This window comes from Oncorhynchus tshawytscha, linkage group LG13 (assembly GCF_018296145.1).
Source record: "Oncorhynchus tshawytscha isolate Ot180627B linkage group LG13, Otsh_v2.0, whole genome shotgun sequence".
Taxonomy (NCBI): Eukaryota; Metazoa; Chordata; class Actinopteri; order Salmoniformes; family Salmonidae; genus Oncorhynchus; species Oncorhynchus tshawytscha.
The window spans coordinates 78,457,615-78,745,972 of NC_056441.1; the positions used below are offsets into that span (position 1 = coordinate 78,457,615).

At 43.6% G+C, this 288,358-nt stretch overlaps 15 protein-coding genes and 5 pseudogenes across 18 annotated transcripts; 12 read left to right on the plus strand and 8 right to left on the minus strand.

Annotated features, from left to right (window-relative positions):
• Window positions 1-21,496: 21,496 nt before the first annotated feature.
• Window positions 21,497-30,363, minus strand: LOC112265695 (protein sel-1 homolog 3). 2 transcript variants are annotated; one of them, XM_024443243.2, is made up of 23 exons: window positions 30,039-30,363; window positions 29,415-29,889; window positions 29,166-29,292; window positions 28,933-29,054; window positions 28,724-28,857; window positions 28,568-28,629; window positions 28,151-28,283; window positions 27,933-28,068; window positions 27,685-27,825; window positions 27,338-27,549; window positions 27,030-27,209; window positions 26,801-26,920; window positions 26,576-26,716; window positions 26,404-26,466; window positions 26,131-26,304; window positions 25,898-26,025; window positions 25,724-25,807; window positions 25,543-25,633; window positions 24,013-24,100; window positions 23,807-23,916; window positions 23,534-23,661; window positions 21,957-22,062; window positions 21,497-21,864 (listed from the first exon to the last, which is right to left on the minus strand). In XM_024443243.2, the coding sequence occupies exons 1-23, from the start codon at window positions 30,090-30,092 to the stop codon at window positions 21,766-21,768; spliced, it is 3,108 nt and encodes a 1,035-aa protein (XP_024299011.1). In that variant the 5' UTR covers window positions 30,093-30,363; the 3' UTR covers window positions 21,497-21,765. The 2 variants fall into 2 exon arrangements, with proteins under 2 accessions (XP_024299011.1, XP_024299012.1); XM_024443244.2 differs by having other exon boundaries at window positions 28,724-28,839; window positions 30,039-30,362.
• A 390-nt stretch (window positions 30,364-30,753) lies between these two features.
• Window positions 30,754-85,460, minus strand: stim1a (stromal interaction molecule 1a). 2 transcript variants are annotated; one of them, XM_024443245.2, is made up of 13 exons: window positions 84,887-85,460; window positions 84,171-84,294; window positions 78,750-78,880; window positions 77,059-77,173; window positions 74,124-74,232; window positions 73,903-74,018; window positions 67,013-67,190; window positions 40,720-40,897; window positions 39,394-39,561; window positions 37,565-37,665; window positions 37,217-37,449; window positions 34,229-34,292; window positions 30,754-33,205 (listed from the first exon to the last, which is right to left on the minus strand). In XM_024443245.2, exons 2-13 carry the CDS (start codon window positions 84,280-84,282, stop codon window positions 32,671-32,673), a joined length of 2,040 nt encoding a protein of 679 aa, XP_024299013.1. In that variant the 5' UTR covers window positions 84,283-84,294; window positions 84,887-85,460; the 3' UTR covers window positions 30,754-32,670. The 2 variants fall into 2 exon arrangements, with proteins under 2 accessions (XP_024299013.1, XP_042152323.1); XM_042296389.1 differs by lacking the exons at window positions 84,171-84,294; window positions 84,887-85,460 and adding an exon at window positions 80,881-80,901.
• A 2,470-nt stretch (window positions 85,461-87,930) lies between these two features.
• On the plus strand, window positions 87,931-91,011 carry LOC112265697 (rho-related GTP-binding protein RhoG-like). 2 transcript variants are annotated; one of them, XM_042296391.1, is made up of 3 exons: window positions 87,931-88,076; window positions 89,187-89,797; window positions 89,829-91,011. In XM_042296391.1, exon 2 carries the CDS (start codon window positions 89,213-89,215, stop codon window positions 89,786-89,788), a length of 576 nt encoding a protein of 191 aa, XP_042152325.1. In that variant the 5' UTR covers window positions 87,931-88,076; window positions 89,187-89,212; the 3' UTR covers window positions 89,789-89,797; window positions 89,829-91,011. The 2 variants fall into 2 exon arrangements, with proteins under 2 accessions (XP_042152325.1, XP_042152324.1); XM_042296390.1 differs by having other exon boundaries at window positions 89,187-91,011.
• Window positions 91,012-91,486: 475 nt separating this feature from the next.
• On the minus strand, window positions 91,487-105,016 carry LOC112266173 (post-GPI attachment to proteins factor 2-like). Its single transcript, XM_024443633.1, has 4 exons — window positions 104,894-105,016; window positions 100,060-100,189; window positions 95,022-95,170; window positions 91,487-91,525 (listed from the first exon to the last, which is right to left on the minus strand). Exons 1-4 carry the CDS (start codon window positions 105,014-105,016, stop codon window positions 91,487-91,489), a joined length of 441 nt encoding a protein of 146 aa, XP_024299401.1.
• Window positions 105,017-110,368: 5,352 nt separating this feature from the next.
• On the minus strand, window positions 110,369-112,873 carry LOC112266174 (olfactory receptor 10J1-like). Its single transcript, XM_024443635.1, has 2 exons — window positions 112,839-112,873; window positions 110,369-111,321 (listed from the first exon to the last, which is right to left on the minus strand). The coding sequence occupies exons 1-2, from the start codon at window positions 112,855-112,857 to the stop codon at window positions 110,369-110,371; spliced, it is 972 nt and encodes a 323-aa protein (XP_024299403.1). The 5' UTR covers window positions 112,858-112,873.
• Window positions 112,874-119,605: 6,732 nt separating this feature from the next.
• Window positions 119,606-120,670, minus strand: LOC112266175 (olfactory receptor 52N5-like). Its single transcript, XM_042294959.1, has 2 exons — window positions 120,389-120,670; window positions 119,606-120,259 (listed from the first exon to the last, which is right to left on the minus strand). Exons 1-2 carry the CDS (start codon window positions 120,668-120,670, stop codon window positions 119,804-119,806), a joined length of 738 nt encoding a protein of 245 aa, XP_042150893.1. The 3' UTR covers window positions 119,606-119,803.
• Window positions 120,671-136,241: 15,571 nt separating this feature from the next.
• Window positions 136,242-138,460, plus strand: LOC112266176 (annotated as a pseudogene).
• Window positions 138,461-145,229: 6,769 nt separating this feature from the next.
• LOC112265986 (putative gustatory receptor clone PTE03) lies at window positions 145,230-146,437 on the plus strand. The gene has a single exon (XM_024443494.2). It carries the CDS (start codon window positions 145,253-145,255, stop codon window positions 146,183-146,185), a length of 933 nt encoding a protein of 310 aa, XP_024299262.1. The 5' UTR covers window positions 145,230-145,252; the 3' UTR covers window positions 146,186-146,437.
• Window positions 146,438-146,960: 523 nt separating this feature from the next.
• Window positions 146,961-147,957, plus strand: LOC112266177 (annotated as a pseudogene).
• A 3,424-nt stretch (window positions 147,958-151,381) lies between these two features.
• On the minus strand, window positions 151,382-152,583 carry LOC112265987 (olfactory receptor 52D1-like). The gene has a single exon (XM_024443497.2). The coding sequence runs from the start codon at window positions 152,487-152,489 to the stop codon at window positions 151,518-151,520; it is 972 nt and encodes a 323-aa protein (XP_024299265.1). The 5' UTR covers window positions 152,490-152,583; the 3' UTR covers window positions 151,382-151,517.
• A 23,263-nt stretch (window positions 152,584-175,846) lies between these two features.
• LOC112266178 lies at window positions 175,847-176,571 on the plus strand (annotated as a pseudogene).
• Window positions 176,572-182,866: 6,295 nt separating this feature from the next.
• LOC112266179 lies at window positions 182,867-183,841 on the minus strand (annotated as a pseudogene).
• A 13,515-nt stretch (window positions 183,842-197,356) lies between these two features.
• LOC112266180 (olfactory receptor 1M1-like) lies at window positions 197,357-198,325 on the minus strand. The gene has a single exon (XM_024443637.1). It carries the CDS (start codon window positions 198,299-198,301, stop codon window positions 197,357-197,359), a length of 945 nt encoding a protein of 314 aa, XP_024299405.1. The 5' UTR covers window positions 198,302-198,325.
• A 26,346-nt stretch (window positions 198,326-224,671) lies between these two features.
• On the plus strand, window positions 224,672-226,022 carry LOC121838969 (putative olfactory receptor 10D3). The gene has a single exon (XM_042294960.1). The coding sequence runs from the start codon at window positions 224,672-224,674 to the stop codon at window positions 225,623-225,625; it is 954 nt and encodes a 317-aa protein (XP_042150894.1). The 3' UTR covers window positions 225,626-226,022.
• Window positions 226,023-235,624: 9,602 nt separating this feature from the next.
• LOC121838970 (putative olfactory receptor 10D3) lies at window positions 235,625-236,578 on the plus strand. Its single transcript, XM_042294961.1, has one exon. It carries the CDS (start codon window positions 235,625-235,627, stop codon window positions 236,576-236,578), a length of 954 nt encoding a protein of 317 aa, XP_042150895.1.
• Window positions 236,579-243,115: 6,537 nt separating this feature from the next.
• Window positions 243,116-248,578, plus strand: LOC112266183 (olfactory receptor 5P3-like). The gene is made up of 3 exons (XM_042294962.1): window positions 243,116-243,417; window positions 243,649-243,990; window positions 248,512-248,578. Exons 1-3 carry the CDS (start codon window positions 243,116-243,118, stop codon window positions 248,576-248,578), a joined length of 711 nt encoding a protein of 236 aa, XP_042150896.1.
• A 7,035-nt stretch (window positions 248,579-255,613) lies between these two features.
• On the plus strand, window positions 255,614-256,148 carry LOC121838971 (annotated as a pseudogene).
• Window positions 256,149-264,763: 8,615 nt separating this feature from the next.
• Window positions 264,764-266,975, plus strand: LOC121838972 (olfactory receptor 24-like). The gene is made up of 2 exons (XM_042294963.1): window positions 264,764-265,638; window positions 266,831-266,975. Exons 1-2 carry the CDS (start codon window positions 264,764-264,766, stop codon window positions 266,973-266,975), a joined length of 1,020 nt encoding a protein of 339 aa, XP_042150897.1.
• A 7,006-nt stretch (window positions 266,976-273,981) lies between these two features.
• On the plus strand, window positions 273,982-275,995 carry LOC121838973 (putative olfactory receptor 10D3). Its single transcript, XM_042294964.1, has 2 exons — window positions 273,982-274,649; window positions 275,851-275,995. The coding sequence occupies exons 1-2, from the start codon at window positions 273,982-273,984 to the stop codon at window positions 275,993-275,995; spliced, it is 813 nt and encodes a 270-aa protein (XP_042150898.1).
• A 7,811-nt stretch (window positions 275,996-283,806) lies between these two features.
• LOC112265988 (olfactory receptor 2AT4) lies at window positions 283,807-284,751 on the plus strand. Its single transcript, XM_024443498.1, has one exon. It carries the CDS (start codon window positions 283,807-283,809, stop codon window positions 284,749-284,751), a length of 945 nt encoding a protein of 314 aa, XP_024299266.1.
• The last annotated feature ends 3,607 nt before the right edge of the window (window positions 284,752-288,358 follow it).

Below are 288,358 nucleotides of genomic sequence, written 5' to 3' on the forward strand. Positions count from 1 at the left end.
TTGAATTTTAAGTAAATGACTGACAGTGTCACCAGCAGAGCACCCACACACCATCACACCTCCTCCTCCATGCTTCACGGTGAGAACCACAAATGTGCAGATTATGTGTTTACCTACTGTGCGTCTCACAAAGACACGGAGATTGGAAGCAAAAATCTCAAATTTGGACTCATCAGACGAAAGGACATATTTCCACCGGTCTGATGCCCATTGCTCGTGTTTCTCTGCTCAAGCAAGTCTCTTCTTGTTATTGGTGTCCTTAAGTAGTTTTTTCTTTGCAGCAATTCGACCATGAACACCTGATTCAAGCAGTCTCCTCTGAACAGTTGAGATGTGTCTGTTACTTGAACTCTGTGAAGCATTTATTTGGGCTGCAATTTCTGAGGTTGGTAACTCTAATGAATGTATCTTCTGCAGCAGAGGTAACTCTAGGTCTTCATATCCTGTGGCGGTCCTCATGAGCCACAGGAGACATTTTCTGGATTGACTGATCTTGTCTTATGATAATGGACTGTCATTTCTCTTTGCTTATTTGAGCTGTTCTTGCCATAATATGGACTTGGTATTTTACCAATTAGGGCTATCTTCTGTATACCACCCTTACCTTGTCACAACACAACTGATTGGCTCAAACACATTAAGGGAGGAAATTCCACAAATTAACAAGGCACACCTGTTAATGTACATGCAGGTGACTATCTTATGAAGCTGGTTGAGAGAATTCCAAGCGTGTGCAAAGCTGTCATCAAGGCTTAGAAGAATCTCAAATATAAAATATGTTGTCATTTGTTTAACACTTTTTTGGTTACTATATGATTCCATGTGTTATATCATAGCTTTGATAGTTATTTCATAATAATAGTTTCACTATTATTCTACAATGTGGAAATAGTAAAACTAAAGAAAAACCCTTGAATGAGTTGGTGTCCAAACTTTTGACTGGTACTATAAGTTGATGTCCAATATGGCCATTGAAGGTGTGGTAGTCCTAAATCCATTGCCAAGAAGCAGGGGGTTGAACAGAGTCACAGAAACCAAACCAGATGAGGTAAGGAAGATGGCTCTGCAGTAATGTGGTTAGTCCACAAGGCAGCTGCTCCAGCCACTGCAGATGGTGGGATCCATGACGCAGTGGTCTCGTGGGCACAATCAGACTTTCTCAAACATTTAAAGTGTGTCACATTCAGACCTTAGTTCTTTTATTATGTCTTTGTTTTAGTATGGTCAGGGCGTGAGTTGGGTGGGTAGTCTATGTTCTTTTTTCTATTGATTTGGGATTGCTATGTTCGGCCTGATATGGTTCTCAGAGGCAGCTGTCAATCGTCGTCCCTGATTGAGAATCATACTTTGGGAGCCTGGTTTCACTTTTGAGTTGTGGGTGTTTATTTTCCGTGTTAGTATTGGTGCCACACGGGACTGTTTCGGTTTGATTACTTCACGTTTATTGTTTTGTTCAGTGTTCATTACTTTATTCAAAAACATGAACACTTACCACGCTGCGCTTTGGTCCTCACCTTCTTCCACCACAGACGATCGCTACAAAGGGGGATAGATCCTCAGGTTTATGCCCTACTGTGTCTACAGATATGACAAACCATACTATTTCTGATAATTCAGAGACATCCAAAAGGTCAGAGGTTGAATGAGGACATTTTGGCTCATGGAGCATCATATATTACAGGTCAGGATAATACAGGCCTTTCACATTCTGTGGCTTTGTCCCTCCCTCCTGCATGCCTTTTTCTATACAATTTACTGCACTTGTAGAAGACAAACTTTATAGGCACTTGTGGAAAATGTTATGTTCTCTGCCGCCCAGACTTGAGCCTTCACAGCAATCAATCATAGCTTGTTGACGCAACAAGAGCCAAAAGAAAGACAGCATTCCCCTCCGACAAGGTTTTATGTTTGAAGGTTATTGTGGGATCTTAATCTCATCCAGTAGGGGAGAGTGGGGTAAGTTGAGTCAAAGGGTTAGTTGGGCCTCCCCTTGTTTCTAGGTAACCATACACAAAATGAATCATGTGACCAAAGATTTAGGAAGAGGTCCTCATTTAATGGAGTCTGAAGGAAGAAACCACATGGAAAAAGTGATAAGTCAGGTCCAAAAAACAGATTTTCACAAAGTCAAATGAATGCATGGTATTATACGGTTCTTGATGCTTGTATATAAACCAAAGTAGATTGTTCTATACATCAGTTGGGGTCTCTATAAGCTACAATATGAGGTACTACACTTAGCATGAATGTGCATCCTTGTAGCTGTATGGGCTAATAGTCTAAATGTTTTCCTTTGGGTAAGTTGAGCCAATAGCCATGGGGTAAATTGAGCCAATGGCCACTATTCTTCAGAGACATTATTATTACATTTAGTTAGTTGTATGTATATTAGGCATAGTATTTTTGCAATGTGTGATACATATGAACTCAAGATTGTGCATTTGTAGCAGCATAGGAAGTGAGAGAAGGGAAGAAATCCATTCGATCATCAGCTAGGGATGAAAAAAAAGAGACAATGACAATGATGTACACTGACAAAAAAGACAATGAACATGAGCCTGTGATAAAGAGAGGCTGTGACAGAGTAGCAGAGGCACACAAGGTCTTATCTGATGACATGGAGTCTGAGTTCGCTAAACATATCACAAATCTCACAGACATTTTTCGTGGGCTTAGTAGCCTCAAATGCAGAGAACTTGCCTACGAATTGACACATTGAAACAACATCTCTGTCCCAAGCAACTGGGTAAGTGATATTGAACAGAGAGCTACAGTATATCTGAATGTAGGCATACATTTAATACATACAATATACCACACCCTCATTCCATGAATTCAACTTTGAGCTACCAGCACCGTCACCCATTGTCACAGGACACCATCACCCACTTACCTGAAGGCAGCTCAATTTACCCTGTCCCTTTGCTCAATTTACTGCATACCCGAGGTAGGTTGTGCCAATAGACCACGTTTCTGGACAAGCTGTTTTCAAAACTGTAATGTTTTCTAAAGTTCTGATTATTTCTAGTCATACACAACATCCTGAAATATACTGTGTATATAAATAATACATTTTCTTTGATGAAGTGACGCTGAATGTAAAAAATGGCTCAACTTACCCCACTCTCCCTTAAAACTAGTCCTATACTGAAATGTTCCTTCAATGTACAGAAGCTTTCTACATCGGAAATGACTCAGAAATAACATTAGACTGCATTAGGCTTTTTGACATAATACCGGTGTTTCCTTTTAATATCCTTTTCAATGAGACTTAGGTTTGAATTCATGTAAAGGTCTGTGTTTCTCATCCTAGTTCCTCCCTGGTTTTTCCCATCCTCCTCTATGTCTGGTATATTTTACCCTGGAATGTGCCACAGTTGAGTCCCATTAATCAGGTCTCATTGTATGAGGGCTGAATGTTAAAATTCTCACTCTTCTCCACTCCTACACATTAACCTTGTAGCTGCTTCCATCTGCACACCCCTCCCCAAAACTTGGCAATTGTTTGGAGTGAGAGAGAGCGTGGTGTGTGTGTGTTGTGCCCTCACCAGTTAGTGTGGCAGTTCCCACCATGCTATAAATAAGATTCCCACCTCTCCCTGTGGCCAGCCAGTGGAGGGTTCTGACAGCAGAGGGCACAGTGACCTTGTCTCCCTGGGAGATGCACATTCAATCTGGACCCAAAACCAGCCCAGCCCACATGGTACCCAGGTAATAAGCCAAGCACCCAATTACTGTATGCAAAATGTCAGTATTACCCCTGGAAGAGGTCTATGTGATGAATGAAAAACGGTTCAAGGCTGAAAAGCACAAGCTGGTTTCCCAGATTAAACAAGATGTGCATAGGAAAGCAATACCACTGAAGTTGGCAGCACGGACCCCTGGGAATATACACTGTCCAACTGGATGGAACAAAATTAACATTGGATACATGGCTGGAAATTACCCTAGTCAAGCAATGCTGTTCCCAAAGGTGTTGTCCTGTTGAACATCCTAACCCCACAGAGCCATGTGGAAGTAACACTGACAGTAATCAAAGTCTTACCTTGACCCTGGGCATGCAGTGTCTGGCCACAGATGAGGAGGAGGAGTGGGAGGAAGGGAAGAGGCACACCTGCTGGAGGACCTATAAGTCCCACACTGCCCTGTCTTGGGGCCATCAAACCTTTGGATTCTGGGAACACAACAGACCAACTGAATTAAACCATAGAAGGACACATCATATTACATCATCAGAACATAATAGTTGATGACTTGCACTTTCTTTGGCTGTTTAAAATAAATAGCATCCTTTTGTGGGAGGGGCATGCAGGACTAAGACAAACCATAAGGTCACCTGGCTACAAGAAGCAATCAATCCCTCAATAGACATTATGACTAAAGAGTTGAAGATTTTTCCTATTTTGTTGCCTTACAAACTGAAATTAAAAATGTATATTTTGGGGGGTTTATATAATTTGATTTACAGAACATGCCTACCACTTTGAAGATGCAAAATATTTTGTATTGTGAAACAAACAAGAAATAAGACAAAAAAAACAGAAAACTTGAGAATGCATAACTATTCACCCAACCCCCAAAATCAATACTTTGTGGAGCCACCTTCTGCAGCACTTACAGCTGCAAGTCTCTTGGGGTATGTCTCTATAAGCTTGGCACATCTAGCCACTGGGATTTTTGCCCATTCTTCAAGGCAAAACTGCTCCAGCTCCTTCAAGTTCCGCTGGTGTACAGTAATCTTTAAGTCATGCCACAGATTCTCAATTGGATTGAGGTCTGGGCTTTGACTAGGCCATTCTGAGACATTTGAATGTTTCCCCGTAAACCACTCGAGTGTTGCTTTAACAGTATGCTTAGGGTCATTTTCTGGCCACTCTTCTGTGAAGCCCAGTTCTGTGGAGTGTACGGCTTAAAGTGGTCCTATGGACAGATACTCCAATCTTTGCAGCTCCTTCAGGGCTATCTTTGGTCTCTTTGTTGCCTTTCTGATTAATGCCCTCCTTGCCTGGTCTGTGAGTTTTGGTGGGCGGCCCTGTCTTGGCAGGTTTGTTGTGGTGCCATATTCTTTCCATTTTTTAATAATGGATTTAATGGTGCTCCGTGGGATGTTCAAACCTTCAAATATTTTTCTATAACCCAACCCTGATCTGTACTTCTCCACAACTTTGTCCCTGACCTGTTTGGAGAGCTCCTTGGTCTTCATAGTGCCACTTAATTGGTGGTGTCCCTTGCTTAGTGGTGTTGCAGTCTCTGGGGCCTTTCAGAACAGGTGTATATATATACACTGAAATCATGTAAAGGATCATGTGACACTTAAATAAAGTTAACCTGTGTGCAATCTAAGTAATTATGTGAGTTCTGAAGGTAATTGGTTGCACAACATTTTATTTAAGGGCTTCATAGCAAAGGGGGTGAATACATGTGCACGCACCACTTTTCCATTTTTTTATTTTTTGAAGTTATTTTTTAAATTTCACTTCACCAAATGACTATTTTGTGTATGTCCATTACATGAAATCCAAATAAAGATCTATTTAAATTCCAGGTTGTAATGCAAAGGGGGTGAATAATTTCACAAGACACTGTATAGAATATACACTGCTCAAAAAAATAAAGGGAACACTAAAATAACACATCCTAGATCTGAATTAATGAAATATTCTTATTAAATATTTTTTTCTTTACATAGTTGAATGTGCTGACAACAAAATCACACAAAAATTATCAATGGAAATCAAATTGATCAACCCATGGAGGTCTGGATTTGGAGTCACACTCAAAATTAAAGTAGAAAACCACACTACAGGCTGATCCAACTGATGTAATGTCCTTTAAAACAAGTCAAAATGAGGCTCAGTAGTGTGTTTTTTAAATATTTTTAATTGTACCTTTATTTAACCAGGCAAGTCAGTTAAGAACAAATTCTTATTTTCAATGACGGCCTAGGAACAGTGGGTTAACTGCCTGTTCAGGGGCAGAACGACAGAGTTGTAACTTGTCAGCTCGGGGGTTTGAACTTGCAACCTTCCGGTTCCTAGTCCAACTCTCTAACCACTAGTGTGCCCTCCACGTGCCTGTATGACCTACCTACAACGCCTGGGCATGCTCCTGAGGAGGTGGCGGATGTTCTCCTGAGGGATCTCCTCCCAGACCTGGACTAAAGCATCCGCCAACTCCTGGACAGTCTGTGGTGCAACGTGGCGTTGGTGGATGGAGCGAGACATGATGTCCCAGATGTGCTCAATTGGATTCAGGTCTGGGGAACGGGCCGGCCAGTCCATAGCATCAATGCCTTCCTCTTGCAGGAACTGCTGATACACTCCAGCCACATGAGGTCTAGCATGGTCTTGCATTAGGAGGAACCCAGGGCCAACCTCACCAGCATATGGTCTCACAAGGGGTCTGAGGATCTCATCTCGGTACCTAATGGAAGTCAGGCTACCTCTGGCGAGCACATGGAGGGCTGTGCGGCCCCCCAAAGAAATGCCACCCCACACCATGACTGACCCACCGCCAAACCGGTCATGCTGGAGGATGTTGCAGGCAGCAGAACGTTCTCCACGGCGTCTCCAGACTGTCACATTTGCTCAGTGTGAACCTGCTTTCATCTGTGAAGAGCACAGGGTGCCAGTGGCGAATTTGCCAATCTTGGTGTTCTCTGGCAAATGCCAAACGTCCTGCACGGTGTTGGGCTGTAAGCACAACCCCCACCTGTGGATGTCAGGCCCTAATACCACCCTCATGGAGTCTGTTTCTGACCGTTTGAGCAGACACATGCACATTTTTGGCCTGCTTGAGGTCATTTTGCAGGGCTCTGGCAGTGCTCCTCCTTGCACAAAGGCGGAGGTAGCGGTCCTGCTGCTGGGTTGTTGCCCTCCTACAGCCTCCTCCATGTCTCCTGATGTACTGGCCTGTCTCCTGGTAGCGCCTCCATGCTCTGGACACTACGCTGAGAGACACAGCAAACCTTCTTGCCACAGCTCGCATTGATGTGTCATCCTGGATGAGCTGCACTACCTGAGCCACTTGTGTGGGTTGTAGACTCCGTCTCATGCTACCACTAGAGTGAAAGCACCGCCAGCATTCAAAAGTGACCAAAACATCAGGAAGGAAGCATAGGAACTGAGAAGTGGTCTGTGGTCCCCAACTGCAGAACCACTCCTTAAATTGGGGGTGTCTTGCTAATTGCCTATAATTTCCACCTGTTGTCTATTCCATTTGCACAACAGCATGTGAAATGTATTGTCAATCAGTGTTGCTTCCTGAGTGGACAATTTGATTTCACAGAAGTGTGATCGACTTGGAGTTACATTGTGTTGTTTAAGTGTTCCCTTTATTTTTTTGAGCAGTGTATATTACAGATTTGAGTAACATCCTGCTAGCGGTCTGCTAATACTGCTAAGTAGTTCCTGAGCAGACACTGTCATGTGAGAGGATACGTTATAAGAAATATTAATGTGTTGAATATTCCAAATTGTTTGCATAGTTAACTTATACACAGCTCTGACACACACTTACCCCACCAGACATGCCACCATTACCCCACCAGACATGCCACCATTACCCAACCAGACATGCCACCATTACCCCACCAGACATGCCACCATTACCCCACCAGACATGCCACCACCACATTCAAGAAAGTGTACAGTATTATACACATCTCATATTGCTCAAATGAACATCAAACCTGTTTTAAAAAACAGATAAAGCAACACCTCACTGCACAACGCCTCTCCCCTATCTGACCTAGATAGTTTGTGTGTATGTATTGATATGTAGGCTACGTGTGCCATTTTTAAATTGATGTATTTCTGTCCTTGAGCTGTTCTTGTATATAAATGTTGTGTATTATGTCATATTTTGTGTGGACCCCAGGAAGACTAGATGCTGCTTTTACAACAGTTAATGAGGACACTAATAAAACAACAAAAAAAGATACCCAGCCAAGCCTGTTCTAATTTACTGAGTGTAATACTGCTAAATATAAGTCTTTGGCCTGAATGAACCACTCATTAAACAAAGCTTTTATGAACCAACAATTCATCAAATCTTAAGGATACATTTGTAGCCATGCATTTCTGCGGCAAAATGTATGGTGTTACCATTATACTTAATTAAGTATTATTTCTTCATGATCTCAGTGAATAAAATGCAGATAGACGGTGGAACAAGGAAAAAGCTTGGCAGAACGGTCTGGCCAGAATATTTACAGTATACCAGAGATAAGTCAGAAAATAGATGAGGCTGAGCTCGTTAAGCAGATGAGCTTCCCCAGGCCTGTATAACACCTACAATGTACCAGGTCTGGATACAGTCCCCAGTTAATGAGAAATAAGATAGTCAGTCATCTACCATCTGAAGAGAAACTGTCAGAGGACCGTCCCGAAATACACAAAATCCATTCTAATGTCTATCCATGGCATTGTTGGAAGTTGAAGCAGAGAAATTTATCCACCTGACATTTATAAAAAGGGACGGTGCCATTTGTCCCGGAAGTCGCTGAGCTTTTTAAAGTGACTGTGGGAATAAAATGAGTGTGTCTGTGACTGACATCATAATGTACAGGTACTGTGTGTTCTAAAAGTCTACATAGATCTATTGAAAGACTATAGGCTTCCAGCTGATTGTATCCACATCAGAGGCTGGTAGGAGGAGCTATAGGAGGACAGGTTCATTGTAATGGCTGGAATGGAACCAAAGGAATGGTACCAAACACAAAGAAACAATGTGTTTGACTCCATTCCATTGATTTCATTCCAGCCATTACAGTGAGCCCATCCTCCTATAGCTCCTACCACCAGCCTCCTCTGGTCCATATGGATGACTTTGTGCAATGCAGTGTGAAAGAGACGTTACCGTAGCCCGACTACCTCATCTGTTTGTGCTGACAGGCAGAGCTGGGGCAGGTCTCCATCTGGGTGGAGAATAAAGATATCACCATTTAGCCTTAGCAGACAGTGAAGTAGGACGCATTCCCAAAGTAGAGAGTCCAGCCGTGTCCAGTCCTGCCCATAACCAACGTTGGACTACATCACATGACACAGTCCATGAAGTGCTATCAGTCACTCTAACATTTCACAATAAGCTTCCAGAGGGAGGAAAATCAATAGTTGTACACTTACATGTCAGCCATTTATCTTCCCATCCAGACACCCCTGAGAGAGATTCATTATTGATGAAGTGTAATCATTTACATACATCTCCATGATGCCAAACAACCACACAGCTGTTCCAAGGACAGGAAGTAGGAGATGGTAAAGCTGTTCCAAGGACAGGAAGTAGGTGATGGTAAAGCTGTTCCAAGGACAGGAAGTAGGTGATGGTAAAGTTGTTCCAAGGACAGGAAGTAGGTGATGGTAAAGCTGTTCCAAGGACAGGAAGTAGGTGATGGTAAAGCTGTTCCAAGGACAGGAAGTAGGAGATGGTAAAGCTGTTCCAAGTACAGGAAGTAGGTGATGGTAAAGCTGTTCCAAGGACAGGAAGTAGGTGATGGTAAAGCTGTTCCAAGGACAGGAAGTAGGAGATGGTAAAGCTGTTCCAAGTACAGGAAGTAGGAGATGGTAAAGCTGTTCCAAGTACAGGAAGTAGGAGATGGTAAAGCTGTTCCAAGGACAGGAAGTAGGTGATGGAAAAGCTGTTCCAAGGACAGGAAGTAGGTGATGGTAAAGTTGTTCCAAGGACAGGAAGTAGGTGATGGTAAAGCTGTTCCAAGGACAGGAAGTAGGTGATGGTAAAGCTGTTCCAAGGACAGGAAGTAGGAGATGGTAAAGCTGTTCCAAGTACAGGAAGTAGGTGATGGTAAAGCTGTTCCAAGGACAGGAAGTAGGTGATGGTAAAGCTGTTCCAAGGACAGGAAGTAGGAGATGGTAAAGCTGTTCCAAGTACAGGAAGTAGGAGATGGTAAAGCTGTTCCAAGTACAGGAAGTAGGAGATGGTAAAGCTGTTCCAAGTACAGGAAGTAGGACATGGTAAAGCTGTTCCAAGTACAGGAAGTAGGAGATGGTAAAGCTGTTCCAAGGACAGGAAGTAGGTGATGGTAAAGCTGTTCCAAGGACAGGAAGTAGGTGATGGTAAAGCTGTTCCAAGGACAGGAAGTAGGTGATGGTAAAGCTGTTCCAAGGACAGGAAGTAGGAGATGGTAAAGCTGTTCCAAGTACAGGAAGTAGGACATGGTAAAGCTGTTCCAAGTACAGGAAGTAGGACATGGTAAAGCTGTTCCAAGTACAGGAAGTAGGAGATGGTAAAGCTGTTCCATGGAAAGGAAGTAGGTGATGGTAAAGCTTTTCCAAGGAAAGGAAGTAGGTGATGGTAAAGCTGTTCCAAAGACAGGAAGTAGGACATGGTAAAGTATGTCTAAGTAGAACAGATACACTTCACCTCAAATTGAAGTTGTCAAAAGTGATAATTTACAAACTAGTAATTTCCTGTGAGTGACGGTGTAATTGCTGTGTGTTATTAAAAACAATAATTTGTCTCTCATGATAGGACAGAATTGGTTCAATTTCACTTCTGAAAGTGGAAAGACATTGAGAGGCTTCTCCAAGGTCAATCAGCATGACACCAGCTCCAGTACTATGCAAGAGGCAAGTGAAATATTATCATATTAAATAGTGGACCACTAGGATAATAATAGTTTAGTAACTCACTTAGACCTACTCAATATCTAGTAATGGAATTGAACAAACAATAATCACTGAGATCCCTATTTAGCATTCCCACTTCATTGTACAGTGTATTTACCACTATAAAACCTACTGTTATTAAATCTTCCATGAGAAGTTGGAGTCATGTCTAATTCAGAGAAGGGAGTGGGTGGTCAGAGGGCCAGGGCTGGAAAGAGAGGGGAGTGGGTGGTCAGAGGGCCAGGAAGGACAGAGAGGGAAGTGGGTGGTCAGAGGGCCAGGGCTGGAAAGAGAGGGGAGTGGGTGGTCAGAGGGTCAGGGCTGGAAAGAGAAGGTGGTCAGAGGGCCAGGAAGGACAGAGAGGGGAGTGGGTGGTCAGAGGGCCAGGAAGGACAGAGAGGGAAGTGGGTGGTCAGAGGGCCAGGAAGGACAGAGAGGGAAGTGGGTGGTCAGAGGGCCAGGAAGGACAGAGAGGGAAGTGGGTGGTATCTTCCTCAATAGCATGCAATGAATTCTACAACATGAAAAGACAATTCTCACTCAATAGCGTGCAGTGAATTCTACTAGATGAAAAAACAATTCTCTTCCTCAATAGCTTGAAGCGGAATCTACTTGATTAAAGAAAAATTATCTTCCTCAATAGCACACAGTAAATTCTACCAGATGAAAATGTAATTCTCTCCCTCAATAGCTTGCAACAATTTCTACAGCATGAAAAAACAATTACGTGCAGTGAATTCTCATAGATGAAAAAACAATTATCCTCAATAGAGTGCATCGAATTCTACTAGATGAAAAGACAATTCTCTTCCTCAATAGCGTGCAGTGAAATGTACTAGATGAAAAAGACAATTCTCTTCCTCAATAGCATGCAGTGAATTCTACTAGATGAAAAGATAATTCTCTTCCTCAATAGCATGCAGTGAAATCTACTAGATTTAAAAACAATTATCTTCCTCAATAGCATGCAGAGAATTCTGCTAGATTAAAAAAACGATTCTCTACCTCAATGGCATGCAGCAAATTCTACGAGATAAATAGAATGCAGTGAATTCTACTACATGAAAAGACAATTCTCTTCCTCAATAGCATGCTGCGAAATCTATTAGATGGAAAAAAGATATCGCCCTCAATAGCATGCATTGAATTCCACAACATGAAAAGACAATCATCTTCCTCCATTCTACTAGATCTAAAAACTATTATCTCCCTCAATAGCGTGCAGCAAATTCTACTAGATGAAAAAACAATTATCTTCCTCAGAGTGTAGCGAATTCTACTACATGAAAATAATATTCTCTTCCTCAATAGCGTGTAGCAATTTCGACCAGATGAAAAACAATTGTCCTTCAATTGCGTGCAACGAATTCTACTAGATTAGAAAACTATTCTCTTCCTCATTAGCATGCTTCGAATTCTACTAGATGAACAAACAATTATCGTCCTCAATAGCGTGCAGCGAATTCTATTTCATGAAAAAAAAACTCTTCCTCAACAGCACGCAGTATATTCTACTAGATGAAAATGTAATTCTCTTCCTCAATAACATGTAGCAAATTCTCATAGATGAAAAGAACAATTATCTTCCTCAGAGTGCATCAAATTGATGAAAAAACAATTGTCTTCCTCAGTTGCATAGATGAAAAGAACAATTATCTTCCTCAGAGTGCATCAAATTGATGAAAAAACAATTGTCTTCCTCAGTTGCAGGCAGCAAATTCTACTAGATTAAGAACCTATTATCTTTCTCAGTAGCAGGCAGCTAATTATCCTAGATGAAAAAACTATTCTCTTCCTCAATAGCATGCAGCAAATTCTACTCAATGAAAAGACAAATATCTTCCTCAATACAGTGCAGCGAAATCTACAAGATTAAAAAACAATTATCTTTCTCAATAGCATGCAGCAATTTCTACTTGATGAAAAGACAAGTATCTTCCGCAATGGCTTGCAGCAGAATCTATTTGTTTAAAACCAATTATCTTCCTCAATAGCACGCAGTAAATTCTACCAGATGAAAATGTAATTATCTTCCTCAATAGCTTGCAGCGAATTCTACTAAATTAAAAAAATATTATCTTACTCAGTAGCATGCAGCTAATTCTCCTAGATGAAAAGACGAGGCAATGAAAAAAGACATTATGTCCCTCAACAAAGAATTCTACTAGATTAAAAAACAATTCTCTCCCTCAATAGAGTGCAGCAAATCCTGCTAGATGAAAAATATCTTCCTCAATAGCATGCAGCAAATTCTACTAGTGAAAAAAACGATTTTCTTCCTCAATAGCACGCAGTAAATTCTACTAGTGAAAAAAACGATTTTCTTCCTCAATAGCACGCAGTAAATTCTATGAGATGAAAATACAATTCTCTTTCTCAATAGCTTGCAGCGAATTCTAATAGATGAAAAGACAATTATCCTCAATAGCGTGCAGCGATTTCTACTAAATGATTAGACAAATATCTTCATCAATAGCATGCAGCGAATTCTGCTAGATGAAAATACAACTCTTCCTAAATGAAAAAACTAAATGAGTATAGCATCCCAGCATTTATAACATATTCAACTTTCAAAGTGTCACGTACTAAAAAAAAAGTTATATTTCGCAATCCCAAAAAGCCTATTATTTAGAACGCAAGTATTGGTATTCAGACATTGCAGTGTGTTATTCCACTGCCTGCCTGCCTGCCTCCTGGAAGAGCAACATACCACAATGTGGTAATGAAGCAATCGGTTATGTATTACTCTCTCACAACCCACTCTCATGGAACAGCAGTGTTGAAAAAACACACGAAGGGGTTCACCATCATCTGTTCTACTAGAAATGGAGTACTGCTGAAGGGGCACTGTCCAAGGTCCTGAATCCACAGAGCCAATATGAGGGTCTTACTTTTGTCATGGGTAAGACACACCACTACTTTTGTCATTGGTAAGACACACCACTACTCTGGCCACGGTTAAGGTGTAGAATCTACTCTGGCCATGGGTAAGACACACCACTACTCTGGCCACGGGTAAGACACACCACTACTCTGGCCACGGGTAAGACACACCACTACTCTGGCCACGGGTAAGACATACCACTACTCTGGCCACGGGTATGACACACCACTACTCTGGCCACGGGTATGACACACCACTACTCTGGCCACGGGTATGACACACCACTACTCTGGCCACGGGTATGACACACCACTACTCTGGCCACGGGTATGACACACCACTACTCTGGCCACGGGTATGACACACCACTACTCTGGCCACGGGTATGACACACCACTACTCTGGCCACGGGTATGACACACCACTACTCTGGCCACGGGTATGACACACCACTACTCTGGCCACGGGTATGACACACCACTACTCTGGCCATGTGCAAGGTACAGACAGCAGTGCTGTCAGACACTGTCAAAATGCAATTATGCAGGAGCCCTCCTGTGCCACTGAGGACAAAATAAGTCTGTGAAAAGCACACTGCTGTCACTCTATGCAAAATATTCAGCAAGCTGTCTCACACATCCAACATCGCTATCTTGTGCTGAAGCACAGAATGCCATTATCAAACTAAACAGCAGGGGGCCAGAGATTTAAAAAAAGCTTTCACAGGGTAACATTGTCACAAACCAATTATGGCTTTTCTCAGTGGAGGTGAGGTGATTAAAAAGTGTTCCATGCCGTGACTAGAAATGTTCTACCTCCCATTCCCTCAATGGCCTCTCGGTATCGGTATGCCATTAAACATAGTGGGAGGCATTGCTTCAGCACTAAATTCAAGTTAGCTTTCACAAAAACCATACATTGGCATTGATTATGTAATTGACCTAATAAAGGTAAGGTAAAGCCAACTAAATCACTGCTTACTGTAGAGATTAACATGGTGGTGGTGTGGGCATAGCTCTATTGGTAAAGTGCAATAAGAAAATATTCAGACTCCTTGACTTGTTTGACATTTTGTTACATTACAGCCTTATTCGAAAATTCATTTAACGGTATTTTTTCCTCGTCAATCATTTTTGATTATACATCAAATTAACACATTTACAAAAGTATTCAGACCCTTTACTCAGTACTTTGTTGAAGCACCTTTGGCAGCGATTACAGCCTCAATTCTTCTTGGGTATGACACTACAAGCTTGGCACACCTGTATTTGGGGTTTCTTCCATTCTTCTCTGCAGATCCTCTCAAGCTCTATCAGGTTGGATGGGAAGCGTTGCTGCACAGCTATTTTCAGGTCTCTTCAGAAATGTTCAATCGGGTTCAAGTCCGAGTTCTGGCTGGGTCACTCATGGACATTCAGAGACCTGTCCCGAAGCCACTCCTGTGTTGTCTTGGCTGTGTGCTTAGGGTTGTTGTCCTGTTGGAAAGTAAACCTTCGCCCCAGTCTGAGGTCCTGAGCGATCTGGAGCAGGTTTTCATGAAGGATCTCTGAACTTTGCTCCGTTCATCTTTGCCTCGATCCTGACTAGTCTCTCAGTCCCTGCCGCTGAAAAACATCCCCACAGCTTGATGCTGCCATCACCATGCTTCACTGTAGGGATGGTGCCAGGTTTCCTCCAGACTTGACGCTTGGCATTCAGGCCAAAGAGTTCAATCTTAGTTTCATCAGACCAGAGAATCTTGTTTCTCATGGTCTGAGAGTTTTTAGGTGGCTTTTTGCAAACTCCAAGCAGGCTGTCATGTGCCTTTTACTGAGGAGTGGCTTCCAACTGGCCACTCTACCATAACGGCCTGATTGGTGGAGTGCAGCAGCGATGGTTGTCCTTCTCCTATCTCCACAGAGGAACTATAGGTCTCTGTCAGAGTGACCATTGGGCTCTTGGTCACATCCCTAACCAAGGCCCTTCTCCCCTGACTGCTCAGTTTGGCTTGACGGCCAGCTCTAGGAAGAGTCTTGGTGGTTCCAAACTTCTTCCATTTAAGAATGACGTTGGCCACTGTGTTCTTGTGGACCGCCAATGCTGCAGTCTCGGCGCTCTATGGACAATTCCTTCAACCTGATGGCTTGGTTTTTGCTCTGACCTGCACTGTAAACTGTGGGACCTTATATAGACAGGTGTGTGCCTTTCCAAATCATGTCCAATCAATGGAATTTACCACAGGTGGACTCCAATCAAGTTGAAGAAACATCTCAAGGATGATCAATGGAAACAAGATGCACCTGAGCTCAATTTCGAGTCTCATAGCAAAGTAGATTGCTGAGGATTTGTATTTATTAGAATATGACGCAAAAAAAATAGGGAGAAAAGTCAAGTGGTCTGAAGACTTTCCAAAGTCACTGTATCAGGTTGGACAATAAAGGACAGTTAAACTTGACTGAAATAAAGCAGAGATTATGTTTAAATTGTACAAACACAAACATATGGCAGTAACAACGACAGTCCTGACTCAAAACACTGTTGACTGATTTTGATGCCCTAAAGAGGTATTAATCAACCTAAATTTATACATCTAGCAAAATATCACAAACAAAGTACTTATCGCCAACTGAACAGTTCTTCAATAAATCAATATCTAATTTGAAAGAAAAGCAGTGGCATTTGCGGACTGAAAGTGATTCTCGTTCTCTCCAATGCTTCCAACGTTCTTACTAATACAGACATACCCAGAGAGGGTAACCACGAGCCTATCCTACTGTGGTAAACAAGTTATATACAGTACATCCTTACAAACACACACACACATTTGTCTTACCTGGATCTGTGGGCACTGTGGCACCACAGGGCTGTGTCACTGCTGTATATCCCACAAGCCTGAGAGAGAATCAGGACTCTCATTCTACCTGACAGAGCTTGGAGTTCATTCTCTCTGCCTGAGAGAGAATCAAGACTCTTGTTCTACCTAACAGAGCTTGGAGTTCCTTCTCTCTGCCTCTCCTGCACACACACAACTGGAAAAGCGCTCTCCCGTTGCCCAAGTACAGCAAAGAGAGAGGGAGGGAGGTAGGCAAAGAGAGAGGGAGGTAGGCAGAGGGGGAGCGGGAGAAGAAAGAGAACGAGTGGGAGAGAAATTGCCTTGATAATCCACATTGCCATAGGAGGGTTGCATTCCTGGTAATCCAATCCAAGTGGAGTAAAAGCCTCTGTCATCTCACCAGATTTAATTAAACTGATTTGATTCTGGTCTCCCTCCATTAAACTGCATGGCTTTTTTTGCCATTCATTTATTCACATTTTGGCTCCCCAGCTTCTGACCACAAATTAACCTGCCCTGCTGTGAAGTTAATGGGAGTTAAAGTTCAATTGTTGCTCTCCAACATCTTCATGTACAATACTGTCGAAATATAGCATGTGGTCTGGTGCATATACCGTGTACAGCACATATTGAACTTCAGTATGTCCAGTGTGACTGAAGTGTGTCTTGACCACCAATGCTACCTGTCTGGTGGTCATTTGTGTCAGTTATGATAACAGAGACTGTGGGATGTTCCCAGGACAAAGGTTCACTGACTGCCAAATAGAACTGAACACTGTACGTAGTATTGCTGTACTATTGCTGAACCTGTTGCTGTTATCTGTGCAGTAAATCTACTTCCATGACATGGCAAATGTCTCCTGCTTGAGATGTAAAATATAAGCACAGGACAAAAGCATGTTTTGTGTATTATTATATATTATCAGCAGATTTATACAGTGAATGAAATGTATACCTGTCAAAAGGCTGACACAGCGTCTCATTTGAATTGTGAAGGTAGTGCCTCTCAGCCCGGCCAGCGCTCCAGCTTCCTCCGGGCGCTCTGGAAAGTCCACTGGAGTCCATCAGAGTAATTAATACGCCACGCTCCGGAAGACACACGGTGTACTTCTCAAAATTAGGCTGAAAAAAATGTGTCAGAAGGTTAATATGGCAGCTGAAGGGAAGACAGTTGCGCCTCCTGTTTTAACAGCCAGGCTGCCTACTTTTCATTGTGTCCTAAACGGTGGCTCACTGGGCCCAGCCTCCCATGGACACTTTATCTCCAAATCTATAGGGGTTTCATTTGAGTATGCACTTTAAATTCTAACTAATAAATGTTTAAATTGCTTTTGTGACAGAGCAGTAAAAGACAAGGTGCTGTTTCCTCAAATATCAATGAGGCCCGCAACATTCCTCCAATGGAATCATATTAGCAGATCTCACTGAAAAAAAATACTGTCTCATTTTGGGCACTGGCATGTATTTCTCTCAGCACAAACATGTCCTGCTTATTGGATTGTGTTATGGACAGTAAATTGAAGGCACAATAATAGGCTATATAATTTGTTCTCAGCCAAAAGGCAGTCACCCCACTTGTTGGTTTTGACGTGTCTTTGGCATCATTAAAGATGATCTGATTTGGCATCAAATCAATGCTCTGTAATTATTATTCAGTGATTAAACGAATCATGTAAATTGAATTAACTATGAAGTCGGGGCACCATGGAAAATGTTCAGATTGCAAAGTAAAACATTTCTGAATGTAAAGCCTACGATATTTTAATATCTGATCAATTCAACCAAGATCTCAGCAATCAGTGCCTCATTGCCTGCATCCGTAATGGGTCAGCGGTCAAACGACCTCCACTCATCACTGTCAAACGCTCCCTGAAACACTTCAGCGAGCAGGCCTTTCTAATCGATCTGGCCGGGGTATACTGGAAGGATATCGATCTCATCAGTAGAGGATGCCTGTTTTTTTTTAAATGCCTTCCTCACCATCTTAAATAAGCATGCCCCATTCAAGAAATATAGAACCAGGAACATATATAGCCCTTGGTTCTCTACAGACCTGACTGCCCTTAACCAACACAAAAACATCCTGTGGCGCTCTGCATTCGCGTCGAACAGCTCCCATGATATGCAACTTTTCAGGGAAGCTAGAAACCAATATACACAGGCAGTTAGAAAAGCCAAGGCTAGTTTTTCAAGCAGAAATTTGCTTCCTGCAACAAACTCAAAGGTTTTGGGACACTAAAGTCCATGGAGAATAAGAACACCTCCTCCCAGCTGCCCATTGCTCTGAAGATAGGAAACTCTGTCACCACCGATACATCCACGATAATTGAGAATTTCAGTAAGCATTTTTCTACAGCTGGCCATGCTTTCCACCTGGCTACCCCTACCCCGGTCAATAGCACTGCACCCCCCCACAGCAACTCGCTACTCCCCCATTTCTCCTTCTCCCAAATCCAGTCAGCGAAAGAGCTGCAAAATCTGGACCCCTACAAATCAGCCGGGCTAGACAATCTGAACCCTTTCATTCTAAAATTATCTGCAGAAATTGTTGCCACCCCTATTACTAGCCTGTTCAACCTCTCGTGTCGTCTGAGATTCCCAAAGATTGGAAAGCAGCTGCGGTCATCCCCCTCTTCAAAGGGGAGGACACTCTAGACCCAAACTGCTACAGACCTATATCTATCCTACCCTGCCTTTCTAAGGTCTTCGACAGCCAAGTCAACAAACCGATAACCGACCATTTCGAATCCCACCATACCTTCTCCGCTATGCAATCTGGTTTCAGAGCTGGTCATGGGTGCACATAAGCCACGCTCAAGGTCCTAAACGATATCTTAACCGCCATCGATAAGAAACAAGGTGGAGGGGCAGCAAGATGGTCTGGAAACTCACGGTGTCTCTTGGGATCTTCTTCACCATGCTTCTCCTCTGTTTGAACCACTGGGTTGCTCCAATATCCAAGGTGAGCTAAGAGTAGGGCCTCAATCCATATTGCGGGATTGCGGAAGATACACGTTTATAGCTTGATTTAAATGTAAAGGCAATGTTCCCGTGTCCGCGGAGGCTGCATTCACGGTAAACGCTACATATGCTGGCTCAATCGGAAATTGCCTTTACATTTTACATACTTCCCTTGATACAGATTGAATCAGCCCTAGGGGAAAAAATGCATTGCCTGTTTATTTTCAGATGTGTTGTAAGGATTGTGTTTCTATTTTAGATTGGAAATACTTTGAAAATACCTGTGATGAAATTCCTGCTGCAATCTTCCCCCTTACCTGTGGTTCATCATTGCCCTTCTAGTTAAATCTATTTTCATGGAGCTGTATATTGATGAGTTTGCATCCCACCAGCAAACATCCCCTACAACTCTCTCCATATGATCTGGGTGGTCGTTAGGTCTATGTTATGTTGTAATTGTTTATTATCAATTTATAAACCTTTCATACCACAAACCCTTTACAAATCGTTTGTATAGTATAGGCTACCTTTATACACTGTGTATACAAAACATTCCATAACCCAGACGGCTCTTTCCATGACACAGACTGACCAGGTCATCCAGGTGAAAGCTAATGATCCCTTATTGATGTCACTTGTTAAATCCACTTCAATCAGTGTAGATGAAGGGGAGACCAGATGAATCCAGGTGAAAGCTAATGATCCCTTATTGATGTCACTTGTTAAATCCACTACAATCAGTGTAGATGAAGGGGTTAAATCCACTTAAATCAGTGTAGATGAAGGGGAGACCAGATGAATCCAGGTGAAAGCTAATGATCCCTTAGACTTGGAGATGAATCCAGGTGAAAGCTAATGATCCCTTATTGATGTCACTTGTTAAATCCACTACAATCAGTGTAGATGAAGGGGAGACCAGATGAATCCAGGTGAAAGCTAATGATCCCTTATTGATGTCACTTGTTAAATCCACTTCAATCAGTGTAGATGAAGGGGAGACCAGATGAATCCAGGTGAAAGCTAATGATCCCTTATTGATGTCACTTGTTAAATCCACTACAATCAGTGTAGATGAAGGGGAGACCAGGTGAATCCAGGTGAAAGCTAATGATCCCTTATTGATGTCACTTGTTAAATCCACTTCAATCAGTGTAGATGAAGGGGAGGAGACAGGTTAAAGAAGGATTTTTAAGCCTGGAGACATGTATTGTGTATGTGTGCCATTCAGAGGATGAACAGGCAAGACAAAGGATTTAAGTAACTTTGAATGGGGTATGGTAGTAGGTGCCAGGCGCATGGGTTTGAATGTGTCAAGAGCTGCAACGCTGCTGGGTTTTTCACGTTCAACAGTTTCTCGTGTGTATCAAGAACGGCTCACCACCCAAAGGACATCCAACCAACGTGACACAGCTGTGGGAAGCATTGGCGGTACCATGGGCCAGCATCCCTGTGGAATCCTTTCAACACCTTGTAGAGTCTGACACATTTAGGCTGTTCTGATGGCAAAAGGGAGTGCAACACAATATTAGGAATGGGTTCCTAATGTTTTGTCCTCTCAGTGTATAGCCTGCTGTAAATATTTAAAACAGCTATGCTTGCTTATGTAAGTAGCCAAATTCTACCACAGCTGGGATAACTTTTCTTTGTTTTTTGGACTGATTATGCATGTCACAAAAATGTAGCAATTAGCAAAAGCATGTTTATGAGTAAAAAAAAACAATCAAATAATTGCATGAATAAACCTGATCATCAGTATCATGTAGTATTTATATTTACTGTACCTTAACATCTCTATACAGAGAACTCTGGTATGAGAAAACATGTGGTACACAGACCGAGTAATGTACAGCCTGCTTATGAATGTATTGCGAGATCTGACTGTGACATAACCACAGACCACACTCTAATAACAGACAACTGACCCAGCTCATGATTCAGTAATTTCATATTGTTTCAATTAGAAGGGTAACTAACAGTGTTCTTTCCAGTCTCCAGTTTGTCTGTGTACAGGTGACAACTTGCTGTTCACCTGCTGTTTGTGCCAGGCCTGGTGAACCCCTGGGGCATTACCAGCCATTCATTACCAGGAGCCCAGAGGCCCACAGCACGGTTCTCCATGGGCCTGAAAAATGACTCTGTTCAGGGACACCACAGTGCTAATCAATCCCCCTGGTTGATCTGTTCTACACTGGAGCCCCAGTCAGTAGAAAATAATGATTTTCAAATCAGTTTGCTTTATTAATACTGTTCAATCAATAGACAGTTTTGTAAACCATGATCATACAGAACATTGAAATAACTTTATACATTCAATTTAAGAAATTGTGCTATCTTCATTCCAGATAAAACAAAGATAAAAACACAAAAAATATTTACCTTTAGCTATAAAAACAAAATAAAAAAATCTGTGAAAAAAGTTTTTGCTCTAGATACAATCAAGTCTTCTTCCTCATAGTGCTGATAGGCTGATGGGTTTCCTGGTCCTAGTGATAATAAGACATGATGCCACGCCCCCTCAGAACACGAAGGATGATGAAGAGGATTGGTGGAACTGCAACTGCCATGACCACAGTACCAGAGACCTGAGGGAGAGAAGACAGCCCAATAACAATGTTTATGGCATACTGTATCTATGTTGAATAGGACAAGTTCAATGTTCAAACATCATACATACCTTGATAGTAGCACTGTAGTCCTTTTGGAAAGACTGCAGATAAGCATGGAATAGGGCAAGGCTGCAGGGTAAGTAGGACTCTGCTGTACTGTTGGAGTCTCTGCACCTATGGAAAAGTATAGGATTTGTACAGTGAGAACAGCCTAACCAGTTGACAATATTATACCAGACTGGATTTTTATTGTTATTTTACCTTTATTTTACTAGGCAAGTCAGTTAAGAACAAATTCTTATTTTCAATGACTGCCTGTTCAGGGGCAGAACGACAGATTTGTACCTTGTCAGCTCGGGGATTTGAACTTGCAACCTTCCAGTTACTAGTCCAACGCTCTAACCACTAGGCTACCCTGCCACCCCATAAGGGGAGGACCATCCTCCTCAGTGAATTTCATAAAAATTTAAATAGTGAAACATTATAAAAGTTATCCTTTTTAGATAAAACTATACTAAATATATTATTGTCACCAAATAATTGATTAAAACACACTGTTTTGCAATGAATGTCTACAGTAGCATCAACAGTAGGGTAGCACCATGGTGTAGCTGGAGGACAGCTGGTTTCCATCCTCCTCTGGGTACATTGACTTCAATACAAATCCAAGGTGGCTCATGGTTCTCACCCCCTTCCATAGATTTACACATTAATTATGACAACTTCCGGAGGACGTCCTCCAACTTATCAGAGCTCTTGCAGCATGAACTGACATGTTGTCCACTCAATCAAAGGATTAGAGAATGAATCTAGTACTGAAAGCATAAGCTACAGCTAACTAGCACTGCAGTGCATAAAAGGCGGTGAGTAGTTGACTCAAAGAGAGAGAAAGACAATAGTTTAACAGTTTTGAACAAATTTATTTATTCAAAAATGAAGAAGTGCGAGAGAGATATCTATTTTTTTTACTTACTTAGCTAGCAAAGGCATTTAGATAGTTTGTTTAGACAATTCAAACACCCAGCTCAAACAGAGAGGGATGCTATGTTACCTAGCTGGCTATGGCTAACTCCTCCAAATCAAGGTAAGCTTTTAATTTTTATTTTACTTATTGCCAGCAGCGTAACTGCTAAACTGCTTGCTTACTGTACACTGTACTGCATCATAGTAGTGGATTTACTAACGTGTTCTAGTAGCTATGTTGTTGACTTTACGTTAGCTAATATGGTGACAATGATGAAGGCTGTGTGTAGCGGTTAGCAGTTTTGATATAAAGGTTAAAGACTTTTTTTCCTGGTCACAGACAGCTGATGTGTTGTGCACTGATGTCCACAAGCGACTTGTATGCACCTACGCTGTAAACTTTCATTCATAGGCTAGGTTGTAGCAACCTCATGATGGGTATAGGGAAAATTTGAATATCATGTAGTAGTCTAAACCTATCCATGTTACATTGAGCTGGGTACATGGAATATGAATGACAGTCATCCAATATGCTGTAACAGAAATAAGGCCATGATCCTAAAAAAATGATCGTCCTCCCAAATCTTAACGGCACTGACCGCCACTGATATACCATCATATCCTCAGGTAGTGTACATGGCATTCTCCTGTTGTAAATGGTGTACAGTACCACAGTACATACCTGCGGTAAAGTGTAGTCGCCAGCTCAGTGTTATCTGCCATGTAATGCTGTGTCAGACCCAGTTCAGACAGGACGGACAACGGTAACCCCTGTTCCTCTTGAACAAGCACACCAAGACTGTACCAGCCCTGTGAGGAAAAAGCATGCGGAGACACACACACACACACACGCACACACACACACACGCACACGCACACACACACAAATGAGTGGGAAGGCATTTCTTTAATGAGATGGCAATGACATCACACGTATGTAACCTGGCTGGCATACGTGAGGGTCACTCCTTAGTGCTGCCTGTTTGTACATCTCTGCTGCTGCTGCCACGTCTCTCGGTCTCTGCCCATGTCCTTCATACAGCAGGTCACCCATCCTGATCAGGGCTGCAGAGGATGGATTGAGGTAATATTAAAACAATCTCTCTGAGAAAAGTGCAACAACGGAGTCAATGCTGACTGTTTGTGTCAAAGACAATTCACCATAGGGATCAGGATCTTGTGCCTGGCTGGTCAGGTTGTAGAATCTCCTCATACACTGCACTGCAAAAGTGGGATCCAGGAAACCTCCCTATTGGAAAGGTCAGTTATAACTACATGTGTGTCACATATTTATATATACTGAATAAAAATATAAATGCAAAATTAAAAGGGTTGGTCCCATGTTTCATGAGCTAAATAAAAGATCCCCGAAATGTTCTATATGCATGAAATGCTTATTTCTCTCAAATTTTGTGCACAAATTGTGTACATCCCTGTTAGTGAGCATTTTTCCTATCCCAAGATAATCCATCCACCTGACAGGTGTGGCATATCAAGAAGCTGATTAAACAGCATGACCTTTACCTAGGTGCACTTTGTGCTGGGGTCAACAAAAGGACACTCTAAAATGTGCAGTTGTCACACATCACAATGCCAAGAATGTCTCAAGTTTTTTGAAGGAGCGTGAAATTAGCATTCTGACTGCAGCAATTCCCACCAGAGTTGTTGACATAATTTAATGTTAATTTCTCTGCCATAAGCCAAGTCCAACATGTTGCAGAGAATTTAGCAGTAAGTCCAACCAGCCTCACAACCGCAGCCCAGGAACTTCACATCCAGCTTCTTTGGGTTTGCACAACTGAAGAATTTCTGCACAAACTGTCAGAACCTGTCTCAGAGAAGCTCATCCGCCTGCTCATCGTCCTCGCCAGGTTCTTGATCTGACTGCAGTTCAATGTCGTAAACCAAATTCAGTGGGCAAATGCTCACCTTCGAGGGCCACTGGCACGCTGGAGAAGATGAATGCTGGTTTCAACTGTGCCATGCAGATGGCAGACAAGGGTGTATGGCATCCTGTGGGTGAGTGGTTTGCTGATGACAACGTTCCGAACAGAGTGCCCCATGGAGGCGGTGGGATTATGTTATGGGCAGGTATAAGCTACAGACAACAAATACAATTGCATTTTATTGATGGCAATTTGAAAGCACAGAGGTATTGTGACGAGATCCTGAGGCCCATTGTCGTGCCATTCATCTGCCGCCATCACCTCATGTTTCAGCATGATGCACGGCCCCATGTTGCAAGGATCTGTACACAATTCCTGGAACCTGAAAATGTCCCAGTTCTTCCATGGCTTGCATACTCACTAGACATGTCACCCATTGAGCATGTGTGGGATGCTCTGGTTCGACGTGTAAAACAGCGTGTTCCAGTTCCCGCCAATATCCAGCAACTTTGCACAGCCATTGAAAAGGAGTGGGACAACATTCCACAGACCACCATCAACAGCCTGATCAACTCGATGCGAAGGAGATGTGTCACGCTGCATGACATGTCTGTAAACCCAATGCATATCTGTAGTCCCAGTCATGTGAAATCCATAGACTAGGGCCTAATAAATGTATTTCAATTGACTGATTTCCTCATATTAAATATTTTCGCATGGTGCGTTTTATATTTTTGTTCAGTATAGTTATGCATTGATATACTGTATCATCACTGTGGAAACAAGTTTCACCAATCAAACTCACAGGGTTTTGTTCACATAGGTATGCCACATTGAACTGGGCGGCTGCAAATCCTGACTCAGCTGCCATCATGTAATACAACAAGGCCATTAAGCTGTAAAACAGTAGAGACATTAGGTTCATACAATAACAAACATTACAAATTAGTGTTATCGCGTAATGTTCTAACAAGAGAGATGGTCACCTATCCCCTTTAAAATAGGAATCCAAGGCCTTCCTGAGGACCATTCCAAGGTGTCCATTGCGCTCAGCTGCCCACTTAACCCATCTGTGGTAAAAACAGATTGATTGGCAAGCAATGAAAAGTAATGTTTTAATCAAATTCATAAAAAAAAAACTAATGAATTTAGAGACTAACAATACAGCATCTGCTGGACGCCTCTTGACTCGGCCAGGGATCCCTGTGGTCCACACATCAGCCAGCTGAATGGAGCCATCTATGTTTCCTCTTTGGGCAGACTTCAGGTAATAGGTATAGGCCATGAACTGGGAGAGACAAAACACTGTTGGTTCATTATCTCAGTCCAATAGATGCCGGTCAGTGTGTAAGCTAAGTAGGAGACCACAGGGTATACTGACAGTCGACCTGACCTTGTCTGCAGCTTTCCCAGGATACAGGCCTTGGGAGTACATGACACCCAGATTCATTGCAGCATCTGAGCTGCCTTGTTTATCAGCCTGTTCCCACAGCTGCACTGCCCGCTGGTAGTCTTTCTCAAACTGCTCATAGTACCAGCCAAGGGCATTGATCGCTGGCGTGAAACCCTGTGGGATTGAATGTTATGATGAGCTATTTTGAAGGCATCATTGTAGTCCTTACAGCCCATGCATAATGATAAAGTCCTGCACATAATTTTGACCAACCTGCTCTACTGCTTTCTTCAGGAAAGTGACTGCCCTTGGAATGTCTTTCTTGACTCCTTGGCCCTTAAACGTAATGATGGTATTGTCAAAATAGGCTAGACATTACTATCATTGAACTTAGAATGACTATAGAGACTGACTGTGTCATCAAACTGAGTAATTGACCTCTGACCTGGATGAGGACTATGGCATAGTCATACATGGACACTGGGTCCCCCAGATGGACAGCTCCTCTCTCATAGTGTCTCACAGCAGTCTGGATGTCTGGAGACACGCCCTGCTGACCCCAGAACAGCATGCGGGCCACAGCTTGCTATAGAAGAGCAGTTCAACCATTATCACAAAATATTTATTGAGATAGTTAAATACTGAAAACAATCAGACAGATGTATAGTACCTCTGCATCTGCAGCTCCATTGCGGGCCTGGAGTTTTAACCAGTGAAAGATATCATGGTTTTCATTGGTTTGGAAACTAAGCACTTCCTCGTTGTTCAGGTAAATAGATTCTACAAACATCTAGAAAACAGACATACTAGATGAGGAGCAGTTTCATTAAATTACATGTTTTAGGATTGTATAATACTTGCACAGGCTGAGATGATCTTGCTTCAGGCACAAGGCCTACCTGCTGAGGTGAGGGGTTGTGATGGTCGGAGGATGTCTGCTTGGCGATGTTAGAGTAGTAGGCATAGGCCAGGTCAGAGTCTGGGGGGATGCCATGCTCACCTAGCTGGTGCAGGTGCCCCAGGCGCAGCAGGGCCAGTCTCCAGTCCTTCTGGGCTGACAGCAGGGACAGTAACCATGCCTGGAGGATGCGGGGAATAAGAGACATGAAAAGTACAAATAGGGGGTCTGGAGTTTCTCCTGACCATGAAAAACTCCTGACCGTAGTCATGACGACATACACCTGAATACACACACTCATCCACCCACCTTATTGGGCTGCCTCTCCACTCCCATACCACTGCTGTAGAGCACTGATGACAGGTGTAGAGCTCTGTTGTTCCCCAGACAGCCAGCTTGCAGCAGAAGGGCCATTATCTTGTTAACTACTCCAGTGGATCCAGTGCTCTCTTGACGCAGCTTACGCAGAGACAAGGAGTACAGAGCCCTTCCCACTGATGCCAGATCAACCTTTCTGCCCCCTGGGTATACAGTATAAACAATAACATTAGAAAGATTGCAACATCCTCATTAAATGGTGTTGATGGCATTAACTGGTGGAACACCTTTGGAGGTTAAAATAATTGTAGAAGAGTATTATTATGACCAGCTCTTACCATGCTTGGTGGCCAGTATCTTTGCCAGATGAACTGCATAGTGTCTTTGAGGGGCATTGGGTGCCTCCCAGGGTTCACAGTGTGGTGTCACAGCTAAATGACATTTTAATGTCCACTCATGATAAGCATCCATACAGTTCTCTGGAAAACAGAGGTAGTTTCAGTTTGGATGGAGTGACACTAACTTTGTGAGCCACTGAATATTTTATACACCATCATGCCATCTAGTGGATATTACAAGTCATTACCAGACTCTTGTTTCTCTCTGGCTCTCAGTAAATACCCAGTCAATTTGACATGAAGCTCCAACTGAAATTCCTGACAGGACTGTAGCCATCCAGTCAAATTCAGAATCCTAATAGGGTCTGGAACAATGACTTCAGACTGTGGGAGACAAATTAATACAGGTGTAACATGTTTTGTTGAATTACAGATTGATTTGGACGTGTCTGACTGTGATTCTTACCGGCCTGACATTGGGTATTCTGTTTCGATAGTACACCAACGGTCCATAATAACCTTCAATTCCTCTCATAAATTGACCTCCACTGACCACAAAGTAGCCCTCCGTGTCATCCAGGTGTATAGGATCTCTGAACCTGTAAGAAACCAGCTCCATATTCAAAATGATGCTGACATGCTATAGCAGGGGTGGGCAACTCCAGTCCTCCAGGGCCTGATTGGTGTCACACTTTTTCTCCATCCCTAGCAAACACAGCTGATTAATCAAAATGCATTCTAAACTGAATATTATGATTAGGTGATTATTGGATTCAGGTGTGTTAGCTGGGGCAAAACTGTGACACTAATCAGGCCCTCGAGGACTAGAATTGTACACCCCTGTGCTATAGGTTTCTTTCTTTTGTTCTGTGTTCATCCTTACACGTGTTCTGCAGTATGAACCAAACGTTGCTGCCCATCTATGCACACCATGGTAACATCCACCTAAACATAATTCAGAAGAAGAGTGAAGACATTACTGGTTAAACTCCTGAAACAATGATTTCCTGTCTACTGTGGGTATGGGGTTAATACTGACCATTCTGCCACGCAGCTCCATGTTGATGTGGCACCACTGGGCCAGGGGCACCTGGAATGGGCAAAGGAACGCTGAGGACCTCCCAGTCTCCCCATGCATCTGAACATGCAGCTGGCCTGCAGAACAGGTTATAACTAAGGAATAGGCATTATACTGGTATAATAATGCATCTGGCCATTTGAGAAGTGAGGATAGAAGAGCAATGTTACCTGATCTTTTAAGGAACAAATTGGGAGTGGCATAGTTATTTTGATAGTCTATGTGGTGAAAAACGGCACACAACTTTTCCTGGCAGGATTGGGTCAGGAACACCCAGATGGAGAACACACACCTGGCAACAGGAGAGAATAAAAGTATCAAATCTTATCCTATGTTAATATCCCCAACATGAAGCCCACGTATTTTAGCATGCACATACAGACTATGTAGCTTGTGGTCTTACCATGGAAAAGAAATATCTTGGAGTCGCAAGTACTCCAGGACCTCGTTGCTATAGGCATTTAAAGTCTTGGTGATGCCAAAGTTCTCTCCAGTTGAGGCATACATGGACGACAACAAATGGACTGTCTCTGAATGGGAGATTATTTTGTGATAAAATGAGAAATGCTAGGATATAAAATCTTTACTTTGTATTGTCAACTATTGTATCATTGTGGACTGACATTTTTCTAAATAACTCTACAGTAATTACCTTGTTCCACAGGGCATTGTGAGGTGGTGGTCCTGCGGGTTAACCACAGCATCTGTGTAGCCCAGCCAGGGCAGAGTTGGTGCTGCTTCATGGGGCGACTGAGAGGGGACGTGGGCTGCAAGCTGACTACTGCAGTGGCCTGGCCTGACCTGTAACTGTCCTCAGATCCCTGCTCACTGACTGAGGCACGCAGCATGCCACTGAGCACCCACTGAGTGTCAGGCACAACCCAGTCAGGCTGGTACACCAGCCAGTCAGGGAGGCTCAGTAGCAGAGTCCTAATCCGGTCTGGACCCGGCTCACAGCTCCAGTGTCTCTGGAAAACCGTGGAGCTTACTCCAGTGTCATAAGACACCAGACACTCCACCAGCACCACAGCTGGTTTAGAACAGGAGTACAACACTTTCAGAGAGTAGCCAGGCACTGGCTCAGCTGGTGGGTTCAGGAACATCACATGATCTGAACCCCAAACCATCTGTGTGGAGGGAGAAGATGAAAGCCACCAAAATAGTATGTACATCGAAAGTTGATACATTTCTTTAAGATGAAGCACCTAAATTGAAACATTACTGTGTGTGTGTATGACAGGTATTTTGAAAATAGATATAGTACAACATAGCCTACCTGTAAACTGAGGAGAAACAGTAATAAACACTTATCCAAGTAATGCTGGTTCATGGTCCGAGTGTGGGGGTGTATAATTCCTTTAAGATGATGGCTGCTCAATAAAAATTTGGTTTAAATGTTTTCATGCTGAGAAGCACACGAAAGACAAACACTAGAATATGTCAAATTAAAAGGTTAGCAGTAAAAACGTCAATAAAGGACCATATAGTCAAATCTAGTTTAAAAAAGGTGCGTTTGCTGTCCTTTTGACTGGAAGAAACCTGAGAAAGTTTCAATGACGAGAACCCGGACTAATATCCTGCTTTGTCCACAAGTGAAACAAGTGCTTATGTAAATATTGGAATAAATGCACACACAGCTCCACCTGATAGCTGCGCAATCAGACGCGTCACGTGACCAATAGATTGACGGGTTATTTGATATTCGGAGCAAACCATCTCGACTCAATTCCCTCAATGTGTTACGGCATTCGAAAATGTTTACACATTTAATACATATTGCGCTTGTGTTTTACTGTGAACTAGATGGATAATAATGTTTAAAAAATGCACATAAAATAAATAATACCCAAGTCTGTTCATTATTCAGTGCCAATCACTCTAGAAAACCTGTGAAAAGATAAGTTTACGCCTTGCTACTGTTTTTATGTGTTAGTATCCCCACTAAAAGCACACCAAGCAGCTCTTCGTATCTGATAAACAAAGGCCATGTCTTTCATTCAAAATAGTTTATTGCTACCATGCAGGAGTGCCATAAAAGTCTAGAGAACGTCACAGAAGATGCAACATTTTTTTTTCTCTGTACAAATATATGTATTCATAAATAGAAGCTCAAAATGAGAAGTCGGGAGTTAAAGTAGGGGTGGTGAGTCATGATGCTCGAGCTGACCTCTGCCTCAAACCCATTATAGACGTTAATACAGTAGCTGACATGCATCAATACAACTCAGTGCAGTATCCTGGCAACAGACAGACACTCACAGATAGACGGCATAATCTACATTACAGCTTCATCGTGCAGAAGAGGTACAAATTACACTTTAAAAAGTACCAATAGGAAGTTAATGTTTTCAACTGATCAATGAAAGAAAAATAATTACATTTTTCATCCATACCATCAATCGCACTGTGTGAGGCCTCCATTGGGGGGCGATGGTGTCGTTTGGAGAACTGCTGTGGTTATTACGCAGATTCAGGAGCACTCCAGCACGTCAATTATTTAGAAAGTTATGAGTCCCTACAACCAGAATGCATCGTGACATCCTTTTCTAAACCATGTGTGCCCTCAAAACCACTAATGGCAAGTGAGTTTCTAATTGGGACCAGTAGATACCATTACTGTTATTGTGTGCTTGACTTTGGATCTGTATAATGTGAAAATAGATGATCAGGGTAGTCTACAGAACAAGCTAAAGTAGCAAACACCTCTCCAGAATGCTCTAAACAACTTGGGAGTGTTTGAAATACAAACGCTGCTTGAAACGCTCTTCTTAAAATTACGTGGGTGACAATGTCAAATTGATCACCTTATTTTGGTTTGGAGTCCCCAGATTTAAAAAAATGGAAGGCAGTGCTACTCATTCTAAAGCGGCGTCTAATGTACAGTACATATATAGCTGATGAGAAGAATAAAGGCCACTGGACCAGTCTTTGTTTTGGCACCTCCAACAGCACTCCTAATGTTTCACATGATATCTCTTACAACAACTGCGATGTAGATTGATACGATTGGCAATTTGCAAATGTATACATTTACTTCAATAAACATTTGACATTACATTCATATAGTTCAAGTAGTCCTTTTAATAACTTTCCCCTCTATTAGGGAACTTAGATCGTGGACAATGACTTCTTGCACTGAGACACAGGCTACCTAGCTTTGTATGTGCTGGGGGTCTTCAAGCGGTTTAAATCAAGCACTTCTAAGTCACTTCCACGTCACTTCCGAAAGGTGCACCATCCGAGGGAAATGTTTGCCTCGTGTGTTGCTGTGTCTGCAGTTGTACTGGAAGAGTTCTGCCAACATTGATTGCTAGATTTCTTGTTAGCACAATTGATTCGGGAGGGTTTTGCAAGTATTGTTCAGCCCTTTTCAGCCCCCCTCTCACAATTGACCAAAATTACTACCATTAAGTACTTAAAAAAGATCCATCTGACACCATTTTTTGTCAAAACACATAACAAGGTGGCTGGGGATGAACCAAATGAAACAACTGAGTTAAGTGTTGTCTAAGCAGAATAGGAACAAGAACCAAGCAAACACCTAGGAGCATTCAGAGAATATCAGTCAAACAAAGGTGAAGACATGCAAACTGATACAGGTTGAAGTAAACCAAAAGACAGCCAGCCAGGAGACTTGTTTCCCTTTGAGAGACTGGCACCCTTTCCTACTAAATAAATAGTGCTTTACATTCCACTATACAATACCACCCATTCCCAATATAAATCAGGACAAAAATCATATAGGTGGTTGCTCCCACAGTTCCTCAGGGAAAGTACCTACAATTTCATAAATGCAAAGATTTGCGCCATCGAGTGTGACCAGTGAACAACCCAAAACAACTTCTCCAAAACAGAAACAATAATAAGAGAAACACATTGGACAGCTCTTTAATAGTCTTTAGTAGCCCTCATTTCTTCTGTTTTTTGAAGATCTTGAAGGTGTGTTTCTTACGGCTGGCGACGGAGTCTGTGTCTTCTCCCGTGGAGCCGCTGTCTTCCTCCAGAGGGCTCTTCTTGGAAGAGAGCTGTGGGATGCGGCTGCTTCCCTTGGTCCCTGTGGCCCCAGGCTGGCCCCCCGTGGGGGAGGGGGTGTCAGCGTCAGTGGAGTTGGGGCTGAGGGAGCGGGAGGACTCTGACATAGACATACCAACGAGACCAACATTCATCTCTCCCAGGCTGGCTGACTTCTCGATGCTGTACACCTTCTTCATCAGGATGGGGCTCTCTGGGACTGGCTCGGCCAGGGCTCCTCCTTCATGGACACGGTTCCCTCCGTTAGGGGTGTGGGCATGCAGGGAGGGCTCGTCGGAGGTGGAGCGGACGGGTTGGCTATACAGGAAGGAGGTGGGTTTAACCAGGTGGCCCTTGGAGCTGTAGGCGGACAGACGATCACCGATTTGGGAGAGGGACAGGGAGGAGTCTGAGTCTGAGCGGTTCAACTCTCTGTGGAAGAACAGAAGAGAGTCGGTGGAGGAAGAGAGGTACAGTGAGGCCCGGTCCAGAAACATTCTACCGCCTCTACCACCTAGGCACTTCAAGTAGACCTGAAAGAACTGGACAGACATAAGCAATGGTAGTATCTCCATTTTCCCCTCTGGTAGGCTAGGTGGATTTTTACCATCAGATGGAATGCCTACACATTTCTAATCCTTTCAGAACTATGGGATAAAGGCCTATGGGGTAGAAGCTGTTCTGGACTGAGCCTGACTGAAAAGTGGATCCAAGCTAGACCACTGCATGCTTGAAGTAATCTATCCAATGCCTGTAAAGCCAAGGACACAGTGGGCACTACTCGCCAACAGCAACTCCACCTCCTGTTAGTAGTGCAGGCAGAGGGAAGGGTTGTTTGGGCTATCGAGAAAGACAAGAGTTGGGAGTGGATGGCAAAAACTAAAATAGAAAACAATGAATTAGGCAGAAAAACGTATTTAACGAAAAAGTAATAATGCATAAGAATGTACGCAAAATGTCACAGATTGCAAAATGGGTGAGTTATAGTTAGATGAAACAACCGTTTATGAAAATGAGAACACTGCAAACTAAACAAGAAAAAAAAAACATGAAACTATGGGGGGTGAAAACGTAGGCAGAGAGAAAATCCCACGAGCATGCGGTGAGTGTGGTGGAGGGAAGAGAGCAGAGGGGTACCCGAAGCTGCTGCTGCGCTGGAAGTCTGGGATGGTGTCCATGGGCTGGAAATAAGACGAGTGATAGACATGGGAGGAGTGAGGAGTGGTAGAGTGGAAGGAGGAGGAGGAGTGGAAGGAGTGGGGCTGACGGTAGGAAAGAGGTGGGGAGGAGCAGATGATCGCGGGGTGCGAGACAGCCGAGGACAGCGGAGGCAGGGGGAGAGCCTCAAACTGTTGGAAGGACTGGCTGTGTGATTGTTGGAGGGTGGCCCTAGATCTGGTTGGGTTGGAGGTACCGTCTCCCTGCTGCCCCGCCAACAGGCAGGTCTCTACCAACCTCTGAGAGCCCATGGCCAGCTGGGAGTCCATGTGGCGCTGACGCAGGGACATCATACTGGGAGCTATAGAGACAACACAGAACAACACCATTATCAACAACCACTCTCTGATTATATATACACACACAACAACACAGGGTGAGGGACAAGAGTAGGCTGGAATTTGACTGGGAGGGCACTAGCAGAAGACATGGGTGTTTGAGACATTCCAGTATTGACAAGAGAACAGGAGGGATGACACTGTCTGGTGAGGACTTTGTCTGATGCCTGGTGAGGATTCTTGCAGGGGGGGACGAAAGTTAAATGTTTAATCATCACCCCTTCATTGTAGATCATTATTTGTCAAATCAGTCAGTGGCAGTATGTTGTGAGGGTCTAAGAACATTAGTTACTGGTGAGAGGAAGAGCTCTGGGTGATGAGGAAGAATATTGAGGATCAGGCTAAGGAAGAAGAGTCATTGGACAGCTGGAGACAGTACGGCCAGGGGTAGGTGGACGCAGCATGTAGAGTTTGCCTTATACATTTACAAGCCCTGTCCCAGGACAGTTTTACAGCTATATCCATCTACAGGCCCTGTCCCAGGCCAGAATATTACAGCTATATCCATCTACAGGCCCTGTCCCAGGACAGTGTGTTACAGCTATATCCATCTACAGGCCCTGTCCCAGGACAGTTTTACAGCTATATCCATCTACAGGCCCTGTCCCAGGCCAGAATATTACAGCTATATCCATCTACAGGCCCTGTCCCAGGACAGTGTGTTACAGCTATATCCATCTACAGGCCCTGTCCCAGGACAGTGTTACAGCTATATCCATCTACAGGCCGTCTCAGGACAGTGTTACAGCTATATCCATCTACAGGCCCTGTCCCAGGACAGTGTTACAGCTATATCCATCTACAGGCCGTCTCAGGACAGTGTTACAGCTATATCCATCTACAGGCCCTGTCCCAGGACATTGTTACAGCTATATCCATCTACAGGCTCTGTCCCAGGACAGTATTACAGCTATATCCATCTACAGGCCCTGTCCCAGGACAGTAATTACAGCTATATCCATCTACAGGCCCTGTCCCAGGACAGTAATTACAGCTATATCCATCTACAGGCCCTGTCCCAGGACAGTAATTACAGCTATATCCATCTACAGGCCCTGTCCCAGGACATTGTTACAGCTATATCCATCTACAGGCCCTGTCCCAGGACAGTATTACAGCTATATCCATCTACAGGCCCTGTCCCAGGACAGTAATTACAGCTATATCCATCTACAGGCCCTGTCCCAGGACAGTGTTACAGCTATATCCATCTACAGGCTCTGTCCCAGGCCAGAGTATTACAGCTATATCCATCTACAGGCTCTGTCCCAGGACAGAGTATTACAGCTATATCCATCTACAGGCCCTGTCCCAGGACAGAGTATTACAGCTATATCCATCTACAGACCTTGCCCATGGTGTTATAGTATGTGCTCTGCGGTTTTGACAGAGGTGGGTGACTTTAGGAGATAGAGGGAGGGAGGGTTGAGGTCAGGATGAGGGGTAGCCAACAGGCCAACCAGAGTATTTCCTGAGAGACTGGCTGTCCGAACCCACAGACCACTTGCTCGCTGGTCCTTGAGCCAATTGGTGTCTGGGGGTCGACCAGAGACACGAACGGCCGCCGCAGCCAACGAGAAGTGTTGGTGGAGGGAGAGGGGTAGTGAGGGAGGAGGGGACGTTATTAATGTGGATTAGAAGACTTACTAGAGGACTGCAGTGACAGAGGTCTAGAAGGGGACTGCAGAACTAGAGCTCAGCTTACCGCTGCAGTTAGTATCAGCCCTCTCTAGGTCTGCTATAATCAAAACCCAGTTACTGCCCAGTAGAGCTGGTTACCAGGATACCATAGAACACAATGTTGACCTATTAAGTCAATAAACATAATACATTTGGTACCAAGACAAGGCCTAGAAATAAGAACTAAAGTACGTTGTTCGCATCATAACGCCCTTTGAGATCGTAACGGGTTAATAAAAGCTGTAATTCTGCATTTCAAAAGAAGAAACCCTGAGTATGTAATTCCTTAGTGGCTGAAATAAGGTGAGAAATGTGTACCCCCAGGGGAATGACTTGACAACAATAGAAAGCAAGGCTCTATGTAACGAGAGAAAACTACATTACCTTGCAGGCAGCACAACAAGAGAGACATTTAATTGAGTGCATGCAGCACTGCCTTCCTCTTACCCAAATAGGTCTAGATCAAAGCTAAACCTTATGAAGCTTATAGGAGGACAATGGCCTTTCATATTGCTTACTATTACTTCATGTTCAGTCCTTCATTTCAGCCATGTCCAAACAGCACATTCCATTGGTCAGACTAGGAGACAACTGCTAAAAATAGATCAGCACAAAGATTTGGTGTCATGAAGTATGTATTTCTTCAGAGGTTCAATTTCCACAGCAATGGATATCAACATTGGCCACCTTGTTCCCGTCTTACACGCCATCCCAGAAGTGAAATTCCCATAAATCGAGGCACTCATTTCCAAAATGAGAGAATATAAAAACACCCCAACCAACTGAAAATATGTCTAAAAGAATATATTAAAAATTGAAATTACAATTCATACATTACAGATTTGCAAACACAGAACACGTTTTGGGGTATTTTATTAGGATCCCCATTAGCTGTTACGAAAGCAGCAGCTACGCTTCCTGGGGTCCACTGTGGGACTCTCACTGTGGGACACTCAATCACAGACAAAACAACCCAGACAAACACTCCGAATCCCTTCACAAACCGGGCTGCTCATTTTAATGAATTGAGATAATGACAATATTATTTATAATGATAATAACGTTTATAATGATAATATTGTGTCTGTATGCTAATTTTCATATGAGGGTTGACTTTTGGATTTCCCCAGAAGGCCCTTGGTGTATTTAGGAGGTCTTTTGCTACAGAGTCCCACAGTGGGGCCGAAGGACTCGGACCAGCCCTTACATTGCAGAGTACCGGGCGATATGATGTCCTCGTCCATGTCGTCCATGTCATCAGACATAATGAAGTGCTGGGGTGTGGCCCGGCCACCCATGATGCTGGGGTCAAGGTTCAGGGTGGAGGCCAGGGAGGAGAGCCCAGGGTTATTGACGATGGTAAACCCAGTCAGAATCTCAATCTGCTGCCAGCGGTGTAGCCTCTCCCTCAGAGCAGCAGTCACCTCACCCAGGGCTTGTCTGGATCCGGAGGAGAGGGGGCAGAGGAATACAAGCACAGATCACAATGTGAACATAGATATAGGAGATATTGGCTTTAGACCAATCCCAAAATACTCTCTGTAATTAAACTCACTTGGCTGTCAAAATTTGGTGATCCACATTGTCCAGACAGGAGCTGTGTGCCACATGGAAGGTCCCAAAGATGGTGTTTCTCTTCTTCTTGATCTTCTCTGCCTGCAGTCACAAACACGATGAAACATTACTCCCAGGATCTGTCAACTCTGTCACACTAAGGGTGTGACAGAAAAAAATCCCCTCAAGCTACACACAATACCCCATAATGAGTAAGAGAACAGGTTTTTAGAAAATGTTGGAAAATTCAATATAAACAAAAATACCTTATTTTTTACATAAGTATTTAGACCCTTTGCTATGAGACTTGAAATTGAGCTCAGGTGCATCCTGTTTCCATTGATCATCATTGAGATGTTTCTACAACTTGATTGGGGTCCACCTGTGGTAAATTCAAATGATTGGACATGATTTGGAAAAGCACACGCACCCGTCTATAAAAAGGTCCCGCATGTCAGAGCAAAAACCAAGCCATGAGGTTGAACGAAATGTCCGCAGAGCTCAGACACAAGATTGTGTCGAAGCACAGATCTGGGGAAGGGTACCAAAACATTTCTGCAGCATTGAAGGTCCCTAAGATCACAGTGGCCTCGATCATTCTTAAATGGAAGAAGTTTGGAACCACCAAGACTGTTCCTAGAGCTGGCCACCCGGACAAACTGAGCAATCTGGGGAGAAGGGCCTTGGTCAGGGAGGTGACCAAGAACCCGATGGTCACTGACAGAGCTCTAGAGTTCCTCTGTGGAGATGGGAGAAACTTCCAGAAGGACAACAATCTCTGCAGCGCTCCAACAATCAGGCCTTTATGGTAGAGTGGCCAGACAGAAGCCACTCCTCAGTAAAAAAAAGGCACATGACAGCGCGTTTCACAAAAAGCACCTAAAGGACTCAATCTTGTTTCTCATGGGCTCTTTTTCTGATGAACCCCAGGATGGCCTGAATGCCAAGCGTCACATCTGGAGGAAACTTGGCACCATCCCTATGGTGAAGCATTGTGGCAGCATCATGCTGTGGAGATGTTTTTCAGCGGCAGGGACTGGGAGACTCGTTAGGATCAAGGGAAAGATGAACGGAGCAAAGTACAGAGAGATCCTTGATGAAAACCTGCTTCAGAGTGCTCAGGACCTCAGACTGGGGAGAAGGTTCACCTTCCAATAGGACAACGACACTAAGCACACAGCCAAGACAACACAGGAGTGGCTTCGGGACAAGATTCTGAATTGTCCTTGAGTGGCCCAACTAGAGCCCAAACTTGAACATCTCTGGAGATACCTGAAAATAGCTGTGGAGCGACACTCCTCATCCAGCCTGATAGAGCTAGAGAGGATCTGCAGAGAAGAATGGAAGAAACTCCCCAAATACAGGTGTGCCAAGCTTGTAGCGTCCTACCCAAGAAGACTCAAGGCTGTAAATCCCTACCAAAGGTGCTTTAAAGTACTGAGTAAAGGGTCTGAATATTTATGTAAATGTGATATTTAATTTATTTTAATTTAATACATTTGCAAAAATGTATAAAAACCTGTTCCTGCTTTGTCATTATGAGGTATTGTGTTTAGATGAGCCCTCATGCGGGGGGTACACACAGCCCTCAAACACAGCCCTCAACACAGCCCTCATGCGGTACACACAGGTACACACAGCCCTCATGCGTACACACAGCCCTCATACACACAGCCCTCATGCGGTACACACAGCCCTCATGCGGTACACACAGCCCTCATGCGGTACACACAGCCCTCATGCGGTACACACAGCCCTCATGCGGTACACACAGCCCTCATGCGGTACACACAGCCCTCATGCGGTACACACAGCCCTGTGGCATCTCACCCCTTCTTTCGCCACCAGTAGCTGCTTCTCAGCATTCTGCTTCTTGATGTTGTAGTACTGCACCTCCACCTCATGGGTGAGCTGCAGCCACTTCTGGAGGGACTCTGGTGGGGACCAGCTGCAGCGAGACTCCAGCTCCTTCTCTGCCTTCTTGAGGGCCATGCGCACCTGCACACACACAGTCAACATACTGCACATAACTTCTTATTGACTCAATACAGCAGCGTAAGGAACACACCAAAGTCCACACTTTAAGGTCCAACACACAGGTTGAGTATTCAGGACAAATGTGTCATTCCAACACTGTGACAAGTCTCTCTGCTGTGGAGATGGGAGAGGGAAACGTGATCTCATTGGCTCCTGAAAGCTTTGTCTCCTGACAGCCTCATTAAGAGCTGTGCAAATGAGCCCAGAGCCACCCAGCCGCCCTTAGACTCAATCACTGCCAAGCCTTAATGGAGCAGCACTGGGCCAGCCAGGGGAGCAGAGGGCCTGCAAGGCATGATCAGGGCCTGTCTGATCAGACAGGCACAAGGGCTGACCTGGTTTGACCTCCACTGGGACAAGACAACAAGAGAACCAACCTCCAGAGAAACCCTCCAGATGAAATGAGCATTCCAAATCCTCTGAAGAACTAGGCCATGGTTTAGGGTATGGTGCAATGGAACCTGCAAGTCAGGAGCTGTGAAACTAATTGTTATGTCATATGAAAGCATTCAGAGTTGGATTCAAAATATTCTCTGGCTGAGTATGTGTGAAAACAGAATAAGAATATTAACGCATTTTTTGATTTTCCTGAAATTTAGCACAGTGGGGGAAGTAGGCTAAATAAAATAAATCCTTTCCTAGGCATGCACGCTAAAAAAAGACTAAAAAGAGGGAGCTCTCTCTTTCTTAGGCCCTTTCTCTAGTCATATATTGAGAACTGAAATCAGATAAAGGAGTGACTATTGCTTCCTCCAGCAGACTACAGTGTTCTCAGGAGACAATAGTGATAGTAGCGGATTGATGAGAGTACACAACATGAGCCCTCTGCTCACCAGCCTTGTGTGGGCCGACCGCTGCTTCCTTTCCTGAGCTGAGTGGGAGTTATGCCTACTGATCGCATTCGGCATCTAAACATATAGCTGGTTCCCTAGAATATAGACTGGTTAACAGGGTTCAGTCAGTTGGAGTGTCACTCCTCTCGGGCTTTACTCTACAGGTTTCTGTTACTGGCCTCAACCACACCTCGTCTCTCAAAAAGTATCCCACTAGAATAATTCCCCCTCATCCACCTGCATTGGTTCTCCACCTGTCCCTCTCCAAAGTGGCACAGTCCAGTACCTGGTCCAGCTCCTCCTCGGCATATTTCTGCCGACTCAGCTCGTTCTCTGTGCCCTCGCGGAGCTCCTTGAGCCGCTGGGCCTCCTGCTTGGCACAGTTAATCTCATCCCTCAGCTTCTGTTCCAGGTTCACCTTCTCCACCTCCACCGTACGGTGCTCCTCCTGGGCTATCTGCAGCCTGGGGGAGGGAGAGAGAGAGAGAGAGAAAGAGAGAGTGAGTGTGAGTGAGCAAGAGAGAGAAATAATCAGACAAGGAAAAGCATGAGATGTAATCTGTTCTCTTCCTGATCACATTGCCGGAACAGGAAGAATTCTAGGGTCTTGTTACAGGTGCTAGTAATCAGTGACTCAGCAATGACAGGGGCAAACAATAGAAGTGCCTGTATCTTTTTACTACTAGATGCCATGGAGACTGGAATGTCCACATAGCATCCTCCAACCAGCTGTCCTCGGACCTCGATGCTCCTGGCTATAAAGACTGACCACTATAGAGCCCAAGGAAGCCAGGGATCCATCACTGGAGAGCTAGGAGTCTCTGTCGTCCTCTGATTTGTATGCTAAATGTAGTTGAGATTCCCCAGGCAGACAAAGACATGGTTTGTTTTCCAGGCAAGGTCCAGTTTCAAGAGCTAGCTACAGTAGTGGAAGTACACTGTCGCCTCCAGCAGCCTGTTGCTTTGTAACTACATCAAACAGCACTAGTTTGTAGTTCACGGATTGTAAGCCTATCACAGGAATTTCCACGCTTCCTTGACATTTCACACACACACACACACACAACTGAACAGTCATTCATGAAAAACTACAAAATAACTTAAATGCATTATTCAGTGGAACTAAAGCAACGGAGATCACAGATCACGCACCAGCCCAGCAGTTAAGTATGCGGCTGCACCAGCCCAGCAGTTAAGTATGCAGCTGCACCAGCCCAGCAGTTAAGTACGTAAGTGACTGTGTGTAACGATAAAATGAGGGGCTTGCATCTTACAGTATGTGGCTGAAAACAATAGCTAACGTGTAGAGGGCAGAGGGCAGCTGTCAGTGTGCTGAATGACATCAAGGCTTGGTCAGGCCAGGAATGAGAGACCCAGTTGTGACAGAGCCCAGTACTCCATAGCTTTTCTGTGTTGGGATTATGGTGCTCTTCTTCTGCCACAGTAGAATGGGAATGTACTGTATAACCATCATACACGTGGTCCCCAGCGCCTCAAACATTACTATATTAAGACCAACATGGAGTCCATTTGTGGGATGGCTGGCTTTGTCATGCTGGGCTAGTACAGTGTCAAGTCACACTATCTTGTGAGGTCTGTCACAAGACCACAGTTCAAACACACAGAGGTCCCACAGGGAGAGCTAGAACTGTAGATATTCACACGATCCACAGGGAGACTGCTTCAGCTTGTATACAACCTAGCCTGCTGTGTTTTATAGAGATCACATCATATATGAGATGATCAATATCTGATTAGAATTGGTGTATTGAAATTAACAGAATTTCAATTTATATAAACTAACCTGAATCCATGGAGTATCTGCACACGTTACAAAAACAATCAGTAAGAGTGATAACAGGTTTTAAAATCAAATCAAATTTTATGTCACATACACATGGTTAGCAGATGTTAATGCGAGTGTAGTGAAATGCTTGTGCTTCTAGTTCCGACAATGCAGTAATAACCAACAAGTAATCTAACTAACAATTCCAAAACTACTGTCTTATACACAGTGTAAGGGGATAAAGAATATGTACATAAGGATATGAATGAGTGATGGTACAGAGCAGCATAGGCAAGATACAGTAGATGGTATCGAGTACAGTATATACATATGAGATGAGTATGTAAACAAAGTGGCATAGTTAAAGTGGCTAGTGATACATGTATTACATAAGGATGCAGTCGATGATAGAGTACAGTATATACGTATGCATATGAGATGAATAATGTAGGGTAAGTAACATTATATAAGGTAGCATTGTTTAAAGTGGCTAGTGATACATTTACATAATTTCCCATCAATTCCCATTATTAAAGTGGCTGGAGTTGAGTCAGTGTCAGTGTCAGTGTGTTGGCAGCAGCCACTCAATGTTAGTGGTGGCTGTTTAACAGTCTGATGGCCTTGAGATAGAAACTGTTTTTCAGTATCTCGGTCCCAGCTTTGATGCACCTGTACTGACCTCGCAGGGTGAACAGGCAGTGGCTCGGGTGGTTGATGTCCTTGATGATCTTTATGGCCTTCCTGTAACATCGGGTGGTGTAGGTGTCCTGGAGGGCAGGTAGTTTGCCCCCGGTGATGCGTTGTGCAGACCTCACTACCCTCTGGAGAGCCTTACGGTTGTGGGCGGAGCAGTTGCCGTACCAGGCGGTGATATAGCCCGCCAGGATGCTCTCGATTGTGCATCTGTAGAAGTTTGTGAGTGCTTTTGGTGACAAGCCGAATTTCTTCAGCCTCCTGAGGTTGAAGAGGCGCTGCTGCGCCTTCTTCACGATGCTGTCTGTGTGAGTGGACCAATTCAGTTTGTCTGTGATGTGTATGCCGAGGAACTTAAACCTTGCTACCCTCTCCACTACTGTTCCATCGATGTGGATAGGGGGGTGTTCCCTCTGCTGTTTCCTGAAGTCCACAATCATCTCCTTAGTTTTGTTGACGTTGAGTGTGAGGTCATTTTCCTGACACCACACTCCGAGGGCCCTCACCTCCTCCCTGTAGGCCGTCTCGTCGTTGTTGGTAATCAAGCCTACCACTATTGTGTCGTCCGCAAACTTGATGATTGAGTTGGAGGCGTGCGTGGCCACGCAGTCGTGGGTGAACAGGGAGTACAGGAGAGGGCTCAGAACACACCCTTGTGGGGCCCCAGTGTTGAGGATCAGCGGGGTGGAGATGTTGTTGCCTACCCTCACCACCTGGGGGCGGCCCGTCAGGAAGTCCAGTACCCAGTTGCACAGGGCGGGGTCGAGACCCAGGGTCTCGAGCTTGATGACGAGCTTGGAGGGTACTATGGTGTGAATGAACAGCATTCTCACATAGGTATTCCTCTTGTCCAGATGGGTTAGGGCAGTGTGCAGTGTGGTTGAGATTGCATCGTCTGTGGACCTATTTGGGCGGTAAGCAAATTGGAGTGGGTCTAGGGTGTCAGGTAGGGTGGAGGTGATATGGTCCTTGGCTAGTCTCTCAAAGCACTTCATGATGACGGAAGTGAGTGCTACGGTAGTCGTTTAGCTCAGTTACCTTAGCTTTCTTGGGAACAGCAGACTGGTATAGGGATTGATTGAATATGTCCGTAAACACACCGGCCAGCTGGTCTACGCATGCTCTGAGGGCGCGGCTGGGGATGCCGTCTGGGCCTGCAGCCTTGCGAGGGTTAACACGTTTAAATGTCTTACTCACCTCGGCTGCAAGTGAAGGAGAGTCCGCATGTTTTCGTTACAGGCCGTGTCAGTGGCACTGTATTGACCTCAAAGCGTGCAAAAAAGTTATTTAGTCTGCCTGGGAGCAAGACATCCTGGTCCGTGACTGGGCTGGATTTCTTCTTGTAGTCCGTGATTGACTGTAGACCCTGCCACATGCCTCGTGTCTGAGCCGTTGAATTGAGATTCTACTTTGTCTCTGTACTGGCGCTTAGCTTGTTTGATAGCCTTGCGGAGGGAATAGCTGCACTGTTTGTGTTCGGTCATGTTACCAGTCACCTTGCCCTGATTAAAAGCAGTGGTTCGCACTTTCAGTTTCACACGAATGCTGCCATCAATCCACGGTTTCTGGTTAGGGAATGTTTTAATCGTTGCTATGGGAACGACATCTTCAACGCACGTTCTAATGAACTCGCACACCGAATCAGCGTATTTGTCAATATTGTTATCTGACGCAATACAAAACATATCCCAGTCCACGTGATGGAAGCAGTCTTGGAGTGTGGAGTCAGCTTGGTCAGACCAGCGTTGGACAGACCTCAGCGTGGGAGCTTCTTGTTTTAGTTTCTGTCTGTAGGCAGGGATCAACAAAATGGAGTCGTGGTCAGCTTTTCCGAAAGGGGGGCGGGACAGGGCCTTATATGCGTCGTGGAAGTTAGAGTAACAATGATCCAGGGTCTTTCCACCCCTGGTTGCGCAATCGATATGCTGATAAAATTTAGGGAGTCTTGTTTTCAGATTAGCCTTGTTAAAATCCCCAGCTACAATGAATGCAGCCTCCGGATAAATGGATTCCAGTTTGCAAAGAGTCAAATAAAGTTCGTTCAGAGCCATCAATGTGTCTGCTTGGGGGGGGATATATACGGCTGTGATTATAATCGAAGGGAATTCTCTTGGTAGATAATGCGGTCTACATTTGATTGTGAGGAATTCTAAATCAGGTGAACAGAAGGATTTGAGTTCTTACTGGGTGTGGGTTGAGAGAAGGCTGTTTTACACCACCAGAGAGCAGCCTCCTCCCACCAGAGGTAGAGGTGGCAGAGCTGCAGTCAATAGTAGCCTGACGAATCACCCTGAATGTAAATATGCTGCTGTATTTCATACATTGTCTGAATCTGAATCTGCAATCCTATATGTTGTTTGTGTGACTTCATTTCAAAATGAGGGGAGTGTTATGCAAAACATCATCAGCGTAGCCTAACAAATCTAACAAGAGTATCGAAGTTGACAACATGATCATGTAGATTGGCTCTGGCCCAACCCATTCGTTTCTGGGACCAATCAGAATGGTCAGAATGTGTTGCACATTCTTGAAATTGTCAGGGAGGGAGGGAGGCAAATCCAGACTGATCATGGAGAAGAAACATCTGTTGGCCGGAATGATGGGTAGCTAAGCAACAGTGAAAGGTGATCCTGGGGTCTGGGGATGGAAAATGTGGGCAGTGTGCCCTCCCACTAATGTTCTCAACCCTGACCTCTACCATTCACTAGCCACAGCAGCAACAACGGCAGAGCAGGCAGGCACTCCACTGAAAGAAGACCCATGCAGACACTCAGCCCCACAGGGTCCAACAAAGGACTTGTATCTCTGTACAAGAGATCATCATCAAAGCCTATATGCAGGACCGGCTCAGTACCTCCAGGCTGTAACTGGGCTGATATAGATTTGCATGAATAGCATTCCTACGAGTGAGACTAGTTTTAAATCAATGTCATGTATGAGCAACTGGAACATGAGCAGCAGCATGTGGAGAGGTATAAACAGATATATATATATATAACAGGTGGGTCTAATCTTGATTGGTTAAAACCACATTCCATCCAGTGTCTATTCCACAAGTTACCGCAAGCTAAATCTATGATGTTAAAATGCCTATTTACTCTGTTCCATCTGACTGCGGAATCCACCGTCTCATCAGCCCAGCAAGGCAATTTATACACTTGATGTCCACTTTAAAATGCATCTAGACATTATCTCACATTTCTTTTTCAACAGCGGAGATTTGTATAAACCTTTGTCTGTCTCTCCGGCATTTGCAACATTGTTGTAATATTCAAATTTGATCTCCAGCTGTCCCATAGTAATGAACGTTTCGGGAGTGGGGACGAGACAGACTGGCTAGGAAACGCTGCCTGTCTAAATTATGGATCAGCTGGCATCATTATTATGGATACACTGCAGTCGGAGAGTATTCAGACCACATGACAGACTGTATTTGAGGAGTTTCTTCCATTCTTCTCTGCAGATCCTCTCATGCTCTGTCAGGTTGGATGGGGAGCGTCGCTGCACAGCTATTTTCAGGTCTCTCCAGAGATGTTTGATCGGGTTCAAGTCCAGACGCTGGCTGGGCCACTCAAGGACATTGAGACTTGTCCTGAAGTCATTCCTGCGCTGTCCTGTTGGAAGATGAACCTTCACCCCAGTCTGAGGTCCTGAGCAGGTTTTCATCAAGCATCTCTGTACTTTGCTCCATTAAACTTTCTCACGCTCCTGACTAGTCTCCCAGACCCTGAAAAACATCCCCCACAGCATGATGCCGCCACCACGCTTCACCGTAGGGGTGGTATTGGCCAGGTGATGGTTGTGTCTGGTTTCCTCCAGACGTGACACTTGGCATTCAGGCCAAAAAGTTAAATCTTGGTTTCATCAGAACAGAGAATCTTGTTTATCAGTCTGAGAATCTTTTAGGTGCCTTTTAGAAAACTCCAAGCAGGCTGTCTTGTGCCTTTTACCGAGGAGTGGCTTCTGTCTGGAAACTCTACCTTAAAGGCCTGATTGGTGGAGTGCTGCAGGGATGGATGTCCTACTGGAAGGTTCTCCCATCTCCACAGCAAAAATGTATAAAAACCTGTTTCACTTTGGCATTATGGGGTATTGTGTGTAGATTCATGAGGGAATACATTTATTTAATCCATTTTAGAATAAGGCTGTAACATAAAATTTAGAAAAGTTGAAGGAGTCTGAATACTTTCTGAATGCGCACTAGATAAACCGTATGCACTGTATACAACGAAATGTCAATTGAAAACAGGTAAAACGAAACGAAGTGCAGCTAGTTTGCAGTCTTTCCAGCTTCAGTTTGAAGTGATTATGTTAGCTGTGTTGTTGGCTAGCTCCTCTGAACAACAGTGATTGTGTTAGCTGTGTTGTTGGCTAGCTCCTCTGAACAACAGTGATTGTGTTAGCTGTGTTGTTGGCAAGCTCCTCTGAACAACAGTGTCCTGACAAGTGAGCACACACTTCAGCACACACACACACACACTTCAGCACACACACACACACACACACTTCAGCACACACACACACACACACTTCAGCACACACACACACTTCAGCACACACACACACAGCTCCTCTGAACAACTTCAGCACACACACACACACACTTCAGCACACACACACACACACTTCAGCACACACACACACACACACACACACACTGTCAGCACACACACACACACACTTCAACACACACACACACACACTTCAGCACACACACACAGCACACTTCAGCACACACACACACACACTTCAGCACACACACACACACACACTCAGAACACACACACACACACTTCAGCACACACACACACAGCACACTTCAGCACACACACACAGTGATTGTGTTCAGCACACACACACAGCACACTTCAGAACACACAGTGACACACACACACACACTTCAGCACACACACACACACACACTTCAGACACACACACTGTGTCAGCACACACACACACACTTCAGCACACACACACACTTCAGCACACACACACACACACACTTCAGCACACACACACACACACACTTCAGCACACACACACACACACACACACACACTTCAGCACACACACACACTTCAGCACACACACAGTGATTCAGCACACACACACACACTTCAGCACACACACACACTTCAGCACACACACACACACACACACACACACACAGTTCAGCACACACACACACACACACTTCAGCACACACACACACACACACTTCAGCACACACACACACACACTTCAGCACACACACACACACACACTTCAGCACACACACACTTCAGCACACACACACACACACTTCAACACACACACACTTCTCCACACACACACACTTCAGTGATTGTGTTCAGCAGCAGCACACACACACACTTCAGCACACACACACACTTCAGCACACACACACACTTCAGCACACACACACACTTCAGCAGTGATTGTGTTAGCACACACACACTTCAGCGCACACACACACTTCAGCGCACACACACACTTCAGTTGTTGGCACACACACTTCAGCGCACACACAGTGATTGTGCGCACACACACACTTCAGCGCAGACACACACACACACTTCAGCACACACACTTCAGCGCAGACACACACACACACTTCAGCACACACACACACACTTCAGCACACACACACACACACACACACACTTCAGCACACACACACACACACTTCAGCACACACACACACACTCAGCACACACACACACACACTTCAGCACACACACACACACTTCAGCACACACACACACACACTTCAGCACACACACACACACTTCAGCACACACACACACACTTCAGCACACACACACACACTTCAGCACACACACACACACACTTCAGCACACACACACTTCAGCACACACACACACACACACTTCAGCACACACACACACACACTTCAGCACACACACACACACACACACACTTCAGCACACACACACACTTCAGCACACACACTTCAGCACACACACACACACACTTCACACACACACAGCACACACACACTTCAGCACACACACACACACACACTTCAGCACACACACACACACACACTTCAGCACACACACACACACACTTCAGCACACACACACACACACTTCAGCACACACACACTTCAGCACACACACACACACACACTTCAGCACACACACACACACACTTCAGCACACACACACACACACACACTTCAGCACACACACACACTTCAGCACACACACACACACACACACTTCAGCACACACTTCAGCACACACTTCAGCACACACTTCAGCACACACTTCAGCACACACTTCAGCACACACACTTCAGCACACTTCACACACACACTTCAGCACACACACTTCAGCACTTCACACACACGCACACTTCAGCACACGCACGCACACACTTCAGCGCACACGCACACGCACACTTCAGCACACACACACTTCAGCACACACACACACACACTTCAGCACACACACACACACACTTCAGCACACACACACACACACACACTTCAGCACACACACACACTTCAGCACACACACACACACACACTTCAGCACACACACACTTCAGCACACACACACACACACTTCAGCACACACACACACACACTTCAGCACACACACACACACACACACTTCAGCACACACACACACTTCAGCACACACACACACACACACACACTTCAGCACACACTTCAGCACACACTTCAGCACACACTTCAGCACACACTTCAGCACACACTTCAGCACACACACACTTCAGCACACACACTTCAGCACACACACACTTCAGCACACACACACACGCACACTTCAGCACACACACGCACACTTCAGCACACGCGCGCACACACTTCAGCGCACACGCGCGCACACACTTCAGCGCACACTTCAGCACACACTTCAGCGCACACGCGCGCACACACTTCAGCGCACACGCGCGCACACACTTCAGCGCACACGCGCGCACACACTTCAGCGCACACACGCACACACACTTCAGCGCACACGCGCACACACACTTCAGCGCACACACGCGCACACACACAGCGCACACGCGCGCACACACTTCAGCGCACACGCGCGCACACACACTTCAGCGCACACGCGCAGCACACACTTCAGCGCACACGCGCACACACACTTCAGCGCACACGCGCACACACACTTCAGCGCACACACGCGCACACACTTCAGCGCACACGCGCGCACACACTTCAGCGCACACGCGCGCACACACTTCAGCGCACACGCGCACACACACTTCAGCACGCACGCACACACTTCAGCGCACACGCGCACACACTTCAGCGCACACGCGCACACACACTTCACACACACACACGCGCACACACACTTCAGCGCACGCGCGCACACACTTCAGCGCACACGCGCGCACACACTTCAGCACGCACACACACTTCAGCAGCACGCGCACACACTTCAGCGCACACGCGCACACACTTCAGCGCACACGCGCGCACGCGCACACACTTCAGCGCACACGCGCACGCACACTTCAGCACACACTTCAGCGCACACACACACTTCAGCGCACACGCACACACTTCAGCGCACACTTCAGCGCACACGCGCGACACACACTTCAGCGCACACACTTCAGCGCACACGCGCGCACACACTTCAGCGCAGACGCACGCACACACTTCAGCGCAGACGCACGCACACTTTCAGCGCAGACGCGACGCACACACTTCAGCGCAGACACACACACACACTTCAGCGCAGACGCACGCACACACTTCAGCGCAGACGCACGCACACACTTCAGCGCAGACGCACGCACACACTTCAGCGCAGACGCACACACACACTTCAGCGCAGACGCACGCACACACTTCAGCGCAGACGCACACACACACTTCAGCGCAGACGCACACACACACACTTCAGCGCAGACGCACGCACACACTTCAGCGCAGACGCACGCACACACTTCAGCGCAGACGCACGCACACACTTTCAGCGCAGACGCACGCACACACTTCAGCGCAGACGCACGCACACACACCAGCGCAGACGCACGCACACACTTTGCAGCGCAGACGCAGACACACACTTCAGCGCAGACGCACGCACACACTTCAGCGCAGACGCACGCACACACTTCAGCGCAGACGCACACACACACACTTCAGCGCAGACGCACACACACACACTTCAGCGCAGACGCACACACACACACTTCAGCGCAGACGCACACACACACACTTCAGCGCAGACACACACACACTTCAGCGCAGACGCACACACACACTTCAGCGCAGACGCACACACACACTTCAGCGCAGACGCACACACACACTTCAGCGCAGACACACACACACACACTTCAGCGCAGACGCACACACACACTTCAGCGCAGACGCACACACACACTTCAGCGCAGACGCACACACACACTTCAGCGCAGACGCACACACACTTCAGCGCAGACGCACACACACACTTCAGCGCAGACGCACACACACACTTCAGCGCAGACGCACACACACACTTCAGCGCAGACGCACACACACACTTCAGCGCAGACGCACACACACACTTCAGCGCAGACACACACACACTTCAGCGCAGCGCAGACGCACACACACACTTCAGCGCAGACGCACACACACACTTCAGCGCAGACGCACGCACACACACTTCAGCGCAGACGCACGCACACACTTCAGCGCAGACGCACGCACACACTTCAGCGCAGACGCACGCACACACTTCAGCGCAGACGCACGCACACACTTCAGCGCAGACGCACACACACACTTCAGCGCAGACGCACGCACACACTTCAGCGCAGACGCACGCACACACTTCAGCGCAGACGCACGCACACACTTCAGCGCAGACGCACGCACACACTTCAGCGCGCACGCACACACTTCAGCGCAGACGCACGCACACACTTCAGCGCAGACACACACTTCAGCGCAGACGCACACACTTCAGCGCAGACGCACACACTTCAGCGCAGACGCACACACTTCAGCGCAGACACACACTTCAGCGCAGACGCACACACTTCAGCGCAGACGCACACACACACTTCAGCGCAGACACACACACACTTCAGCGCAAACACACACACACACTTCAGCGCAAACACACACACTTCAGCGCACTTCAACACACACACTTCAGCGCAGACGCACACACACACTTCAGCGCAGACGCACACACACACTTCAGCGCAGACGCACACACACACTTCAGCGCAGACACACACACACTTCAGCGCAGACGCACACACACACTTCAGCGCAGACGCACGCACACACTTCAGCGCAGACGCACGCACACACTTCAGCGCAGACACGCACACACACACTTCAGCGCAGACACGCACACACTTCAGCGCAGACGCACGCACACACTTCAGCGCAGACGCACACACACTTCAGCGCAGACGCACACACACACACTTCAGCGCAGACACACGCACACACTTCAGCGCAGACGCACGCACACACTTCAGCGCAGACGCAGCACACACTTCAGCGCAGACACACACACTTCAGCGCAGACGCACACACACACTTTCAGCGCAAACACACACACTTCAGCGCAAACACACACACTTCAGCGCAGACGCACACACTTCAGCGCAACACACACACACACTTCAGCGCAGACACACACACACACACACTTCAGCGCAGACACACACACACACACACTTCAGCGCAGACACACACACACACACTTCAGCGCAGACACACAACACACACACACACACACACACACACTTCAGCGCACACACACACTTCAGCGCAGACACACACACACACTTCAGCGCAGACACACACACACACACACTCAGCGCAGACACACACACACACACACTTCAGCGCACACACACACTTCAGCACACACACACACACTTCAGCGCACACACACACACTTCAGCGCACACACACACACACTTCAGCGCGCACACACTTCACACACACACTTCAGCACACACACTTCAGCGCACACACACACACACACACTTCAGCGCAGACACACACACACACACTTCAGCGCAGACACACACACACACACTTCAGCGCAGACACACACACACTTCAGCGCAGCACACACACACTCCAGCGCAGACACACACACACACACACACTTCAGTGCAGACACACACACTTCAGTGCAGACACACACACACACTTCAGTGCAGACACACACACACACACTTCAGTGCAGACACACACACACACACACACTTCAGTGCAGACACACACACACACACACTTCAGTGCAGACAGACACACACACACACTTCAGTGCAGACACACACACACACACTTCAGTGCAGACACACACACACTTCAGTGCAGACACACACACACACACGCAGCACACACACACACACACACTTCAGCGCAGACACACACACACTTCAGCGCAGACACACACACACACACACTTCAGCGCAGACACACACACACTTCAGCGCAGACACACACACTTCAGCGCAGACACACACACACACACTTCAGCGCAGACACACACACACACACTTCAGGCGCGACACACACACACACACACACACACACACTTCAGCGCAGACACACACACACTTCAGCGCAGACACACACACACACACACACACTTCAGCGCACACACACACACACACACACTTCAGCGCAGACACACACACACACACACTTCAGCGCAGACACACACACTTCAGCGCAGACACACACACTTCAGCGCACACACACACACACACACACACACACACACACACTTCAGCGCAGACACACACACACACACTTCAGCGCAGACACACACACACACACTTCAGCGCAGACACACACACACTTCAGCGCAGACACACACACACACACTTCAGCGCAGACACACACACACACACTTCAGCGCAGACACACACACACACACTTCAGCGCAGACACACACACACACACACTTCAGCGCAGACACACACACACACACACACACTTCAGCGCAGACACACACACACACACTTCACACACACACACACACTTCAGCGCAGACACACACACACACTTCAGCGCAGACACACACACACACACACACACTTCAGCGCAGACACACACACACACACACACACTTCAGCGCAGACACACACACACACACACACTTCAGCGCACACACACACACACACACACTTCAGCGCAGACACACACACACACTTCAGCGCACACACACACACACACACTTCAGCGCAGACACACACACACTTCAGCGCAGACACACACACTTCAGCGCAGACACACACACACACACTTCAGCGCAGACACACACACACTTCAGCGCAGACACACACACACACACTTCAGCGCAGAGACACACACACTTCAGCGCACACACACACTTCAGCGCAGACACACACACTTCAGCGCAGACACACACACACACTTCAGCGCACACACACACACACACACACTTCAGCGCAGACACACACACACACACTTCAGCGCACACACACACACTTCAGCGCAGACACACACACACACACTTCAGCGCAGACACACACACACACTTCAGCGCAGACACACACACTTCAGCACACACACACACTTCAGCGCAGACACACACACACACACACTTCAGCGCAGACACACACACACACACTTCAGCGCAGACACACACACACACACACACACACTTCAGCGCAGACACACACACACACACTTCAGCGCAGACACACACACACACACTTCAGCGCAGACACACACCACACACTTCAGCGCAGACACACACACACACACTTCAGCGCACACACACACACAGCGCAGACACACACTTCAGCGCACACACACTTCAGCGCACACACACACTTCAGCGCACACACACACACACACACACACTTCAGCGCAGACACACACACACACACTTCAGCGCAGACACACACACACACACACTTCAGCGCAGACACACACACACACACACTTCAGCGCAGACACACACACACACTTCAGCGCAGACACACACACACACACACACTTCAGCGCAGACACACACACACACACTTCAGCGCAGACACACACACACACACTTCAGCGCAGACACACACACACACTTCAGCGCAGACACACACACACACTTCAGCGCACACACACACACTTCAGCGCAGACACACACACTTCAGCGCAGACACACACACACACTTCAGCGCACACACACACACACTTCAGCGCAGACACACACACACTTCAGCGCACACACACACACACACTTCAGCGCAGACACACACACACTTCAGCGCAGACACACACTTCAGCGCAGACACACACTTCAGCGCAGACACACACTTCAGCGCACACACACTTCAGCGCACACACACACACACTTCAGCGCGCAGACACACTTCAGCGCACACACACACACACACACTTCAGCGCAGACACACACACACTTCAGCGCAGACACACACACACTTCAGCGCACACACACACACTTCAGCGCGCACACACACACTTCAGCGCACACACACACACACACACACTTCAGCGCAGACACACACACACACACACACTTCAGCGCACACACACACACACACTTCAGCGCAGACACACACACACACACACTTCAGCGCAGACACACACACACACACTTCAGCGCAGCGCAGACACACACACACACACACTTCAGCGCACACACACACACACACACACTTCAGCGCACACACACACTTCAGCGCACACACACACTTCACACACACACACTTCAGCGCAGACACACACACACACACTTCAGCGCAGACACACACACACTTCAGCGCAGACACACACACACACTTCAGCGCACACACTTCAGCACACACACACACACACACACACACTTCAGCGCAGACACACACACACACACACTTCAGCGCAGACACACACACACACTTCAGCGCAGACACACACACACACTTCAGCGCAGACACACACACACACTTCAGCGCAGACACACACACACACTTCAGCGCACACTTCACACACACACTTCAGCGCACACACACTTCAGCGCAGACACACACACTTCAGCGCACACACACACACTTCAGCGCAGACACACACTTCAGCGCAGACACACACACACACTTCAGCGCACACACACACACACTTCAGCGCACACACACACACACTTCAGCGCAGACACACACACACTTCAGCGCAGACACACACACACTTCAGCGCAGACACACACACACTTCAGCGCAGACACACACACACACTTCAGCGCAGACACACACACACTTCAGCGCAGACACACTTCAGCGCAGACACACACTTCAGCGCAGACACACACTTCAGCGCACACACACACACACACACTTCAGCGCAGACACACACTTCAGCGCAGACACACACACACACACTTCAGCGCACACACACTTCAGCGCAGACACACACACACTTCAGCGCGCAGCACAGACACACACTTCAGCGCAGACGCACACACACACACACACTTCAGCGCAGACACACACACACACACACACACACTTCAGCGCAGACTTCACACACACACACACACACACTTCAGCGACACACACACACACTTCAGCGCACACACACACTTCAGCGCAGACACACACACACTTCAGCGCAGACACACACACACTTCAGCGCAGACACACACACACACACACTTCAGCGCAGACACACACACACACACACTTCAGCGCAGACACACACACACACACTTCAGCGCAGACACACACACACACTTCAGCGCAGACACACACACACTTCAGCGCAGACACACACACACACACACTTCAGCGCAGCGCAGACACACACACACACACACTTCAGCGCAGACACACACACACACACACTTCAGCGCACACACACACACACTTCAGCGCAGACACACACACACACACACTTCAGCGCAGACACACACCTTCAGCGCAGACACACACTTCACACACACACACTTCAGCGCAGACACACACACACACACACTTCAGCGCACACACACACACACACACACTTCAGCGCAGACACACACACACTTCAGCGCAGAGACACACACACACTTCAGCGCAGACACACACACACTTCAGCGCAGACACACACACACTTCAGCGCAGACACACACACTTCAGCGCAGACACACACACACACTTCAGCGCAGACACACACACTTCAGCGCAGACACACACACTTCAGCGCAGACACACACACTTCACACACACTTCAGCGCTTCAGCGCACACACACACACACTTCAGCGCAGACACACACACTTCAGCGCAGACACACACACTTCAGCGCAGACACACACACTTCAGCGCAGACACACACACTTCAGCGCACACACACACTTCAGCGCAGACACACACACACACACACACTTCAGCGCAGACACACAGCGCAGCACACACACTTCAGCGCAGACACACACTTCAGCGCAGCACACACACACTTCAGCGCAGACACACACACTTCAGCGCAGACACACACACACCTTCAGCGCAGACACACACACACACTTCAGCGCAGACACACACACACACACTTCAGCGCAGACACACACACACACTTCAGCGCAGACACACACACACACTTCAGCGCACACACACACACACACTTCAGCGCAGACACACACACACACACTTCAGCGCAGACACACACACACACTTCAGCGCAGACACACACACACACACACTTCAGCGCAGACACACACACACACACACTTCAGCGCAGACACACACACACACTTCAGCGCAGACACACACACACTTCAGCGCAGACACACACACACACACACACACACACTTCAGCGCAGACACACACACACACACACTTCAGCGCAGACACACACACACACACACACACACACACACTTCAGCGCAGACACACACACACACTTCAGCGCAGACACACACACACACTTCAGCGCAGACACACACACACACTTCAGCGCAGACACACACACACACACACACTTCAGCACACACACACTTCAGCGCAGACACACACACACACTTCAGCGCAGACACACACACACCACTTCAGCGCAGACACACACTTCAGCGCAGACACACACACACACACACTTCAGCAGACACACACACACACTTCAGCGCACACACACACACACACACACACACTTCAGCGCACACACACACACACACTTCAGCGCAGACACACACACACACTTCAGCGCACACACACACACACACACTTCAGCGCAGACACACACACACACTTCAGCGCAGACACACACACACACTTCAGCGCAGACACACACACACACACACACTTCAGCGCACACACACTTCAGCGCAGACACACACACACACTTCAGCGCACACACACACACACACACACACACACTTCAGCGCAGACACACACACACACACTTCAGCGCAGACACACACACACACTTCAGCGCAGACACACACACACACTTCAGCGCAGACACACACACACACTTCAGCGCAGACACACACACACACACTTCAGCGCACACACACACACACACACTTCAGCGCAGACACACACACACACTTCAGCGCAGACACACACACACACTTCAGCGCAGACACACACACACACACACTTCAGCGCACACACACTTCAGCGCAGACACACACACACACACTTCAGCGCAGACACACACACACACACACTTCAGCGCACACACACACACACACACTTCAGCGCAGACACACACACACACTTCAGCGCAGACACACACACACACACTTCAGCGCAGACACACACACACACTTCAGCGCAGACACACACACACACTTCAGCGCAGACACACACACACACTTCAGCGCAGACACACACACACACTTCAGCGCAGACACACACACACTTCAGCGCAGACACACACACACACACACTTCAGCGCACACACACACTTCAGCGCACACACACACACACTTCAGCGCACACACACACACACACACACTTCAGCGCAGACACACACACACACACACTTCAGCGCAGACACACACACACACACTTCAGCGCACACACACACACACTTCAGCGCGACACACACACACACTTCAGCGCAGACACACACACAGACACTTCAGCGCACACACACACACACACTTCAGCGCAGACACACACACACACTTCACACACACACACACTTCAGCGCAGACACACACACACACACACACACACTTCAGCGCAGACACACACACACACACACACTTCAGCGCAGACACACACACACACACACACACTTCAGCGCACACACACACACACACTTCAGCGCAGACACACACACACACACACTTCAGCGCAGACACACACACACACACTTCAGCGCAGACACACACACACACTTCAGCGCAGACACACACACACACACTTCAGCGCAGACACACACACACACACACTTCAGCGCAGCACACACACACACACACTTCAGCGCGCACACACACTTCAGCGCACACACACACAGCTTCAGCGCAGACACACACACTTCAGCGCACACTTCACACACACACACACTTCAGCGCAGACACACACACACACACACACTTCAGCGCAGCACACACACACACACACTTCAGCGCAGACACACACACACACTTCAGCGACACACACACACTTCAGCGCAGACACACACTTCAGCGCACACACACACACACTTCAGCGCAGACACACACTTCAGCGCAGACACACACTTCAGCGCACACACACTTCAGCGCAGACACACACTTCAGCGCAGACACACACTTCAGCGCAGACACACACTTCAGCGCAGACACACACTTCAGCGCAGACACACACTTCAGCGCAGACACACACTTCAGCGCAGACACACACTTCAGCGCAGACACACACTTCAGCGCAGACACACACTTCAGCGCAGACACACACTTCACACACACTTCAGCGCAGACACACACTTCAGCGCAGACACACACTTCAGCGCAGACACACACACACACACACTTCAGCGCAGACACACACTTCAGCGCAGACACACACTTCAGCGCAGACACACACTTCAGCGCAGACACACACTTCAGCGCAGACACACACTTCAGCGCAGACACACACTTCAGCGCAGACACACACTTCAGGCGCGCACACACTTCAGCGCAGACACACACACTTCAGCGCAGACACACACTTCAGCGCAGACACACACTTCAGCGCAGACACACACTTCAGCGCAGACACACACTTCAGCGCAGACACACACTTCAGCGCAGACACACACTTCAGCGCACACACACACACACTTCAGCGCAGACACACACTTCAGCGCAGACACACACTTCAGCGCAGACACACACTTCAGGCGCGCAGACACACACTTCAGCGCAGACACACACTTCAGCGCAGACACACACTTCAGCGCAGACACACTTCAGCGCAGACACACACTTCAGCGCAGACACACACTTCAGCGCAGACACACACTTCAGCGCAGACACACTTCAGCGCAGACACACACACTTCACACACACTTCAGCGCAGACACACACTTCAGCGCAGACACACACTTCAGCGCAGACACACAGCGCAGACACACACTTCAGCGCAGACACACAGCGCAGACACACACTTCAGCGCAGACACACACTTCAGCGCAGACACACACTTCAGCGCAGACACACACTTCAGCGCAGACACACACTTCAGCGCAGACACACACACACTTCAGCGCGCACACTTCACACACACTTCAGCGCAGACACACACTTCAGCGCAGACACACACTTCAGCGCAGACACACACTTCAGCGCAGACACACACTTCAGCGCGCAGACACACACTTCAGCGCAGACACACACTTCAGCGCGCAGACACACACTTCAGCGCAGACACACACTTCAGCGCGCAGACACACACTTCAGCGCAGACACACACTTCAGCGCAGACACACACTTCAGCGCAGACACACACTTCAGCGCAGACACACACTTCAGCGCAGACACACACTTCAGCGCAGACACACTTCAGCGCAGACACACACTTCAGCGCAGACACACACTTCAGCGCACACACACACTTCAGCGCAGACACACACTTCAGCGCAGACACACACTTCAGCGCAGACACACACTTCAGCGCACACACACACACACTTCAGCGCAGACACACACTTCAGCGCAGACACACACTTCAGCGCAGACACACACTTCAGCGCAGACACACACTTCAGCGCAGACACACACTTCAGCGCGGACACACACACTTCAGCGCAGACACACACTTCAGCGCAGACACACACACTTCAGCGCAGACACACACTTCAGCGCAGACACACACTTCAGCGCAGACACACACTTCAGCGCAGACACACACTTCAGCGCAGACACACACTTCAGCGCAGACACACTTCAGCGCAGACACACACTTCAGCGCAGACACACACTTCAGCGCAGACACACACACACACACTTCAGCGCAGACACACACTTCAGCGCAGACACACACTTCAGCGCAGACACACACACACACACTTCAGCGCAGACACACACACACACACTTCAGCGCAGACACACACACACACACTTCAGCGCAGACACACACACACACACTTCAGCGCAGACACACACTTCAGGCGCGCACACACACACACACACACACACTTCAGCGCAGACACACACACACACACACTTCAGCGCAGACACACACACACACACACTTCAGCGCAGACACACACACACACACTTCAGCGCAGACACACACACACACTTCAGCGCAGACACACACACACACACACACTTCAGCGCAGACACACACTTCAGCGCACACACACACACTTCAGCGCAGACACACACACACACACTTCAGGCAGCGCACACACACACACACACTTCAGCGCAGACACACACACACACACTTCAGCGCAGACACACACACACACTTCAGCGCAGACACACACACACACTTCAGCGCAGACACACACACACACTTCAGCGCAGACACACACACACACTTCAGCGCAGACACACACACACACACTTCAGCGCAGACACACACACACACTTCAGCGCAGACACACACACACACTTCAGCGCAGACACACACACACACACTTCAGCGCGCACACACACTTCACACACACACACTTCAGCGCAGACACACACACACACTTCAGCGCAGACACACACACACTTCAGCGCAGACACACACACACACTTCAGCGCAGACACACACACACACTTCAGCGCAGACACACACACACACTTCAGCGCACACACACACACACTTCAGCGCAGACACACACACACACTTCAGCGCGACACACACACACACACACTTCAGCGCAGACACACACACACACTTCAGCGCAGACCTTCAGCGCAGACACACACACACACACTTCAGCGCAGACACACACACACACACTTCAGCGCAGACACACACACACACTTCAGCGCAGACACACACACACACACTTCAGCGCAGACACACACACACACTTCAGCGCAGACACACACACACACACACACTTCAGCGCGCACACACACACACACTTCAGCGCACACACACACACACACTTCAGCGCAGACACACACACACACACTTCAGCGCACACACACACACACTTCAGCGCAGACACACACACACACTTCAGCGCACACACACACACACACACACACTTCAGCGCAGACACACACACACACACTTCAGCGCAGACACACACACACACACTTCAGCGCAGACACACACACACACACTTCAGCGCAGACACACACACACACACACTTCAGCGCAGACACACACACACTTCAGCGCAGACACACACACACACACTTCAGCGCAGACACACACACACACACTTCAGCGCAGACACACACACACTTCAGCGCGCACACACACACACACTTCAGCGCAGACACACACACACACTTCAGCGCGCAGACACACACACACACACTTCAGCGCAGACACACACACACACACACACACACTTCAGCGCAGACACACACACACACACTTCAGCGCAGACACACACACACACACTTCAGCGCGACACACACACACACTTCAGCGCAGACACACACACACACACTTCAGCGCAGACACACACACACACTTCAGCGCAGACACACACACACACACTTCAGCGCAGACACACACACACACACACTTCAGCGCACACACACACACACACACTTCAGCGCAGACACACACACACACACTTCAGCGCAGACACACACACACACACACTTCAGCGCAGACACACACACACACACACACACACTTCAGCGCAGACACACACACACACACTTCAGCGCAGACACACACACACTTCAGCGCAGACGCAGACACACACACACACACTTCAGCGCAGACATCTGTCCATAGGAGTGAGTACGTGGATGTGACATGGAAAGCATGTGAAGAGGTAACACCTGGCACCAGCTGGTGTTGTTAAAAGGCACCCATCCTGGCAGCAGGAACGGCTAAAGACAGAGGAGATGACCCCTCTCCCCAGCTCCCCGGGAGAGCACAGGAGACATTGCCAGCCTGTCGACCCAGTCACACTGAGTCACCCCGTCTTGCATGTTCTCTTCCTTCCCCTGCTTCCATTACAGGGCTCACATAGGAGACATGTTGGCCTGTCCACCCACTCAGTCAGTCTCTATGCTCCAATTCACTGTTACAGTAACAAGTGTTTAACAGGAGGGTACCAGGCATCTCAATGTCAATGCTTTGGTTTGCTGTGGTATAACTGTAGACGAAAGTCCATAACCCCAAGGTAACAAACTACAAAACAGCAACAATACAAAAACTGCATGCACTAGTACGCATGAGATATTGCAATGCCTCTGACAAAAACAACACACACTAGAGGTCGACTGATTAATCGGAATGGCTGATTAATTAGGGCCGATTTCAAGTTGTTTTCATAACAATCGGGAAATCGGTATTTTTGGACGCGGATTTTTTAATATTTTTTAAATACCTTTATTTAACTAGTCCAACGCAATAACGACCTGCCTCTCTCGTTGCACTCCACAAGGAGACTGCCTGTTACGTGAATGCAGTAAGCCAAGGTAAGTTGCTAGCTAGCATTAAACTTATCTTATAAAAAACAATCAATCATAATCACTAGTGAACTACACATGGTTGATGATATTACTAGATATTATCTAGCGTGTCCTGCGTTGCATATAATCTGATTGAGCATAGGAGCATACAAGTATCTAAGTATCTGACTGAGCGGTGGTAGGCAGAAGCAGGTGCGTAAACATTCATTCAAACAGCACTTTCATGCGTTTTGCCAGCAGCTCTTCATTGTGCTTCAAGCATTGCACGGTTTATGACTTCAAGCCTATCAACTCCGGATGTGTGTAACCGAAGTGAAATGGCTGGCAAGTTAGCACGCGCTAATTGTCTGTGTTGCTGGTTCGAGCCCAGGGAGGAGCGAGGAGAGGGACGGAAGCTATACTGTTACACTGGCAATACTAAAGTGTCTATAAGAACATCCAATAGTCAAAGGTTAATGAAATACAAATGGTATAGAGGGAAATAGTCCGATAATTCCTATAACTACAACCTAAAACTTCTTACCTGGGAATATTGAAGACTCATGTTAAAAGGAACCACCAGCTTTCATATGTTCTCATGTTCTGAGCAAGGAACTTAAACATTAGCTTTCTTACATAGCACATATTGCACTTTTACTTTCTTCTCCAACACTTTGTTTTTGCATTATTTAACCCAAATTGAAAATGTTTCATTATTTACTTGAGGCTAAATTGATTTTATTGATGTATTAAGTTAAAATAAATGTTCATTCAGTATTGTTGTAATTGTCATTATTACAAATACATTAATAAATCGGCATCAGCTTTATTGGTCCTCCAATAATCGGTATCGGTATTGAAAAATCATAATCGGTCGACCTCTAACATACATACATCTAATTGGCACATCAAATTATTGTGCTTTATAAGACAGTCACTAGGTGTTTCAGAGAGTTGCAGCCTCATCTGAATGTCCCACAGCAGGGGGTGAGATAGATTTAAACACAGACGAAATGCCAGAGATGTTTTACTATCACAGTAAATGAACAGGGAGGGCATTACTAACCCCTGTTCCCAACTGGCAGGATGTGATATACAACGTTTCTGTCTAGGGAGAGGGGGACGTGAAGAGGCATAACATGACTCTGTACCAGGGCTGCTCTCAGCTCTCGCTAGCAAGGCTATGGAACACACACAGCACACCCATGCAGAATCAATGACCTGGTAGCAAGTACATCAGATGGCTAGGTTGGTGGATCAGTAGACCTACATCACAGGAGGTTGGTTGGTGGACAGGCTTGTGGCAATGGCTGGAGTGGAATAAGTAGAATGGTATCAAACATAGTTTCCAGGTGTTTGATGCCATTCCATTAGCTCAGTTCTGGACATTATTATGAGCTGTTCTCCAGTCAGCAGCCTCCTGTGGCCTACGTCAAGTACGAGTCAGCATGATTGAGCCATAGATGAACAGGAGGATGTGAAAATAATCCATCTCCATCCTGTCATCAGAAAGCATGTCAGTGCTAATGGCAGAAATTACAAGGCAAGAAACTAGTGTTCTACAAATGTTCATACTGTTTCTGTACCATACCGGGATACGGCGTTACCAGAAGTGCATACAAAAGGCACTATTTCAAATTTATATTGCAAATAAGAAACAGTGACACACAAAATTATTTAGGCAACAGAGATCTTGATCCTGGAGGGGATTGAATCTCTGCTGTAAACAAGAAGCTTGATCTTGACAGCTAGAAAGTTAGCAAACCAAATGCATAGCTGAAGCTGGATATAATTGGACATATCTGAGATTTCTTATAGTTATACTTAACTTCTTGTTATAACCAGTGGAGTAGAACTTTTATTTTTTAAAGGTATTGAAAATCATGCCATCTGGATTTCTAAAATATCGTGGTTTACGGTTTATCACCCAAGCCTAGACTGCAGCATAAAGAAGGGGAGGACAGCCAGGCAGTCTGTCTGCCAGGGGAAAGCGTTTCACCCTCCTGGCAAAGGGGAAAGCGTTTCACCCTCCTGGCAAAGGGGAAAGCGTTTCACCCTCCTGGCAAAGGGGAAAGCGTTTCACCCTCCTGGCAAAGGGGAAAGCGTTTCACCCTCCTGGCAAAGGGGATAGCGTTTCACCCTCCTGGCAAAGGGGAAAGCGTTTCACCCTCCTGGCAAAGGGGAAAGCGTTTCACCTTCCTGGCTTGTCCCCATGCCCTGGAATGGAGAATGAGCCTGTTGGTCTGTATTCAACAGCCACACTACACCATGCTGCAAGACATACTTTCCACTCCCCTGTCACGATACAGAAACACCCCACCAAAGCAGCTGTGCGGGGTACAATAATACTAGTGACCAGGACAGAAGCCAGAGAGAGAGGGCCACGGAAGAGTAAGGGGAGTTTAGGTAAACTTCCACTAGATCCCAAATGTTAGAAACCAAAGACTTCAGTTTCTCTCAAGCATATGCTAGCTCAGATTTCAAAAGCTGTTCGCGGAATAATCATAAAGAAAAATCATTTCCTTGGACAGGTGACAACAAGTTCCCCTCGTTATCAGCTGTGAGGCTTAGTTCAGAGGATGTTCATTGCTGTTCCATAGAGATCACTTCCACTCTGTGCGGACAGGATCTTTTTGTCCTGCACTAAAAGTTGACCCAAGGAAGAGTAGCCGCTAAATTGGGGATCCTAATAAATACTACATCTATAGAATGAGGAACTCAACTGATGGTCTCAGAACAGTTAAACCTACACCTTCTGTTTCCGTTGGATTATGGATTGGCCTTTCAACATGACAAACTTGAAAAAGCTGCTAATTCTTGACTAAATGGACACTGACTGTCCCCAAATTCCCACCACAACGTCAAGCCACCACGACATCAAGTAGGAGACATTTTATTATGAGAACAACAAACCAATGATTAATCTGCTAATGAAGCAGGCCTAATAGAGAGAGCCTAGATTAGTACCAAAAACAACATAGCATGGAACTGGCTGATACTATGAAACACCAGCAGATAAATGAGGCTCCATTAAAATTCTAGAATGACATAATTCAGTCACTACTTCTATGGGCTTACATTGGCCTACTTCCTTCTGCTACAGTGGCTGAAGTGAAAGACAAACTCACTTCTTCTGCAGATCATGCAGGCTCTGCTCAGCCCTCTGTAGTCCATCCAGGTCTGTCATCATCTTCTTCATGTGGTCCTTGGAGTAACGGTTCTGGATGTAGGCGAACCAGCAGCCTCCAATGCCGATCACTATGGACACCACCAGTATGAAGTCCTTCAGGTGGTTATGTCTATTCACTGGGGAGAGAGGAAAGTGTTCGGTTAAATGGATACTTCAGGATTTTGGCAAAGAAGCCCTTTAATTTACTTACCCTAGCATTAGCGCAATGCCTGGAAGTCTAAGGTAACTGTTAGCATTGGCTCGTGAAACTACCTCCATCTTCCTTCATACTGGATGCAGACAAACAGACCATTTGATCTGACTCTGGTTAAGTAGATAAAGGGCTTCATTGCCTAAATTGCATCCCTTTAAAGAATAGCACACATTGTATGGCGGCAACGTTTTCAGATTGTCCCTTCATCCAGAGAACTCAATAGTGGTGAACTGATGATGTGAAAATGTGAAACTGAACGAATTCAAGTCATGATACTGTACTGTAGCGAGGTCTGTCCAATAGTAGTGTGTGTGTGTGTGTGTGTGTGGGGGGGGCACCAGGCCAAAAGAACCAGATAAAAGGCAGATTAACACACTATTTCAGTCTGCTAAAAGATGCTGAGGAACACGTTGAGAACACGTTGAGAACACAAGGACATGGGAGTTTACATTTACATAAGGCAACGAATCAAACCCCCAGTCCTGACAGCCACCGTCTCACCCTTCCTGTCCTCTGAGGGATTGACTCGGTCCGGGAAAGAGAGGTGTGAATGTACTCTGTCATAATGTTGCCATCCTAAGGGATCCAGAACAGTCCCATTCCTCAGTCACCGACAGCACGCCAGCCAGGCAGGCAGCAACTAACCCTCGTGTAAAATTAGCCACAACGCCTTAGACACGATCCATCATCCTTAAAGCACAGAGAGACAAAGGATTACAATGCCCATTCTCTTAAAGCTGTGAGCCACCGTAGGGCCTGGAAAGGGATAAGATCTACACAAACACATAGCATAACCTATTAGCAAACACAGCGCTTATTTCCTGGAGTGAAACAAAAGAGGACGTGGAGTGTCAGCTAAAGTCTGGGCCTGGCATCCCTCTCTATACAGGCTCAGAGGGCGTGCCAACTTACAAACAAGCCTTACACACTAAGCTCTCTCTGCTGGCTGTTACTGACATGGAACAAAGACCTCCCTCCATCTCGTAGAAAAACCACATCCCCCTGACACAAGGCTCCCTTTAATGTCACCGACATAGGGTAATGTGCTCATCATTAGGCAAACAATATTTACTTGCCCTCAGTCATGAATCAAGAGCTCTGTGTGGGCTCTTGTAGCCTTGCCTACACAATTCAGTACAAACACAGTTGGTCATTGACAGTGGAACTTGGCCGGATAGTGGTGAATGACTAGACTGGTGTCGGGCCAAAGATACAGCAACCAGGAAAAGCATACGAGGGGGAACTAGCTGGGCTATACAGTTCTAGGGCAGGCGTCCCCAAATACAGTCAGCTGTGGACATTTCTTTCAGCGGATTATCGGGGGCGGAAGATAGTTATAAATCATTTGTACACTGCAAATGGACCGCAACAAACCCAAACAGATATGGTATTTGACAAAAACAGAATCATTTTAACGTTGACTACATTGGGATATCATCACATAAGCCTCTATTTAGGCGTGGGAATAATTGGGAACAGATTGTAAATTAAAAATCACTTTGAGCTGATTTCCTTTTGATTTTAAAGTTATGTCCAACAAACATTTGTTTATTTTTTGATTTACTGAGAGAAATTGGAGGCAAAATAAAAATCACTTGTGGGAAAAATTTGTCCCGCGGTCTGCCTATATGGGAACAATGTACTAGGGCTTCCTATAGTAGCAGTACAGCAGAGCTGTGTGTCTCTGGTCTGACAGAAGAGAGATAGCAGGGTTCATAATATTATTAATGATCTAATATACACTACATGACCAAAAGTATGTGGACACCAGCTCGTCAAACATCTCATTCCAAAATCATGGGCATTAATATGGAGTTGGTCAGCACTTTTCTGTGAAGGCTTTCCACTATATGTTGGAATACCAATTCAGCCACAAGAGCAGTAGTGAGGTCCGGCACCGATGTTGGGCGATTAAGCCTGGCTCGCAGTCGGGGGTTCCAATTCATCCCAAAGGTGGGGTTGAGGTCAGGGCTCTGTGTAGGCCAGTCAAGTTCTTCCACACCAATCTCAACAAACCATTTCTGTATGATCCCCATTTTGTGCACACGGGCACTTTCATGCTGAAACAGGAAAGAGCCTTCCCCAAACTGTTGACAAAGTTGGGAGCACAGAATTGTCCAGAATGTAATTGTATGCTGTAGCGTTAAGATTTCCCTTCACTGGAACGAAAGTTCCAATCCTGAACCATGAAAAACAGCACCAGACCATGATTCCTCATCCACCGAACTTGACTGTTAGCACTATGCATTCAGGCAGGTAGCGTTATCCTGGCATCCGCCAAAATGTAATGTAAGATATGTAAACATTATTAAAGTGGAAGATTCTGGAGCGGTACCTGAGACCGCGTTTTCCATCAACACCAAATGATGGAATGTTGTCGCATCCCTCCAATAGAGTTCCAGACAATCTACGCCAAGGCACATTGAAGCTGTTCTGGTGGCCCAACACCCTATTAAGACACTGTTGGTGTTTCCTTTATTTTGGTAGTTACAGTGCCTTCAGAAAGTATTCAGACCCATTGACTTTTCCACATTTTTTTATGTTACAGCCTTATTCTAAAAAGGATTACATTTTATTTTTTCCTTCAACAATCTACACACATTACCCCATAATGACAACACAAAAACAGGATTTTTGAAATATGACAATTACAATAATATTCAGACCCTTTACTCAGTACTTTGTTGAAGCACCTTTGGCAGAAATTAGTCTCGAGTCTTCTTGGTTGTGACACTACAAGCTTGGCACACCTGTATTTTGAATTTCTTCTTTGCAGATCCTCTCAAGCTCTGTCAGGTTGGATGGGGAGCTTTGCTGTACAGCTATTTTCAGGTCTCTCCAGAGATGTTCGATCAGGTTCAAGTCCGGGCTCTGGCTGGGCCACTCAAGGACATTCAGAGACTTGTCTCAAAGCCATTCCTGTGTTGTCTTGGCTGTGTGCTTAGGGTTGTTGTCCTGTTGGAAGATGAACCTTTACCCCGGTCTGAGGTCCTGAGCGCTCTGGAGAATCAAGGATCCCTTTGTACTTTGCTCTGTTCATCTTTCCCTCAATCCTGACTAGTCTCCCAGTCCCTGCCACTGAAAAGCATCCCCACAGCAATATGCTACCATCACCATGCTTCACCGTAGGGGTGGTGCCAGGTTTCCTTCAGACGTGACGCTTGGAATTAATGTCAAAGAGTTCAATCCTGGTTTCATCAGACCAGATAATCTTGTTTCTCATGGTCTGAGAGACTTTAGGTGCTTTACGACAAACTCCAAGCGGGCTGTCATGAGACTTTTACTGAGGAGTGGCTTCCATCTGGCCACTCTACCACAAAGGCCTGATTGGTGGAGTGCTGCAGAGATGGGAGAACCTTCCAGAAGGACTACCATCTCCACAGAGGAACTCCGGAGCTCTGTCAGAGTTACCATCGGGTTCTTGGTCAACTCCCTGACCAACACCCTTCTCCCCTGATTGCTCAGTTTGACCAGGCAGCCAACTCTAGGAAGAGTCTTAGAAGTTCCAAACTTCTTCCATTTTAGAATGATGGAGGCCACTGTGTTCTTAGGGACCTTTAATGCTGCAGACATTTTTTGGTACCCTTCTCCAGATCTGTGCTTCAACACAATCCTGTCTCGGAGCTCTATGGACAATTCCTTCAACCTCATGGCTTGGTTTTTGCTCTGAGGTGCACTGTCAACTTTGGGACCTTATTTGCAGCCCCATAACCTGATCAACTTTGCAGCCCCAGAATGTGAGCCATCAGGTTCTCCCACTCTGGTACGATTCCCAGACAGGTGTGTGCCTTTCCAAGTCATGTCCAATTAATTGAATTTACCACATGTGGACTCCAATCAAGTTGTAGAAACATTTCAATGATGATCAATGGAAACAGGATGCACCTGAGCTCAATTTCAAGTCTCATAGCAAAGGGTTTGAATACTTATTAGAATTTGATTTTACATTTTAATACATTTGCTAAAATGTATAAAATCCCGTTTTCACTTTGTCATTATAGGGTATTGTATGTAGATTGCTGAGGATTGTATTTATTTAATACATTTTAGAATAAGGCTGTACCGTAACAATATGTGGAAAAAGTCAAGGGGACTGAATACTTTCCAAAGACATTGTGCATGTCGGTCTTTTCCTCCAACACATTCCATTAGCCTCTTATTTCTCTGAAAACAGGTCGCTGATTAGCAGGAATGTTGCCTAGAAAGTCCAAAGTGACATGTTTAACTGACCATTAGACTGGGAATGACTTGGCTCAAACCGGTCTTTTTCTTTTATTCTTCAAGTGAACACTCCAGTTGCATGTAATAAGTCGTAAACAGGGCTGGGGAATGGGTCCCCTTTGGTAAATGTGTCAGCCATTAAGACAAGACAAGGAGTAATGTCCATTTCTGATGGGCCCATTGTGAAAGGTGTCTTAAAATGCTGCTGCTGTGCAGACAGTCTGTCATGTCCAGACGACCCCCTCTCTTCCTCCAGCGGAGACTCTTCCCCAAACAAACACAATGACACATTCCAGACAGACTTCTAACTCACCCTTATCCTGATGCTGCTGCAACCTTCTTATAAAACAAGCCCAATTCTCCTTTATTTCTCCCCCCCCCCTTTCTCTAGTATGGAGAGCAGAGCAGACAGAACTTCAAGGCCATAGGAAGCCCAAGGCGACATTAATATTCTGGTTTCCTTACATAACCTGATCACGGATTCATGTTCTACAGTCAAAAATGAACATTTCTTCGATTTTTCACAGACCTGAAAAGTGCCTGATGTGGTTTAAACATTGTTGTGCACTTAAAAGAACACAATTTGATGTTCTATTTATAAAAAGTGTGATTTTGAGAGTGAGAACCACAAACGGAATTAGAATATTGTAAGATTTTAGAGAGCCACCACCACCACACTCTACACAATGTCTGTGGTGCTGGCCCAGAATGTGAGCCATCAGGTTCTCCCTCTCTGGTACGATTCCCAGGAACCCTCTTGTCTGATGGTGACATTACATCAGCAGTTTCTCTCAAGCCCCAGCCTCACTGACAGGGTATGACCAACAGAATGCCATACATTTACAGAAGGAAAACCATGGGGAAAACAGGTGCATCTACAGGACCAACCACTGATACAGCAGGAGCCTCTGGGGACTAAAGATTCATGCTGCAACAGGCTGAAATATGTAACTGAGATCGCTGTCAGGAACCTAGTCCTGTGTTTTTGCTGTTTATCCAAGCCCAGGGTTGCTGTGGGAATGACTGATCATGCTCCACATAAATACAACTGACATGTTCTGTTTCCTATCAGATATTTTAACTCCATAACTAGTAGGACTTAGTGCCAGGTTGGGACATGCACCTTGTTAACGCAAGTGTGCACCAGTAAGAGACCGTTGTTTGGTTAGCCAGGTTCCTATAGCACTCATGTGATTGCAGAATTTGCTAAACAAATGGCCACTGGATTGATGAAAATAATCATTCTGCCAGTTAGGCATTGGCTACTATGTAGTTAACATTTTATTGAGAAGGCTTCTGGGAAAGCCTTTCCATCTCTACTAGAAGGTTATCATTAGCATCATCACTAACTCCTACACTGTGTAGACATACACGCGCATGTCACGGACAAACAGGCATACCTGTGCTGTTTCAAAATGTTGCAGGAAAATACAAATCACTGATTCATTTTGTTAATATCTGATGAGGAACTTGGGAAAATGTAGGACTTTTCTAATAAGTTCCATACATTGGAATTGATTCCTACTACATTCAGTACATTTAATAATTGTTGAACTCCATTTAAATCTCTGTATTCCATGATTCCATTCGCAACACAGATTTTAGAGAGTTTTGGTGTGTTTGTCTCAGTGGGCCAGAGAGGTGTGATTTTATAGGGCCCTATAGGTGTGGTGCGTTTGTCTCAGTGCGCCAGAGAGGTGTGTCTAGAATACAGAGTAGCTCAGCCTGAGCATCAACTCACCTCTTTTATAGTACTGCTCTCTCTGCTGAGGCTGGAACAGGCTGGCTTTTGGTATGGCACACAGAGCACCACAAATTATAGCCTTCCTAAACAGGGCTTCACTTCCTTTACGGGAAAGCATGGTGGTTTCTGACCTTAAAGTAGCCCCGGTGATACTCAGTTTGTTATTTATCAAAGGACATTGTAGCAGAATTGAAATGAGTCATACTGATTCACTGTATTCTGTGCTGCAGCAACAAGGCTGCCTGCAGGAAGTCCTAGACGATTACTAGCTAAACGTATAGGGGGACAAGCTTTTTGATTTTTTTTATTGTGTTTTTTTGCTCTACCTTGTTATTTTGAGTATTACATTGTTATTGATTACCACATTGCTGGGTTTAGGCCTTTCACTGTATTTGAATGTGCATGTGACATTAAAACTGGAAACTTAATAAGAAGTCATATTTTCCAGCACTGCTGCTGCTTGAGACTAATGAACACAGTTTGGAGTTGTGTTTTTAACCAACTGTCTCCAGCTGGAGAGAAACAGAGCAGACACTATTCTTACACTTATAATTACATTCACAAACAGTTGCTTCAGAATGAAATAGAAATTCTCCTTTATCGGTCTGGTTGAAAGAAACGCACTAACACTAATAGGTCACGTAATTGCAAAAAATAATAATCCACTTACTGAGTGGGGCGCCGAACAGCACAGTGTCCAAGGCCTTGAGCTGCAGCTTCTGAACATGGCTTCGATCCAGCATTTTCAGAATGGACACCGTCAGAGTGGCGTTCTTCACAGCCAGCCTGAGGGAACAGACAGATTGAGATTATCCAGTGCAGTCACAGGAACATTGAGGAAGAGAGTGAGAATAGGAGGGTTAGTATGAAGGACGCTATGGATTAATTTACCTGGGCATGACAGTCCCGTTGAAGTGCATCTTGCGGAAGGCGTCCACATACTGCGGCAGCTCCACGTAGATGAGCCAATTCTCCACATCGTCCACTGTCCAGTTGCACACTGCAATACAAAAACATATTACCTCTGACTGTTTCAGATGAGCCTCAGTAATCTCCATCACTAGTTGTACGCCAACTTCGAGCCAACGCCGACCCACACACAGAGAACATCTGTGATTCTGCTTTATATCTTAGGAGTGTCGCCGTGAGACGAGTGTAGCCAAAATCCCTTAGAGGAATCCTCTATCATAACACACTGTTAAATGTAGCTACACACGTTAGCCATCTCTTAATAAAAGACAGGGTAGGGGAAACAGGACTGGCAGGGAGTCAGCAGCAGTGTGGTGTGGGCACAGGCTGCCTAGTCGACTGGGTGGGTTAATGTGCTGCTGCCTAGCTAGCTAGCTGGGCTAATGTGTTGCTGCCTAGCTAGCTAGCTGGTTTAATGTGTTGCTGCCTAGCTAGCTAGCTGGGTGGGTTAATGTGTTGCTGCCTAGCTAGCTAGCTGGGTGGGTTAATGTGTTGCTGCCTAGCTAGCTAGCTGGTGTAATGCGTTGCTGCCTAGCTATCTGGTTGGGTTAACTTATGACTAGGGGCAGTATTGAGTAGCTTAATAAGGTGCCCAGAGTAAACTGTCTGCTACTCAGGACCAGTTGCTAATATATGCATAGTATATTTGGATAGAAAACACTCTGAAGTTTCTAAAACTGTTTGAATGATGTCTGTGAGTATAACAGACCTCATATGGCAGGCAAAAACCGGAGAAAAAAATCCAACCAGGAAGTGGTAAATCTGAAGTTGGTAGTTTTTCCAATTCATTCAAATTGCACTTCCTAAGGCTTCCACTAGATGTCAACAGTCTTTAGAACCTTGTTTGAGGCTTCTACTGTGAGGTGGGGGCGAATGAGATGGGAATGAGTCAGAGGTCTGCCAGAGAGCCATGAGCTGGCCACGCGCATTCACGTGAGAGTTAGCTTTAGTTCCATTGCATTTCTGAAGACAAAGGAATTCTCTGGTTGGAACATTATTGAAGATTTGTTAAAAACATCCTAAAGATTTATTCTATATATCGTTTGACATGTTTCTACGGACTGTAACGTAACTTTTTGACTTCGTCTGGATCTAGTGATCGCACATCATGAATTTGGATTACTGGGCTAAACGTGCGTACAAAAAGGAGGTATTTGGACATAAATGGACTTAATCTAACAAAATAACCATTTATTGTGGAACTGGGATTCCTGGGAGTGCATTTTGATGATCATCAAAGGTAAGTGAATATTTATAATGCTATTTCTGACTTCTGTTGACTACACAACATGGCTTGTTTTGGTGTCCGAGCGCTGTACTCCGATTATTGCATGGTGTGCTTTTTCGGTAAAGCTTTTTTGAAATCTGACACAGCGGTTGCAATAAGGAGAAGTGTATCTATAATTCCATGCATAATAGTTGTATCTTTTAGCAATGTTTATTATGAGTATTTCTGTTAATTGATGTGGCTCTCTGCAAAATCACTGGATGTTTGGGAACTACTGAACATAATGCGCCAATGTGTACTGAGATTTTTTTTATATAAATATGAACAAAACATACATGTATTGTGTAACATGAAGTCCTATGAGTGTCATCTGATGATCTTCATCAAAGGTTAGTGATTAATTATCTCTCTATTTCTGCTTTTTGTGACTCCTCTCTTTGGCTGGAAAAATGGCTGTATTTTTCTGTGACTAGGTGCAGACCTAACATAATTGTTGTGTGCTTTCGACGTAAAGTCTTTTTGAAAATCGGACACTGTGGTGGGATTAACAAGAAGTAGATCATTAAAATAGTGTAAAATACTTGTATGTTTGGGGAATTTTAATTATGGGATTTCTGTTTTGAATTTGGCGAACAGCATTTCACTGGCTGTCATATCGATCACGTTAGCAGGATCTCAGCCCAAAGAGGTTTTAATGCGTTTCTGCCTAGCTAGCTGGCTGGGTTAAGGTGCTGCTGCCTAGCTAGGTAGCTGGGTGGGTTAAAGTGTTGCTGCCTAGCTAGCTGGGTGGATTAATGTGCTACTGCATGCTGCTGGCCTGAGCACAGAGTTTCCTGGCTCACAACCTCCGCTCTGAGCCCGACCGGAAGCTGCAATGCAGAGAGACTGAGACACAACCAAAAAGGGGATTGGGGGGGTGAAAGAGATTTGGAGAAACAGGGGAAAGAGCGGCGAGGTAGGGAGAGGGAAGGGTTGAAGGAGATTAAGCGAGCGGGAGGAAGGAGAGGTGAGGGACAAAAAGAGAAAAGAGGAGAATGTAGATGTGAAAAGCCATTAACGGTAAATGATAAACTTGACAGAGTACTGCCAGCAGGACAAGGAGGCGTAGGTGGTACGTCAGTGTGGATGGTTGCTATCTGTGTGTGTATGTTATGATGACAGGGCCACTGATCACCCTCTGCCAGGATGCTTGAGCTGCTAAGTGGTCTGCACTTTACTTGACAATGCTGACATACCAGCTAATACATTTGACTGCTGTAGCTGGGATGGTTGGGCAGCAAGAACTCTACCTTACCTACAGTCACCACACAAAACATCAAGCATTCAATCTAATTACTGAAGATAAATGTAAATACAGTGCAGTACTCTAAAACAGACAAAGCACAGGGAGTCTAGCTAACACGGTGTCAGTCAGCAGTGAGACATCAAACAAGGTGGGCTGGACCGACAGAACTCTGAGAAGAGAACACAGTGTACCGAATGAGATTCATCGTCTGAGACTCTCATATGCAAACGGATGCACTGAGTGGGGCAGCATGCCTGGAGGGGAGGCTTGTTTGTGCTGCTAGCCTGAAAAAAGCAGAGACAGAGTGGGGGGCGGAGGCAACACTACAGTGTTAGTTCCAGCACCTTCAGAACCCTTCCAAGTATTCCACAGGTCTTCCACACTGATGAACTGGTCATCTCCGTGGAAACTGTTGTGCTTGGCTTTGGGATCGTGGTAGTTCAGGTCCTCCCTTAGGAACTGGAGGTCACCGAGGTCACATAGGGGGGAGAGAAGGGAAGAGAGGTGTCAATCAAATCAGCCAGGATTATGTGGCCTGTCACTTATAGGATGATGTCAGAGCAGAGGGATCAAACCGTTTCATCCAGGCTGAGGTAGACTTAGGAGACTGCAAAGTGTTAGCTTGCTCAGAGAATAACCAACAGAGAAGCTAGCCTTGTGCGTCCCTGTGCCTGCAGTGTGCATCCGGCCTTGTAACATTATCACAGAATTCATGACAAGCAGTAGAGGAGGCTGTGTGGAACAGCCAGGAACCCCATGCTTTACTCACACTGTGAGAAGGGGCTAGAAAACACATGGTCTTTTATGTCAATGTCAATTAAGATTGAGACATTGTCTTAATAGGTGAATGTCAATAAAGATCTATAGGTTTGAGCATGCACATGTCATTTTCCACTGAAGCTTTACTGGCCTGAAAACCTGTGATTAAAGTACAAACCTATAACTCCATTGCTAACAGATGTGGACACATCATTTGATGAGGAGGAACACAAAACAGGAAATCAGGTGTTCCTCTTTCTACTCTAAACACTCAACCAATATTCCAATGTAATGAGCCTACTGTAAGTAATACCGGACACATTGAATGTCTCCAGTTCTCTTGAGCAACAGCATAGCAGTGCAGCGACAGGGCTTAGCTGACATTATGTTTTATCCATCTCTAGCCAGCCCCCGTGCTGTTATCATACTGTTTCTTTGACAATGTAGCCAAATAGCTGATGTTTTAAAAATCCTAGTATGGTGTGTCCAACATGTGTTTTTTAGTTGTGTCATGATGTTACAATTATCTTATCTTGTTTTGTTTTTAATGTAGTTCTGTCCTTGAGCTGTTCTTGTCTATTAATGTTCTGTATTATGTCATGTTTGTGTGGACCCTGCTTTCGCAACAGCTAATAGAGATCCTAATAAAATTCCAAAACATGATCATAAAAACATTATTTCTTTAAGAAGTGCCCAGGCATCAGAGCTGCTTTGGTCCGAACGCTCCACGTGTTTTGTTCAGCCTTCCAGTGTTGGCTCTGAGCCAGTACTGGTACCAGAGATATGTGCTTAATTCACAGGCTGGCTGCTTCAGGGATCATCAACCAGATCTAGTGTCTCATTCTCTAAAACTGCTCAGCCCCTGCAGAAGAAGCTGCAGAGGGAGACACCTCCGGCTACCGTACCGGCTTCTCCCAGCCTGCCCTACTACTGGTTGCAGTGCAAGAGAGAAGCCTGCTACGGGACGGTAGAGGAGGGCAGGCCACATCGGTGTCATTTTAGCAGCTCTGACCTCTGACATTTTCGTCACACGTCACATTGAGTAGGGAACCTGGTGGTATTACTCACCACGTCAGTCTGACACGTCACATTGAGTAGGGAACCTGGTGGTATTACTCACCACGTCAGTTTGACACGTCACATTGAGTATGGAACCTGGTAGTTTTACTCACCCTGTCAGTCTGACACGTCACATTGAATAGGGAACCTGGTAGTATTACTCACCCTGTCAGTCTGACACGTCACATTGAGTAGGGAACCTGGTAGTATTACTCACCCCGTCCGTCTCTGACACGTCCACATTGCCATTAGCATCATCATCCATCTGCTTGTGGATACTGCGGATCGCCTCGAAACTGAGGATGCTATTCTCATCGTGGCACCGAGGCTCATCGATGCGACAGAGTTCTGAGGGAGAAAAGACAAGTTCAACCTGAGTCAGAGCTCGGACTGACGTTTGACAGCAGTTGTACAGGGCTCCCAACAACACCTGATATTTTCTCAATCATAGTAGGCTTGGGCGGTAAACAGTTTGGGGTGCCCTAAAGCTATGCCACTGCTTATAAAAATTAAGTTTACTATCCAAGATGTGCAAAATAAATAATCTCCAACTCAGGGCTCCAGTTATGCATTTGATTTGCTAACTTGCTAGCTAAGCCCTAGCGTTCAAGTCAAGCTTCTTGGTTACAGCAGAGACAATCAACCCTCCTGGATCAAGATCCTTGCTGCCTAAATTAGTTGTGTGCGTCAAAACAAAAATACATAGTTATTTTTGGGGGGGAAATAAGCAGTGCCCCATGTGTACTGCCGGTAATACCGTTTCCCCAGGATGGTAGGGGAACGGTTTGAAGATATGAACATCTGGATAGAGCCCAACCCTACATCATACAGAAGGACTAGTGACTATCGACCTGTAACACACCACAGCTTATGGGTAGGCCAACAGCCAAAACTCTGTCCACCTTGAAACCATCCCGAGCCATTTGTTCAAATCCCCATAGTAACCTGGGAGCGTTGCTGCTCACAGCAGAAAAGCATAGGGATGCTAAATTTAGCTGAGCGTTAACTAAACCTAGCAAGAGGCTATTTATAACCAGGCTGTGTCCAGCTGTATGGTTACATTGGAGAATGGTGGGGATGGTAGGAGTTTGCTTTCTTTTCAACAGTGTAAGCAGAGTGTTGCCTACACTCAATGTGACAAGGGTGCTGATATGTCATCAATCCCAGTGCAACACGTGTGTAGGGAAGTAGAGTTCCAGTGAGGGAAAAGGCAATGACCAGGGGGACCTATGAGGGCAAAACATACAAATCATGATGATTTACTAGGCTGACGTCATTTTCCTTTCCATAGCCTACTAGAAGGCCTATGAAACTAAGTGTCCTTTAATATAGAGCACGTGGAAAAATTCTATACAAATTTGATTCTATACATGACTTGTGAAAGTGCAAAAAATGACCCTCGTCATGTTTTTCTGACTACTAGAAAGATTTTTACACACTTAACCCCAACATTTCTTCAAGTTTTAACCCTCATTGTAAAGGACAAGTTATGTTTTTGGTTTGAGAAATAATAATCTTCAGAAACAACTTTGTCATGTGAATAGTGATTTAGTCCGTCCCTCATTAAAGGTCAACCCTGTAACTTGAACTGAACTTGTTTTAATATGGTGAAACAAGGCCTATTACTTTTTAAATAATTTTTCAAAAGAAACAATGAACATCTAACATACAAATAACAGTGTTATTTGAGCTGGTTCTACTCTTTCTCCATTTTCTGGTGGAAAACAACTTGTAGAGCATAACACGTAAACCCTGTTACCAAAAACAACTCAGTTGTTTGAAAGTTGTATAAAATGATGTTACATGCTGGGAGTATCTCGGTGTAGTCATGGTTATGAAATTGTTGTGTTGCATCTAAGCCTGCAGTTTCCCCCTCTCCTGGGGGATTAAAACCCCTCAGCAGATCACAGATAAGGCCTTGCTTCAAGTCACAGGAAAGCCTTGTTTGGCCTGAGCTGCTGTCTGCAGACATTCTGGGCTGTGTGCAGGAGCATGACCAAGGCTGCCTCTAAGCCACAGAGATTTTCAGTGTAGCCAAGTGTCATTTCAGAAAGCTTCAATCTTCTAAGTTAAGTTCACAATCTCAGGTCAAAAGAATGTACCTTCTATCTCTTCGAGCTGACAAGGTACAAATCTGTCGTTCTGCCCCTGAACAGGCAGTTACCCACTGTTCCTAGGCCGTCATTGAAAATAAGAATTTGTTCTTAACTGACTTGCCTGGTTAAATAAAGGTAACATAAAAATAAAATGTAGTCTACATGATGAAACAGCAGGATAAAACATTTTTAAAAGCAGGCAAAATGGCTGAAAGAAGTCATAGCATAGTCCCTAAATGGGGAAAAGCTTACCAGATAGATCAAAGCTAAGAGTCTGCTAAATATTCCTGTTTTTATGACGGTGGGTTATCCTGCCCAGAAACCAGCCCAAAACAGAAATTAAATATAGCATGGCCTAGATTAGTACAATGTCTTCAGTTCTCACTAAGAAACGTGTTATCAGGTTGATTCCTGTGTGGTGCAATCTATCATGAGGAAGCACACAACAAGTGTGTATGTGTGTGTTTATTTCCAGCTTGCTCTCCCATTTGCTGCACGAGGCAACTCGTAGTATTACAATACTAGGCAAGACCTACCCCGATTGGCCCATGCAGAGTGCAAGTTATAGGCATGAATCAGCACAGCACAAGGCAGGCAGGGGCTTCTCTGGCATGGAATACTGCTGCAGATTTATTTATGACAAAGACTTCATTAAGGCAGCAAGGGCTGAACAGAAAATGGCAACAAAGGCAGAAAAGTGAAGCTGTGGAATTGCACTCTATCAAGCAGCAGGCAACTACAGAAAAGGTGTCAATTGTTAAACTTGTTTGGAACCACAAAAGTCACCATACCCGACCGGTCAAGATCTAGAGCCAGTCAGCCACAGAGGCTATGACAGTTGGCCATTGTGGAATCAATTCTAAAATACTCAGGCATATCAACAACCACCACCACAGCTGACACATCCTCACCTAAAGACTCATACATTCCCCATTGTGTGTGTGCCTGTTCATGTTTATTTGTTAAAGCGCCCAGTTTTGCAGTCATTTTTCACATCCTGCCAGTCAAACGTATATTCTGCTACAGTTGTGTGTAATTATGTGAGGAATGTGTCGAGTCAGGATTGGCTAATAAGATAATTGTAGCCACTCCCACCTATTTAAGTTGATTGAATACAGGTATATGTGGTTATGAGAGGCAGTGAGAGTAGTTGAACGAAAGAATAGAGAACATGTTATGCTCTTACCTTTTCATCCTGATTTTAACCATAGACGTATACAACAATCTATTTTTCAAATAAATGCTCAATTTTGGAGTAAAACTGTTCCTGACTTCAAGAAGCCTTTCTGTGCAGGAGGGAACGGCCAACTTGGTTGCACACCCTCCCACTCTACTGGGAACTCCAACAACAAAATACATTTATGAATAAAAGTGTATGTTGGCTACAACAAGCTGCTAATCCATCAACTGACGTTCTGTCAGGTTGTCCATAGCTGCTTGTTAAGACATGTAATCATTCTGACTGTAAAGCCTTCTCTTCAACACATACAGGCAGCAGCATATGCCACAAAAATGTGCCACTGCACTGCAGCAGAAAGTGGGGTGGAGCATTTCTGATCAAAAGCAGTATTTCCTCTGCCATAATGAGGCTCTACAGCTGCAATGGAAGTCAGCGAATCTCAAACATCTATAGTGGCAGCTTGACTTTAAAGTCACACCCCTATTGGTCCCCATTTCAGGTGCAATGAGTAGCCTATCTGAGCAATCTTGTGCCAGCGTACAGCTTTTAGCAAACCGAGTAACCGAAGCTAATAGACCTACTACTTAGACAATAACAATGCAGCTCTAAATGAAAGCCTCCTGGCTAATATGGCTCCACCAAATAACAAACCCTTTTCAAGTCAACCTGTTCTTTAATTCAACAATCAAACAGCATAAATCCTGCTGGGGACTCCAAATCAACCCACGTAAGCCAGTGTGCTGAACACAGCTAGCCTACTAGATAAAAGGTTAAAAGGTCTAAAACCCAAGGGTGTGGTGGTGCTGGTTGAAAAGTAACTTTTTGGGCTGTTTTCTGTGCATTTGAAAATACCAGAGTGTCTACATTCCAGAACTGCAGCCCAGGACTTCAGCAAACACATCTATATTGTAAAATAATGATGTTTATCATCACCTGCAGCTCTCACACACACACTCTTCCTCATTTGGTTAGCAAACAAGATGGATATTACATATTTACATACGAGACTACCTTTTCAAAGAGGCTTAAGTTATCTAACCCTGTGTATTCACTTGTAGAAGACTAAACACACACTTGCCCTCTGCACCACTCCACTGGTGTAATGACTGCTTCCATCCTGACTCCAGGATGCCCAACCAGGCTTACTGTAGCTGGCAGTAGTCTGTAGTAGTCAACCCTCTCCAGGCCCCGAGTCTCTTCATCACACAAATGCCACAAGCTAGTTAAACTGTTTCTGAGCACAGACAATAGCCTACACATTATATGTGTGGGTAGCTAGGCCACATTCACTCAATGTCTCACCACCAACAGGTCCAGCACACCACTACAACAGTCTTCAATGTTTTACCACAAATACAATCTTTATTGGAGATTGGTGACTGACAGCCAACATGTATCACTTCATGACTGGGCCTGTCCAATTCAGCTGAAGCCTTTACACAGTCTGGCCTCATTGCATGACGTCAAATCAAAAAACCTCTCAAGTAGAGGCACAATTACTGTAAGTGGTATAGAATAGGCTAACTTTCATGGCAGAGAGTAGTCTTTTAAGCTATTGTTATTCATTTCTAAATGTCTCCATTTTTTAAGAATAGGCCTACAATAGTTAGGGGCCCCTTGGACAGGATGCATAGCACTACATGATAAATTACAAATGCCACAAGTTCAACATCAACAATGTTCATGTGCAATCATAGGAGCCCTGTATAAACAGTGCTGATAAAATTATGGGCAGGCACCCAGTTCACCCACAGCTGTATAAATACGATATGACTTATTATACATACCCACCCAAACTGGAACAAGAGGAGACTGGTTTGGTCTCAAACTAACAATGAATAGGCTAGGTCTAGCGTACTACTGTAGCCGACGTGAGGCTTAGACACCTATATGATGTTCCTTACATTTTGTTCCTTACAAGTCCCAAACATCTTCAGTGTCACATTGTTTAGTTTACATAACTTATGACAATAGTGTCACACATTCCGTTTTGGAATTCTATTGAATGCTGTGGCAAAACTAGTGACGATAACTAAAAATACATTTTGACTGACTTGTCAAATCGACAAGAAAAAAAACACTACCAAGATGCCAGACTCCCTGACTTGACTGTGTGCCATGATCACCCGAGGACAGAGCTTAATGGAGAATGCATACCCTAACTATTCTCAGCATGGCTGCATTTAGAGCTGGCACAATTTCTAAATACAAAAAAAATGGCACTGGAGATTCTAGTGCACTGATAATGCAACAAAAGTTTACAAGTTACCAATTTGGATTACTTTGTGTATGGAGTATTGTATGAACACACACTTGCAGGCATGTCATAATGTTTGGACATTTCTCAATGATATTTACATACCTGACACACCATTATCAATATGATGGTGGTCTGAGCTGGCTTGGACCCTCCAACTTTTGCTCAGGAGGCATAAGCATGCAATCCACAAGGTCAACGATTTGCTGAAATCCATAATGGAGGTTTGCTAGGAAGAGGGTGGAGAAGAAATGTTTTAGTGACATCTCACATGAATGTATAACGTTAGATACTGTACTAGCCTAGTGATTTAACTATGACTGAACTTCAGATTTCAAACCAATGACTTTAAATTATTATTACAATCTAAAAGAATTAACTAAAAATTGTCAAATGAGATCACATCGGAAACTTTACAAGCAAACTATCATCGGACAAGGAGGATTGGTAGCCCATATCTGGGACATTAACTTGGCTAGTTACTCAGTATAGAAGTCACATAGGCAGGTAGAGCCTGTACTACAGCCCCTAACAAAAATCAGTGGTTGACTCATGCTAAACATTATCATGACCATAATACTACTAGCAAACAATTAACATGTTTAGCTATTTCAATAAAATCATTACAAGACAATATTAGCTGGATATGGTTCACAAGCAATCATAGCTAACGCGTTAACAGCTGATTAACAATAACAAATGGCTGGCTAACCAACCTTATCAAAACATAAGTGAGTTTGACAGCCAGGCCTGAATAGCGTTCATAATCGGGTCAGTTGTTCCATGATTTTCTAGGTAGGCAGGAAATTGTAGTTTTTTACCTTTCAATACTTTTGCATTTGATGCTCTTATTACAACTCTCGTGGTTACAGTAGAATCAAAGGCACGTCATCAATCGTAGGTCCAAACTGCAAAGAGAAACCCCTCTGTACTCCATGGATAAAGAACTAAATTAGCTGCATATGATTTTCCGCTCTGTTTAGTCCGCTAATGGCAATCCAAGGCAAGGGCCGAGGTGGTCGAATAACACAGACACTAGGATAAAGATAACTAAGTAACGTAATGGTTCCGGTCCCGTCTTCAGCTAGCTCACCAATCCACTAGCACAGCAGACTTCAGATCATTGTCAGCAGCTAATCATAGCACACAAGCTATACACAATGACAGAACGCGAGCCAATCCGTCCTCTTACGTCAATTTAGTGGATAAAATACACTCGAGTAAATAAAAAAGTACTTATGATTGATTCAAACACAGAGCGATTGTCATTGACGAACTACATGTCTGCTACAGCTGGTTTCCCCCCCCCCACCACACTCAAAAAAGCTTAAACTCCTGGCTTTGGAGCTGACTCGTTCAATTCTCTGGACTTGGTAGCTTCACCTGTGAATCAAGTAATTTTAGTGAATCACTTCCCGTCACGTGTTTTTAGTAATCCTTCAAAATAAGAGTTCCGCCCTGTAAATGGTGTAAACGAATTGTGAAGGTAAAAAAATTTATATATTTAAATATATATATATATATATAATGTATGTAAATATATATATACAATTTACATTGACACCCCTTTTTACTTAAGTAATGCATATATATATATATATATATATATATATATTGTTGTGGAAAAGTACCTAATTGTTATACTTGAGTAAAAAAAAATTTTTTATTATTATAGAAAATTACTTAAGTAAAAAGGGGTGTCAATGCAAATTGTCCGGTAGCGATTTTTATTAATAAAGCAGTCTAATGGCTTGGAGGTAGAAGCTGTTGAGGAGTCTTCTGGTCCTACACATGGCTTCAGTACCACTTGCCATGCGGTAGCAGAGAAAACATTTAAGTAGTACTTTAAAGTAATTTTACTTAAGTACTGTGTGTGTGTGCGTGTGTGTATATATATATATATATATATGTATATATATATTTATAAATATATAAGAAATGTATTCCGACCATAGTATCCTACATTTGTACCAATATCAACACGTAACCTGTTTTTATTTTTAAGGAAATCGCCTAGGCCTTATGTTGCTAGCTGTTGCTCATGCTGGCTTCAAACACATATTAGTTCGGATGTGTTTGAGGCATAGAGATAGATAGAAAACTATAGTGCCCAAAACTTTGTTTTAGCATGTGCAGCACCAGGACTTTTAATATTTTGAAGTAGTCAACTGGGTGGGACTTTCGAATGATTTAAGGAAGGATCACATTATTCCATCTGTGTCACCAGGAGGGATCAATGAATTATACTTGTGAAGAAACCATAACTGCAGCTGGCAGTATATGCCAACCTTGGCCTTATACTTGTTCAAATAAAACACTCTAGACGGCAGTGTGCACCCTTTCAGTTTGTTTGCCAACTCATAGAAGTTGTAAAATAAGAAAATGTACTACCTCAAAATGGATATGGCCTCAATGGCGGTGCCTGTGCTCCCAAAGACGCCATATAAGAACAGATACAATGATGCAATGTCTATCTAAGTCTATGGGTAGAGCAGTCATGATGAGCAGCGCATTGGATCCAACGTCACGACTACCGGAAGATCGTTTTAACGATAGTTAAATAATATATAAAGTGAATATATAAAGTGAAATAAACAATAAAAATTAACAGTAAACATTACACATACAGAAGTTTCAAAACAATAAAGACACTACAAATGTCATATTATATATATACAGTGTTTTAACAATGTACAAATGGTTAAAGGACACAAGATAAAATAAATAAGCATAAATATGGGTTGTATTTACAATGGTGTTTGTTCTTCACTGGTTGCCCTTTTCTCGTGGCAACAGGTCACAAATCTTGCTGCTGTGATGGCACACTGTGGAATTTCACCCAGTAGATATGTGAGTTTATCAAAATTGGATTTGTTTTCGAATTCTTTGTGGATCTGTGTAATCTGAGGGAAATATGTCTCTCTAATATGGTCATACATTGGGCAGGAGGTTAGGAAGTGCAGCTCAGTTTCTTCAATCTGATTGTGACATTATACTTCCACCTAAAGGTGTGTGGATGTAGGCTATTACAACATACAAACGGTGGGGCTCATCGACTCACCAGTTCCACACAACTAAGCTCAAGCATGCCACCTTGAGGCTGTGGGCTACACAACGCTAACAGTAAAACAGGAGGGGAGGCATACCATCAGGTGGGGGGGGGGTACAACTTCTGATGATCTTCATACCCCCATCAGAACAAATCTGAGCCTAACTGGGGTAGCCAGTAGGCCTTATCATGCTAAATCCCAACTGTTTATAATACAGCTGTATGATACACCTTGATCTGATAATATATCATAAGCTGATGAATGATACTTCCTCGAATTCTCAGTTTAAATGCCCAATGCAACCACATGTATATCAATATAAAATAATTTCTGGGTAACAATTAAGCACCTTACTGTAATAGTTCACCATAAAAATGTTTTAAAAACAGCTTTTTAGCAACAAAAAAATTCTCTGGAACTCTTGTCTATTAACCAATTCACAGACTGGAGATATCACCAGGCAAGTAGAAATCCCCACCCATGCAAACCTGCTGATTAGAAGGTCCTGTGTAGATTGTATTTTCAACCAGGAACTATTATCAGGAATAACACTGATAAGAAAAAATCACACGTTTGCAGTGTTAGTTTCATCAGCTGTTGTACAAGATGATACAACACACAGGAAAGACTCATTTAGACTGCAATGGGCCTCTAACGACTATGTGGTTATTCTTATTCTGTACATTTGAATGTCAAATAAGGTAATTCATTGGGTAACAATTGTATGTAAAAATGCTGTTTAATATTCTACCAGCAACGTTTATTTAAAACAATAGCTCAGGCTGTCATGGTGAGAAGACAAACTTCCTCACAGTGCTATTATTGCTCGAGCAGCTTCCTGTTCAGCGAACACTCACACTTCCTCCACTACAGCAACACTTTGCTTGACTACTTTGACGCTCTCAGACAGATTGTAGGCTACATGTTCATACAAACCCTGCCACTGAAGATAGTATGTTTGGTGAGTCTGACTTGTTTTTAACCTTTGCATGTTTTTTATGTGCTACTACTGTATAATAGATATGTAGGCTGAGAACACAATCTTACGGAAGCACTTGAGTGACGCAACATAAAGTGAGGTAGCCTACTGCTGTTATAATTTCCAAAGGCGCTATTCTATATCAAAACACTATAGGCCTACCATAGGCAAGCAAAAAAAAAAATCCACTATTGTAATACTTATTTGTGACAGTTATTTTGTGTTTCATTTAGCCTGCTCAATGTTATAACTGTCTCTAGTGATTATATTTGGCTCTTTTTCTATGAAATGATGATGATGGTGGTGAAGAACATTCACTGTAATTCATGTTGAAATATTTTCTAATTTCAGGGGTACTATTATACCCTATTTACACATAGCGCTTTTCTTAATTGTAGCCTAATAATCTAGGTGAATTATATTAGAAGAATATGTGATCAGAACGCTATGGCCTTGTTGATGGCCTACACTGTGAAATGCATCTATCATAGATATTCAGTGTATAGGCCAATGGTATGTGGTAGTGGTGATATGAATACAAAGGTTTATTGGATTTGAAATAGTATCCCCAGTCAGTGTGCAGAGCAGTACATTTCAGTGCTCCCAGTCTCAGGTCCCTGTAGGCTGGGTTGAGCTATATTCACATTTTCTCCAACATTCTCAGAGAGTAGTGGGAAGAGTCCAGCTCTGCTCTCTCACAATGAATTACAATTACTGCATGTATTTCATACTATCCAGTCTCCACCCATATTTTGTAGTTTCGTTTTCTCACTTGAATTCTTGGGGAACATAGGCCTTCTGTACTGTAACTATAAATTAAGTAGGCCCACAGATAAACATTATTTTCAAGTCGAAATGAAAGAAAATAGATCAACAAAGACGGATATGAATAGAAAGTGTCAAACAGTACTGTGATATCTAGGGTGTGAAAGTGATGTTCATATCTGATAAAGTGTCAGAGCAATTTAAACCACAAACCTTACTTTTCAACCGTTTACATTTGTTGGGCCCTAGCCAGTGTCTCTTTTGGTGTAAAGTGCATCTGAACATTGTAGCATAAAGTGCATTTCTCTCTGTGTTTCTCATGTCCAGGTGTCTGAGACAGTGAAGGGGCCAGAATGCAGAGCATCAAGTGTGTGGTGGTAGGAGACGGTGCAGTGGGGAAGACCTGCCTCCTCATCTCTTACACCACCAACGCCTTCCCCAAGGAGTACATCCCCACTGTGTTTGACAACTACAGTGCCCAGGTGACTGTGGACAGCAGGACTATTAGCCTCAACCTGTGGGACACAGCAGGCCAGGAGGAATACGACCGCCTGCGCACCCTCTCCTACCCCCAGACCAACGTGTTTGTTATCTGCTTCTCCATTGCCAGCCCCCCCTCCTTTGAGAATATCAAGCACAAGTGGCACCCAGAGGTCACCCACCACTGTCCCAATACGCCCATTCTGCTGGTGGGCACCAAGAAGGACCTGCGTAATGACCCGGAGGTGTTGAAGAAGCTAAAGGATCAGAACCAGATGACCATCACCCAACAGCAGGGCACCGCCCTGGCCAGGCAGATCCAAGCCATCAAGTACCTTGAATGCTCTGCCCTCAACCAAGATGGAATCAAAGAAGTGTTCGCTGAGGGTGTGCGAGCCTTTCTCAACCCACAACCTGTCGCCACCAAGAAACACTGTGTGCTATTATAAAGGCAGTAGGAAACCCTGTGTGCTATTATAAAGGCAGTAGGAAACCCTGTGTGCTATTATAAAGGCAGTAGGAAACCCTGTGTGCTATTATAAAGGCAGTAGGAAACCCTGTGTGCTATTGTAAAGGCAGTATGAAACCCTGTGTGCTATTGTAAAGGCAGTATGAAACCCTGTGTGCTATTATAAAGGCAGTAGGAAACCATGTGTGCTATTATAAAGGCAGTAGGAAACTCTGTGTGCTATTGTAAAGGCAGTAGGAAACCCTGTGTGCTATTATAAAGGCAGTAGAAACCCTGTGTGCTATTATAAAGGCAGTAGGAAACCCTGTGTCTGTCACGTTCGTCGTAATAATGGTTGGACCAAGCTGCAGCGCGATATGGTTTCCACATAATTTATTAAAGTGAAAAACAAAACAAATAAAGACACAAACAACGAAACGTGACCAACGAGATGCTACGTGCACTAACTCAAAACACAGAAACATAAACAATATCCCATAACCAACAGGTGGAAAAATGCCACTTAAGAATGATCCCCAATTAGAGACAAGAATGATCCAAAATTAGAGACAATTACCAGCTGCCTCTAATTAGGAATCATACACAAACGCCAACATAGAAAATGAAACCTAGAACCCCACATATAAATAATAAACTAGACTAAAACCCCTAGTCACGCCCTGACCTACTCTACCATAGAAAATGCAGGCTTTGTGTGCTATAAAGACAGTGTGCTATTATTAAGGCAGTATGAAACCCTGTGTGCTATTGTAAAGGCAGTAGAGATACTATCACAGATGCATATCCAATAGAACAATATTAATTAATTTAATTTGTGTAAACCATTGGAGTTGATTTTATTGTGAAATATGTTTTTGTTGTACTGCCATTAACAAACACTGCGATATCAAGACTTCATTAAGAAAAAAGGGGATCTTTGAGGCATTGGCTCAAGATGCATGCTTCAAAACTGACCCAATGTTAGGTAGGCGAGAAGGGCCTTGCTCAAACTTTGTCTGTCAGAATCCTTGCTTTTGTACATCCATTATTTTGCCCTCTTCCTTTAAAGCAATTGCCAATCAAAGCCTGAGACTTGATGGGAGATACATTCTCTCATGTATCTGTGTTTGAATAATTGTCAAATTTGGACATGTATGGCCTTTACAAAAATAATTAAATAATGCACGTGTAAAAAGACAATATCAGGAATTTAATTTACTGCAGTGGGTGAAAACAGGATCACACAATGTTTCTTAGTAGTCTTAAACAAATCTACTTCGAAACAAAAGTATAGACCTACGGGCTTAAAAAAAAGAAGACGCCTGTACCATGTCCGATATAGAGTTGAAATGTATTCAATTTTGAGTTTGCATCCTATTTTAAACGTTATAACGTTATATCACAGAAGACTGAAATATGACAAAACCGTTTGACATAGAAACACTGGATTTTCGGCTGCTTTTTAAAAATAATGGCAACTTAAAAAAACTGAATGTTTATTAATTATGAAAAATATTAATATCATTCCACCCATGAAGCCACTATGTCATTTGACTGCAGGAAAGGGCTACATACCAATTCTCCCATTATATTTGTTTTACAATGTACTGTATAGTGGGTTTAAAACATAATTTTTTTAAGCTAACATAGAAGAAGGTTTTTCTACACCATCAGTTGTTTTGTGTGCTGTGTGTGACTATCAAGCCACCAAGTTAGTGCTGTCTGATTGTGTTGAATACTGGACACAAAAGAGGAAATGCAGAGAGGTCTTTGATAAGAAATGCATAGGCTGATTTTCCTATTGCGGTCATTAGTCAGTGTGTGTTTGAGAGAGAGAGAGATCAAAAAAGGGAACCTGGTTGTAACTTCCCTCTGAAAGTCCATAGCTTGTCATCTATTTTGTTATGTTGGGGTTCTGGTTGTTTTAAGGTTGTGTAACTATGTTGAGAAGGCCTGGCCGTGACCCCACTCTCCGAGGGTTTCTCAGGGAGAGTTCGGATATGCAAAAAACACATTTCCAATTCACACATGCTTATTAATACATACTCATACATGTGTGGAATAGGACAAATATAAGCACCCACCAAATGATTATTATTACATCTACTGTTATAAATGAGAGATGGAAATTGTGTACAAACTGTAGTGTAGATTAATGTGACATATCTTTATTCTTATCATAAGCAACATCAAATAAATGTGTCTCAAATTGAAAGAAACAAACCCATTGATCAATGCATAAAATTAAATTGATATTTCAAGAATACCAATACCTTTCCAAGGGAGGCATGGGATGTGATAGAACCAGCTGCTGAACAATGATGAAGTCCCTGATTTGCCTGAGAATGGAAGTGAAGTTATCCAGCTGGCTGTTACAGAGTTGTGAAATATGTATTTTCTTGTGATGCCCAAACATCACTGTCCTCTCCCATACTTCAGGCCACTGGACTCATTTGACAGTGAAATAAGGCCTCTGCTCTGGGTGCTGGATACACAGACAACTCTTTGTGTGAGAACAGTAGAGGGACATACAGATACAGTAGATCTCCTTACTGTTTTAGTACAGTATATATTGTTACTGTATACAACACCCCAATCTACTAGTCTCTCTCTCTCTCTCTCTCTCTCTCTCTCTCTCTCTCTCTCTCTCTCTCTCTCTCTCTCACTCTCTCTCTACAATTGAGGAAGAACATTTATTTGTAACTTCCTTAATTTAGGTTGTGGACCTCACTGACTGACTGATTCACTCACTAAGCATGTAATGGTGGAACTCAACATTTCCGAAATAATTGTTTAATAAAGCTAAATGTTTACGCAAAAAAAATCACGATTAGGCTATTATTACATTTAAAACCTGTTGGTACTAGGGGGCAGTATTTTCATTTTTGGAAAAATAACATTCCCAAATTAAACGGGATATTTTGTCAGGACAAGATGCTAGAATATGCATATAATTGACAGCTTAGGATAGAAAACACTCTAAAGTTTCCAAAACTGTAAAAATATTGTCTGTGAGTATAACAGAACTGATGTTACAGGCGTAAGCCTGAGAAAAATCCAATCCGGAAGTGACTCATCTTTTGAAAGCCCTACGTTCCGATGCGTCCCTATTGAGCTGTGAATGCCCTATCAACCAAATTACACTTTCTACGTATTCCCCAACGTGTCTACAGCATTGAGGTAGTTTTACCATTTATGTTGAAGAATACCCGTAGGCGGCTTCATTGCGCAAGTGGTCACCTGATGCTCCCAGAGAAATTCTTGCGTAAAATACAGAGGTAGCCATTATTCCAATCGCTTCTACTGAGAAACCAATTGTCCCGGGTTGATATATTATCGAATATAGATATTTGAAAAACACCTTGAGGATTGATTATAAACAACGTTTGCCATGTTTCTGTCGATATTATGGAGCTAATTTGGAATATTTTTCGGCATTTTCGGTCGATTTCTCAGCCAAACGTGAAGAACAAACGGAGCTATTTTGCCTACAAAAATTATATTTTGGGAAAAAATGAACTTTGGCTATCTACCTGGGAGTCTCATGAGTGAAAACATCCGAAGTTCAAAGGTAAACAATTTAATTTGATTGCTTTTCTGATTTTCGTGACAAGGTTGCCTGCTGCTAGCAAGCCATAATGCTATGCTAGGCTATCGATAAACTTACACAAATGCTTGTCTAGCTTTGGCTGTAAAGCATATTTTAAAAATCTGAGATGACAGGGTGATTAACAAAAGGCTAAGCTGTGTTCCAATATATTTCACTTGTGATTTTCATGAATAGGAATACTTTCTAGGAAGATTTATGTCCGTTGCGTTATGCTAATTAGTGTCAGATGATGACAACGGTCCCGTTCACGGGACAAGGTGTCACTAGAGGTTAAGATGTCTCTCTCTGCCTGAGAATATATACTGAACAAAAATATAAATGCAACATGAGCTGAAATAAAAGATCCCAGAAAGGTTCCATATGCACAAAAAGCTTATTTCTCTCAAATGTTGTGAACAAATTTGTTTCTATCCCTGTTAGTGAGAATTTCTCCTTTGCCAAGATAATCTATCCACTTGACAGGTGTGGTATATCAAGGAGCTGATTAAACAGAATGATCATTACACAGGTGCATCTTGTGCTGGGGACAGTAAAAGGCCACTCCAAAATGTGCAGTTTTGTCACACGACACATTGCCACAGATGTCTGAAGTTGAGGGAGTGTGCAATTGCCATGCTGACAGCAGAAATATCCACCAGAGCTGTTGCCAGATAATTTAATATTAATTTCCCTACCATAAGCCGCCTCCAATGTCATTTTAGAGAATTTGGCAGTACTTCCAACTGGCCTCACAACAGTAGACCACGTGTAACCACGCCAACCCAGGACCTCCACATCCGGCTTCTTCACCTGCGGGATCGTCTGAGACCAGCCACCTGGACAGCTGAAGAAACTGAGGATTATTTCTGTCTGTAATAAAGCCCTTCTGTGGGGAAAAATGTATTCTCATTGGCTGGGCCTGGCTCTCCAGTTGGTGGGCCTGGCTCCAACGTGGGTGGGCCTATGCCCTCCCAGACCAACCCACGGCTGCGCCCCTGCCCAGTCATGTGAAATCCATAGATTAGGGCCTAATGAATTTATTTCAATTGACTGATTTCCTTATATGAACTGTAACTCAGTAAACTCTTTGAAATTGTTGCATGTTGTGTTTATATTTTTGTTCAGTATACAATATCATATTTGCATTTGTCCACAGTTGCAGGTAAAACTATTTTCTACAAAGATCTGAAGACACTCTTCAGATCACATCATTGGCAACAGTCAGCATTTGTGACCCGTTTCAAAAAGCTAGGTGTATATCGCATGTCACTACTTCACAGGAGAGGCATAAAAATAAAATCTCTGAAATTTCACAAGTGACAAGTAATAGACATGTGAGCATGACTACATATGGACATACTCATAAGTCAAGGTGATCAAGTCGAAGTGGCCCCACTGTCCCAGATCATAGAGCACTCTAAGTGTGTCATTTATCATATAGTTTGTTAAATATCAACATTATCAACATGTTGGTACAGTGGGATTGAATTATAGGTTGCAGTCCAGATAAATAAAATTATTATTTACAGTTATGACATCCACCATCATGTAAATACATGGGAGAAGGTGCTCTCTTCCTGCTCCTCCTCCTCAGTGACAGTGTCATCTCTGCTAGGTGTGTCCTGAGTGGTTGAACCCCTTTCACCTGACCCTTGGTTGCCCAGTCCCAAGTATTTGCACTCCTCTGGGAGATGACCACCATCTCTCTGCTCTTAAAGTCCCAGAAGGCTGTTAGGTGGAAGGCCATGTTGGAGAACACCACACAATACTCGAAGAGGGTGAAAAAAGTGTAGCCTGTAGAGGTTAGGAAAGACAGGAGACTAACACTTTAACAAAAAATGTAAAAGCAAAATAGGATTTTGTATCTAATGCTTATTAAATAATCTTTGTCAAGAAATTGGATGATGTTTGAAGGAAACCAGTTCAAAGTGTGATCACCAAAGTATGATCATAAAGTTACTGGCCCCCTTCCCCATGTCAAACACTTGGATTCCTTATTAAGGGAACAAGGTGACATCACCTTACCTCTCATTGTAATACACCAATGGTAATATGATATTCTGTTACCTAATTTAAAAAGTCACCCCCTTGTAACCAGCATCGGAGAAGGTGTGTTTGCAGAGGGGCGTGGTTTATATAGCTAGATAACTAGTCTACTGGTGCCAAAATGTGACTGTAGAATGTCAGCAAATATAATTAAACGGTTTGCCCTATTTATCTATGGCAAAGATACGTATATGTTTCCCATTTCATCTGTGTTTGATGTTAGCTAGTTACTCGCTAGCCAGGTCTTCATCTGTGTCTGATGTTAGCTATAGTGGCTAGCCAGGTCTTAATCTGTGTCTGATGTTGGCTATAGTGGCTAGCTAGGTCTTCCGCCAGCCAAAAGGGGGAAGGGTTGTTCAAAACCCTGACACATCCGTCAGTGCTGCTGTGAACCGCATCACAAGATACATGCCAAGCTGTAGGCTCAAATTTAAAAAAGGATGTTTGAGTTGCTTTGTGTATCACCAAATTTGCTTGAGAGGATTTTATTGCAACACTGTCCGCTGGATCCAAGTTGCTTGACATGGGCGTTTCATAGAGCTGTCAGTTAAGGTGAGCTAATAAATATACAGTGCCTTGCGAAAGTATTCTTCCCCCTTGAACTTTGCGACCTTTTGCCACATTTCAGGCTTCAAACATAAAGATATAAAACTGTATTTTTTTGTGAAGAATCAACAACAAGTGGGACACAATCATGAAGTGGAACAACATTTAATGGATATTTCAAACTTTTTTAACAAATCAAAAACTGAAAAATTGGGCGTGCAAAATTATTCAGCCCCCTTAAGTTAATACTTTGTAGCGCCACCTTTTGCTGCGATTACAGCTGTAAGTCGCTTGGGGTATGTCTCTATCAGTTTTGCACATCGAGAGACTGAAATTTTTTCCCATTCCTTCTTGCAAAACAGCTCGAGCTCAGTGAGGTTGGATGGAGAGCATTTGTGAACAGCAGTTTTCAGTTCTTTCCACAGATTCTTGATTGGATTCAGGTCTGGACTTTGACTTGGCCATTCTAACACCTGGATATGTTTATTTTTGAACCATTCCATTGTAGATTTTGCTTTATGTTTTGGATCATTGTCTTGTTGGAAGACAAATCTCCGTCCCAGTCTCAGGTCTTTTGCAGACTCCATCAGGTTTTCAGTGCAAGGCACTGTATAGTGCTTTCGGAAAGTATTCAGACCCCTTGATTTTTCCCACTGTTCACCCCGCTACCATCCAGAAGGCCAGGTTAGTACAGGTGCATCAAAGCTGGGACCGAGAGACTGAAAAACAGCTTCTACCTCAAGGCCATCAGACTGCTAAACAGCCATCACTAACTCAGAAGGCTGCTGCCTACATTGAGACCCAATCACTGGCCACTTTAATAAATGGATCACTAGTCACTTTAAACAATGCCACTTTAAATAATGCCACTTGAATAATGTTTACATATCTTACATTACTTATATACTGTATTTAATACCATCTATTGCACCTTGCCTATGCCACTCGGCCATATTCTCATTCACCGCTTCAGATTTGTTTGTATTAGGTAGATGTTGGGGAATTGTTAGATTACTTGTTAGATATTACTGCACTGTCGGAACTAGAAACACAAGCATTTCGATACTCTCGTATTAACATCTGCTATGTAACCAATACAATTTGATTTGATTTGACATGTTTTGGTACCCTTCCCCAGATCTGTGCCGCGACAAAATCTTGTCTTGAAGCTCTACAGACAATTCCTTTGACCTCATGGCTTGGTTTTTGCTAGACTCAACTACAGTGTGATTGTACTATGCGATTGTAATTTCCTACTTTATAACTTGAAAAATTAAAACATTTAATTTAGCTAGTATTACTTGATGAGGAACACAATGAACCTGCTTAATTAAGCCCTCTGAGAAACTGTCGAGATGAGACATCAAGTAACACATTGCAGCTGCTGTAAAAACAGTTTCTGCCACATCCTTCCACAAATACTATTTATATTGCAGATCACTGTGTCTCAAGCAACATGATTTACTGGTTCTACCCTAAGATGGCCACAGTAGGTTGTCATGGAAAAACGATTACAAGCTCTATATCAAACTATTATCCAATGGCAATTGCCCATAAAACATGTATGACATACAGTAGTGGCAGCCTAATGCTTCTGTATGAGGCGTGTCATCTCCAAACGATATCCAGCAGCCCTTATGGGTACCAGTCTTTTTAGCTAACATTACACTCCTTGCCACGACATGTAATTGCCATAGTCCACTAGTTAACACAGCCACAAAGTCAAAATTGGCTACAGCGTAAAAATTAATTAAATGAAAAATGTGTTTTGAGTCTTAATTTAAGGTTAGGGTTAGACATACCGTTATCAGTGTGGTTAATGTCAGGGTTAGGTTTAAAATCATATTTTAAGCAGAGAATAGTAGAATTACGACTTTGTGGCTGTGGTAACTAGTGACGACCAAGAGTGCGCAATGAAACTGGATTTCAGCAGAGTTGCTTATTGTTTGTTGGAATTAACATTCATATTTTCCATGAGACATGTGGATCCTAGAAAAAATATAATTAGAATCAAAAACAAACATTTAGCTGTTAGCAGGCAAGTTTTTGTATTTTGATGCTTAAAATCAAAGCAAATAGGTTTTGTGTTTGGAATTGCAGTATGTATTAAGTTTGAAAATTAAGTTAGTTATGAGGTGTAATATTTGCATTAGAGGATAGCTGTGAGGGTTATCAAACACCTCATCTGTTCACCTCGAGCTCATTAATGATAGAATGTTCATATTTGAAGATGGCAGAAAGGACAATCTCTTTGGCAATATCAACGAGTGGCAAGGAGTGGAATGTTATTCTATATGCCATAAATATGTGTCAGTGTAAGAGTGCAAGCCAAGTGCGAGCAAGGTTAATGTCTTTGTGCTTGCTACAATGTGTGTGTGTGCACGTTTGGTGAACATGACACTCTACACTCCCAGTGAATTGTGTGTGGTGTGGAGGGGTGTGTTGGTCACAGCCCCAGACTGAGTCAGGAAACAGCTGTTCCTCCAGGACAGAGGCCCAGGTCCTGACAGTGTGAACACAGCCAGGGGCTTCTTCCAAGTCTGACTCAACAGGCCCTCAGTAACGCCCTGTACCACTGATCTGGTTGGGATAAAAATGCTGCTCTTTCTCCTAGAGTCCTAACACAGAATAACAGTGGTCCAAGTCCATCAACAATATAGTAAGAAACTGAAAATGAGAGATTCTATAAATAAGATTGTAATTTTTTTTTAGCTAAAACGATTGACATTGCTAATTACAATAGATTGGCAGTAGTCTGCATCAGTGTGAGTGTAAGGAAAGGAAACAGGGAGCTTCTCAATTAGGTAAAAGTCTGTCGTCTCTCTTCGACTCCTCCATCCTCCTCCATGACCCGCAAATTGATAGGTAGTCACCATGTTTAAGAGTGTCGATTCGTTAATAGGTGAACGGGAAGAGTTTGCTCCTCTCTTCTCCTCAATTGCCTCCTACAGTCGAGGATACTCATGTGTAGTGCAAAGTGTTTCGAAATCCGCCACACCCCCCTTGAATCAGCTGTTGTTTTCTCAAAGAAGAAACAAACATTTAAAAATGATACACTTCTTACCGTTTTACCTGTAAAATGTCACACAACACTAGCGAAATCATTTTTGGATTCCACCCATGTAAATGTCATTTGCAAATGATGTGCTAGCGGAGAAGGAGAGTTTCATTGCATACAAGTGCATTTGTTTCCATATATTTTCTCCTCTCCTCGTTTACCTCTTTTTTCAAAAGGAGATGAGGCATGGATGGAAGAGAAGACGCGAGGAGTCGAGAAAAAACATTTGAGAATCTACCACATCTTTGAACTGCACTTGACAATGCAGTTTCATTAGGCTGCAGCAATTGGTTTTTACTCTAGAGGGCTCTAGTGTCAACTGAACAATTAAGTCACCAAAAGCCCCTCTACTAAACAGAGGACCTTTACTATACTGTCTGCTTCACCAGGAAACTGCATCATACCACCAAATGAGCACAATCTGCAATTTTAGAGCTAGTTCACTTCGTCATTCAGTTGAATGAACAACTATCTTCATTTTACATTTCTGTCTTTCATTCACTTTCTACATTTCCTGGTCAAGTACAGGGCTGAAGGGAAGGAACGATGCCTTACCTCAGGAATCAGTGAGCACTTATTTATAACCAGACACAGCCGAGAAGTTAACACCAGGTGGATAACTGGCAATGAACAGGACAAACCTTCCTTATGGACAACTATGGGACAAAGAAGGGCATAAAAGCTAAAAGCATACTGTACAACTGTATTAGTCATAAGTCATTGATACAGGTTTTATGGTTTATAACTAGGGTCCATAGTTTCCCTGGTCGGGCCATGTATCCGGAAAAACTCAGGGCCCTATTTATAACAGCAAGAAACAGGAATTCTGTCATTTTTTCAAAATCTAATTGTATATCATGCAGCAAATGAATCCATGTAAATGAGCAGCATAGTATGTTACAGGGCAGTGGTTCCTAACCCTTTTGTTTACTGTTCCACCAACTAAATGTTGCTCTCTCCAGAGTACCCCTGATGTGTAGGCCTATGGTCTCGTTAGTTTTCTCAAGTACCTCCTGGAGAAGAGGCCCTTATATATAGAAGTTAAAATATGCCACTGCCACCAGGAACCTGAGAGCAGAGTGCAGGCCAATGCAGAAAAGCCAGATATGGCACTCTGGGCTCAGGCTTATGGAGGCACTAGTGGAACGTAGATCATTGGGAAACTAAAACAAAAACAAGAAGAGAGTCAGACTATGTATTTGCATGCAACGTTTTTAATAACAGGGACATGATTGATTATCTTGCTAAAGAGTGTAAGTGGAGTCTTGGAAATGAAACACGGAGGAGATGAAGATGCAGGTAATTATGCCAAGCAGTGGCAGACTGACGGTGCCCACAACACAGGAGGTGAATGATAAATCATAACCCCCCCTAAACGTAAAAATACCATATCTTCAGTTGGCCTGCCTGCCTCTTTTGGCAGGAGAGTAGGGCCGTTCGTGACTGGGTTGGGGTGTGGCTGGATGAGTTGCTGCCCCTCTCCTGATGCACACCGGATGTTTGTGGGGGACCTGGTGCTAAATCACTCGTAGACGACCTGATTCTGGGTCAGGGTTTCGTATGTCGCAGAGCAACTCACTCGCTGCGATCTATTGAAAGTCAGCCCTCGATCCAAGCACAGAGCCTGCTTCGGGTTAAAAGGTGCCCAACGCCTGTTTCGAATTACCACATGTACAGAGCCTGTTACGGGTTACCAGGTGCACGTGGATCCTGACAGCAGGACTATAGACATCTTAGTCATTTCAGGGAGTAAGCTATAATCTAAGGCCAAAGGAGAGGGGTGTTGACCAGGTAGGGAGAGTAGGTGTGGAGGCCTGGAGGTATGTAGCTCCAGGGAGTAAGCTATATACTCTCAGGCCCAGAGAAAGGGCAGGCAGGCGGGCAGGGATTTTAGGTCTAGAGGCCAGGAGTCAGAGGTCGCCAGGTCAATGGGGGCCTGCCTGGAGGTCAGGAAGGCCCCAGGGAGAAGGCCCTAGTGAATAGGTGTGTGAGTGACAATTTCCTTCAGGGGGGAAGAGAAAGCAAATTCATGTAAAAATGTGTGAGATGAAAATGGGCAGACTAAGGGTGTGCAATGTGTAGGCCCACTGAGTGTACATTCTGAACTGTGTTTGAAGTCAGTAGGTCACATGACCAAGGAGCTACTGAAATTAGAAACATTGAAAAACATTGAAAATTCATGTGAAATTGCTTGAGATGAAAATGGACAAGCTAAAGGGTGTGCAATGTCTAGGCCCACTGTGTGGACATTCTGAACCTTGTTTGAAGTCAGTAGGTCACATGACCAAGGAGCTATTGAAATTTGAATGTTTGAAAAATTAATGTAAAAATGTGTGAGATGAACAACCAGTTTTGAAAGTTTTAGGATTAATGGTTAAAGAGCTATTGAAATTTTACAAATTTGATTTGTCACCATGTTGACGGTCCCAATCTGCTGTTGGTGGAAGTAAGGAAAACTACAGGCAAATATCCGTCGAATTTCCAACCTGAATCTGTCTTTACCTCGGTATTCATGGCACGCTTACTATCATCTTTGTCATAGCACAAGAGCAGTCTACCGCTATCCATGCTTGCAACTTTGTCATTCAAATGATCATTTGGCATATTTTTGGATCGAGATAAATGTAACCTGTAACCTGCAATTCGATCTTCACTGGGTTGAATTCTCTGCTTGAATGTTATTCCAGGTAGGCTATAGTTTCTCTCTTTTGCTGAACAATGCACAGTTGAAGATGGTAAATTCACAAAGTACATATTTAGGAATGTATATGCCATGGTTCCCCAACTTGCGGCCCGTGGAATTTGGCACGGGGATAGTTTTATTTGGCCTCCCGAGTTTTCTGAGCAAAAAAAATAAAATAAAAGTGTTCTTATTTTTGTTGTTGGCCATAAAAGACTGTTAAAACACCAGGAAATCAGCTCCAGGTGATTTTTATTTAAGAAATCTAGTCCCAACTATTCCCACGCATAATAAAGAGATACATGATCATATACAAATGTAAGCAAGGTTTGAAATGCTTATGTTTTTAACAATATATCTGTCTGGGCTTCTTGTAAGTACACTATGTTCCGGCCACCTGACCACCCGCTCAAGAAAAAATCGACCCACGGTTGAATTTAGTTAATGATCCTGAGTGGCGCAGCGGTCTAAGGCACTGCAGCTCAGTGCTACTACAGACACCCTGGTTCTAATCCAGGCTGTATCACAACCGGCTGTGATTGGGAGTCCCATAGGGCGGTGCACAATTGGCCCAGCGTTTGGCTGGTGTAGGCTGCCATTGTAAATAAGAATTTGTTCTTAACTGACTTGCCTCTTTAAATAAAGGTTAAATAAAAAAATTAAATATGCTATGTTAAGTGTTTTGTTATATCAACACACACTTACAGTCCAATTGCAATGAGTGTTTTTTTTAATTCAATATGCAAATGGTGAGTTGAATGGTTTCATGACTGGTTTAGAGTAGCATCTTGACAGATAGCTCTTCGGATCATTATTACATATTAAAGAGAGTGACCTGGCTCTACGTATTTTACTGGTTTGTGCCTCACTGACAAAGCTCCAGGTTAGATGGGATCCTGAGTGTTAACACACACAGGAACTTTAATCACACACAGGAGAAGATGAACATAGGTATGTATCACAGGAGGTTGGTGGCACCTTCATTGGGGATGACGGGATCGTGGTAATGACTGGAGCGGAATCACTGGAATGGTATCAAATACATCAACATGGTTTCCAGGTGTTTGATGCCATTCCTATTGCTCCATTCCAGCCATTATTATGTATGGTTCTGTAAAGACACAGAAACTGAGAGATAATGAATATACACATGGAATGCAATGGGTAGAGCAGGATTAATGTAGGCATATCAAAGGAGCTACAACAGAGAATAAAATGGAACAGAACTGCAACAGCACAATAGGTAAGAACAGTATCTAATAACCAGGAATGACATAATAGTACAATAATACCAAGAGCAGAGTTAATGTAAACATCTTACCAAATACCATACAGGGAGTCTGTACAAATGGGGAACATAAATAGCAAGCATTACACTAAAGGTAATAGTAGCCTATACAAATAACAACACCAGCATATATCATTGTAATAGCTACGCAGTGACATACAAAGCCAAGCTAAACAACAATAACAACTCACTCTGTGTTCACGCATCCCATGCACATATGTCCAGTCACACTCACAGACTGGAATAACACCGTTCAGGTAAGACCTAGTGAACCTGAAGAAGCAGAGTAGAGGGAGAGAGGAGGTGTAAGACCCAGTGAACCTGAAGCAGCAGAGTAGAGGGAGAGAGGAGGTGTGTAAGACCCAGTGAACCTGAAGCAGCAGAGTAGAGGGAGAGAGGAGGTGTGTAAGACCCAGTGAACCTGAAGAAGCAGAGTAAGGAGAGAGGAGGTGTGTAAGACCCAGTGAACCTGAAGCAGCAGAGTAGAGGGAGAGAGGAGGTGTGTAAGACCCAGTGAACCTGAAGCAGCAGAGTAGAGGGAGAGAGGAGGTGTGTAAGACCCAGTGAACCTGAAGCAGCAGAGTAGAGGGAGAGGAGGTGTGTAAGACCCAGTGAACCTGAAGCAGCAGAGTAGAGGGAGAGAGGAGGTGTGTAAGACCCAGTGAACCTGAAGCAGCAGAGTAGAGGGAGAGGGGAGGTGTGTAAGACCCAGTGAACCTGAAGCAGCAGAGTAAGGAGAGAGGAGGTGTGTAAGACCCAGTGAACCTGAAGCAGCAGACTAGAGGGAGAGGGGAGGTGTGTAAGACCCAGTGAACCTGAAGCAGCAGAGTAAGGAGAGAGGAGGTGTGTAAGACCCAGTGAACCTGAAGAAGCAGAGTAAGGAGAGAGGAGGTGTGTAAGACCCAGTGAACCTGAAGCAGCAGACTAGAGGGAGAGGGGAGGTGTGTAAGACCCAGTGAACCTGAAGCAGCAGAGTAAGGAGAGAGGAGGTGTGTAAGACCCAGTGAACCTGAAGCAGCAGACTAGAGGGAGAGGGGAGGTGTGTAAGACCCAGTGAACCTGAAGCAGCAGAGTAAGGAGAGAGGAGGTGTGTAAGACCCAGTGAACCTGAAGAAGCAGAGTAAGGAGAGAGGAGGTGTGTAAGACCCAGTGAACCTGAAGCAGCAGACTAGAGGGAGAGGGGAGAAGCAGTGTGTAAGACCCAGTGAACCTGAAGCAGCAGAGTAGAGGGAGAGGAGGTGTGTAAGACCCAGTGAACCTGAAGAAGCAGAGTAAGGAGAGAGGAGGTGCGTAAGACCCAGTGAACCTAAAGCAGCAGAGTAGAGGGAGAGAGGAGGTGTGTAAGACCCAGTGAACCTGAAGAAGCAGAGTAAGGAGAGAGGAGGTGTGTAAGACCCAGTGAACCTGAAGCAGCAGAGTAGAGGGAGAGAGGAGGTGTGTAAGACCCAGTGAACCTGAAGCAGCAGAGTAAGGAGAGAAGAGGTGTGTAAGACCCAGTGAACCTGAAGCAGCAGAGTAGAGGGAGAGAGGAGGTGTGTAAGACCCAGTGAACCTGAAGAAGCAGAGTAAGGAGAGAGGAGGTGTGTAAGACCCAGTGAACCTGAAGCAGCAGAGTAGAGGGAGAGGAGGTGTGTAAGACCCAGTGAACCTGAAGAAGCAGAGTAAGGAGAGAGGAGGTGTGTAAGACCCAGTGAACCTGAAGCAGCAGAGTAGAGGGAGAGGAGGTGTGTAAGACCCAGTGAACCTGAAGCAGCAGAGTAGAGGGAGAGGAGGTGTGTAAGACCCAGTGAACCTGAAGCAGCAGAGTAAGGAGAGAGGAGGTGTGTAAGACCCAGTGAACCTGAAGCAGCAGCAGCTCCTCCGAAGTATTGAGTACAATGTCAACTGTTACAGAGATACGAGGGCCACAGCGACAAGGACTGGGGAGTGGAAGAAGGTGGCGAAAGTGTTGGACCGATTCTTCATGTGGATCTTTTTCTTCATGGTGTTTTCCATGAGCCTGCTGATCATGGGGAAAGCCATCTAACTTCAGACCTGGGCTGTGTTCATTAGGTACGGAACAGGAGAAAATATGTTGAAATTATGGAAGTATTACGTGAAATTGTGTATCAAAATGTTTTCTGTTTTACACCTATTGCGTATAACCAAAATGAGAAAACAGGTGTGTGCAATAAGTTTGTAATGACCAGTTTCCACCTCCCACGTTTTTATACATGAGGGCCTAATCTGAACACAGGGATTTAATAAAGATTTCACCAGTTTTATTGAATTATTTGATATTCCAAACCCTTTCATGTGTGTATGTTACCTACAGATATCGTTATTGTTTACTTTTACAATTTAGTTGTCTAGAGATGTCGGATCTTAATTTGAGCAAGTTCGCAACAGCAGAAAAATAATGCTGCTGCAGCAGCAGGAAATGTGAATTATTATGTGGATTATAATTAATTTACAGTTTTGCAGGGATTGATACATTTTTCGTTAGGGTGAATCAAGTTTGAAATTTCAAAGTGGAAATTACAAACTTCAGAAGCCCTTTTAAACCTCAAATATACAGATTTAATGTCCTGCAATTCTCCTGCAAAAGGTTGATCAAATTTAGATCCTACATCTCTACAGGTCATGTGTGTTAGAACATGGGAATTGCAATACATTTATATGACCATTCAGGAATGATTAAACACAAATGAATAGTTGATTTAAGCTCTTTGAGTTAATTTATTAACATTTAATAAAACATTATAATCCATTCTGACATTTCAAAACATTTAAATAATAAATTACAGCATCAAAATATCTCACAGTACATGATCCAGTGTATGTCTGCCGTACTAAACGGGACAATTTAACTTTAACATGCATGTGATATTGTTAAGAGAAACAAAGATTATCCCTTCAATTATTAGCTGTTTCGTAAACCAGGCTTTATTCTCTTTTTAAAGTGGATTGAACTGTATCACCTGATCCTGAACTGTATGTTCTGATCCTGAACTGTATGTCCTGATCCTGAACTGTATGTCCTGATCCTGAACTGTATGTCCTGATCCTGAACTGTATGTTCTGATCCTGAACTGTATGTTCTGATCCTGAACTGTATGTCCTGATCCTGAACTGTATGTCCTGATCCTGAACTGTATGTTCTGATCCCGAACTGTATGTTCTGATCCTGAACTGTATTTCCTGATCCTGAACTGTATGTCCTGATCCTGAACTGTATGTCCTGATCCTGAACTGTATGTTCTGATCCTGAACTGTATTTCCTGATCCTGAACTGTATGTCCTGATCCTGAACTGTATGTCCTGATCCTGAATTGTATGTCCTGATCCTGAACTGTATGTCCTGATCCTGAACTGTATGTTCTGATCCTGAACTGTATTTCCTGATCCTGAACTGTATGTCCTGATCCTGAACTGTATGTTCTGATCCTGAACTGTATGTTCTGATCCTGAACTGTATTTCCTGATCCTGAACTGTATGTCCTGATCCTGAACTGTATGTCCTGATCCTGAACTGTATGTCCTGATCCTGAACTGTATGTTCTGATCCTGAACTGTATGTTCTGATCCTGAACTGTATGTTCTGATCCTGAACTGTATGTCCTGATCCTGAACTGTATGTCCTGATCCCGAACTGTATGTTCTGATCCTGAACTGTATTTCCTGATCCTGAACTGTATGTCCTGATCCTGAACTGTATGTCCTGATCCTGAACTGTATGTTCTGATCCTGAACTGTATTTCCTGATCCTGAACTGTATGTCCTGATCCTGAACTGTATGTCCTGATCCTGAATTGTATGTCCTGATCCTGAACTGTATGTCCTGATCCTGAACTGTATGTTCTGATCCTGAACTGTATGTTCTGATCCTGAACTGTATTTCCTGATCCTGAACTGTATGTCCTGATCCTGAACTGTATGTTCTGATCCTGAACTGTATGTTCTGATCCTGAACTGTATTTCCTGATCCTGAACTGTATGTCCTGATCCTGAACTGTATGTCCTGATCCTGAACTGTATGTCCTGATCCTGAACTGTATGTTCTGATCCTGAACTGTATGTTCTGATCCTGAACTGTATGTCATGTGTGTTGCTTTGTTGTGCCAACTTGTATTCCCTAATGATCTCACCTCTCTCCACAGAGACATATTTCATTATTTCTGCTCAGACACTCTGCTAGTCTCCTGACAAAGTACTGCATTTTGAATACCTGCATATTCTAATTGAGTGTTTATCCTCAAAACAGTTCAACAGTGTCCCTGTTAGTCACCAAAAGAGCCAACTTTACCAGAACAGAGCTTTCTCAGCGCAGCCTTTCTCTCATTGTTTCTGAAACGTTAGATGATAGGATTCATATCAGGGACACTGTCAGAAAGGAGTTAACAATAGATATCAAGATTAGAACATTACAGTGAATGTTTTCAGACTTGGCACTGATGTGATATGAAAATTATACAGAAATAGAGCCCAGATGCCTATGCTGCTGTAGCCGATAGATCACATTCTCTTAGTGATAATGCTGCTGTAGCCGATAGATCACATTCTCTTAGTGATAATGCTGCTGTAGCCGATAGACCACATTCTCTTAGTGATAATGCTGCTGTAGCCGATAGACCACATTCTCTCAGTAATAATGCTGCTGTAGCCGATAGACCCCATTCTCTTAGTGATAATGCAGCTGTATCAGATAGACCACATTCTCTTAGTGATCATGCAGATGTAGCCGATAGATCACATCCTCTTAGTGATAATGCTGCTGTAGCCGATTGACCACATTCTCTTAGTGATAATGCAGCTGTAGCCGATAGACCCCATTCTCTTAGTGATAATGCAGCTGTATCAGATAGACCACATTCTCTTAGTGATCATGCAGATGTAGCCGATAGATCACATCCTCTTAGTGATATTGCTGTTGTAGCCGATAGACCACATTCTCTTAGTGATAATGCAGCTGTATCAGATAGACCACATTCTCTTAGTGATAATGCAGATGTAGCTGTTAGACCCCATTCTCTTGGTGATGCTGTAGCCAATAGACCCCATTATCTTAGTGATAATGCTGCTGTAGCCAATAGACCACATTCTCTTAGTGATAATGCAGCTGTAGTCGATAGACCCATTCTCTTAGTGATCATGCTGCTGTAGCCGATATACCACATTCCTTAGTCATAATGCTGCTGTAGCCGATAGACCCCATTCTCTTAGTGATAATGCAGCTGTAGCCGATAGACCCCATTCTCTTATTGATGATGCTGCTGTAGCCGATATACCCCATTCTCTTAGTGATAATGTAGTTGTAGCCGATAGACCCCATTCTCTTAGTGATAATGCTGCTGTAGCCGATAGACCCCATTCTCTTAGTGATAATGCAGCTGGCGACGTAGTGCTTATAGACTATGACAAACAGCAGCTCCCTCTCTATGGTTTCAAAAGACACATTCAACTGGATGAAACACACTGAGAGATGGCGATGTCATTCCACAAACACACTGCTATCATCTTAGCGAAAGCACTGGTTGATATCACAGTGTCTGTGAGGGCCAGGTTAATTATGAAAATGTACATGGCTGACTGCAGCTTGGGGTCTGTCGCCACCAGGGTAAGTGTGAGGAGCTTTCCAATCAGGATCATCAGGTAGACCACCAATAGGAAGATGGCCAGCTCTGGGTAGAAGACGTTCAGCCCTCTCTCACCCCCAACAAAGAGGAAGTCAGTCACATTGGCTTGAAGGCAAGAGTCACCTGGCGGTCAAGGAAGATCATTTTACAAAGGTGCACAATATATCAGTATTTGCTTGAGAAAGACATAAATAGTTATCTTATTTGGTATGAGACATTTGGTATGAGACAATCTTATTTGTTATGAGACACTTACTTTCTACATTGTGAAAGATGTGTTCAGGGCATCTATGCTGTCAACACTCCAGATTTGGATATTATTTGGACTGTTTCTGTGAAAAGACACACAACAAAGTCAAACAAACATGAATCATTCATCTCTATTGTAAACACTACATTTAATATCAACAAGTTTGAATTGCCATTGATGCAAATGATTATTTGATGAATCTGGTATTGAATTAGCCCAATAACACCAATGATTGAACATGCCTGTCCACCATACAGTAACACTTACCGTCTGTGTAGTGTGCACAAAACAATGATGCAGTCTACAAAAAGAATTACATTAACAAGACTGCATTCACAGAATAAAATAGCAATCTCCTGATAGTGACTTGACAATATGACTAGTTTATCTCAATGTACAGGTCCCAAGCATGCATTGATTGGTAATACATGCATGGAATTCATGGCAAACGAGAGCAGAGCTAAAATGGATAATAAAAGCTACTACTCTCTTCTGTGCTCCCCTTCCCATGTTGCATCATTATGCAGGCTTATGACTGGGGCAAATAGTTTCTGATTAATTATGTCCAACACATCATTTTGATCCTCTAAAATGTTTATATGCCTGGATAGATGCTCAACAAACTCTTCACAAACTCCATCGGCTAGCTAGGTGTTCACTGCAAATGCTGATATGCAGCAAACAGTCTTGTGTTTCCAGCAGGGAGTTGTACACCTCAATGGAACTTAAATGTGTGTGATAGTATTCAAATCTGGAAGCTCCAGTCAATATCAACCCGGAGTGTATAGACATTGTTTTTTCCTCGCTGTGTAACCTTTTACCATTTCAAAGTAACATAATCAAATTTGAGTATAATTTACAAGGGCAGCAGGTAGCATAGTGGTTAGAGTGTTGGGCCAGTAACCAAAACGTTGCTGGATCGAATCCCTAAGCTGACATGGTAAAAATGTGTTGTTCTACCCCTGAACAAGGCAGGTAACACACTGTTCCCCGGTAGGTTGTCATTGTAAATAAGAATTTGTTCTTAACTGAATTGCCTAGTTAAACAAAGGTGAAAAAAATAAGTGTAAAAACTTGTTCATTTATTGTTAAAGGCCCAGTGCAGACAACAACGTGATTTACCTGTGTTGTATACATATTTCCACACTATGAGGTTGGAATAATACTGTGAAATTGATAATGACCTTTTAGTAAAATACTTTTCTTTAAAGTCTGCCTGAAATTTCAGTCTGTTCTGGTGAGGTGGAGTTTTAGCCTGCCTGGTGTCGGCAGTAATTTAGTTAATAGACCAATAAGAAAGAGAGTTCCAAACCTTTCTGCCAATAACAGCTAGTTTTCAGTTTTTCCCTTCTAACTCAGACCACTCCCAGACAGTCCAAGCAAGTTTTTTAAAATTGAAAACAATCACAGTAAGGTACTTAATTGTTACTCAGAAATTATTTGATTTTGAGATAATTAAAAAAAAGGGCTGTATTGGACCTTTAAATAATAAAATCCAAACATGGTGCATTATGGAATAACTTTATTGGAGAACAAGAGTTTCAGGACAGAATCCTTTATCTGTTTGTTCCTGAAACTGTAAACAAGTGGGTTCACAAGAGGAGTTAAAATACAGTTGACAATAGATATAAGGATGAGAACATTGGGATGAATATGATATGATTTAGCACTGATGTAGACACATGAATGAGCAATGTAGAAGGTAAGGACAACAATGAGATGAGAGGAGCAGGTAGAGAAAGCTTTTTTCCGCCCTTCAGATGTGGCAATTTTGCAAACAGATTTGATGATATTACAATATGACCAAATTATGACAGTGAATGGAACATACATCACAAATAAAGCACATGCGAGGGCTAGATCTATCAACAGTGTTGTGTCCAAACAAGACAATGTAACAATCGGAGGATAATCACAAAACCAGTACATTATCTGATTACTACAGAAAGGTAGTTGTGATGCAAGAATGACATTCAATGCTGGAAGAATTAACCCCAAAGCCCATGCTGTTGAGGCCAGGATCACACATACTTTGATTGTCATGATGCTGTTGTAGCGTAAAGGATTGCAGATAGCAACATAGCGGTCGTAGGCCATAGCACATAGGAGAAATCCCTCTGTAGTTTGGAATGTCAAATAGATATACATCTGCAAGAAGCAACCTGCAAATGAAATGGACACATCATTCCACAAACACACTGATATCATTTTAGGTAAAACGCTGGTGGTGATCACTATATCTGTGAGAGACAGATTACAGAGGAAAATATACATTGGTGTGTGAAGTTTGGGGTCAAGCAACACCAGAGTGATGATCATGGCGTTGCCGATGAGGACCATAATGTATACCACAAGAAGAAAGATGGCCAAGTCTGTGTAGATCTCCTTGAGACCCAGCTCCCCTCCATGTATCAGGAAATCTGAAAACAGGCTCACGTTGAACTCCAGTGGTAGAGAAACATCTGAAAAACATTATGAGAAGAATGAGATTTTCATGTAAAAACATGCACCCACGAAGTACTGTCTAAAACACATACTGGTTTATATTTACATAGAAAGCATATAGTCGGGCACAGTGTAACTACAAGGAATACATTGTTAAGCAATATAGTTGTTATGACCTTATTATGAATAGGTATATCATCTGCATGCAGTATTTTCACACACACACATACACACACACCATACGCACACACACACCATACGCACACACACACCATACGCACACACACACCATACGCACACACACACCATACACGCGCACGCACGCACGCACTCACACAAACAGACACACACATATAGTAGGACCTTTTTGAAATCCAAGTGATACAGAAATTACATCATAATAGAAGGAAACAAAAGCCTTTTAAGGTTAAGGATGAAGTAAGAGTTAGTTTGATAGTTGTTCACTGTTCAGGTAAAGACGTTTCACCAATAGACAACACTGCAAACTCGAAAGCAAAGATTTTTATGGAATCAGCTGACACTGAAGGGGGATATCTAGTCAGTTTCAGAGTTGCACAACTTGCACAACTTAGTGCGTTCAACCAAAATGTGTCTTCCGCATTTAACCCAACCACGCTGGTTCAAAGAGGTGCGGGGGGGGGGGTCTGCCTTAATCAACATAATTGGCACACAGGGAGCAGTTGTTGATGAACTGTTTTGCTGGTCCAGGTATTTGAACCACTAGGCTACACTGTTGATGTTCATTTAAATCAATATTCACTATTAGAAACCAAACCAAACCAAACATCAAACAACAGTGTGATGAGCATTGAGCACATTAGGTTTAAAGTGAGGTTGATCCAGACAAGGGCATGGTTGTCCAAAGTTGCCACAGGTAATCATAGAGCCTCGCTAGATGCTAAGCGGGATCCTTGGGACGACCCTATCCTAAATCCTGACACCTAACCCTGACCATTACACAAACCCTTACCTAAACCCAACCCTAACCCTTACCTTAACCATTTTACATTTCAATGGGGTGAGGCCAGATTTGGGCCATCCAAAGCATCCCACTTAGAAAAAAAACATTGATTCACACAACTGAGAATAAAATAACAATATCTAACAAACAGAGACAAAACAAATGGACAAGGGAGAAAGAACATCTGCAAAGGTTGAATTGATTATGTTAGGGTTAATACATTGACTCAAATAAGGTAATAATTAGAGCTATACATTTTGTTATTAAAAACATTTAACAGGACGTTCTAAAGAAACCAGAAAAGTGTTAGCATCCTCCAATTCACCAGCCAACGTTGACAACATATTTTACATTAATCAGATGGTAAGAAATTCCTATTTAAATATTGGGAACATAATGTTGTTCACCTGAAAGAGAAATTTAAGATGTTAATTATGGCTGCTGTTCTTCTTGTTCCTTTAACAGCTCTTGTATCATTTGATTTTTCCAATTGGAAAATTAGAAAACACAAAAAAAATTTATGTCATAGAAAGCACTGGAGTTCTCACTTACTTGCCATTGTGTTGGTCATCTCACCAGACCCGCATCTCTGGGATTGAGGAAGAGCTGCGTAATGTGGGAATTTATATAACAACTCCTCACCCACTCTTCCTCTGTAATCCTTTTCAGGAAGCTTTTTAATTAGACAGAAAACACAGGAGTCACTTTGGGACCTTTTTATTGTGTTGTCTGGCACAAGCTCATAATTGGGACCTACAACACAAGCTCATAATTGGTTTAATCAGAACACAGAGACCCTTCAATACACTGTGGTCCAATACACTGTGATTTAATATTAAATGATATAGTATTCATGCAGTGATTAAATATACTAAGTAGGAGAACATAATCTATGCCAGTGGTGGAAAAAGTACCCTATTGTCATACTTGAGTAAAAGTAAACATACTTTAATAGAAAATGACTCAAGTAAAAAATAAAGTCACCCAGTAAAATACTACTTGAGAAAAAGTCTTAAAGAACTTGGTTTTAAATATTCTTAAATATGAAAATGAAATGTAATTGCAAAAATATTCTTAAGTATCAAAAGTAAAAGCATAAATCATTTCAAATTCCCTATATTAGGCAAACCAGACGGCACCATTTCCTTGTGTTTTTTTATTTGTGGATATCAAGGGGCAAAGTCTAAAAACACAAACATACTTTACAAATGAAGCATGTGTGTTTAGTGAGTCTGACAGATGTGAGGCAGTAGGGATGACCAGGGATGTTCTCTTGATAAGTGTGTGAATTGGACCATTTTCCTGTCCTGCTAAGCATTCAAAATGTAATGAGTACTTTTGGGTGTCGGGGAAAATGTACACTACCAGTCAAAAGCTTTAGAACAATTACTCATTCAAGCTTTGTCTTTATTTTTACTATATTCTACATTGTAAAATAATAGTGAAGACATCAAAACTATGAAATAACACATATGGAATCATGTATGTAGTAATCAAAAAAGTCTTAAACAAAAAATATTTCTGAGATTCTTCAAATAGCCACCCTTTGCCTTGATTACAGGTTTGCAAACTCTTGGCATTCTCTCAACCAGCTTCACCCGGAATGTTTTTCAAACTCCTTTTGAAGGAGTTGCCACATATACTGAGCACTTGTTGGCTGCTTTTCCTTCACTCTGCGGTCTGACTCCTCCCAAACCATATCAATTTGGTTGAGGTCGGGGGATTGTGGAGGCCAGGTCATCTGATGCAGCACTCCATCACTCTCCTTCTTGGTCAAATAGCCCTCACACAGCATGGAGGTGTGTTGGGTCATTGTCCTGTTGAAAAACAAATGATTGTCCCACTAAGCCCAAGCCAGATGGATGGTGTATCGCTGCATAATGCTGACGTAGCCATGCTGGTTAAGTGTGCCTTGAATTCTAATGCTTTACATTGGGAAATACACGCTTTACATTAGGAAATACACAGTGGAGATCATCCGTTCACCCACACCGCATCTCACAAAGACAACAGCAGTTGGAACCAAAAATCACAAATTTGGACTCCAGACCGAACGACAAATTTGCACCAGTCTAATGTCCAATGCTCGTGTTTCTTGGCCCAAGCACGTGTCTTATTGTTATTGGTAGTGGTTTCTTTGCAGCAATTCGACCATGAAGGCCTGATTCACACAGTCTCCTCTGAACACTAATGTTGATGTTGAGATGTGTCTGTTACTTGAATTCTGTGAAGCATTTATTTGGGTTACAATTTCTGAGGCTGGTAACTCTAAAGAATTTATCCTCTCCAGCCGGGAAACTCTGGGTCTTCCATTCCTGTGGCGGTCCTCATGAGAGCCAGTTTCATCGTAGTGCTTGATGGATTTAGCTCCTGCACTTGAATAAACTTTCAAAGTGCTTGAAATATTCCTTATCGACTGACCTTCATGTCTTAAAGTAATGATGGACTGTCGTTCTCTTTGCTTATTTGAGCTGTTCTTTCCATAATATGGACTTGGTGTTTTACCAAATAGGGCCATCTTCTGTATACTTGTGCATATTTGATATTTGTGCATCTTTCTCACTCATCATTATTCATGATTCATTCGGGATGATCCATAATCCTGGTACAGTAGCATCCACATTAATGTCAAAGTGTTTGGAAAAATATTATATTCTTATTTAAAAAATAATTGTAGAGTCACAAGCTTGATGTAGTCATTGCATACTATAAATATTGGAACAAGTACCACTGTAAATGTTTGACTACTTTAATACACATAAGTTAATTATACCCAGCACTTTTGGCCCCCTAAAATGTGGGAGCTATGTACAAAAAGTGCTGTAATTTCAAAACGGTTCACCCAATATGGATGAAAACACGCTTAAATTAAAGCTGGTGGTCTGCACTTTAACATCACAGTCATTGTATCATTTCAAATTCAAAGTGCTGGAGTACAGATCCAAAACAGCAAAACACTTGTCACTGTCCCAATACTTTTGGAGCTCACTGTGTGTTCCTCTTGTGATGTTATTGTTTAACAGACAGTCATGAATATCAATTGCCTGGCTCTGCTCCTGGGAGAGGGAGCACCAGAAGGACTGTAGGAACTGTTTCAGAGGGAAAAGGCCTTGGATCAGTTGAAGGCAATCTGGGATTTTTCCTGCTGTTCAATGGTCATTTCAATTAGCCACAGCCAAAGTCACAATCAAATCAAATCAAATGTATTTATATAACCCTTCATACATCAGCTGATATCTCAAAGTGCTGTACAGAAACCCAGCCTAAAACCCCAAACAGCAAGCAATGCAGGTGTTGAAGCATGTTGGCTAGGAAAAACTCCCTAGAAAGGCCAAAACCTAGGACTAAACCTAAAGAGGAACCAGGCTATGTGGGGTGGCCAGTCCTCTTCTGGCTGTGCCGGGTGGAGATTATAACAGAACATGGCCAAGATGTTCAAATGTTCATAAATGACCAGCATGGTCAAATAATAGGTCTGGGACAGGTAGCACGTCCGATGAACAGGTCAGGATTCCATAGCCGCAGGCAGAACAGTTGAAACTGGAGCAGCAGCACGGCCAGGTGGACTGGGGACAGCAAGGAGTCATCATGCCAGGTAGTCCTGAGGCATGGTCCTACGGCTCAGGTCCTCCGAGAGAGAGAAAGAAAGAGAGAAAGAGAGAATTAGAGAGAACATACTTAAATTCACACAGGACACCGGATAAGACAGGAGAAGTACTCCAGATATAACAAACTGACCCTAGCCCCCTGACACATAAACTACTGCAGCATAAATACTAGAGGTTGAGACAGGAGGGGTCAGGAGGCACTGTGGCCCCATCCGATGATAACCCCCGGACAGGGCCAAACAGGAAGGATATAACCCCACCCACTTTGCAAAGCACAGCCCCCACACCACTAGAGAGATATCTTCAACCACCAACTTACCATCCTTAGACAAGGCCGAGTATAGCCCACAACCCAAGGGGGGGCATCAACCCAGACAGGAAGATCACGTCAGTGACTCAACCCACTCAAGTGATGCACCCCTCCTAGGGACGGCATGAAAGAGCACCAGTAAGCCAGTGACTCAGCCCCTGTAATAGGGTTAGAGGCAGAGAATCCCAGTGGAGAGAGGGGAACCGGCCAGGCGGAGACAGCAAGGGTGGTTCGTTGCTCCAGAGCCTTTCCATTCACCTTCACACTCCTGGGCCAGACTACACTCAATCATAGGACCTACTGAAGAGATGAGTCTTCAATAAAGACTTAAAGGTTGAGACGAGTCTGCGTCTCTCACATGGGTAGGCAGACCATTCCATAAAAATTGAGCTCTATAGGAGAAAGCCCTGCCTCCAGCTGTTTGCTTAGAAATTCTAGGGACAATTAGGAGGCCTGTGTCTTGTGACCGTAGCGTACGTGTAGGTATGTATTGCAGGACCAAATCAGAGAGATAGGTAGGAGCAAGCCCATGTAATGCTTTGTAGGTTAGCAGTAAAACCTTGAAATCAGCCCTTGCCTTGACAGGAAGCCAGTGTAGGGAGGCTAGCACTGGAATAATATAATCACATTTTCTAGCAGCTGTATTTAGCACTAACTGAAGTTTATTTAGTGCTTTATCCGATGATGATATCTGATACAATGATATCTATAAGAAATTGTGAAATATTTTATTCAATATTATCTGTCTCCTTTGCCAGCAAAGAGGACAAATGTTTTCTGGTAACAATTAGTCTATCCTATCTTATTGCATTGACTAAATAAAATGAATGTAATAAAATACACTATATTTTGCCTATGGTATATACATTTCTAGAAACGTATATAGAGAATAGCAATAATGTCATAACAAGTTGATGCTTATTGTTTATTATGTTTCAAATCATTTAAATGTCTACTTTTTCATAAAATATTGTGATTTAAAAAAAGAGCACATTTCTGCCAGATGCCAGTTAAAATGTCCAAAATAGCACATATTTCTATGACAGTATAATGCTTTTGCCAGTGTTGCCCATGCTTAGACCGGTTATGCACATTTGAGTTCACATTCAGGCTCCCGAGCTGTGAATACCTTGCTTCTTTAATATCAGTTTATACGAAAAAGTATTTATTTACAGTGACCCCCCCATCCCCCACCCCACTATCGGGGCATGTACTCTACAAGGTGTCAAAATTCCACAAGGATGCAGGCCCATGTTGACTCCAATGCTTCCCACAGTTGTGTCAAGTTGGCTGGCTGTCCATTGGGTGGTTGACCGTTCTTGATACACACAGGAAACTGTTGAGTGTGAAAAACCCAGCAGCGTTGCAATTCTTGAAACACTTAAATTGGTGTGCCTGGCACCTACTACCATACCCTGGTACTTAAATCTTTTGTCTTTCCCATTCATCCTCTGAATGGCACACATACACAATCCATGTCTAAATTGTCTCAAGGCTTAAAAATCCTTCTTTAACCTGTCTCCTCCCCTTCATCTACACTGATTGAATTGGATTTAACCTCTCTAGGGTAGGGGGCATCATTCAGAATTTGGGATGAAAAGCATGCCCAAATGTAACCACCTGGTACTTGGGCCCACAAGGAATGATATGCATATAACTGGTCGATTTGGATAGAAAACACTCTGAAGTTTCCAAAACTGTTAAAATAGTGTCTGTGAGTATAACAAAACTGATTTGGTAGGCGAAAACCTGAGAAAAATCAATTCAGGAAGTGTTTTTGTTTTGTAGTTTTCTATTCAATGCCAGTATCCATTGACTTAGGACTCAATTCCTATGCCTTCCACTAGATGTCAACAGTCTTTAGAAATTGTTGCAGGCTTGTATTCTTATAAATGAGGGAGTAAGACCAGTCTGCATGAGTGGACACTACCGTGTCGCAGAGCTTTTTCATGCGCAATCCCGAGAGAGTGCATTTCTTGTTTACCTTTTATATTGACTACATTATTGTCCGGTTGAAATATTCTAGATAATTTAGGCTAAAAACAACCTGAGGATTGAATATAAACATAGTTTGACATGTTTCTATTAACATTACGGATACAATTTTGATTTTTTTGTCTGCCTGTTTTGACTGCGTTTGAACCTGTGGATTACTGAAGAAAACGCGTGAACAAAATGGAGGTTTTTGGATATAAAGAGACTTTATCGAACAAAAGGAACATTTATTGAGTCAATGAATGTCTTCTGAGTGCCACCATATGAAGATCATCAAAGCTAAGGGATTAATTTTATCTCTATTTCTGACTTGTGTAACTCTTCTACTTGGCTGGCTACTGTTTGTAATGATTTGTCTGCTGGGCTATGTTCTCAAATAATCGTAAGGTATGCTTACGCCGTAAAACATTTTTTAAATCTGACACCGTGGTTGGATTCACAAGAAGTTAATCTTTAAACCTATGTAAAATATGTTTTGTTTCCTGAATTTTTATAATGAGTATTTCTGTATTTGAATTTGGCGCTCTGCGATCTCACTGGATGTTGGCCAGATGGGACGCTAGCGTCCCACATACCCTAGAGAGATTTTTTAACAAGTGGTGACATTAATAAGGGATCATAGTTTCACCTGGATTCACCTGATCAGTCTGTGCCAGTATAAATGTTGGAACACTCAGTGTATATCTCTTTACTGTCTCAATTCCAGGCTGTTTTTCATTCAGACCTGGGGCACCATAATCAGGTACAGGTTGACAATAGAGTGAATTAGTTACGGGTTCGCTCTATAGAGTGAATTAGTTACAGGTTGACTCTTTTCGAGTGAATCAGGTACAGGTTGACTCTATAGAGTGAATCAGTTACAGGTTGACTCTATAGAGTGAATCAGTTTCAGGTTGACTCTGTAGATTGAATCAGCTACAGGTGAGTGAAATCTCTGGCCATCAAGGACAATCTCTCAATTCACCTGAAAACCAGCAGTATTGCAGACCTTCAATCTTGGAATTGAGCATCTCAGACGTCCCTCTGAATTTTCAGCTAACAGACACTAGAGGTCTCTATAGAGATACAATTTTGACTGGCAGTCAGGTAATGACTAGGCACAGACAGGAAAGCCTGTTAAACAATGTGTGCTCATCATCACCTTTACAGTTCCCTCATTCATACTTCCTAATATCTTACAGAACATCACCTTTAAAGGGTGATTTCACAATTCTTCTATTTCATATTCATAATCTCCAACATCAAAATGTGTAAATGGCAAGACATAACCTTTAAAGGGAAATATTGCAATTTAATCCCGAACATTGCCTGCTCATTGCCTGCACATAATTGGTTAAAATCACGAAACACACTAGATGATGTCATTGGAAACACTTATCTTATCTACAAAACATAGAAAGGTGTCATGTTAACAAATGTTGATGTTGGGGTGGTGCTGAAGATTATGAATATGGAGTAGAACATTTTTGAAATGTACCTTAAACATCACTTTTAAGAATGGTATGTGCTGAATTCTAATCCATTTTGTTTTAGGGTTTTAGGGATACCAGAATAATCAACAAGCCTGTCAATATTATTTACAAAGTGCAAAACAAATATCTGTATTAAGAGTGTGTAACTTTCCGGCTGAGTATTTGTATAATTTTCTGCTTCAATGACTTTGTTTGCAAGCCGTAGATAATTGGATTCAAATTAGCAGGGACGACATGAAATAGAATGTAAGCCAGTTTTCTCAAATATGGATAGTCTGGAAAGCGATGCAGTATGATGGTTAGAAACCCACTCCACAGCATAATGAGATACAGTACCAGGTGGCTTGCACAGGTCTGAAATGCTCTGTTGTTCAGCTCTTTGCTCTTCTTGGTCCAGCAAATCACAGCAATCCTGAAATAAGTGACAGCGATGCTTCCCATTGATGAAGTAAAGAGCAGCACAGTGAAAAAGAGTCCATAGATGTTGTTGATTGAAACGTTCTCACAGGATAGCTTGAACAATGATGCATTGTCACAATAAGCATTCTGAATGATTGAACTGCAGCGGGAAAGCCTTATGGTGAGACCCAGTAGGACAGACACTAACACAAGGGAAGCCCCCCAAGCAGACACAGACAACATAACTAAAGTTTTGTTTGTCATTATGGACGTGTACCTTAATGGGTAACAAATGGCCACATACCTGTCAAAGGCCATAATGATCAGTATCATATGTGAGGCTGATCCAAACGTGTGACTGAAAAAGGCCTGAGCAACACATTGGCTGTACGTGATAAACCTCTCAGTTGAAACAATGTCAGCCATGAGGCGAGGCAACAAGACAGTGTTGCCAATCAGATCATTTACAGACAGGTTACAGAAGAGGATGTACATTGGTTGGTGCAAGCTTCTCTCTGTGATAATGGCGACCAGGACTCCAATGTTAGACACAAGGAGGGCGAGATAGACAAACAGCAAGGAGAAAAAAATTGGATACATGAATGTCTGTGGCAATTGAAAACCCTGGATGTGAAGGATATGGCTTGGTAATGACATGTTGTCATCCATCCTGTTAGCAATGAAGGGCAAACCTGAAAAAAAAGGACAGAAATATAAATAAAAATTATAATTTGTTATAATTGTAAATACAAGTTTTAAATGAAGATATACTACACATGCTGTTTGTATCCTCTTTTTTAAAATCTGCTGCTAGGAATTTTGAATACTCCATATAAACAAATTTGACAGAGTGAATAAGAATGCCGCAGCATTAACAGCTGTAGTCAGTCAAGAGGAAAACCTGTATACAGGCAGTCCTCCAAAGCCACGCTTGTACCTTGCTGAAGAGGGTACGAATCCTGCCACAGGTATCGGCTACATCCTTTTTATCTACAACACTCCCCCATCATTTATCATCCTTAGTTTCAACAATGATGAGGTAAGTCAAATGGTCACATGTGGATTTTCATGTCATAGTCTCAAGAGCTTAAGCTAGGCAGATTGTCATGACAACTCCTCTTGAGAAGGAACATGTTATGCATTTAAAATTTTTAAAATATTGTGTGAGTGACCACTAATGGAAGCCATCTGGCAACTAGGTTTTGAATGATATTCTGTAGGTGTTTGTTAGCCTGGACCTGGATCTGTTTGTGCCGTCTTCACACCAAGCAGGACAACATGGCTGGTTGGCGTGACAATTACTCCATATAGGACTTGGACAGACAGCACAAACAGTTTTGGATCTAGACTAGCTGGTCTTTTTGTGCCCTGTGTAGGATCAAATCCTGATACACTATATATAACATACGTGGACACCCTTTCAAATTGATGGATTTGGCTATTTCAGCCACACCCATAGCTGACAAACCATGCAATCTCCATAGACAAACAGTGGCAGTAGAATGGTCTTACTAATGAGCTCAGTGACTTTCAACGTGGCACCGTCATGGGATGCCACCTTTCCAACACGTCAGTTCTTAAAATGTGTGCCATGCTAGAGCTGCCCCGGTCAACTGTAAGTGATGTTATTGTGAAGTAGAAACAGCAAAGTGATAGGCCACACAAGCTCACAGAACGGGACCACTGAGTGCTGAACCGTGTAGTGCGTAAAAATTGTCTGTCCTCGGTTGCAACACTCACTACCAGGTTCAAAACTGCCTCTGTAATCAACGTCAGCACAATAACTGTTCATTGGGAGCTTCATGAAAGGGCTTTCCACGGCCTAACAGCCGCACCCAAGCCTAAGATCACCATGCGCAGTGCCAAGCGTCGGGCTGAATTTTTTACATTTTACCTTTATTTTACTAGGCAAGTCAGTTAAGAACAATTTCTTATTTTCAATGACAGCCTAGGAACAGTGGGTTAACTGCCTGTTCAGGGGCAGAACGACAGATTTGTACCTTGTCAGCTCGGAGATTCGAACTTGCAACCTTTCGGTTACTAGTCCAATGCTCTAACCACGGCTACCCTGCCGTGGTGTAAAGCTTGCCGCCATTGGACTCTGGAGCAGTGGAAACACGTTCTCTTGAGTGATGAATCTTGCTTCACCATCTGGCAGTCCGACGGATGAATCTGGGTTTGGCTGATGCCAGGAGAACGCTACCTGCCCTAATGCGTAGTGCAGTGTAAAGTTTCTTGGAGGAGGGGGCTGGGGCTGTTTTTCATGGTTCAGGCTTGGCCCCTTAGTTCCAATGAAGGGAAATATTAACACTACAGCATACAATGACATTCTAGACAAGGCCTGGGCAATTATTTTCCATGGAGGGCCACATTAGAATATATTTTTGCCTTCGCGGGCCAGAATCATATTACAGGATTATACATGTGTATGATATATCTACTGTAAATCACATCCAGATATGATACTTATTTTAGTTTTTTAACATGCACAGAAATAAAGCCACGTCCATGTCTCCTTTTGGTAGGTATTTTCATTATTCAACATGCAATCAACCACACGGAGGGAAAAGTACGCTGTGCATTCAGCAACTCTTGTTAACGGGTATGCACAAAAACACAGGAAAGAGAGAGAGAGCTCAACATTACATTTAAACTACTCAATCAGTGTGAGGAGTGAAGTCTCTGATGGGCTTTGACTAGAGCAGTGAAGTCAGGTATAGTTTCTGACATCGCTATGTGCAGGATTGCTGAGAGGTGAGAGTCAGTAAGAGATGATCTTTGCCTTGACTTGCTATATTTCATCACTGAAAATGTCTGTTCACATACATAGGTTGACCCAAACAGTACAAACATCTTGTGAGCTTGACTCCTAATCTTTGGAAAGTTTTGTTCGTCGAAAGATGCATAGAACCTAGTCAGTGACATTGTTTTGAATAGTTCTCCAATCACTGCATCAGAATGAAAACCGATAAGTTCAGTGGGACGTTATCCACATTGAAGGTGAAAGGAGAGGAAACCAACAGCATGTCATTTTCCAACACTTTGAAATCCTCAAAACGACGGGAAAACTCACCGTTCAAAGCACACAGCAGCGATGTATACTTCTCCTGCTGGTCATCTGATAGGGAACAGACTAGTAGTGTCAGAAGGTCATCTGATAGGGAACAGACTAGTAGTGTCTGAAGGTCATCTGATAGGGAACAGACTAGTAGTGTCAGAAGGTCATCTGATAGAGAACAGACTAGTAGTGTCTGAAGGTCATCTGATAGGGAACAGACTAGTAGTGTCAGAAGGTCATCTGATAGGGAACAGACTAGTAGTGTCAGAAGGTCATCTGATAGGGAACAGACTAGTAGTGTCAGAAGGTCATCTGATAGGGAACAGACTAGTAGTGTCAGAAGGTCATCTGATAGGGAACAGACTAGTAGTGTCAGAAGGTCATCTGATAGGGAACAGACTAGTAGTGTCAGAAGGTCATCTGATAGGGAACATACTAGTAGTGTCTGAAGGTCATCTGATAGGGAACAGACTAGTAGTGTCAGAAGGTCATCTGATAGGGAACAGACTAGTAGTGTCAGAAGGTCATCTGATAGGGAACAGACTAGTAGTGTCAGAAGGTCATCTGATAGGGAACAGACTAGTAGTGTCAGAAGGTCATCTGATAGGGAACAGACTAGTAGTGTCAGAAGGTCATCTGATAGGGAACAGACTAGTAGTGTCAGAAGGTCATCTGATAGGGAACAGACTAGTAGTGTCAGAAGGTGGGTGAGAGTGTTGTCATCTGATAGGGAACAGACTAGTAGTGTCTGAAGGTGGGTGAGATTGTTGTCATCTGATAGGGAACAGACTAGTAGTGTCAGAAGGTCATCTGATAGGGAACAGACTAGTAGTGTCAGAAGGTGGGTGAGAGTGTTGTCATCTGACAGGGAACAGACTAGTAGTGTCAGAAGGTGGGTGAGATTGTTGTCATCTGATAGGGAACAGACTAATAGTGTCAGAAGGTGGGTGTGATTGTTGTCATCTGATAGGGAACAGACTAGTAGTGTCAGAAGGTCATCTGATTGGGAACAGACTAGTAGTGTTCAGAAGGTGGGTGAGAGTGTTGTCATCTGATAGGGAACAGACTAGTAGTGTCTGAAGGTGGGTGAGATTGTTGTCATCTGATAGGGAACAGACTAGTAGTGTCAGAAGGTCATCTGATAGGGAACAGACTAGTAGTGTCTGAAGGTGGATGAGATTGTTGTCATCTGATAGGGAACAGACTAGTAGTGTCAGAAGGTCATCTGATAGGGAACAGACTAGTAGTGTCAGAAGGTCATCTGATAGGGAACAGACTAGTAGTGTCAGAAGGTCATCTGATAGGGAACAGACTAGTAGTGTCAGAAGGTCATCTGATAGGGAACAGACTAGTAGTGTCAGAAGGTCATCTGATAGGGGACAGACTAGTAGTGTCAGAAGGTCATCTGATAGGGAACAGACTAGTAGTGTCAGAAGGTCATCTGATAGGGAACAGACTAGTAGTGTCAGAAGGTCATCTGATAGGGAACAGACTAGTAGTGTCAGAAGGTCATCTGATAGGGAACAGACTAGTAGTGTCAGAAGGTCATCTGATAGGGAACAGACTAGTAGTGTCAGAAGGTCATCTGATAGGGAACAGACTAGTAGTGTCTGAAGGTCATCTGATAGGGAACAGACTAGTAGTGTCAGAAGGTCATCTGATAGGGAACAGACTAGTAGTGTCTGAAGGTCATCTGATAGGGAACAGACTAGTAGTGTCAGAAGGTCATCTGATAGGGAACAGACTAGTAGTGTCAGAAGGTCATCTGATAGGGAACAGACTAGTAGTGTCAGAAGGTCATCTGATAGGGAACAGACTAGTAGTGTCTGAAGGTGGGTGAGATTGTTGTCATCTGATAGGGAACAGACTAGTAGTGTCAGAAGGTCATCTGATAGGGAACAGACTAGTAGTGTCAGAAGGTCATCTGATAGGGAACAGACTAGTAGTGTCAGAAGGTGGGTGAGATTGTTGTCATCTGATAGGGAACAGACTAGTAGTGTCGGAAGGTGGGTGAGATTGTTGTCATCTGATAGGGAACAGACTAGTAGTGTCAGAAGGTCATCTGATAGGGAACAGACTAGTAGTGTCAGAAGGTCATCTGATAGGGAACAGACTAGTAGTGTCTGAAGGTGGGTGAGATTGTTGTCATCTGATAGGGAACAGACTAGTAGTGTCTGAAGGTGGGTGAGATTGTTGTCATCTGATAGGGAACAGACTAGTAGTGTCTGAAGGTGGGTGAGATTGTTGTCATCTGATAGGGAACAGACTAGTAGTGTCTGAAGGTGGGTGAGATTGTTGTCATCTGATAGGGAACAGACTAGTAGTGTCTGAAGGTGGGTGAGATTGTTGTCATCTGATAGGGAACAGACTAGTAGTGTCTGAAGGTGGGTGAAATTGTTGTCATCTGATAGGGAACAGACTAGTAGTGTCTGAAGGTGGGTGAGATTGTTGGCTTCTACTTGGGGGGTCAGGGGGAGTAATTTTTTTGGACTGGCCTGCACAGACCCCTGATCTCAATTCCATTGAACATCTTTAGGATGAATTGGAATGCCGACTGCGAGCCAGGCCTAATCGCCCAACATCAGCGCCGACCTCACTAATGCTTTTGTGGCTGAATGAAAACAAGTCCCCACAGCAATGTTCCAACTAGAGCTCGACCGATTATTCGGATTATATCAGTCATAATCACTAGTGAACTACACATGGTTGATGATATTACTAGATATTATCTAGCGTGTCCTGTGTTGCATATAATCTGACTGAGCATACAAGCATACAAGTATCTAAGTATCTGAATGAGCAGTGATAGGCAGAAGCAGGCGTGTAAACATTCATTCAAACAGCACTTTAGTGCGTTTTGCCAGCAGCTCTTCATTTTGCATCAAGCATTGCGCTGTTTATGACTTCAAGCCTATCAACTCCCGATATGAGGCTGGTGTAACCGAAGTGAAATGGCTAGCTAGTTAGCGCACACTAATAGCGTTTCAAACGTCACTCGCTCTGAGCCTTCTAGTAGTTGTTCCCCTTGCTCTGCATGGGTAATGCTGCTTCGATGGTGGCTGTTGTCGTTGTGTTGTTGGTTCGAGCCCAGGGAGGAGCGAGGAGAGGGACGGAAGTTATACTGTTACACTGGCAATACTAAAGTGTCTATAAGAACATCCAATAGTCAAAGGTTAATGAAATACAAATGGTATAGAGAGAAATAGTCCTATAATTCCTATAATAACTACAACCTAAACTTCTTCCCTGGGAATATTGAAGACTCATGTTAAAAGGAACCACCAGCTTTCATATGTTCTCATGTTCTGAGCAAGGAACTGAAACGTTAGCTTTCTTACACATATTGCACTTTTACTTTCTTCACCAACACTTTGTTATTGCATTATTTAAACCAAATTGAACATGTTTCATTATTTACTTGAGGCTAAATTGATTTAATTGATGTATCATATTACGTTAAAATAAGTGTTCAATCAGTATTGTTGTAATTGTCATTATTACAAATAAATAAAACAAAATCGTCAGATTAATCGGTAGCGGCTTTTCTGGGCCTCCAATAATCGGTATCGGCGTTGAAAAATCATAATCGGTCGACCTCTAGTTCCAACATCTACTGGAAAACCTTCCCAGAAGAGTAGAGGCTGTTATAGCAGCAAACGAGGGACCAACTCCATATTAATGCCCTCCATATTAATGCCCATGATTTTGGAATGGGATTTACCACAAGCAGGTGTCCACATACTTTTAGTCTTGTACTGTATTTATGCTGATACCTCAAGTGGTTTCATTCAGGCCTTCACCCTACTCTAGGCCAGTATGTGCCTGAGATACATTGGTTACAGCATTCAGTCTTTATGGTACGTAGATATGCAACAAATAACCAAGTCATGCTGTTTAATTATCAGTAAACTAGACGATGAAGTATATACTCGAAGTGTATACATATCTACGTTTATGGCCAACTGTCATACTTTCAACAATGACTTGGACCTATAATTTGGTGCCCTTTGTCAGTGAAATGACACCTATCTGCAACCCTCTTGAATGACATAATTTCACTGTTAATTACCCAAGTGGAGCAAGTGGATACATTTGATATTGACAGTGGGTCAGGTGATAGTTACCTGACATTAAAAAGTCTGTTTTCCATGGTTGGACAAGCTGTTATAGTACAAAGACCAGAGGAACTAATGAGCGCCATGATCACTATGTACTGTAGCACTAACAAATCAGGCTAATAACAGAGGGCTAATTATCTAGGATCCCTAAACTCTAATTCCCACCAGGGAGAGGAATGATGCAATGGAGAGGAAAACACTAGTGGATGTGATAACAAATTAGTATGGCTACATTTACTGTTAAAAAAATTATGTGTGCGTAATCCAAACTTTTGTATCAATAAACAGGGGTGCTCAAACTTTTGAGCCTTTTGGGCCTTTTAGGCCAAAATATGATCTGAGTATTAGGTTGCGAGCCGAACAAATAGATAGTGTGTTTAGAAATCTAAAAGGTAAACAATTGCTTTTTAGGGTTTTTAAACAATAGCGTTTTACACTGAACAAAAATATAAACGCAATGTAAAGTGTTGGTCCCATGTTTCATGAGCTGAAATGAAAAAGCATATGGAACAATGTTGTGCGCAAATTTGTTTACATTCCTGTTAGTGAGCATTTCTCCTTTGCCAAGATAATCCATCCACTTGACAGGTGTGGCATATCAAGAAGCTGATTTTACAGCATGATCATTAGTCAGGTGTACCTTGTGCTGGGACAATAAAAGGCCACTCTAAAATGTGCAGTTTTGGCACACAATGCAATTCCACAAGTGTCTCAAGTTTTGAGGGAGTGTGCAATTGGCATGCTGACTGCAGGAATGTCCACCAGAGCTGTTGCCAGAGAATTGAATGTTAATTTCTCTACCATAAGACACCTCCAATGTCATTTTAGAGAATTTGGCAGTATTTCCAACCAGCCTCAATTAAGTGTGCCTTTTTAAAAGTAATTTTGTGGAATTTCATTCCTTCTTAATGCTTTTGAGCCAATCAGTTGTGTTGTGTGACAAGGTAGGGGTGGTATATAGAAGATGGCCCTATTTGGTAAAAGACCAAGTCCATATTATGGCAAGAACAAATCAAATAAGCAAAGAGAAAAGACATCAGATGTCTCTTTTTCACTTTTACCGTCTTATAAAGGCCCCAGCTAGTATTCAATCTGTTTACCTTTATTCGCCTAATACAGTTCATTGTGGCTATTTTGTTAATCATAACACTTCCATGATTACATCAGTTAGCAGAGACTTTCATCTTGGTGTGAAAAACACTTATTAATGAGCCCCGTAGAGAGTTGATTAAATAATGTATTATTGAGTGTATCTTGTTGTAATTAATCCATTGGGAATGCGGAAACAGTTATTAGTCTTCACCTCTTGCTAACGAAGCATGTTGATAACTTTACCCCGAGGAACCACAAGTTCAAGTTAGATCTCTGCCTTATAGTTAGGTGACATTGCACATATTTGAATGACATAAATCATGTAGATGATATCTCAAATGTCCAATGCATTTCAATAGAAGGGAGAAATATATCTATCTATCATAACGTTGCCTTATTTTATTCTCCATGCCTCTAGCCCAGGCATGCTCTAGCCTGAGTATACATGTTGATGGTCCATCAGAACATATATCGAATCAAATGTTAAAAATGAATATGGTATCTAGTCATATCTATAACTCCTTCCTTCATGTTGTGTCAGAACGTCCACAGAGAGAAACATTGATTAAGTATCTATTAGGAGGGGATAAGGGAATATGTGGACACTGACCTATGGGATTGCAATGGGGACAAGAGGGCCTCTTTACCAAAGTGGCTAAAAGAACTGGGGAATGGACTAAAGGGATAGGTTAACCCAGGAGAGAGAGCCCTATTGGACAGGGAGGTAGTTAATTACTTTTAGAGTCGTGTGTATTGTTGTGAAGTGTTAGATACTACTGTACTATTGGAGCTAGAAACACTAGCATTTCGCTACACCCACAATAACATCTGCTAAATATGTGTATGTGACCAATAACATTGAATTGAATCAAGCTCTGGTCATTGTTAGTTGATGAAGGGTCAGTGTGAGGACACCCCTCTCGTGACTGGAGGATCCTGGGGGATGGAAGACTCACTTTATGCACTTGTAGCCGTGCGTCACAAACCCACTGAATTGGTGGGTTATTGGTGAGGAGCCTCTTAAAGAAGATGTTACAGGTCTGTGAGAGCCAGAAATCTTGCTTGTTTGTAGGTGACCAAATAGTTATTTTCCACCATAATTTGTAAATAAATTCATTAAAAATACTACAATGTGATTTTCTGGATTTTTTTTCTCATTTTGTCTGTCATAGTTGAAGTGTACCTATGATGAAAATTACAGGCCTCTCTCATATTTTTAAGTGGGAGAACTTGCACAATTGGTCACTTTTTTGCCTCACTGTACCTCAGGCCCTTCTTTGGACACTGTGTTATCTAACCTCCAGACGAGCTTCAATGCCATACAACTCTCCTTCTGTGGCCTCCAACTGCTTTTAAATGCAAGTAAAACTAAATGCATGCTCTTCAACCGATTGCTGCCCGCACCTGCCCCCCCCGTCCAGCATCACTACTCTGGACGGTTCTGACTTAGAATATGTGGACAACTACAAATACCTCGGTGTCTGGTTAGACTGTAAACTCTCCTTCCAGACTCACATTAAACATCTCCAATCCAAAATTAAATCTAGAATTGGCTTCCTATTTCACAGCAAAGCATCCTTCACTCATGCTGCCAAACATACCCTCGTAAAACTGACCATCCTCACTTTCCTCGGCTTCGGCGATATCATTTGCAAAATAGCCTCCAACACTCTACTCAACAAATTGGATGCAGTCTGTCACAGTGCCATCCGTTTTGTCACCAAATTCCCATATACTACCCACCACTACGACCTGTATGCTCTCGTTGGCAGGCCCTCGCTTCATACTCATCGCCAAACCCACTAGCTCCAGGTCATCTACAAGTCTCTGCTAGGCAAAGCCCCCCCTTATCTCAGCTCACTGGTCACCATAGCAGCACTCACCCCCAAAGCCAATTCTTCCTTTGGCCGCCTCTCCTTCCAGTTCTCTGCTGCCAATGACTGGAAAGAACTTCAAAAATCACTATAGCTGGAACTCTTACCTCCCTCACTAGCTTTAAGCACTAGCTATCAGAGCAGCTCACAGATCACTGCACCTGAACATAGCTCATCTGTAAATAGCCCATCCAATCTACCACAACCCCATACTCTATTTATCTTGATCCTTTACACCCCAGTATCAATTCTTGCACATTCATCTTCTGCACATTCTACCATTGCAGTGTTTAATTGCTGTATTGTAAATACTTCGCCACCATGGCCTATTTATTTCCTTACCCTCTTATCCTACCTCATTTGCACATGCTGTATATAGATTTTTCTACTGTATTATTGATTGTATGTTTGTTTATTCCATGTGTTATTCTATGTTGTTCTATATGTTGAACTGCTTTGCTTTATCTTGGCCAGGTCTCAGTTGCAAATGAGAACTTGTTCTCAACTAGCCTACTTGGTTAATGAAGGTGAAATAAAAATTGTAATCAATAAATACAATTTTAAAAATCATTGTATAACAAATATTCAAGAATGTCTCAGCTGACTTTTGGTATTTTATTAGGATCCCCATTAGCTATTGCAAAAGCAGCAGCTACTCTTCATGGGGTCCACACAAAACATGACATAATACACAACATCAATAGACAAGAACAGCTCAAGGACTGAACTACATACATTTTTTTTAAAGGCACATGTATCCTACATAACAATGCATACACACAAACTATTTGGGTCAAATTTGTAAAATATTATTTGTAAAAGATTATAGGCATGCTCATCTTTCTAGTATCTCCTCTTCTGAATTAAATTGTACAGTCGTGGCCAAAAGTTTTGAGAATGACACAAATACTAATTTCCACAAAGTTTGCTACTTTAGTGTCTTTAGGAATACTAAAGTATAATTACAAACATTTCATAAGTGTCAATGGCTTTTATTGACAATTACATGAAGTTGATGCAAAGAGTCAATATTTGAGTCAATATGTGTTGACCCTTCTTTATCAAGACCTCTGCAATCCACCCTGGCATGCTGTTAATTAACTTCTGGGCCACATCCTGACTGATGGCAGCCCATTCTTGCATAATCAATGCTTGGAGTTTGTCAGAATTTGTGGGTTTTTGTTTGTCCACCTGCCTCTTGAGGATTGACCACAAGTTCTCAATGGGATTAAGGTCTGGGGAGTTTCCTGGCCATGGACCCAAAATATCGATGTTTTCTTCCCCGAGCCACTTAGTTATCGCTTTTGCCTTATGGCAAGGTGCTCCATCATGCTGGAAAAGGCATTGTTCATCACCAACCTCTTCCTGGATGGTTGGGAGAAGTTGCTCTCAGAGGATGCGTTGATACCATTCTTTATTCATGGCTGTGTTCTTACGCAAAATTGTGAGTGAGCCCACTCCCTTGGCTGAGAAGCAACCCCACACATGAATGGTCTCAGGATGCTTTACTGTTGGCATGACACAGGACTGATGGTAGCGCTCACCGTGTCTTCTCCGGACAAGCTTTTTTCCAGATGCCCCAATCAATCGGAAAGGGGATTCATCAGAGAAAATGACTTTACCCCAGTCCTCAGCAGTCCAATCCCTGTACCTTCTGCAGAATATCTGTCTGTCCCTGATGTTTTTCCTGGAGAGAAGTGGCTTCTTTGCTGCCCTTCTTGACACCAGGCCATCCTCCAAATATCTTCGCCTCACTGTGCATGCAGATGCACTCACACCTGCCTGCTGCCATTCCTGAGCAAGCTCTGTACTGGTGGTGCCCCGATCCCGCAGCTGAATCAACTTTAGGAGATGGTCCTGGCGCTTGCTGGACTTTCTTGGGCACCCTGAAACCTTCTTCACAACAATTGAATCGCTCTCCTTGAAGTTCTTGATGATCCGATAAATGGTTGATTTAGGTGCAATCTTACTGGCAGCAATATCCTTGCCTGTGAAGACCTTTTTGTACAATTAATTAATTGCAATTCATCTGATCACTCTTCATAACATTCTGGAGTTTATCAAAATTGCCATCATACAAACTGAGGCAGTAGACTTTGTGAAAATGTACATTTGTGTCATTCTCAACTTTTGGCCATGACTGTATATGGAATGAACGCAAGTGAAATACGAATCAACCTATTGAAAGTATGAGTCTGAACCAATTACATATCTGGTGTATGATGATGGTTTACAGTCAGAATGAGACCAGATGTGGGGAAAAGTGTATTGTTTCTGCAAAGAACACAAAAAATGGGAATAGTTCAATAATACTACCTATCGGTAGTTCATCACTATATCTGTGCGTTGTATTGGTAAACAAGGCACAGAATATCGTAGCTTCAAATTATCCATCAAACTATCATTTCAACATCATGGACTGGCAGTCCCTGAATCCCCTGGCCCGTCTCTCAGTTTACCAAACAAAGTTAATGGATCATTCTGTTAAAATTCAAGATTGTGCTTTAAGTTGAAAGATGTAACCCTTGTCTTTTTTTAACTTTTAAATTAATTATCTATACCCATTGGTTCTTGAAGAATACAGTATAATTTATAAATGCTTCATTAGCTTAGGTCAAGCATAGTCCATCAGAACCCAACATATATGCTTGTTTAACTCCATCGTAAACAATGTCATTGTAAACATACACTCATGCTTAACTATTATTTGGATATTATGGATGGTCTGTTCTTTCATCTATAGTGCTGTCTACGAGTTTGTGAGAGGTTACATTTATCCAGCCACTTTGCAGCTCAGTTCGAAGAGCATGGTGTTTGTAACACCATAGTAGTGTTTGAAATGCCAGGGAAGTATCAAGAGAATGAGGAGGAAAATGGAACCCCACAGGGTAGTGCTATTAGTCCTACCTTATTCATGTTGATGATTGATGACATCTTTGTGGATATCGGACAGGGTATAGGGGCGATGTTATACAGTGGGGCAAAAAAGTATTTAGTGAGCCACCAATTGTGCAAGTTCTCCCACTTAATAAGATGAGAGAGGCCGCCTCTAGGGCCATCTGTGACAACAGGAAATGTGATATTGTTATAGGGCCATCTGTGGCAATAGGAAATGTGATATTGTTATAGGGCCATCTGTGGCAATAGGAAATGTGATATTGTTATAGGGCCATCTGTGGCAATAGGAAATGTGATATTGTTATAGGGCCATCTGTGGCAACAGGAAATGTGATATTGTTATAGGGCCATCTGTGACAACAGGAAATGTGATATTGTTATAGGGCCATCTGTGGCAACAGGAAATGTGACATTGTAATAGGGCCATCTGGGGTAACAGGAAATGTGACATTGTTATAGGGCCATTTGTGGCAACAGGAAATGTGATATTGTAATAGGGCCTTCTGGGGTAACAGGAAATGTGATATTGTGATAGGGCCATCTGGGGTAACAGGAAATGTGATAATGTAATAGGGCCATCTGGGGTAACAGGAAATGTGATATTGTAATAGGGCCATCTGGGGTAACAGGAAATGTGATATTGTAATAGGGCCATCTGTGGCAATAGGAAATGTGATATTGTAATAGGGCCATCTGTGGCAACAGGAAATGTGATATTGTAAGAGGGCCATCTGTGGCAACAGGAAATGTGATATTGTTATAGGGCCATCTGTGGCAATAGGAAATGTGCCACCGTGCTTATATGTAGTTTAAGATCTGGAAAGTCAGAACGTGAGGATTTATGAGTAAAAATAAAGATGCAGCTGTTAGGTTAACAAGGAAATGGTATTGAAATTCAGTTCCGTTGGATTTCGGCTCAATCAGGAGTGAATGGAAATTACACAGTAGATATAATGGCAAAAAGAGCAGTGAAAAATAATATACAGGTGCAGTTGGGTAGAGGGGAAATTAAAACATTGATTCAGAAAAAAGGGTTAGATTGCTGGCAGAGACAATGAGATGAAAGTAGTAAGGGCAGACATGTTTATAGTACATGGACATCTGTACGGGAGATAGTGTCATATAATGGGAACAGAAGGGAGGAGGTTGTGTAGGATGACATTAACATATGGGATTGAATTCATCTTTAAACGTGATAGGGAAACATGATACTGGAATGTACAATGGATGTATTGTAGAGGAAACCATTTAACATGTATTATTATTTTGTGAAATGAATGATGTAGAAAGGAAGAGATTGTTTCATAGTGTCAGAGAGGTTGGTCAGGAATGGGTGGTATTTTGGGTGGGGGTGATGGGAGTAGTGAGGTTTGTAGGGAATTGTATTTTATTAGAAATTCAGGGTTAGTTAAGAGAATATAGTCGTATAGATAGGTTGTGAACGGTCTCACCCTCCAGTACAGTAGGTGGCGGTGTATGCACCTGTCTGTTGGTTGTGATTCGCCAATAAAACATAAAGAAGAAGAAATGCATGTCAGAGCAAAAAGCAAGCCACAAGGTCAAAGGAATTGTCCGTCAAGCTCAGAGACAGGATTGTGTCAAGGCACAGATCTGGGAAAAGATAGCAAAACATTTCTGCAGCATTGAAGACACAGTGGCTTCCATCATTCTTAAATGGAATAAGTTTGGAACCACCAAGACTCTTCCTGGAGCTGGCCGCCTGCCCAAACTGAGCAATTGGGGGAGAAGGGCCTTGGTCAAGGAGGTGACCAATAGCCTGATGGTCACTCTGACAGACCTCTAGAGTTCCTCTATGGAGATTGGAGAACCTTGCAGAGTTACAACCATCTCTGCAGCACTCCACCAATAAGGCCTTTATGGTAGAGTGGCCAGACGGTAGCAACTCATCAGTAAAAGGCTCATGACAGCCAGCTTGGAGTTTGCCCGAAAGGCATGTAAAGGACTCAGACCTTCAGACACAAGATTCACCTGGTCTGATGGAACCAGATTGAACTCTTTGGCCTGAATGCCAAGTGTCACGTCTGGAGGAAACTCACCACCTGGTCAATACCATCCCTACGGGGAAGCATTATGGTGGCAGCATCATGCTGTGGGAAGGTTTTTCAGTGGCAGGGACTGGGAGACCAGTCAGGATCGAGGAAAGATGAATAGAGCAAAGTACAGAGAGATCCTTGATGAAAGCCTGCTCAGGACCTCAGACTCAGACTCAGGACCTTGAACCTGATCGAACATATTTAGAGAGATCTGAAAATAGCTGTGCAGCGACGCTCCCCATCCAACATCCCCAAATAAAGGTGTACCAAGCTGTTCGGGTCATACCCAAGAAGACTCGAGGCTGTAATCACTGCCAAAGGTTCTTTAACAAAGTACTTAGCAAAGGGTCTGAATACTCAGTTTCAGATTTTTTAAAATAAATTTGCTACATTTTCAAAAATCTGTTTTTTTGCTTTGTCATTACGAGGTATTGTGTGTAGATTGATGAGTGTGAAAAAAACTATTTAATACATTTACGGCTGTAATGTAACAAAATGTGGAAAACGTCAACAGGTCTGAATAATTTCTGAATGCACTGTATAAGCAGTAATTATATCATCACAACAGCCTATCACTTAGTCTTGAGTTACGTCAGAAAGTGTGAGTGGTTCTTTGAGTGGGCATTATTTCTGCTCTAGCCAAGCTAGTTTAGAAAGATTGACATCATAATAGCAAGGTATTGTTTGCTTTTAGACAAAATGTAACAGACAGGTAAACCCTCAGCTAAGCTACACCACTCATTTGAATAACATGCCATATACCTATACACACATTGCTTTAATGCAGAGTACATGTTAAGTTAAAGACAATATATGTTTAAAATGATCAACTACAATATGATTACATTTCAATTCTAGAGTGACTGAATATAACCAATGTGATAATACAGTTAATACGAGCCCTACAGTAAGCTAGACTGGAGCTAACTAGCTTTAGATATTTTTTTGCTAGTGATGAGTCAGATTTACATACCTTATAGTACATTAAATGTGTACAAAAGATTAGCTTTTCTTCCTTTACAGGTATTTGATGAGCGGGCCAGAATCAGTTACCACCTGCAGATTGCCAGTTTTGACATGCCTACCCCAGTGAGCTACCCTGTGTTCACCATTGGTCTCCTGCTCTCTCTGTTCTCTGTCTTCTGCACCATCACCATCTCACCATCACCATCATGCTGTTGCTCATCACACAGTGGACGCTCCACAAGCCCATGTTTTACATCCTATTCAGTCTCCCCCTGAACGACTTGGTAGGAATCAGCTCTATGCTACCCAGTGAGTTGGCAGACACCACCCCATGTGTTTTTCAAGCCTTTCCTTGTCACATGTACAGGGGTGGTGTGCTTTCCCTACTAGCAGCGATATCAATTGATAGATTTTTTGCCATTTGCAAACCACTGCAATACCCCTCGATCGTGACACCTTTTACACTGTGTCATTTTATCAGCTGCTTGGGGCCTGGACCTGGCCACGATACTGACCCTGTTTACTCTTTGGATAGAAAACACTCTGAAGTTTCTAAAACTGTTTGAATCATGTCTGTGAGTATAACAGAACTTATGTAGCAGGCAAAACCCAGAGTTCAGAATTGTTTTTCCCCCTCTCTGTTCCCTGAATTGTCTTTCCCAAGGAACCTGTTTTCAGTTCCTACCGCTTCCACTGGACGTCACCAGTCTTTGGAATTTCGTTGAGGTTATTCCTTTGTGCAATGAAGAAGTAGGCCAACTCGGAACTGGGGACACTTTTGTGAGTTGCGCAAGACGTGAAAAGCAGCGCTGGTTTGTTTTGTTTCCTGTATTGAATACAGATTGCTTCCTAAAGTTGTATTACAAAAGTAGTTTGAAATATGTTGGCAAATTTTTTTGGCAACTTTTGAAATATTTTGTAGTGACGTTGCGTTTTTTGTAAGCAATTTTTTCTGGATCAAACACGCTTTATAAATGGACATTTTGGATATATATGGACCGAATTAATCGAACAAAAGGACCAATTGTGATGTTTATGGGACATATTGGAGTGCCAACAAAAGAAGCTCGTCAAAGGTAATGCATGTTTTATATTTTATTTCAGCGTTTTGTGTAGCGCCTGCAGGGTTGAAATATGCTAGCTCCTTTGTTCACTGCTGGTGCAGATGGTGCAGGGTATCAGCTAATAGCTTCTTCTGCTTTCGCCGAAAAGCATTTTAAAAATCTGACACGTTGGCTGGATTCACAACGAGTGTAGCTTTAATTGAGTATCTTACATGTGTGATTTAATGAAAGTTTGAATTTTATAGCATTTTATTTGAATCTGGCGCTCTGCATTTTCCCTGGCAATTGGCCAGTTGAGACATTTGCGTCCCGCCTATCCCTAAGAGGTTTGAGGTGCAAGGCTCACATACTAAATATCTACTGTGACTACACCTCTCTACTTCGCCTCTCATGTGGAGAAGATTTCACAGTTAACAACATTTATGGTTTATCTATGACAGCGGTTATGCAGATTATCAGTGTGGGTATTCAGCTATATTCCTTTTTTCCCTCTCCTTCCAGTTCTCTGCTGCCAATGACTGGAACGAACTGGAAACACTTATCCCCCTCACTAGCTTTAAGCACCAGCTGTCAGAGCAGCTCACAGATTACTGCACCTGTACATAGCCCATCTATAATTTAGCCCAAACAACTACCTCTCCCCCTACTGTATTTATTTATTTACTTTGCTCCTTTGCACCCCCATTATTTCTATCTCTACTTTGCACATTCTTCCACTGCAAATCTACCATTCCAGTGTTTGTTTTTTAAATATTTTTTATATATATATTTTTACTTGCTATATTGTATTTACTTCGCCACCATGGCCTTTTTTGCCTTTACCTCCCCATTTGCACCTCATTTGCTCACATTGTATATAGACTTATTTTTCTACTGTATTATTGACTGTATGTTTGTTTGTTTTACTCCATGTGTAACTCTGTGTTGTTGTACCTGTCGAACTGCTTTGCTTTATCTTGGCCAGGTCGCAAATGTAAATGAGAACTCGTTCTCAACTTGCCTACCTGGTTAAATAAAGGTGAAATTAAATTAAAATAAAATAAATAAATATTAACATTCTTGTAATATACCTAATTAATCAACAACCTGACACGAAGAGCTAGGCTGTAAACACCTGGGTTGCTCAGCGGGTCACAATTTAACTTTTTTAATATAATACCACCTTTGTGATACTGTCATATCGCTTTCAGAACAAACCTCCTAATGAACAGAACGTGTGTGGTATGGTGATCTACCTGCTCCTGCCCGTTATTAGAGGATGGCTGACCTTTTATATGCCCGTAAGAAACTGTGCTATTTTGTTAGTTTTTTTTTGTGTGTAACTTAAGAAAATGATTTGGTTGTAACTTATTTTTTAAATGATTTTGTACATAATGTGATTATGGATTACAGGCAACATCTGCATCGAGCTAAAGGCTAGAGCTGCCCCTTTCAAGGAGTGCGACACTAATCCGGACACCTATAAGAAATCCCGCTATGCCCTCAGACAAACCATCAAACAAGCAAAGCGCAAATACAGGAGTAAGATTGAATCCTACTACACCGGCTCTGATGCTTGTAGGATGTGGCAGAGCTTGAAAACTATTACGGACTGCAAAGGGAAACCCAGACGCAAGCTGCACAGTGACGTGAGTCTACCAGATGAGCTAAATGCCTTTTATGCTCGCTACGAGGCAAGCAACACTGAAGCATGCACAACAGCACTGGTAGCCGACGTGAGCAAGACCTTTCAAGAGGTCAACATTCACAAAGCTGTGGGGCCAGATGGATTAGCATGATGTACTGTATACTCAAAGCATGCGTGAACTGGCAAGTGTCTTCACTGACATTTTCAACCTATCCCTGACTGGGTTTGTAATACCAACATGTTTCAATCAGACCATCATAGTCCCTGTGGCCAAGGAAGCGAAGGTAACCTGCCTAATTGATTACCACTGGTCATGGCTCACATCAACAGCATCCTCCCAGATACCATAGACCCACATCAATTTCCATACCGCCCTAACAGATCCACAGATTATGCAATATCTCGCACTCCACACTGCCCTTTCCCACCTGGACAAAAGGAACACTTATGTGAGAATGCTGTTCATTGACTACGGCTCAGCGTCAAATATCATAGTGCCCACGAAGCTCATCACTAAGCTAAGGACCCTGGGACTAGACACCTCACTCTCTACCTGGATCCTGGACTTCCTGATGGGCCGCCCCCAGGTGATGAAGGTAGGCAACAACACGTCTGCCATGCTGATCCTCAACACTGGGGCCCATCAGGGGTGTGTACTTAGTCCCCTCCTGTACTCCCTGTTCACCCACGACTGCGTGGCCAAACTTAACTCCAACACCATCATTAAGTTTGCTGACAACACAACAGTGGTAGGCCTGATCACCGACAACGATGAGACAGCCTACAGGGAGGAGGTCAGAGAACTGGCAGTGTGGTGCCAGGACAACAACCTCCCCCTCAACGTGAGCAAGACAAAGGAGCTGATCGTAGACTACAGGAAAAGGTGGGCTGAACACTCCCCTGTTAACATCAATGGGGCTGTAGTGGAGCGGGTCGAGAGTTTCAAGTTCCTTGGAGTTCACATCACCAACGATCTATCATGGTCCAAACACACTAAGACATTTGTGAAGAGGGCACGACAAAACCTTTTCCCCCTCAGGAAACTGAAAAGATTTGGCATGGGTCCCCAGAGCCTCAAAAAGTTCTACAGCTGCACCACCGAGAGCATCCTGACTGGTTGCATCACCATCTGGCATGGCAACTGCTCAGCATCTGACCGTAAGGCGCTACAGAGGGTAATGCAGGGTAGCCTAGTGGTTAGAGCGTTGGACTAGTAACAGAAAGGTTGCATGTTCAAATCCCCGAGCTGACAAGGTACAAATCTGTCGTTCTGCCCCTGAACAGGCAGTTAACCCACTGTTCCTAGGCCGTCATTGAAAATAAGAATTTGTTCTTAACTGACTTGCCTAGTTAAATAAAGGTTAAAAAAAAAAAAATGCGTACGGCCCAGTACATCACTGAGGCCAAGCTTCCTGCAATCCAGGACCTATATAATAAGCAGTGTCAGAGGAAAGCCCATACAAATGTCAGAGACTCAAGTCATAGACTGTTGTCTCTGCTACCGCATGGTAAGTGGTACCGGAGCGCCGAGTCTAGGACCAAAAGGCTCCTTAACAGCTTCTACCCCCAAGCCATAAGACTGCTGAACAATTAATCAATTGGTCACTGGACTATTACATTGCCCCCCCAATATTTTGTAACTGCTGCTACTCGCTGTTTATTATCTATGCATAGTCACTTCAACCCTACCTACATGTACAAATGACCTCTAACCTGTACCCCTGCACACTGACTCGGTACCAGTATCCCCTGTATATTGCCTCGTTGTTGGAACGTTATTGTCTTACTTTTTATTATTTTTCACTTTATTTTATTTCGTAAATATTTTCTTAACTCTTCTTGAACTGCACTGTTGGTTAAGGGCTTGTAAGAAAGCATTTCACAGTAAGGTCTACACTTCTTGTATTCTGCGCATGTGACAAATAAAGTTTGATTTGATTTATTACTCCAATTATATATGGGATGAAAACAACGGACATCAGAACAGGTGGAGAGAAACAAAAAGATGGTGTTCAAGTGAACATTTAATGAATGTCAGCGACGCTCTGGTTTCCTGTGTCTCTCAGGGCTCATTGTTATATCTCTTTCTCTAATTGTTGGGGGGAAATATCAAATGAATCGGTCTTGGGGAAACAACTTATTGTACTGATGTGGTGTATCAATAATCTGTCATAGTAACATACAGAACATCTGTTTAATACCTTTCTCCCTTGACTTGTTTGGAGATTACTATTCAATCACATTTTGTAAACTGGATATGTTAGGCAGTGGCCTCTATAAAGGTTTGCTTTACTCTTTTATATTTTACTTGATATTATTAATGTATGCATACAATTTTCATATAGATTGGTATATCGCAAGGTGACCTCAGTGTGGAAAATTATGTCATGTGAAAAAGTATTCCTGCAATTTCCCAAGTCACCCAGACAGAATCACTTGGTGCTGTGTTATATTGTTCAATCAGCCAAGAAACCCTATAACACATTACTAATAAGTGTGATTATGAATTATTCAATTGATTATGAACTGCATCAGTCTATGAAAGCCTATTTTGTCTGTAGAGTCGAGCAGACTATGAGACAACTGTGTGTGTAATTGGTACTCTTACCCAGTCTCAATGACTTAAAAAAATAAATAAAAAGATTCACCTTTATTTAACCAGTTAGCCTAGTTGAGAACAAGTTCTCATTTGCAACTTTTTTTGTCTGTTCACACTGCTATGCTTTATCTGGCCAAGATAAAGCATAGCAGTGTGAACAGACAACAACACAGAGTTACACATGGAGAAAACAATAAACAATAAACAAGTCAATAACATAGTAGAAAAAAAAGAGAATCTATATACATTGTGTGCAAAACGCATGAGGAGGTAGGCAATAAATAGGCCATAGGAGTGAATAATTACAATTTAGCAGATTAACACTGGAGTGATAAATGAGCAGATGAACATGTGCAGGTAGAGATACTGATGTGCAAAAGAGCAGAAAAGTAAATAAAATAAAACAGTATGGGGCTGAGGTAGGTAGATTGGGTGGGCTATATACCAATGGACTATGTACAGCTGCAGCGATCGGTTAGCTGCTCAGATAGCAGATGCTTAAAGTTGGTGAGGGAGATAAAAGTCTCCAACTTCAGAGATTTTTGCAATTCGTTCCAGTCGCAGGCAGTAGAGAACTGGAAGGAATGCCGGCCAAATTAGGTTTTGGCTTTAGGGATGGTCAGTGATACACCTGCTGGAGCACGTGCTACGGGTGGGTGTTGCCATCGTGACCATTGAACTGAGATAAGGCGGAGCTTTACCAAGCATAGACTTGTAGATGACCTTGAGCCAGTGGGTCTGGCGACGAACATGTAGCGAGGGCGAGCCGACTAGAGCATACAGGTCGCAGTGGTGGGTGGTATAAGGTGATTTAGTAACAAAACGGATGGCACTGTGATAAACTGCATCCAGTTTTCTGAGTAGAGTATTGGTCCACCTCTCTCCACGGTAAGCACGGGGAGTTGGCTCAGGTCTCCTACCTGACTTAGCCACACTCCCCGTGTGCCCCCCCCCAATACATTTTTGGGGCTGCCTCTCGTCCCAGCCGCGCTGCCGTGCTGCCTCCTCATACCACCACCGTTCAGCTTTCGCTGCCTCCAGCTCTGCCTTGGGGCGGCGATATTCCCTAGCCTGTGCCCAGGGTCCTTCTCTGTCCAGAATCTCCTCCCATGTCCATGAGTCCAGAGATTTCTGCTGCTGCCCGATACCACGCTGCTTGGTCCTTTTTTGGTGGGTGATTCTGTAACGTTCGTCGTCTGAGGAGTATGAAGGATCGGAGGACCAATGCGCAGCGTGGTACATGTTCATGATGAATTTATTAAACACAGAACACTAAATCAAAAATAACAAAGAGAATGACACGCAATGAAACAGTCCTGTCTGGTGACATACACAAAGACAGAAAACAATCACCCACGAAACACAGGTGGGAAAAGGCTACCTAAGTACGATTCTCAATCAGAGACAACTAACGACACCTGCTTCTGATTGAGAACCATACCAGGCCAAACGCAAAACACAACATACAAAAACAAACATAGACAACCCACCCCAGATATATACTTTTAGCACTGAGGGGGTGTGCCTTAGCAGGAAGTCCACTGTGTGCAGTTCACCCTGCACTAACATAAATAACATGCTGCTAAGCTTCCCAGTAAAGCAATGAAAACAATCAAGCATCCCAGAAAAGTGCTAAATATAGCCAAGATTAACATATGTAGTCCACAATCATCTCGTTTGTCTTGATCACATTGAGGGAGAGGTTGTTGTTCTGCCACCACATGGCCACGTCCATGACCACCTCCCTATAAGCTGTCTCGTTGTTGTCTGTGATCAGGCCTACCACTGTTGTGTCATCGGCAAACTTAATGATGGTGTTGGAGTCTTGCCTGGCTGGCTGTGCAGTCATGAGTGAACAGGGAGTACTGGAGGGGACTGAGCACACACCCCTGAGGGGCCCCTGTGTTGAGGATCAGCGTGGCGGATGTGTTGATACCTACTCATACCACCTGGGGCGGCCCGTCAGGAAGTCCAGGATACAGTTGCAGAGGGAGGTGTTTAGTCCCAGGGTCCTTTAGCTTGTTGATGAGAATTGAAGGCACTATGATGTTGAACGCTGAGCTGTAACCAATGAATAGCATTCTCACATAGGTGTTCCTTTTGTCCAGGTAGGATAGGGCAGTGTGGAGTGCAATTGAGATTGCATCATCAGTGAATCTGTTAGGGCGGTATGCAAATTGGAGTGAGTCTAGGGTTTCTGGATAATGGTGCCTTTCAAAGCACTTCATGGCTACAGACGTAAGTGCTATGGGTTAGTAGACATTAAGGCCGGTTACATTAGTGTTCTTGGCCACAGGGACTATGATTGTGTGCTTAAACATGTTGGTAATACAGACTCGGACAGGGAGAGGTTGAACATTTTGGTGAAGACACTCGCCAGTTGGTCTGCGCATGCTCGCAGTACACGTCCTTGTAATCTGTCTGGCCCTGCGGCCTTGTGAATGTTGACCTGTTTAAAGGTCTCACATCGGCTGCGGAAAGCTTTGTATGTGTCTCTGTGTGTGGAATAAAGGTGGTGCAGAGATTTTTCCCCTCTGGTTGCACATTTAACATGCTGATAGAAATTTGGTAAGATGGATTTAAGTTTCCCTGCATTAAAGTCCCCGGCTACTAGGAGCGCCGCTTCTGGATGAGCGTTTTCCTGTTTGTTTACGGCGGAATACAGCTCATTGAGTGCAGTGTTAGTGCCAGCATCAGTCTGTTGTGGTATATAGACAGCTATGAAAAATACAGATGAAAACTCTCAAGGTAGATAGTGTGGTCTACAGCTTATCATGAGATACTCTCAGGCGAGCAAAACCTGCAGACTTCCTGAGATATCGTGAACAAGCTGTTATTTACAAGAATACATACAAAAATACACTTGACGTCATACACATTGGGCTGTTGTAAAGGAACAGTTTGGTGGCCTCATAATATACATTGGGCTGCTCGAAAGCGATAGTTCACTTGTTTCATACATGTGGGGCTGTTATAAATACTGATAGTTCACCCAAGTTACATATTAAACAGATAACTGGCAAAATATGGATGATGGAAGAGAGTCAGCAACCGAAAACCTGGCTTCGTTTACCTGATCACAATTCAGTGTTAGCTACATTTAATGGGAGAACTCTGAACAGTTTTGCTACATCATCTAAGTCACCAGTGAATGACATGTTAATCTAAGGAGTTGATAATATTGCAAAAGTTGTTTTAACATTTGTAATCATTAAGTAGACTACACAGCAGCACATATGTCAGGAGGTTCCCAGGTTACATCAGCTAGGTGACAGACCTCTAGGACACTAAAGGGCTGTCCTTTACTGATATTGAGGCAATAAAAAGGGCCTGTCAGGGAGCCGTCACACAGGGTCACAACTGAAGGTAGCCTCCAGCTCTGGTCGTGGGCTGACATCCAGGAAGAGAGAAGTAGGCATGCTTTAATTATTATACAACGGGTGGGTCTAATCCTGAAGGTTGAATGGTTAAAAGGATATTCCAGAGATCTTGGGCATTATCACATAAATATGGTAGATGTAATTCATGTGTTTCCATTAGGCAAAGAAAAATATGTGTTATGTTTAACAGTTGCAAAATATCTATATCTATATATGTATATATGTATTATTTTGATTTTTGTTTTGTTCATTTTAGTTGTAGAGGTGTTCTTTCTGTCATATTTGTTGCAGTTCCAACAACATCATGTGCGTTGCAGTAGGCAACATTGTGCTCTTTTAATTCAGTATATTCATTGGACAAACATTTGTGCTGAAGACTATATAACTATTTCTGTATTATTTCAGGTGGGCTGCTTTCCAGAAGGCAATTACAAAATCATCCTACAGTAGTTATGTATACAAACTCTACATACATGTTGAGCATGGAATCACTGGCCATAGCTCCATCAGGTGTTTACCCAGCATTCCTTTTTGGAACCCTTACGTACTGTTTCATTGTGTTTTGTAACGTGATGGTTTTATCCACCATAGCCCTGGACAGAAAGCTGCATAAACCCATGTTTATCCTACTCTTCAACATGCCTATCAATGACTTGATTGGTGCTACAGCCTTCTTCCCTCAGCTGTTGGTGAGCATCCTGGCTCAGAACAGGTCCATCTCCTACCCTGCATGCTACCTCCAAGCTCTGCTCGTCCACCTGTACGGAGCTGGGTCCTTAACTATCCTGACTGGCATGGCTTATGACAGGTATATCGCAATCTGCTGTCCACTGAGGTATAACTCCATCATGAGTTCCAATAACTTGATGAAAATCATCATTTTCATGTGGCTTTTGGTCATTACCCTGATTGTGGTTCTGTTGGCTCTGGTCACTCGCTTCAAGATCTGCAGAACAACAATAGTGGACATTTATTGTAACAATCCGTCATTGGTGAGGCTCATTTGTGATGACACACGTATAAACAACTACTATGGGTTGTTGATAACAGCTGTCTTTCAGGGTGTATCGTTGATAGTGGTTACATTTACATATATCCAGATCCTGCTCAGCTGTGTCTTGAATAAGTCATCTGATGCCCGGAGCAAGGCCATTCAGACATGTGGTACACATCTTGTAGTGTTCTTATTCTTAGAGTTCAACGCCTGCTTTAGCCTGATAGCTCATCGATTTGAGCAAGCAGCCCCTTCCTTGAGGAGGGCTTTTGGGATGTCAGTTATGGTGTTCCCTCCCATTCTCAATCCCCTCATATATGGTCTAAAAACTAAAGAAATTCGACAAAATGTTCTGGGTTTCTACAAACGGAAGGTATCTTCAGTTAAATGAGAATAAATACTGTGCATGAGTCTGTATAATACATGGCATGGGCTTTAGACAGTTTTTAAGGCCTTCCCAATAAAATAAAGAAATTCTCCTTTGTAAATCAGTCAATGACAATTAGAGTTGTGTTCCCTCTTTTTGTGCAAGACAATGACAACATTTATTTTTTTTGGTTCAAAAGTGTAATGGGTTAAGATTGGTTATGGGTTGGCTACAGCATGTTGAGTAAGTTGTGTCTAACATGTTTTGTTTTGTCATTCTTCAGCATTTTAATAACAATAACAAAGACAGCACAAAATAGTGTGTGTATGTGTGTGTGTGTGGTGTGTGTGGTGTGTGTGTGTGTGTGTGTGTGTGTGTGTGTGTGTGTGTGTGTGTGTGTGTGTGTGTGTGTGTGTGTGTGTGTGTGTGTGTGTGTGTGTGTGTGTGTGTGTGTGGTGTGTGTGTGTGTGTGTGTGTGTGTGTGTGTGTGTGTGTGTGTGTGTGTGTGTGTGTGTGTGTGTGTGTGTGTGTGTGTGTGTGTGTGTGTGTGTGTGCGTGTGATTGTGTGCGGCTAGGGCCTGACTGACTTGACGTTCATGTAGAATACATTTTTTATATATATATTTTTGTTTTATTTAACCTTTATTTAACTGGGCAAGTCAGTTCAGAACAAATTCTTATTTAAAGTGACCGCCTACCCCGTCATTGTAAATACAGTAGATTTCATTGTAACAAAAGCAGAAGACACATATCAGTTGTCTGCTCTACATGTATAATTAAGTTGTATTGTATAATTATTATGCCTGTACTTTGTTCCTGTGAGAAGGTATGCCTATTTGTGATAGAAAGACTAAGATTTACCTAGATAATGGCACCACAGTATAACAAGTCAATCATTTCCATTTTTGAAAGGTGTACAGTAGGTTTTTTCAAGCATAAATAATTTGTGGATCCCCTTTTTTGAAATAAAGATATCTGAACTTGACCAATGGATAACTTTTGATCAAATCCATCATCTGTTTTGACACTGCAAGGCTTCGATCTCCCCCTGAAAGTGCCTTTGCTGCACTGAGCTGAATGCCTGTAACCTGGACCTGATTTTTACCATCGTCCTCAACAGGAGGCTCCTCCAGCCCATATATCTTCTGCTGCTAAACCTTCCCATCAATGACCTTACAGGCTCCACGGCACTCTTTACGCAGGTCATCAAAGAGCTTTCACTTGACACAGGCACCTTTCAATACTCTGCTTGTTTCACAAGTTTTCTTTATTCATATCTATGGGACGGGAGCAGTGTTCATCCTGAATGCTATGGCACGTGACAGATATATTGGCATATATTGCCCTTTGAGGTGCAACACAATTATGACCAATGCTCATTTCATGAAAATCACACTTTTATGGGTGTGTGACTTGATTTTGATGAGGGGGCTCTTTTACCTGCTGCTTGGGTTACCACGCTGTAGATCTCTGATGACACAATCCTGCTGTGACAACACCTCCCTGTTGAAACTGGTCTGTTCTAACACAGCCATCAATAACATCTATGGTCTCTTTATTCCTGCCCTCATGCAGGTCATAGTTGTTTGGACCATTCTCTACACTTACTTTCATGTACTTGTCACATGTTTCAGGAACAAAGGATCAGCTGACACTAAAGGCAAAGTTCTGCAGACTTATGCTACACATTTAATAGTTTTCTCCTCTTCACGTGTTTAGGGCTTCTCACCATTATTTCATACCGACTGAGCCAATTTCCCCCGCAATTACAGAGACTCATAGGGGTTTCCACATAAAAATGTCTTTGGGATCGGTGTCCCTTCCGTCGTTTGAGCTAAGGTAGGCTAATACGATTAGCATGAGGTTGTAAGTAACAAGAACATTTCCCAGGACATAGACATATCTGATATTGGCAGAAAGCTTGAATTATTGTTAATCTAACTGAACTGTCCAATTTACAGTAGCTATTACAGTGAAAGAATACCATGTTATTGTTTGAGGAGAGTGCACAATTTTGAACATGAAAAGTTATTAATAAACAAATTAGGCATATTTGGGCAGTCCTGATACAAAATTTTGAACAGAAATGCAATGGATCATTGGATCAGTCTAAAACTTTGCACATACACCAAAAACGGAATTGCACCTGGGCTGGAATAATACATTATGGCCTTTCTAATGCATTTCAAAGACGATGGTACAAAACAAAAAAGAATGGTTGTTTTTTTCTTTGTATTGTCTTTTACCAGATCTATTGTGTTATATTCTACTTCATTCCTTTCACGTTTCCATAAACTTCAAAGTGTTTCCTTTGAAATGGTATTTAGAATATGCATATGCATTCCATAAATACAAGGAATAGATCTATGTGTTATCCAGACAGAAAAGAGAAATAGGCAAAAGAACATTTCGATTTAGAGCAATAAAAAAAAAATAATAATAATTGAGCAAACCTGAAACCTTTTGAGATATACATTTAAACATTATTTTAAAAATATTTAAATTTAATATATAGAAATGTTGTGGGGACTATAGTAGATGAATAATCAATATTTTTTAGATTGAGTATTTATTGGGTCATTATGTTAGTATATTATGTATGTTTGTGTGTTATATGTGAAAATGTGTTCGTATTATAAATTGTATTTTAATGTTTAAGGACTCTTGTAAGATTAGTCCTAATGGGGACTAAAAGAGATCCACATCAAATCAAATCAAATATCCTTGCTTCAAGGCCTGAGAAACAGGCAGTTAGATTTGGGTATGTCATTTTAGGCCAAAATTGAAAAAAATGGGCTAATCCTTAAGAGGTTTTAATATTCCTCCCAACTTTAAATCCAATCATATATTGTCTTAAAACAAATCAAAGTAAAAGTAATTAATTTCTTGCAGACAAAGATCTTTCCATCCAGTCTATGTTTTCAGTGGTAGACATAGATTTGAAAATAACTCATTCATAATTAATCTAAATCTATATTAATTGTTGACATTTGTCACAGTCTTTTTAGTGTGGTTGTATTTAGGCTATGTTGTTGTATTTTACAGTCTGAAAGCTTGATGTTCCAATTGTTGTTATATTTATCTTCATAGCTGTAAATGTATCACTTGTATTCCAAAACCAATAAGCCATTTTGAACACCACGGGTTGTCAAGAAATCCCTCACTTGATTTCTAACGGACATGGGAAATGATATAACAACCATTGTTGAGTGCCATTCATTTTCGGCCCTGTGAAGCTAATGTTAATCAGAGACTGATATAGTTGGAACAAACTAAATAACCCTACAAATACACTTAAAAAATTGTATGTGGCAACCAACAACAGTCAATGTAAGTAGATCATATTTTGAATAAACTAGTAAGGAGGTTTCAGGCCTGTACATTTTATGGATTGGCAAGGTTTCACACGAAAATGTAAATCACGCTGTCAATTGGAAGATTTCAATTGCATTCTCCTCTTGTTCTCTCTCCTCATCTCCTTCTCAAAACCCATTGGATAAGAAAGCCAGAGGTCCCGCCCCTCTGACCTTCTCCTCCAATGGGTTTTGAGAAGGAGATGAGGAGAGCGGAGAGGAAGAAAGAAATATGCAATTGAGACCTTCCCTTAGACATCAAACTATGAGAGACATTTAAAGCAATTTGATGACTCCTATGACGAATGCCACCCTGTGACATGTTTGATCATGGTTAAAACAGTCTGCGTTGAAGAATGACTCCACATTTTAAAATGCATAGGCACCACCTCATTTCATATTATTTGGTGCCTATCTTTCCTAATTCATTGGGATTACAGACTAAAGATCGATCAACACCACAGATGGCGTGAGACATGGACTCATCTTGACGTTACTTTTATTGATCTGTGAAAATGTGTCTAAAATTGATAAAATTATTTCCAATATCCATCTTCAACGTTGGTCTGATTTGGTTAAATAATGTTATTTTGCCCAGTTTACACTCCAGTAGTCTTTCCCTGGATTCTCAAATACTAACATAAAAACTAGGGGTGGTAAGTAGCTGTTAAGAGGACCAGTAACCGAAAGTTCACTGGTTCAAATCCCTGAGCTGACTAGGTGAAAAATCTGTCCGTGCCCTTGAGCAAGGCACTTAACCCTTATTGCTCATGTAAGTCGCTCTGCTGAATGACTAAAATGGAAAAGTAATTGTTATACATCTCATATGTAGGCTTATGCATTATGTCTGGTGTATTTGGCTGTCTCTCCACATTAAAGATATGATATCAGTGTGCTTGTTGTATGATGACCTAGATGTAGGCCTAATTGTTCCTCTTCTCTCCATCTTCCAAACCCATGTTTCGTTTGTGGATACCACAAAACAAGACAGATTTCAAATGTATTGAATGAGACATACCCATTTCTACTTAGGTCTGGGATGCTGATTAGAACAATGTTGATGAACTGATAAAAAATGAACACACTTCGTTGTCCAAATTAGTTCATAGCGCCCTCTAGTGACTTTGTTCTGCACCAAATATAGCCTCGACTCCACATTGAATATCGCTGATTGAGTCTGGAAATTCTCCAGTCGAGGACTTGATCAGCATCCTCTCAGAAAATATGGGCGGGTTTAGCCCACATGGCTTCTGAGGATTTGGTCTGATGACTGAAAAATCATGTTGCATAGATAGCACCCTTCATCAGAGGACAGATTCATTTCAGTGCCATAGAGGTTGAATCAATTACATAAAACAATACTACAAATGCAAACTGAGAATGTGTCAGGGAAAGAGTGGTGGAAAGTGTAGTTTACAAATTGAAAAAATGATTCACATAATTTATTTGATATTTTATGAGAGAAGTGATATTCCAGCCAACAGTTTTCGAACACAAAACCAAAGTAAAAATGAAAATACTGTAAACGGAGGAAATTATATTTGCTAATTAAACCTATTAAAGGTTAAAAATAAATTTTTGTGGTAATTCTGGTGACTTGAAACACAATCACATAAATTGACTAATCAATGAACAATATATATAAGCCCTTTACAGATAGAAACAGAGGAGGAGACAGGCAAGTGGGACAACAGTAGACGGGGTGGATGCAGGGATTGATCCCTGGTCTGCAATGCAGAGCAGTATATGACTGGCCGTGAGAGTGACTGCTAGACCACAGGATCTGCACGTTGAGGAAGGAATAATCAATGACCTCAGTCTCCTCCTCACTGTGCCATTACAATGAGCCCATCCACCTATAGCTCCTCTTCTGGTCCCTATGCTTTCTAACATAGTGACTTCCCTATGCTTTTTATCATACATTCCTCTTGAGAATTATTTTCCTTGACAATACTAATGTAAACGTATAACAAACAGGACAACAAATAATTAACGTTACATTATTAAGTTACACTATTGACTTTTACTACTCTAACTGAACCTTTGGCCATGGAGAAAAGCTGAAGTAATTTCACTCTAATCTTTTTAGTTTTGATACCATATATTACTGGGTTCAGACCTGGAGGAAATATGACAAATATCATTCCTGCAAATGTCTGAAGTAGGAGAGGAGTGTTTGGTATTCGATACACAAGGACAACAATGATACCTGAGAACTCATAGATTAGAAAGACAAGCAGGTGTGTGGCACATGTATGCAAGGCCTTTAGCTTGGCATCAGAGTCACTACCTCTAAAGCATGTGAATAGAATGAGTGAGTAGGAGAAGACCACAGAAAAAGCCCCTGCCCCATGGAGTAGACCTGTGATAAATAAGCCATAGATGTTGTTCACTGTGGTTTCTGTTGCACAGGTCAGTCTTAACAGGGACATGTTGTCACAATAGATGTTCACGATAACTGTTTTACAAACAGGGAAACGCAACGTGAGCCCGAACAGGATCCCAACCAGTAGAAAGTCAATCAGCCAAGCAGAGGCAATGAGACTTACAACAGTGTTTTTAGTCATGATGGAGTGGTACCTTAGTGGATGACAGATAGCTATGTAGCGATCAAACGACATGATAGACAATATGAGAAGTGTCGCTCCGCCATACATATGAATACAGAAAGCCTGAATCAAGCATGCTGGGTAAGTGATGTGCATATCTTCAGACAATACATCTGACATGACCCTTGGAATCATGGCGCTGATACCGATCAAGTCATTGATGGATAAGTTGAGAAGGAACAGATACATAGGCCCGTGTAGATTTCTGTTGAAAACTATAACCGCAAGCAAAGACAGGTTACCGAACAGTGTAAATAAGTAGATGAGAGAGCCAATTAGGACAGTCAAATATTTCCCTTCAGAAGACAAGTCTATTTGGCCCATTATAAAAACAGCGTTGAGTACATCTATGGTTCGGTTCCCCATCCTCCTGTAACGTTGAACCTCACGGCAGCTTGAAGAATTCTAAAAATGTCATAAAACATTAACTTAAATGAACAGCAATTGTTATTGACTGATAGCCTTGGAGATGTAGAGTGTATAACATGGAAGCATGTGGTTGTATATTTATAAGAAAGCTGATCCTGTGCTTTGTGGTTCTACAACCTTACCTCAAAATATTATTGGTCTGTCATTAATAATGTATTAATGGATTTTGGAGGTGGTGATTGGACAATATAATTCAAGGGTGTCAAACGTATTCTATGGAGGGCTGAGTGTCAGTGGGTTTTTGGATTTTCCTTTAAATTAAGACCTAGACAACCAGGTCAGGGGAGTTCCTTACTAATTAGTGACCTTAATTCATCATTCAAGTAAAAGGGATGAGCAAAAACACACAGATACTCAGCCTTCCATGTAATGAGTTCTCTTTTTACTTTATTTAATTTAATTAGGCAAGTCAGTTAAGAACATATTCTTATTTTCAATGACAGCCTAGAAACAGTGGGTTTGTACCTTGTCAGCTCAGGGATTTGAACTTGCAACCTTTTGGTTACTAGTCCAACACTCTAATCACTAGGCTACCCTGCCAACCCATTTGACACATGATGTAAATGATTAGATCATCTCTTTCAGAATGCAAATGTCATATCAGGATGCCAACTACAGCTGAACTAAGACTTTTCATAAATTTACAAAACGTATAAACCTGGCACATGAGATTACATATTCAGATTTAAGAAATGATTAACTATTCTTAAAAATAAGCATATTCCATTGGGAGCCTTTGTTCTCTAGTGCAATAAACTTCCCACAATGAGAAAATATACAATTCTCTAAGAACAATGGCTCTTCTAAGCTTCATTAAAACCTTTAAAAAAAACATTTTCACTTTATTTGCTATTAGCCTGGTTATGCACTCACTGCAGTAAAACATTTAATAAAGAACGGACATGGAACGAGATGGGAACAGCATCAGCAAACTGATAATACAGACAAAAAACAATGAATGCAGCAGTGGGGAACAGAGCAGGGAACTGACAAATATAGGGGAGGTAATAAACAGGTGATGAGTGAGTCCAGGTGATCAGAGCAGGGAACTGACAAATATAGGGGAGGTAATAAAAAGGTGATGAGTGAGTCCAGGTGAACAGAGCAGGGAACTGACACATATAGGGGAGGTAATAAACAGGTGATGAGTGAGTCCAGGTGATCAGAGCAGGGAACTGACAAATATAGGGGAGGTAATAAAAAGGTGATGAGTGAGTCCAGGTGATCAGAGCAGGGAACTGACAAATATAGGGGAGGTAATAAACAGGTGATGAGTGAGTCCAGGTGATCAGAGCAGGGAACTGACAAATATAGGGGAGGTAATAAAAAGGTGATGAGTGAGTCCAGGTGATCAGAGCAGGGAACTGACAAATATAGGGGAGGTAATAAACAGGTGATGAGTGAGTCCAGGTGATCAGAGCAGGGAACTGACAAATATAGGGGAGGTAATAAACAGGTGATGAGTGAGTCCAGGTGATCAGAGCAGGGAACTGACACATATAGGGAGGTAATAAACAGGTAATAAACAGGTGATGAGTGAGTCCAGGTGATCAGAGCAGGGAACTGACACATATAGGGGAGGTAATAAACAGGTGATGAGTGAGTCCAGGTGATCAGAGCAGGGAACTGACAAATATAGGGGAGGTAATAAAAAGGTGATGAGTGAGTCCAGGTGATCAGAGCAGGGAACTGACAAATATAGGGGAGGTAATAAAAAGGTGATGAGTGAGTCCAGGTGATCAGAGCAGGGAACTGACAAATATAGGGGAGGTAATAAAAAGGTGATGAGTGAGTCCAGGTGATCAGAGCAGGGAACTGACAAATATAGGGGAGGTAATAAAAAGGTGATGAGTGAGTCCAGGTGATCAGAGCAGGGAACTGACAAATATAGGGGAGGTAATAAACAGGTGATGAGTGAGTCCAGGTGATCAGAGCAGGGAACTGACAACATATAGGGGAGGTAATAAACAGGTGATGAGTGAGTCCAGGTGATCAGAGCAGGGAACTGACACATATAGGGAGGTAATAAACAGGTGATGAGTGAGTCCAGGTGATCAGAGCAGGGAACTGACACATATAGGGGAGGTAATAAACAGGTGATGAGTGAGTCCAGGTGATCAGAGCAGGGAACTGACACATATAGGGGAGGTAATAAACAGGTGATGAGTGAGTCCAGGTGATCAGAGCAGGGAACTGACAAATATAGGGGAGGTAATAAACAGGTGATGAGTGAGTCCAGGTGATCAGAGCAGGGAACTGACACATATAGGGGAGGTAATAAACAGGTGATGAGTGAGTCCAGGTGATCAGAGCAGGGAACTGACACATATAGGGGAGGTAATAAACAGGTGATGAGTGAGTCCAGGTGATCAGAGCAGGGAACTGACACATATAGGGGAGGTAATAAACAGGTGATGAGTGAGTCCAGGTGATCAGAGCAGGGAACTGACACATATAGGGAGGTAATAAACAGGTGATGAGTGAGTCCAGGTGATCAGAGCAGGGAAGTCCAGGTGATCAGAGCAGGGAACTGACAAATAATAGGTGATGAGTGAGGGAGGTAATAAAAAGGTGATGAGTGAGTCCAGGTGATCAGAGCAGGGAACTGACAAATATAGGGGAGGTAATAAACAGGTGATGAGTGAGTCCAGGTGATCAGAGCAGGGAACTGACAAATATAGGGAGGTAATAAACAGGTGATGAGTGAGTCCAGGTGATCAGAGCAGGGAACTGACACATATAGGGGAGGTAATAAACAGGTGATGAGTGAGTCCAGGTGATCAGAGCAGGGAACTGACAAATATAGGGGAGGTAATAAACAGGTGATGAGTGAGTCCAGGTGATCAGAGCAGGGAACTGACACATATAGGGGAGGTAATAAACAGGTGATGAGTGAGTCCAGGTGATCAGAGCAGGGAACTGACACATATAGGGGAGGTAATAAACAGGTGATGAGTGAGTCCAGGTGATCAGAGCAGGGAACTGACACATATAGGGGAGGTAATAAACAGGTGATGAGTGAGTCCAGGTGATCAGAGCAGGGAACTGACACATATAGGGAGGTAATAAACAGGTGATGAGTGAGTCCAGGTGATCAGAGCAGGGAACTGACACATATAGGGGAGGTAATAAACAGGTGATGAGTGAGTCCAGGTGATCAGAGCAGGGAACTGACACATATAGGGGAGGTAATAAACAGGTGATGAGTGAGTCCAGGTGATCAGAGCAGGGAACTGACACATATAGGGGAGGTAATAAACAGGTGATGAGTGAGTCCAGGTGATCAGAGCATAGGGAGGTAATAAACAGGTGATGAGTGAGTCCAGGTGATAGGGGAGGTAATAAACAGGTGATGAGTGAGTCCAGGTGATCAGAGCAGGAACTGACACATATAGGGGAGGTAATAAACAGGTGATGAGTGAGTCCAGGTGATCAGAGCAGGGAACTGACACATATAGAGGGAGGTAATAAACAGGTGATGAGTGAGTCCAGGTGATCAGAGCAGGGAACTGACACATATAGGGGAGGTAATAAACAGGTGATGAGTGAGTCCAGGTGATCAGAGCAGGGAACTGACACATATAGGGGAGGTAATAAACAGGTGATGAGTGAGTCCAGGTGATCAGAGCAGGGAACTGACACATATAGAGGGAGGTAATAAACAGGTGATGAGTGAGTCCAGGTGATCAGAGCAGGGAACTGACACATATAGGGGAGGTAATAAACAGGTGATGAGTGAGTCCAGGTGATCAGAGCAGGGAACTGACACATATAGGGGAGGTAATAAACAGGTGATGAGTGAGTCCAGGTGATCAGAGCAGGGAACTGACACATATAGGGGAGGTAATAAACAGGTGATGAGTGAGTCCAGGTGATCAGAGCAGGGAACTGACACATATAGGGAGAGTAATAAACAGGTGATGAGTGAGTCCAGGTGATCAGAGCAGGGAACTGACACATATAGGGGAGGTAATAAACAGGTGATGAGTGAGTCCAGGTGATCAGAGCAGGGAACTGACACATATAGGGGAGGTAATAAACAGGTGATGAGTGAGTCCAGGTGATCAGAGCAGGAACTGACACATATAGCAGGGGGAGGTAATAAACAGGTGATGAGTGAGTCCAGGTGATCAGAGCAGGGAACTGAAACATATAGGGGAGGTAATAAACAGGTGATGAGTGAGTCCAGGTGATCAGAGCAGGGAACTGACAAATATAGGGGGAGGTAATAAACAGGTGATGAGTGAGTCCAGGTGATCAGAGCAGGAACTGACACATATAGGGAGGTAATAAACAGGTGATGAGTGAGTCCAGGTGATCAGAGCAGGGAACTGACACATATAGGGAGGTAATAAACAGGTGATGAGTGAGTCCAGGTGATCAGAGCAGGGAACTGACACATATAGGGGAGGTAATAAACAGGTGATGAGTGAGTCCAGGTGATCAGAGCAGGGAACTGACACATATAGGGGAGGTAATAAACAGGTGATGAGTGAGTCCAGGTGATCAGAGCAGGGAACTGACACATATAGGGAGGTAATAAACAGGTGATGAGTGAGTCCAGGTGATCAGAGCAGGGAACTGACACATATAGGGGGAGGTAATAAACAGGTGATGAGTGAGTCCAGGTGATCAGAGCAGGGAACTGACACATATAGGGGAGGTAATAAACAGGTGATGAGTGAGTCCAGGTGATCAGAGCAGGGAACTGACACATATAGGGAGGTAATAAACAGTGATGAGTGAGTCCAGGTGATCAGAGCAGGGAACTGACACATATAGGGGAGGTAATAAACAGGTGATGAGTGAGTCCAGGTGATCAGAGCAGGGAACTGACACATATAGGGGAGGTAATAAACAGGTGATGAGTGAGTCCAGGTGATCAGAGCAGGGAACTGACACATATAGGGAGGTAATAAACAGGTGATGAGTGAGTCCAGGTGATCAGAGCAGGGAACTGACACATATAGGGAGGTAATAAACAGGTGATGAGTGAGTCCAGGTGATCAGAGCAGGGAACTGACACATATAGGGGAGGTAATAAACAGGTGATGAGTGAGTCCAGGTGATCAGAGCAGGGAACTGACACATATAGGGGAGGTAATAAACAGGTGATGAGTGAGTCCAGGTGATCAGAGCAGGGAACTGACAAATATAGGGGAGGTAATAAACAGGTGATGAGTGAGTCCAGGTGATCAGAGCAGGGAACTGACACATATAGGGGAGGTAATAAACAGGTGATGAGTGAGTCCAGGTGATCAGAGCAGGGAACTGACACATATAGGGGAGGTAATAAACAGGTGATGAGTGAGTCCAGGTGATCAGAGCAGGGAACTGACACATATAGGGAGGTAATAAACAGGTGATGAGTGAGTCCAGGTGATCAGAGCAGGGAACTGACACATATAGGGGAGGTAATAAACAGGTGATGAGTGAGTCCAGGTGATCAGAGCAGGGAACTGACACATATATAGGGGAGGTAATAAACAGGTGATGAGTGAGTCCAGGTGATCAGAGCAGGGAACTGACACATATAGGGGAGGTAATAAACAGGTGATGAGTGAGTCCAGGTGATCAGAGCAGGGAACTGACACATATAGGGAGGTAATAAACAGGTGATGAGTGAGTCCAGGTGATCAGAGCAGGGAACTGACACATATAGGGAGGTAATAAACAGGTGATGAGTGAGTCCAGGTGATCAGAGCAGGGAACTGACACATATAGGGAGGTAATAAACAGGTGATGAGTGAGTCCAGGTGATCAGAGCAGGGAACTGACACATATAGGGGAGGTAATAAACAGGTGATGAGTGAGTCCAGGTGATCAGAGCAGGGAACTGACACATATAGGGGAGGTAATAAACAGGTGATGAGTGAGTCCAGGTGATCAGAGCAGGGAACTGACACATATAGGGAGGTAATAAACAGGTGATGAGTGAGTCCAGGTGATCAGAGCAGGGAACTGACACATATAGGGAGGTAATAAACAGGTGATGAGTGAGTCCAGGTGATCAGAGCAGGGAACTGACACATATAGGGGAGGTAATAAACAGGTGATGAGTGAGTCCAGGTGATCAGAGCAGGGAACTGACACATATAGGGGAGGTAATAAACAGGTGATGAGTGAGTCCAGGTGATCAGAGCAGGGAACTGACAAATATAGGGAGGTAATAAACAGGTGATGAGTGAGTCCAGGTGATCAGAGCAGGGAACTGACAAATATAGGGAGGTAATAAACAGGTGATGAGTGAGTCCAGGTGATCAGAGCAGGGAACTGACAAATATAGGGGAGGTAATAAAAGGTGATGAGTGAGTCCAGGTGATCAGAGCAGGGAACTGACACATATAGGGAGGTAATAAACAGGTGATGAGTGAGTCCAGGTGATCAGAGCAGGGAACTGACACATATAGGGGAGGTAATAAACAGGTGATGAGTGAGTCCAGGTGATCAGAGCAGGGAACTGACACATATAGGGGAGGTAATAAACAGGTGATGAGTGAGTCCAGGTGATCAGAGCAGGGAACTGACACATATAGGGGAGGTAATAAAAACAGGTGATGAGTGAGTCCAGGTGATCAGAGCAGGGAACTGACAAATATAGGGAGGTAATAAACAGGTGATGAGTGAGTCCAGGTGATCAGAGCAGGGAACTGACACATATAGGGAGGTAATAAACAGGTGATGAGTGAGTCCAGGTGATCAGAGCAGGGAACTGACACATATAGGGGAGGTAATAAACAGGTGATGAGTGAGTCCAGGTGATCAGAGCAGGGAACTGAACACATATAGGGGAGGTAATAAACAGGTGATGAGTGAGTCCAGGTGATCAGAGCAGGAACTGACACATATAGGGGAGGTAATAAACAGGTGTGAGTGAGTCCAGGTGATCAGAGCAGGGAACTGACAAATATAGGGGAGGTAATAAACAGGTGATGAGTGAGTCCAGGTGATCAGAGCAGGGAACTGACAAATATAGGGGAGGTAATAAACAGGTGATGAGTGAGTCCAGGTGATCAGAGCAGGGAACTGACACATATAGGGGAGGTAATAAACAGGTGATGAGTGAGTCCAGGTGATCAGAGCAGGGAACTGACACATATAGGGAGGTAATAAACAGGTGATGAGTGAGTCCAGGTGATCAGAGCAGGAACTGACACATATAGCAGGGGGGAGGTAATAAACAGGTGATGAGTGAGTCCAGGTGATCAGAGCAGGGAACTGACACATATAGGGGAGGTAATAAACAGGTGATGAGTGAGTCCAGGTGATCAGAGCAGGGAACTGACAAATATAGGGAGGTAATAAACAGGTGATGAGTGAGTCCAGGTGATCAGAGCAGGGAACTGACAAATATAGGGGAGGTAATAAACAGGTGATGAGTGAGTCCAGGTGATCAGAGCAGGGAACTGACACATATAGGGAGGTAATAAACAGGTGATGAGTGAGTCCAGGTGATCAGAGCAGGGAACTGACAAATATAGGGAGGTAATAAACAGGTGATGAGTGAGTCCAGGTGATCAGAGCAGGGAACTCAGACAATATAGGGGAGGTAATAAACAGGTGATGAGTGAGTCCAGGTGATCAGAGCAGGGAACTGAGTGAGTCCAGGTGATCAGAGCAGGGAACTGACACATATAGGGGAGGTAATAAACAGGTGATGAGTGAGTCCAGGTGATCAGAGCAGGGAACTGACACATATAGGGGAGGTAATAAACAGGTGATGAGTGAGTCCAGGTGATCAGAGCAGGGAACTGACAAATATAGGGAGGTAATAAAAGGTGATGAGTGAGTCCAGGTGATCAGAGCAGGGAACTGACACATATAGGGGAGGTAATAAACAGGTGATGAGTGAGTCCAGGTGATCAGAGCAGGGAACTGACACATATAGGGGAGGTAATAAACAGGTGATGAGTGAGTCCAGGTGATCAGAGCAGGGAACTGACACATATAGGGGAGGTAATAAACAGGTGATGAGTGAGTCCAGGTGATCAGAGCAGGGAACTGACACATATAGGGGAGGTAATAAACAGGTGATGAGTGAGTCCAGGTGATCAGAGCAGGGAACTGACACATAGGGGAGAGGTAATAAACAGGTGATGAGTGAGTCCAGGTGATCAGAGCAGGGAACTGACAAATATAGGGGAGGTAATAAACAGGTGATGAGTGAGTCCAGGTGATCAGAGCAGGGAACTGACAAATATAGGGGAGGTAATAAACAGGTGATGAGTGAGTCCAGGTGATCAGAGCAGGGAACTGACACATATAGGGAGGTAATAAACAGGTGATGAGTGAGTCCAGGTGATCAGAGCAGGGAACTGACAAATATAGGGGAGGTAATAAACAGGTGATGAGTGAGTCCAGGTGATCAGAGCAGGGAACTGACACATATAGGGAGGTAATAAACAGGTGATGAGTGAGTCCAGGTGATCAGAGCAGGGAACTGACAAATATAGGGGAGGTAATAAACAGGTGATGAGTGAGTCCAGGTGATCAGAGCAGGGAACTGACACAGGTGATAGGGGAGGTAATAAACAGGTGATGAGTGAGTCCAGGTGATCAGAGCAGGGAACTGACACATATAGGGGAGGTAATAAATATCAGAGCAGGGAACTGGGGAGGTAATAAACAGGTGATGAGTGAGTCCAGGTGATCAGAGCAGGGAACTGACAAATATAGGGGAGGTAATAAACAGGTGATGAGTGAGTCCAGGTGATCAGAGCAGGGAACTGACAAATATAGGGAGGTAATAAACAGGTGATGAGTGAGTCCAGGTGATCAGAGCAGGGAACTGACACATATAGGGGAGGTAATAAACAGGTGAGGAGTGAGTCCAGGTGATCAGAGCAGGGAACTGACAAATATAGGGGAGGTAATAAAAAGGTGATGAGTGAGTCCAGGTGATCAGAGCAGGGAACTGACAAATATAGGGGAGGTAATAAACAGGTGATGAGTGAGTCCAGGTGATCAGAGCAGGGAACTGACACATATAGGGAAGGTAATAAACAGGTGATGAGTGAGTCCAGGTGATCAGAGCAGGGAACTGACAAATATAGGGGAGGTAATAAAAAGGTGATGAGTGAGTCCAGGTGATCAGAGCAGGGAACTGACAAATATAGGGGAGGTAATAAACAGGTGATGAGTGAGTCCAGGTGATCAGAGCAGGGAACTGACACATATAGGGGAGGTAATAAACAGGTGATGAGTGAGTCCAGGTGATCAGAGCAGGGAACTGACACATATAGGGGAGGTAATAAACAGGTGATGAGTGAGTCCAGGTGATCAGAGCAGGGAACTGACAAATATAGGGGAGGTAATAAACAGGTGATGAGTGAGTCCAGGTGATCAGAGCAGGGAACTGACACATATAGGGGAGGTAATAAACAGGTGATGAGTGAGTCCAGGTGATCAGAGCAGGGAACTGACACATATAGGGGAGGTAATAAACAGGTGATGAGTGAGTCCAGGTGATCAGAGCAGGGAACTGACACATATAGGGGAGGTAATAAACAGGTGATGAGTGAGTCCAGGTGATCAGAGCAGGGAACTGACACATATAGAGGAGGTAATAAACAGGTGATGAGTGAGTCCAGGTGATCAGAGCAGGGAACTGACAAATATAGGGGAGGTAATAAAAAGGTGATGAGTGAGTCCAGGTGATCAGAGCAGGGAACTGACAAATATAGGGGAGGTAATAAAAGGTGATGAGTGAGTCCAGGTGATCAGAGCAGGGAACTGACAACATATAGGGAGGTAATAAACAGGTGATGAGTGAGTCCAGGTGATCAGAGCAGGGAACTGACACATATAGGGAGGTAATAAACAGGTGATGAGTGAGTCCAGGTGATCAGAGCAGGGAACTGACACATATAGGGGAGGTAATAAACAGGTGATGAGTGAGTCCAGGTGATCAGAGCAGGGAACTGACAATATAGGGGAGGTAATAAACAGGTGATGAGTGAGTCCAGGTGATCAGAGCAGGGAACTGACACATATAGGGGAGGTAATAAACAGGTGATGAGTGAGTCCAGGTGATCAGAGCAGGGAACTGACAACATATAGGGGAGGTAATAAACAGGTGATGAGTGAGTCCAGGTGATCAGAGCAGGGAACTGACAAATATAGGGGAGGTAATAAACAGGTGATGAGTGAGTCCAGGTGATCAGAGCAGGGAACTGACACATATAGGGGAGGTAATAAACAGGTGATGAGTGAGTCCAGGTGATCAGAGCAGGGAACTGACACATATAGGGGAGGTAATAAACAGGTGATGAGTGAGTCCAGGTGATCAGAGCAGGGAACTGACAAATATAGGGGAGGTAATAAAAAGGTGATGAGTGAGTCCAGGTGATCAGAGCAGGGAACTGACAAATATAGGGGAGGTAATAAAAAGGTGATGAGTGAGTCCAGGTGATCAGAGCAGGGAACTGACAAATATAGGGAGGTAATAAACAGGTGATGAGTGAGTCCAGGTGATCAGAGCAGGGAACTGACACATATAGGGGAGGTAATAAACAGGTGATGAGTGAGTCCAGGTGATCAGAGCAGGGAACTGACAAATATAGGGGAGGTAATAAACAGGTGATGAGTGAGTCCAGTGAGTCCAGGTGATCAGAGCAGGGAACTGACACATATAGGTGGGGAGGTAATAAACAGGTGATGAGTGAGTCCAGGTGATCAGAGCAGGGAACTGACACATATAGGGGAGGTAATAAACAGGTGATGAGTGAGTCCAGGTGATCAGAGCAGGGAACTGACACATATAGGGGAGGTAATAAACAGGTGAGTGAGTCCAGGTGATCAGAGCAGGGAACTGACACATATAGAGGAGGTAATAAACAGGTGATGAGTGAGTCCAGGTGATCAGAGCAGGGTACTGACAAATATAGGGGAGGTAATAAAAAGGTGACGAGTGAGTCCAGGTGATCAGAGCAGGGAACTGACAAATATAGGGGAGGTAATAAACAGGTGATGAGTGAGTCCATGTGATCAGAGCAGGGAACTGACAAATATAGGGGAGGTAATAAACAGGTGATGAGTGAGTCCAGGTGATCAGAGCAGGGAACTGACAAATATAGGGAGGTAATAAACAGGTGATGAGTGAGTCCAGGTGATCAGAGCAGGGAACTGACAAATATAGGGGAGGTAATAAACAGGTGATGAGTGAGTCCAGGTGATCAGAGCAGGGAACTGACACATATAGGGAGGTAATAAACAGGTGATGAGTGAGTCCAGGTGATCAGAGCAGGGAACTGTAATAAACAAGTCCAGGTGATCAGAGCAGGGAGGTAATAAACAGGTGATGAGTGAGTCCAGGTGATCAGAGCAGGGAACTGACACATATAGGGGAGGTAATAAACAGGTGATGAGTGAGTCCAGGTGATCAGAGCAGGGAACTGACAAATATAGGGGAGGTAATAAACAGGTGATGAGTGAGTCCAGGTGATCAGAGCAGGGAACTGACAAATATAGGGGAGGTAATAAACAGGTGATGAGTGAGTCCAGGTGATCAGAGCAGGGAACTGACACATATAGGGGAGGTAATAAACAGGTGATGAGTGAGTCCAGGTGATCAGAGCAGGGAACTGACACATATAGGGGAGGTAATAAACAGGTGATGAGTGAGTCCAGGTGATCAGAGCAGGGAACTGACACATATAGGGGAGGTAATAAACAGGTGATGAGTGAGTCCAGGTGATCAGAGCAGGGAACTGACACATATAGGGGAGGTAATAAACAGGTGATGAGTGAGTCCAGGTGATCAGAGCAGGGAACTGACAAATATAGGGGAGGTAATAAAAGGTGATGAGTGAGTCCAGGTGATCAGAGCAGGGAACTGACAAATATAGGGAGGTAATAAAAGGTGATGAGTGAGTCCAGGTGATCAGAGCAGGGAACTGACAAATATAGGGAGGTAATAAACAGGTGATGAGTGAGTCCAGGTGATCAGAGCAGGGAACTGACAAATATAGGGGAGGTAATAAAACAGGTGATGAGTGAGTCCAGGTGATCAGAGCAGGGAACTGACAAATATAGGGGAGGTAATAAACAGGTGATGAGTGAGTCCAGGTGATCAGAGCAGGGAACTGACACATATAGGGGAGGTAATAAACAGGTGATGAGTGAGTCCAGGTGATCAGAGCAGGGAACTGACAAATATAGGGGAGGTAATAAACAGGTGATGAGTGAGTCCAGGTGATCAGAGCAGGGAACTGACACATATAGGGAGGTAATAAACAGGTGATGAGTGAGTCCAGGTGATCAGAGCAGGGAACTGACAACATAGGGGAGGTAATAAACAGGTGATGAGTGAGTCCAGGTGATCAGAGCAGGGAACTGACACATATAGGGAGGTAATAAACAGGTGATGAGTGAGTCCAGGTGATCAGAGCAGGGAACTGACAATATAGGGAGGTAATAAACAGGTGATGAGTGAGTCCAGGTGATCAGAGCAGGGAACTGACAAATATAGGGGAGGTAATAAACAGGTGATGAGTGAGTCCAGGTGATCAGAGCAGGGAACTGACAAATATAGGGGAGGTAATAAAAGGTGATGAGTGAGTCCAGGTGATCAGAGCAGGGAACTGACACATATAGGGGAGGTAATAAACAGGTGATGAGTGAGTCCAGGTGATCAGAGCAGGGAACTGACACATATAGGGGAGGTAATAAACAGGTGATGAGTGAGTCCAGGTGATCAGAGCAGGGAACTGACACATATAGGGGAGGTAATAAACAGGTGATGAGTGAGTCCAGGTGATCAGAGCAGGGAACTGACACATATAGGGGAGGTAATAAACAGGTGATGAGTGAGTCCAGGTGATCAGAGCAGGGAACTGACAAATATAGGGGAGGTAATAAAAAGGTGATGAGTGAGTCCAGGTGATCAGAGCAGGGAACTGACAAATATAGGGAGGTAATAAAAAGGTGACGAGTGAGTCCAGGTGATCAGAGCAGGGAACTGACAAATATAGGGGAGGTAATAAACAGGTGATGAGTGAGTCCATGTGATCAGAGCAGGGAACTGACAAATATAGGGGAGGTAATAAACAGGTGATGAGTGAGTCCAGGTGATCAGAGCAGGGAACTAACACATATAGGGGAGGTAATAAACAGGTGATGAGTGAGTCCAGGTGATCAGAGCAGGGAACTGACAAATATAGGGGAGGTAATAAAAAGATGATGAGTGAGTCCAGGTGATCAGAGCAGGGAACTGACAAATATAGGGGAGGTAATAAAAATGTGATGAGTGAGTCCAGGTGATCAGAGCAGGGAACTGACAAATATAGGGGAGGTAATAAACAGGTGATGAGTGAGTCCAGGTGATCAGAGCAGGGAACTGACACATATAGGGAGGTAATAAACAGGTGATGAGTGAGTCCAGGTGATCAGAGCAGGGAACTGACAAATATAGGGGAGGTAATAAACAGGTGATGAGTGAGTCCAGGTGATCAGAGCAGGGAACTGACAAATATAGGGAGGTAATAAACAGGTGATGAGTGAGTCCAGGTGATCAGAGCAGGGAACTGACACATATAGGGGAGGTAATAAACAGGTGATGAGTGAGTCCAGGTGATCAGAGCAGGGAACTGACACATATAGGGGAGGTAATAAACAGGTGATGAGTGAGTCCAGGTGATCAGAGCAGGGAACTGACAATATAGGGGAGGTAATAAACAGGTGATGAGTGAGTCCAGGTGATCAGAGCAGGGAACTGACAAATATAGGGGAGGTAATAAAAGGTGATGAGTGAGTCCAGGTGATCAGAGCAGGGAACTGACAAATATAGGGGAGGTAATAAACAGGTGATGAGTGAGTCCAGGTGATCAGAGCAGGAACTGACAAATATAGGGGAGGTAATAAACAGGTGATGAGTGAGTCCAGGTGATCAGAGCAGGGAACTGACAAATATAGGGAGGTAATAAACAGGTGATGAGTGAGTCCAGGTGATCAGAGCAGGGAACTGACAAATATAGGGGAGGTAATAAACAGGTGATGAGTGAGTCCAGGTGATCAGAGCAGGGAACTGACACATATAGGGAGGTAATAAACAGGTGATGAGTGAGTCCAGGTGATCAGAGCAGGGAACTGACACATATAGGGGAGGTAATAAACAGGTGATGAGTGAGTCCAGGTGATCAGAGCAGGGAACTGACACATATAGGGAGGTAATAAACAGGTGAGTGAGTCCAGGTGATCAGAGCAGGGAACTGACACATATAGGGGAGGTAATAAACAGGTGAGTGAGTCCAGGTGATCAGAGCAGAGAACTGACAAATATAGGGGAGGTAATAAACAGGTGATGAGTGAGTCCAGGTGATCAGAGCAGGGAACTGACAAATATAGGGGAGGTAATAAAAAGGTGATGAGTGAGTCCAGGTGATCAGAGCAGGGAACTGACACATATAGGGGAGGTAATAAACAGGTGATGAGTGAGTCCAGGTGATCAGAGCAGGGAACTGACACATATAGGGGAGGTAATAAACAAGTGAGTCCAGGTGATCAGAGCAGGGGTGGGAGGTAATAAACAGGTGATGAGTGAGTCCAGGTGATCAGAGCAGGGAACTGACACATATAGGGGAGGTAATAAACAGGTGATGAGTGAGTCCAGGTGATCAGAGCAGGGAACTGACAAATATAGGGGAGGTAATAAACAGGTGATGAGTGAGTCCAGGTGATCAGAGCAGGGAACTGACACATATAGGGGAGGTAATAAACAGGTGATGAGTGAGTCCAGGTGATCAGAGCAGGGAACTGACACATATAGAGGAGGTAATAAACAGGTGATGAGTGAGTCCAGGTGATCAGAGCAGGGAACTGACACATATAGGGGAGGTAATAAACAGGTGATGAGTGAGTCCAGGTGATCAGAGCAGGGAACTGTAATAAACAGGTGATGAGTGAGTCCAGGTGATCAGAGCAGGGAGGTAATAAACAGGTGATGAGTGAGTCCAGGTGATCAGAGCAGGGAACTGACACATATAGGGAGGTAATAAACAGGTGATGAGTGAGTCCAGGTGATCAGAGCAGGGAACTGACAAATATAGGGGAGGTAATAAACAGGTGATGAGTGAGTCCAGGTGATCAGAGCAGGGAACTGACACATATAGGGAGGTAATAAACAGGTGATGAGTGAGTCCAGGTGATCAGAGCAGGGAACTGACAAATATAGGGGAGGTAATAAACAGGTGATGAGTGAGTCCAGGTGATCAGAGCAGGGAACTGACAACATATAGGGGAGGTAATAAACAGGTGATGAGTGAGTCCAGGTGATCAGAGCAGGGAACTGAACTGACAAATATAGGGAGGTAATAAACAGGTGATGAGTGAGTCCAGGTGATCAGAGCAGGGAACTGACAAATATAGGGGAGGTAATAAACAGGTGAGTGAGTAATCCAGGTGATCAGAGCAGGGAACTGACAAATATAGGGAGGTAATAAACAGGTGATGAGTGAGTCCAGGTGATCAGAGCAGGGAACTGACAAATATAGGGGAGGTAATAAACAGGTGATGAGTGAGTCCAGGTGATCAGAGCAGGGAACTGACAAATATAGGGGAGGTAATAAACAGGTGATGAGTGAGTCCAGGTGATCAGAGCAGGGAACTGACACATATAGGGGAGGTAATAAACAGGTGATGAGTGAGTCCAGGTGATCAGAGCAGGGAACTGACACATATAGGGGAGGTAATAAACAGGTGATGAGTGAGTCCAGGTGATCAGAGCAGGGAACTGACACATATAGGGGAGGTAATAAACAGGTGAGTGAGTCCAGGTGATCAGAGCAGGGAACTGACACATATAGAGGAGGTAATAAACAGGTGATGAGTGAGTCCAGGTGATCAGAGCAGGGAACGGACACATATAGGGGAGGTAATAAACAGGTGATGAGTGAGTCCAGGTGATCAGAGCAGGGAACTGACACATATAGGGGAGGTAATAAACAGGTGATGAGTGAGTCCAGGTGATCAGAGCAGGGAACTGACACATATAGAGGAGGTAATAAACAGGTGATGAGTGAGTCCAGGTGATCAGAGCAGGGAACTGACAAATATAGGGAGGTAATAAACAGGTGAGTGAGTCCAGGTGATCAGAGCAGGGAACTGACACATATAGAGGAGGTAATAAACAGGTGATGAGTGAGTCCAGGTGATCAGAGCAGGGAACTGACACATATAGGGGAGGTAATAAACAGGTGAGTGAGTCCAGGTGATCAGAGCAGGGAACTGACACATATAGGGGAGGTAATAAACAGGTGAGTGAGTCCAGGTGATCAGGGCAGAGAACTGACACATATAGAGGAGGTAATAAACAGGTTAGTGAGTCCAGGTGAGTCCAATATTGCTGATGCGCGTGACGAGGGAAGGCAGGTGTGTGTGATGGATGGCAGGAGTGCGTGATGCAGGGCAACCTGGCGCCCTCAAGCACCAGGGGGAGGGAAGAGCTGGAGCAGACTTGGCACTCCTATGCATTTAACCTAGGTATTTGAAAATCCTGTCAAGTACAATTTGGTTGACTATTTGGTTTTTACAAATACTCAAATATTGAAATAATAAATACAAAAATATTGAAATATCAAATACTCAAATACACATGTTTGCTATAGACATGCTTTGGCAGGGCCATGGTTGTTCAGGCCTTCATCAGAACAAAGCCATGGAACTTGGTAACTGATGAACCACATGTTCTGCAGATAAAGCACCGAAATAGTAAAAAAGAAAGAAAGAGAGATGGTTACTTAAGGCTATTTTATGGAAGGATTTTATAGTGGTTTTATAGTGAAAGTGAACTGTCTTTCACATGATTCATACACTATTTTGGTATTATATTTTTTTTTAAAGAACAATTTAACATGAATTGGATGTTCTTGATGGGTGGAGCCTTTCCCCTTCACTTTTGTCAGCTTACTTCTGTTTACTTACAGTATGTCTTATTTCACCAAAGACGAGGAGAGCGCTGCATAGTCTGTCATATCAGACTGCATTCATACATTTGTTGTTGCTACTGTAGCATTCATTAATAGGCCTTTATATTATCAGCCTATGTATAATGCATTATGCATGAATTACTGAAAACAATGTCACTTTTTTGCTATAAGCGTTCGTAACTGGCTACGAGACTATTGTAGCAACATTCATTTACCATGTTGATACCTTCTGGAAAAAAAGCTTGGTTTATAAGGAGGATGGGATCCACTCAAATCATTGGGGTTCCAAGCTCCTTTCAGAGCATTAAAAGGCTGCTTTGAGAAAATGACTTATCAATGACCCAAGCCCAGCTCAGTTAAATCCTACCATTGTGACACAGAGCTGGCATACTGCTTTAGCAGATGTACATTATACCAGGGGCATTGGAAGACACAATGTAAGTAACCTCATTTATGTCCCTCTAACTGCCCTAAATGCCCCTGCTGATCGTACAGATTTTGTATGCAGTTATCATGTGTCCATGAACCAGATTTATACTGTTAGCACTGAGGGGGTGTGCCTTAGCAGGAAGTCCACTGTGTGCAGTTCACCCTGCACTAACATAAATAACATGAGCATGTCTACATCTGCTAAGCTTCCCAGTAAAAGCAATGAAAACAATCAAGCATCCCATAAAAGTGCTAAATATAGCCCATATTAGCATATGTAGCTTAAGGGACAAGGTTCATGAAATCAATCATTTTCTAGTAACAGATGACATTCATATTCTGACAATCTCTGAAACTCACTTAGATAATACCTTTGATGATACAGTGGTAGCAATTCATGGTTATAACATCTACAGAAATGCCAGAAATGCCAGGTGGAGGTGTTGACTTTTATATTCAGAACCACATTCCTGTAAAGTTTAGATAGGATCTCATGTTAAATACTGTTGAAGTAATATGGCTACTGGTTCATCTGCCTCACCTAAAGCCAATTCTGGTAAGAAGCTGCTTTTGAAAACCAAGTGCTATCAGTCAGTATGTGAAATGCTTGATGATGTATGTGATATCAACAGAGAGGTATATTTTATGGGAGATTTAAATATTGACTGGCTTTCATCAAGCTGCCCAATCAAGAAAAAGCTTAAAACTCTAACTATTACCTGCAACCTGATTCAGTCAACCTACCTGGGTAGTTATAAACAGCACAGAAAAACAAACATCAACATGTATTGATCACATATCCTTCCTGTTTGGCCCTGTCCGAGGGTATCATCGGATGGGGCCACAGTGTCTCCTGACCCCTCCTGTCTCATACTCCAGTATTTATGCTGCAGTAGTTTATGTGTCGGGGGGCTAGGGTCAGTTTGTTATATCTGGAGTACTTCTCCTGTCCTATCCGGTGTCCTGTGTGAATTTAAGTATGCTCTCTCTAATTCTCTCTTTCTTTCTCTCTCTCGGGAAGACCTGAGCCCAAGGACCATGCCTCAGGACTACCTGGCATGATGACTCCTTGCTGTCCCCAGTCCACCTGGCCGTGCTGCTGCTCCAGTTTCAACTGTTCTGCCTTATTATTATTGGACCATGCTGGTCATTTATGAACATTTGAACATCTTGGCCATGTTCTGTTATAATCTCCACCTGGCACAGCCAGAAGAGGACTGGCCACCCCACATAGCCTGGTTCCTCTCTAGGTTTCTTCCTAGGTTCTGGCCTTTCTAGGGAATTTTTCCTAGCCACCGTGCTTCTACACCTGCATTGCTTGCTGTTTGGGGTTTTAGGCTGGGTTTCTGTACAGCACTTTGAGATATCAGCTGATGTAAGAAGGGCTATATAAAGACATTTGATTGGATTTGATCTTAACTAATGCAGCAGAAATTTGCTTTAAAGCCGTAATCAAATCCATTGGCTGTAATGATCCATGGACTGAGCCTAATATAGTGTTTAAGAGGTCATACAATACGTTTGTAGTGGTTCCTATGTTGTTGATGTAAATAATATTTGTTGGTCTGTGGTGTGTAATGAAGAGCAACCAGAAGCTGCATTTGACACATTTATGAAATTGCTCATTCCAGTTATTAATAAGCATGCACCCATGACTGACTGAAAATGACTCTAAAAACAGTTAACACCCAGTGGATTGATGAGGAATTTAAAATGGTATGGTTGAGTAGGATGAGGCAAAAGGAATATGGACCCCTACAAATCAGCCGGGCTAGACAATCTGGACCCTCTCTTTCTAAAATTATCCTCCGCAATTGTTGCAACCCCTATTACTAGCCTGTTCAACCTCTCTTTTGTATCGTCTGAGATCCCCAAAGATTGGAAAGCTGCCGCGGTCATCCCCCTCTTCAAACGGTGAGACACTCTAGACCCAAACTGTTACAGACCAATATCTATCTTACCCTGCCTTTCTAAGGTCTTCGAAAGCCAAGTTAACAAACAGATCACCGACCACTTCAAATCCCACTGTACCTTCTCCACTATGCAATCTGGTTTCCGAGCTAGACATGGGTGCACATACAGGTCGCAGTGGTGGGTAGTATATGCGGCCTTGGTGACAAAACAGATGGCACTGTGATAGACTGCATCCAATTTGCTGAGTAGAGTGTTGGAGGCTATTTTGTAAATGACATCGCCAAAATCGAGGATTGGAAGGATAGTCAGTTTTACGAGGGTATGTCTGGCAGCATGAGGGAAGGATGCTTTGTTGCGAAATGGAAGCCGATTCTAGATTTAATTTTGGATTGGAGATGCTTAACGTTAGTCTGGATGGAGAGTTTACAATCTAACCAGACACCTAGGTATTTGTAGTTGTCCACATATTCTAAGTCAGAACTGTCCAGAGTAGTTTATGCTGGTCGGGCGGGCAGGTGCGGGCAGCAATCGGTTGAAGAGCATGTACTTAGTTTTATTAGCATTTAAAATCAGTTGGAGGCCCCGGAAGGAGAGTTGTACGGCGTTGAAGCTCGTTTGGTGGGTTATTTAACACATTGTCCAAAGAAGGGCCAGATATATACAGAATGGTGTCGTCTGCGTGGACGTGGATTAGAGATTCATCAGCGGCAAGAGTGACATCATTGATGTATACAGTGAACTGAGTCAGCCCGAGAATTGAACCCTGTGGCACCCCCATAGAGACTGCCAGAGGTCTGGACAACAGGCCCTCCCGATTGACACACTGAACTCTATCTGAGAAGTAGTTGATGAACCAGGTGAGGCAGTAATTTGAGAAGCCAAGGCTGTTGAGTATGTTGATAAGAATGCGGTGATTGATAGGGTCGAAAGCTTTGGCCAGGTCGATGAAGACGGCTGCACAGTACTGTCTTTTATCGATGGCGGTTATGACATCATGTAGGACCTTGAGCGTGGCTGAGGTGCAGACATGACCAGCTTGGAAACCAGATTGCATAGTGGAGAAGGTACGGTGGGATTCGAAATGGTCGGTGATCTGTTTGTTAACTTGGCTTTCGAAGATTTTAGAAAGGCAGAGCATGATGGATATAGGTCTATAACAGTTTGGGTCTAAAGTGTCTCCCTCTTTGAAGAGGGGGACGACCACAGCAGCTTTCCAGTGTTTGGGGATCTCAGACGATACGAAAGATACAAATACACATACAAATACAAAATAAAACCGCCTGGCTTTTATGAGAACCTATGTAAACTATATTCCCATTTTACATTTATTGTACAATGCATTAAGTACTTGTTGCTCATAGAAAGATTGTTGATCATTCAGGAACTATAGTATCCTCATTTGAAAATATTACATGAATCATCAAATAGCAGTTTTATACAGGTCAATTGAATCTGGGGCACATTGTGTCTCAACGTTCAATCTAAACATTGAGCATGAGGTCCACAACATGATTTGGAGCTTGATCATGTGCAGATTACAGTTAACACGCTCTGTTAAAAAGGTGTTTTGTTGACTTGACAGCCGACACCTGATAGGAATGAACATTCATTCTTAGTTAGTTGACTCCTATAAGGATTTATTCAGTGTGCTGTGTATACCATAGACAACAAATGTGTAGTATTGTCCTCTTCTACAGTGCCTGAACAGAAAATAAAATGTATCTGTACATATAACAGTGGATACATTTCTGTAATGAGCTCGGTAGTGTGAGCTCCTCTCTATCTGTCTCTGTTACAAGTGAAATGAAGCTTAGAGATGTTGCTATGACAAAGCACCCAATGGAATTATGACACAGTGGTGTCATCATAACCTTCACCTCATAGGCTGCCTCTGTGAACACGTGTCATTGGAGGGTCTCTCCTCACCTTAGGCCTTGTTATTGAAGAGTACACTTACCAACCATGTGTATACTGTAGCAACCACAATGTTTACTTTCTTTTAAACTTTGCTCATTAGGTTAATGACTGCTTTGTTTACAGCAGAGTTGATAGGAAGGGTGCGGCACACATGCTCCTCTCCTGGGTCCCTCTACCTCCCTACTTAGCCCTGGTAATGGACCTCTATGGAACGGCTGACAGCAAGTGCCTCAGGTTATTGTGTCAGTCATCTGTGAAAGAGTGGCAATATTTGAACAACTACAGATGGGGTCACCTCAGCTGGGATCACCTCAGCTGGAATGGCTTTGGTCACACTGTACCAGTTTTGAGTTGGGCCACCTAAAAAAAACTAGATCAACAGCTTTTTTGAATTTACCCACCTTTTTTTGGCAAAGTGTTGAATGAAATTCAAATTTTGAGTTGGCCAAACTTTGTTCTGACTCATGAGACAAGTTGATCGACTATGGATTTTTTTGTTAACAGATTGCTATTTTAAATATTTTGTTTTGTTTGAGACAAGTAAATAAATGTTGTACGTATCAAATGAATGAACCAGACAGTGGTCTCTTTCAAATCTATCAACACTGACCACCAGAGTGACTATCATAAATCATATGGCTTCCTCCAGCAGTTCCAATGTTCTGTCTGTTCACTGAGCCAGTGTCCATCCCATGTGGGCACAACTACTGCAAGGCCTTTGTCAAAAGATATTGGGATAGCACTGGCCTGTAGCACTGACCCTGGAGGCAGAACTGAGTGGTTTCTGCTATATTATCCTTGGTTTTTGTTGTCATAATTTAACAGAGAGGCTAATGAGCGTAAACATTTGTAAAAAGAGATAATTAGGCCCTGATATGATAAAATACGATGGCGATAATTAGGTCCGTAGATCTATTAACAACATTACATTGAATGAGTTGTTAATACATAAATATGTGCTTGTTTTCTCACTTCAATTAAACCAAAACGACAGACTGCTTACAAAACATTGTTAAAAGCAGAGGTGCAATTGGTGTTCGGTGTTATTGATGTTGGTACAGTGGGTGTTCAGTATTATTGACGTGGGTACAGTGGGTGTTCAGTATTATTGATGTGGGTACAGTGGGTGTTCAGTATTATTGATGTTGGTACAGTGGGTGTTCAGTATTATTGACGTTGGTACAGTGGGTGTTCAGTATTATTGATGTTGGTACAGTGGGTGTTCAGTGTTATTGATGTTGGTACAGTGGGTGTTCAGTGTTATTGATGTTGGTACAGTGGGTGTTCAGTATTATTGACGTGGGTACAGTGGGTGTTCAGTATTATTGATGTGGGTACAGTGGGTGTTCAGTATTATTGATGTTGGTACAGTGGGTGTTCAGTATTATTGACGTTGGTACAGTGGGTGTTCAGTATTATTGATGTTGGTACAGTGGGTGTTCAGTGTTATTGATGTTGGTACAGTGGGTGTTCAGTATTATTGATGTTGGTACAGTGGGTGTTCAGTATTATTGATGTGGGTACAGTGGGTGTTCAGTATTATTGACGTTGGTACAGTGGGTGTTCAGTATTATTGACGTGGGTACAGTGGGTGTTCAGTATTATTGACGTGGGTACAGTGGGTGTTCAGTATTATTGACGTTGGTACAGTGGGTGTTCAGTATTATTGACGTTAGTACAGTGGGTGTTCAGTATTATTGATGTTGGTACAGTGGGTGTTCAGTATTATCTACGTTGGTACAGTGGGTGTTCAGTATTATTGACGTTAGTACAGTGGGTGTTCAGTATTATTGACGTTAGTACAGTGGGTGTTCAGTATTATTGACGTTAGTACAGTGGGTGTTCAGTATTATTGATGTTGGTACAGTGGGTGTTCAGTATTATCTACGTTGGTACAGTGGGTGTTCAGTATTATTGATGTTGGTACAGTGTGTGTTCAGTATTATTGTAAAATGTTGTCAGGGAGGTATTAAATTACCAGAAAGATTGTCTTGCCTTGGTCAATGTTTGGTTTAGAACTTAATTTTGTATCTTCGGATAATTTATGGATAAAAAAATGTAATAACTCATTAATCTGTAATTTTCTCTTCCAGACACACAGTGTCCCCTCACATGGGTTTTTCTGTGCTCCTTTACAATGGAATGGAATCATCAGATGATGGATTCTATATTACAGCCTTCCACACACTGGGCAATAAGAACTACCTCATCTTAGCTCTATCTATAATATACTGTACATCGTCACTCTAACGGGTAACTTTGCTCTGTTAGCAGTCTTCATTATAAACACAAGCCTACCAAATCCCAAAGATGTTGCAGTGTGGAATTTAACAATAGTAGACATCTCTTTGAACACTGTTATCATCCCCCAGATGGTGCCTGTATTTGTGTTCAATCTGAACTATGTCTCCATTGGGACGTGTTTTTCTCAGATGTTCTTCACTCATTTTTTGGGTGATATTGATTCCTTTTTCCTGGCTCTCCTAGCGTACGACCGTGTGATAGCCATCTGTTTCCCTCTGCGTTACATCACCATCAACACCAACCTGAGGTTGCTGCTAATCCTGGTAGGGATCTGGACACTGGCCTTCCTTTTGGAGGTCTCCCCTGTCGCCCTGGCCTCTAGTCTGCCTTACTGTGCCTCCAGGGTGGTGCATAGCTCTTGCTGTGAACACAGCCCTGTATACAGACTGGCCAGCTTCAGGAAATTAGCGACAGCTAAGTCTCTGGTTGTCCTGTTAGGCCCGCGGTCCTTCATTATCTTCACCTATGCTGTGGTGGTGGTTCAGCAAAATGCTTATGTGTTATGTGTTTATCGCCTCACCTTTTATACCTGATATAAACTGTATGATCCCTAAGTGTAGCAAATTTGCCTAAAGTGTTTATATGTTGTTCTGTAATTTAGCTATTTAGCAGTCAATCTTATGCAGAAAAAAATTGGTTAAGTGCCGTGCTCAAAGGCACATCGACAGATCTTTCACCTGGTCGGCTCGGGGATTCAACCCAGCAACCTTTCAGTTACTGGCCCAACATCCTTAACCACTGGGCTACCTGCCGCACATGTGAGTTACCCCGTTGTAGGTACATGTGAATGATGCAGTGAAGAAAAGAGTGTATATCATGTCACAGTGCACAATTTCCTTCTTATTTTTACGGGATATGTTAATTTTACTGTTGACATTATCAATCAAACTGGGGACCCCGGTCAGAGACGATGTCCAGAGGAAGTCTGTGACGGCGGAAAGATGCTGAATGACAAGCTGAGCAATCTCACGGGCAGATGGAAGCTTAGGCAGCGGAATGAAATGTGCCACTGTAACGAATCTCTTCGTCGTCTGAGGAGGAGTAGGAAGGATCGGACCAATATGCAGCGTGGTAAGGGTCCATGTTCATTTATTATACTTAACACAAAAAAACAAAATAACAAAGCGAATGGAAGAAACAAAACAGTTCTGTAAGGTGACATACACTAAACAGAAAACAAGTACTCACAAATCATAGTGGGAACACAGGCTACCTAAGTATGGTTCTCAATCAGAGACAACGATTGACAGCTGCCTCTGATTGGGAAACATACCAGGCCAAAAGCAGAAATACAAAACCTAGAACAAAAACATTGAATGCCCACTCCAACTCACACCCTGACCAAACTAAAACAGAGACATAAAAAAGGAACTAAGGTCAGGACGTGGCAGCCAAAACGGTCCACAATGACTAGGATGTTAGTGTGGCTTGCTGAGGATGGAAGACCCGTGATGAAATCCATAGAGAGATGAGAACAGGGTCGAGAAGGTGTTGACAGCGGATGAAGAAGCCCCAGAGGCTGCTGACGAGGAGTTTTGTTCGGGGCACATGTCGGACAAGCAGCCACAAAGGTACAAGTGTCCACCTCCGCTGAGGGCCACCAAAACCTCCTCAGAAACTCTAGAATTCTGAGCCCTCCCGGATGAGAGGTGAGACGTACCTTGGAAGAAGTACCTTGGACAGTGCCCCAAGAGGGACAAAAAGTCTGTTTGGTGGACAGCCGTCTGGAACTGCCTCCCTACCTTGCGCCTCCCTCACTATAGTCTCTATACCCCAGGACACAAGTGCGAAGATGAGCGACCTGAAAATTATGGATCCAAGTGGCCGATCCTCACTGGAGCTGGGGAACTGGCGAGAAAGAGCATCCGGCTTCACGTTCTTAAACCCAGGAAGGTAAGATGACGTGAATCCTCACTGTGTCTGTCATCCTGCCATCCTCACTGTTTCTGTCATCCTGCCATCCTCACTGTGTCTGCCATCCTCACTGTGTCTGCCATCCTCACTGTGTCTGTCATCCTGCCATCCTCACTCTGTCTGCCATCCTCACTCTGTCTGCCATCCTGCCATCCTCACTGTGTCTGCCATCCTGCCATCCTCATTGTGTCTGTCATCCTGCCATCCTCACTGTGTCTTTCATCCTGCCATCCTCACTGTGTCTGCCATCCTCACTGTGTCTGCCATCCTCACTGTGTCTGTCACCCTGCCATCCTCACTGTGTCTGTCACCCTGCCATCCTCACTGTGTCTGTCACCCTGCCATCCTCACTGTGTCTGTCATCCTGCCATCCTCACTGTGTCTGCCATCCTCACTGTGTCTGTCACCCTGCCATCCTCACTGTGTCTGTCACCCTGCCATCCTCACTGTGTCTGTCACCCTGCCATCCTCACTGTGTCTGTCACCCTGCCATCCTCACTGTGTCTGCCATACTGCCATCCTCACTGTGTCTGTCACCCTGCCATCTTCACTGTGGCTGCCATCCTGCCATCCTCACTGTGTCTGTCACCCTGCCATCCTCACTGTGTCTGTCACCCTGCCATCCTCACTGTGTCTGTCACCCTGCCATCCTCACTGTGTCTGCCACCCTGCCATCCTCATTGTGTCTGTCATCCTGCCATCCTCACTGTGTCTGTCATCCTGCCATCCTCACTGTGTCTGCCATCCTCACTGTGTCTGCCATCCTCACTGTGTCTGTCATCCTGCCATCCTCACTCTGTCTGCCATCCTCACTCTGTCTGCCATCCTGCCATCCTCACTGTGTCTGCCATCCTGCCATCCTCATTGTGTCTGTCATCCTGCCATCCTCACTGTGTCTGTCATCCTGCCATCCTCACTGTGTCTGCCATCCTCACTGTGTCTGCCATCCTCACTGTGTCTGTCACCCTGCCATCCTCACTGTGTCTGTCACCCTGCCATCCTCACTGTGTCTGTCACCCTGCCATCCTCACTGTGTCTGTCATCCTGTCATCCTCACTGTGTCTGCCATCCTCACTGTGTCTGTCACCCTGCCATCCTCACTGTGTCTGTCACCCTGCCATTCTCACTGTGTCTGCCATACTGCCATCCTCACTGTGTCTGTCACCCTGCCATCTTCACTGTGGCTGCCATCCTGCAATCCTCACTGTGTCTGTCACCCTGCCATCCTCACTGTGTCTGTCACCCTGCCATCCTCACTGTGTCTGTCACCCTGCCATCCTCACTGTGTCTGCCACCCTGCCATCCTCATTGTGTCTGTCATCCTGCCATCCTCACTGTGTCTGTCATCCTGCCATCCTCACTGTGTCTGCCATCCTCACTGTGTCTGCCATCCTCACTGTGTCTGTCACCCTGCCATCCTCACTGTGTCTGTCACCCTGCCATCCTCACTGCGTCTGTCACCCTGCCATCCTCACTGTGTCTGTCATCCTGCCATCCTCACTGTGTCTGCCATCCTCACTGTGTCTGTCACCCTGCCATCCTCACTGTGTCTGTCACCCTGCCATCCTCACTGTGTCTGTCACCCTGCCATCCTCACTGTGTCTGTCACCCTGCCATCCTCACTGTGTCTGCCATACTGCCATCCTCACTGTGTCTGTCACCCTGCCATCTTCACTGTGGCTGCCATCCTGCCATCCTCACTGTGTCTGTCACCCTGCCATCCTCACTGTGTCTGTCACCCTGCCATCCTCACTGTGTCTGTCACCCTGCCATCCTCACTGTGTCTGCCACCCTGCCATCCTCACTGTGTCTGTCACCCTGCCATCCTCACTGTGTCTGCCACCCTGCCATCCTCACTGTGGCTGCCATCCTCACTGTGGCTGCCACCCTGCCATCCTCACTGTGTCTGCCACCCTGCCATCCTCACTGTGGCTGCCATCCTCACTGTGGCTGCCACTCTGCCATCCTCACTGTGTCTGCCACCCTGCCATCCTCACGGTGTCTGCCACCCTGCCATCCTCACTGTGTCTGCCATCCTCACTGTGGCTGCCACCCTGCCATCCTCACTGTGTCTGTCACCCTGCCATCCTCACTGTGTCTGCCATCCTGCCATCCTCACTGTCTGCCATCCTGACTGTGTCTGTCATCCTGCCATCCTCACTGTGTCTACCATCCTGCCATCCTCATTGTGTCTGTCATCCTGCCATCCTCACTGTGTCTGTCATCCTGCCATCCTCACTGCGTCTGCCATCCTCACTGTGTCTGCCATCCTCATTGTGTCTGTCACCCTGCCATCCTCACTGTGTCTGTCACCCTGCCATCCTCATTGTGGCTGTCACCCTGCCATCCTCACTGTGTCTGTCATCCTGCCATCCTCACTGTGTCTGCCATCCTCACTGTGTCTGTCACCCTGCCATCCTCACTGTGTCTGTCACCCTGCCATCCTCACTGTGTCTGTCACCCTGCCATCCTCACTGTGTCTGCCATACTGCCATCCTCACTGTGTCTGTCACCCTGCCATCCTCACTGTGTCTGTCACCCTGCCATCCTCACTGTGTCTGTCACCCTGCCATCCTCACTGTGTCTGCCATACTGCCATCCTCACTGTGTCTGTCACCCTGCCATCTTCACTGTGGCTGCCATCTTGCCATCCTCACTGTGTCTGTCACCCTGCCATCCTCACTGTGTCTGTCACCCTGCCATCCTCACTGTGTCTGTCACCCTGCCATCCTCACTGTGTCTGTCACCCTGCCATCCTCACTGTGTCTGCCACCCTGCCATCCTCACTGTGGCTGCCACCCTGCCATCCTCACTGTGTCTGTCACCCTGCCATCCTCACTGTGTCTGCCATCCTCACTGTGTCTGCCACCCTGCCATCCTCACTGTGTCTGCCACCCTGCCATCCTCACTGTGGCTGCCATCCATGCTCAACCCTATCAACTACAGCCTAAAGACAGAGGAGCTGCGAGAGAAAATCATCAAACTGTATGTAAAGACAAAAGCTACTCCTCACAAATGAGACCTTACATGGAGTTACTGATCTTATGTTTTCAGATCTTTAGTTTGGGTTCAATTCTGCAGCAAGAACTCAATATTTAAGAAATGTTTCCAAGGCAACCTTCCCCTTTGTATCTACTTAATTTCAGTATTTTTCTGTTGATACTGTTTAATGCACACTAACTCTAAGATATTTGCAACAAAGCTATTTATGTCAATTCTGCTGAACACAGTATTTGAAGGTAATATATGTAACATATGGTAAATAAAATGCAATCTTCTAATTTCAAATATTTTTTTGTGTACATTTCAGAGATGTTTTTTATGCCACAGCTGTAATTTTGGGGTGTTTATACATAACATGAATTATTGGATGGATTAATGCTGCAACCATCATAAAGCTACTGTATTAACAGAAAGGTACTGTACAACATGTTGAGGTAAAATCATTCTGATAACTGACAGTGTGATAACTGACAAATGCAAAGTATGTAGATATACAGTATTTATGTTGAAAGAGTTCAACTCTAATTCAATTAAATAGCATATATTAATTAGTTCCACTAGATGACACTAAAACATATTCACTGGCAGATCCATAGTGTCGGGCTCTTTTCACAGGTAAAATTGTTTTTATAATACATTAAATGAATAAGGATTAATACATTATTTATAAACCTTTAATAAAAAAATACATATTTAAAAACATGTATAATCATTGTAAGCATTTTTGTGAATATATTTATTTTTTATTTATTCAGTTTAAGGTAAGTTAATACACGCAGTTCGTACAAGCAGTACGCAGAGGGACAAATATCTAAATAAAAGAGAAAAAACGAGGCATAAATCTATTTAAGGATCTAAAAAAAAGAATGTCGCAGTTCTTGTATTGTGGTGAATAAACATAACTATTGTAAGGAGTAGTGTAGTTATACGTTTTGGGACATAGCATATTGGAAGGATCTTATTTAGGATTGCTTCCAAAGACATGCTTCCAAAGACATCCACAGTTAAACAGCATCAAAACATTTGCAGAAAGTTTCCTATTTCAGAACAAGAGCATTTTGAAACATTGATCATTATCTACAAGCTATATTTTAAATCTACTCTCAGGAGTGAAATAGGTCCAGCTGATGGGAAAGGTTTTGAGATGAAGAAATGTTGTTCCATACCATGGGCCAGTCCCATTTGAGACCAAGGTTCTCTAGGTCTCTTTCCCACCTCTTCGTGATAGGGAGGGTGTTGACTTTATGTGAGGATAATTTATTATAAATTAAGGATACAAGGCCAATTATTCTGGTAGACAAGATCAAACTGCAATAAGGTGGGAGCCTGGAAAGGCCTCCCATTGTACACCATATGTTTTCAGAGCTGAACATTCAAAACATACATTATCATACATTACCATACATCCAAACATACATTATCATACATCCTACGCATACATTATCAGCTTCTGATTAACTTATTTATTTTGGTTACATAACATGCAACTCTTGTCACGCCTGCTCCTGCTCTTCCCCCCTGGCGCTCGAGGGCACCAGGTAGCCCTGCATTACACACTCCTGCCACCATTTACGCACACCTGCCTTCCCTCGTCACGCACATCAGCGATATTGGACTCGCTCAATCACCTGTTTATTACCTCCCCAATATTTGTCAGTTCCCCAGCTCTGTTCCTTGCTGCTGCATGGTTTGTCGTCGGCCTTTGTGTTTCCCAGTTCTGATGCTGTTCCTGTCCCTTTGCATGTCCGTTCCTATTTAAATGTCAACTCCCCGTACCTGCTTCTCTTCTCTAGCGTCATTCCTTACAACTCTGTTATGACAGTGATGAATGCTATCATGTACACTACAGATATGAGTGAATAGCATCACATAGCATCACATACATACTGTATGTACAGTACCAGCACCTGATCAATTTACTGGTATTATGCTAGAGGTGTTTTGTTTGACCATTTTCTTCAAAAACCCTATGATTTCCTCAGTATTCAAAACATAAATGACTGGATTGAGCATGAGAGGGATAGCTGAAGCAAGAGACAAACAGATAATCCTTGCATTGGAGTGAAGAGAGAAGGTCCCTGCAGCAATGTAGGTGGATAGAAATGGAATAAAGAACAGTGCTACTCTGAGAAGGTGTGATAGACAAGTCTTCAGAGCCTTCACAAGGCCTTCCCAGGAAGTAATTCTAAACAGGGCAAGTAAAATACACACATAAGACAGGACTATGAAAACGAACGGTACATGAAGGACTAGTACTGTATTCACTTTTGCCATGATGGAATTGGCAGAATTGTCGTTTCAGGCCATTCTGTACAAAGGCCCATGATCACAGAAATAACTGTCAATAACTATGGTTTTACAGTAAGACAGTCAAGTGATCAGGACCGTGTTTGTACCAACAATGACCACATTGACAAGCCACAACCCTGTAATCATGACAGACATGCTAGTGTTAGTGAGCAGAGTGTGGTATCTCAGAGGCAAGCATATGGCAACAAACCTATCACATGTCAGACCAACAAGGGTCATAGACTGCAAAGCAATAAAGGAGAACACAAAAAACATATTGGCCAGAAATGCTTCATAGGTGATATATTGTGAATCAAAAATAAAAGTCTTAATCAGGTTAGGAATTAGTGCACTGCTCTCACCTAAGTCAGCTACTGCTAAGTTTAAAATGCCAATATACTTTGGGATGTGAAGATAGCGTTGAGTGAATATTATGAACATTACAATGGAGTTCCCACAAACAGCAACTACATAGGCAAAGCACAAGAATATATAGTAAAATTTGGCATGAGGAATATCATGGAAGCCATTGATGAAGAAATACTGAGGACGCACAAAAGAGCTGTTTTGTTTGATGATGGTTATCATGGAGCTCATTGCAGCGCAGGTCATAAGGTATGGTTTGCATCAATCTGTAATTTAAAAATACATAAATTAACAATTGCATTAAGAAGTGCAGTAGGCCTACACTCATCTTAATAGTGATTTCACACATGTAACCGTATAATACAATGCAATGTTATGAATTACTTAACTAAATATTAGTCTTGTTCCACGTCTAACATATTGAGATACAGGGGCCTTTTGTCTTTACCAGAGTAGCCTAAACATTACAAACATAACTTGACATTTGATCAAATCACAGTAAAAGTCAGTGTATTTGCAGGTGAAGGTCTGTTGTTTGCAGGAGAGCCACTTACTTCTGGTTAAAAGTCTACGCCATGTGTCATTTATATGTAAGTGTCCTTCACTGTAAATGTCTGTCATAGGATATTGAAAACCCCCAGGAGAATGAAGTAATCATATTTGGACTGGCAATGGAGCTGTACAGCATATCAACTACAGCAAGGTTGCAAATCAGAAGATACATTGGCTTGTGCAAACGCTTATCATGAAGGATAAAACATATATTTGCCACATTAGAAAGCATGACTAGGAGATAGATACACAGAATTACAATCCCTACTGTCAGAGGTCTTTCAATTTATTTGGCATAAAAAGTTAGATTGCTTGCTTAACCCACCGGTTCTCTAATATTATGAGTGAGATATCTCATGTGGGAGTTTGCTACTCTCTCTGAAGTACCTATCAAAAGTATCTATTGGAGACAGAAGAGTAAAGTGGCAAGTGGCAAATGAAGTGAGACCCTCACTTACATAAAAGGAACCACTGCCCCCTGGTTATTCCCAAGCATGCTTCTCCTTCTCACTCTCTTGGCGAACAGGGGAATGTGGTGAGATACAATGTATTCGGTCAGAATTCAGACCCCTCAACTTTTCCCACATTTTGTTACGTCTTATTCTAAATTGATTAAAAAATGTTTTTCCCTCATCAACCTACACAAAATAACCTATAACGACAAAGCAAAAACAGTTTTTAAAATTTGTTTTGCTAATGTATAAAAGATTTAAAAAACTGACATACCACATTTACATAAGAATTCAGACCTTTTACTCCATACTTTGTTGAAGCAACTTTGGCAGTGATTACAGCCTTGAGTCTTCTTGGGTATGACGCTACAAGCCTGTCAGGCCTGTATTTGGGGAGTTTCTCCCATTCTTTCTGCAGATCTTCTCAAGCTCTGTCAGGTTGGATGGGGAGCATTCGCTGTACAGCTATTTTCAGGTCTCTCCAGAGATGTTCGATCAGGTTCAGGTCCGGGCTCTGGCTGGGCCACTCAAGGACTTGTCCCGAAGCCACTCCTGCATTGTCTTGGCTGTGTGCTTAGGGTCGTTGTCCTGTTGAAAGGTGAACCTTTGCCCCAGTCTGAGGTCTTGGGCGCTCTGGAGCAGGTTTTCATCAAGGATCTCTCTGTACTTTGCTCAATTCCTCTTTCCCTCAACCCTGACTAGTCTCCCAGTCCCTGCCGCTGAAAAACATTCCCACAGCGTGATGCTGTCACCACCTTGCTTCACAGTACAGATGGTGGCAGGTTTCCTCCATGACATGACAATTGGCATTCAGGCCAAATCTTGGAATCTTGATTCTCATGGTCTGAGAGTCCTTTAGGTGCCTTTTGGCAAACTTCCGTCTGGCCACTGTACCATAAAGGCCCGATTGATGGTGTGCTGCAGAGATGATTGTTCTTCTGGAAGTTTCTCCCGTCTCTACAGAGGAACTCTGGGGCTCTGTCAGAGTTACCATCGGGTTCTTGGTCATCTCCCTGACCAAGGCCCTTCTCCCCTGATTGCTCAGTTTGGCCGGGCGGCCAGCTCTTGGAAGAGTCTTGGTAGTTCCAAATGTCTTCCATTTAATAATGGAGGCCACTGTGTTCTTGGGGACCTTCAATGCAGCAGACATTTTTGGTAGCATTCCCCAGGTCTGTGCCTCTGCAAAATCCTGTCTCGGAGCTCTACCAACAATTCTTTCGACCTCAAATCAAATCAAATCAAATCAAATCAAATTTTATTTGTCACATACACATGGTTAGCAGATGTTAATGCGAGTGTAGCGAAATGCTTGTGCTTCTAGTTCCGACAATGCAGTAATAACGAGCAAGTAATCTAACTAACAATTCCAAAAAAAAAAACTACTGTCTTATACACAGTGTAAGGGGGTAAAGAATATGTACATAAGGATATATGAATGAGTGATGGTACAGAGCAGCATAGGCAAGATACAGTAGATGATATCGAGTACAGTATATACATATGAGATAAGTATGTAAACCAAGTGGCATAGTTAAAGTGGCTAGTGATACATGTATTACATAAGGATGCAGTCGATGATATAGAGTACAGTATCAACGTATGCATATGAGATGAACAATGTAGGGTAAGTAACATTATATAAGGTAGCATTGTTTAAAGTGGCTAGTGATATATTTACATAATTTCCCATCAATTCCCATGATTAAAGTGGCTGGAGTAGAGTCAGTGTCATTGACAGTGTGTTGGCAGTAGCCACTCAATGTTAGTGGTGGCTGTTTAACAGTCTGATGGCCTTGAGATAGAAGCTGTTTTTCAGTCTCTCGGTCCCAGCTTTGATGCACCTGTACTGACCTCGCCTTCTGGATGACAGCGGGGTGAACAGGCAGTGGCTCAGAGGTGGTTGATGTCCTTGATGATCTTTATGGCCTTCCTGTAGCATCGGGTGGTGTAGGTGTCCTGGAGGGCAGGTAGTTTGCCCCGGTGATGCGTTGTGCAGACCTCACTACCCTCTGGAGAGCCTTACGGTTGAGGGCGGTGCAGTTGCCATACCAGGCGGTGATACAGCCCGCCAGGATGCTCTCGATTGTGCATCTGTAGAAGTTTGTGAGTGCTTTTGGTGACAAGCCGAATTTCTTCAGCCTCCTGAGGTTGAAGAGGCGCTGCTGCGCCTTCCTCACGATGCTGTCTGTGTGAGTGGACCAATTCAGTTTGTCTGTGATGTGTATGCCGAGGAACTTAAAACTTGCTACCCTCTCCACTACTGTTCCATCGATGTGGAGGGGGTGTTCCCTCTGCTGTTTCCTGAAGTCCACAATCATCTCCTTAGTTTTGTTGACGTTGAGTGTGAGGTTATTTTCCTGACACCACACTCCAAGGGCCCTCACCTCCTCCCTGTAGGCCGTCTCGTCGTTGTTGGTAATCAAGCCTACCACTGTTGTGTCGTCCGCAAACTTGATGATTGAGTTGGAGGCGTGCATGGCCACGCAGTCGTGGGTGAACAGGGAGTACAGGAGGGGCTCAGAACGCACCCTTGTGGGGCCCCAGTGTTGAGGATCAGCGGGGAGGAGATGTTGTTGCCTACCCTCACCACCTGGGGGCGGCCCGTCAGGAAGTCCAGTACCCAGTTGCACAGGGCGGGGTCGAGACCCAGGGTCTCGAGCTTGATGACGAGCTTGGAGGGTACTATGGTGTTGAATGCCGAGCTGTAGTCGATGAACAGCATTCTCACATAGGTATTCCTCTTGTCCAGATGGGTTAGGGCAGTGTGCAGTGTGGTTGAGATTGCATCGTCTGTGGACCTATTTGGGCGGTAAGCAAATTGGAGTGGGTCAAGGGTGTCAGGTAGGGTGGAGGTGATATGGTCCTTGACTAGTCTCTCAAAGCACTTCATGATGACGGATGTGAGTGAAGGGGCGGTAGTCGTTTAGCTCAGTTACCTTAGCTTTCTTGGGAACAGGAACAATGGTGGCCCTCTTGAAGCATGTGGGAACAGCAGACTGGTATAGGGATTGGTTGAATATGTCCGTAAACACACCGGCCAGCTGGTCTGCGCATGCTCTGAGGGCGCGGCTGGGGATGCCGTCTGGGCCTGCAGCCTTGCGAGGGTTAACACGTTTAAATGTCTTACTCACTTCGGCTGCAGTGAAGGAGAGACCGCATGATTCCGTTGCAGGCCGTGTCAGTGGCACTGTATTGTCCTCAAAGCGGGCAAAAAGTTATTTAGTCTGCCTGGGAGCAAGACATCCTGGTCCGTGACTGGGCTGGGTTTCTTCCTGTAGTCCGTGATTGATTGTAGACCCTGCCACATACCTCTTGTGTCTGAGCCGTTGAATTGAGATTCTACTTTGTCTCTGTACTGGCGCTTAGCTTGTTTGATAGCCTTGCGGAGGGAATAGCTGCACTGTTTGTATTCAGTCATGTTACCAGACACCTTGCCCTGATTAAAAGCAGTGGTTCGTGCCTTCAGTTTCACACGAATGCTGCCATCAATCCACGGTTTCTGGTTAGGGAATGTTTTAATCGTTGCTATGGGAACGACATCTTCAAGTAAACTAAAAGCACGTTCTAATGAACTCGCACACCGTATCAGCGTATTCGTCAATGTTGTTGTCTGACGCAATCCACGAAACATCTCCCAGTCCACGTGATGGAAGCAGTCTTGGAGTGTGGAGTCAGCTTAGTCGGACCAGCGTTGGACAGACCTCAGCGTGGGAGCTTCTTGTTTTAGTTTCTGTCTGTAGGCAGGGATCAACAAAATGGAGTCGTGGTCAGCTTTTCCGAAAGGGGGCGGGGCAGGGCCTTATATGCGTCGCGGAAGTTAGAGTAACAATGATCCAGGGTCTTTCCACCCCTGGTTGCGCAATCAATATGCTGATAAAATTTAGGGAGTCTTGTTTTCAGATTAGCCTTGTTAAAATCCCCAGCTACAATGAATGCAGCCTCCGGATAAATCGTTTCCAGTTTGCAGAGAGTTAAATAAAGTTCGTTCAGAGCCATCGATGTGTCTGCTTGGGGGGGGATATATACGGCTGTGATTATAATCGAAGAGAATTCTCTTGGTAGATAATGCGGTCATGGCTTGGTTTTTGCTCTGACATGCACTGTCAACAATGGGACATTGTTTAGAAAGATTTGTGACTTTCCAAATAATTTCCAATCAATTGAATTTACCACAGGTGGACTCCAATCAAGTGGCAAAAAAATCTCAAGGATGATCATTGGAAGCAGGATGCACCTGAGCTCAATTTCGAGTCTCAGAGCAAAGGGTCTGAATACTTATGTAAATAAGGTATTTCTGCTTTTTTATATATAGATTTGCGAAAACAAAATATTTACATTTTCAAACATTTCTAAAAAAGTGTAGATTGATGAGGAAAATGATTTATTTAATCCATAAAAAAGGGAAAAAAGTCAAGGAGTCTGAATATTTTCTGAATGCACTGTATCACCCATAATGTCAGAGAATCTGGGTTACGCAACTAAACGTAACTTATCTTTCAATTATTTGTTTCGATATCTCATGTGGGGATGTGGCCAACTCCCGTATCGCAAAAATGATGTCTGAAGCCATGGAAGTTCCAACATCAGCAACCTTCAGAGGTCCCGAAGCTAAGGGAGCATGCACAGATAAAGGTGCATAGACAACACAAAGCAGAAAAAACCTCACAGAAAGTGAGGGGAAGCATACAATCTCAGTTTAATGAGATATTCCCCAAAAACAGTGACCAGGAGGTCAACTACTCCGTAGGAAAGGGCACTTCCAAGCCACTCTGTCGGCTATTACCCTCACCATTATAAATCAATATAATGGTCCCATTGAATATAGAAGGGCCCTTACGAGGGTGGTTGCCCAAGGAGCGTAGAGCAGGACACCCTTGCCCAAGCTCTCCTAAAATCCAAGTAGATGCTAACCACATGTACTGGACAACAATGGGGACTCCTTTCTAGGGAAGGCGACAGGTGAAAAGCCATAGGCTCAAAGGTGCGACAATGGGAAAATTGCTTTGTTCTCTTGGGTAAAGACCCTGCATGTAGATAGCTGCCAGTATTGGTCTTAAGCAGAGTTGTAACTGCTAACCGGAAAATAACTGGTCATCGAGGGGCTCAAAGATGTGGAGGGAAAGCATACGGCATCACCCACTTCTCATGGGTGTGTAAGCTCTTCCACCCCAAACGGAGTGGTCACCGTGTTTTGGGATCAGGTCTCCTCGGGTCTTCGCTTCTACCAGGCTGCAGTCAATCTGGACAAATGCTGGAAGCAGGTTCTTTCGGGACAGAGTAGCCAGCGCTATGACATAAGACTTCAGGCAATGTAGCTTGAAGGAAGAAGGAAACACCTGCAGCACAGTATTCCTAAACGTGGGCAGTAGGACGGCTACATCACTAGTAGGTCTTGGCCCTGCTACATGGAGGAGGGTTGTCAAGAGCAATAACAGTTCCTCAGCCACTCGCTCCCGTAATATGGGAAGATAGAGCAGGCAGTGGCCGGCTTGCGTTAACCAATTTTAGTTTAAAAAAACCTGATGAGGAAAAGCCAAAGCTTTGTGGACTCGGGAGTACCAGATAGCTGGCTGAGGCTCCGACGCCTCGGAGGGTGTTGACCCCCTCCCCCCCCCCTTTCCCTAATATCCAGAAAGTAAACTAAGGAAACAGTGTACCTAATCAGATGTACAACTGAATGCATTCAACTGAAATATGTCTTCCGCATTTATCCCAACCCCTTTGAATCTGAGAGGTGGGGGGGGCTGCCTTAATCGACTTCCACGTCATCGGCTCCCGGGGAACAGTGGGTTAACTGCCTTGCTCAGGGGCAGAACAACATATTTTTACCTTGTCGGCTCTGATACTCAAGCCAGCAACCTTTTACTGGCCCAACGCTCCTACCCGCCTGGCTACCTGCTGAGATCCAGAAAGTAAACTAAAAAAAAGTTAAGTAAACTGCTCAATGGAGAGTGTTCTCTATAGCAGAGCCAAGTTGTCTTTGCCAAGTAGAGAAAAAAAACACCCCTCAGAATCCTAAAAAGGGCTAAGAGGGTTGGCCAGTGAAACCTGGAAACCTGTACTCCCGTAGAACGGTGGAGCGGTATGGTTAGGATTCCCCTGCCTGTCATACAGAGTAGCATTGCCCTATTGTGGGAAAACTGGAGTGGCACATACTGGGCATAGAGCCTAAGGGAGGCACTCGGGGAGGAACAAAAAGTGTGTTTCCTCCATTTCCTCATATGAACATGGTCACAAAAGTGAGCTGCTGCACAGAGAATAGGGTTTCGTCTTAACACAGCTCTGCATACCCACTGCTGCGAAACTCGGAGAGGGGAAAGAGTAGCAACCGTTAAACCCAAAGAGAGAGGGTATGGCCCTGCACACTATCCTCCTCCGCTGCCAGGGCTGCGCCCTAGGATGGCTGACCCTTCTTACCTCCTTTAGGGGGGACAGAGCGGCAGATCCTTGCTGCGGCCGCATCGTAAGATGACTTCCTTGCGCATGTCACACTTCTGTGGCGGGGACAGTGGGCCCAAACAACTCTTTGGGTGTCACTGGGGCATCCAGAAGGTCCAAACTTTTCTCTTTATGTTAAGCTGGATAAGCTCAGACCTTTCTCCCACTACTGCTAGGCTCAAGGCTAGACCACAGCCTTGGATGGCACTACGGAAGTCACGGAGGTTCAGGTCCGTAATCTCCTAAGCTTCTGGGTCTAGTCCAGTTGCTTCTCCACTTCCTCCAGTAACTCAGCCTGATATGCCAACAAGAAAAGGGAACTTAGAGGGCTCTAATTGCTTGGGCTGAGGCCTTGTAAGTTTTCTTAAAAACAGAGGCAGTAAAGTGCTCCGCCTTCCCAGGGAGTGAGGCGCTGGTGTCGTTAATAACACGATGTGAGGGGCTGAGGTGGTGAGCCAGTGTCACGAATCCCGCCGAAGATGATGCCTCTTCCTGTTCGGGCGGCGCTCGGCGGTCGTCGTCGCCGGCCTACTAGCTGCCATCGATTCCATTTTTTGTTTCTGTTAGTTTGGTCTGATTGGTTACACCTGTTTTGAGTTTAGTTTGTGGGCTATTTAAGGGCACTAGGCCCATCGGCTTTTGTGCGGGCTTGTTTTCTGTTCATGGTGTTGGATTATTTGTGGATTCTATATTTCCGGACAGTTTAGTCCTGTTTGTTTGGACTGGGTATTTTATGCGCCCTTGTGTTTGGCATGTCCGTTTTCACTGTCTTTGGAATAAAGATCCACGTTCTGAACTACCTGCTCTCTGCGCCTGACCCCTCCACCCACTATTCCTATAAGCCGTAACAGCCAGTGATGGCTCCACCATGGGAGGGTTGGGTAGCATTCCAGAGGGACATCAGAGACTGTAACGTTCTTTGCTTCACAGAAACATGGCTCACTGGAGAGACGCAATCCGAAGCGGTGCAGCCAGCGGGTTTCTCCACGCATCGCGCCGACAGAAACAAACATCTTTCTGGTAAGAAGACGGGCGGGGGCGTATGTCTTATGGCCAACGTGACATGGTGTGATGAAAGAAACATACAGGAACTCAAATCCTTCTCTGTTCACCTGATTTAGAATTCCTCACAATCAAATGTAGACCGCATTATCTACCAAGAGAATTCTCTTCGATTATAATCACAGCCGTATATATCCCCCCCCAAGCAGACACATCGATGGCTCTGAACGAACTTTATTTAACTCTCTGCAAACTGGAAACGATTTATCCAGAGGCTGCATTCATTGTAGCTGGGGATTTTAACAAGGCTAATCTGAAAACAAGACTCCCTAAATTTTATCAGCATATCGATTGCGCAACCAGGGGTGGAAAGACCTTGGATCATTGTTACTCTAACTTCCGCGACGCATATAAGGCCCTGCCCCGCCCCCCTTTCGGAAAAGCTGACCATGACTCCATTTTGTTGATCCCTGCCTACAGACAGAAACTAAAACAAGAAGCTCCCACGCTGAGGTCTGTTCAACGCTGGTCCGACCAAGCTGACTCCACACTCCAAGACTGCTTCCATCACGTGGACTGGGAGATGTTTCGTATTGCTTCAGACAACAACATTGACGAATACGCTGATACGGTGTGCGAGTTCATTAGAACGTGCGTTGAAGATGTCGTTCCCATAGCAACGATTAAAACATTCCCTAACCAGAAACCGTGGATTGATGGCAGCATTCGTGTGAAACTGAAGGCACGAACCACTGCTTTTAATCAGGGCAAGGTGTCTGGTAACATGACTGAATACAAACAGTGCAGCTATTCCCTCCGCAAGGCTATCAAACAAGCTAAGCGGCATCCCCAGCCGCGCCCTCAGAGCATGCGCAGACCAGCTGGCCGGTGTGTTTACGGACATATTCAATCAATCCCTATACCAGTCTGCTGTTCCCACATGCTTCAAGAGGGCCACCATTGTTCCTGTTCCCAAGAAAGCTAAGGTAACTGAGCTAAACGACTACCGCCCCGTAGCACTCACATCCGTCATCATGAAGTGCTTTGAGAGACTAGTCAAGGACCATATCACCTCCACCCTACCTGACACCCTTGACCCACTCCAATTTGCTTACCGCCCAAGTAGGTCCACAGACGATGCAATCTCAACCACACTGCACACTGCCCTAACCCATCTGGACAAGAGGAATACCTATGTGAGAATGCTGTTCATCGACTACAGCTCGGCATTCAACACCATAGTACCCTCCAAGCTCGTCATCAAGCTCGAGACCCTGGGTCTCGACCCCGCCCTGTGCAACTGGGTACTGGACTTCCTGACGGGCCGCCCCAGGTGGTGAGGGTAGGCAACAACATCTCCTCCCCGCTGATCCTCAACACTGGGGCCCCACAAGGGTGCGTTCTGAGCCCTCTCCTGTACTCCCTGTTCACCCACGACTGCGTGGCCATGCACGCCTCCAACTCAATCATCAAGTTTGCGGACGACACAACAGTGGTAGGCTTGATTACCAACAATGACGAGACGGCCTACAGGGAGGAGGTGAGGGCCCTCGGAGTGTGGTGTCAGGAAAATAACCTCACACTCAACGTCAACAAAACTAAGGAGATGATTGTGGACTTCAGGAAACAGCAGAGGGAACACCCCCATCCACATCGATGGAACAGTAGTGGAGAGGGTAGCAAGTTTTAAGTTCCTCGGCATACACATCACAGACAAACTGAATTGGTCCACTCACACAGACAGCATCGTGAGGAAGGCGCAGCAGCGCCTCTTCAACCTCAGGAGGCTGAAGAAATTCGGCTTGTCACCAAAAGCACTCACAAACTTCTACAGATGCACAATCGAGAGCATCCTGGCGGGCTGTATCACCGCCTGGTATGGCAACTGCACCGCCCTCAACCGTAAGGCTCTCCAGAGGGTAGTGAGGTCTGCACAACGCATCACCGGGGGCAAACTACCTGCCCTCCAGGACACCTACACCACCCGATGCTACAGGAAGGCCATAAAGATCATCAAGGACATCAACCACCCGAGCCACTGCCTGTTCACCCCGCTGCCATCCAGAAGGCGAGGTCAGTACAGGTGCATCAAAGCTGGGACCGAGAGACTGAAAAACAGCTTCTATCTCAAGGCCATCAGACTGTTAAACAGCCACCACTAACATTGAGTGGCTACTGCCAACACACTGTCAATGACACTGACTCTACTCCAGCCACTTTAATCATGGGAATTGATGGGAAATGATGTAAATATATCACTAGCCACTTTAAACAATGCTACCTTATATAATGTTACTTACCCTACATTGTTCATCTCATATGCATACGTTGATACTGTACTCTATATCATCGACTGCATCCTTATGTAATACATGTATCACTAGCCACTTTAACTATGCCACTTGGTTTACATACTTATCTCATATGTATATACTGTACTCGATATCATCTACTGTATCTTGCCTATGCTGCTCTGTACCATCACTCATTCATATATCCTTATGTACATATTCTTTATCCCCTTACACTGTGTATGACAGTAGTTTTTTTTGGAATTGTTAGTTAGATTACTTGCTCGTTATTACTGCATTGTCGGAACTAGAAGCACAAGCATTTCGCTACACTCGCATTAACATCTGCTAACCATGTGTATGTGACAAATAAAATTTGATTTTGATTTGATTTGCCAAAGCCGGATTCCTCCATATTGTGCAAGTCCAGGTTTGGCACGCACTTGGCAAGAATCCTGCTAGTGAAGGTTTTTTCCGACAAGCTCTTAGCTTCCCTGAGGAAAGCTGGTACTGCGGGGAGCAGTTGTTTTATCGGGCTGTCTGGGCGGGAGTCTAGCAAATAGCAGCTTGTGTAGACGGTGTACGAAGCTAGCTAGTTAGGAGCCTTGTGGCTAACAGCTAGCAATATTGATCACCATATAATGCTATAGCCATAACACTATAGCGAGGCTTGTGGGTTGTTAGCAAGCTAGCAGTGACCTCAATTTCAAATTCCTTATATTTTTAAACAAACCAGACCGCACGATTTTCTTTTTTATTTTCTTTTTTTACGGATAGCCAGGGGTACACTCCCTCTCACACATCATTTACAAACTAAGCATTTTTGTTTAGTGAGTCCGCCAGATCAGAGGCAGGGGAATGACAGGCATGTTCTCTTTTTCCTATCCTGCTAAGCATTCAAAATGTAACGACTTCTTTTGGGTGTCATGGAAAATGAATGGAGTAAAAAATACATGATTTTCTTTAGGAATGTAGTGAAGTATAAGTAAAAGTTGTCAAAAATATAAATAGTAAAGTCAAGTACAGATACCCCAGGAAACAACTTTAAGTAGTACTTTAAAGTACTTTTACTTAAGTACTTTACACCACTGCTAGTGAGGTTAGTTGCCTTTCAGCAAGCTAGCCAAGTTAGCTTGGGCTCACAGAGTCTCAACTGCTAGCAGTGATGATAGCTACCAAGAGAGACTGAGAATTTGAAAAGGAATTTCTACAGTAAAACAAAAACCTTCCAGTTAGTACTCAACCTCTCAACAGGGTCTGAACACCTACGCTCGGAAATGATATCCTTCATGGTTCCCTTGTGAGCAGTTTAGCAGGCAAACAGATATTCAGCTGATATGAGGAAAACGAGAATAAGCAGAGGGTGGGAGAATGGTTATTTTTATGGAAGTGAGGGTCTCACCTCATTCGCCACTCTGTCTGTTTCCAACAGACGCTTTTGATAGGTGCTTCAAGAGAGTAGGCGGTCCTAGCAAACCCCCATGTAACGAATAATTGAAAGAGAACCAATCTTAATGAGTAACACTAATTTTACATTGACAACTAACGTCCAACTATATGAGTGTGAAACCCAGCAAAAACACTGGTGCTGCAGTCAGCTCCCATGGACAAAATAGGGATGCAACGTTACAATTACATTATTTTCAGATAAACATTGACATGTGACTTCAGGTAACCAAATTACAACCAGATTAAGACATCTTCATCGTGACCACATCAAGGCGGGATTTTGTTCTTTACTTTGCATGTGATATTGTGGTTATAATCATGACCATGAAGTTGTTTGCGGGTCAGAAAGAACAGTCCTGCTTTATTTTCAAATGTATGTCTCAAAAGATATCATGCTGACACTATATGCATCAATTCATTCCAAAATAAATAATTAAGCAGCCCCGTGTCATTAAAGTGTCCTGAGATTTCAATTACACATGAGATAATAGAATATTAACTGACTAATGAGTCCTTGAATCAGTCCAGGTGCAGGGACTAGGCCTAGACAGGGAGGATTTACATCTTAGCCAGTCATTCTGGACGATGTGTCTGCTAAATGACTTAGATGTATTGTGATGAACAAAATCAAACTGGTCATTTATTGTGAGAAAAACAACACCATTCTCATATGATATTGTAAAAAAACATTCTCAGGGAAAATCTAAGACATCACACAATCTATTTGTATGGTCTACTTTGAGTAAACTAAACCCTATGTGCAATTGATTTACTCTTTATAAAGTATACTACAAAATAAGTGTGCACTGTTGCATCCATCATTCAGTTGTGCTAGTTAGTCTGAAATGAAACCACAGATGTGTTGGCTAGCACGGTAGCACTGTAGCACTGCTCAGGTGTTGCACAGCTAATTAAGCTAGGTTAATGATGTGTTGGCTAGCACTGTAGCACTGCTCAGGTGTTGCACAGCTAATTAAGCTAGGTTAATGATGTGTTGACGATTTTGAGTGTTATCTGAAGAGACAGATGTCGCAATACCATGCATCAGCGTTAGGCCACTTGACAGAAGGCTGATTCAAACATCAAAGCAAATTAAGGGGCTGATACTGTTCCAGTCCAGAGGATACATGTTCCTACTTTTCATGTGGAGTTAAAATGCAGTGTTATTCCCTCATTACTGATAATGTTGGTGAAATAGTGGCTTTGGGTCATAGGTCTCCTTTTGGTTGTGTTCTTATTGTTTTTAGAGCACAGTGTCCATATTGTTCTAGAGCACAGATTTGTAGGAATACTTTGTGTATTGTTTCTCTAACACATCCTATCTATATAAAATATCTATATTTTTCTTACAATTTAATATATTAGCAGGGGTTTTGACACCTGATTTGTATTGATTTATACCTGATACCTATACCTCTATTGCCAATAGAGAACATAATAAAGATGAAATTAAAACAGGCCAGCATGCTTCTATAGAGCACGGTAACAGACATGTTTTTACACATTCACTCACACAGTAGGCTACACAACAAGGAGATGACTTCATTAAACCGTTTTTTATTTTATTCAGTGGGCGCAACTTTGTTAAACATCTTCAACATTTTGTTTTTGATCTCCTTGGTTCTAAAACAGTATACAAACGGATTTACAAGAGAGGGCCCGAGAATAGCCCCGATCATCAAGCCATGACGCTCTTCCAAGGTCAGCACCACACCTAGCCTGGTCAAGACTATACGTACAAATAAAGGAACGTAATAACACACTACCACTATCAAGTGACTGAAGCAAGTACTGTACATCTTCCTCTTGTCGTTCTTGGAGGACATTTTAACCATAGCAAATATGATCCATATGTAGGACAGGCAAATAGAACAGAAAGTGCCAAACAGGAGAAAGAAGGTGATAATGGTTATCATATTAAAATAGTAGCTAGGATTGACACAAGTGGCTCTCACTAACGCAGAATAATCACAGAAGGTGTATTTGAGGGTTGAGTGGCAGTAAGGGAGAGATAACACAGTGGCAGGCATAACAGCCACAAAAGCACAGGCAACCAACCACAGAGCACCGGTCAGAACCAGAGTACGAACATTGGTGAGGATACTTTGATACCTCAGTGGATTAGAGATTGCAATCAAACGATCAAAAGCCATGACAGAGATAGCAAACATCTCCATTACGCCCCCCAGGTGGAAAACAAACATCTGAATGAAGCATGACACATAAGCTATGGCTTTATCACCAGCTACCAGCACACCAATCATAGTTGGACAGGCACTGGAGCTGTACAGCATATCAACTACAGCAAGGTTGCAAATCAGAAGATACATTGGCTTGTGCAAACGCTTATCATGAAGGATAAAACATATATTTGCCAAATTAGAAAGCATGACTAGGAGATAGATACACAGAATTACAATTCCCACTGTCAGAGGTCTGTCAAGTGTGTCAAAACCACCGATGACAAATTGATGTATTATTTTGCCAGAGACATTTCCCAAGGACATATTCCACTGTCCCTCGAAGGTCCAAACAGCTACAAGGGAAAAAATAGGTGTCATTCAACCAGACTTATGAACATGCACTTCTTACACCATTATGACCGCTGCTTTACTGAATAACTGCTCTAAATCAAACTTACAACATTTAAGCACCAAAAGCTTTAAGCACATTCTCAATTTTCATTCTCTTACGTTTCTTAATTTTCAAATCAGAAAAAAGTGCTCATGAATTAAATATACTCAAAACAATGAGAAAGCAATGCACAGCAAACAAAAAATAATGCTATGATTGATTATATTGAATTGTGATAATCTCTTCAAACAGAATCATGATTTTTACATAAAGTATCATGATCCTGTTCTAATATACTACTCATATACTACTCATACTCATTTTCATATCAACAATCCTGATGCTATCAGGATACTGCATGTATAGCCACACAGTGAGATACATGATACCACACAGTGAAATGATGCAGTTCTACATCTGAACATCTAAGACACCTACATCCTTCCTTTGGATGAGCTCACCTGGAGATCCAATGGCTATCCTCTCTATGATGGCATGGGATATTTATACATGGTTGGTTCACCTAAGAACCTCCTGGGTAGAGACCCAACAACCAACCATATCCTTGATATCAAACTGAGATTATAATATATCTACATAATAATCATGTCCCTTGCGTCCAAAGCAGGGACATGGATGGATATGTCCCTAATGAAAAAGGAAAATACTAGGCTTTCAGGTTTTCCTGAACCAAACTTTTCTGAATGATTGGAATATGATGTCACTAAAGGTTTTACACATGCTAGTTGGACTGGCCTAACCTGCCTAAATGACTACCGACCCGTAGCACACACGGCTGTAGCCATAAAGTGCTTTGAAAGGTTGGTCATGGCTTACATCAACACCATTATCCCAGAAACCCTAGACCCACTCCAACTTGCATACCACCCCAACAGATCCACAGATGATGCAATCTCTATTGCACTCCATACTGCCCTTTAACACCTGGACAAAAGGAACACCTATGTGAGAATGTGATTCATAGTGCCCTCAAAGCTCATCAATAAGTTAAGGACCCTGGGACTAAACACCTCCTTCTGCAACTGGATCCTGGACTTCCTGACGAGCCGCCCCCCAGGTGGTAAGAGTAGGTAACAACACATCCACCATACTGATCCTCAACACAGGGGCCACTCAGGGCTGCATGCTCAATCCCCTCCTGTATTCCCTGTTCACTCATGATTGCACGGCCAGGCACGACTCCAACACCATCATTAAGTTTGCCGATGACACAAGTGGTAGGCCTGATCACAGGCAATGACGAGACAGCCTATAGGGAGGAGGTCAAAGACCTGACTGTGGTGCCAGGAAAACAATCTCTCCCTCAACATGATCAAGACAAATGAGATGATTGTGGACTACAGTGAAAGGAGGAACGAGCACACCCCCATTCTCATGGACAGGGCTGTAGTGGAGCAGGTTGAGAGCTTCAAGTTCCTTGGTGTCCACGTCACCAACAAACAAACATGGTCCAAGCACACCAAGACAGTCGTGAAGAGGGCACAACAAAACCTATTCCCCCTCAGGAGAACGAAAAGATTTGGCATCGGTCCTCAGATACTCAAAAGGTTCTACAGCTGCACCATCGAAAACATCCTGGGTTGCATCACTGCCTGGTGTCGCGACATTGTATTAGTTAATGATGCTCATCGAATGATTACAAGTTTCTAATTGCGTGATTAACTGAATCAAGCAATTATTAACTCATTAACCTGGGGCACCATGGGAAAACAAGTTTTTATTGAGTTTCTTTTTCCCAAATTAACTCAAAGAATATCAGAATATCGATTTTACAACAGCTGCTAATTAACCAGTTACCTCTACCAATCTCGTTCTGGACGTCGTATAGCCCGTGAATCTGCACGGACCCGGGTCTCACCAATGAGTTTGACCACACCAATCTTAGTCAAATATTTATTTACTAAAAAGCTAAAATGATAAAAGATACATAGACAAAACACATTATAGGCTATTGATTAGAACTTAGTATAACGGGCCAACACACTATGGCGCGTTACCCAAAATGGGGATTTCAACGAGAGAAAAAAGAAAGTACACGAGAGAAATATACATTTGGGTGAATTTGTCAGCTATGCTATTCTAACCCTAGCCTTGCCCCAAACTGCCGCTCTTATGGGTCAGAATATAATGATGTAATTACGTGGGGATGATCTCCGAGGATTCTCTGCGTGGACCGTTTAGCTGCTCAATGACGCATTTCTCCTGCGCACCTCTCTGATCATCCTCCCGATGTCGGTGTCCTTTTGGCTTAGGAGTCTGTTCCCCCACCCTTGCTATAGAAGGGGTCTTCTGAGGACAGACAGCTCTGTAGCTCAGAGCTCACAGCATAGGAATGAAACCTTTTAGATACCACGATTCGCTGGGATTGGACGCAAAGGGGGTCCGGCTTGAATTCACCCGCTTAGACACAGCTACTCATCCGTAGCTTGGGTAGAAAAGGATTTCTTTGTCTTCAAACTTGCGTTGCGTTTTGGGTTTGTTGACTTTTTAGACCGTGCCTGCAGCTTGGGTCACGTAGTCTTCTCTGTAAATTCTATACTCACAGGTTTTATACCCTTGGGTCAGAAGTGGACGTAACCGCCTTTAGGGCAGTTCTCTGGGCATATCAAGTTAATGAGGCAACGTCTAGATTTTACTCTAACCCAATTTTAGACATCTAACTTAACATTTCATCTTTACCAAAACAGTCCCTTTGATTTGGACATTTTCCACACAATGTACAATGTGTAAACATCAAACATATACTAGGAAAACTTCACGTTACAATGTTTTCGTAATAACGTCATCTATTAACCTTTAATAACAAAACAAAAATGACATACATTTTCATATTCCGTCTATCGTCATGACCACCATTGTGGCTGATGGAAAACATTGTTCTTGTTACGGTTTTCTTCCTGGGAAGGAGAGGAGGACCAAAATGCAGCACAGTTATGGTTGAACATCTTTAATAAAGATCATAACGTGAACAATATACATATACAAAACAAGAAAACGTGGAAAAACCAAAACAGTCCTAACTGGTGCAAAACACAGAGACAGGAAACAATCACCCACAAAATACCAAAAGAATATGGCTGCCTAAATATGGTTCCCAATCAGAGACAACAATAAACACCTGCATCTGATTGAGAACCACTCTAGGCAACCATAGACTTATCTAGAATACTACACTGAACACAACCCCATCAATCTACAAAGCCCCTAGACAAGACAAACACAAAATCACCCATGTCACACCCTGGCCTAACCACAATAATAAAGAACACACAAAATACTAAGGCCAGGGTGTGACAGTTCCCAAGTCCCTTTATTTCATGTTTAATGTTCTGAGGCTGGTTCTCCATAGTAACAGAACAAAGGAATTTGCCTGTGGCCTGAGATTTACCAGGGGCGTGAGGGGTCATAAAACCCCCACATCTTCAGACCCCTAGATCTCTCCTCCTCTGTTGGGGTTGAGAGATAATCTGTAGGGTTGTGGTCTCCTGTAACCTGACCTGATCAGGACAGTCATGACACTGGTATGGCAACTGCTCGGCCTCCGACCGAAAAGCACTACAGAGGGTAGTGCGTACGGCCCAGTATGTCTCTGGGGCCAAGCTTCCTGCCATCCAGAACCTCTATGCCAGGCGGTGTCAGAGGAAGTCCCTAAAAATTAAAAAAGACTCCAGCCACCCTTAGTCATAGATTGTTCTCTCTACTACCTCTACTAGGAAGCGGTACCGGAGCACCAAGTCTAGGTCCAAGAGCCCCTCGCACATTGACTCTGTAACAGGTACCCCCTGTATATAGCCTCGCTATTGTTATTTTATTGCTGCTCTTTAATAACTTGTTACTTTTATTTTTTTGTTTGGTATTTCTCTTAACTGCATTGTTGGTTAAGGGCTTGTAAGCAAACATTTCACTGTAATGTTGTATTCGGCGCATGTGACAAATACCATTTGATTTGATTTGATGTTACATTTGACCAGAGCCATGCATTTAGGGAGTTGGGCCATTGAGGCAGAGATGTTTTTTCTCCCTATTCACAGTTCTGGTCTAGTTAAGGGGTGGTTGCCATGTTTCTAAATATAGTAACAATAAAATGATAAATGACTTACTATAAGATTTCACCTTTCTTGTGACTAAAACAAATATGATCATATTTAGTGACAGTACAAACTTGGCCTCATTCCATATAACTGACGACAGATATTTTTCTGCCAAGCAACACAGAGACACCGTTTGAATGACTTCAGACTCGTTACAACCTCATCTTTATGCACAAAGTGACCGAGAGAAAGCGGTCGTGTTTCAAATCTACCAAATTATTTTCCATCTGAGAATATCACAGAAAGATGAGACTGAATTTGCTGAAATTGCTTGCCACCCCTTTCATATGCCCTCCCCCAGACTGTGCTCTATTGATCAGAGGTAGAGAAAACACATTTCTTTTGTCTGGATAACCCAGAGAATGTGACATGTCACTCCCTATGCAAAATATGGGGTTTGAAACATGACACTTCAAGTCAGCTGACAGAGTGGTAGCAGAGATCAGGCAGATGGGTCTTTCTGGCATGATAAGGCACCGGACCCCGACCCTGTGACCTTCACAGAACGCTTTGTACATCCAAATTTCAGTCGGAACCGGACTACCAAGATGGGCCGGCCCAGTTTTCTGATTAGGTGAAATGAGCTCACGCAAACTCATGTTCAAAGTCAAACGCGACATCAGCAAAGAGACCTGCTCAGACTGTCATCAGTTAGACAGTAAAGATCATGGAACGTTAAAAATGGAAAGGGTGACTATAAATGTAGGGAGAGCACATTCTCACTCATAACTTTCTATTTTTTGGAGGCTAAAACCATGAGTTGGTCAAACATTGAAGTGCATTTTCTTCATAATTCCTGTAATGAACATGTCTGACCTGTGCCTGTACCCTCGCTGGGGGCTGCTGCTGTGATGAGCGAGCCACTCTCCTCTCCTTTCCTCCCACATACTTGAGAGATAATGCACTCTGATTGTATTACATTTCAAAATGCAATTGCGTGAAAAACATAGCTTTGGAAGGTCCGTCTCCTTGTCCCTGTCGAAGAGAGAAGGGTCTCTGCTATAGAATTAGGAATCTGAATACTAGAATGGACATGACCCTTTGTATGGTGGTATAAAAGGTCAGCCATTTTGGTAAGGGAGTTGGTCAACCCATAGAAATAGAATTTATAGAAAGTGTGTCGCCATGCAAGTCAATGATGGCATGATGGTTGGATTGACAGCCATTTTGAGTGTACCCATGCCTAGGTTGAAAATGACAAAGGTTTAAACAACAGGGTTCTAATATCCCATAACTCTTTGCAACAATGGGACAACAGCTATGCTAGTTAGCAATGGCACATTCACAGCTTTGTGAAAATGTTGTCAATACTCTGTGTTGTCTGTTCACACTGCTATGCTTTATCTTGGCCACGTCGCAGTTGCAAATGATAACTTGTTCTCAACTAGCCTACCTGGTTAAATAAAGGTGAAATAAAAAATAAATAAAAAAATTAACCTGTATATTTGACCTAGACCCATGCCAGGAAGTAAAAGATGGAAGTGTACCTTTCAATCTGTTCTGTGATTTGTTGAGTCAAATCAATTGATATTACAAAAAATACATTCCATTGCATGAGCCACATCAGTTAACATGATTTAAATGAACATTCTACATTACCTTGGCAATCCAGCTTCAGTTGATAGAACATTCTAAAATACCATGGAAATTATTGGCAAATCACAATACCAGGCAGCCATTGTCAATGTACCCTTGAAATGACCAGTCAAATAACCAGGGTTAGAGCTTCCAAGCCTTTTCCATTTGTTCTAGTTGTATGGGTCAAATTAAATCAATTGTTAATTGTCACATGCTCCGAACAAAACAGGTGTAGACCTTACCGTGAAATGCTTACTTACAATACCAACCATGGTCAGCCAGTACTGTGATAAGATATTGTGGAATACAATACATTTGGAGATTGTCTGCACTGTGTTTGTTACATAGCCAGACAGTTTTAGAGAAATTATTCAATTTTCGCTTAGGTCCCCCAAAAAGCTAGGTCAGGCTCTGACTACATACATACTGTACTGTCTTTTGTGGGTACTTAGACCCACTGCGGCCCCTCATGATAAGTTCTGATTTATTTGGGCCCCCACCCATATCAAAGTTGCATATATCTTTGTCTAGAATGAACATTATGATGAATTTATTTGACACTTATAAATTCTATGGTAGCCATGTTAGCGCCCCATTAACATTACATGAGGAATATTTAAACAATGCTATATATCTTAAAGTGGAACTGACAGTGTTTTAACGACTTTGCAGATTTCAAAACCAACTTTATAAGAGGTTTTAAAAATAGGTTCTACAATGGCATACAGTAAGGCACTGTTGGCAGAATATATGGATGCAGTTCAATGCATGATTAATATAATTTACCAATAAATGTCTTGGTAGTCCAAGAAATATTGCAATCAGGTTGTAAATCACAGCTGGCCTAGTATATTGTTTTCTGCCACCACCCATTCGGGTTGCAGCGTTTCAGTTTCAATTACTTAATATTTTAAACAAAAACAGACCATTGTAACTAAAGCTGGGAATGTCGATACAAACAAACTATTCATAGGTTGCAGCTCTGTCACTCAGTCGCGTCATGCCATTGTTATGAATGTTCTCAAGCCGCCCTCTATTGGCGGCGCCATAGCAGTGCCCTAAAGCAGTGAGAAACCCAGTCATTCTGGATGGAGGCTAACTACTGTGTTGTCTAAATTACACTATTGTACCTCGACATACGATGACATTGCTGAAGTAGTCAAATATTTAGTAGGAAACAACTTTTCCAGCATTATCATGTAGTCAAATTTACTTTAGACAGAAGGCAATGTTGTCATTAGCTAGCAAAGTTTGTAAAAAATAGCTAGCAATGCTAACGTTAGATAGCTCAAATCCAGTGGCTGCATCTATACTGCATCTTGAGGGCACGCAAGATAGCGGTCAGTGCAGAGACATTTTTTGGGGAATTATTGGAGTTATTGTATTGGATTTCCTTACCCAAATATGACCATTTGGTCATTTATAAGGTCATAAAACCCTGTATGAATATGGTTTAGTTTGTTTACCAAAGTAGTTGATTACTTTCTGCAAGTTATTCACCTCTAAAACTAAGTTTGCGACAATACTAGACAGCCGGATCAGCTAGCTAGCTCAAAAACTAGCTTGTCTACATGTAAACTTCCACAACCAAAAGAAAGGAAGTGGAGAAATTGTCAACAACAATTAACAGCAACAGATGGTATGGTATGGTTTTGGGTACTCCTCTTCAGAACTTGCAGTCCCCAGCACTCCAGTCAAGCCATAGGGAAAAAAGACGAGACGCCAAGAGGGTACAGTGGGGCAAAAAAAGTATTTAGTCAGCCACCAATTGTGCAAGTTCTCCCACTTAAAAAGATGAGAGAGGCCTGTAATTTTCATCATAGGTACACTTCAACTATGTCAGACAAAATCAGAAAAAAAATCAAGAAAATCACATTGTAGGATTTTTTATGAATTTATTTGCAAATTATGGTGGAAAATAAGTATTTGGTCAATAACAAAAGTTTCTCAATACTTTGTTATATACCCTTTGTTGGCAATGACAGAGGTCAAAAGTTTTCTGTAAGTCTTCACAAGGTTTTCACACACTGTTGCTGGTATTTTGGCCCATTCCTCCATGCAGATCTCCTCTAGAGCAGTGATGTTTTGGGGCTGTTGCTGGGCAACACGGACTTTCAACTCCCTCCAAAGATTTTCTATGGGGTTGAGATCTGGAGACTGGCTAGGCCACTCCAGGACCTTGAAATGTTTCTTACGAAGCCACTCCTTCGTTGCTCGGGCGGTGTGTTTGGGATCATTGTCATGCTGAAAGACCCAGCCACGTTTCATCTTCAATGCCATTGCTGATGGAAGGAGGTTTTCACTCAAAATCTCACGATACATGGCCCCATTCATTCTTTTCTTTACACGGATCAGTCATTCTGGTCCCTTTGCAGAAAAACAGCCCCAAAGCATGATGTTTCTACCCCCATGCTTCACAGTAGGTATGGTGTTCTTTGGATGCATCTCAGCATTCTTTGTCCTCCAAACACGTCGAGTTGAGTTTTTACCAAAAAGTTATATTTTGGTTTCATCTGACCATATGACATTCTCCCAATCTTCTTCTGGATCATCCAAATGCTCTCTAGCAAACTTCAGACGGGCCTGGACATGTACTGGCTTTAGCAGGGGGACATGTCTGGCACTGCAGGATTTGAGTCCCTGGCAGCGTAGTGTGTTACTGACGGTAGGCTTTGTTACTTTGGTCCCAGCTCTCTGCAGGTCATTCACTAGGTCCCCCCGTGTGGTTCTGGGATTTTTGCTCACCGTTTTTGTGATCATTTTGACCCCACGAGGTGAGATCTTGCGTGGAGCCCCAGATCGAGGGAGATTATCAGTGGTCTTGTATGTCTTCCATTTCCTAATAATTGCTCCCACAGTTTATTTCTTCAAACCAAGCTGCTTACCTATTGCAGATTCAGTCTTCCCAGCCTGGTGCAGGTCTACAATTTTGTTTCTGGTGTCCTTTGACAGTTCTTTGGTCTTGGCCATAGTGGAGTTTGGAGTGTGACTGTTTGAGGTTGTGGACAGGTGTCTTTTATACTGATAACAAGTTCAAACAGGTGCCATTACAGGTAACGAGTGGAGGACAGAGGAGCCTCTTGAAGAAGAAGTTACAGGTCTGTGAGAGCCAGAAATCTTGCTTGTTTGTAGGTGACCAAATACTTATTTTCCACCATAATTTGCAAATAAATTCATTAAAAATCCTACAATGTGATTTTCTGGATTTGTTTCCCTCATTTTGTCTGTCATAGTTGAAGTGTACCTATGGGAGAACTTGCATAATTGGTGGCTGACTAAATACTTTTTTGCCCCCCTGTATGTCACTTCTTAAGATGCAAAACAATATTGTAATGCTTTTGACAGCAAAGATAGATGAAAGGGCAAATGGCTTGGAGGACATGGTTAGGGAGAATACAATGAAAATTGAGGCCACGAAAAAATCTGTTAACTTTATCTTTGGAGAAGTGAAAACTTAAGTGACATGAAGAAAGTGGAAAATATCTGCCAGAGAAATGAACAGAATGTGGCTGCACTTGAGCAAAATGTGAATGAGGTGGAGAGATACCATGGCAGGTGGAAACTGAGGCTCCATAGAATTGCAGAGCAGGCCGGTGAGGACATAAAATGCAGAGTTGTTGACATCTGTGGAGCTGTCATTTCCAAATCAAAAGCCAAACTTCAGGAAAATGTGGACATGGTTCATCGTTAGATATCATCCTGACCAACTTGCCCTCTAAATACACCTCTGATGTCTTCAACCAGAATCTCAGTGATCACTGCCTCATTGCCTGTGTGCGTAATGGGTCCCAGGTCAAACGACCACCCCTCATTACTGTCAAACGCTCCCTTAAACACTTCAGCGAGCAGGTGTTTCTAATCGACCTGGCCCGGGCATCCTGGAAGGATATTGACCTCATCCCGTCCGTATAGTATGCCTGTTTGCTCTTTCATTAAAAGTGCTTTCCTCACCATCTTAAATAAGCATGCCCCTTTCAAAAAATGTAGAACTAAGAACAGATATAGCCGTTGGTTCATCCCAGACATGACTGGCCTTGACCAGCACAAAAACATAATGTGCAGTTCTGCATTAGCATCAAATAGCCCCCGCGATATGCCAGTTTTCAGGGAAGTCAGGAACCAATATACTAAGTCAGTTAGGTAAGGCTAGCTTTTTCAAACAGACATTTGTTAGCTTTTTCAAATATAAATTTACATCCTGTAGCACTAATTCCAAAACGTTTTGGGACACTAAAGTCCATGGAGAATAAGAGCACCTCTGCCCACTGCACTGAGGCTAGGAAACACTGTCACCACCGATAAATTTACGCTAATCAATAATTTCAAGAAGCATTTTTCTTCGGCTGGCCATGCTTTCCAACTGGCTACCCCTAACCTGGCCAACAGCTCAGCACCAACTTGCCCGAGCATTACCCTGCTTCTCCTTCACCCAAATCCAGACAGCTGATGATCTGAAAGAGCTGGAAAATCTGGATCCCTACAAATCAGCTGGGCAAGACAATCTGGACCCTCTCTTTCTAAAATGATCCGCCGAAATTGTTGCAACCCCTATTACTAGCCTGTTCAACCTCTCTTTCGTATCGTCTGAGATCCCCAAATATTAGAATACTGCCGGGATCATCCCCCTTTTCAAAGACCCAAACTGTTATAGATCTACATCCATCCTGCCCTGCCTTTCGAAAATCTTCGAAAGCCAAGTTAACAAACAGATCACTGACTATTTCGAATCCACCGTACCTTCTCCACTATTCAATCTGGTTTCCGAGCTGGTCATGGGTGCACCTCAGCCACGCTCAAGGTCCTAAACGATATCATAACTGCAACCAATAAAAGACAGTATTGTGCAGCCGTCTACAGGCTTTCGACTCTGTCAATTATCGCATTCTTATCGGCAGACTCAATAGCCTTGGCTTCTCAAATGTCTGCCTCGCGTAGTTCACCAACTAGTAGTCTATCACAGTGCCATCCGTTTTGTCACCAAAGCCCCATATACTACCCAGCACTGCGACCTGTACCCACTGGCTCCAGGTCATCTATATGTCTTTGCTAGGTAAAGCCCCACCTTATCTCAGCTCACTGGTCACCACAGCAACACCCACCTGTTGCACTCGCTCCAGCAGGTATATTTCACTGGTCAATTCCCAAAGCCAACACCTCCTTTGGCCGCATTCCATTCCAGTTATCTGCTGCAAAAGACTAGAACAAATTACGAATCACTGGAGCTGGAGACTCAACAAAACTAAGGAGATGATTGTGGACTTCAGGAATCAGCAGAGGGAACACCCCCCTAACCACATCGATGGAACAGTAGTGGAGAGGGTAGCAAGTTTTAAGTTCCTCAGCATACACATCACAGACAAACTGAATTGGTCCACTCACACAGACAGCATCGTGAAGAAGGCGCAGCAGCGCCTCTTCAACCTCAGGAGGCTGAAGAAATTCGGCTTGTCACCAAAAGCACTCACAAACTTCTACAGATGCACAATCGAGAGCATCCTGGCGGGCTGTATCACCGCCTGGTACGGCAACTGCTCCGCCCTCAACCGTAAGGCTCTCCAGAGGGTAGTGAGGTCTACACAATGCATCACCGGGGGCAAACTACCTGCTCTCCAGGACACCTACACCACCCGATGTTACAGGAAGGCCATAAAGATCATCAAGGACATCAACCACCCGAGCCACTGCCTGTTCACCCCGCTATCATCCAGAAGGCGAGGTCAGTACAGGTGCATCAAAGCTGGGACCGAGAGACTGAAAAACAGCTTCTATCTCAAGGCCATCAGACTGTTAAACAGCCACCACTAACATTGAGTGGCTGCTGCCAACACACTGACACTGACTCAACTCCAGCCACTTTAATAATGGGAATTGATGGGAAATGATGTAAATATATCACTAGCCACTTTAAACAATGCTACCTTATATAATGTTTACATACCCTACATTATTCATCTCATATGCATACGTATATACTGTACTCTATATCATCGACTGCATCCTTATGTAATACATGTATCACTAGCCACTTTAACTATGCCACTTTGTTTACATACTCATATCATATGTATATACTGTACTCGATATCAGCTACTGTATCTTGCCTATGCTGCTCTGTACCATCACTCATTCATATATCCTTATGTACATATTCTTTATCCCCTTACACTGTGTATAAGACAGTAGTTTTGGAATTGTTAGTTAGATTACTTGTTGGTTATTACTGCATTGTCGGAACTAGAAGCACAAGCATTTCGCTACACTCGCATTAACATCTGCTAACCATGTGTATGTGACAAATAAAATTTGATTTGATTTATTTATTTGATATTTGACTTATATCTCCCTCACTAACTTTAAGCATCATCTATCAGAGCAGCTTACCGATCACTGCACCTGTACACAGCCCATCTCTAAATAGCCCACCCAACTACCTCATCCCCATATTGTTATTGTTTTGTTGTTGCTCTGTCTCTACTTGCACATCATCATCTGCACATCTATCATTCCAGTGTTAATGCTAATTTGCAATTATTTCGCCTCTTTGGCCTATTTATTGCCTTACCTCCCTACTCTTCTACATTTGCACACACTGTACATATATTTTTCTATTGTGTTATTTATGTGTAACTCGGTGTTGTTGTTTTTGTCGCACTACTTTGCTTTATCTTGGCCAGGTCACAGTTGTAAATGAGAACTTGTTCTCAACTGGCCTACCTGGTTAAATAAAGGTGAAATACATTTTTAAACGTTTGGGAAGACTCAAGGATCAAGACATGAGACCGAGGACAACCATCATCCGGTTCACCAACAGATCTACTCAGGATCTTCTCTGGAGTCTTGTGAGTTCCTCATCAAGCAGAAATTTAGGTTCACTGAGGATCTGAGCTCAAAGTGACATGAGAGAAACTGTGGCCGATGGTGGCTGCAGCTCGAAAGGCAGGGAAAACATAATTTTGTTGTCGTGCAAGAGTGTCCATCGATGGGAAAGAAATGCAGCCAAATCAGAACATTTGAGAGTCGAATTCGCACAGGCCTGAAAACAGCCTAATTGCCAGGTGAAAAGCAGCCTTTTACTGTAAAAATATTACACAAACACTTGAGTGAGAAAAGGCTGAGAACTGGTAAACTAAACACCAACTATGGGTGCTTATTGTAAAGTCTACACAATGTCTCCCCTTGTGGGAGTAAGAATACTTTGGTAACTTTATGACCAGGATATCTTTGTTTTTTGTTGGAGGGGTTAATAATGGGATGGAAATCCTTTTGACTTACATATCCTTAGGGAAAGCTTATATTAGCATAACAAGGTTGGTTGAACTCCATGTCTTTATCTCTTTGTTCAATTCATGTCAGGGGTATTTGTAGTTTACTCAAACATAAGGTTATTTTCCTGTATTGCAAATGGTTTAATGCAGACTTTTACTTTCTACAAGAGACTCATGCTTGTTCTTCCGATCTAGCTTTTTGGAAAAATCAGTGGGGTAAGGCTACCTGGTTATCATATGGCAACAACCACTCTGCAAGTGTAACAGTTTTAAGAGGTACATTTAACGGAAAGGTCATCAGTAGTAAGATTCACCACTCTGGAGGTTGGTTCATTTCAACACTGAATTTTAACTGTGAAATGTTTTTTATTAGGGAATATTTATGCATCCAACAACAAAGCAACAGGATATTATTTCAAGAATTTGAAGATATTAATAGAGTTATAGGTGTATTTCAGGATGTCAAAATTATCTTAGGTGGAGATTTTAATTCTGTATCTAATGTGATGATTGACAGATATCCCCCTCCTAACAGATCCAGCATTGTTAATCCTGAGTGTAATAAATCAAATCAAATCAAATTTATTTATATAGCCCTTCGTACATCAGCTGATATCTCAAAGTGCTGAACAGAAACCCAGCCTAAAACCCCAAACAGCAAGCAATGCAGGTGTAGAAGCACAGTGGCTAGGAAAAACTCCCTAGAAAGGCCAAAACCTAGGAAGAAACCTAGACAGGAACCAGGCTATGTGGGGTGGCCATTCCTCTTCTGGCTGTGCCGGGTGGAGATTATAACAGAACATGGCCAAGATGTTCAAATGTTCATAAATGACCAGCATGGTCGTATAATAATAAGGCAGAACAGTTGAAACTGGAGCAGCAGCACGGTCAGATGGACTGGGGACAGCAAGGAGTCATCATGTCAGGTAGTCCTGGGGCATGGTCCTAGGGCTCAGGTCCTCAGAGAGAGAGAAAAAAAGAGGGAATTAGAGAGAGCATATGTGGGGTGGCCAGTCCTCTTCTGGCTGTGCCGGGTGGAGATTATAACAGAACATGGCCAAGATGTTCAAATGTTCATAAATGATCAGCATGTTCGAATAATAAGAAGGCAGAACAGTTGAAACTGGAGCAGCAGCACGGCCAGGTGGACTGGGGACAGCAAGGAGTCATCATGTCAGGTAATCCTGGGGCATGGTCCTAGGGCTCAGGTCCTCCGAGAGAGAGAAGGAGAGAATTAGAGAACGCACACTTAGATTCACACAGGACACCGAATAGGACAGGAGAAGTACTCCAGATATAACAAACTGACCCTAGCCCCCCGACACATAAACTACTGCAGCATAAATACTGGAGGCTGAGACAGGAGGGGTCAGGAGACACTGTGGACCCATCCGAGGACACCCCCGGACAGGGCCAAACAGGAAGGATATAACCCCACCCACTTTGCCAAAGCACAGCCCCCACACCACTAGAGGGATATCTTCAACCACCAACTTACCATCCTGAGACAGGGCCGAGTATAGCCCACAAAGATCTCCGCCATGGCACAACCCAAGGGGGGGGCGCCAACCCAGACAGGATGACCACATCAGTGAATCAACCCACTCAGGTGACGCACCCCTTCCAGGGACGGCATGAGAGAGCCCCAGTAAGCCAGTGACTCAGCCCCTGTAATAGGGTTAGAGGCAGAGAATCCCAGTGGAAAGAGGGGAACCGGCCAGGCAGAGACAGCAAGGGCAGTTCGTTGCTCCAGAGCCTTTCCGTTCACCTTCCCACTCCTGGGCCAGACTACACTCAATCATATGACCCACTGAAGAGATGAGTCTTCAGTAAAGACTTAAAGGTTGAGACCGAGTTTGCGTCTCTGACATGGGTAGGCAGACCGTTCCATAAAAATGGAGCTCTATAGGAGAAAGCCCTGCCTCCAGCTGTTTGCTTAGAAATTCTAGGGACAATTAAGAGACCTGCGTCTTGTGACCGTAGCGTACGTGTAGGTATGTACGGCAGGACCAAATCAGAGAGATAGGTAGGAGCAAGCCCATGTAATGCTTTGTAGGTTAGCAGTAAAACCTTGAAATCAGCCCTTGCTTTGACAGGAAGCCAGTGTAGAGAGGCTAGCACTGGAGTAATATGATCAAATTTTTTGGTTCTAGTCAGGATTCTAGCAGCCGTATTTACCACCAACTGAAGTTTATTTAGTGCTTTATCCGGGTAGCCGGAAAGTAGAGCATTGCAGTAGTCTAACCTAGAAGTGACAAAAGCATGGATTCATTTTTCTGCATCATTTTTGGACAGAAAGTTTCTGATTTTTGCAATGTTACGTAGATGGAAAAAAGCTGTCCTTGAAATGGTCTTGATATGTTCTTCAAAAGAGAGATCAGGGTCCAGAGTAATGCCGAGGTCCTTCACAGTTTTATTTGAGACGACTGTACAACCATTAAGATTAATTGTCAGATTCAACAGAAGATCTCTTTGTTTCTTGGGACCTAGAACAAGCATCTCTGTTTTGTCCGAGTTTAAAAGTAGAAAGTTTGCAGCCATCCACTTCCTTATGTCTGAAACACATGCTTCTAGCAAGGGCAATTTTGGGGCTTCACCATGTTTCATTGAAATGTACAGCTGTGTGTCATCCGCATAGCAGTGAAAGTTAACATTATGTTTTCGAATAACATCCCCAAGAGGTAAAATATATAGTGAAAACAATAGTGGTCCTAAAATGGAACCTTGAGGAACACCGAAATTTACAGTTGATTTGTCAGAGGACAAACCATTCACAGAGACAAACTGATATCTTTCCGACAGATAAGATCTAAACCAGGCCAGAACTTGTCCGTGTAGACCAATTTGGGTTTCCAATCTCTCCAAAAGAATGTGGTGATCGATGGTATCAAAAGCAGCACTAAGGTCTAGGAGCACGAGGACAGATGCAGAGCCTCGGTCCGATGCCATTAAAATGTCATTTACCACCTTCACAAGTGCCGTCTCAGTGCTATGATGGGGTCTAAAACCAGACTGAAGCATTTCGTATACATTGTTTGTCTTCAGGAAGGCAGTAAGTTGCTGCGCAACAGCCTTTTCTAAAATTTTTGAGAGGAATGGAAGATTCGATATAGGCTGATAGTTTTTTATATTTTCTGGATCAAGGTTTGGCTTTTTCAAGAGTAGCTTTAATACTGCCACTTTTAGTGAGTTTGGTACACATCCAGTGGATAGAGAGCCGTTTATTATGTTCAACATAGGAGGGCCAAGCACAGGAAGCAGCTCTTTCAGTAGTTTAGTTGGAATAGGGTCCAGTATGCAGCTTGAAGGTTTAGAGGCCATGATTATTTTCATCATTGTGTCAAGAGATATATTACTAAAACACTTGAGCGTCTCTCTTGATCCTAGGTCCTGGGAGAGTTGTGCAGACTCTTTAAAGAGGAGTCTGTAATTTGCTTTCTAATAATCATAATCTTTTCCTCAAAGAAGTTCATGAATTTATCACTGCTAAAGTGAAAGTCATCCTCTCTTGGGGAATGCTGCTTTTTAGTTAGCTTTGCGACAGTATCAAAAAGGAATTTCGGATTGTTCTTATTTTCCTCAATTAAGTTAGAAAAATAGGATGATCAAGCAGCAGTGAGGGCTCTTCGGTACTGCACGGTACTGTCTTTCCAAGCTAGTCGGAAGACTTCCAGTTTGGTGTGGCGCCATTTCCGTTCCAATTTTCTGGAAGCTTGCTTCAGAGCTCGCGTATTTTCTGTGTACCAGGGAGCTAGTTTCTTATGAGAAATGTTTTTAGTTTTTAGGGGTGCAACTGCATCTAGGGTATTGCGCAAGGTTAAATTGAGTTCCTCAGTTAGGTGGTTAACTGATTTTTGTCCTCTGGCGTCCTTGGGTAGACAGAGGGAATCTGGAAGGACATCAAGGAATCTTTGTGTTGTCTGTGAATTTATAGCACGACTTTTGATGTTCCTTGGTTGGGGTCTGAGCAGATTATTTGTTGCAATTGCAAATGTAATAAAATGGTGGTTCGATAGTCCAGGATTATGACGAAAAACATTAAGATCCACAACATTTATTCCATGGGACAAAACTAGGTCCAGCGTATGACTGTGACAGTGAGTGGGTCCAGAGACATGTTGGACAAAACCCACTGAGTCGATGATGGCTCCGAAAGCCTAACCTATGTCTTGGATTAGTCGATATTTGGAGATCTAAATATCCTGATAAAAAGGACTTTACTTGGAGTAACAAGGACATGTCCAGACAGTCAAGAATTGATTTCTAATTGGTTGATTTCTAATTTATTAGATAATACTGTTGTCAAGGTATCCATTGAACCATCAATTCTTACTGATCATAAAGTTATGTATTTATCTATAAATATCAATGGATCTGAAGTTAATTAACCAAATCGGAAATATTGGAAACTCAATAGTAGACTGTTGGAAGATAATAATTGCAAGATGGACGCCAAGGATATTATACAAGACAATTGGAGGAAATCCCAACTATTTAAGTCTGTCACACCTGCTCCCGCTCTCCCTCCCTGCGCACAAAGGCACCTGTCACGCCCTGGTCTTAGTATTCTGTGTTTTCTTTATTATTTTGGTCAGGCCAGGGTGTGACATGGGTTTATTTGTGGTGTGTTTTGTCTTGGGGTTTTCGTAGGTATTGGGATTGTGGCTTAGTGGGGTGTTCTAGCATAGTCTATGGCTGTCTGGAGTGGTTCTCAATCAGGGGCAGGTGATTATCGTTGTCTCTGATTGGGAACCATATTTAGGCAGCCATATTCTTTGAGTGTTTCGTGGGTGATTGTTCCTGTCTCTGTGTTTAGTTTGCACCAGTTTAGGCTGTTTCGGTTTTCACGTTACGTTTATTGTTTTTGTATTGTTCGTTCTTCATTAAAGATGTTTTAAAATTACCACGCTGCATTTTGGTCCGATCCTTGCTACACCTCTTCGTCAGAAGAAAACCGTAACAGCACCAGGCTCCCCAACCTTTCCCCATCACGCGCATCAGGGTATTATTGGACTCACCTGCACTCAATCACCTGTTTATTACCTCCCCTATATTAGTCAGTTCCCCATCTCTGTTCTCCGCTGCTGCATTAATGGTAGTATGTCGTTGTTACCCGTGTGCTGACGCTGTTCCTGTCTTGTTACCTGTCTGTTCCTCATTAAATGTTCAACACCCCGTACCTCCTCATCTCCAGTGTCGGTCCTTAAGTCTTTTGGGAAATATTGGCAATGTATGACATAAGACAAACAGCCATGTTGAGAGGTAAAGAAATTGCTGCACTTAAAAGATTGAGGGAAGATAAACTTGTTAAGGAAATCCTTTCTTTCTTGATGAAGGAAAGGGTCAGTTATCTTTATAACTAGAAATGTACCGAATGTATGAAGAGAGAACAAAAGGGGCATTTGTAAGAACAGAAGGGGCATTTGTAAGATCAAGAAGGATATGGTTGGAGGAAGGTGAAAAAAAGACTAAATAATTGAACAAGCTAGAGAGAAATTCTATCTATTCATAAGCTTAATATAGATGGCAAATAAAATAAGAACACCAAAGATATTTCAAAATATGTTTCAGAATTCTATGTTAACCTTAATACCAGTAATGCCTGTCCTTGTGACATATCTGCCATTCTAGACTCTGTAAAAGACTATGCAAAATTCATAGATGAAGATGTCCAAAAGTCATGTGATGAATTTATTTCTATTAATTAAATAAAAAAGGTATCAGCAAGTTAAAAGAGAACAAATCTCCATGCAATGATGCCCTTATTCATGAATTCTATCATTCTTTACAGGAGGATATTGTTGAATTTATACTCAATGTTTTTAAGGGGGCAATTGATTTAAGGTTCCTGCCTGTTTCTATGTCACAGGGCCTCATTTCTGTAATCCCAAAACCAATCAAAGATCCTATCATGTTAGAAAATTGGAGACCAATCACATTAATGAATAACGATGGAAAGCTACTTGCATCCATCTTTTCAGAAAGACTTAAAAAAGGTCTTGACAAAATCATTGATACCCAGTCTGGTTTTATGAAGGGCAGACATACATTATATGCAATCATATTCGACTAGTATTGGACTTGATAGACTACAATGAGAAAATTATGGAGGATAGCTTTTATTGGTAGACTTTTCAAGACTTTTGATACAGTTGAACATTATTTTCTTTTGAGACTCATATTTATTTTGGTTTTTCAAAGTGTAATTAAGACACTTTACAATAATAGTAACAGCTCTGTTAAATTATCCTATGGAACTTCAGAGAGATTCGACATTAGATGTGAAATTGAACAAGGATTCCTAATTTCTCCTTTGTTATTGTTATTGGTCACACAAGTTATGGCACTTCATATCAATAAGGATAGCTTTAGGGGTATTCAGATACAAGATAAAGAGATAAAAGGTTCACAATTGTATGACGCCACCACCATTTCTTTTTAAAGATCGTAATGAAATCAAAAAAGCTATTGAGGGTATTAATGCCTTCTCACATGTATCTGGTTTATCTCTGAATGTTAGAAATGTGAATTATTTGTGTTGAAAAGATTGTGACAAACTCAGTATGTAATATCCCTGTAAAAGATGTGATCACATATATTGGTATTAAAGTCAGCAAAGATCAGAAAGGGCCAACTTAAATGTATCTCCTATTGTAGAGAAAATTGGACAGAGATGTACCTCCTGAGATCTTTCTTTATCTGGACGTTTACTTTTATCAATCTGAAGGTCCAGATTAGTTTACACCTCCCTTGCCTTAGATGTTCCTCTGTCAGTAACTATAATGGTTGATACTAAATTATTTAACTTCATATGGAGGAATAAACCTCATTCTTTAAGAGAAGCAGTAATATGTAGCACCCAAGGTGAGGGAGGGTTGAATGCTCTGGATATTAAAACCTCTAATATAATATTTAAGATCAAATGGATACAAAACTTTTTAAGAAGTAAGGATTGCATTTGGAATATAATCCCTAATTTAATATTCCAACAGATTCATGGTCTAGAATTCTTTCTCAAATGCAACTTTGATGTGGGTAAAATCCCTATTACGCTTGCTAACTTTCAATAACAAGTACTTCTTGGAATCTCATGTACAATTTTTTTCCCCACGTAGGTATACAATCTGGAATAATAAAGACAAAAAAATACAACAACAAGTCTTTGTTTTTCCAGAACTGTTTTGACAACAACATTATCTCGGTTAAACAATTATTGAATAATGATTCTTGAGAATTCATAAGAACACACAATGTTACATTCACTTCTGAGGAGTATCAAATTGTTGTTAGAGCTGTCCCTAATGTTGCTTTTCTTCTTTTAGGAGAATATAACAATATTCCAAGTGCAATTGTTGAGGATATTGCAGCCTCAATACAACAAGAAGGAATTGACATTTTAAACTATAAATGTAATAACATGTATATAAGAAAACTATGTCAAGATGTTACTATTCCCTCTGCTAAAATGTACTGGAATGCAGCCCTATAATTAAATAACCTTTATTTAACTAGGCAAGTGAATAGCTATTACAAGTGAACTGGAACAAAGTCTTGTTGTTGTCTGGCAAATATTGTATCTAATAAGGTGAAAGTAGTATCATACAATCTACCCTGTAAAGACCTTTGTTATACACAAATTTAAAATAGCTATTGATAACAAATGTGTATTTTGTGGTTGTGACTCAAACTCTTGACCATTTATTTTGGGACTGTTCTGATGTCTGAAGATTCTGGAGTGAGTTAGAATATTTTATTTTAAAATAAACTACTATTAATGTTAATCTGAGAGACTCTGATATTATGCTTTATTTTGATCCAAATGATATGGACCCTGATTTATCATTCATTGTTAAATGGTTTATTTTTCATGTAAGATTCTTTATCCATACAATGAAGTGAACAGAGAACAAATCCTCTTCACATTATTTAAGATAGAATGGAAATATTATTATCAAATTAAGAGTAAATGTAAAAGCAAAAAAGCAATAAACACCATAAAACTGACAAATTGAAAATATATCTTGACATGTAATAACACTGTCTGTTAGGTTTATGTACTATTGTTTGTATATTTCTGTTTTTGTATTTGTTGTGTTCATAAAATTTTAAAATGTTTAAAAAATAATAATAATAATAATAACAAAATGTATACTGCATCTAAAGTCAGATGCAGATCCAATCCACTCTAATGCACTTCTGATGAAATCTTAATCAGCGTTCATAGGCAAATTATTCAGTAGAATGCTAAATCTGGCATCAGTCCAAAACAAACCTTAAAAACAATATTGTGACGAAAATTGCAACCCACGAATAGTGTGTTAACCCATAAAAGGATTATTTAATTAAATGAAAAACATGTTTTAAGTTTAAATGTTACAACAACCTATAGCTATGTTTTCGATATTTGGAGTTATTAAAAACGTATTGATTAGGGTCGCAGCATATTACGCACATCTGCAAGCATAGCAGCAAAGGCTGAACAAATTATTTGGCTATTTTGTTTCAGTATGTTAAAATGCTATATACTAATAATAAGTGAACATTATAAAATGCCATATTTGTTTTATAAAACAATGGCCAGTTTGGATCACAGTTGTGTTTTTTGTAAAAACAAATATGCTATGTCTGGCCAGCGAATTGGTTGTGTTTTTCAATATGGCTCGTGCTCTCTTATTTGTCAATCAAATGTACTAGTCATCGAGAAAATGGGTGGGCAGGCAGGCAAGTTCCGATTCAGTCGTCAAAACGTGGGTTGGACAAGCAGGCGTTGGCAGGCAAGCTGCAGAAGGACGAGCAGGCTACTATTCCCCATCATTCATCAGTGCAATTTTTACGGCCAATGAGCTGAAAAACGTTTGAGGGTTTATTTAATGTTCCCTGGTTAGATGTTAGCGCATCTTGCTCTGGCTAGCATTAGTTGTTGATCTTGATGTTGTTGATGTGCATAGGTAACTGAGAGGGAGAGAGCCTACCTTTTCTTGGTTGTTTGATCAGTAGAATTATGAAGTTTCCAAATGTAAGAGGACTCCCATGGTATTTACATATTAGCAGAAATCAGTGGAGGCTGCTGAGGGGAGGACAGCTCATGATAATGGCTGGAATGGTATCAGACCCATAAACACTGTATATGTTTGATACCATTCCATTGACTCCATTCCAACCATTATTAATGACCCAGCCTTTGAACAGTTGCAACTGCCTGTCTCACTATATGTCATTCTTAAACATTCTATGAATTTATGAAAAGGTCAAAATGACCATATCTAAACGCTCGATTGTCAGAAAATGTCAAAAAATAATAATAATAAGTAACATTCTTCCTGGGGGTGTATATGAACAGATTTTAATGAAATGTCATGTTGCTAAAATGCTGTCAGTTCCACTTTGTCTAGAATTAGAACAATATTCAGAATTTGAATGTCACGTTCGTCGTAATGATCGGAGCAAGGCGTAGCGTGGTATCCGTACATTCTCTTTTATTACATGAACACCAAACAAACCAACAAAATGAACAAATGAAACGTGAAGCTACACAAAATAGTGCTCACAGGCAACTACACATAGTCAAGATCCCACAAACATAAAAGGGAAATGGCTACCTAAATATGATCCCCAATCAGAGACAGCGATACACAGCTATCTCTGATTGGGAACCATATCAGGACAACATAAAATACAAAACCCCTAGAAGAACAAAACTAGGGCGTGACATTGAAAAGTTGGCCCAATCTTAATACATGGCTCTGCATCTGACTAAATGGGGTGACCAAATACAGTCACTCTGTGGGCAGGCAGTCAATCCAGTCCGTACTCTCATGTCACATTTCATACATTTTGCATGGACACTAGGTTGATCATGTGAACATAAATAAATGAAATATATGTAATTTACCAGACACTTCTATCCAGACACTTTTAACTAAAGCAACTTACAGTCATGAATGCATAAATTTTATGTATAGTGGAATTGAACCCACTACCCTGGCTTTACAAGCACCAACTGAGCTACAAAAGGAGCCCATTGTGGATAACCTACAGCTTTGAGAGGTACAGTATGCTTCTACTTTTCATAAGAGTTTAGTGCTTTTGTGATTGTCATGCACCTATAGACCTCCAGTACTGCTTGAAAAGTAGTCACTTAATTTTCTAGTTCCCTTAAAACTTCCTCTGATGATTTATCCAAACAAAATACATTTTTAGAAGAAATACTGTATATAAAACCTACGTTGCTACTGTGTATAAGGGTAGATTGACGTGTTGCTTCATGTTCCTGCAAGACACAGAAGTTTGTTAGAAGTGTACATGATTCTCAGAGGCAACCCCTGTCTTTCAACAACATACAACAAATGAAGTCTTGAAGGATTACTGTCTAATTAGTGTCCCTCTCATACACTAAGTTCCCTTGTGTGTGATTAGTGAGGAGCGTGTGTGTGTGTGTGTGTGTGTGTGTGTGTGTGTGTGTGTGTGTGTGTGTGTGTGTGTGTGTGTGTGCGCGTGTCTGTGTTTCTGTTTTGCTGTTATGATTTCACTATGCATGCGATAACAACTACATGTTGTCCATTTTTGTTTATCTAAAATATTTTTATTCTAATGGTGTGTATCTTCATTGCAATCACACCACAGACTTTCAACCAGTGTTAACGCGCCCAAGAATCCACTAAAATTATATTGTTTATAATTTGGGTCATAAAGAATTGTGCTAATTACAGAAGATTATACTGTATACTATGAGGTGAAAATAATATATTGCATTCTCTTTTTAAAAGTCATTTGACTTTTCATGTTGAAAGATAAGGTAACCAAATCATGGTGTTGGCCTTTTTCTACAGTAGCCAACTATGGTTGCTTCCATTATGGTTATGAATGGGCTATGGAAGCTAATCATGAAAGCTTATACACACACTTTGTTTTTTTGGTCTGTTGACACCTCAGAACAGTACACCCCAGAACAGTCTACGGGGCTGTTACCTAATTGAATAAATTATTAATGCTGGAACCCTCTGGGATGGTTTAAAAGACTGCTGCTCATTTCTGTTCCTAGGGAATGTATAAATGCTTTACTAATGTCATTAGACAAGCTGGGCCTTGGGATTACGATATATTTTTGTGTTGACCCTTAATGATCCCCTGGAACAGCACTGTCTGTGAAAGGGTGACTACACTAATGAATCACATGACAAAACCTACTCACAGATATTGAAAGGTTGAGCGAGAGGGAAGCTCAATGGAATACAATATTAAAAAGGTAGCAGCCTAAGTCATAATTTAAAAAACATAGTCACGACCAAAATGATTGGCACTCTTGATAAAGATGAGCAAAGAAAACTGAGCTACTGTACACTGTATGCAACCAAAAATGAAAAACATATATTTATTTTATATTAATACAATTGCTCAGAGAAAAATATGTTAGTAAAAAAATATCTAAAAAGATATAGGTGTCAAAATGATTGGCACCTGTGTTTTCAATACTTTGTGCACCTTCCCCATGCGCGGATAACGGCACTTTGCCCTTTTCTATAATGTTTTATTAGATTGAATAACACATTTGGAGGGATCTTAGACCATTCCTCCTAACAGAATCTTTCCAGATTCTTGATATCCTTCGATCTGCGCTTATGGACTGCCCTCGTCAATTCAAAATACAGGTTTTCAATGGGGTTCAAGTCCTGAGACAGATGGATATTGCAAAATGTAGATTTTTTGGTCAATTAAACATTTAATTGTGGATCTTTATATCTGCTTGGGGATATTGTCTTGCTGGAAGTCACTTGCGGTCAAGTTTCTTTCAAGGCCAAACCCACCACTGGTGTGCCTGGCTGAAGAGATGTATTTTCATCTACTCTGACCATAGCACCCGGTTCCAATCCAAGTGGCAATGCTGTAACTCCAGGCATTTATATGTGTTGGTTGCAACCAATAAAGGCTTTTTTAAGGCAAGCCTCCCGAACAAGCTTTCTCACTGTGCGTGTACACAAGATACACCTTTGTCCTTTCCAGGCAAGTTTACCACTGTTCCAGTAATCTTACACTTCTTGATTGTTGCCCTAATAGTGGCAAGTGGTACAATTGGTTGTTCAAACGTTTCTTTGTACCCATTTTGCCTGATTTCTGAAAGTCAACAACTATTTGATTTTTGTCATTTGTGAGTTCATTGCCTTTCTTTATGGTGATGGATGACAATGGATTTTACATTTGTGTTACCTCATTTTTATACCCCAGTGAAACAGGAAGCTATGAAAGGCCAAAATACAGTTACTTAAAATGAGATTAACAGTAGAACAGTAGAAGGTTAATGCAAATAACATTTTGATAACTTTTTGTTAGTTGTATAAATTCTTATGAATATCATCTATCTTTTTGTATCACTTATGAAAGAAAATATTTTTCTCTGAGCAATTGTATTAGTATAAAAAATGTATTTACAAAATGTGCATACAGTATAGCTCAGTATTTCTATGATTTATTTTACATTCTTTTTTGCTCATCTATATCAAGGGTGCCGATATTTTTGGTTGTGACTGAATAAAGCGCAGGGGGGAAGGATGTCCTCACAGGACAAGGTCCTATCTTGAGATCTGTGCATGGAATTCACCATTGTCATCAATGCAAGTTTTATGAGAGAGATTGGGTTGTCTCATGAGGGATTTGGCACTCTATGATTACAGTTCACTCATGAAAGGACTTAGGGCCCAATTCAACAACTTACCAAAAAATAAAAACTCAAAATATGTCTGTCTTTATTTGCCTTGTAGACCTATGAGCCAATCAGCATGTATGCAAGTTCTAGTGTGCAGTTTTTGGAAACAAATCAGTATGTAGCTGTCTAATGAGAATCATGACGTGGGATTCCTCAAGTGGCTGAGAGAAGGTGGTTCAGAAAGAGGATAAATTCAGAGACATCCAATGCCAGTCGGTTCAGAGTGTCATCTACCAGCTGTGTGTGAAACCTGGCGCACAAGGCTGGCCTGGTAAGTATTGAACTTAACAATCCATTAACATAACTGGACCTTGTAACGAACAGTATGTTTTCTAGATGATTCATGTTATATATTTTACGTTACAATCAATTAACCAGTTTGACAATGCAGACTGTTTTTATGCAATTCTTTTCACAGATATTCCACCATGTAGCAGTAAATACAAACTGAACTGTATCAGTGACCACAGAGTTATTCTGTACTGATAGTGGTACATGGCTGTTATATTCAAGCAAGTGCTGGGAGTTGGTGATGTTGCCCTACATTGAAGAATTGTCTGGCACACTCTCCATTAGATATTCTGCTAATCACTGTAGATCAATATACAATCTTTTGCTTCTTATTTTGGTAAATTATTTTACAGGAACATGGAGCCAAACAACAGAACAACACATACGGTAACAGAATTCCTCATCACAGGATTGGATGAAGTACAACACCCAAAGCTGGTGGGAGCAGCCATTTTGTTGGTCCTCTTTCTCATTCTGATCGGAAGCATCACCAACATTTGTGTCATAGCATTCAACAAGCCTCTGCATACCCCCATGTACTTTTTTATTTGCTCGCTGGCAATGGTAGACATAGTCTACACCAGCGGCATTAGTGTTACAATGCTTAACGTTCTCCTTGGTGAGGAGAGAAGAGTCCCCTATGCACCCTGCATGATACAGTGCTTCCTATTTACTTTAGGAAGCACTATGGAACCCTTCGCTATTGCTCTGATGGCTTATGATCGCCTTATTGCAATTTCATATCCTCTTCGATATCAGACTATCTTAACTAATAAAAATGTATGTTTACTTATAATAGCGACTTGGGCACTAGGCTGCATATTTGCCAGTTTGTTTACTGGCTTGGTGAACAATCTGCCCTTCTGTGGCTCAAATAAACTCCCATACAGCTTTTGTGAATATGCAGCATTAGTAAGAGCAGCATGTGTGAATCCTACATATTATTTCAACGCAATATCTGCTGTGGGGACTGCTATATTATGGGTTAACTTAGCCTTGATAATAGTCTCATACATGAAGATAGTTTATGTAGTGATACAAATGTCTTCATCCAAAGACAGGAGGAAAACATTTAACACCTGTGTCTCCCACATGATAGTGGTGGCTTGCTTCTTTATCCCCAAGGTGTTGTTAATGTTGGTCACCAGGTTTGGTTTGGTTCTCACGCTCTCTCACAGAAATGGCCTAATCATTGGCTCTACTCTGGGCCCCTCTCTTGTGAACCCACTTGTGTATTGTCTCAAAACCAAGGAGATTCGAGGGCGCCTGAAATATATTTTCAGGAGAACTGAAATTAGTCCAAATATGTAATGGTTAGGGTTACCAAAGCCATTTCTTGTTTCTTGCTTGTTCCAATAAAAAGTGGTTAAGTCAATAATGTTTCCATGTTATATCACCATCAATGTAATCATGTTGAATCAATGTTGAGTTTTGATTGAATTTACAAAAACTCATCAGTGGCTTGTATCTCAACTTAACCAGTCAGGTTTCAACTCTGAATCAACAAGAGTGTCAAGGTTTGCTTGATTTAGATCATAGGTGTCAAACTCATTCCATGGAAGGCAATGTGTCTGCAGGTGTTCACTCCTGTCTTTTACTGATCACGGGGGTCACTGGTTAGTTAGGAACTCCCCTCACCTTATACTCTAGGTCTTAATTGGTCACTGGTTAGTTAGGAACTCCCCTCACCTGATACTCTAGGTCTTAATTGCACACAAATTGTAAGAAAATAACAACAACCAGTAGACGCTGAGCCCTCCAAAGAATGAGATTGACACGCCTGATTTAGATTAGTTTGATGTTTTTTGACAACTTAATAAAATGTCAGTCAAAATTGATTTGATTTGACACTTTAGCCCATTCGAACCGTATTAAATGTTATCTACTGTTAATTGCAATTTTATTGAAATGTCAAGTGTTATCGTAAAGCATATGTAGTAATGGACCACTATTAGATTATTGCAGTATTATCTTATAAATATGATCTGATCTAGACAATTGACTACATTATTGTTGCAGTTCTTAAGATTGCCAGCACCAAAGGCCGCCTCAAAACCTTTTCTATCTGCAGTGGCCAGCTGATCATCATTGCTCTCTATATTCTCCCTGGAATTTGTATGTATCTGTCCAGTAATACCGGCATTAGATTCAGCACTGATTTACATATTGTTATTATCATGTTGTATAGCCTGCTCCCTCCTATGATCAATCTACTGATATACTGTTTCAAGACAAAAGGTATAAAACAGATCTTGATGAAAAGATTCAAAAGATGAACTGGTCCACAGAAAGAGAGTCTCTGCTGTATCTTAATGATTTAGCTATGTAACTACAAATAATTTCATACAATACATTATGTTGTACAGATGCTTAATGATTTAATATTGTTTATAAAAAATGTATCAAAACAAAATGTATTTATCATCCATTTTTATCTCATGTATTGTTATTGGAACTGGAACTGCTTAATAAATGTTTAATTTGAAAGTGCATTTTTGGACCCATACATTAATTATATATACCCCTCAAATTCAAATCTGGACCTTGAAGTTAGTTCCATTGTTTTTTTTATTCTTCCCATCTAAACAAGGACTGATTTAAACCTGGGAAATTAATGATCAGCTGCACCATCGAAAGCATCTGACTGGTTGCATCACTGCCTGGTATGGCAACTGCTCGGCCTCCGACCGCAAGGCACTACAGACATTAGTACGAACGGCCCAGTACATTACTGGGGCCAAACTTCCTCCCATACAGGACCTCTATACCAGGCGGTGTCAGAGGAAGGCCCTAAAAATTGTCAAAGACTCCAGCCACCCTGGTCATAGACTGTTCTCTCTGCTACCACACGGCAAGCAGTATCGGATTTTTTTGAAACTGCATTGTTGGTTAGGGGCTCGTAAGTAATCATTTCACTGTAAGGTCTACACCTGTTGTATTCGGCACATGTGACAAATACAATTTGATTTGATCAGGTAGAACAGAAAGGCATCAGGCGCCGGACCTCGTAGGGTCAGATTTGAATAACCCTGATATATAGCCATTGTTTCTTCAACAATATAACTTGTACATGCGTCATGAGTTTAGTTGAACAGTCATACCACCAGCACAACTTAAATATAAGCTTGTTTTACTCCAATATTTGTAAACAATTTAAATGTAAGCAAACACTGAATAGCCTTAAAACATGGTGACAATAAAAAATGTTATATCATGGATGGTCATTCCTTGCATCCATAGTTCTGTCTATGAATTTGAGAGTGGTTGCATTTCTCCTGGCCTAAAAAACAAAACACAGGCAGGGTGTCCACTTTGATTTTGTTTCTACTAAGGATTCGATTTATAAGGTGTCTTGTTATAAGGATTCCAGAATACTCTTTATTGTTGCAGCAGTGCCATAATGTGCTGTAATTCCTTTTGTTTTCCCAATCTGGAATACATCACCATCAAATGTCGACCACATTAGCTGCCGAGAAAACTTTCTTTGGTTATTTTCCCCCCAAGCCGAAACAGTGACGGCTCACAAGGACCTTAGAGAGCCATTTTATTTCTCTATTTAGGTGAGGTCAGGGTGTGATGTGGGGTAGGCTTTCTATGTTTTGTTTTTCTATGATTTTGTATTTCTATGTTTTGGCCAGGTATGGTTCTCAATCAGGGACAGCTGTCTATCGTTGTCTATAATGCTCTCAAAACTTTGTTTTTTCTACCAAATACATCTTCTGTGGTATACGTGGAGAGATAATGCTCTCAAAATTCTACCAAATACATCTTCTGTGGTATAAAGAACATTGTTGGCCATTGTTACTCTCCCTTCCGGGACGGCTACAAGGCCCTCCCCCACCCTCCCTTCAGCAAATCAGATCACACCACCATCCTGCTCCTAACCATGGATAGATGGCAGGATTCACACCAAATAAAATGTGCAGACCACTGTATTTTACCACAGAAAGGTGACTGGGAACATGGATAGGTACAAACAGATGAGCTTTGACCTCTGACCTCTGGCCAAGTCTGGCTGGAGGGTTTATGGACATACTCAATCTCCCCCTGTCCCAGTCTGTTGTCCTCACTTGCTTCAAGATGTCCACCATTGTTCTAGTACCAAAGATAGCGAAACTAAGTGAACTAAACTACTATCGCCTGGTAGAATTCACTTCTGACATCATGAAATGCTTTGAGAGGCTAGTTAAGGATCATATCACCTGCACCTTACCTGACACCCTAGACTCACAACAATCTGCATACCGCCCCAACAGATCCACAGACGTCGCAATGGCCATTGCACTGCACCCTGCCCTATCCCACCTGGACAAGAGGGATACCTATGTAAGAATGCTGTTCATAGACTACAGCTCAGCCTTCAAAACCATAGTGCCCCAGGTGGTGAAGGTAGGCTGCAACACCTCCGCAATGTTGACCCTCAAAACGGGGGCCCCACAGGGGTGTGTGTTGAGCCCCCGCCTGTATTCCCTGTTCATCCTTGAATACGTGTCTATGCATGTCTCCAACTCAATCATCACAGATGTCTGAAATTTTGAGGGAGTGTGCAATTGGCATGCTGACTGCAGGAATGTCCACCAGAGCTGTTGCCAGAGAATTTAATGTCAATTTCTTATAATAAGCCGCCTCCAGTGTCGACACGACAACGTGTCCCTAGCAACTTCACACAGCCATTGAAGAGGGGTAGGACAACATTCCACAGGCTTCAATCAACAGCCTGATCAACTCCATGCAATGTGTCACGCTGCATGAGGCAAATGGTGGTCACACCAGATACTGACTGGTTTTCCAATCCATGCCCCTACCTTTTTTAAGGTATCTGTGACCAACAGATGCATATCTTTCTTCCCAGTCATGTGAAATCCATAGCTTATGGCCTAATGCATTTATTTCAATTGACGGATTCCTTATATGAACTGTAACTCAGTAAAAACTTTGAAATTGTTGCATATTTTTGTTCAGTGTAAAAGGCGGAGACAGTACAGGTGCATCAAATCTGGTACCGAGAGACTGATAGATTCTGCCTGATGTATGAAAGTCAACAACCATTTGTTTATTTTCCTTTGTGAGTTCATTGTTATGACTTCTAGGAGTAGTGGGGCGGAGTCAGGCTCAGAGAGCAGAGGGTAAAGGACAACTGTATTTATTCTGGAGAAAAGTAGGTCACGCCAAAACACCAGGCGCATACAATGACCGGCCCAAAAACAGGACACAAACATTCCGGAGAAATACAGAAAATATCACATCCACAAAACGAACAGAGAAATAAGCCCACACAAAAGCCGGCGTGCTTACTGGGTTTAAATAGCCCACAATCACAACCTAAACACAAAACAGGTGCAACTAATCAGACACAACTAAATGAAACAGAAAAGGGGATCGGTGGCAGCTAGTAGGCCGGGTACGACGGCCGCCGAGCGTCACCCGAATAGGAAGAGGCACCATCTTCGGCGGGATTCATGACAGTACCCTCCCCCCCCCTGACACGCAGCTCCCGCAGCGCGCCGACCCCGGCCTCGAGGGCAACCCAGAGGGCGAGGCAAAGGGTGGAGGCAGTGGAAGTCCCTCAAGAGGGAAGTATCTAGAATGTCCCCCCCCGGTACCCAGCACCTCTCCTCCGGACCGTGCCCCTCCCAGTCTTGGTACTGCAGGCACCTCACCCGGCGTCTCGAGTCTGGAATAGCTCGTACTGTGTACGTTGAGGACCCCTCGATGTCCAGAGGTGGCGGAGGGACCTCTGGCACCTCACCTTCTTGAAGGGGACCAGCTACCACCGGCCTGAGGACAGACACATGAAACGAGGGGTTAATGCGATAGTAAGAGAAGTTGCAATCTATAATACACCTCATTTATCCTCCTCAGTACTTTAAATGGCCCCACACACTGCGGCCCCAGCTTCCGGTAGGGCAGGTGGTGGGGTAGGTTTCGGGTCGAGAGACAGACCCTGTCCCCTGGTGCGAACACAGGGGCCTCACTGAGGTGGCGGTCAGCGTTCTTCTTCTGCCGACCACTGGCCTGCTTGAGAGAGTCCTGGACTGCCCGCCAGGTCTCCCTAGAGCACTGTAACCACTCCTCCACCGCAGTAGCTTCGGTCTGACTCTGATACCATGGAGCCAGGACCGGCTGGTAGCCCAGCACGCATTGAAATGGCAACATGTTCGTGGAGGAGTGACAGAGTGAGTTCTGGGCCAACTCCGCCCATGGGATGTACCTCGCCCATTCTCCTGGCCGGTCCTGGCAATACGACCTCAGAAACCTACCCACTTCCTGGTTCACTCTCTCCACCTGCCCATTACTCTCGGGGTGACAACCAGAGGTCAGGCTGACCGAGACCCCCAGACGCTCCATAAACACCCTCCAAACACGGGACGTGAACTGGCGACCTCGATCAGATACGATGTCCTCCGGCACCCCGTAGTGCCGGAAGACGTGGGTAAATAGAGCCTCCACAGTCTGGAGGGCCGTAGGGAGACCAGGCAATGGGAGGAGACGGCAGGACTTAGAGAACCGATCCACAACGACCAGAATGGTAGTGTTCCCCTGAGATGGGGGAATATCAGTAAGAAAGTCCACCGATAGATGAGACCAGGGCCATTGTGGAACCGGGAGGGGCTGTAACTTCCCTCTAGGCAGGTGCCTAGGAGCCTTACTCTGGGCGCATACCAAACAGGAGGAGACATAGAGCCTCACGTCCTTGGCCACCAGTATTTCCCCCTAAGACCCCACACTGTCCTCGCAATCCCTGGATGACCTGAAGAAGGTAGTGTGTGAGCCCACCGAATCAATTGATCACGGACACCAAGCGGCACGTACCTGAGACCGGTCAGACACTGTGAAGGCGCAGGTTCCAACCTCAACGCCCGCTCGATGTCCGCGTCCTCCTCCAATACCACCGGAGCCACCAGCCTAGAGGCTGGAAGGATGGGAGTAGGATCAATGGACCGGTCCTCAGTGTCATAGAGACGGGACAGCGCGTCAGCCTTAGTGTTAAGGGAATCTGGTCTATAAGAGATCGTAAATCTAAATCGTGTAAAGAACATGGCCCACCTAGCCTGACGCGGATTCAGTCTCCTCGCCGCCCGGATATACTCCAGATTGCGGTGGTCAGTCCAGATGAGGAAAGGGTGCTTAGCCCCTCCAATGCCAGTGTCTCCACACCTTCAGGGCTTTTACCATAGCTAGCAACACCCGGTCCCCCACATCATAGTTCTGCTCCGCCGGACACCAGCTTTAGAAAAGAAAGCGCAGGGGCGGAGCCTCGGTGGCGTCCCCTATCGCTGTGACAGCACGGCTCCAACCCCGGCCTCGGACGCATCCACCTCCACTATGAATGCTAACAAAGGGTCCGGATGCGCCAACACGGGCGCACAGTAAACAGTGCCTTAAACAGCACCAGCCACCCCTTCAGCAGTGAGGTAGTAGGCACCGCCACTTGGCCAAAACCCCGGATAAACCTCCGGTCGTAATTGGCAAACCCTAAAAACCGCTGCACCTCCTTTTCCATGGTCGGAGTCGGCCAATTACCCACGGCGTTAACGCAGTCACACCTCATCACCACCCCCGAGGTGGAAATGCGATAACCCAGGAAGGAAATGGCTCGTTTGGAGAACACACATTTCTCAGCCTTGACGTACAGGCAATTCTCCAGCAGTCGCCCAAAGACCTTGCGTACCAGGGAGACATGCGCGACGGGTGTGGTAGAATAGATCAAGATGTCATCAATGTATACCACCACACCTTGCCCGTGCAAGTTCCTGAGAATCTCATCTACAAAGGATTGAAAGACTGCTGGAGCATTCTTAAACCCATATGGCATGACGAGGTACTCATAAGTGGCCTGATGTGGTAATAAACGCTATTTTCCACTCGTCTCCTCCCCGAATATGCACCAGATTATACGCGCTCTTGAGGTCAAGTTTTGTTTTTTTAAAACGCGCTCCGTGAAATGATTCCACCGCCGTAGCAATGAGAGGTAGCGGATAACTAAATCCCACTGTGATCAAATTTAGACCTCGATAATCAATGCACGGACGCAATCCTCCCTCCTTTTTCCTCACAGAAAAGAAACTCGAGGAGACGGGTGACATGGAGGGCCGAATGTACCTCTGTGTCAGAGATTCCGTGACATATGTCTCCATAGCCAACGTCTCCTCCTGTGACAATGGGTACACGTGACTCCTGGGAAGTGCAGCGTTCTCCTGGAGGTTTATCACACATTCCCACCATCGATGGGGTGGTAATTTGGTCGCCTTCTTTTTACAAAAAGCAATAGCCAAATCGGCATATTCTGGGGGAATGTGCACAGTGGAAACCTGGTCTGGACTCTCCACCGACGTGGCACCGATGGAAACTCCTATACACCTACCTGAACACTCCTCTGACCACCCCTGAAGAGCCCCCTGTCTCCAGGAAATGAGGCGATTGTAAATAGCTAGCCAGGGAATCCCCAACACCACTGGAAACCCAGGTGAATCAATAAGGTAGAAACTGATATGCTCCCTATGATCCCCCTGCGTTACTATGTCCAGCGGAATCGTGTCCTCCCTGACCAGCCCTGACCCTAACGGTCGGCTATCTAAGGAGTGCACGGGGAAAGGTGGGTCTATCTGCACCAACGGAATACCCAATTTATGGGCGAGTCCGCAATCCATAAAACTCCCAGCTGCGCCTGAATCGACTAGCGCCTAATGCTGGAGAGAGGGAAAAAACGCAGGCGAAAAAATAAATAAAAACATGTGACCAACAGGGAGCTCTAGGTGAGTTTGGTGCCTACTCACCTGGGGTGGCCGAGAAGTGTTCCGCCTGCCATCTCTACTCCCAGATGGAATCATCCAGCACCCGTCCGAAGTGTGTCTTCTCCGGCCACAGTAGGTGCAGGAGTAGCCTCCTCCTCCGGTCCCCCTAGATGCAGCTCCTCCCAACTCCATCGGAGTTGGAGCGGGAGGGCTGGGAGCTGGAATTGACAAGACCCCCTCTGAACGCCCGCAGGCAGCTAGCAGGTTGTCCAGTCGGATCGACATGTCTATAAATTCATTGAGGGAGAGTGTGGTGTCTCGACAAGCTAGCTCCCTGCGGACGTCCTCCCGGAGGCTGCATCGGTAATGGTCCATCAGGGCCCTGTCATTCCACCCCGCACCAGCAGCCAAGGTCCGGAACTCCAAAGCGAAGTCCTGCGCACTCCTCGTCTCCTGTCTGAGGTGGAACAGTGAACTCCGGGTAGTGGTCCTGAGCCGAGTCTGGGCCGTTCCAGACAGCTTTGGCCCATTCCAGGGCCCTACCCGTCAAACAGGAGACAAGGAGGCTCACACTCTCCTCACCCGAGGGAGTCGGACGCACGGTAGCAAGGTAGAGATCGAGCTGGAGCAAAAAACCCTGGCACCCAGCCGCCGCCCCATCGTACTCCCTCGGGGGTGTGAGACGCAACGCGCTGGAACCAGACGATGACATGGGAGGAGTGGGTTGCGTCGTCTGTGGGGAGGGGTGGATGTCGGGAGACCACTCCTCTCCCATCGCTCCATCCTCTCCATCATCTGGTCCATCACTGAACCGATCCGATGGAGGAAGGCTGTGTGATGATGGACGCGCTCCTCCATTGATTGGAGAGGGGTGGCCGCTGCTCCTGCTGACTCCATAGTGGTGCGGGCTTCTGTTATGACTTCTAGGAGTAGTGGGTGCAGAGTCAGGCGCAGAGAGACTTCTAGGAGTAGTGGGTGCGGAGTCAGGTGCAGAGAGCAGAGGGTAAAGGACAACTGTATTTATTCCGGAGAAAAGTAGGTCACGCCAAAACACCAGGCGCATACAATGACCGGCCCAAAAACAGGACACAAACAGTCCGGAGAAATACAGAAAATATCACATCCACAAAACGAACAGAGAAACAAGCCAGCACAAAATCCGATGGGCTTACTGGGTTTAATTAAATAGCCCACAATCACAATCTAAACACAAAACAGGTGCAACTAATCAGACACAACTAAATGAAACAGAAAAGGGGATCGGTGGCAGGTAGTAGGCCGGTGACGACGACCGCCGAGCACCGCCCGAACAGGAAGAAGCACCATCTTCGGCGGGATTCGTGACATTCATTGCCTTTGTCTATGGTGATGACTGACAAATGGATTTTAGATGCGTGTTACCTCATTTTTATACCCAGTGAATCAGGAAGCCATGAAATGCCAAAATACAGTTACTTAAAATGAGATGAACGGTAGAACAATAGTTACAATATTAACAATGTCAATGCAGATAACATTTTGATAACATTTTTTATGACTATGTTTATAAGAATTTTGACACCTATCTTTTTTAGATGTTTGTATTACTTATGAAAGAAAATATTTTTCTCTGAGCAATTGTATTAGTATAAAAAATGTATTTGCAAAATGTGCATACAGTATTGCTCAGTATTTCTATGATTTATTTTACATTCTTTTTTGCTCATCTATATCAAGGGTGCCAATATTTTTGGTTGTGACTGAATAAAGAGCAGGGGGGAAGGATGTCCTCACAGGCAAAGGTCCTACCTTGAGATCTGTGCATGGAATTCACCATTGTCATCAATGCAAGATTTATGAGAGAGATTTGGTCTCATGAAGGATTTGGCGCTCTATGATTACAGTTCACTCATGAAAGGACGCAGAGCCCAATTCAACCAATTACAGATAAAGAAAAACTCAAAATATATCCGTCTTTATTCGCCTTGTAGACCTATGAGATAATCAGCGTATATGCATGTTCTAGTGTGCAGTTTCTACACCTGTTTTTGGAAACAAATCAGTATGTAGCTGTCTAATGAGAATCATGACGTGGGATTCCTCAAGTGGCTGAGAGAAGGTGGTTCAGAAAGGGGATAAATTCAGAGACATCCAATGCCAGTCGGTTCAGAGTGTCATCTACCAGCTGTGTGTGAAACCTGGTGCACAAGGCTGGCCTGGTAAGTATTGAACTTAACAATCCATTAACATAACTTGACCTTGTAACCAACAGTATGTTTTCTAGATGATTCACATTATATATTTTACGTTACAATCAATGCACCAGTTTGACAATGCAGACTGTTTTTATGCAATTCTTTTCACAGATATTCCATCATGTAGCAGTAAATACAAACTGAACTGTATCAGTGACCACATAGTTATTCTGTACTGATAGTGGTACATGGCTGTTATATTCAAGCAAGTGCTGGGAGTTGGTGATGTTGGCCTACATTGAAGAATTGTCTGGCACACTCTCCATTAGATATTCTGCTAATCACTGTAGATCAATATACAATCTTTTGCTTCTTATTTTGGTAAATTATTTTACAGGAACATGGAGCCAAACAACAGAACAACACATACGGTAACAGAATTCCTCATCACAGGATTTGATGGAGTACAACACCCAAAGCTGGTGGGAGCAGCCATTTTGTTGGTCCTCTTTCTCATTCTGATCGGAAGCATCACCAACATTTGTGTCATAGCATTCAACAAGCCTCTGCATACCCCCATGTACTTTTTTATTTGCTCGCTGGCAATGGTAGACATAGTCTACACCAGCGGCATTAGTGTTACAATGCTTAACGTTCTCCTTGGTGAGGAGAGAAGAATCCCCTATGCACCCTGCATGATACAGTGCTTCTTATTTCATTTTGGAAGTTCTATGGAACCCTTCGCTATTGCTCTGATGGCTTATGATCGCCTTATTGCAATTTCATATCCTCTTCGATATCACACTATCTTAACTAATACAAATGTATGTTTACTTATATTAGCCAATTGGGCAGTAGGCTGCATGCTTGCCAGTTTGTTGACTGGCTTGGTGAACAATCTGCCCTTCTGTGGCTCAAATAAACTCCCATACAGCTTTTGTGAATATGCCAACTTAATAAGAGCATCATGCGTGAATCTTTCACATTATTTCAATGCAATTTCTGCTTTGGGGACTGCTGTATTATGGGTTACTTTAGCCTTGATAATAGTCTCATACATGAAGATAGTTTATGTAGTGATACAAATGTCTTCATCCAAAGACAGGAGGAAAACATTTAACACCTGTGTCTCCCACATGATAGTGGTGGCTTGCTTCTTTATCCCCAAGGTGTTGATAATATTGGTCACCAGGGTTGGTTTGGTTCTCACGCTCTCTCATAGAAATGGCCTAGTCATTGGCTCTACTCTGGGCCCCTCTCTTGTGAACCCACTTGTGTATTGTCTCAAAACCAAGGAGATTCGAGGGCGCCTGAAATATATTTTCAAGAGATCTGACATTTCTCCAAATATGTAATGGTTAGGGTTACCAAAGCCATTTCTTGTTTCTTGCTTGTTCCAATAAAAAGTGGTTGAGTCAAAATTGTTCCCATGTTATTTCATCATCAATGTAACCATGTTGAATCAATGTTGAGTTTTGATTGAATTTGTTAAAACGCATCAGTGGCTTGTATCTCAATTTAACTAGTCAGGTTTCAACTGTGAATCAACAAGAGTGTCAAGGTTTGCTTGATTTAGATCACAGGTGTCAAACTCATTCCATGGAAGGCAATGTGTCTGCAGCTTTTCACTCCTGTCTTTTACTGATCACGGGAGGTCACTGGTTAGTTAGGAACTCCCCTCACTTAATACTCTAGGACTTAATTGGTCACTGGTTAGTTAGGAACTCCCCTCACCTGATACTCTAGGTCTTAATTGCACACAAATTGTAAGGAAATAACAAAAATCAGTTGACGCTGAGGCCTCCAAGGAATGATTTGACACGCCTGATTTAGATTAGTTTGATGTCTGTTGACAACTCATTTAAATGTCAGTCAAAATTAATTTGATTTGACATTTTAGCCCATTCTAACCATATTTAATATTATCTACTATTAAATGCAATTTTTGAAATGTCAAGTGTTAGCGTAGAGCATATGTAGTAATGGATCACAATTAGATTATTGCAGTATAATCTTAAAAATATGATCTGATCTAGACCCTTGACTACATTATTGTTGCAGTTCTTAAGATTGCTAGCACCAAAGGCCGCCTCAAAACCCTTTCTATCTGCAGTTGCCAGCTGATCATCATTGCCCTCTACATTCTACCTAGAATTCTACCCAAAAGATATAAAACAGAGCTTGATGAAAAGATTCAAAAGATGAACTGGTCCACAGAAAGAGAGTCTCTGCTGTATCTTAATGATTTAGCTATGTAACTACAAATAGTTTCATACAATACATTATGTTGTACAGATGCTTAATGATTTAATATTGTTTATAAAAATGTATCAAACAAAAATGTATTTAGCATCTATTTGCATCTAATATATTGATATTTAGCATTGAATTACATTAATTTGAAAGTGCATTTTGGGATTCATAAATTAATGATATATACCCCTCAAATTCAAATCTGGACCTTGAAGTAAGTTTCATTGTTTATATGTAATTTTCCCCTCTAAACAAGGACTGATTTAATCCTGGAAAATGAATGATCAGCTGCACCATCGAGAGCATCCTGACTGGTTGCATCACTGCCTGGTATAGCAACTGCTCGGCCTCCGACCGCAAGGCACTACAGACAGTAATACGAACGGCCCAGTACATCACTGGGGCCAAGCTTCCTGCCATACAGGACCTCTATACCAGGCGGTGTCAGAAGAAGGCCGATAGCGAAGGTAAGTGATCTAAACTACTATCGCCTGGTAGAATTCACTTCTGACATCATGAAGTGCTTTGAGAGGCTAGTTAAGGATCATATCACCTGCACCTTACCAGACACCCTAGACTCACAACAATTTGCATACCGCCCCAACAGATCCACAGACGTCGCAATGGCCATTGCACTGCACCCTGCCCTATCCCACCTGGACAAGAGGAATACCTATGTAAGAATGCTGTTCATAGACTACAGCTCAGCCTTCAAAACCATAGTGCTCCAGGTGGTGAAGGTAGGCAGCAACACCTCCGCCATGCTGACCCTCAACACGGGGGCCCCACTGGGGTGTGTGTTGAGCCCCCGCCTGTACTCCCAGTTCATCCTTGAATGCTTGTCCACGCATGTCTCCAACTCAATCATCAAGATTGCTGAAAACACAACAGTGGTAGGCCTGATTATCAACATTGCCGAGACAGCCTATAGGGAGGAGGTGAGGGCCCTGGCGGAATAGTGACAGGAACATTACCTCTCGCTCAATGTCAACAAAACTATAGAGGTGATCGTGGAATACAGGAGACAGCAGAGAGAGAATGCCCACATCCACATTGATGTGCCGCAGCTTAAAGTTATTTGGCATGCATGCCACTGAAGACCAGAAATGGTCCCTTCAAACAGACATAATGGAGTAAAATGCACAATAGTGCCTCATCAACCTCAGGAGGCTGAAGAAATGTGGGCTGACCACTAAGAACATCACAAACTTCTATAGATGCACCATCGAGAGCATTCTGTTGGGCTGTATCAAGGCCAAGTACTGCAACTGCACAACCCGCAATCGCAGGTGTGGTCCCATGTTTAATGAGCTGAAATTAAACTTCCCTTAAATGTTTCATACGCAAAAAAAAACCTTGTTTCTCTCCAATGTTGTGTACGAATTGGTTTACATCCCTGTTAGTGAGCATTTCTCTTTTACCAAGATAATCCATCCACCTGTCAGGTGTGGCATATCAAGAAGCTGATTAAACAGCATGATCATTACACAGGTGCACCTTGTCCTGGCGATGCTAAAATATGCACAACCAAAGACTTTCTGCACAAACTGTCAGAAACCGTCTCAGGAAAGCTCATCTGCATGCTCGTAGTCCTCACCAGGGTCTTGACCTGACTGCAGTTCGGCATCGTAACCAACTTCAGTGGGAAAATGCTCACTTTCAATGGTCACCGGCATGCTGCGAAGTGTGCTTTTCATGGATGAATCTCACTTTCAACTGTACAACTGGCAGATGGCAGACAGCGCGTGTGGAGTCATGTGAGTGAGCAGTTTGCTAATGACAACGTTGTGAACGGAGTGCCCCATGTTGGCGGTGGGGTTATGGTATGGGCAGGCATAAGCTACAGACACAAACACAATTTCATTTTATTGACGGCAATTTGAATGCACAGCGATACCATGACGGGATCTTGAGGCACATTGTCGTGTAATTCATCCGCCGCCATCACTTCATGTTTCAGTTTGATAATGCACTGCCCCATGTTGCGAGGATCTGCAGACCAGCCACCTCGACAGATGAAGAAACTGTGTGTATGTACAATCAAATAATTTCTGCACAAACTGTCAGTTCCTTCCAATTCCTGGAAGCTGAAAATGTCCCAGTTCCTCCATGTCCTCCATACTCACCTGTTGTCACTCATTGGGCATGTTTGGGATGATCTGGACCAACATGCACGACAGCGTGTCCCAAGCAACATCCCGCAGCCATTGAAGGGGAGTAGGACAACATTCCACAGGCTTCAATCAACAGCCTGATCAACTCCATGCAATGTGTCACGCTGCATTAGGCAAATGGTGGTCACACCAGATACTGACTGGTTTTCCAATCCACGCCCCTATTTTCTTCACTGTATCTGTGACAGAGGCATATCTTTCTTCCCAGTCATGTGAAATCCATAGATTAGGGCCTAATGCATTTATTTCAATTGACGGATTTCCTTGTATGAACTGTAACTCAATAAAAACTTTGAAATTGTTGCATATTTTTTGTTCATTGTAAAAGGCGGAGACAGTACAGGTGCATCAAATCTGGGACCGAGAGACTGATAGATTCTGCCTGATGTATGAAAGTCAACAAATCAAATCAAATCAAATTCATTTATATAGCCCTTCGTACATCAGCTGATATCTCAAAGTGCTGTACAGAAACCCAGCCTAAAACCCCAAACAGCAAGCAATGCAGGTGTAGAAGCACGGTGGCTAGGAAAAACTCCCTAGAAAGGCCAAAACCTAGGAAGAAACCTAGAGGAACCAGGCTATGAGGGGTGGCCAGTCCTCTTCTGGCTGTGCCGGGTGGAGATTATAACAGAACATGGCCAAGATGTTCAAATGTTCATAAATGACCAGCATGGTCGAATAATAATAAGGCAGAACAGTTGAAACTGGAGCAGCAGCACAGCCAGGTGGACTGGGGACAGCAAGGAGTCATCATGTCAGTTAGTCCTGGGGCATGGTCCTAGGGCTCAGGTCCTCCGAGAGAGAGAAAGAAAGAGAGAAGGAGAGAATTAGAGAACGCACACTTAGATTCACACAGGACACCGAATAGGACAGGGTAAGTACTCCAGATATAACAAACTGACCCTAGCCCCCCGACACATAAACTACTGCAGCATAAATACTGGAGGCTGAGACAGGAGGGGTCAGGAGACACTGTGGCCCCATCCGAGGACACCCCCGGACAGGGCCAAACAGGAAGGATATAACCCCACCCACTTTGCCAAAGCACAGCCCCTACACCACTAGAGGGATATCTTCAACCACCAACTTACCATTCTGAGACAAGGCTGAGTATAGCCCACAAAGATCTCCGCCACAACACAACCCAAGGGGGGGCGCCAACCCAGACAGGATGACCACATCAGTGAATCAACCCACTCAGGTGACGCACCCCTTCCAGGGACGGCATGAGAGAGCCCCAGTAAGCCAGTGACTCAGCCCCTGTAATAGGGTTAGAGGCAGAGAATCCCAGTGGAAAGAGGGGAACCGGCCAGGCAGAGACAGCAAGGGCGGTTCGTTGCTCCAGAGCCTTTCCGTTCACCTTCCCACTCCTGGGCCAGACTACACTCAATCATATGACCCACTGAGGAGATGAGTCTTCAGTAAAGACTTAAAGGTTGAGACCGAGTTTGCGTCTCTGACATGGGTAGGCAGACCGTTCCATAAAAATGGAGCTCTATAGGAGAAAGACCTGCCTCCAGCTGTTTGCTTAGAAATTCTAGGGACAATTAGGAGGCCTGCGTCTTGTGACCGTAGCATACGTGTAGGTATGTACGGCAGGACCAAATCAGAGAGATAGGTAGGAGCAAGCCCATGTAATGCTTTGTAGGTTAGCAGTAAAACCTTGAAATCAGTCCTTGCTTTGACAGGAAGCCAGTGTAGAGAGGCTAGCACTGGAGTAATATGATCAAATTTTTTGGTTCTAATCAGGATTCTAGCAGCCGTATTTAGCACTAACTGAAGTTTATTTAGTGCTTTATCCGGGTAGCCGGAAAGTAGAGCATTGCAGTAGTCTAACCTAGAAGTGACAAAAGCATGGATACATTTTTCTGCATCATTTTTGGACAGAAAGTTTCTGATTTTTGCAATGTTACGTAGATGGAAAAAAGCTGTCCTTGAAATGGTCTTGATATGTTCTTCAAAAGAGAGATCAGGGTCCAGAGTAATGCCGAGGTCCTTCACAGTTTTATTTGAGATGACTGTACAACCATTAAGATTAATTGTCAGATTAAACAGAAGATCTCTTTGTTTCTTGGGACCTAGAACAAGCATCTCTGTTCTTTTCGTTTGTGAGTTCATTGCCTTTGTCTATGGTGATGAATGACAAATGGATTTTAGATGCGTGTTACCTCGTTTTTATACCCAGTGAAACATGAAGCCACGAAAGGCCAAAAAACAGTTACATAAATGAGATAACAGGAGAACAGTAGAAGGTTAACTCAAATAACATGTTGATAACATTTTTGTTAGATTATGTTAGTAAGATTTCTGACATCTATCTTTTAGATTTTTTGTACTACTTATGAAAGAAAATATTGTTCTCCGAGCAATTGTATTAGTATAAAAAAATGTAATTACAAAGTGTGCATACAGTATAGCTCAGTATTTCTATGATTTATTTTATAGTTTTTTTTGCTCATCAAAATCAAGGGTGCCGATAATTTGGGTTGTGACTGAATAAAGCGCAGGGGGGAAGGATGTCCTCACAGGACAAGGTCCTACCTTGAGATCTCTGCATGGAATTCACCATTGTCATCAATGCATGTTTTATGAGAGAGATTGGGTTGTCTCATGAGGGATTTGGCGCTCTATTATTACAGTTCACTCATGAAAGGACTCAGGGCCCAATTCAACCAATTACAGATAAAGGACAACTCAAAACATGTCCGTCTTTATGTGTCTTATGGACCTTTGAGCTAATCAGCTTGTACGCATGTTCAAGTGTGCAGATTCTGCACCTGTTTTTGGATACAAATTGGTATGTAGCTGTCTAATCAAATCAAAGTTTATTTGTCACATGCGCCGAATACAACAGGCGTAGAGCTTACAGTGAAATGCTTACTTACAGGCTCTAACCAATAGTGCAAAAAAAGGTATGTATGTGTGTGTTTGTGTGTGTGTCTAATGAGAATCATGACGTGGGATTCCTCAAGTGGCTGAGAGAAGGTGGTTCAGAAAGGAGATAAATTCAGAGACATCCAATGCCAGTCGGTTCAGAGTGTCATCTACCAGCTGTGTGGGAAACCTGGTGCACAAGGCTGGCCTGGTAAGTATTGAACTTAACAATCCATTAACATAACTGGACCTTGTAACCAACAGTATGTTTTCTAGATGATTCACATTATATATTTTCTGTTACAATCAATTAACCAGTTTGACAATGCAGACTGTTTTTATGCAATTCTTTTCACAGATATTCCATCATGTTGCAGTAAATACAAACTGAACTGTATCAGTGACCACAGAGTTATTCTGTACTGATAGTGGTACATGGCTGTTATATTCAAGCACGTGCTGGGAGTTGGTGATGTTGCCCTACATTGAAGAATTGTCTGGCACACTCTCCATTAGATATTCTGCTAATCACTGTAGATCAATATACAATCTTTTGCTTCTTATTTTGGTAAATTATTTTACAGGAACATGGAGCCAAACAACAGAACAACACATACGGTAACAGAATTCCTCATCACAGGATTGGATGAAGTACAACACCCAAAGCTGGTGGGAGCAGCCATTTTGTTCGTCCTCTTTCTCATTCTGATCGGAAGCATCACCAACATTTGTGTCATAGCATTCAACAAGCCTCTGCATACCCCCATGTACTTTTTTATTTGCTCGCTGGCAGTGGTAGACATAGTCTACACCAGCGGCATTAGTGTTACAATGCTTAACGTTCTCCTTGGTGAGGAGAGAAGAGTCCCCTATGCACCCTGCATGATACAGTGCTTCTTATTTCATTTAGGAAGCACTATGGAACCCTTCGCTATTGCTCTGATGGCTTATGATCGCCTTATTGCAATTTCATATCCTCTTCGATATCAGACTATCTTAACTAATACAAATGTATTTTTACTTATAATAGCGACTTGGGCAGTAGGCTGCATATTTGCCAGTTTGTGGACTGGCTTGGTGAACAATTTGCCGTTTTGTGGCTCAAATAAACTCCCATACAGCTTTTGTGAATATGCAGCATTAGTAAGAGCAGCATGTGTGAATCCTACATTTTATTTCAGTCTAGCTTCTACTGTGGCGACCACCATATTATGGGTTAATTTAGCCTTGATATTCTTCTCATACATGAAGATAGTTTATGTAGTGATACAAATGTCTTCATCCAAAGACAGGAGGAAAACATTTAACACCTGTGTCTCCCACATGATAGTGGTGGCTTGCTTCTTTATCCCCAAGGTGTTGTTAATATTGGTCACCAGGGTTGGTTTGGTTCTCACGCTCTCTCACAGAAATGGCCTAATCATTGGCTCTACTCTGGGCCCCTCTCTTGTGAACCCACTTGTGTATTGTCTCAAAACCAAGGAGATTCGAGGGCGCCTGAAATATATTTTCAGGAGAACTGAAATTAATCCAAATATGTAATGGTTAGGGTTACCAAAGCCATTTCTTGTTTCTTGCTTGTTCCAATAAAAAGTGGTTAAGTCAATAATGTTTCCATGTTATATCACCATCAATGTAATCATGTTGAATCAATGTTGAGTTTTGATTGAATTTGTTAAAAGTCATTTGTGAATTTTATCTCAACTTAACCAGTCAGGTTTCAACTGTGAATCAACAAGAGTGTCAAAGTTTGGTTGATTTAGATCACAGGTGTCAAACTCATTCCATGGAAGGCAATGTGTCTGCAGCTTTTCACTCCTGTCTTTTACTGATCACGGGAGGTCACTGGTTAGTTAGGAACTCCCCTCACTTAATACTCTAGGACTTAATTGGTCACTGATTAGTTAGGAACTCCCCTCACCTGAATTGGTCACCTCCCCTCACCTTATACTCTAGGTCTTAATTGGTCACTGGTTAGTTAGGAACTCCCCTCATCTGATACTCTAGGTCTTAATTGGTCACTGGTTAGTTAGGAACTCCTCTCACCTGATACTCTAGGTCTTAATTGGTCACTGGTTAGTTAGGAACTCCCCTCACCTGATACTCTAGGTCTTAATTGGTCACTGGTTAGTAAGGAACTCCCATCACCTGATATTCTAGGTCTTAATTGCACACAAATTGTCAGGAAAAAACAAAAATCAGTAGACGCTGAGCCCTCCAAAGAATGAGTTTGACACGCCTGATTTAGATTAGTTTGATGTTTTTTGACAACAAAATATAAACGTCAGTCAAAATTGATTTGATTTGACACTTTAGCCCATTCGAACCGTATTAAATGTTATCTACTGTTAAATGCAATTTTATTGAAATGTCAAGTGTTAGCGTAAAGCATATGTAGTAATGGATCACTATTAGATTATTGCAGTATTATCTTATAAATATGATCTGATCTAGACAATTGACTACATTATTGTTGCAGTTCTTAAGATTGCCAGCACCAAAGGCTGCCTCAAAACCTTTTCTATCTGCAGTGGCCAGCTGATCATCATTGCTCTCTATATTCTCCCTGGAATTTGTATGTATCTGTCCAGTAATACCGGCATTAGATTCAGCACTGATTTACATATTGTTATTATCATGTTGTATAGCCTGCTCCCTCCTATGATCAATCTACTGATATACTGTTTCAAGACAAAAGATATAAAACAGAGCTTGATGAAAAGATTCAAAAAATGATCTGGTCCACAGAAAGAGAGTCTCTGCTGTATCTTAATGATTTAGCTATGTAACTACAAATAGTTTCATACAATACATTATGTTGTACAGATGCTTAATGATTTAATATTGTTTATAAAAAATGTATCTAATATTTGTATCTAATATATTGATATTTAGCATTGAATTGCTTAATAAAAGTTATTTTGAAAGAGCATTTTCAGACTCATAAATTAATTATATATAACCTTCCGATTCAAATCTGGACCTTGAAGTTAGTTCCATTGCTTTTTTATTCTTCCCATCTAAACAAGGACTGATTTAAACCTGGGCAATTAATGATCAGATCCACCATTGAGAGCATGGTTGCATCACTGCCTGGTATGGTATGGCAACTGCTCGGCCTCCGACGCAAGGCACTATAGAGGGTAATACGGACGGCCCAGTACATCACTGGGGCCAAGCTTCCTGCCATCCAGGACCTCTATATCAGGCGGTGTCAGAAGAAGGCCCTAAAAATGGTCAAAGACTCCAGCCACCCTGGTCAAAGACTGTTCACTCTGCTACCGCATGGCAGGCAGTACCAGAGTGCCGAGGCTTCTAAACAGCTTCTACCCCCAAGCCATAAGACTCCTGAACATCTAGTTTAGGCTACCCAGACTATTTGCAGTGTTTCCCAACCTCCCTCTCACCCCCTCGTTACACCACTGCAACTCTCTGTTTTGTCTATGCATAGTCACTTTAATAACTCTACCTACATGTACATACTACTTCAACTAACAGATACCCTCACACATTGACTCTGCATCGGTACCCCCCTGTATTCAGTGTCTCTATTGTTATTTTACTGCTGCTCTTTAATTACTTGTTACTTTTATCTTTTATTGTTATCTGTATTTTTTTGAAACTGCATTGTTGGGGCTCGTAAGTAATCATTTCACTGTAAGGTCTACACCTGTTGTATTCGGCACATGTGACAAATACAATTTGATTTGATCAGGTAGAACAGAAAGGCATCAGGCGCCGGACCTCGTAGGGTCAGATTTGAATAACCCTGATATATAGCCATTGTTTCTTCAACAATATAACTTATACATGCGTCATGAGTTTAGTTGAACAGTCATACCACCAGCACAACTTAAATATAAGCTTGTTTTACTCCAATATTTGTAAACAATTTAAATGTAAGCAAACACTGAATAGCCTTAAAACATGGTGACAATAAAAAATGTTATATCATGGATGGTCATTCCTTGCATCCATAGTTCTGTCTATGAATTTGAGAGTGGTTGCATTTCTCCTGGCCTAAAAAACAAAACACAGGCAGGGTGTCCACTTTGATTTTGTTTCTACTAAGGATTCGATTTATAAGGTGTCTTGTTATAAGGATTCCAGAATACTCTTTATTGTTGCAGCAGTGCCATAATGTGCTGTAATTCCTTTTGTTTTCCCAATCTGGAATACATCACCATCAAATGTCGACCACATTAGCTGCCGAGAAAACTTTCTTTGGTTATTTTCCCCCCAAGCCGAAACAGTGACGGCTCACAAGGACCTTAGAGAGCCATTTTATTTCTCTATTTAGGTGAGGTCAGGGTGTGATGTGGGGTAGGCTTTCTATGTTTTGTTTTTCTATGATTTTGTATTTCTATGTTTTGGCCAGGTATGGTTCTCAATCAGGGACAGCTGTCTATCGTTGTCTCTGATTGGGAACCATACTTACGTAGCCCTTTTACCTCCTTTCTGTGTGGGAAGTTAACTTTGTTTTTGGCACATAGCCCTTAAGCTTCACAATTGTTTTGGATTGTTTATTGTTTTTGTCGGTGTCATTTCTAATAAAAGTAATATGTACGCTCACAACACTGCGCTTTGGTCCAGTTCTTTCGACGGCGGTGATAATATATAATAAATACGGCATTTATTGATGCTGGGGAATTTAATAAAGGAAATCTGAGGATAATGCTCTCAAAATTCTACCAAATACATCTTCTGTGGTATACGTGGAGAGAACACGCTTGGACATTGTTACTCTCCCTTCCGGGACGGCTACAAGGCCCTCCCCCACCCTCCCTTCAGCAAATCAGATCACACCACCATCCTGCTCCTAACCATGGATAGATGGCAGGATTCACACCAAATAAAATGTGCAGACCACTGTATTTTACCACAGAAAGGTGACTGGGAACATGGATAGGTACAAACAGATGAGCTTTGACCTCTGACCTCTGGCCAAGTCTGGCTGGAGGGTTTATGGACATACTCAATCTCCCCCTATCCCAGTCTGTTGTCCTCACTTGCTTCAAGATGTCCACCATTGTTCTAGTACCAAAGATAGCGAAACTAAGTGAACTAAACTACTATCGCCTGGTAGAATTCACTTCTGACATCATGAAATGCTTTGAGAGGCTAGTTAAGGATCATATCACCTGCACCTTACCTGACACCCTAGACTCACAACAATCTGCATACCGCCCCAACAGATCCACAGACGTCGCAATGGCCATTGCACTGCACCCTGCCCTATCCCACCTGGACAAGAGGGATACCTATGTAAGAATGCTGTTCATAGACTACAGCTCAGCCTTCAAAACCATAGTGCCCCAGGTGGTGAAGGTAGGCTGCAACACCTCCGCAATGTTGACCCTCAAAACGGGGGCCCCACAGGGGTGTGTGTTGAGCCCCCGCCTGTATTCCCTGTTCATCCTTGAATACGTGTCTATGCATGTCTCCAACTCAATCATCACAGATGTCTGAAATTTTGAGGGAGTGTGCAATTGGCATGCTGACTGCAGGAATGTCCACCAGAGCTGTTGCCAGAGAATTTAATGTCAATTTCTTATAATAAGCCGCCTCCAGTGTCTTTAAGAGAATTTGTCAGTATGTCCAACCGGTCTCACAACCACAGACCACGTGTTACCTCGCCAGGTCAGGAGAAGTGTGCTTTTCATGGATGAATCTCAGTGAGCGGTTTGCTCATGACAACGTTGTGAACGGAGTGTCCCATGGTGGCGGTGGGGTTATGGTACGGTCAGGCATGAGTTACAGACAACAAACACAACTGCATTTTTCTGACGGCAATTTGAATGTACAGTGATACCGTGACAAGATCCTGAGGCACATTGTTGTGACATTTATCTGCTGCAATCACTTCATGTTTTAGTTTGATAATGCACTGCCCATTGTCGCAAGAATCTGTACACTATTCCTAGAAGCTGAAAATGTCCCAGTTCTTCCATGGCCTCCATACTCACATGTTGTCACTCATTCAGGATGTTTGGGATGATCTGGACCAACGTGCACGACAACGTGTCCCTAGCAACTTCACACAGCCATTGAAGAGGGGTAGGACAACATTCCACAGGCTTCAATCAACAGCCTGATCAACTCCATGCAATGTGTCACGCTGCATGAGGCAAATGGTGGTCACACCAGATACTGACTGGTTTTCCAATCCATGCCCCTACCTTTTTTAAGGTATCTGTGACCAACAGATGCATATCTTTCTTCCCAGTCATGTGAAATCCATAGCTTATGGCCTAATGCATTTATTTCAATTGACGGATTCCTTATATGAACTGTAACTCAGTAAAAACTTTGAAATTGTTGCATATTTTTGTTCAGTGTAAAAGGCGGAGACAGTACAGGTGCATCAAATCTGGTACCGAGAGACTGATAGATTCTGCCTGATGTATGAAAGTCAACAACCATTTGTTTATTTTCCTTTGTGAGTTCATTGTTATGACTTCTAGGAGTAGTGGGGGCGGAGTCAGGCTCAGAGAGCAGAGGGTAAAGGACAACTGTATTTATTCTGGAGAAAAGTAGGTCACGCCAAAACACCAGGCGCATACAATGACCGGCCCAAAAACAGGACACAAACATTCCGGAGAAATACAGAAAATATCACATCCACAAAACGAACAGAGAAATAAGCCCACACAAAAGCCGGCGTGCTTACTGGGTTTAAATAGCCCACAATCACAACCTAAACACAAAACAGGTGCAACTAATCAGACACAACTAAATGAAACAGAAAAGGGGATCGGTGGCAGCTAGTAGGCCGGGTACGACGGCCGCCGAGCGTCACCCGAATAGGAAGAGGCACCATCTTCGGCGGGATTCATGACAGTACCCCCCTGACACGCAGCTCCCGCAGCAGCGCCGACCCCGGCCTCGAGGGCGACCCAGAGGGCGAGGCAAAGGGTGGAGGCAGTGGAAGTCCCTCAAGAGGGAAGTATCTAGAATGCCCCCCCCCCGGTACCCAGCACCTCTCCTCCGGACCGTACCCCTCCCAGTCTTGGTACTGCAGGCCCCTCACCCGGCGTCTCGAGTCTGGAATAGCTCGTACTGTGTACGTTGAGGACCCCTCGATGTCCAGAGGTGGCGGAGGGACCTCTGGCACCTCACCTTCTTGAAGGGGACCAGCTACCACCGGCCTGAGGAGAGACACATGAAACGAGGGGTTAATGCGATAGTAAGAGAAGTTGCAATCTATAATACACCTCATTTATCCTCCTCAGTACTTTAAATGGCCCCACACACTGCGGCCCCAGCTTCCGGTAGGGCAGGTGGTGGGGTAGGTTTCGGGTCGAGAGACAGACCCTGTCCCCTGGTGCGAACACAGGGGCCTCACTGAGGTGGCGGTCAGCGTTCTTCTTCTGCCGACCACTGGCCTGCTTGAGAGAGTCCTGGACTGCCCGCCAGGTCTCCCTAGAGCACTGTAACCACTCCTCCACCGCAGTAGCTTCGGTCTGACTCTGATACCATGGAGCCAGGACCGGCTGGTAGCCCAGCACGCATTGAAATGGCAACATGTTCGTGGAGGAGTGACAGAGTGAGTTCTGGGCCAACTCCGCCCATGGGATGTACCTCGCCCATTCTCCTGGCCGGTCCTGGCAATACGACCTCAGAAACCTACCCACTTCCTGGTTCACTCTCTCCACCTGCCCATTACTCTCGGGGTGACAACCAGAGGTCAGGCTGACCGAGACCCCCAGACGCTCCATAAACGCCCTCCAAACACGGGACGTGAACTGGCGACCTCGATCAGATACGATGTCCTCCGGCACCCCGTAGTGCCAGAAGACGTGGGTAAATAGAGCCTCCACAGTCTGGAGGGCCGTAGGGAGACCAGGCAATGGGAGGAGACGGCAGGACTTAGAGAACCGATCCACAACGACCAGAATGGTAGTGTTCCCCTGAGATGGGGGAATATCAGTAAGAAAGTCCACCGATAGATGAGACCAGGGCCATTGTGGAACCGGGAGGGGCTGTAACTTCCCTCTAGGCAGGTGCCTAGGAGCCTTACTCTGGGCGCATACCAAACAGGAGGAGACATAGAGCCTCACGTCCTTGGCCACCAGTATTTCCCCTAAGACCCCACACTGTCCTCGCAATCCCTGGATGACCTGAAGAAGGTAGTGTGTGAGCCCACCGAATCAATTGATCACGGACACCAAGCGGCACGTACCTGAGACCGGTCAGACACTGTGAAGGCGCAGGTTCCAACCTCAACGCCCGCTCGATGTCCGCGTCCTCCTCCAATACCACCGGAGCCACCAGCCTAGAGGCTGGAAGGATGGGAGTAGGATCAATGGACCGGTCCTCAGTGTCATAGAGACGGGACAGCGCGTCAGCCTTAGTGTTAAGGGAATCTGGTCTATAAGAGATCGTAAATCTAAATCGTGTAAAGAACATGGCCCACCTAGCCTGACGCGGATTCAGTCTCCTCGCCGCCCGGATATACTCCAGATTGCGGTGGTCAGTCCAGATGAGGAAAGGGTGCTTAGCCCCTCCAATGCCAGTGTCTCCACACCTTCAGGGCTTTTACCATAGCTAGCAACACCCGGTCCCCCACATCATAGTTCTGCTCCGCCGGACACCAGCTTTAGAAAAGAAAGCGCAGGGGCGGAGCCTCGGTGGCGTCCCCTATCGCTGTGACAGCACGGCTCCAACCCCGGCCTCGGACGCATCCACCTCCACTATGAATGCTAACAAAGGGTCCGGATGCGCCAACACGGGCGCACAGTAAACAGTGCCTTAAACAGCACCAGCCACCCCTTCAGCAGTGAGGTAGTAGGCACCGCCACTTGGCCAAAACCCCGGATAAACCTCCGGTCGTAATTGGCAAACCCTAAAAACCGCTGCACCTCCTTTTCCATGGTCGGAGTCGGCCAATTACCCACGGCGTTTATCGCAGTCACACCTCATCACCACCCCCGAGGTGGAAATGCGATAACCCAGGAAGGAAATGGCTCGTTTGGAGAACACACATTTCTCAGCCTTGACGTACAGGCCATTCTCCAGCAGTCGCCCAAGGACCTTGCGTACCAGGGAGACATGCGCGACGGGTGTGGTAGAATAGATCAAGATGTCATCAATGTATACCACCACACCTTGCCCGTGCAAGTTCCTGAGAATCTCATCTACAAAGGATTGAAAGACTGCTGGAGCATTCTTAAACCCATACGGCATGACGAGGTACTCATAAGTGGCCTGATGTGGTAATAAACGCTATTTTCCACTCGTCTCCTCCCCGAATATGCACCAGATTATACGCGCTCTTGAGGTCAAGTTTTGTTTTTTAAAAACGCGCTCCGTGAAATGATTCCACCGCCGTAGCAATGAGAGGTAGCGGATAACTAAATCCCACTGTGATCAAATTTAGACCTCGATAATCAATGCACGGACGCAATCCTCCCTCCTTTTTCCTCACAGAAAAGAAACTCGAGGAGACGGGTGACATGGAGGGCCGAATGTACCTCTGTGTCAGAGATTCCGTGACATATGTCTCCATAGCCAACGTCTCCTCCTGTGACAATGGGTACACGTGACTCCTGGGAAGTGCAGCGTTCTCCTGGAGGTTTATCACACAATCCCACCATCGATGGGGTGGTAATTTGGTCGCCTTCTTTTTACAAAAAGCAATAGCCAAATCGGCATATTCTGGGGGAATGTGCACAGTGGAAACCTGGTCTGGACTCTCCACCGACGTGGCACCGATGGAAACTCCTATACACCTACCTGAACACTCCTCTGACCACCCCTGAAGAGCCCCCTGTCTCCAGGAAATGAGGCGATTGTAAATAGCTAGCCAGGGAATCCCCAACACCACTGGAAACCCAGGTGAATCAATAAGGTAGAAACTGATATGCTCCCTATGATCCCCCTGCGTTACTATGTCCAGCGGAATCGTGTCCTCCCTGACCAGCCCTGACCCTAACGGTCGGCTATCTAAGGAGTGCACGGGGAAAGGTGGGTCTATCTGCACCAACGGAATACCCAATTTATGGGCGAGTCCGCAATCCATAAAACTCCCAGCTGCGCCTGAATCGACTAGCGCCTTATGCTGGAGAGAGGGAAAAAACGCAGGCGAAAAAATAAATAAAAACATGTGACCAACAGGGAGCTCTAGGTGAGTTTGGTGCCTACTCACCTGGGGTGGCCGAGAAGTGTTCCGCCTGCCATCTCTACTCCCAGATGGAATCATCCAGCACCCGTCCGAAGTGTGTCTTCTCCGGCCACAGTAGGTGCAGGAGTAGGCTCCTCCTCCGGTCCCCCTAGATGCAGCTCCTCCCAACTCCATCGGAGTTGGAGCGGGAGGGCTGGGAGCTGGAATTGACAAGACCCCCTCTGAACGCCCGCAGGCAGCTAGCAGGTTGTCCAGTCGGATCGACATGTCTATAAATTCATTGAGGGAGAGTGTGGTGTCTCGACAAGCTAGCTCCCTGCGGACGTCCTCCCGGAGGCTGCATCGGTAATGGTCCATCAGGGCCCTGTCATTCCACCCCGCACCAGCAGCCAAGGTCCGGAACTCCAAAGCGAAGTCCTGCGCACTCCTCGTCTCCTGTCTGAGGTGGAACAGTGAACTCCGGGTAGTGGTCCTGAGCCGAGTCTGGGCCGTTCCAGACAGCTTTGGCCCATTCCAGGGCCCTACCCGTCAAACAGGAGACAAGGAGGCTCACACTCTCCTCACCCGAGGGAGTCGGACGCACGGTAGCAAGGTAGAGATCGAGCTGGAGCAAAAAACCCTGGCACCCAGCCGCCGCCCCATCGTACTCCCTCGGGGGTGTGAGACGCAACGCGCTGGAACCAGACGATGACATGGGAGGAGTGGGTTGCGTCGTCTGTGGGGAGGGGTGGATGTCGGGAGACCACTCCTCTCCCATCGCTCCATCCTCTCCATCATCTGGTCCATCACTGAACCGATCCGATGGAGGAAGGCTGTGTGATGATGGACGCGCTCCTCCATTGATTGGAGAGGGGTGGCCGCTGCTCCTGCTGACTCCATAGTGGTGCGGGCTTCTGTTATGACTTCTAGGAGTAGTGGGTGCAGAGTCAGGCGCAGAGAGACTTCTAGGAGTAGTGGGTGCGGAGTCAGGTGCAGAGAGCAGAGGGTAAAGGACAACTGTATTTATTCCGGAGAAAAGTAGGTCACGCCAAAACACCAGGCGCATACAATGACCGGCCCAAAAACAGGACACAAACAGTCCGGAGAAATACAGAAAATATCACATCCACAAAACGAACAGAGAAACAAGCCAGCACAAAATCCGATGGGCTTACTGGGTTTAATTAAATAGCCCACAATCACAATCTAAACACAAAACAGGTGCAACTAATCAGACACAACTAAATGAAACAGAAAAGGGGATCGGTGGCAGGTAGTAGGCCGGTGACGACGACCGCCGAGCACCGCCCGAACAGGAAGAAGCACCATCTTCGGCGGGATTCGTGACATTCATTGCCTTTGTCTATGGTGATGACTGACAAATGGATTTTAGATGCGTGTTACCTCATTTTTATACCCAGTGAATCAGGAAGCCATGAAATGCCAAAATACAGTTACTTAAAATGAGATGAACGGTAGAACAATAGTTACAATATTAACAATGTCAATGCAGATAACATTTTGATAACATTTTTTATGACTATGTTTATAAGAATTTTGACACCTATCTTTTTTAGATGTTTGTATTACTTATGAAAGAAAATATTTTTCTCTGAGCAATTGTATTAGTATAAAAAATGTATTTGCAAAATGTGCATACAGTATTGCTCAGTATTTCTATGATTTATTTTACATTCTTTTTGCTCATCTATATCAAGGGTGCCAATATTTTTGGTTGTGACTGAATAAAGAGCAGGGGGGAAGGATGTCCTCACAGGCAAAGGTCCTACCTTGAGATCTGTGCATGGAATTCACCATTGTCATCAATGCAAGATTTATGAGAGAGATTTGGTCTCATGAAGGATTTGGCGCTCTATGATTACAGTTCACTCATGAAAGGACGCAGAGCCCAATTCAACCAATTACAGATAAAGAAAAACTCAAAATATATCCGTCTTTATTCGCCTTGTAGACCTATGAGACAATCAGCGTATATGCATGTTCTAGTGTGCAGTTTCTACACCTGTTTTTGGAAACAAATCAGTATGTAGCTGTCTAATGAGAATCATGATGTGGGATTCCTCAAGTGGCTGAGAGAAGGTGGTTCAGAAAGGGGATAAATTCAGAGACATCCAATGCCAGTCGGTTCAGAGTGTCATCTACCAGCTGTGTGTGAAACCTGGTGCACAAGGCTGGCCTGGTAAGTATTGAACTTAACAATCCATTAACATAACTTGACCTTGTAACCAACAGTATGTTTTCTAGATGATTCACATTATATATTTTACGTTACAATCAATGCACCAGTTTGACAATGCAGACTGTTTTTATGCAATTCTTTTCACAGATATTCCATCATGTAGCAGTAAATACAAACTGAACTGTATCAGTGACCACATAGTTATTCTGTACTGATAGTGGTACATGGCTGTTATATTCAAGCAAGTGCTGGGAGTTGGTGATGTTGGCCTACATTGAAGAATTGTCTGGCACACTCTCCATTAGATATTCTGCTAATCACTGTAGATCAATATACAATCTTTTGCTTCTTATTTTGGTAAATTATTTTACAGGAACATGGAGCCAAACAACAGAACAACACATACGGTAACAGAATTCCTCATCACAGGATTTGATGGAGTACAACACCCAAAGCTGGTGGGAGCAGCCATTTTGTTGGTCCTCTTTCTCATTCTGATCGGAAGCATCACCAACATTTGTGTCATAGCATTCAACAAGCCTCTGCATACCCCCATGTACTTTTTTATTTGCTCGCTGGCAATGGTAGACATAGTCTACACCAGCGGCATTAGTGTTACAATGCTTAACGTTCTCCTTGGTGAGGAGAGAAGAATCCCCTATGCACCCTGCATGATACAGTGCTTCTTATTTCATTTTGGAAGTTCTATGGAACCCTTCGCTATTGCTCTGATGGCTTATGATCGCCTTATTGCAATTTCATATCCTCTTCGATCTTAACTAATACAAATGTATGTTTACTTATATTAGCCAATTGGGCAGTAGGCTGCATGCTTGCCAGTTTGTTGACTGGCTTGGTGAACAATCTGCCCTTCTGTGGCTCAAATAAACTCCCATACAGCTTTTGTGAATATGCCAACTTAATAAGAGCATCATGCGTGAATCTTTCACATTATTTCAATGCAATTTCTGCTTTGGGGACTGCTGTATTATGGGTTACTTTAGCCTTGATAATAGTCTCATACATGAAGATAGTTTATGTAGTGATACAAATGTCTTCATCCAAAGACAGGAGGAAAACATTTAACACCTGTGTCTCCCACATGATAGTGGTGGCTTGCTTCTTTATCCCCAAGGTGTTGATAATATTGGTCACCAGGGTTGGTTTGGTTCTCACGCTCTCATAGAAATGGCCTAGTCATTGGCTCTACTCTGGGCCCCTCTCTTGTGAACCCACTTGTGTATTGTCTCAAAACCAAGGAGATTCGAGGGCGCCTGAAATATATTTTCAAGAGATCTGACATTTCTCCAAATATGTAATGGTTAGGGTTACCAAAGCCATTTCTTGTTTCTTGCTTGTTCCAATAAAAAGTGGTTGAGTCAAAATTGTTCCCATGTTATTTCATCATCAATGTAACCATGTTGAATCAATGTTGAGTTTTGATTGAATTTGTTAAAACTCATCAGTGGCTTGTATCTCAATTTAACTAGTCAGGTTTCAACTGTGAATCAACAAGAGTGTCAAGGTTTGCTTGATTTAGATCACAGGTGTCAAACTCATTCCATGGAAGGCAATGTGTCTGCAGCTTTTCACTCCTGTCTTTTACTGATCACGGGAGGTCACTGGTTAGTTAGGAACTCCCCTCACTTAATACTCTAGGACTTAATTGGTCACTGGTTAGTTAGGAACTCCCCTCACCTGATACTCTAGGTCTTAATTGGTCACTGGTTAGTTAGGAACTCCCCTCACCTGATACTCTAGGTCTTAATTGGTCACTGGTTAGTAAGGAACTCCCCTCACTTGATACTCTAGGTCTTAATTGGTCACTGGTTAGTTAGGAACTCCTCTCACCTGATACTCTAGGTCTTAATTGGTCACTGGTTAGTTAGGAACTCCCCTCACCTGATACTCTAGGTCTTAATTGGTCACTGGTTAGTTAGGAACTCCCCTCACCTGATACTCTAGGTCTTAATTGGTCACTGGTCAGTTAGGAACTCCAATCACCTGATACTCTAGGTCTTAATTGCACACAAATTGTAAGGAAATAACGAAAATCAGTTGACGCTGAGGCCTCCAAGGAATGATTTGACACGCCTGATTTAGATTAGTTTGATGTCTGTTGACAACTCATTTAAATGTCAGTCAAAATGAATTTGATTTGACATTTTAGCCCATTCTAACCATATTTAATATTATCTACTATTAAATGCAATTTTTGAAATGTCAAGTGTTAGCGTAGAGCATATGTAGTAATGGATCACAATTAGATTATTGCAGTATAATCTTAAAAATATGATCTGATCTAGACCCTTGACTACATTATTGTTGCAGTTCTTAAGATTGCTAGCACCAAAGGCCGCCTCAAAACCCTTTCTATCTGCAGTGGCCAGCTGATCATCATTGCCCAGTAATACGAACGGCCCAGTACATCACTGGGGCCAAGCTTCCTGCCATACAGGACCTCTATACCAGGCGGTGTCAGAAGAAGGCCCTAAAAATTGACAAAAACTCCAGCCACCCCAGTCATAGAATGTTCCCTCTCTCTGCTACCGCATGAAAGGCAGTACCGGAGCGCCAAGTCTAGGTGCAAGAGGCTTCTAAACAGCTTCTACCCCCAAGCCATAAGACTCCTGATCATCAAATCAAATGGCTACCCAGACTATTTGCAGTGCCCCTCCCTCTCACCCCTCTTTACACCACTGCAACTCTTTGTTGTCATCTATGCATAGTCACTTGAATAACTATTCCGACATTTACATACTACCTCAACTAACCGTTGTCCCCACACATTGACTCTGCATCGGTACACCCTGTATACAGTCTCTCTATTGTTATTTTACTGCTGCTCTTTAATTACTTGTTACTTTTATCTCTTATTCTTATCTGTATTTATTTGAAACTGCATTGTTGGTTAGGGGCTCGAAATGAATCATTTCACTGTAAGGTCTACACCTGTTGTATTCTGCACATGTGACTAATACAATTTGATCATGTAGAACAGAAAAGAATCAGGCGTCTGTCACGCTCGTCGTTGCATGAAGAAGGAGTGGACCAAAGAGCAGCGGTGTACGTGTTCATGATTATTTATTAAAACTGAACAGAAAATAACGACCCACAAAACACAGGTGGGAAAAGGCTACCTATTTATGGTTCCCAATCAGAGACAACGACAGACAGCTGTCCCTGATTGAGAACCATACCCGGCCAAAAAAAAGAAATACAAAACATAGAAAATAAACATAGAATGCCCACCCAAATCACACCCTGACCTTTGAGACATAAAAAGGATCTCTACGGTCAGGGTGTGACAGTACTCCCCACCAAAGGTGCGGACTCCGGCCGCAAAGCCTGAATCTACAGGGGAGGGTCTGGTTGGGCATCTATCCATGGTGGCGGCATTGTTGGGGGACATAGACCCCGCTCCACCTCTGGCTTGGCCCACTTTAGTGGCGCTTCTAGTGCGAGGACCTTCGCCGCTGACCCCGGACTGGGGACCCTCGTTGCGGGTCCTGGACTGGGGACGCTCGTTGCGGGCCCTGGACTGGGGACGCTCGTTGCTGGAGGCTCCGGACTGGAGACCGTCGCTGCTGGAGGCTCCGGACTGGAGTCTGTCGTTGCTGGAGGCTCCGGACTGGAGAACGTCGCTGGAGGCTCCAGACTGGAGAACGTCGCTGGAGGCTCTGGACTGGAGAACGTCGCTGGAGGCTCCGGACTGGAGGCCCTCATTGGAGGCTTTGTGCCATGTCTCACCACTGTAGGCTTCTTGCCATGGATCTTCACTGGAGGCTTCTTGCCATGGATCATCACTGGAGGCTTCGTGCCATGGATCATCACTGGAGGCTTCTTGCCATGGATCATCACTGGAGGCTTCTTGCCATGGATCATCACTGGAGGCTTCGTGCCATGGGTCATCACTGGAGGCTTCTCAGCGCAGGCACAGGACTCACCAGGCTGGAGAGACATTCAGGAGGCCCCGTCCTAGGCAGAGGCACCGGATACACTGGGCCGTGGAGGTGCACTGGAGGTCTCGAGCGAGGAGCCTGCACAACCCGTCCTGGCTGGATTTTTACCCTGCAGATGCGGGACGCAGACACAGGACGCACTGGGCTGTACAGACGCACCGGAGACACAGTTCGCAGAGCTGGCGCAGGATATCCCGGGCCGTAGAGGCGTACTGGCGACCAGATGCGCTGAGCCGGCATCCTCCAACCTGGCTGGATGCCCACTCTAGCCCGGCCGATTCGGGGAGCTGGAAGGTAACGCACCTGGCTATGCACGCGCACTGGAGACACCGTGCGCTCCACCGCATAACATGGTGCATGACCAGTACGATGCTCCCTCCGGTAAGCACGGGGAGCTGGCTCAGGTCTCCAACCTCAATCTCCCCATGTGCCACCCCCCAAAAAATTTGGGAATGGCCTCCCGGTCTTTAGTGCCAGCCTTGTCCCCGTGTAATCCTTGGCCCTTTTACCAGCTGCCTCTGCCTTCCTTTCTGCTTCGACCTGCTCCCATGGCAGGCGATCTTTTCCGTCCAGGATATCCTCCCATGTCCAGTCCTCCTTACCACGCTGCTTGGTCCTTTGGTGGTGGGTAGTTCTGTCACGCTTTTCGTTGCATGAAGCAGGAGTGGACCAAAGCGCAGCGGTGTACGTGTTCATGATAATTTATTAAAACTGAACACTACAACAAAATAACAAGTGGAACAAAACGAAACAGTTCTGCCTGGTGCAAACACAAAACAGAAAATAACTACCCACAAAACACAGGTGGGAAAAGGCTATGGTTCCGAATCAGAGACAACGATAGACAGCTGTCTCTGATTGAGAACCATACCTGGCCAAAACAAAGAAATACAAAACATAGAAAAATTAACATAGAATGCCCACCCAAATCACACCCTGACCAAACCAAAATAGAGACTTAAAAAGCTCTAAGGTCAGGGCGTGACAGCGCCAGACCTCGTAGGGTCGGATTTGAATAGCCCTGATATATAGCCATTGTTTCTTCAAGGATATAACTTATAGATGCGTCATGAGTTTAGTTGAACAGTCACACCACCAGCACAACTTATATTTAAGCTTGTTTTACTCCAATATTTGTAAACAATTTAAATGTAAGCAAACACTGAATAGCTTTAAAACATGGTGACAATAAAAAATGTTATATCATGGATGGTCATTCCTTGCATCCATAGTTCTGTCTATGAATTTGAGAGTGGTTGCATTTCTCCTGGCCTAAAAAACTAAACTAAGGATTCTATTTATATGGTGTTGTCACTGTTTGAGGAAGAGGACCAAGGTGCAGCACGGTAAGCGTACATTATCTTTATAATGATCAAAATGATGCCGACAAAACAATAAACAATACAAAAACAAACTGTGAAGCTCAAAGGCAAAGTGCCATAAAGAAAGTAAACTTCCCACCATGACAGGTGGGAAAAAAGGCACCTAGGTATGGTTCCCAATCAGAGACAAAGATAGACAGGTGTCCCTGATTGAGAACCATACCCGGCCAAAACATAGAGATAGAAAATCATAGAAACACAACACATAGAAATGCCCACCCCAACTCACGCCCTGACCAAACAAAAATAGAGACATAAAAAGAATCTCCAAGGTCAGGGCGTGACAGGTGTCTTGTTATAAGGATTCCAGAATACTCTTTAATGTTGCAGCAGTGCCATAATGTGCCTTAATTACTTTTGTTTTCCCAATCTGGAATACATCACCATCAAATGTCGACCACATTAGCTGCAGAGAAAACTTTCTTTGGTTATTTTCCCCCCAAGCCGAACCAGCGACGGCTCACAAGGAACTACACTGGGCTTTGTGCAAACTGGAAATGGCATATCCTAATACGGCGTTTATTGTTGCTGGGGACTTTAATAAAGGAAATCTGAGGATAATGCTCTCAAAATTCTACCAAACATATCTCCTGTGCTATACGTGGAGAGAACCTGCTTGACCTTTGTTACTCTCCCTTCCGGGTCGGCTACAAGGCCTTGCCCCACCCTCCCTTCGGGCAAATCAGATCACACCACCATCCTGCTCCTACCCATGGAAAGATGGCAGGATTCACACAAAAAAAAATGAAAACCACTCTATTTTACCACGGTAAGGTGACTGGGAACATGGACGGGTAGAGACAGGTTAGCTTTGACCTCTGACCTCTGGCAAAGTCTGGCTGGAGGGTTTATGAACATACTCAATCTCCCCCTATCCCAGTCTGTTGTCCACACTTGCTTCAAGATGCCACCATTGTTCCTGTACCAAAGATAGCGAAGGTAAGTGATCTTAACTACTATCGCCTGGTAGCATTCACTTCTGACATCATGAAGTGCTTTGAGAGGCTAGTTAAGGATCATATCACCTCCACCTTACCCGACACCCTAGACTCACAACAATTTGCATACCGCCCCAACAGATCCACAGACGTCGCAATGGCCATTTCACTGCACCCTGCCCTATCCCACCTGGACAGGAGGAATACCTATGTAAGAATGCTGTTCATAGACTACAGCTCAGCCTTCAAAACCATAGTGCCCCAGGTGGTGAAGGTAGGCTGCAACACCTCCGCAATGTTGACCCTCAAAACGGGGGCCCCACAGAGGTGTGTGTTGAGCCCCCGCCTGTACTCCCTGTTCATCCTTGAATGCTTGTCCACGCATGTCTCCAACTCAATCATCAAGTTTGCTGAAAACAAAACAGTGGTAGGCCTGATACCAACATTGCCGAGACAGCCTATAGGGAGGAGGTGAGGGCCCTGGCGGAAGAGTGACAGGAACATTACCTCTCGCTCAATGTCAACAAAACTAAAGAGGTGATCGTGGAATACAGGAGACAGCAGAGAGAGAATGCCCCCATCCACATTGATGTGCTGCAGCTTAAAGTTATTTGGCATGCATGCCACTGAGGACCTGATATGGTCCCTTCAAACAGACATAATGGAGAAAAAGGCACAACAGTGCCTCATCAACCTCAGGAGGCTGAAGAAATGTGGGTTGACCGCTAAGAACATCACAAACTTCTATAGATGCACCATCGAGAGCATTCTGTTGGGCTGTATCAAGGCCTAGTACTGCAACTGCACAACCCGCAATCACAGGTGTGGTCAGCCCAAAGCATCATCAGGGGCACACTAACTGCCCTCCTGGACACCTAAAGCACCCAGTCTCACAGGAAGGCCAAGAAGATCATCAAGGACCCTAGCCACCCAATCACGGCTTGTTCACTCCTCTACCTTCTGCACTGAACAAAAATATAAACGCAATATGTAAAATGTTGGTCCCATGTTTAATGAGTTGAAATTAAACTTACCAGAAATGTTTCACACGCAAAAAACACTTGTTTCTCGCCAATGTTGTGTACTAATTGGTATACATCCCTGTTAGTGAGCATTTCTCTTTTACCAAGATAATCCATCCACCTGTCATGTGTGGCATATCAAGAAGCTGATTAAACAGCATGATCATTACACAGGTGCACCTTGTCCTGGGGATGATAAAAGTCCCCTCTAAAATGTGCAGTTTTGTCATGCAATTCAATGCCACAGATGTCTAAAGTTTTGAGGGAGTGTGCAATTACTGCAGGAATGTCCACCAGAGCTGTTGCCAGAGAATTTAATGTAAATTTCTCTATTATAATCCGCTTCCACTGTTGTTTTAGAGAATTTGTCAGTACCTCCAACCGGCCTCACAACCACAGACCTCCAGGTCCAGCTTCTTCACCTGCAGGATCGTCTGAGACCAGCCTCCTGGACAGCTGAAGAAACTGTAGATATGCACAACCAAAGAATTTCTGCACAAACTGTCAGAAACCATCTCAGGAAAGCTCATCTGCATGCTCGTAGTCCTCACCAGGGTCTTGACCTGACTGCAGTTCGGCATCGTAACCAACTTCAGTGGGCAAATGCTCACTTTCAATGGTCACCGGCATGCTGCAGAAGTGTGCTTTTCATGGATGATTCTCACTTTCATCTGTACAACTGGCAGATGGCAGACAGCGCGTGTGGAGTCATGTGAGTGAGCAGTTTGCTAATGACAACGTTGTGAACGGAGTGCCCCATGTTGGCGGTGGGGTTATGGTATGGGCAGGCATAAGCTACAGACACAGACACAATTTCATTTTATTGACGGCAATTTGAATGCACAGCGATACCGTGACGGGATCTTGAGGCATATTGTTGTGCAATTCATCCGCCGCCATCACTTCATGTTTCAGTTTGATAATGCACTGCCCCATGTCGCGAGGATCTGCAGACCAGCCACCTGGACAGCTGAAGAAACTGTGTGTATGTACAATCAAATAATTTCTGCACAAACTGTCAGTTCCTTCCAATTCCTGGAAGCTGAAAATATCCCAGTTCCTCCATGTCCTCCATACTCACATGTTGTCACTCATTGGGCATGTTTGGGATGATCTGGACCAACATGCACGACAGCGTGTCCCTAGCAACTTCACACAGCCATTGAAGGGGAGTAGGACAACATTCCACAGGCTTCAATCAACAGCCTGATCAACTCCATGCGATGTGTCGCGCAGCATTAGGCAAATGGTGGTCACACCAGATACTGACTGGTTTTCCAATCCACGCCCCTATTTTCTTCACTGTATCTGTGACAGAGGCATATCTTTCTTCCCAGTCATGTGAAATCCATAGATTAGGGCCTAATGCATTTATTTCAATTGACGGATTTCCTTGTATGAACTGCAACTCAATAAAAACTTTGAAATTGTTACATATTATTAACATTTTTGTTAGATTATTTTAATAAGAATTCTGACACCTATCTTTTAGATTTTTTGTATTACTTATGAAAAAAAATATTTTGCTCTGAGCAATTGTATTAGTATAAAAATTGTAATTACAAAATGTGCATACAGTATAGCTCAGTATTTCTATGATTTATTTTATAGTCTTTTTTGCTCATCTATATCAAGGGTGCCGATAATTTGGGTTGTGAGTGTAAAAAATGCAGAGGGGGAAGGATGTCCTCACAGGACAAGGTCCTATAATGAGATCTGTGCATGGAATTCACCATTGTCATCAATGCATGTTTTATGAGAGAGATTGGGTTGTCTCATGAGGGATTTGGCGCTCTATGATTACAGTTCACTCATGAAAGGACTCAGGGCCCAATTCAACCAATTACAGTTAAAGGACAACTCAAAACATGTCCGTCTTTATGTGTCTTATGGACCTTTGAGCTAATCAGCTTGTACGCATGTTCAAGTGTGCAGATTCTACACCTGTTTTTGGATACAAATTGGTATGTAGCTGTCTAATCAAATCAAAGTTTATTTGTCACATGCGCCGAATACAACAGGCGTAGAGCTTACAGTGAAATGCTTACTTACAGGCTCTAACCAATAGTGCGAAAAAAAGGTATGTATGTGTGTGTTTGTGTGTGTGTCTAATGAGAATCATGACGTGGGATTCCTCAAGTGGCTGAGAGAAGGTGGTTCAGAAAGGGGATAAATTCAGAGACATACAATGCCAGTCGGTTCAGAGTGTCATCTACCAGCCGTGTGGGAAACCTGGCGCACAAGGCTGGCCTGGTAAGTATTGAACTTAACAATCCATTAACATAACTGGACCTTGTAACCAACAGTATGTTTTCTAGATGATTCACATTATATATTTTCTGTTACAATCAATTAACCGGTTTGACAATGCAGACTGTTTTTATGCAATTATTTTCACAGATATTCCATCATGTTGCAGTAAATACAAACTGAACTGTATCAGTGACCACAGAGTTATTCTGTACTGATAGTGGTACATGGCTGTTATATTCAAGCACGTGCTGGGAGTTGGTGATGTTGCCCTACATTGAAGAATTGTCTGGCACACTCTCCATTAGATATTCTGCTAATCACTGTAGATCAATTTACAATCTTTTGCTTCTTATTTTGGTAAATTATTTTACAGGAACATGGAGCCAAACAACAGAACAACACATACGGTAACAGAATTCCTCATCACAGGATTGGATGAAGTACAACACCCAAAGCTGGTGGGAGCAGCCATTTTGTTGGTCCTCTTTCTCATTCTGATCGGAAGCATCACTAACATTTGTGTCATAGCATTCAACAAACCTCTGCATACCCCCATGTACTTTTTTATTTGCTCGCTGGCAATGGTAGACATAGTCTTCTCCAGCGGCACTAGTGTTACAATGCTTAACGTTCTCCTTGGTGAGGAGAGAAGAATCCCCTATGCACCCTGCATGATACAGTGCTTCTTATTTCATTTTGGAAGTTCTATGGAACCCTTCGCTATTGCTCTGATGGCTTATGATCGCCTTATTGCAATTTCATATCCTCTTCGATATCACACTATCTTAACTAATACAAATGTATGTTTACTTATATTAGCCAATTGGGCAGTAGGCTGCATGCTTGCCAGTTTGTTGACTGGCTTGGTGAACAATCTGCCCTTCTGTGGCTCAAATAAACTCCCATACAGCTTTTGTGAATATGCAGCATTAGTAAGAGCAGCTTGTGTGAATCCTACATATTATTTCAATGCAATTTCTGCTTTGGCGACTGCCATATTATGGGTTAATTTAGCCTTGATAATCGTCTCATACATGAAGATAGTTTATGCAGTGATACAAATGTCTTCATCCAAAGACAGGAGGAAAACATTTAACACCTGTGTCTCCCACATGATAGTGGTGGCTTGCTTCTTTATCCCCAAGGTGTTGTTAATATTGGTCACCAGGGTTGGTTTGGTTCTCACGCTCTCTCATAGAAATGGCCTAGTCATTGGCTCTTCTCTGGGCCCCTCTCTTGTGAACCCACTTGTGTATTGTCTCAAAACCAAGGAGATTCGAGGGCGCCTGAAATATATTTTCAAGAGATCTGACATTTCTCCAAATATGTAATGGTTAGGGTTACCAAAGCCATTTCTTGTTTGTTCCAATAAAAAGTGGTTGAGTCAAAATTGTTCCCATGTTAATTCATCATCAATGTAACCATGTTGAATCAATGTTGAGTTTTGATTGAATTTGTTAAAACTCATCAGTGGCTTGTATCTCAATTTAACTAGTCAGGTTTCAACTGTGAATCAACAAGAGTGTCAAGTTTGCTTGATTTAGATCACAGGTGTCAAACTCATTCCATGGAAGGCAATGTGTCTGCAGCTTTTCACTCCTGTCTTTTACTGATCACGGGAGGTCACTGGTTAGTTAGGAACTCCCCTCACTTAATACTCTAGGACTTAATTGGTCACTGGTTAGTTAGGAACTCCCCTCACCTGATACTCTAGGTCTTAATTGGTCACTGGTTAGTTAGGAACTCCCCTCACCTGATACTCTAGGTCTTAATTGGTCACTGGTTAGTAAGGAACTCCCCTCACTTGATACTCTAGGTCTTAATTGGTCACTGGTTAGTTAGGAACTCCTCTCACCTGATACTCTAGGTCTTAATTGGTCACTGGTTAGTTAGGAACTCCCTCACCTGATACTCTAGGTCTTAATTGGTCACTGGTTAGTTAGGAACTCCCTCACCTGATACTCTAGGTCTTAATTGGTCACTGGTCAGTTAGGAACTCCAATCACCTGATACTCTAGGTCTTAATTGTCACAAATTGTAAGGAAATAACGAAAATCAGTTGACGCTGAGGCCTCCAAGGAATGATTTGACACGCCTGATTTAGATTAGTTTGATGTCTGTTGACAACTCATTTAAATGTCAGTCAAAATTAATTTGATTTGACATTTTAGCCCATTCTAACCATATTTAATATTATCTACTATTAAATGCAAGTTTTGAAATGTCAAGTGTTAGCGTAGAGCATATGTAGTAATGGATCACAATTAGATTATTGCAGTATAATCTTAAAAATATGATCTGATCTAGACCCTTGACTACATTATTGTTGCAGTTCTTAAGATTGCTAGCACCAAAGGCCGCCTCAAAACCCTTTCTATCTGCAGTGGCCAGCTGATCATCATTGCCCTCTATATTCTACCTAGAATTTGTATTCATCTGTCCAGTAATACCGGCATTAGATTCAGCACTGATTTACATTTTGTTATTATCATGTTGTATAGCCTGCTCCCTCCTATGATCAATCTACTGATATACTGTTTCAAGACAAAAGATATAAAACAGAGCTTGATGAAAAGATTCAAAAGATGAACTGGTCCACAGAAAGAGAGTCTCTGCTGTATCTTAATGATTTAGCTATGTAACTACAAAAAGTTTCATACAATACATTATGTTGTACAGATGCTTAATGAGTTAATATTGTTGCCGCAAAACCTGAATCTATAGGGGAGGGTCTGGGTGGGCATCTATCCGTGGTGGCGGCATTGTTGCGGGACATAGACCCCGCTCCACCTCTGGCTTGGCCCACTTTGGTGGCGCCTCTAGTGCGAGGACATTCGCCGCTGACCCGGACTGGGGACCCTTTTGCGGGTCCTGGACTGGGGACGCCGTTGAAAGTGGCCCTGGACTGGGGACGCTCGTTTTATGGCCCCGGACTGGCACCCTCGTAGCGGGCCCCGGACTGGTGACCCTCGTTGCTGGAGGCTCCGAACTGGTCACTCTCGTTGCTGGATGCTACGGACTGGTCACCATCGTTGCTGGAGGCTCCGGACTGGAGACCGTCGCTGCTGGAGGCTCCGGACTGGAGACTGTCATTGCTGGAGGCTTTGACTGGAGAAATCGCTGGAGGCTCCGGACTGGAGAACGTCGCTGGAGGCTCCGGACTGGAGACTGTCATTGCTGGAGGCTTTGGACTGGAGAACGTCGCTGGAGGCTTTGTGCCATGTCTCACCACTGCAGGCTTCTTGCCATGGATCATCACTGGAGGCTTCTTGCCATGGATCATCACTGGAGGCTTCGTGCCATGGATCATCACTGGAGGCTTCTTGCCATGGATCATCACTGGAGGCTTCTTGCCATGGATCATCACTGGAGGCTTCGTGCCATGGGTCATCACTGGAGGCTTCTCAGCGCAGGCACAGGACTCACCAGGCTGGAGAGACATTCAGGAGGCCCCGCCCTAGGCAGAGGCACCGGATACACTGGGCCGTGGAGGAGCACTGGAGGTCTCGAGCGAGGAGCCTGCACAACCCGTCCTGGCTGGATTTTCACCCTGCAGATGCGGGACGCGGGCACAGGACGCACTGGGCTGTACAGACGCACCGGAGACACAGTTCGCAGAGCTGGCGCAGGATATCCCGGGCCGTAGAGGCGTACTGGCGACCAGATGCGCTGAGCCGGCATCCTCCGACCTGGCTGGATGCCCACTCTAGCCCGGCCGATTCGGGAAGCTGGAAGGTAACGCACCTGGCTGTGCACGCGCACGGGAGGCACCGTGCGCTCCACCGCATAACATGGTGCATGACCAGTACGATGCTCCCTCCGGTAAGCACGGGGAGTTGGCTCAGGTCTCCAACCTCAATCTCCCCATGTGCCACCCCCCAAAAAATTTGGGAATGGCCTCCCGGTCTTTAGTGCCAGCCTTGTCCCCGTGTAATCCTTGGCCCTTTTACCAGCTGCCTCTGCCTTCCTTGCTGCTTCGACCTGCTCCCATGGCAGGCGATCTTTCCGTCCAGGATATCCTCCCCTGTCCAGTCCTCCTTACCACGCTGCTTGGTCCTTTGGTGGTGGGTAGTTCTGTCACGCTTTTCGTTGCATGAAGCAGGAGTGGACCAAAGCGCAGCGGTGTACGTGTTCATGATAATTTATTAAAACTGAACACTACAACAAAATAACAAGTGTAACAAAACGAAACAGTTCTACCTGGTGCAAACACAAAACAGAAAATAACTACCCACAAAACACAGGTGGGAAAAGGCTACCTAAGTATGGTTCCGAATCAGAGACAACGATAGACAGCTGTCTCTGATTGAGAACCATATCTGGCCAAAACAAAGAAATACAAAACATAGAAAATTAACATAGAATGCCCACCCAAATCACACCCTGACCAAACCAAAATAGAGACTTAAAAAGCTCTAAGGTCAGGGCGTGACAGCGCCAGACCTCGTAGGGTCGGATTTGAATAACCCTGATATATAGCCATTGTTTCTTCAAAGATATAACTTATAGATGCGTCATGAGTTTAGTTGAACAGTCATACCACCAGCACAACTTAAATTTAAGCTTGTTTTACTCCAATATTTGTAAACAATTTAAATGTAAGCAAACACTGAATAGCTTTAAAACATGGTGACAATAAAAAATGTTATATCATGGATGGTCATTCATTGCATCCATAGTTCTGTCTATGAATTTGAGAGTGGTTGCATTTCTCCTGGCCTAAAAAACTAAACTAAGGATTCTATTTATATGGTGTTGTCACTGTTTGAGGAAGAGGACCAAGCTGCAGCACGGTAAGCGTACTTTATCTTTATAATGATCAAAATGATGCCGACAAAACAATAAACAATACAAAAACAAACCGTGAAGCTCAAAGGCAAAGTGCCATAAAGAAAGTAAACTTCCCACCATGACAGGTGGGAAAAAGGCACCTAGGTATGGTTCCCAATCAGAGACAAAGATAGACAGGTGTCCCTGATTGAGAACCATACCCGGCCAAAACATAGAGATAGAAAATCATAGAAACACAACACATAGAAATGCCCACCCCAACTCACGCCCTGACCAAACAAAAATAGAGACATAAAAAGAATCTCCAAGGTCAGGGCGTGACAGGTGTCTTGTTATAAGGATTCCAGAATACTCTTTAATGTTGCAGCAGTGCCATAATGTGCCTTAATTACTTTTGTTTTCCCAATCTGGAATACATCACCATCAAATGTCGACCACATTAGCTGCAGAGAAAACTTTCTTTGGTTATTTTCCCCCCAAGCCGAACCAGCGACGGCTCACAAGGAACTACACTGGGCATTGTGCAAACTGGAAATGGCATATCCTAATACGGCGTTTATTGTTGCTGGGGACTTTAATAAAGGAAATCTGAGGATAATGCTCTCAAAATTCTACCAAACATATCTCCTGTGCAATACGTGGAGAGAACCTGCTTGACCTTTGTTACTCTCCCTTCCGGGTCGGCTACAAGGCCTTGCCCCACCCTCCCTTCGGGCAAATCAGATCACACCACCATCCTGCTCCTACCCATGGAAAGATGGCAGGATTCACACAAAAAAAATGAAAACCACTCTATTTTACCACGGTAAGGTGACTGGGAACATGGACGGGTAGAGACAGGTTAGCTTTGACCTCTGACCTCTGGCAAAGTCTGGCTGGAGGGTTTATGAACATACTCAATCTCCCCCTATCCCAGTCTGTTGTCCACACTTGCTTCAAGATGCCACCATTGTTCCTGTACCAAAGATAGCGAAGGTAAGTGATCTAAACTACTATCGCCTGGTAGCATTCACTTCTGACATCATGAAGTGCTTTGAGAGGCTAGTTAAGGATCATATCACCTCCACCTTACCCGACACCCTAGACTCACAACAATTTGCATACCGCCCCAACAGATCCACAGACGTCGCAATGGCCATTTCACTGCACCCTGCCCTATCCCACCTGGACAGGAGGAATACCTATGTAAGAATGCTGTTCATAGACTACAGCTCAGCCTTCAAAACCATAGTGCCCCAGGTGGTGAAGGTAGGCTGCAACACCTCCGCAATGTTGACCCTCAAAACGGGGGCCCCACAGGGGTGTGTGTTGAGCCCCGCCTGTACTCCCTGTTCATCCTTGAATGCTTGTCCACGCATGTCTCCAACTCAATCATCAAGTTTGCTGAAAACAAAACAGTGGTAGGCCTGATACCAACATTGCCGAGACAGCCTATAGGGAGGAGGTGAGGGCCCTGGCGGAAGAGTGACAGGAACATTACCTCTCGCTCAATGTCAACAAAACTAAAGAGGTGATCGTGGAATACAGGAGACAGCAGAGAGAGAATGCCCCCATCCACATTGATGTGCTGCAGCTTAAAGTTATTTGGCATGCATGCCACTGAGGACCTGATATGGTCCCTTCAAACAGACATAATGGAGAAAAAGGCACAACAGTGCCTCATCAACCTCAGGAGGCTGAAGAAATGTGGGTTGACCGCTAAGAACATCACAAACTTCTATAGATGCACCATCGAGAGCATTCTGTTGGGCTGTATCAAGGCCTAGTACTGCAACTGCACAACCCGCAATCACAGGTGTGGTCAGCCCAAAGCATCATCAGGGGCACACTAACTGCCCTCCTGGACACCTAAAGCACCCAGTCTCACAGGAAGGCCAAGAAGATCATCAAGGACCCTAGCCACCCAATCCACGGCTTGTTCACTCCTCTACCTTCTGCACTGAACAAAAATATAAACGCAATATGTAAAATGTTGGTCCCATGTTTAATGAGTTGAAATTAAACTTACCAGAAATGTTTCACACGCAAAAAACACTTGTTTCTCGCCAATGTTGTGTACTAATTGGTATACATCCCTGTTAGTGAGCATTTCTCTTTTACCAAGATAATCCATCCACCTGTCATGTGTGGCATATCAAGAAGCTGATTAAACAGCATGATCATTACACAGGTGCACCTTGTCCTGGGGATGATAAAAGTCCCCTCTAAAATGTGCAGTTTTGTCATGCAATTCAATGCCACAGATGTCTAAAGTTTTGAGGGAGTGTGCAATTACTGCAGGAATGTCCACCAGAGCTGTTGCCAGAGAATTTAATGTAAATTTCTCTATTATAATCCACTTCCACTGTTGTTTTAGAGAATTTGTCAGTACCTCCAACCGGCCTCACAACCACAGACCTCCGGGTCCAGCTTCTTCACCTGCAGGATCGTCTGAGACCAGCCTCCTGGACAGCTGAAGAAACTGTAGATATGCACAACCAAAGAATTTCTGCACAAACTGTCAGAAACCATCTCAGGAAAGCTCATCTGCATGCTCGTAGTCCTCACCAGGGTCTTGACCTGACTGCAGTTCGGCATCGTAACCAACTTCAGTGGGCAAATGCTCACTTTCAATGGTCACCGGCATGCTGCAGAAGTGTGCTTTTCATGGATGATTCTCACTTTCATCTGTACAACTGGCAGATGGCAGACAGCGCGTGTGGAGTCATGTGAGTGAGCAGTTTGCTAATGACAACGTTGTGAACGGAGTGCCCCATGTTGGCGGTGGGGTTATGGTATGGGCAGGCATAAGCTACAGACACAAACACAATTTCATTTAATTGACGGCAATTTGAATGCACAGCGATACCATGACGGGATCTTGAGGCACATTGTTGTGCAATTCATCCGCCGCCATCACTTCATGTTTCAGTTTGATAATGCACTGCCCCATGTCGCGAGGATCTGCAGACCAGCCACCTGGACAGCTGAAGAAACTGTGTGTATGTACAATCAAATAATTTCTGCACAAACTGTCAGTTCCTTCCAATTCCTGGAAGCTGAAAATATCCCAGTTCCTCCATGTCCTCCATACTCACATGTTGTCACTCATTGGGCATGTTTGGGATGATCTGGACCAACATGCACGACAGCGTGTCCCTAGCAACTTCACACAGCCATTGAAGGGGAGTAGGACAACATTCCACAGGCTTCAATCAACAGCCTGATCAACTCCATGCGATGTGTCGCGCAGCATTAGGCAAATGGTGGTCACACCAGATACTGACTGGTTTTCCAATCCACGCCCCTATTTTCTTCACTGTATCTGTGACAGAGGCATATCTTTCTTCCCAGTCATGTGAAATCCATAGATTAGGGCCTAATGCATTTATTTCAATTGACGGATTTCCTTGTATGAACTGCAACTCAATAAAAACTTTGAAATTGTTGCATATATTAACATTTTTGTTAGATTATTTTAATAAGAAGTTCTGCACAAATCTGGGAGATTTTTTGTATTACTTATGAAAAAAATATTTTGCTCTGAGCAATTGTATTAGTATAAAAATTGTAATTTACAAAATGTGCATACAGTATAGCTCAGTATTTCTATGATTTATTTTATAGTCTTTTTGCTCATCTATGTATATCAAGGGTGCCGATAATTTGGGTTGTGAGTGTAAAAATGCAGAGGGGGAAGGATGTCCTCACAGGACAAGGTCCTATAATGAGATCTGTGCATGGAATTCACCATTGTCATCAATGCAAGTTTTATGAGAGAGATTTTGTCTCATGAAGGATTTGGCGCTCTATGATTACAGTTCACTCATGAAAGGACTCAGGGCCCAATTCAACCAATTACAGTTAAAGGACAACTCAAAACATGTCCGTCTTTATGTGTCTTATGGACCTTTGAGCTAATCAGCTTGTACGCATGTTCAAGTGACAGATTCTACACCTGTTTTTGGATACAAATTGGTATAGCTGTCTAATCAAATCAAAGTTTATTTGTCACATGCCGAATACAACAGTTTCAGTGAAATGCTTACTTACAGGCTTTTGCGAAAAAAATCATGTATGTGTGTGTTTGTAGTGTGTCTAATGAGAATCATGACGTGGGATTCCTCAAGTGGCTGAGAGAAGGTGGTTCAGAAAGGGGATAAATTCAGAGACATACAATGCCAGTCGGTTCAGAGTGTCATCTACCAGCTGTGTGTGAAACCTGGTGCACAAGGCTGGCCTGGTAAGTATTGAACTTAACAATCCATTAACATAACTGGACCTTGTAACCAACAGTATGTTTTCTAGATGATTCACATTATATATTTTCTGTTACAATCAATTAACCAGTTTGACAATGCAGACTGTTTTTATGCAATTATTTTCACAGATATTCCATCATGTTGCAGTAAATACAAACTGAACTGTATCAGTGACCACAGAGTTATTCTGTACTGATAGTGGTACATGGCTGTTATATTCAAGCACGTGCTGGGAGTTGGTGATGTTGGCCTACATTGAAGAATTGTCTGGCACACTCTCCATTAGATATTCTGCTAATCACTGTAGATCAATTTACAATCTTTTGCTTCTTATTTTGGTAAATTATTTTACAGGAACATGGAGCCAAACAACAGAACAACACATACGGTAACAGAATTCCTAATCACAGGATTGGATGAAGTACAACACCCAAAGCTGGTGGGAGCAGCCATTTTGTTGGTCCCTCTTTCTCATTCTGATCGGAAGCATCACTAACATTTGTGTCATAGCATTCAACAAACCTCTGCATACCCCCATGTACGTTTTTATTTGCTCGCTGGCAATGGTAGACATAGTCTTCTCCAGCGGCACTAGTGTTACAATGCTTAACGTTCTCCTTGGTGAGGAGAGAAGAATCCCCTATGCACCCTGCATGATACAGTGCTTCTTATTTCATTTTGGAAGTTCTATGGAACCCTTCGCTATTGCTCTGATGGCTTATGATCGCCTTATTGCAATTTCATATCCTCTTCGATATCACACTATCTTAACTAATACAAATGTATGTTTACTTATATTAGCCAATTGGGCAGTAGGCTGCATGCTTGCCAGTTTGTTGACTGGCTTGGTGAACAATCTGCCCTTCTGTGGCTCAAATAAACTCCCATACAGCTTTTGTGAATATGCAGCATTAGTAAGAGCATTGTGTGAATCTTTCATATTATTTCAATGCAATTTCTGCTTTGGGACTGCCATATTATGGGTTAATTTAGCCTTGATAATCGTCTCATACATGAAGATAGTTTATGCAGTGATACAAATGTCTTCATCCAAAGACAGGAGGAAAACATTTAACACCTGTGTCTCCCACATGATAGTGGTGGCTTGCTTCTTTATCCCCAAGGTGTTGTTAATATTGGTCACCAGGGTTGGTTTGGTTCTCACGCTCTCTCATAGAAATGGCCTAGTCATTGGCTCTTCTCTGGGCCCCTCTCTTGTGAACCCACTTGTGTATTGTCTCAAAACCAAGGAGATTCGAGGGCGCCTGAAATATATTTTCAAGAGATCTGACATTTCTCCAAATATGTAATGGTTAGGGTTACCAAAGCCATTTCTTGTTTCTTGCTTGTTCCAATAAAAAGTGGTTGAGTCAAAATTGTTCCCATGTTAATTCATCATCAATGTAACCATGTTGAATCAATGTTGAGTTTTGATTGAATTTGTTAAAACTCATCAGTGGCTTGTATCTCAATTTAACTAGTCAGGTTTCAACTGTGAATCAACAAGAGTGTCAAGTTTGCTTGATTTAGATCACAGGTGTCAAACTCATTCCATGGAAGGCAATGTGTCTGCAGCTTTTCACTCCTGTCTTTTACTGATCACGGGAGGTCACTGGTTAGTTAGGAACTCCCTCACTTAATACTCTAGGACTTAATTGGTCACTGGTTAGTTAGGAACTCCCCTCACCTGATACTCTAGGTCTTAATTGGTCACTGGTTAGTTAGGAACTCCCCTCACCTGATACTCTAGGTCTTAATTGGTCACTGGTTAGTAAGGAACTCCCCTCACTTGATACTCTAGGTCTTAATTGGTCACTGGTTAGTTAGGAACTCCTCTCACCTGATACTCTAGGTCTTAATTGGTCACTGGTTAGTTAGGAACTCCCCTCACCTGATACTCTAGGTCTTAATTGGTCACTGGTTAGTTAGGAACTCCCCTCACCTGATACTCTAGGTCTTAATTGGTCACTGGTCAGTTAGGAACTCCAATCACCTGATACTCTAGGTCTTAATTGCACACAAATTGTAAGGAAATAACGAAAATCAGTTGACGCTGAGGCCTCCAAGGAATGATTTGACACGCCTGATTTAGATTAGTTTGATGTCTGTTGACAACTCATTTAAATGTCAGTCAAAATTAATTTGATTTGACATTTTAGCCCATTCTAACCATATTTAATATTATCTACTATTAAATGCAAGTTTTGAAATGTCAAGTGTTAGCGTAGAGCATATGTAGTAATGGATCACAATTAGATTATTGCAGTATAATCTTAAAAATATGATCTGATCTAGACCCTTGACTACATTATTGTTGCAGTTCTTAAGATTGCTAGCACCAAAGGCCGCCTCAAAACCCTTTCTATCTGCAGTGGCCAGCTGATCATCATTGCCCTCTATATTCTACCTAGAATTTGTATTCATCTGTCCAGTAATACCGGCATTAGATTCAGCACTGATTTACATTTTGTTATTATCATGTTGTATAGCCTGCTCCCTCCTATGATCAATCTACTGATATACTGTTTCAAGACAAAAGATATAAAACAGAGCTTGATGAAAAGATTCAAAAGATGAACTGGTCCACAGAAAGAGAGTCTCTGCTGTATCTTAATGATTTAGCTATGTAACTACAAAAAGTTTCATACAATACATTATGTTGTACAGATGCTTAATGAGTTAATATTGTTGCCGCAAAACCTGAATCTATAGGGGAGGGTCTGGGTGGGCATCTATCCGTGGTGGCGGCATTGTTGCGGGACATAGACCCCGCTCCACCTCTGGCTTGGCCCACTTTGGTGGCGCCTCTAGTGCGAGGACATTCGCCGCTGACCCCGGACTGGGGACCCTCGTTGCGGGTCCTGGACTGGGGACGCTCGTTGCGGGCCCTGGACTGGGGACGCTCGTTGCGGGCCCCGGACTGGCACCCTCGTAGCGGGCCCCGGACTGGTGACCCTCGTTGCTGGAGGCTCCGAACTGGTCACTCTCGTTGCTGGATGCTACGGACTGGTCACCATCGTTGCTGGAGGCTCCGGACTGGAGACCGTCGCTGCTGGAGGCTCCGGACTGGAGACTGTCATTGCTGGAGGCTTTGGACTGGAGAACGTCGCTGGAGGCTCCGGACTGGAGAACGTCGCTGGAGGCTCCGGACTGGAGACTGTCATTGCTGGAGGCTTTGGACTGGAGAACGTCGCTGGAGGCTTTGTGCCATGTCTCACCACTGCAGGCTTCTTGCCATGGATCATCACTGGAGGCTTCTTGCCATGGATCATCACTGGAGGCTTCGTGCCATGGATCATCACTGGAGGCTTCTTGCCATGGATCATCACTGGAGGCTTCTTGCCATGGATCATCACTGGAGGCTTCGTGCCATGGGTCATCACTGGAGGCTTCTCAGCGCAGGCACAGGACTCACCAGGCTGGAGAGACATTCAGGAGGCCCCGTCCTAGGCAGAGGCACCGGATACACTGGGCCGTGGAGGAGCACTGGAGGTCTCGAGCGAGGAGCCTGCACAACCCGTCCTGGCTGGATTTTCACCCTGCAGATGCGGGACGCGGGCACAGGACGCACTGGGCTGTACAGACGCACCGGAGACACAGTTCGCAGAGCTGGCGCAGGATATCCCGGGCCGTAGAGGCGTACTGGCGACCAGATGCGCTGAGCCGGCATCCTCCGACCTGGCTGGATGCCCACTCTAGCCCGGCCGATTCGGGAAGCTGGAAGGTAACGCACCTGGCTGTGCACGCGCACGGGAGGCACCGTGCGCTCCACCGCATAACATGGTGCATGACCAGTACGATGCTCCCTCCGGTAAGCACGGGGAGTTGGCTCAGGTCTCCAACCTCAATCTCCCCATGTGCCACCCCCCAAAAAATTTGGGAATGGCCTCCCGGTCTTTAGTGCCAGCCTTGTCCCCGTGTAATCCTTGGCCCTTTTACCAGCTGCCTCTGCCTTCCTTGCTGCTTCGACCTGCTCCCATGGCAGGCGATCTTTCCGTCCAGGATATCCTCCCCTGTCCAGTCCTCCTTACCACGCTGCTTGGTCCTTTGGTGGTGGGTAGTTCTGTCACGCTTTTCGTTGCATGAAGCAGGAGTGGACCAAAGCGCAGCGGTGTACGTGTTCATGATAATTTATTAAAACTGAACACTACAACAAAATAACAAGTGTAACAAAACGAAACAGTTCTACCTGGTGCAAACACAAAACAGAAAATAACTACCCACAAAACACAGGTGGGAAAAGGCTACCTAAGTATGGTTCCGAATCAGAGACAACGATAGACAGCTGTCTCTGATTGAGAACCATATCTGGCCAAAACAAAGAAATACAAAACATAGAAAAATTAACATAGAATGCCCACCCAAATCACACCCTGACCAAACCAAAATAGAGACTTAAAAAGCTCTAAGGTCAGGGCGTGACAGCGCCAGACCTCGTAGGGTCGGATTTGAATAACCCTGATATATAGCCATTGTTTCTTCAAAGATATAACTTATAGATGCGTCATGAGTTTAGTTGAACAGTCATACCACCAGCACAACTTAAATTTAAGCTTGTTTTACTCCAATATTTGTAAACAATTTAAATGTAAGCAAACACTGAATAGCTTTAAAACATGGTGACAATAAAAAATGTTATATCATGGATGGTCATTCATTGCATCCATAGTTCTGTCTATGAATTTGAGAGTGGTTGCATTTCTCCTGGCCTAAAAAACTAAACTAAGGATTCTATTTATATGGTGTTGTCACTGTTTGAGGAAGAGGACCAAGCTGCAGCACGGTAAGCGTACTTTATCTTTATAATGATCAAAATGATGCCGACAAAACAATAAACAATACAAAAACAAACCGTGAAGCTCAAAGGCAAAGTGCCATAAAGAAACTAAACTTCCCACCATGACAGGTGGGAAAAAAGGCACCTAGGTATGGTTCCCAATCAGAGACAAAGATAGACAGGTGTCCCTGATTGAGAACCATACCCGGCCAAAACATAGAGATAGAAAATCATAGAAACACAACACATAGAAATGCCCACCCCAACTCACGCCCTGACCAAACAAAAATAGAGACATAAAAAGAATCTCCAAGGTCAGGGCGTGACAGGTGTCTTGTTATAAGGATTCCAGAATACTCTTTAATGTTGCAGCAGTGCCATAATGTGCCTTAATTACTTTTGTTTTCCCAATCTGGAATACATCACCATCAAATATCGACCACATTAGCTGCAGAGAAAACTTTCTTTGGTTATTTTCCCCCCAAGCCGAACCAGCGACGGCTCACAAGGAACTACACTGGGCTTTGTGCAAACTGGAATTGGCATATCCTAATACGGCGTTTATTGTTGCTGGGGACTTTAATAAAGGAAATCTGAGGATAATGCTCTCAAAATTCTACCAACGCATCTCCTGTGCTACACACGGAGAGAACAAACTTGACCGTTGTTACTCTCCCTTCCGGGACAGCTATAAGGCCCTTCCGACCCTGCTTTCGGCAAATCAGATCACGCCACCATCTTGCTCCTACGCATGGATAGATGGCAGGATTCACAGCAAATAAAATGTGCAAACCACTGTATTTAACCACAGCAAGTTGACAGGGAACATGGACGGAAACAAACAGACTAGATTTGACCTCTGACCTCTGGCCAAGTCTGGCTGGTGGGTTTATGAACATACTCAATCTCCCCCTATCCCAGTCTGTTGTCCACACTTGCTTCAAGACGTCCACCATTGTTCTAGTACCAAAGATAGCGAAACTAAGTGAACTAAACTACTATCGCCTGGTAGAATTCACTTCTGACATCATGAAATGCTTTGAGAGGCTAGGTAAGGATCATATCACCTCCACCTTACCCGACACCCTAGACTCACAACAATTTGCATACCGCCCCAACAGATCCACAGACGTCGCAATGGCCATTGCACTGCACACTGCCCTATCCCACCTGGACAAGAGGAATACCTATGTAAGAATGCTGTTCATAGACTACAGCTCAGCCTTCAAAACCATAGTGCCCCAGGTGGGGCTTCCTGACCCACCTGGGTCACGAAAGTCAGAAAAGCAATAAAATGAATCGTTTACTTTTGATGATCTTCGGATGTTTGCACTCACGAGACTCCCAGTTACACAATACATTTTCCTTTTGTTCCATAAAGATTATTTTTATATCCAAAATACCTCCATTTGTTTGGCGCGTTATGTTCAGAAATCCACAGGCTCGAGCGGTCACGACGGGGCAGACGAAAATTCCAAATAGTATCCGTAGAGTTCGTAGAAACATGTCAAACGTTTTTTATAATCAATCCTCAGGTTGTTTTTGAAATAAATAATCGATCATATTTAAACTGGACCGTAGCTTTTTCAATAGGAGAGAGAGAGAAAATGTCTGCTCCAAGCTGCCCGAGCATGCAAACCTCTGCTGGCACCCTGCCATCCACTGACGCGATGTGATCTTTTTCGCTCCTTTTTCAGAATAAAAGGCTGAAACTATGCCAAAAGACTGTTCAGACCATGTGGAAGCCATAGGGAAAGTTGATATCCCTTTAAATGGAGGGAAGGCATGCAATGGAACAGGGAGCTTTCAAAATAGAAGGCACTTCCTCTTTGGATTTTCCTCAGGTTTTCGCCTGCAATATCAGTTTTTGCCTGCAATATATTGACAGTTTTGGACATTTTAGAGTGTTTTCTATCCTAATCTGACAATTATATGCATATTCTAGTTTCTGGGCCTGAGAAATAGGCAGTTTCTTTTGGGTACGTTTTTCATCCAAACATCAAAATACTGCCCCCTAGTATCAACAGGTTAACTGACTTGCCAGGTTAAACAAAAATATACTATATTGTAGTCATGGCTAATCCTATATAACTACTGCTGTACTCACATGTTCTATTCACATACTGTTCATACTGTCTATACACACCGTTCATGTAAATATATATTTATATTCCGGACTCTGGTCTGGAAGCTAATTTCCTACAATTCTATCCATTTTGTCATGGGTTTTGTACTGTGAATTTAAATCAATTATTCTCAACATAGCTTGTTTTAATCTTTCTACTGCTGTACATAGCATTTTAGTTAGTGTTTATACTGTCGTGTCTTTACTATCATTAACTGAAGACTGATAGTTTTTATCAAAGATTCTCTGTAATTAGTATTACGTGATTAGACTGATTAATCATGTAACCGTAATTACTAGGAAGTCGGGGCAGCAAGGAAAAATAATCTGATTACAAAGTTATCATTTCCTAAAATAACTTTTCAGATATTTTGTCTGATCAATTAGTCTTCGAATTAATGAATTATTTACTTTACCTCACGTTAGTCTCATTCCAGACGTTGTAAATTGTTGGTTACCTGCACGAACCCAGTCTTCACTATGAGTCATCCATACATCAATTGTCTTAAATAATTTATTTATTACTAACTAAGTAATTCACAGAAATGCATAAACAAACAAACAAGGTAAATGTGGTTACATGAAATGATAGGAGAATGTGCCCTAGTGGGCTATACCGGCATGGCGGCTTGTTAGACAAAAGGGGAAGTGGGGGTCGACTAAGAAGTCACAACAGAGTGATAATTATAACAATTGAAATGCTAGTCCTTTGCACATGAACGTTCACTCATTCGGAAACAATTGCAATCAATATACTGTATATATTTACGCTCAGTGTGTCATCTTGATCGCTGGTGAAAAGGTTGTTTCTTTTGTAGAATTGTCCCTCTCTCTCCCTCTCTCTCTCTCTGTCGTGGTTATAGTGGCTGGTTCAGAGTGACATTCATTCGTTTCATTATAGAATGGATGTTTCGGCGGTTGTCATTCTTCGCGTTCAATGATACCGAATTCCTAGCTGCAGACTAGTAATTAGTATGAAAGACTTGTTCTTATTCTGTCGGTATCGATAGTCTAAGAGTTTAACCACGTGGTATGGTTAAAAGATTCAGCAATGGTCTACAACCTTTGTCCTCCTAATAGAGAAAAACATCAAATCAAATCAAATCAAATGTATTTATATAGCCCTTCGTACATCAGCTGATATCTCAAAGTGCTGTACAGAAACCCAGCCTAAAACCCCAAACAGCAAGCAATGCAGGTGTAGAAGCACGGTGGCTAGGAAAAACTCCCTAGAAAGGCCAACACCTAGGAAGAAACCTAGAGAGGAACCAGGCTATGTGGGGTGGCCAGTCCTCTTCTGGCTGTGCCGGGTGGAGATTATAACAGAACATGGCCAAGATGTTCAAATGTTCATAAATGACCAGCATGGTCGTATAATAATAAGACAGAACAGTTGAAACTGGAGCAGCAGCACGGTCAGATGGACTGGGGACAGCAAGGAGTCATCATGTCAGGTAGTCCTGGGGCATGGTCCTAAAACACGGTCTGCTGATCGAAAACCCAAGTGGGGGTTTTATTCGGAATGGCAGAAAAGGGCTGTCCCAGGACGCATGAACCTAACTGGGCTCAGGTGCGTCCTCTGATTTAGTTCAAATCCAATTCCCTTTTTTGAGTTTTTCTTCATTAAACAGTCCAAAATCACATTGTAAAATTGTGTAAACAGTATCATACTCACTCATTCATCTTATACAACAATTAGATGTAAACCTCATATCTGGGGCTATTATATAAACAGCGTTGTGGTAATGTGGCCACACCATCTCCCATGAGCTTCCCCAAGTTGTGACAAACGGACCAGTTCGTAGCTGGATTCTTCACCGATCTTTTATACTTTCTCTGGAACATGAAATTTGTTCATACCTCAAGTTCTGTGAGGTGAAAGGATTTCCTTTGTCCTCTATGAAAATCTACTATCTCTATACTGTGTGTCCATGATGAGATCCTCAGAAATTTATGAAGTCTCTCTGACCACAGCAACCTAGTTGAAGGAGGAAAATGGGAGGCAGGGAGAGGGGGATGGGGCTTGCTATAACCAAAGAGGCCAACGTCATGACAATACCAATGTGTACGCGACCAATAAACTTTTATTTTATTTTATTTAACACTCCCAGTAGTTATTAGCCCCCTGCTTTTAATTCCTTGGGGGGAGTAAATGAAAGCACACGTCATGAAGCAGGGTGAGACACAGAACTGGGCTCAGATTCTACCTTATGTCTATTTTCTGTAGTGTAAAAAGACAAAAACCTCAAAGGAAAGTGTAATATGTCAAATGTAGTCTAAAGTTATGGTAAAACCACTATTTTAGACAACAAGCTATGAGACATTCAGCAGACAAAGTTAAATTAAAGGCAAAGAGGTCATCGCCATCTTGATGGTCTCCCATAGCAGCTAGCTAGATTTACAAACCAGATTAACATATTAAGAGGGCCAACTACCTATCTTTTTTTGTTGATAAGTTTAATGAAATAAAAACATGTGTCTTTGAATACTTTGTGTTTTGTGTAGACATTTTGCATCATTACATCATGATTTAAATAAATAAACGACAAAGAACAAGAGAAAACACTCATAAACCCTGTGAGGATCATTTACTTAGGGAGTAAGGTCAGGTGTATAATTATGTCACATGGGTATCAACAGTTATTATAAATTGGACACTGCAAGTGTCCATGTCAGACATCAGATTTGGTAAGCCCTGATTTACTTCTATGCAGATCTGGAGTTACATTGCATGTCTTAATCGCTCATCTTATGCATCTTCTTGATGTGTTTTCTGAATATATTTTGAATCTGAATGTGATGGAATATGTTCTCTAATCTTTAGATGAAAACATTGGATAACTTTAGTCCATTATACAAGACTCCATTGAAAGGCTTACTGTGAGGTGCAGCTTTTGTATTGACATGCCCCACTATGGGGCGAAAATAGATTGTTCTCTGGGCGATTGCTGAGTAACAGTCATTCATGATTTTTTTTAATTATTCATTAAATATCTTTATATATTGAATTGAATATGTAGTGGGACATATAATGTGATCAATAATTTGGTATCATGTGTAATATCAATAAGATAATGTGATGTTAAAACATACCGGTACGTTAGGAGAGATGGGTACATTAACCTATATGATACATATTGCACTGATGTCCTACTACTTTCCCATGTAAAACGTTTAGTCTCAACAAGAGAAATGTATGAAAATGTATGAAGTTGTATGAACTTGTTATAATACAACCAATTGTTTTACTTAGTTTTTACCTAGTATTGTTAACCCAACTTGATTTCTTGAGTTGATATACTGTGTTTTAAAAATGCAAGGCAGCAGAGTAACTTAAGCTAAGTAAAATCAAATTGAGATGACAAAACTTAACTTCTAGGTTTCACGATGAAACAGATAACATATTAATTTGGATTTAAACAAAGTATTCAATAATTATTATAATCTGTTACTTTCACAGGTTGCTGTCTCTACTAGACCATCATCATGTCAGTGAGGAATCACAGCTTTGTGACAGAGTTTGTCATCGTTGGTTTCCCTGGACTTCAGCCAGAGTTCTACGGTCTTGCCTCAGCTGTATTATTGATTGTTTATTGTTGCACTTTAATAGGAAATTTTGCTGTTCTTTTCTTGTTCGCAACTCCTAACATTCTCCATAAACCGATGTATATTATCATTTTGAATCTGGTTGTGTCTGACGTGCTATTCAGCACCACCACTTTACCAAAGATTATTGCCAGGTATTGGTTTCATGCAGGGGCAATTTCTTTCATTGGTTGTTTTTTGCAAATGTACTTAGTTCACTATTTTGGATCCGTAACTAGCTTTCTCCTATTGATAATGGCTTTAGACAGATATGTAGCAATCTGTTTCCCACTCAGATACCCAATGATTATCAAAAACTCCACGATTCATATACTCAATGCCACTGCATGGATTGTTGCAAAAGCCTGCCCATTGATGATGGTAATTAGGGCCTATCCTCTTCCTTACTGTGACTCAAACACAATCTTGCAGTGCTTCTGTGATCATATTTCTATAACAAAGCTTGCATGCACTGATAGGGCCCCTTATAGTTTTCCTGCTTTTGTTACAGCAATGGTGGTATTACTGGGACCTCTAGCCTTTATTATATTCTCATATTGCTCTATTATTGTGGCAGTTCTTCAGATTGCGAGCCCCCAAGGCCGCCTCAAAACCCTTTCTACCTGCAGTGGTCAGCTGATCATCATTGCCCTGTATTATCTCCCCAGGTGTTTTATTTATCTGGCCAGTAATATCGGCATTAGATTCAGCACTGATTTACATATTGTTATTATCATGTCGTATAGCTTGCTCCCTCCTATGATCAATCCACTGATATACTGTTTCAAGACAAAAGATATGAAACAGACCTTGATGAAAAAATTCAAGAAGTCAACTGCTCCATAAAAAGAGAATGTCTTTGCTGTAAGCCAATGCTTAAAATTATTTTTTTGAGTTCTGTTATTATGTTTAGAAATACTTGTCCCTACAAGAATACCAACTGAGTACCATATCCTAAATTGACATCCAAAATGGACATATAAAGGGAAAGGAAAAGGGGGATACCTAGTCAGTTGCACAACTGAATGCCTTCAATTGAAATGTGTCTTCTGCATTTAACCCAACCCCTCTGAATCAGAGAGGTGCGGAGGGCTGCCTATATAAGGCCCTGCCTCTGTGTAGCAGTAGATAACGCCTTGTTAGATTGGCACAGATAGAGCATTTAGTGTTTATTGTTGGACAAAGATTATTATGTATTTAGTTATTTCAAATATAGTTGTTTCTGATATTGTCTTTAGTACAACAACATTACTCAAGATTATTGCCAGTTATAAGCCAATGATTACATTTGTTTTGGATCAGTTTCTTTTATTAATTTCAGAAGTTCCTACAACAATATGAACTGATTACCAAATCCTACCTTGAAATCGAAAACTTACATTCAGTACCTTTAGAAAGTATACACACCCCTTTACGTTTTCCACACTTTGTCGTGTTACAGCCATGAATTTGTTTTTTAAATGTGGGGGGGGGGGACACTGGCCTACACCATACCCCATAATGTCAAAGTGGACTTGTGTTTTTCGAAATATGTACAATAAAAGCTGAAATGTCTTGAGTCAATAACTATTCAAACCCTTTGTTATGTCAAGGCTAAAATAAGTTCAGGAGTGAACATGTGCTTAACGAGTCACTTAATAAGTCACATGGATTCACTCTGTGTGCAATAATAGTGTTGAGCATGAATTTTGAATGACTACCTCATCTCTGTACCCCACACATACAATTGTCTGTAAGGTCCCTCTGTCAACACACAGATTCAACCAGAAAGTGCAGGGAGGTTTTCCAATGTGTCGCAAAGAAGGGCACCTATTGGTAGATCGGTAAAGAAAAGCTGACGTTAAATATCCATTTGAGCATGGTGAAGTTATTAACTACACTTTGGATGGTTTATCAATACACCCAGTCACTACAAAGATACAGGCAACCTTCATAACTCAGTTGCCGGAGAGGAAGGAAACCACTCAGGGATTTCACCATGAGGCTAATGGTGACTAAAACAGTTACAGAGTTTAATGGCTGTGATAGGAGAAAACTGAGGATCGATCCACAACATTGTAGTTACTCCACAATACTAACCTAATTGACAGAGTGAAAAGAAGGAAGCATGTACATAATACAAATATTCCAACACATGCATCCTGTTTGAAACAAGGCACTAAAGTAATACTGCAAAAAATGTGGCAAAGCAATTAACCTTTTGTCCTGAATACAAAGTGTTATGTTTGGGGCAAATCCACTAAGTACTACTCTCCCTATTTTCAAGTATAATGGTGGCTTCATCATGTTTTGGGTATGCTTGTTATCATTAAGGACTGGAGAGTTTTTCAGGATAAAAGAAATGTAATGGAACTAAGCACAGGCAAAATCCTAGAGGATAACTTGGTTCAGAATGCTTTCCACCAGATACTGGGAGATGAATTCACCATTCAGCAGGACAATAACCTAAAATACCAAGCTAAATTTACACTGGAGTTGCTTACCAAGAAAACAGAGAATGTTCCTGAATGGCCGAGTTACAGTTTTGGCTTAAAATTGATTGAAAATCTATGGCAAGACCTGAAAATGTTTGTCTTGCACTTGCTAAGTTTCCATCCAATTGGTGAAAGAGTTGCATGTGAAATCCGCATGAAAACGATATGCACATTTTCCCACCAGAGATGTTTCTATCAAATTGACTTGTTGGCGATAAAAGCCTGTGCATGATGGCATAGTGCACATACAATACCCTTTGAGGTTAAATTCCCATCTACCAATAAAATAAATACAAGTTAAATGGGTTTCCATGGCATTTTCAACTCTTCAGATGATTTTGTTATATAGTGAGTGTGCTATACCAATCTGTGCACTTTTGGCTAGAGTGCACATACAGCCTACATGATGAGATTATTATTATGGACAAAAGAGCAAGATCATTTTTACTTGTCACATGCCAGCATAGCATCAATTATCATGTCACCAGAATAAGACTCTCAATATTTTTGGGAAAGGAGAATCAAGCTCCTCATCTTGCACTTTCATCATCATTTATTTAATCTGTAGCCTAATTGTCACGTTCGTCATAACGATGAGACCAAGGCGCAGCGTGATAAGAATACATACTTCTTTTAATAAAGAAAGAACACTAAACAAACTAACAAAATGAACATGACTCTATATAAACCAAGTGCTGACAGGCAACTACACATAGACAATAACCCACAAACCAAAATGGAAAATGACAAGCTAATTAGGATCCCCAATATGAGACAACGATTAGCTGCCTCTGATTGGGAACCAATTCAGGCCACCATAGACCTACATATACCTAGACATACAAACCCCTATAGATATACAAAAACCCTAGACAGGACAAAAACACCTTGACAATACAAAAACTAAACCAACCACCCATGTCACACCCTGACCTAACCAAAATATTAAAGAAAACAAAGATAACTAAGGACAGGGCGTGACAGTAATAAACTGCATGCTTCCCCGACTAGTCGCAGTGTGAGGTCCACACAACAAGTCATCATGTGACTCCAAGTTTACTTCGATATGATGGTTAATATAACAATATTTACGCATAAAAGCGTTTCCACAGACATTTCTCCCATAATTCATTTTACTGACTCAATAGAATCCCACAAAAAATCCCACCCGTCTAGAGTACTTTGTTTTGTTGCATTTTGGAAAGTTTACCGAAAATGATTCCAGGCCTGTCATGTGTCAATATATTATTTATCTGACATGTACTTTACTTTCATAAGAATTTTGGATGGAAACATGGTTGAACAATGAAGAATTTTGAATAGAACAATGGGCAAATGTTGCACAATCCAGGTGGAAAGCTCTTAGAGGTTTACCCAGAAGACTCACAGCTGTATTATCTACCAGAGGTGCTTCTACAAAGTATTCACTCAGAGGTGTGAATACTAATGTAAAAATGTATTTCTTTATTCCATTTTCAATAAATATATATATTTTTAAAAGCTTTGTCATTATGGGGTGTTGTGTGTAGATGGCTGAGAAAAAAAACTAAAATCAATTTTTAATTCAGGATGTAACACAAATAAATGTGGAATAAATGAATGAATACTTTCTGAAGGAACTGGACAAGGCCCTGATTCTGTGTAAGCTGCTCACTTGGGAATACATGTAGTTATATTGAAACCGATACAGCATCTACAGTTTATTGTTGTAGAAAGAGTACTGTGTTAACTCAATAGGTAGTTTTTCCCCTTGTTGCTTTGCCCTCTACAGAACTTGTCAATGTTATCATAAATGATTCGGTCACTAAATAGATCAATTGTAAGCATACAGACTATTGGTATACGTCAAGTTAGGATTCGACACTACAGTACATGAACAATATTAGGTTTGATTTGGTATGACAAAAACCTGATAAAAATACTTCCGCTGCTGTAGGTTGTAATGATGGATAATTTAATGTTCATTTCTTCCAGTGTGT

Excerpts from the sequence above, each read along its gene's own strand:
- LOC112265695 (XM_024443243.2), bottom strand. The coding sequence starts at position 30,092 with ATGAACCAGCATTACTTGGATAAGTGTTTATTACTGTTTCTCCTCAGT. Across the intron at positions 27,826-27,932 it reads CAGAGAGAAACAAGAGTCTG|AGAACTGTATGGATGCTTAT; the intron begins GTAATGACTTGT and ends TCTGTTTTCCAG. Across the intron at positions 26,467-26,575 it reads ATGCCATAGTCCTCATCCAG|GGCCAAGGAGTCAAGAAAGA; the intron begins GTCAGAGGTCAA and ends ATTACGTTTAAG.
- stim1a (XM_024443245.2), bottom strand. The coding sequence starts at position 84,282 with ATGGATTTCAGCAAATCGTTGACCTTGTGGATTGCATGCTTATGCCTC. Across the intron at positions 40,898-67,012 it reads CTGCATGATCTGCAGAAGAA|GCTGCAGATAGCCCAGGAGG; the intron begins GTGAGTTTGTCT and ends TCCCTCCCCCAG. Across the intron at positions 37,450-37,564 it reads CACCAAATTTTGACAGCCAA|ACAAGCCCTGGGTGAGGTGA; the intron begins GTGAGTTTAATT and ends CTCCGGATCCAG.
- LOC112265697 (XM_042296390.1), top strand. The coding sequence starts at position 89,213 with ATGCAGAGCATCAAGTGTGTGGTGGTAGGAGACGGTGCAGTGGGGAAG.
- LOC112266173 (XM_024443633.1), bottom strand. The coding sequence starts at position 105,016 with ATGGCTTTCCCCATGATCAGCAGGCTCATGGAAAACACCATGAAGAAA. Across the intron at positions 100,190-104,893 it reads TCCTTGTCGCTGTGGCCCTC|TTTCCCAATGATCTACGTTC; the intron begins GTATCTCTGTAA and ends TTTTTGTTTTAG. Across the intron at positions 91,526-95,021 it reads ACTGGGCAACCAAGGGTCAG|TATTCAACACAATCAGACAG; the intron begins GTGAAAGGGGTT and ends TTTTGTGTCCAG.
- LOC112266175 (XM_042294959.1), bottom strand. The coding sequence starts at position 120,670 with ATGTATCCAATTTTTTTCTCCTTGCTGTTTGTCTATCTCGCCCTCCTT. Across the intron at positions 120,260-120,388 it reads CACATATGATACTGATCATT|GGTCTCACCATAAGGCTTTC; the intron begins ATGGCCTTTGAC and ends TCTGTCCTACTG.
- LOC112265986 (XM_024443494.2), top strand. The coding sequence starts at position 145,253 with ATGTATACAAACTCTACATACATGTTGAGCATGGAATCACTGGCCATA.
- LOC112265987 (XM_024443497.2), bottom strand. The coding sequence starts at position 152,489 with ATGGGGAACCGAACCATAGATGTACTCAACGCTGTTTTTATAATGGGC.
- LOC112266180 (XM_024443637.1), bottom strand. The coding sequence starts at position 198,301 with ATGTCCTTGGGAAATGTCTCTGGCAAAATAATACATCAATTTGTCATC.
- LOC121838969 (XM_042294960.1), top strand. The coding sequence starts at position 224,672 with ATGGAGCCAAACAACAGAACAACACATACGGTAACAGAATTCCTCATC.
- LOC121838970 (XM_042294961.1), top strand. The coding sequence starts at position 235,625 with ATGGAGCCAAACAACAGAACAACACATACGGTAACAGAATTCCTCATC.
- LOC112266183 (XM_042294962.1), top strand. The coding sequence starts at position 243,116 with ATGGAGCCAAACAACAGAACAACACATACGGTAACAGAATTCCTCATC. Across the intron at positions 243,418-243,648 it reads TATGCACCCTGCATGATACA|CTTTTGTGAATATGCAGCAT; the intron begins GTGCTTCTTATT and ends ACTCCCATACAG. Across the intron at positions 243,991-248,511 it reads TCTCTTGTGAACCCACTTGT|GATGTTTGGGATGATCTGGA; the intron begins GTATTGTCTCAA and ends TCACTCATTCAG.
- LOC121838972 (XM_042294963.1), top strand. The coding sequence starts at position 264,764 with ATGGAGCCAAACAACAGAACAACACATACGGTAACAGAATTCCTCATC. Across the intron at positions 265,639-266,830 it reads TCTCTTGTGAACCCACTTGT|TAATACCGGCATTAGATTCA; the intron begins GTATTGTCTCAA and ends TCATCTGTCCAG.
- LOC121838973 (XM_042294964.1), top strand. The coding sequence starts at position 273,982 with ATGGTAGACATAGTCTTCTCCAGCGGCACTAGTGTTACAATGCTTAAC. Across the intron at positions 274,650-275,850 it reads TCTCTTGTGAACCCACTTGT|TAATACCGGCATTAGATTCA; the intron begins GTATTGTCTCAA and ends TCATCTGTCCAG.
- LOC112265988 (XM_024443498.1), top strand. The coding sequence starts at position 283,807 with ATGTCAGTGAGGAATCACAGCTTTGTGACAGAGTTTGTCATCGTTGGT.